The sequence below is a fragment of the Athene noctua genome, chromosome 2 (assembly GCF_965140245.1).
Source record: "Athene noctua chromosome 2, bAthNoc1.hap1.1, whole genome shotgun sequence".
NCBI lineage: Eukaryota > Metazoa > Chordata > Aves > Strigiformes > Strigidae > Athene > Athene noctua.
Window position 1 is genome coordinate 42,016,132 of NC_134038.1, and position 288,358 is coordinate 42,304,489.

The 288,358-nt window shown below is 39.8% G+C and overlaps 1 protein-coding gene across 2 annotated transcripts; it reads right to left on the bottom strand.

The window, feature by feature from the left end:
* Positions 1-59,969: 59,969 nt before the first annotated feature.
* On the bottom strand, positions 59,970-174,612 carry FAM110B (family with sequence similarity 110 member B). 2 transcript variants are annotated; one of them, XM_074898932.1, is made up of 4 exons: positions 174,508-174,612; positions 143,704-143,834; positions 76,901-76,967; positions 59,970-62,867 (listed from the first exon to the last, which is right to left on the bottom strand). In XM_074898932.1, the coding sequence occupies exon 4, from the start codon at positions 62,563-62,565 to the stop codon at positions 61,453-61,455; it is 1,113 nt and encodes a 370-aa protein (XP_074755033.1). In that variant the 5' UTR covers positions 62,566-62,867; positions 76,901-76,967; positions 143,704-143,834; positions 174,508-174,612; the 3' UTR covers positions 59,970-61,452. The 2 variants fall into 2 exon arrangements, with proteins under 2 accessions (XP_074755033.1, XP_074755034.1); XM_074898933.1 differs by lacking the exons at positions 143,704-143,834; positions 174,508-174,612 and adding an exon at positions 120,745-120,878.
* Positions 174,613-288,358: the final 113,746 nt, after the last annotated feature.

Here is a 288,358-nt window from a genome sequence, read left to right on the forward strand (position 1 = left end):
TGCCTGGGAACACTCCTCCGTGTTGTTTCACTTACTAGAAGAGAGGTCTGTGTATGAGTTTATTTTTTATGACCTATATGTTTTTAAGAGAGGCTGGGGTTACATACAACATCTACAGTGAAATTTGGAACTGCTTTTTCATTCCTGGGTGACTATTTAAATGGTTTACTACTGTCTCTGATGCCTAGCTCTTAGGCTAAAGTTTTCTGGAAGTACAAACAGATGTAGTGGCTTTTGTTAGCAAAGAAACTATCACATCTTACTAATGCAATGCAGTTTTTGAAAGGACGTTTATAGAACTTCTTGTTAGATGGATGAACATACATACTGGGATAACTTTTTTCCTAACAAAGCTAGCCCATGGAGCAGTTCCGGTGACTGTGTTTATTTTTCCACACTGTGTTGGCTTCCATTGCTTATAAAAGAGCTTGGATGAAGATCTGCTTTAGAAAAGAAGAAAGATTAAGTGATACCCACCACCTTATCTTATGGTAGAATTTGATAGAAAAGATCATTTGTTCATTTGAATTCAAATAAGCAGAACCATGTAGCTAGAGGAACTGTATCATTCACCATTCTGAATAGCTACCACTTCTACTAGACAAGGTTTATAACTGCAGTAATCAAAAGCTCAAATCACATTAGGTGATCATCCCTTTCAAAAACTTTGTCTGGGCAGTTTGTTTTGAAATCACACCAATAGGGATGAGTTCAGATAGGTCCAAATGCTCGAAGTCCAACATACACAGCCAGGTTCCAGTCTGGTAACCAATAATCACCTTAGAATGGTGCACACATGTACCCTGCCCATTTTACTCTGAGATCAGACAAATGAGTGGTTCACAAACCCCTGAGGCCTGTGGCAGACTTCTAAAATGTGTGGCATGCAAGCACTATAAGGAGAGAAAGTCTTCTATTAGATGCCTTAAATTCATCAACTGACTGCTAGTTGAAAAAACTCTGAACTAGCATTTTTGAGCAGTAAGTGGGACCTCCTTGTTCCCTCCATGTTTCCTTCCCTCCCACGGGTCCAGCAAGAGGTAACTATTGCAGTAGTAGAGTTCTTGACAGACATACGTGTAGGTATGTGTAATACAATGATAGCTTCGCCCATAGAGAGTTAACAGGCAAGGTCCAGACGTTTAAGTAGAATAAGTCTCATTGGTAAATTGTGAGCTTTTATCTAATTGTGGGCAGGATTGACACCAAAGTTAGGAAAAAGGCATGATTTCAGTGATCTCACTGTGGCTGCACAGAATGTAATGACAAAACCAATTTAGACCACGAAAGTTAAGGGTTTTTATTGACTAGATAGATCATGTTGTACTGTTCCCATGTGGTCCTATAAGCACACCACCAGCCAGCTAACCTGGCTAGCAGCAAGTGTAACTCAGACGGGATTTAATGAGATGTATTTAAAGTACATTCACAACCAGGTTCAAGACACAGGGTTTTTTGTTTTCCCCAGGCTTCTGACAAAGCCTGTGACCAGCTGTGAAAGTTAATTGTATGTTATGTTGTAACTGGCTGAGGCTGGCAGAGAACCTTTAGCCTATGGTATATTTTTGTTCCTTGGCAGCAACACAGAAGGAGGGAACGTTGAATTTCATTTCCCCCTGGTTTGAAATATCACTAGTATGGCAATGTGTTGGGACATGTTTTTATGTTGCAGTGAGTTGCAGATGTGCTCTTCAACATTTTGTCTTTTGGCTTCCATAAAGCGGAATACAGGTTCTCGAGGATTCATTTTCATACACGTTTAGCCCAGGTAAATCCTGCAATAGTGCTTACCTAGTTTGCCACTGCTGTAAACATGGAAGAAAATTTTTAATATCCTTTTATATGCTTCAGAAGGGCTTGTTTTTCTCATCGAAGACATCACTTGCCTTTTATTCTGCTTTAGTGATTTCACTTTTAATTCCAGGTAATTTGCCTTTGCACATCCCATAAACCTTTTATTAATACCACTGTGATACTCATCTACTCCAATTCAGTGACTGGTAGTATTTGCATTCTTAACCATCATATTTGGGTTTTATTGGCTGAGCTATTTGAAATCATAGTGGATGTTTTGAGTGGTCTGCTCCAACAGCAATTATTACAATAAAATTATTTATTACAATCAGATGATTTAGAGTCTCCTTCTCTCTGGCCTTGTGTGCAGTCCCCGCTGCAGCTTCCTGGAGGCTTCTCAATTACATCAAAACCAGAAGAGCACTTAACTTTTTTTCATGGAGTTTATATTAAGAATGTGCTTAGGCATTTCTTATCTCATGGTAGGTTACGGGTCTTTTTCTTCATTCCCACAAGCCTATAGATTGGCACATCTTACTAGAATGGGCGGGAATGAATGGACCAGGTGGAATGGGCACATTGCAGGTATTAGTTTCCTTGTGTTTCAGAGGCATCTGTTTTTTCTTTCGTCACACTGACATTTTATTATCAAACATGAGAAAGACATGATCTTCTTTTCCTGCTTCCTAACAACCCTAATAGATCAAATGTTCATGAATGCAAGTTAAATGTTAACAAAATAGTAATTACAATAGCATGATATGAAAGTTGCAAGCTAATTGAATTGAATGCCCTTAAGTGAAGAATTTTAAGATATTTCACTGCAAGGGTATCCATTTTTAATCGATTTTAACCTGCCCTGTATAGATTAGTAAAGTATCAGCTGAGGGGCTTTATAAATAGTGTGCTCAAAATGATCAAAGACAGAATAAAATCAGCCCCCCCAAAACACAGTCACCTGATTTAACTCTTATAAAATACCAACAGGCTTTTTGATTGCGTTTTGAACCTAAGCTGTATAGTTATCAGTTTGACCTAAAGTGAATCCTGTTAGACTGGCTTGCAGTTTGTTTGTCTGACTTTGGCTCTCTCTTTCTACTTGGCCTCTGCAAACCTATTTAAGCATCTCTCTCATGCAGCTGGGCTAAGTTGCTCTGGGCAGCGTTGGAGCTGAGCTCAGGGGTTCCATGCAGAGAATGTTACTCTTTGGTCTAATTTGGTTTCCAAAACATCATTTAATTAAGCTGGTGCAGCTTCAGGAATGAAAAAAAAAAAAAAAAAAGGTGGCTGGGAGCAGCAGGAGCTCTGCCTGAAGGTGACAGAAGATTATAGGGTGTGAGGACTTCAGGTCAAATTGACCTCTTCAGCATGGAAATGCATGCCTTGGGCTGGGAGCACCAGCATTGTGGGCACCTTGGTGGTCCAAGTCTTGCAGGTAGCTCTACACAAATGCCAGGTATAAACCCTCTGGGGTCCAGTCAGTAGCCAGTGGATGGTGTCTTTTGGGGATTTCGGAGGAAATGTGGGGGTACAGGAAGTAAGGGCAACAAAGCTGAGGGAGAAAGGCTGTGGGGCTCACAGGAGCTATGTTTTCAGCATACAAGCACAGAACTGCTGGATGGAAACTATCTGTTCACATGCAGGCATAGAGCAGAGGTTTGCACACCAGCACCAGTGGGGATCTTTACAGGTGCACTTACAGTTGTGTCTTTGGTGGGACAAATCTAAAGCTCCTCAAGCACAGCCTGCATTTGAGCAGCTAAGTACTCAAACCTGCCGGACCGGCTGGAAATCCTTCTTGCACACTCTGACATCTCCTAAGAGTGCCTACAGCCTTTCAGCAGGTGGCACTGGCACTGCATCTGTCCCAGACTGAGGTACTCCCTAGAAGTATGGATACCTCTTGCCATGAGAGCTGCTTGTTAAGAGAATGGTCTGCTGCTGATAAGGGATGCTCTGTGGCTGCCGGTCCCTAGATTGGGAAAGTAATTCATCTTCAGCCACAGATGAGGTTAATAAAAATCAGGACCTCTAAGGGTGATAAATTACTCATTAAAAAGTTGCACTGATAGTCTGGTCCTAATAAACTTTAGCAATTCTCATCCATGATGCTGCTACTTTCCTATAGGATGTTGATAAAATGATAACATTGTTCCTGGGGAAATTATCCTCTCACAGTAAATCAAATGTAACACTTCATCATGGATACCTTTTAGTGTTTTCATATGAGAAATATTATTGGATTGTGTATTTCCTGTGGCTGATTTCACTTTTGACTACTGACAGGCCGTCATTCTTCTCTGAGCACCTCCTCAGATACATCCTGAGTTGTATGCTACTTAAGATATTTCCTCTTTGATTTTTTTTCCCTGTGATAAAGATTTGCAGTTGATAATTTCCCAGATTCCCTTCTTCTTTGTGCCTGAGTCTTCTTGTCCATCAGCTCCTGCTGTCGCTTCCTGGTAATGACTGGTTCAGCACATGTTTTGCCTCCTTCACACCTGCTCTGTGAAAGCGCAAATCCTTTAGCATCTCTGAAGATAGATTCAAATGGTCATTATCTCCACTGGATAGGGATCAAGCACTCTACAGAGCTGCCTATCCTTGATGTCCACCTGGACGCTTTGACCGATATAGGACATACTCAAATTCTCATAGATAAAGCGAGCTTTTGCAAAATCACATCTTTACTGGCTGTGGACATAACTTCAATTTGGGTTTAACTTGCACATCTGATTGCCTTAGCTTCTTAGTTATAAAATGGAAATCCAACACTTATCAGGTTGGTTGGGGTAAATTTGTTTAAAAATGTGAGCTGGCATAAAATGTTAAGCAATTTATATGGTCATGGAGAATTTAATCTCTAAGGTAACGTTAGAAACAACTCTGAGCTCAGTGAAAAACTGAAAATAAAAAAGCATATTGGGAGTTTCTGCTGCTTAAAGCCTATGAAATATATGAGTAAGCACCATCAAGAAATTACGGAATTGTTGTTTAATATAATAGCACTTTGACTATAGTTACCACCCATAGGATAAACTACAAAGTCGTGTTAAAAATTGTATCTTAAAGGAGAAAAAAAAAATCCAGCTCATTTCCTAATGAGGTCTTCCAAACAGAACCCTACCTAACCTTTATTAAGTAGGTACCTAACCTACAAAAAGTATTTCTATATTCAGTGCCCACAATACTGTATAAATATTACATATACTGAAATTATACAGTATGTGCCATAGAAAGATACATTTCCTTCTATATATTTCCTATTACGAGATCTTTCCACAGAATTTTAAGTTCCAGAATGAAAAGTCAAATAATATAAAATAAATGTTCTTAAATATTCCAAAAGATATAACTCTCCAAATAATACTCCAAAAGATGTAACTCTTGAGTTACAGCTTCAGAATGTGTTTCTTATAAATTCCATAAATTGAATGATTTTTTTTTTTAGTGCTCTGGTTCCTGTATTAAATGAGGGAAGAAGAGGAGTCACCATAACAACTGTTCTACCACCAAGAAAAGCAGCATTTTCTTAAAGCGATACATCTATCAGACATGATAAATATATATTGGGGGTTTACTGTCAAAGATTGACAGCAATTACATCAGTGTTGCCACAATAAAAGTAAATGAAGAAGCAGGCCAAAATCATATGTCCCAGCAACCCCATGGCCACAGTTCTTCCTTCTTTTTATTTTCCTCACCTTATGTGCACTTAACCAGGTGTATTCAGCAATATTTCTACCATAGCACTGCATAGTTCTAATGTTTCTATTTTTTATTAGTGCAACACCAACAAAAAATATTACATGGCCTTGACAAAACTTAGCAGAGAGCAAGAACAGTTTCTTTTGCTTTAGATAGACCCGGATTTCTTGGGCTATTTGGCTACGTGGAACAACTGTCCTACTGACCCAGACATTTTAGGCAGGTGAGTAGTGTTAGAGGATGTCAAGGTCTGGAGTTAATATTTAATATCACTACTGAGCTTGCTGTGTTAAGGTCTACACCGACACCTCATTATCAACACCAGTTCCTTCTTCCCATCATAAGGAAAACAACATTTGTTATAAATAAGAAAGCAATCATATCACAGTTGGAGTATTCCCTAGTTTATTCCTATGTTTAAGTGTAGCTGGATAGAATAATTACAACACAGCAGTGTTGGTAAACAAAACTGATTTACATATAATATCTCACTCCATACATCCAGAGAGCTGTCTTAATCCCTTGTGGCATTTTCAGTCACAAGATTATGCATGTAATAACAATAGACCTTTTTATCCCTCAAGTCTTCCATTTAGCCTCCCGAGGCAGATAATATCTCGTAGCTTGTCGGCGTGACAAGGAAAATGCTCTAATCAAACACTCCTGTGGGCCATTATAGCACATAATAACAGGGGCTTTTGATGGCTTTATCAGACGTGCATCAGAAGGTTCCCTTTCAAAAGAGGAACAAATTATTTTGGTTTAATGCAAAGCTTTGGGATATACATATGTTAAGAAGGCTAGAAACCAGGAAGCAAAATGGAGGGACAAAACTATTATGTCTCCAGTGACACTTAATAATGTGCTTTATAATATATACTGTTTAAATTGAAATACTCTCATCATGGATTACCAGGGTTTTCAGTTTGATTTCCAGGGCCTGAGCTGAGAGCTGGTAGTGTACAAACATCTGCAAATTGTATTATATCCCTTAAAGTTTAAAAGCTGCCCAGAGCTGCACCACTTCAGGTGGTGATCTTGTCAGTACTTGCAAGAAAAAAACAAAGACCGGGTGGAGGAAGCCAGTGTGCCAGCTCCCTCCAAGGAAAGCCTGAGAGACCACACAGAGCAGTGTGAGCTGCTTTCCAGCCATCTTGCAGAACAAATAGCTGTGTAGGGTCTTAGATTGTCCAGCTGAACTGTCTCTAGCTGGAGACGTGGTCTGGTGAGTTCTGATGGCCACTGAAAATCTGACACAGACTTGAGTGTGTGCAAACATACGCTCATCATTCACATGTTTACATTTTTACATGTTATAATTTTGCTTACAGATGAAAGAAACAGGAGGCCGAGTATGCTGTGCATGCCACAGTTATGTGGAAGAGCACAAATAATTTTGCAAAGCAGTGAAATTATGTCAGGTTGAAGCATGAGCTAATGAAGACTGGGCTATTAATCCTTTGGAAGAACCTGTCCTTATTATTGTAAAGGATTTCGTAAAATGTGGGTATCTTTTCAGTCTCTCTACTGCTTCTCAGATAGCTTCTCTATATTTTCCTATACAAGGCCACAGTGCAATAGTTCTTTAATCCTCTGCTATAATATATTTTAGGAAGATCAATACACTCTTGTTTTTTTAGTACCTCTTTGATTTCTCACAGAGTGGTTGAGGATGGATGGGACCTCTGGAGACTGTCTAGTCCAAACCATTTACTCAAAGCACAACCAGCTAGAGCAAGTGCCCAAGGTGGTGTTGAGTTGGAATTTGGATATTTCCAAGGGTGGAATACTTCACAGCCTCTCCCTGGAAGAGGTTGGCTATATACATGCAATTCATTATGGCTTGTCTTCCTGCACAGAAGAGTAGTTTTCCTATGTGTAAGACTCTCAAGTGCTGTTTGTGGTGGGTATTTTTAAATCCTCACATAAAAATACTACAGGCAACCATTATTTCCAGTTCAACAGTACATGGTTAGTTTATGAAGAATTGGAGACAAACACTTGCCAGAGACTGGGTAGTAGTGTTCTCCCTGCAGCCCAGACCACTAGAAAATTTGCTAGCCAAATTCCCAGAGCACAACCACTAAGCAAGCATGTCTGTGAAGAAGCTGACGAGCGATACTGAGAAATTCTAGCATGTGTTACAATATCTTATACTGGCCTGAGAGTTCAGCTTCACAATATGTCACAGGAGACCAGGTTGAGGCTGCAGAAGGGGTGCACCTGCCTTGAAATCTTACAGGCAAGGTGCAAATGGTACTTCATTTATATGTTGCAAGCTTGACATGCAGATGGTTTTAATAAATCCCTTATAGGCAGCATGGATAACTTTTATGAAATTCATTTAATGGAAGTTCTCATAAATAATTTCCACACATTATACAGTATCTACACATACTCTGTGCCATCTGAGCAGATATCAAAATTCTGGGATTGAGCCAACCAGCTGGTGCAGCTGTGGAGGCGATGACAAGGTTAGTGTCGCCAGCCACTACATTTAGTTAGCACTCCCAGAAGGTGGATTAATTCACAATTAGGCAACCATCTTTTAGTAATTTTCTTACCTTTTCCTCTGAGCTGAGGTGCAACCATGATAACCCAGGAAAGAAGAATGATGGCTTCAACAACTACAAATGCAATCTTGAACAGCTTAATTAAATAGGGAAGGTGTTATTCATTCCAGTCACATGAGGCAATATTCACTCTGTAATGAAAACAGTAATAATAAGCCATTGTCTTCAGTAGAACAAACTAGTCAAGAAAATACTCTCTCTACATCACGTTTTGACACTTTTGGAAACGTAAATTGGTTATGATTAACTCTAGAAGCATTGCCTTGTCTTTTGGAAAACAGATGAGTGGATTTAGGAATTCATCCAGCAGAAAGGCAGCCAAGGGCTTTGCTGCTGCCAACAAATACTACAAAAGTTCCTCTGCATGGCTCTTACACTTGACCTCAACTCCAACCTGCAATGATGTCTCGTGCTTCCTCTCCCTCTCTGTTCTTTTTTTCTTTTCTTGCCAGATACTCTCTAGGTTTGATAGAATTTGTTTGCTTGTTTCTGAAATATTAATGAGCATTGTCCAGGGATGACATTAGGACCATCAGACTGATTTTGGTTGTGGTGCGAAGCAGAGATGTGTCTTCCAGTGCAGCAGACAGGAGTGAGCTTGCAGAGGCAGACTATGGCAAGACCTGCACTCTGCATTGCCTCAGACTGCAGCTCAGTGCTGTGGTCAGGATAGAACACACTAGCAGGGACTCCTGAAACCAAACAGTGCCTCAAAGAATCCAAAAGCACAGGCAACTGACTAACTAGCTTTTTATTTCATATTTTTTATGAATAAGTGTGAGTGGCTAATAATACAACTGAACCAGAGAAACACAACACTCTGACTTCTTTAATCATGATTCTGGCAGAACATGGAGAAAAAAAACCTCAGTTTGGCTCACTGCCACATATTTCTCTCTTAAAATAAAGCAGCATTTCTAAATCCTACCAGCTTTGAGCACACCTAGTGCTGCTTTGTAAGGATCCTTGCTGCAAGAAGACAGCATCTTCAACACTTGTTGCTTAGGTCTTTTGCCACCCATGATACCCACATTTTTCCTGTTCCTTTATTTACCACTTGCACACCTAAATAAACTTCAACTTGTTTTTGTTCCCTTCCCGTGAATTCTTCTCATATAAAATATAAACTCCAAAGCCTAGTGTTTCCTATCCTACATACTACACGAGTAATGCAAGTTAGTCACATTCACCTCTGATAATGTCACCTTTGCTATGGGAATAAAAGCTCCAAAGATTCAGCATTGTTACTCTGTCATTTTTTTTTTCCCCCAACTGTGATTGCACTGCTTCAGTTCTGTCAATAAAATTTTCTTCTTGAAGGTAGTGCCTTTGATACACAATCTTATTTTTTTATGGCAACTTGCGATTCATCATCTTTCTACTCATGCCAACATGGTCTCCAGGACATATTCACTACAAGTTCTAACATCTTCCCAAGATGGGGGCTATTTTTAAAATCACAAAATAATTCTTTTAAAAATGGCTCTGATGTAAAAAAACCCTAAATAGACTTGATGGAGGTGAACTTGTGTTAGGCTGAAAAGGAAAACGATATTAGCAGTGTTTGCTTTTGCAGATTTTGTCAGCATTCATGTTTCCCAGGGAAACGCTACTGGTTTAAGTGCAGGAATTCATAATTTTCTGAAATCTCTGTGATAAATATGACAACTGACGCTTAAGGAATATCTATTGCCCAACCCAAAGGAGCTATTTTTGTCCTGAAATAGACCATGCAGCCAGTAAAGCTTTATGGCTTCTAATCATGAATTTATTTTTCACCTTGTCCTTGAGGGACAACAAATATAGCCTTATTACCAAGAGGAGCAGCCTTTCCTTGGTGTGACAGATAAAGAATTTAATCATTTGCCTTGAGGCTTTGTCGAACATTCCTTATTGCTCTGTTGACAATGAAATGCCAAAAGGTCCTCAGAGCACTAATTTTATTTGTTAGGATTGGTAAGAAATGACAACTGAAATAGCTAGTTTTTAAACTTAAACATCAACCTAAGAAAATAAATTACCCTTATATCACTGGGAGAGAAACTATTTCCCAAAAACCTGCATGTCAACGCAGGTGAGAAGGGGGACAGATCTGAAGACAAGAGGGCTCACTGGCTTTCCTATAGAAAAGGTCCCATTCAGGTATTTTTACCCCACAACTTGCTCACTATAGAGAAATACTCTCCTCGAAGCTGAAACAGGTACCTAGCTCCTGTCATTGGTGCTTCCTGCACAGCAGCATGTATGCTACATACACAGGAACTACTGTCTGTCAGACTGGATCTTGCCTCAGGTCTGTCTCCCAGTCTTTGCTACCCATTATTCACCCCACTTGTACTCTGCTTCATCAATAAGCAGAGATAAAAAAGTTTGTAAACCACTCCTGGATTAATGACATATAAGTGATGTGTTTTGGTTCACGGGACATGTGTGTGAACTGCCCCGCTGACTTGCTGAGATTTGCACTGAATCAGTGGTAGCTTCCCAGACCCCATGGCCAAGCATGCTCCTCCCAGTCTTTTTCTCCTTCCCTTCTCCTCCTCCGGTGCTTGAAGGTAAGGTGGAGTTTGCCAGCTTCTTGTGTGTTTGAATGGTTTACACCTGTGTGTTTCCAACTTTTGCAAAAAGCAACTGAAGTTCACAAATCTGTGAATGTTCGGTCTGAGTTTTTTGTTAGAAAGAACTGTTTCCCATGGCTCTTTCTCAGGTTATTTGGGATGAAAGACTTTATTTGTGCTTCAAAAGGCACAAAGTTACTCCTTTGGGAGCACTGCTATCTGAGATAGTCTCAAAAGAGAACAACAGATCCTATTCAAGCAGACTCTGGGCTCAGGTTCAGACACAAACCAAGCTTTAGACCAAACCAGAGCGCTGAGTCGGAACATAGCCAGGTTCAGGAAAAAAAATTGGCTACAAATCTAGACCTGGGCATCATAGCTTAGAGCTTGTTTGAACACATGCTTCAGTCCTTACGATTTGTTGCATTCTGAGCAAGCAGGATACAGGCAAGCGTCTGAAGGCTGCTGCTGAGCGCACTGGGTCATGTGCTGGCAGAGGGACGGTGGCAGCAGTAGATGCTGCCACCTACCTAGAGCCCTTTGTGCACAGGGCTCTGTTAATTAACACATGTACAAATACAAGGATACTGCTTTTGGATCAAGAAGCCCTTGAGCCAGAGACTGCTGGAGACAATGCTGAGGAGTGCAGCAGGAGGTCTTGCTGCCTTCACCTTGTTCCTGTACCCTCTCACTCCAGCTGCTACTGGTCAGTTCTGGAAAGCAAACAGTGGACCAGGTGAAGCTTTTGACTCCCTTGGTCAAACTTTAAGTGCTCAAATGCAAAGACATCATTAAATGTATAAATGCTCTGCAAAAAAGCATCACTGGTATAATGAAGGAGGTATAACAAGGCCAAATGGACAGGCTTTGCAATAATCTTTTGCACTGCTTCTGTGGGGATTTGGGGGATCCTGACACTCAAAAGTTGTCTCTCTGCCAGCCCTTCTTGGTGGCCTCCTTCCCATGAGAAGGGAGAGTGAGTTGCACTCTGGTTGTCCATAACTGTACCAGGGCCTGGTGGGAGCCCTGGCCAACCTGTATAAATCAGAAAAGGCTTGGCAGGCTCAGCTTGGTACTGGCTCCTGCCCTCAGAATGATCTCATGGTGAGAGCTGAGGAATACTGCTCCCAAAAAATATGAGATGCATTTTCACACAATCCGATTTTCCCAAGGAACTACAAGCACAATCTACTGGCAGGGTGAATTATTGCTGTAAGAGGGCTTGTGCAGGTGGACAAACACTTCTGTCATTTAAAGTGCACTTGAAATGCTGCAAAAGACAGGAATTGCTCTTTCTTTTTCATTTTAGAAGGACAAGATACTATTTAATAGCTGGTAGGTCTTGGAACAGCAAACTGGATGATATATTCTTTACCACCTCATTTCAGCCCCTTTGCAAGGCAAGAGAGAGCTCTTCTGTTGTCTGGGTGACTCCCCCACCCATACCCCAGTGCTACATATGCCATAAACAAAAGAAGATCTTGACCTACAAGAGTCACCAAAATCATAGATGTGACAGCTGTGTTCATCCAGTCATTTGTAAGTAACCTCTTAAGGCAGAAAGATGTTTTACAGAAAAAACAGGCTCAACAGTCATTACGTGGCCGCTATCTGCACCGTAACTGTGATATAAACTATAAGCCAAATGCTGAACATTGCTATTTTCCGAAACAATTAAAACCTCCCATTATTTTTATAATATGCACTTAGAGATTAAGGTAAATTTCTGCATAGTGACAGAGATCTTTATTTCCAGTGGAGTTGGAAATGGAAAAGGAAAAAGCAGGTTAGCAGTCTTGAAGTTATCCTCTTTGTTTTTCCTACTTTGTCAGTTTGATCCAAATCAATGTTAGTTTTTCTGCTAATTTCAGTGAGACTGTGTCAGGTGCTCGATGACAACATCAGTATCTTTTAGCTAAGATAGTACCCATTCATACCTGGTGGAAGTTTATAACCAAGGTGGAAGCCTTAGTGTTAACCTCAACATCCAGATCTAATCTGTTAAACAGTGATAGTGATGCCTCCTTACAAATGTAGTTTTAGATCTCCAGGTGAATAGGGTTACGAAAGAGGATGGTGTCACACAGTCACTGTACTAATTAGTACATACTCATGGCTATCACTACCATTATGTGGCAGTCCAGGGAACTACCTCCGGGAATGAAGAATGAGACATCTCTTATAGCACAGCAAAACTAAAAAACAGAGTTCCAGAAGAGTCATCCCTAGCAAACCCTTTTCTGAGATTACAGCTGAAATAACAGCAACAATTGGTAAACAGGCATTAATCAAAGCCAGCAGATTTCTCTTAGTGAGAGTAATTAGCTACTCTGCCAGCTTCCAGTCTGCTCTGGAGTGGTGATTGGCTGGTAGAAAATTTTCATGGCAGACATGTGAATGTACACACCCGTACACAGATCCTGACCAGATTATAAATTAGCTTCGCCATGGAATCTTCAATGCATAAAGGCTGCTTTTAGAAAGAGAAGTGCTCTGTACAAAGCCACTTAGTGTGATGTCTTAGTTCTGTGAATGGCAATAGGACATTTTCCATTTATTTTTTTGAAGATAGGATTTTACCTTCAGTTTTACTCACATGTATTCTCTCTCCACAAGCCTAATCTTCAGGGGCTTTTGAGCATCTGTCAGATTCAGGTGGCAGAAGGAGATAGGCGGTATTTTTTGTGCAAAGAACGTATTTTTAATGGATTCTGTAAAAACTTGGATTAACCTGACAACAGATACACTTGGGTATCCACAGCTGAAACAAGGGCTAGCTCCAGTTTTCATGTCTGTCTGCAGCCCATCCATAATGTTGGGGAAAATTTACACAATTGCACTTCCTCCATACATGAAGTTACTCATAGATGCCTTTACTGGACTAATGCCTCAGTTTACTCCATCCTAAAGCATAGTCCTATGCCAAACCGCAACAGCAGAATCCATTTGATGCAGAGGATTGGCAGCCTGGGACAAAATAGCTATAGAAGAATAAAAAGGAAGGGAAAAGAGAATAAAAATACAAATATTTACCTTCTGAGGGGCACATTCACAGAAGACTAATACTTCTCAAAAGCAGGTAGTAATTCTGAGTGCCCAGTTTAAGGTTGATGAAAGAGATCAGATATCCAGAGGTCCAACACTGAGCACTGTCAGACTCCTCGGGAATTCTGTAGTTGGGATCTGAAAAGGGAGGAATTCAAAATCGCTAGTCACCCAACAGAAATGTTGGCCGATATTAATGAATTTGGTCTCATTCCTAATTTTCAAATCTCCAGCTCGCTTTATTTGTAAAACTGTTCAATTTCAGTTCAAGTGTTCCTGTCCTGATTTCTTGATCTCCTGCTCTTTTGGCTTCTTTCATTAAAGGAAAAGATAGATAAAAAGGAAAGATAAGGGAGCTCATTTTGCATGCAAGAAAATACAGGCTATTGACAGTGTCTTCACTGACTTTAACAGGCTGGAGCGATGGGCTGAGGCCAACTGGAGGAGTTTCAATAAGGCCAAATTCCGGGGGCTGCACTTGGGCCACAACAACCCCCAGCAGCGCTACAGGCTTGGGGAGGAGTGGCTGGAGAGCTGCCAGTCAGAGAGGAAACCTGGGGGTGTTGATTGACAACCGGCTGAACAGGAGCCAGCAGTGTGCCCAGGTGGCCAAGAAGGCCAATGGCATCCTGGCTTGTGTCAGCAATAGCGTGGCCAGCAGGGACAGGGAAGGGATCTTACCCCTGTACTCGGCACTGGTGAGGCCGCCCCTCAATTCCTGTGTTCAGTTTTGGGCCCCTCACTACAAAAAGGACATTGAATGACTCGAGCGTGTCCAGAGAAGGGCAACGGAGCTGGTGCAGGGTCTGGAGCACAGGTCGTACAGGAGCGGCTGAGGGAACTGGGGGTGTTTAGTCTGGAGAAGAGGAGGCTGAGGGGAGACCTCATCGCCCTCTACAGCTCCCTGAAAGGAGGGTGCAGAGAGGTGGGGATGAGTCTCTTTAACCAAGTAACAAGAGATACAACAAGAGTTAACAGCCTCATGTTGCACCAGGGAAGGTTTAGAATTGATATGAGGAAGTATTTATTTACAAAATGGGTTGTTGGGCATTGGAATGGGCTGCCCAGGGAGGTGGTGGAGTCCCCATCCCTGAATGTGTTTAAGAGTCGGGTCAACATAGCTCTGAGGGATATGGTGTAGTTGAGAATGGTCAGTGTGAGGTTAAGGGTTAGACTAGATGATCTTCAAGGTCTTTTCCAACCTTGATGATTCTGTGATTCTGTGACTTCTGCATGTTTCTGTCTTCCTTTTGCTATTTCTATTGTTTAAGTGCTGATGTGAGCAACCCATGTAGCTGGAAGATGAAATGCCTAAAATGCAATCCCATATCTAAGGATCATGTAGAACACGCAGATGTCACATATGAAGGTATAGATGTATCTCCTATTGTAGAGCGCCAGTAACGCGCAATGTGCTATTCTCCAGCTGTGCTTCTGATGTATCAAAGAGTTTACAATTAAATTACTCAAATCCAAGGCCATACAGGTCTACCTTTCTTGTAGTCAGCAATTTATATGTACATGAATCAGACAGTAGAGCTAAAGTTGAAGGTCTGAGTCTTGCAAAACAACGCTATTCAAGCACATTAAATCTTGGCAAGGCTGAAGCCTGACTGGAAAACCCAATGGATAATGGAGTCCATGCTAACTAGTAATTTCTGCTGGAAGGATTTGCAACTCATCAAAGTACAGGAAATCATCTGTGTTATTGTTTTATGCAAACTATTTTGTGTGTCATCTTTCAGTTGACTAGAGGAAGAGTCAAGTTAAGCGCCAATTTCATTAGATTCTTTCACTTTTTAGTTTACCTTAAGGGTATATATAATTTGTATTTTTTATTTACAATGGGAAATAAGACAATAAAACAACCTTTAGCCACTTCCTTGTGAAAAGCAAATATTATGTATCAAGCCTTGCCTTCTTCAATATTTGTAAAGCTTGGTAAGGTAAGGATTCATCTGTATGTGCCAAACACTGCAGATACAATAAACTGTGCTTTTTCTGAAATAACATGTATATATCCTATGAAAGCATGAACAGAAGAGAAGCTTTCTGGGGTACATCAGAATCACTAGGAGGACCAATTGCTCCAGAATTTGAGGCAAATATCTGTGGCACGATGTTGTGCTGTGAGAGATGCCCAGTCTGGCCCTGCATGAGCCTGTTGCACCAGTCATGCCTAGCTGTGTCAAAGGGCATTGTACCAAAGGTAAAGAAGCAGTATCATTTTCTGCTGAGTTCATCTGACTATTCTGCTTCTCCAAGTTGAACTTAACAGGATGTTTGCTCATTTTAGGACTCTCTCTGGCTTCTTGAGTATCATTCACTTTATGTGTAGTAGAACAACTTAAGCAGAGGAATGGTGAGTGTGTTGCTTTTTCTCTATCTGATCTTTCCTACAGCATCAACACTGGGACACTTACCGGGAACTGGTCAATGTGTGCATGAACTGTCTCAGCCCAGGAATAACCTCAAGGTCTGGTTTCCTACTTCCATTAGCCATTAGCTAAAAGTACAATTTGCTGTTACTCTCTCATCTGACATATTCGCAAAAGAGTGACTTTGTTTGACACAGAACAACTGTAAGTGCCACATTTGTAGATGGGGGCAATTTCAGATGTGCGGTTTAGTATTATTGAGGTAACACTCATTTGGAGAGTCAATATCTTTTGTTAAATCAGCTGGTGGAGTTGGAAAAAAAACCTACTGTAGCTGAAAATAAAAAAGCTAGAAGCCTTTCTGCTCATCTTAGACTGGATTTGTGTTACTCTGGGACTCCAGCTGCCAAATAGTCTGTATGCTAACTGTAGGGTTTGGGTTTCTTTCTGGCTGCATAAGATAAGAGCTTAACTTGTTTGTGCATAAACTTGTCCACATGGAACATACGATCTTAAAATAAGAGAGAAAAAATCATGGGAACATGGATACACTATCCTTTAAATTTCTCATGCAAAACCAAATAACACTTTATTTTATATTACTTTATTAGGAAGAAATAAAGGACAGCTAAAACTCTAGGGCTTTACTGCTAGAGATAACACTGCTGATAACAAGACACATCTGCTGATGATGCCACTTTGAGTGCTCCCTCCTTTCACCTCTTTCTCCCTTCCACAGTCCCATATTGGCATCTGTAATTAGCTGTGGCCTTCAGCAATAACAACTGTCTCCCAAGCCTACCTTCTTCCCAGGACTTTCAGTAGCAGTATCTATTTAAGAGCCTCAGATCGACTTCTGAAGAAAATTTGTCCTGTCCATATAACAATTGACAGATAATTACTAGGCACAGAAAAGGGAAGAGAGAGATCAGAGAAAATTAAAAGGCAAATACTTAACAATGAAAGAGTAGTCTGGGTCCAGCATATCCATGAGAAGGGCTGGGAGCCCAGAAAGAGGTTGTTAGGCCAATGATATCCACATAGCACTGACACACTTCCCATCCAATGAGCCACAGCCTGTGTTTAATACCTCATCTATCATTGTGCAAGATGTGCTGTTAATTTCCAAGGAGTGAGTAATAAGAACAACTCCTACATGTGCACACACCCCCACACAGGCACACTGGAAAGGCAGGAGTGTCTTTTGCCCATAACTACCCTGGAGGTGCTTCTTTTTAAAGAACCACACTGTGGGACATGTGGCAGTCCTAACTGTTGCTGCTCATGCCCAGTGGCTTTATAGGGTACAGCTCTTAAACACTACAGCTCATGGCCACATACAGGTCTGTTATTAATCCATAAAGAGAAAATGAAAAGAAGTGATAAAGCACAAAAAGCAACCTAAGTGCATACATGGAGCTATGGGCTCTTGCTGCGCTAGGATACCTCCATGCAAATCCTGCCTGGCCCAACCTTTGGGAAGACTGACCAAAGCTGAGGGATCTACTCTGCTTCCACAAATCATCCCCTGAGAAATGTGTGGGGAAGGATCTTTGGCAGTGAGCACTTTACCAGTAGGAGTTACTGCTTGTGCCTGAAGCTGATACCCAGCTGCCAACGTGTCTGGCATGTCTCACCTGGGGATGGGAGGCAACACAGCAGGGCAGGGGCAAAGGGAGGCAGAGCCACTCTGGGAACCTCTCAGCCTTTGGCAGAGCCAACTATCATAGCTTGCTGGGATATGGGATATCTGTGGCATCAGGGGTCCTTCCCACCCAGCAGGGAAGCTAAACTCACCTGTCTTTGAGAGGGCACCAGTCTTCAGAGCTGCCAGAATTAAAAATGTGTGGGATTTAGTGCAATAAGTTTGGCTGCTGCCAAGAACAAATGGGAAAAATCACACAAACCTGTGGTATTCAATGATGGACAGTCCTTATATTCCCATTTTAACTGGACAATGGTCCCTTGGGAATTGTGGCAGATATAGGCAGAGGCCTCAGTAGGCGCACTGGGCTCTGTTACAGCAGCAGATGACTGCAAACGCAATCAGAAACATGCTCTGCTCCACTTGTGCAGCAAAATCAGTAAGGTTGGGATGTAATCCTAAAACTGACTTCACTGTTTGGATCCATCATCCCTAAATCAGAGCCATGCAAAGGAAAGTGATGACAGTTACAGAAAGTAGGACCATATTTCCTTTGAGGACTCACTCCTTCCCCTATGAGATATGTCAGTTCAGTGTTACTATTAAGTCCTGTGGCTGGTACATGTCAAAATGTTAGTGCTCACTGTTATCATCTTTGTATTTCTCAGCAGAAGGCTGCTTATAGAAGTGACAGTGATTCCAACTTCTTTTATGCCAGACAAACTTTGCTGTCTTACTAGAGAGGTTTGAATTTTTCAATCTGAAAAAAAAAAAAAAAATAAAGGAGATTGTGTATTAGAAGGGCATTAGCAGAGCTTTCCCACTCAAGACTGACAGAAAAGCCCTGAAAATACAAAGGACAACACAAGGCAAACATCTGTTCAAATAACAGGAGTTAGAGAGCTGCCTTTTGTTGCACTGAAGTAATATTCCACCTATAAAAATTAACCACTGTGTTTCTCCCCACACTTTATACCCTATTCAGTTCTCCTTAGAATTATGTTTACTGGAAAGTTTTGCTTGTGTCATTTCTTTTCATAGCAAGCTAATTTGTGGCTCCATGTAGCTTAATCACATTTTCTTCAGCATTCTATTGACAATACTAGCCTGGGACAAATAAAAAGCCATCATTCAAAGGAATAACATACCTTCTTAACACAAGCTGACATAGGAAAGCAGGCTAGGGCTCAGACAATCCCAAACCTGCTCCATTAAGAGATGACATTTTTAACAATAGATCTGTCGGACCCCACTGGAAATAATGGGCCCTCATCATGGCGGGAATTAGCGCGCGCGACAGGTGATTATGTTCTGGAAATGTTCCAGTGCCAGCTGTGTTGCTGCATGTTATTTGTAACCTCTGTAATTGCAGCTTTTCAAAACCATTTTTATTTGGAAAGCCAGTATAGAAGGACAAAAAAACCCTACCACCATTTGTTCAGGGAAGAAAAAAATCAGCATATCAAAGCCTGAACAGTAGTGCCCTGTTTTCTGAATTGCTGGCTTAGACTCCCTTATTCTAGCAAAACCCCAAACCCTAATGTAATCATTGTTACATGTTTCCCCCTTTCCTCATAGTCCAGTTACAGTTCCTGCCTACAAATTAATGGACCAACAAGCATCTGCTCAATGCCTGCGAAGGCAATTCCTTCTGAAATATCAAAACGTTTGAAAAGCTGAGTCTGTTCACAAGGGTCACTTGAGCAGTAAGTAGGCAGTCTTCTGTGTGTCTAGGGGCTGAATCAAGCAACAGATGGAGAAACGAGCCATCTAGAGTTGTTCCCAAATGAGCTTCATGTGTATTTTCAATTGCCCATGCTTTTATATACGCTGGCACCATCAGGATCTGCCTAGAATGAGCCTGAGTAACTGCATGAGCCCCCTACCACCAGCTCTTGTTCTTGCTGCTCCTCTGGTTAGGTCACTACTTTTGTCACACCTAGTCACCATTTCATCAAGACCACCCATGGAGAGAGGACATTAATTTCATTTGCTCTGTACAGAGCAGAGCAAACTTTTTCTTGTTACACAAATAGCAATTCTTTCACACTCTTCATCTTACTTGCCTTGGCACGTTAGGAAAATTCTAGTCCTTGAATCTCTTTCCTTAGATCACATTTGAATATAGATTTAGAAATTGGTGGGAGAGGGATACTCTGCCCCCCAAAATTACAAAAATTGCCTGCCCATTATGCAAGTGATGAATTACTAAGGCAGTAATGTGGGTAGTTATATTCCTGGTGGAATAGATAATCTAGGCGTGAATCAGCTTTTCTCCATTGCTGTATATTCAGAGCAAGTACTTTTATATCTGACATCCATGATTTCTGAAACCACCAGAGGGGAAAAAAGTATATAAAAAGAAGTCACATGAGAAAGGAAGGAAGTTTTAAGAGCTTTCCTAGGATTTTTAGTTGCCAGGGTAACCATTTTACTTGGTAATCAATATGTTTGGCATGTTTCTATTGCTTTGTGACTACTCCCACAGACAACATTGAAAGGTGTTTGGGGAAAACACTGGAAGTGAAGAAAACTACAAACTTTGAAAAACCTGCTTCAAATATGAGAAAAGGAAATAACTTATCCCCCAAATAGTCTAAGGCTGTATCAGATTTTCTTGAGAAGTAATAGAGTAATTTTCTTTAATAGGTTTGTAGGATTTGAGAAGATCCTTCGGAGTATAGAGTTTCATTACAATGCTTGCAAAGCTGAACAAAAACTACAATTTAGTTCCTTCTCACGTTAAATGTATTGCATTGTGCCAATTATTTTGTAGCAATAAATGAAGCACTACCTTTAAGTGAGTAACTCATAAGCTTAAAAAAACACATAGCAAGCCCACCACCAAGCTACTTCAGCAAAATATCTGCGCAATGTTACCTATTTAAATTTATTTTTAATAAGATTGTAAATATTAAACGCTGATCCAATGTACGTTACTAGGAAATTTAGGAATATTCCTACATAATAGTCATGTAGTGTTTTCTATCCAAGCCTTCTGGAGTGTTCTTGTAAATACAAGTAGAGTGTTCTTATTCTAAAGGCAGACATTCACTGGCAAAAAGCAGTAAAACTATTTCCTGAAAGCTTTTCATAGCAAAGCAGGACATGACTTGTTGCTATGATTATGACTGATTCCTTTGTAGACACTTCCATTTTTCATATGTCTGCAGTTACATGGAGCAGAGGCTTATGACCCAATCCCTCTTACTCATCTCCTTCCCTGTTTCTTTTCTTTCTTAGGCTGCTGCATCACGAGGACCACATCAGACGTCTGTGATGAAGTTGACCTAGGTTAAAGAGGTTGCATGACCTGAAGTCTTGAGTTTCAGAAGGAAAACAGCAAGAAAGCTTTAATACGCTTGTCATTTTTAAAAGCCTCGTCCTACCCCCGCATTCTGAACAGCTCTTATACCCATGAGACATCAAAATGTTAGAACTATTTATTCAGTTCAGCCTATTTTTTCCTGCAGCCTTTTTCAAACAGAGAATCTTCAAAAAGTTCACAGCTCAAGATAAAATTAGAAACTGCTTTAAAGAACTTGCTGCAGAGATGGCGAGATTGCAAGAGAGAAGACATAAGGAGATATGTCAGAACAGAAAAGGAAGAAGTTTTTATTAAAATGAACGTCTGTACAGATGGGCATTTCCCATAACTACAAGACAAAAAGAAAGGGGGAAAAATGCAAAAATGTTAATAAATGGAGTGGGCTATTAATTTTATCCGATGGTATTTACTTAGTTCATAAGGCATCCTTCCGTTTGTTTCTGGATGGTATCGTGCAGATTTTGTGGTCTCTGGAGATACCACATGTGAAAATTTCTCTTTGCAAACAGTTCTTACTGAACCAATTCAGATTTTCTTTGTCTGAAAAAATAATCAGTGGCCTTGATGGTGAACTTAGTGCTCCTGGAAGGTGACAGAGGCCTCTGTCATTGATCGTGCCCCTGGTAATTGGTGTTGTGGTAAAGGCTGTTCCCCTCCTGGGAAGTGCTGCAAAGTGACTCTGAGATACCGTCATCAGGTGTTTGCTTCATCTGTGTCACTTGTCTTCCTGCATCTTACATTAGCTATAAGTAATAACTACTATTGTTCTTGTTTTCTGTTATAATTAATGAATCCTTTTGTCACCATACCAGTTGGACCAAGAGCTCAGGTACCATTGCCCGAGGAAAAATAAGCCTGTAGAGCACAAAGCTGTCATGCCAGTATCTGTTGTTTCTGATAAAGAAAAGCGAAATGTTATGTTTGCAAACCAAACTGTAAAGGCTTCCCATCTCTGCTCAGGAAAAAGGACAGACAGCACGTTCATTGTGAAACCACAGGTGATGGTTTCAGTCAGCTCCCTCCAGGCAGGTCCACACTGCAGCTCCTGGAGCTGCCCTGCAACCAGTGTGCCTCCAGCTATGTGAAGAGATGGGTAATGGTGGGGCTTTTACACAGCCTACTGCAAAATAACCCATTCAGGACTGCACTGAGACATTTGGCAATTCATCTGTGCTGAACCCTTGGCTGTGACAGCCAGGGCATCAGTAGTGCAGAGCTAGTTTCCAAGATGGGTTGGATACATTCATGGTGTTTACAGACGCCAGCAGTGTTAGCCTTCAAGCCTTTACCAAGGTATTACTTTTTTGTTCCTTAGACTTGCAACTCTTAATGACATAAAATTTTTGACAAGCTCATCTTGCATAAAGAAAATAAGGCAAACCCACTTTCTGGTCCTCATACTTTCAAACACAAAAAAAACCCCATCCCTATCCCCCATAATAATTTTTTTCAACCGCATGATGAAACTCCTGATGTGGAAGCCCAATCTCACATTTTTTATTTCTTGCAGTTGACAACGCTGTGTTAAAGTCTGTTCTACCAGCAGGAAGGTGCCATCAAGTCGGTGGTACCAATTATTTGAAGTCTAACCCCTCTTGGGCAATCTTATAGGGAGGAAAGAAATGTGGACAGGATGTCTTTCCCTCAGAGACCCTCCTGATGTCTAGTTTCCCTGCTGCACCACATGCTTGTCTATATACATATTAATTATTTAAAAATACGTATTAAACTAGAGTTAGGGTTGAGAAAATATACCAGCATGTTAAGGTAATAAAACCTTACGGGAATATTGTAATTATCCCATAAAGAAACGTGACAATCCCAGTGACTTGAGATGAAGCATAAAAGAAATGAAATTAGGTTAGAGATAGGGAAAATGTCTCCATATAACCTTTACGAGGCTCTCTAGTGAGATCTTGAGAATTAAAAAAAAAGAAAAAAAAATCAGTTTAAACTAAAATATCTTCTTCATAAGCAAGCAATCATTGCTTTATGTTCCTGTGTTATTGAAGTACATATACCTAAACCAGACTAGCCGGCAGTAGGCTAAACTTGATTAGTATTGCTGATTGCAAAAGCTGGGTCATCTCTGTCTTGGATTACAGAGCTCTTCAGAGCCAGGATGCCCCACACTGGAAGCACCAGTGAAGACATGAACATGGCTTTTGCTTGGCTGAAGCTTTTCCAGACTTGTTGAGAGTGTGCTCTGCTCACTCTCTTCTCTTAGAAGGAATTTCATTGTTCACACTTGACAGCATTCTGTTGTCTGCAGATGTTTCTTAATTGGTTTCAGTTCCAACAACACCCATATGAGACCTACAAAAAGAAAAATAAAATGAAATTTGATTAAATGTTATGAAAAAAAGCTAAGCATGAAATGGAAAGAATTCATGAGTAAAGCAAAGGAAAAATAAGTTGCAGTGGGATATAAGATGGCTAGATTATTATGGTTTACCTTCATTTCCACATTGCACTTAAATTTAGCAGTATTGTGATATGCTGACTGTACAGCCGAGATAATAACAATATCAAACTCAATCAGACTTCACGGATTCCAACCTTTCCAAAGGCAGCTTGCAACTGTGAGATGATCTAGTTATCCATGCAACTGCAAAGCAACCTAGATATATGCAAGAGTGCATAAATGTCACCAAACACCTGTAGTGATTGTCATTAAGTTGGAATTACAGGCTGGGTGGGATGCTAGCATCATGCAGGAGAACCATATGCAGGAAAATGAAAGGAGGCAACTAAATCAAAATAACTTTATTCTGTGTGTGTGTTTATGCACACATACGTGTGTGCCTGAAGTAATAAACTGCGAGTTTGTCTAGAGGAGGAGGAACGGGCTGATGCCACCCTGGTTTTGACATTATGCTCAGGTACAGGGTAGCTATTGACCTAGGTTTAGCTAAGCTCAGAAATCAGCCCAGTTGTAGCCACAGTTCAGTATCCTAATCAATGTGTTAATCCCCATCTTGTGTATTGATTGCCAACAGTTCTCACTACTGTTTTTTCTTGTTTATATTCACCCTTTATTATTCCATGTTGCATTACTCTCATTTATTAACAATGTCAAGATTAGTGACTTAACAAGACAAGCACTAACACTTCTGTGACCACTCTCTGGCAGTGCTGTTCCTCTGGCTCTGCCCCATTGTCACGTGCATGTGGGCTGGGGTATAATTTTATTCATTCTTTTATTACTTCTGTTCTCAGAATTAGGCATCCAGTGGACTCCCTGGTTTATGTGATATATTATACTACATATATAGTTCTTTATTATATTATACCATATGATCTAGTGCCTTGCAGCAGAAGGGGACTCATCTTGGTTACCCATCCTATACAGAGTTTCTGTGTTGATTTAACTTCCTAGATCAACTGAAATGTGGCAAAGTGGTGATGGGTTTTGCTTGTGTGTTCACCATTTAATGCTGTAGGTATTTTGCTATGACATGAGTCTGGGCTGCTGCACTTGAGGCAGGCAGAGCCTTGCCAGGGAGGGGAGAAGGAAGGCAGCAGGAGAGGATGTTAGTGCAGCCCGAGCTTGGCTGCTCAGGGACAGATGCTGCAGCAGGGACCCTGCCATGGCATTGGGGCTGGAGGCTCCTGAGCGGGGCAGGGAGGGCAGAGATGCAGCCAGACCTCAAAGGTGGTGAAAGAAAGAGGTTGTCCCAGGGAGAAACACTGTGTAAAGTTTCTTGTAATTAGGAAGCCACAGTTCCTGGCCTGCAAGCAAGACTGAAGGAAAGGACCTACCCTGAAGAACAGGGAACTGGGGATGTGGGGAGGAAAAGATTTGTTTACAAGACTTTATAGTTTAATCTGTTTCAGATGCAGATGATTTGGGCTTACTTGGCTGCAACAGACTTTAGCTTGTCTTCTAGTGAAACAGCTGCAGAGACTGAAAGTTTTCATGTGCTCAGCAGAAGGAAAAGGTATAAGCAGATCTACCTCAAAGCTCTGCCTCACATTGGGTTGTGTCACATTAGTTTGAGTAGAAGTCCTTTTTCCCCTTTTCATATCTAATTCAAAGCTCCTCTTTTATGCTCTGCTTGAACAAAGCAGATGAAATCCAGCCAGGCTTTCAGCACAAAAGGGGACCACCGCTCCAGAAACCAACATCAGTCCTGGTACTGTTTTTCTCCTTTCTTGGTGGCTGTGCCTGCATCTAAGTACTTAAATCACCCTCAGCTCCCTGCTGAGGACCCTCAAATAGAGAGAAAGTCACTGCAAGAAATCAGTCTCCCTTTGGTTACCTTATTTATTCTGATGTAGACACAGATGAGAATTCTCTACATATCCAGACTTTCTAGTGCAATTAAGTGCTATATAGTCCTAGGGACGTCATCCATGCAGTTTACTTCAGTCTTGGTCCAAGCTATTCATGATCAGTAAGCTTTGTTTTCCTTAGCCCAGGGGTAGCTGCTAGCTCATACGCTACAGCTAACTGCTGATTTTTTCTTCTTTCTCATCACATCAGAGCTCTGAACTTGTTTCTTTTCTATAACTCATATAGTTTAAATTTTTCTTTCTGAGATCATCTTCAGCCTGGTGAGCAAAATCCATAGTGATACCTCATGATTTTCAGTCACAAGTGCTAGTACTATAGATGCAGTCTGTTTTCTTGGACATTTTAATAATCATAATCTGTGGTAGTAGCTACATTTTTTTATAGTACATCACCCACCTTCTCGTTACATGTAAATGTCAGTACTGCTTCAGGAATTCGTCTGTCATCTTCTTCCTTGATTTGATTTTTTGATCCATCTAAGCCTAGTCCAGACTGTCTCTGCTTACAGCCATTGCTTTTTGTCAGCTATGGGCTGGTCCTCAGAGCTCTGATGAAAGCTACATTTTAGGTCATGACTGTTCTTTGTATGCCTTCAAACGTGAGTTTATTAGAGCCATCAATCAAAATATATGGTAAATAAAAAGTATGACTCTCCCTGGTGCTAGATATAGTATTATTGTTTGCCACCATCTACTCTGCCCCTTAGCGAGTTCCATGTACCTTTTAATCTCTGTCCTGCAAGCTTCATTCTGTTCAGGTGGTATGTCACATCGATGTGCTAATGAGCTTGCAGCTCAAACAATGCCACATATGTTGCTAATATAAATGCTGAGCACATGAGTTTGCATGCAAAGTATGTTTTGAAAAATAGGCTGATTATTGTGAAGAGGATCAGGAACGTGCAGATGGCAACTCTGTCCCTGTCCTGCTCTCAGCGAGGTGACCCCTGCTCTGTTGTGCCATGAGACACCATTATTCTGGTTAACAATGCTGTTGCAGCCAAAGTCCTTTCATGCATATGTAGCATCAGAGATTTTTTTCCTCTGAGTGTATCGATATCCCTGGCTCCTTTATTTCAGAGGTCACTGTGGCTCAGATAACAGGATTTTTATTTACAGAATATAAATAAAATTTGGCAAATGCTTACGCAGCATTATAATCTCTTGGGTTTAATATATTTTCTGTGTGTTGTTTCAGAGATTGCCAAGATATTGGGCTTGGTATGAGGCTCCTGAATGTTCAGAGGACACAGCACACTTGAGATCACAAAGACTTTTCTCATTAATGCCACTATGCATTTGCAAGACATGCCAGTGTATAATTCCTTCTCCAGCATAACTGAAAAGCAGAAGGATTTGGAGCATCTAATCAAATTCTCTTGTAAGAAATGTGGGATTTTTTTGATTTACCAACTTTCCATCTCATTCTTCTGCAGCTATTATACCTGCAGCACCCTTGCACGCTACCCTCCTGCCAGAGGTGGGTTATATCACTGAAGTACAAACTCTCTTTCAGCTCTTCTGACTTAAGTATTGTGGCTACTTATCATCAGTCCCATGTTTCTTTTTCTCAAGCTTTTATATTATTTAATCTCACATTCCAGTTTTTCTACATAATTCTCACCTCTCCTGTCTGTGAGGATGCTAAGTCTACTTTCTCTCACTTGCTACATATCATCTTGCTTGAGACAGTATCTCAACTTCCTCTGCCAAAATCCATTTTTCTTCTCATCTTGACAAATTTACACGCTCAGGCTGTGAACCCCCATTTTTTCAAAGTCCAGTAGCTCCAGTCAGAGCTGGAAATGAGAGAGGTGCATGTCCAATCAATAGTAGGATTCAGAGAAATACCTCTGTTGTACTTGAGCTTCCCAGAGATCCCCTGCCCTCCTCCTGCCTTTTGGTATCATCTTCTCACCTTGTAAAATTTGTTATTCATGCCCTTTAGCCCCCTGCATTATAACTATTTCCTCTCCTTCTGTCTTCAGCACAAACAGAAAATCTTCTAAACTTTCTTCACCATCTAGTACATGAGCGCCTGTCCCCATATATTCCCATTGCATATTCCCATTTCAAAGACTGGGCTAGATCTGGCTCTAACTTGGGAGAGGTTTTGACACTAGCACAGCTTCACCTGTCATGTGGAGTGGGGCAGATGCTGCTCAAGGGGGCGTTAATACTTCATACCACTAGTGAACCTGTGGTGGTGAAGACCCATCTCTCTGCTCATACACATGCCAGATACACCTTTCTCTACACTGCCTATGCTTGTGAGCACAGGGAAAGAACCAGGAAAGCGTGTCCAATTTAGTTTAAATTTTGTGCATATTCCCTATAATAATGAGATTGCAGGTACAGGCATTCTAACCATTATGTTATACGAAAATTATATTTTCATATTTTCCCAGAAGACACATCATTCAGATTCCATCTCTTTTTTTCCCCTGGAAAGGTCTGGAGGAGAATAATTTTTATAATCTACTTTCAATTACTACAATTGCACAACCATAAAAACCCCACTAAGATAAAAAAACTCTGGAAACTATTATAGAGCCTCAGAAATGAACTCTTAAATTGCTGTGTTACATTCATTACCTAGCTCAGTAGGCTCTCAATGGTTTATTATCATTTTAAACTCAATAAAGAGTGCATCCCTCAAAGGGCAGAAAAATCTTCATACCATTATTTTGTTGTTTATCAAGTTAATATAAAATCATTTCATAATGAATACACTTTCAGTTTTCAGAATTTTTCTATTTTTAAAGCAGTCTTCTGGGAAAATAAATGATGGTGAAACTGAAAATCTTTATGCTTTGACAGTTTAGTTTCATACTATTACTGTTTGGTTGTTTTCTTCCTGGTGAGATACTGACCTATAGAAAGACTGCAGTCATAAGCACATTTAATTTAGGTGTTCCTATCAGCATTCCTGTATAGCCTGGTTTTAAGTGATTATTGGTTTACTGGATATTTTATTCACTAAAAAAACAGTATAAATTGTCCCTCCACAATTAAATCTTTTTATTTTAGTAGAATATTTCATTAGATCTGAAATTAAAGTTTATTTCACTGAGGAATAAAGAGCAAGCTCATTTTGGTTTTATTTAAATTGATTTTTCCCAGCCCAAGCTCAGTTCAGTTCTGTACCAGTGAATCAATCCTTTACAGTTTTACTTACAAGTGATACTCCAGTACTGTTAGAGAAAACTTGTGAAGGCGCAGTGGCAGCACTCTCGTGTCAATAGTACTGATACTGTTCAGGGACCCTAATGTACACAGTACATTTTAATGTATTTGGCACATATATAAAATATACATCTATAAAATACATATATATATATATATAAAATACCAAACAAAATACAAATACTAAAACATGTCAGTGATTATCCCACTCATTAGAGTACAGAACAGTTTAGAGTCTGGTAATTGCACAGCAAAATTTCCTAGTAACTTTCTGAATCAAGTTAATTTGATACTGAGATCACTGTTTTATGAGAAGTAGTATTCTGTGGAAAATGGATTGGTCTGGTTGCCAGTGGAGGCACACATGCATAGGTGGGGAGGTTTCACATTTTGGGCGGGTTCAGCAGAGGAGCCCTGGACTGACTGTACAAATGAAGCCATCTTCTCTTCTACTGATAGGACCTCCAGCTTTCCACCAGGACTCACTCTGACTTGAGAGGAAGGGCATGACTGAGAACCTTTCCACCAAAAGAACAGGTTCACTGTAGAAAAAAAAATCAGTGGTATTCTATGCATACATATTCAAAAATGTATGGGTTGATAGCTAAAAATCTCCTTTGAAAAAGAACTAACAAGGACAAAGGTTCTCTGCTTTTGTCCACAACCAGTGCTGTGAGAACGGCAATCCCTCTCTTCAGGGAAATGTCCACTGTTCAGTCAGAAGCTTTTAATCCTTAGACATTCATCATGGTGCAAATGACTGTAGTCTGGTCTTTGCTAGGAAAGTTAGTGAAAACCATCATCCCAAAGCCCAAGATGTTCTGCAAGCCTGTGTGCTTACGTGTATGTGATTTTCTGGACACCTACATGATGCTGGCAGTATGGAGGTAGGGATGAATGAGTTCACCAAAGCCTTGCTGCCACATGTAGGATTACTGATGAGGACAGAATTAGCACCTGCAAAATAATCATGGTCATTTCACTGCTACCCTGTGCTGTGTGCTGTGTTTTATCCACTTGGGGTATCTCTTAAGTCTGCAGCCAGTCTTGGTTCTGTATGTCAAGAGTGACTGCCAATGTGTGTCTAGAGCCTCACTGCAGCCTTGTGGTGCTGATGTAATAGTAGCAAATGGCACTGAGCCTCTAAGAGGCGTATGCTATGCATTTGGAGGTATACAGTACAGAGGCTCAGAGGGTGCAGAACCTTCCTGGACATGGTTCTCCAAAGGCAAATGCACAATAATAGAGAAGAAACTTTGTTCAGTCAACCAGCACAAATGTGGATTGGCAAAAACTCACAGCACTTGCTACCTGTGAGTAGCTTTGAAAGCATACAGTACCATGAGAAGTCTTGCTTATATATTGAGAGGTTTGCCATTTAAGAAAAAAAAAAAAAAACCAAACCAAAACCAAAAACCAAAACAACAAACTTCTGTTGTACTAGAAGTTTGCTTTTCTTTTCTGTAAAAAGGGAGATTGAGAGTATGTAAGGTGGAGGGGAAGAAGTTGAGAGTGCTTTTAAAGCAAAAATGAAGAAATAGCTAGGAAAATTGCAGTGAAGAATAAGAGCTGCACTCTTCCCTCTGCAGGATAGAAGAGTATAAGGAGAAAATATACAGTGAAGGATGATTACTCCAAAACAGCTGACTTTGTAAAGAATAGTTAAGCACTCACTATCCTATCATGCTGATGCTCTGAGAACATCTTCCATTACAATTTCATATTTAACATATTTAATGATAGAGGAACCTCACCTTGCTGTCTTTTTATCCCCAGGTAAGATAAATCACTGGGCTAATATTATATCCCAGAATCCTCATTTGGCCCAGGAAGAGGGCACTAAAGCATCATCTTGAATCATAGCTTTATTGAGCCAAGCAGTTTTCCCCACAGTTTCCTGTAGGGCAAAGAGGAAGGGTTCAGCAGGTTGGTCTGGCTACCTGTGAGCCTCACCAGGCTGGGTTCTCCTGGTGTGGACTCTAAAGCTGCTATGAAAAACAGCTTAGCACACAGAAATTGGATGAAGTGCATCCTATGATGGGTTGTCATCCTATGGCAAACATTAGCCTCATGGGAGTTTCTTAGCTGGGCCTCGCAGCAAGCTGTGCACACCCTGACAGTGCTGCTGGAGGTAAGACACCAACCCCATGCAGCAAGGAGTCAAGGAGCAGGAGCAGTGAAATCCCCCCACCTTGTGCCAGGAAGCGGATGCCTTAGTTGTGGGAAGCAAGTTTAAAATCTTAAAAAGGGTTTCCCGCTTCAGAAAGAATTTCAGATACTGGGCCTTGAAACTGGAGGTGACATGCTTGGTGTTCCCCTCAGGCTAGGGGCATACTGGAGGTGAAAAGCAGGAGATATTCTTGGGTGCACCTGCGTTTCCTACATGAGGAGGGGTTTTATTTGTTTCTTTGTAGAGAAAGGACTTAAACGGAAGAGAATGTGATGAGTAACTGTAGGTATGTTTTGGTTTTATGTGTTTGCCATGTTAGCTGCACCAAAGCAAAATGATAAATTAATCTTTTCCTTAAAGGAAGATTTATTTATAATGTGGGATGACTGCACTCTTGCCTTACTGCATGGGTATTGGTCTTACCCCAGCTCTTTGACTTCTCCTTGTAATGCAATTATCAGAGAGGAAATAAAGTTACCAGTGATGGGTAGCAAGGAAAGCGATTCAGATTTAGATACCTGAGGAGTTTGGGGGATGTTTCTGCTTTACTCTACCCCCTTTTATTCCACCATGCTATTCTTTACTGTTTACAGCTTCATTCTCAACAGCTGAGAAGTGTTATATTTTGCAGAACACAGATTCAATATCACCAAATAGTGGAGAAGCTGAATGGTTTTAGGATGTCTACATGTCATATAAGGCAAACACTATTGCTTTCTTTCAAACCCAAAATGTCAAATGCAAAAGGTCAGCCCAATCCTAGCAAAACCAATATTATTGTGGCCTGCATATGCATATAGAATGCACTGCATATATTCCTCAGATATTAGCAGCTAAACTGTGAAGTGAAAAGTGAAGAAAGAGTAAGCAGTGGCCCCTGGGTTGCCATGATACCATTCTAGTGACCTTTTGGACAGATACTCGATGTTTCAGCTCACCCTGGGGACAGTTATAACTGGCTACACTTCTTTAGACTGGGTGTATCTAGTTTTCCTGCACAGGTGCAATTTCTTTCTTCAATGCTAAAAGTGTTCAAGGGGGAGGTCACGACTGCTGCTGCAGCAATCATAGACTTCAAAATGTCAGAGAGCTCAAATGCCCTGTGGAATGCAATCAAGTTTCCACAGACCAGGTGCATAACTGAATAAAGAAGATATTGTAATAATTAGTAGAATCTTGTGATTATAATCACAAGATGCTACCAGATAAGAGATGAGCATGTTCTGGAATGTGATGTCGAGCAAAGAGCATCTGCTTACTGGTCGTGGGAAGTCTTATACTCCTGGATGGAGCCTCTTCCTGTTCACAGATTAAAGTTAAAAGAGAGGAGGGAAAAAGTGAGATGAGTGGGTGCTTTGATGCAAGATGGAAAAGACAGGAACTGTATATAGAAAGAGAGATTTGGCCATTTTCATATAAATTTGCCTTTGGAAGGAAGAGGTGTATAGCGGATGGCTGGTGTTATGCTTTAATATATTTACTCTGGTGTAAAGTTCAGTGGGTTTTCCAAATGTTAGAGCTGGTAAGACAACAATTCACTATGATATGCAAAGAGTTTTTCAGGATTGCCAAAGGAGGAGCAGCATGGCTGGCCAATATTTACAGGGAGGATTCTTAGAAGAGACTTGTAGAATGGAGAATGCATGCAAATGTGTACACGTACATGTGTGTGTGTAAGAAGACTGGGGCAAGTGGTTATCCCCAGTCTTGACTCCAGCCACTGGCAATGCCACAGGCTGAGAGGTGTCTCTCCACAGATGGTGAGAGTACCATGGTCTCCTCTACTCGCATGGGATTTGACACCTTGTTATCCCCTGCATAGAGGATGATGGAATCACAATCTCGCCGGAATATCAGGCTTTACAGGGTGACTTGCAAGGGGAGAGGGCAATCAGCTACCCTGTAGTACTCCTGCCTGCAGACTGCTAAGCGTTACAGTTTTAAGAAGAGCTCCTCTTTTACCTCTGTTCAGGATCTGTGTATTTATGCAGGCTGTGTGTTCAGAATCAAGATGCAATACAGAGTGCAATAAACAGTTTTCCAAGGTTCAGTGATAATGCTGAAAGCTGATCTTTTCCCCCTCTGATGGTATCACCATTTCTACTTCCTTCCTATATTTCTTCACCCATCATTTTCACTCATCATGGAGGTTGCACCTTGGTGCATCTGGAAAATTAAAGGCTTTTCTCAAGCATTAATGAGGTGAGCTGCTTTTCCCACTATGAACACTTGGTGCGTTTCTCTATAAGAACCTTGAACAGCTTCAGCACTTTTACTAAGCTGCACAGTGTTATTGATTTCTGCATCTTCTGCTGTGAGGGGTTTGTGGTAGAAAGCCGTGACTCAGCTGGTGTGCTCAGTGGAGGTGTTTTACATGCTCAGACTGTGCTGCTGTTGCTCCTGAGTGGTTAAAAAAAATCAAAGGCAAGCTTTTAAATTTGTTTGAAGTGCAGGCAGCAGCAAGGTTTTTGGACAACTTTGCAGAGATTATTGCAAATATGCCTAATGGCAGGCCTGATTCTGAGGAATAACCCTATCTGCTTCTGCAGCAAGAAAAGGGGAGACAGAGATTAGGGCTCCAACTTCCTTCTTGGTCAGTACAGCGGAGGTAAGAACAATCCCACCCTGTAAGCAGGGGCATTTGGGAGGGGAGATGCCTGGAAATGTTGGCCCATCTGCTGAAACAGTGCAACAAATAGAGAGGCAGGCTTGTACTGGTGAACTCGGTTCTCTGCCTGAGTCTCGTTACTGCCTGCCTGGCTATGACAGTGATTTACTGAGGCTCAGCACCATTCTTAATGCCATCCCACAGGAAACCTGCAGATGTGAAATGCTTGCCATCACAAGCCAGAATAAAGCTCAGATATCTCTGAAGTTCTCATAGAAATGAAATTCAGTAAGTGTGCAACCTGAGATAGGGGAGGGAAAAAATATGGCTGTCCTGGGAGGAGAGGTTGGGGTTGTTTATCCTTTTCTGAAAGATAAATAAGCTGTTCCTGCCTGTGATCGTGCTTATCTGTAGAGCAGGACTCTTAGAAGCTTTCAGACCACCACAGATTCATAGAAGTGTAGGTCAGAAGGCACCATTTGGAGGTCTCTATTTCAACCTCCTGCTCAAAGCATGTTTATCAACACTGCATGAAGTTATTCATGGCTTTTTCCAATATTTTTAAATATTGAAAACCTCCAAGGATGAAGATTCTACAATCTTGTGGATAACATGCTTTGGTGCTTGCACTATCACCCCAGTAAAGACATCTTTTCTAACGTCTGTCCTGAACCTCCCAAGCCAGAGTTTGTGGCCATTGCCACTTGTCATATGGTCTGCCACTACCAAGCATTTGACTCTATCATCTTTGCAACTGTCTTCTGGGTAGCTGTAGGCTGCTATTACATTCCACCTAGCCTCCTCTTCATTCCACTAAACAAGCCCAACCTTTCCTTAAAAACCGCACCCTCCAGGTCTCTGACTCTCCTGATTACCTTCCACTGGATTGCCTCCAGTTTCTCCATGAACAAACAACTTGGAAAACCTGAGAGACCCACCAGTGGAACATGACCAGAACTTCTTCTGAACTTCTGTGGATATGGAGCTGAAACACTCAGGGTGCTCAGGCTGGTTACCACAGCACTAGGAGACTGAGCCATGAGACCACAGCTTTCCTCTCCAAATGTCTATCTGAGTTTCAGGAGTCTGTAGTAGGCAGCCAAATGCACCAAGAGGCACTTAGGCAGTTGCACATAAGGAGACAACCTGAGTGCATTGAAACAGAACTATTTTTTTTCACCAAGATTTTATGTTTTGACACCTTGATGTTCTTCTAACCCAGTAAAACTTCTGAAATCATACGGGTTACTTCAGGGGAAGGATGCTGGCTGGAGAAAGGACTACTTTTGAAGCGCTTAACCCATGCGTGCACTCTGAATTGCTCAATAGCACTGCCTTGCAAAGCAGAAATAGGAAAAAAAAACAGAGAACAGACTGACCTGAATTCAAAAAGCCTGACAACAAGCCCAGTTGTTGAAAGACTGCAACACAGAAAACTCACAGTGGGATCTCTGAAGCAAGGAGACCTAGGTTCTTGGGAAAGGAGCATGGACATACTGACTTATTGTCTGCAACAATCTCTTGGGTACTGCTAGGTCCATTATATGTTGGTGAGATGTCAAACTGCCAAATGTATGAGAAACATTTTCAGTTGTATTTAAGAGTTTTGTAATGGCAAGAAAACTCTCTCACCCTTCTGAGTCCTAAGAGAGCTGCTGTGGGGAAACAGCAGAGCTGCTCTCTTTCTGTACTCTCCCCAGATTTATGCATTCAATGACCTTGGCAGAGGTACAGAAGAAACCCTTTACCATAGCAATGGATTGTTTTTAATTTCTTTAAAGATTAGGCACAAACATACTTTCTCTCATCAGATACACAGATTTTGGAATTTCACTTTTTTCCTTCCTCTTCAATAAAAGGATTTTCAACTGTAGAGAAAAACCACATACTCCAGCTGTTTGCTTTCTGCTGCCCTCCTACAGCATCCCAAGATAGTAGATAAAAAGCTGCTGGTTTGAATCCTCTTTTCTGAGTCCAGTATTCAAATTGCAATTGAAGTTACTATCTACATTGGCAATTTTAGTGCTTTGGTGATTGAAACCAATTGTTCTTAGCTAGACATGCAAAGACGCAGTATGTTTTCCTTCATCTGAGAATATGCAGGGATGGTATTGAAACGCAGATGATGGAAATTTGGAAGATTCCCAACTTAAACAGAAGATTTGTTGTGCTGGATCAAACAGGTTTGTTATCCCACCCCTCTGCCCTCCAGTCAGGACTGCTGCATTTGGTCATGACTGTGATTCATGTCTGAGGGAAATGACAAAACGTACCCATAACTGATGTTCCATGCCAACAGTGCAATACTGTAGGTGGAGAGAAGGCGATTTCCTTCTGACCTTGGAAAAGAACAGCTTAAGCAATGAAGTTGCCATTATGCAGGCCAACAGATGCTGTAGTTGATTTTAAAAATCCATCCATTCTTATGGAAAAGAGAAGATAATAGTGCATATGAAAGCTATAATGTCAAGAAACATCAAGCAACACTATTATTGATAATCAGATTTATTTTTTTTTTAATGAAATATCTGGATATTTACATCTTGTAGAAGCTTGTGTTATAAGATGTAGATCTTTTTCAAGGTTGCTTGACCATCATTCTAGCCCAAACCTCCACACATTTCTGACTAGAATTATTCCTTCTTGCTGGAAAGGTGCCTGTGAGATGTACCCTTGTGAACATAATGAGAATCATCTCTGGGTACGAGTCCTTTCTCTAGTAATGTCCACCCTGGAGTTACTCTAAAAATCCTTGCAGGATTAGCTTGCAGTTATCCAGAAAGAGAGAGAACTGCACACATTTTCAAAGGAACAGTCATGTAGCTTGCTCTTATCATGATATTAATGAAAGCAAGCAGATTACAAAACCTCACACAGTCTATCATGGTGAATGGCCATATAAATTTATTCTACAGAACTCTGTTCATTCAATTCCTTAGCCCCACCACTTTTCTTTTTAGTCAAGCATTACAGTTACAATGTTAGTGATGGAAATACCTGATTAAGCCTTTAGATTAGAAAGTAGCTGGCTTTGCCAAGTTGTTTGATCTGTATTTATTGCCCTAAACCCAACTTAATTCCTTTTAGATAATCCTGAAAGTATCATTACTGCAATGTATCACATGAGCAAATTCATCAGTTGTAAAAAAAAAATATTGACTTATCCATTTTAGTAACATCAGTTTTTACTCCTCACCTGCATGCATGTCTTCTTATAGACAGTGTCATCAGCAGCCACTCTAAGGTTTGTCCACAGAAACACAACTGATGCCAAATATTTGCCTACTTCCCAAAGATTTCCTTATTTACGTTTTTTTAAAACAGTGTCAATGTGATTTTTCATTAGCCCCTCCTGAAGGGCTAATCAGCACAATTTACCTGTGCACACATCACACTGAGGGACTTAGCAGTAGATTATTGACATAAAAGAGGTACCAGAGCTGCCATTACAACAACACATATTTACAGGGAAGATGTGGTATAATACACAAACAAATCAAAGCTTTTTGAATTATTGTATAGCTCTTCTGGCTCATTTGCTCACTGCTCTTCCTTGCAAGTGGCATAGCAACATGAAGGCAGAATGAAAGCAGCCATATTTCCCGTACAGAGAAACACTGATGATCTCCAGCTGTTCAGTGGTGCAGTAGTTCACGTGAGTGTAGCCTACTGGTTTTGTTCCGGGTCTGGTGCCTTGGCTATTGCCACGTGTAAGAGAAGGAAGACAGGTTGTGGTGCCAGCAGCTTCCCCACCAGCCTGTCCCTGGATGGGCTTCTGGGAATTCACACACAGCACCATGCCAGCTGAGCTGGCTGGGGTCCAGTTATGGTTGCTCCTTTCCCTTTCTTCATGTCTGGCATCTTCTCACAAGAGTTTCTGGCAGGCAAAGAACACCGAGGGTCAAAATTCATCACAGAGATGGTTTGCAGATAACTGCCTGGTAATCTGCATCTTCCCATGCAACCCTAATGCTGACAAGAAACACAAGTGTTTGAGGCAGACCTGGCTTTAGCCATTCTCCCTCTTTTGTGTCTGGTATTGCATTTTCTTTCCTAAAATGCTGTCCCCACTCCCACGTGGTGGGGAGAGAGCCATATCATTTAGTGCCATGCAAAGGTGTGGGCAGAGGCAGCACAGGCTGGGAAGAGACATCCTTGCTCGTCTGGGCATGCCTCTCCCTGAGGCTGTCAGCAGAGCAGAGAGCTGTGGGCAATGGGTCTTGAAGCTGTCTACAGAAAGAGAGAAGACTGTCAATTATAAAGATTGCTAGCCTTAATGAGAGGAGTGGGACTTTCGGCTTCCACCGACTTTCCCTGGGAAAACAGTTCACAGACACTTGTGTATTTATTGTTTCCACTCTTGACTGGGCCATAAAATAGAATAAATACCAGATAGACAGACAGATAAAGAAACAGGTAGATATTCTGTCTGGCAGGCTTTCACTTTACAAGCCATATATTGGGCTAAGGCAGACACTATTAAATTTCGACTCAAAATTCAATTGTAGCCCTATGATAAGAATCGACCTTTTAAAGTCTTGTCTTTTGCAGAAGCATTTTTTCCTGAGGAAACGTATTCTGTAATGCCTTTAAGCCATCCAGAGGCAGACAGCGAGAAAGCAAGGAGAAGGCTTTCCTCCTGAGCTGACTGAAAGCTCTTCTTAAACCTTGCTGTGTGAGACCTGTTCTTCTGAGTTTACAGACACACCACAGTCCGCCTCAGTTTAAAATCCCAACATGTCTACCCAACGAAAATCTCTTAGATATTATATAGTTATGGATGGGACTCTGCTAAATCTTCTAAGCACTGATGCAGTTCCATCATTCTCTGAACACCTCAGCAAATTAATACTACCCTACCCTCCTACAAGTGAAACATGGTTCTCCCCATTTCAGAGGTAAAGTACAGACAATAAATGGCTTTACATGCGTAAAATAATGTCTGTCACACACCTAGGCTTTGAACCCAAAATAGTGGTGCACCAGATGGCCCTCTCCCTGGGCCAACACACTGGCTGAGCGAAAGAGCACCCAAGAGACGCATCCTGCACCCACCTCTCGGCACTGTGCCATTAAGTACAGTACCTCAGCAAGGGCTGCTCACAGGGATGGCAAGGATTGCTGCAAGTGAAAATAATCCTATCCTGGGGCTCAGAACAACCAAAGTAATACCTATTATTTGCTACACTAGAGTTTTTTAAGAGTAAAGGACCCAGAGGCCAAACCCATTAAAAACTTGGGAAAAGGACAACAAATGAAGACCAGCAAAGCACCATTTACATTCAGTACTAAATATCATCAAGGGGCCTGAAATGCTGGGGTTTCAACCCCAAGCCCCAAATTAAGGTTGACATATGGGTGATTCCCACAGCCCTTCACAAAGGGGGGGGTGAGTTTACCTTTAGGCTTTCCCCCAGGGTGGTGCTGGCCTTGCAGACAGAGCCATTGGGTAAATGAGCCCCAGGTGTCTGCATTAAGTGAGCAAAGGTCAGGTGTCCCACTTAGGGGTAAAAGCCGGGACCCCTTGCAGGCAGGGGCAGTGTCTGTCTGTGAGGTGGATGCACTGTGCAGAGTTCCCTGTTGGGGAAGGGCCTCCTGCCTCCCTGGGACTGGGCTCCAGTCAGGTCTGGCTTTTGTAAATGTGGGCTGTGTAGAGATTCAGTATGTGGCTTCCTTGGTCTTATGTGTTTGGTTTGTTGACTTGGTTGTCTCCCATCCCTTCTATGGGAAATTGCATTTCACTATTTATTCCACCCATTGTTGGTTGTGGGGTGTTGTTGTTGGGGTCAGTGGGATTGATGTTGGTTATGTATAATCTGACTGACTTGTTTGTACCCCCAGTGCTCACCCATGTACTGACCCTTTTGTATCAAATACAATTTGGTTATTGATTTATCTTTATGCTGGATGTGTCCTTTATGCTAGGCCTGATAATTGGCAAAATGAGGTCTTATTCTTGGGACTTATACCTGCTGAAGAAACTTTGCAGATCTTGCTCCTCCCTTCCCTTAGAAGAAGCACAATTTAAAAACATAACTGAGAGATTAAAAAGACCTCACCTTGCACTTTTTCATATGTCTGTGTTAGGTGCTAACTTAAGCTTTCTCTTAACAAGTAATCTGTTTTCTCCAGCTGATCAGAGGCTTTCTGTGAGCACACTTGACTAGCAGAGCAATGCTATTTCTTAAGAACTGAAACTTTTCATAGCAGGGTGTTGAGTTCTGTGCAAAGTCTTTCAAGCAGGTTCACAGCTCTGCCACACTTCTGGCCTCATTTTACAGCAGTACAGCAGGTTTGGTACCTGTGCTCAAGGCTGACCTCTCCAGGTTTAAGATGGAACCCTTGCTGGTTTCAGCTGGTGTTGATGAGGAGGTCCATAGAAACTTGGGTATTTTATGTGTGGGAATAAGGCACTATCTTCTGTGTCTGTCTTTCTCAAATAACCTTTTGGGAAAGAAGCCCTCATCTGCCCTGAGCTGATGTTGCTCTGTTTCAGCTGGTGCATTGTGTGAGGTGCAGTGACCTGAATGTGCTTAATTCCTGGGGTCAGCCAGAAGGTTTTCTGTGTGTTTCCTCTAGCTAATTTCCTTCTCAAGACAGTTTAGGAATTTAGTTAGGGACAGATTAGGTGTGAGAAGTGGGTAAGGGAATTGGAAGAGGACAGAGATGCACTGGCATTGCCTTGTGACAGAGCTCGGCAGGGGGAGCAAGGCAGAGCACTACAGTCTCTCAGCCCACCTTCTACCCTACTGTCTTCTTGGAGGTCAGAAAGCTTCTGCAGGAGAAAGAAATGAAAATATTTAGCAATTTTGCTTCAGTCAGATGTATTTTCTTTCTCTCACTCTCTTTTCTTAATGGAATCTGTTGCCTAAACATTTCTGTGCTTTTGTCTCCAGTTCTATTCTGCTCTTACATTAAGACAGCAATTTTGCTCAAGAGATTTATAGCGATGGAAAACAGAAGACAAAAGTCTCATTGATGATTTCAGACAACAAAAGAAAAACTGAACAAGAGGGTAATTAAAGTAAAATCTTGAAAGCTCTTCATTCTACAAGGTTAAAAAAGTGTCTCTAAACCCCAGTTTAATTTTTCTTGTCATGTTGACTATCCAGCTCCAATGAATAGACAAAATGTTCTAGTGTATCTCCCTTTGTGTACATATTTTTAATTCATTTTCCTGTGCTTACATTACAAAAGGTTGAGAAGCTGGAAGTGGTTTTGTGCACAAAGGAAGGGTATTTGCTCTGCAGTCTGCCTATTAGCTTTTAAACCTGTTCAAAATAATGAATTACGAACTATTGTAATTAAATATAAAACATTAATTAACTGAGTATTATTAACAAATCAAACCAAGAACAGTTTGTAAAGTTTATATTTCCTTTTACAGAAATTTCTCTGCATATGTGAAAAGTCTTCTAATCCTTAAAGTCTCCATGACAATCACAAAAGGCATTTTTCAGTTTCAAATGTGAGAATTGCATTCCTTTATGAAATGTAATGTTATATTATTTTGAAGTGTAGAATTATTGTATGAAGAAACGATGCAAGAATTAACAGTAAAAAATGTATTTCTCTCATTGCAGATACTTTTGTACACACCTGTTGCAGCAGAAAGATGCATATGAGCAGTATCATTGAATTACTGGAATACACAGAATATACATCACTTGATAATCTGTGTCTGAAAAGCCACAACAGAGACTATCATCTTGACCACTCTGGCACTAAGAAGATTCTTACAGCAAAATTTCCAGCCAGGAAGTAGTTGAATTTATTAAATGTTGCTCAGATTTTACATGGCACTTTGAAGGGCAGTTGATAAAAATTAGTTTGGGGCAGAAGGTGCTCATCTCTGTGAGACCTTAATGAACCTAAAGTCGTCTTCAGTTTGGAGAAGCGCAACATTGCCCAGGATAGTTATAGTAGCAGGTGATTACCGAGGCTAAACCACATCTTTGGGTGTATGCTGTTGTGCACTGCCTGTTCCTTTCTTTACTATCCCCCTGTGGCTCAGCACCTGCTCACTATAATGTGTCACTGAGCTACAGGATGTGCCTGCCAGGATCCAGCACCCAAGGGTACAAACCCAGGTACAATTGCTCTTTCCTCTTGCACTCACACTAAAGGCAGCCAATTTCCCAGTGCCCCAAAGCAAATACAATAATCCCTTAAAACTCAGTAACTGCTGTGCTTTTGAAAGGAAAAATCTGTGAAGAAGTGTTTTCTTCTAGGCTCCGAGGGGAGAGAGAATGAGCAATGGGTCCTCTGTACAATGAGGATTTGCCTTGCAGCAGCATCCAAATGCCAGTACTTCACCAGCAATGCAAATATTTTCTGCATCCCGTGTCAAGCCAGATATTAATTGTTAAAGTAGATATTTGTATTGGGGCACATGAGAGCACACCCTGCAAAAGTATGTAGACACCATAGCCTCCACCTTGCTCAGAGAGCAGCATCAGCAGTATTCCACTAAGCTGTGTGCACAATTATGTAATTTACTCACTCCTAAGAAGGGTTTTTACAGGCTTTCCTCCCTACGTTAGTGCTAACTCTGTGACGTGAGTCAGGAATGAAGCTGAAGCTCAGCAATCCCTTTAGCTCATTGCCTCCCAACTTCCCAAGACCCACTGTCGGTAAAAGATAGACAGGTTCAGGTTAATGTCTTCAGCTCCCTCTCCTCTTAAGTGGAAGAGAGTGTTTGCATGGGTTTTGCATATCTATCCTTAACCAAACCCCAGTGTTCAACCTGGTTAATCCTCATAACTTCTCTGTGCCTACATAATCCAAACAGCCATCTTTCACAATATTTTACTCTCCTCTTTTCTGTTTGCATAACCACTGTGAAGCTTGCAGGCTGCATCTAGTTCCCTCAGGGAGGTGGCAAAATCACAGCACATCAGGCTCTTTGCTCTATAATTTCCCAAAGATCAAAGTTTAGTTATCATTAGAATGTAAATGTCACAATATTATGAAACTGGTACATCAGGACAGAACATATCTTCCTCTCTGAAAGTGTTTCTATGTGATGTGACATTTTGGTAACATTTGAGGGAAAGATTTTTTTTCTCATTAATGATCTTTCTCAGCTTTTTTGGTCAGTAGAAGTATGCTGCTCCCACCTGCTGAAATAACTTTAAAATGAAGTATTTCACAAAGTCTTTTTCTTTTTCAGACTGGGTCTAACATCCACCTTGTTATTTTATTTAATCTGTTTCTCAAGGCAAGGAAAAAAGGGGTTGAGTTCATGAATATTAAGAAATCATGGCTCCTAATTGATTTGTAAACATTCTCAAATTACCAATATACCACAGTAATAGTTGGTTGCTGGAGTGTATGGGAGCAGGGGATCCCCTTGAGAAAAACAAGATAAAATCCAGTAAAGTCATTCCTTTGAACAATAAAATGACATATCTTAAACTTGTCCCCATGAATCTATTACAACTACGGAAATGATAGTCCATGAAGTATCTCAGCTCGTCCAAGGACAGAAACACCTGGTGACCTTGGATCAGTACGACTTCTTGGGCTTTGCTTCTGAACTCAGCCCTAGATTGCATCAGAAGTCACTGTTTTTCAAAGCTCCTCTCTAGGTGAATTACATCCTGTATGCCATACATTGATACAAAATGTAATGTCAGAGAAGAGCATCTTGCAATCTGAACATCAAGCAAATTTTACCAAAGTTAAAATCCCCAGCAAGCTTTCTCAATATCAGGATTTTTCTCATTTTTTCAAGCCCATCAGGGCAACATAGTTTGCTGAGATGTTTCAAGAGACAACTGAAGACAGTTTTCACTAATTTAAGTACCAGGCTGGTATAGTGGGAATTCTGTTCCAGAAATGTCCAGAGCAGAAATGGAAATGTTTCAGAGTGGTCTTCATTAGCCTGCTTCCCTTGTATTGGTATATTCAAACCCTCTGCTAACCAAAATCCTGTTTGAAGCACAGAGTGAGGCATCTGTGTGAACATCAATTGTCTTTGTTCAAGAGATGGGAGGTGAGAGAACCCCCAAATCTTCAAGTTTATTCTCTATTTGAAAGAAAAGGAAGAATATTGCTTTTGTGAGATGCTTGAATCCTGCCTTGCATAGACCACCTCCAGTGTGAGATGTAGCACGTTATCAGCTCATGTTTATCTGTTTCTTCTACGATAAGTCAATTAAACTAATAGGACTGACGTTTCCAAAGACATATTACATAAACCACTGACCGTAGGAACCATGTAGTGATTATATCAGGTAATGCTGGTACACTGGACTGTTACTTAAGCCCAGCAGACTGGAAACATTCATTCCCACAGCACCCCAGTTTAATAAATGACTAATGGAGCTAGTCATTTCGACCTGAGGTAAGCATTTATTCAGGGCCCCAGTGAGGTTGGGCAGCCAGTGCTGGGCAGAGGTTGAGCTGCAGACTGGTGTCCCACCTGACAGCCACTTCATGGTGTCACCGGTGAGCCTCCAAAGCGTAGCTAGCTACCTCTCATTTAGCATGGCCTTTGTGTGTCCAGAGAGAGTCAGGAGCAGCTCCCACTGCTTCCTAGGATCCCCAGACAGACATGACTCTGTGATCTTTTAAAAGGTATAGATAGATGTTTAAGTGTGCATGTGTAGTAGTGGCAATTATACTTAAGCAGAGCACCTTAGCCCAAGAGGACTGTAAAGGAACATGCTAATACCTATGAATTTAAGTATTTTCAAGCTATAAATGATCCCTTGAATCAAGTGATGCTCTTTACTATTGGCCAGTAAAAAGGTGACATACTAAGCATTCATCTTATGACAACTGGAAACAATAGGAAAAAAATGCAAGTAAAAAGTCCCCACATCAGTAAGATTCACTAAAATGTTGCACACTCACAAATACCTCTCTTCCAGGGAAGCAGGATCATGCTTTGGATTGGAAACTATTCCAAAAACATTTGAAATTAATTAATATTGATTGTTTTAAGCTAGTGCACTTTTCCAGGCATAATAAATATGAAGGCAAAGATGGAGAAGGTCAGTGCAGAAAAATAACCTTAGGTGGCAGGAGTTTCTGGCTGACAGTCTTTTTCCATAAGCATTAAAGAACACATGTATTTTAAATTATACATTTTTGAAAATCAAAATTCGCAAGACTCCTGAATCTTGGCCTGGAGGTTTCAGTGGTGATATCCCTACATGGTCCTGATTCAGGTCAAAACTCCTGAGAGCAACAGCATTTTTCTTAACATTACCACTTAGAGACTCTTGCAATAGTCTGTAGCTGTGAAAACAGAGCATCTGGAAGCTGATAAAAATGAACAGAGGATGAGGTGCTTATGCATCATCCACTTCATACATAGTGTCTGGAACTGCATGCATAGTAATCAGAGCATTTCTATAGATATGTTAGTCTGGACATATAGGAGAGATGAGGTTTGTAGAGATCGGTAATAACTTTTCCTCGATCAGCCCCGACATTTTAGCATTTTGTCAGACATCATGAGAGGAATTTTCTCCAGTTATACCACCTGATCTAGAACCTACATGCTTGGGAGAAGGTAAATAATGTAAAAATAATGTAATAATAACCTTATAAAATAACATAAGAAATGTTTTCCTTTCACCTCTGTTGACTCTATTACTCTCAAAACACATTTTCTAGACATGCATGAAGATGTGAGTGTGGCCCACTCACACAGAGTAGACAGAGTCCACTGGGCAGAATTTAAGGGTATTTGAGAGGGAGAACCTAGGGCAGGGACACAAGTTACACAGCCTGGTATAAAAATTAACAAGATTAGCAACAAATGCGCTGGCTGTAAGATCACTGAAAACTTAAAATGGACAGAGAAATCCCAGCTCCGCTGAAAATAACTACACTGAGTTCAGAAGGACCAATACGTTCCTTGGGATGAGTAGGAGGCACCTCACTGAACTCAGGCTCATCAAACTGTGTTTGAAAGACCCTGAGTTACATTATATTTACTGCCACTTAGAAACAGGTACCATATTGCTCTATAGTGCAAGCTCCCCATAGCAAGTGCAACAGAGTGTGAATCAGAGGGTCACTGAGGTAAATTTCAAGGCACTGTATGTTGGTAAATTCTACCCTGTTTTAATACCAAGATCTTTAATTGGAGTGTTAATGGCCATTAAAGAGAAATTTATTACAGAGCGGTGCTTGTAAGAAAGAAAACAAGTATAGATTATATTTTTTTTGCACATTTTGGCTTGGACATCTTAAGGAATACTTGCAATCTTAACTAGCTAAGGGGTTTTTTTTGTTGTTGTTCATTATAGTGCAGCCAGAATTATACCCTGTAACAACTCTGATAAGACTTGGAAAGGAAACAAAGGTTCAAATGCAGTTTTAACTTGCCTTGTTTTGTTTTTTTTTAATTTATTTTAAATAATTTTTTAGATTCTGCTCACGTTTCTGGGTTTTTTTTTTCCTATGTAGATAAACACCATCAACTTACACCATCATATCATTGTTACTATGCAGCAGGTAATTTAAGCAAAGTCTGGTTTTCAGCCTCTGTTATTAAAAAACTAATTCTGTTTTAATATGACTAAATTGGTATGGAAAGGTAGGAATATCGTTTGTTATTGTGATGCTGTAATACATTATATATGGAAAAGCTAAGTGATAAAGAGCTTAATTAACTGTGATTTATATTGATCTGTGTGATCATAAAATCACCAGAGTTTGGAACAACATAATTTGTTTTTAATAAGTGTTGCCTGAAAGACTAGTAATTACAGTCATAAACCAATTTCTGAATTAAAGCACAGTAAATTTAAAAACAAAAACAGTCACAAGATATTTCATTAGAAATCCTGCTAAGTCAAAACAAAGGTTAATTTATGTTTATACAACAATGAAACTGCAGTAGCACCTGTGACGGTGAATTTTCAAGTCTTTTCTCAATCTAAACTTACATTCTTGAGGTTTCCAGAAACATTTATGTTTTGGCTTAACAGTTGTAAGCACGGTCTCAAAGCTGTCTTGTTGATCTAAAAGTGGACAATGTTAATATTATTTCTGTGCTGTGAGGGGTGAGAAATCCTGAGCAGACCCAGAATTTGGTAGGTTGTGGTGAGTCCACAGTTGAAGAACCCTGGAGAACAAGTTTATGAGTTAACAGAGCAAGAGTTGACAGTTGTTGACTGATATGAGTTAGACAGGTAAGAAGCAAAAAAGGTTATTTTACTCTTTCAAGTCAAATAAATTTCAGCAGGAAAAATCTGACATACAGAGGTCAGACTGTCCAAGAGGAGACCCACAGTAACTGGACACTTGTACACATATAACACTAGATTTTGTCCCCCTTATGCTGAAAATAACCTTTTTTTCCCTTAACATATTTCTAGGAAACCCTGGAGAAAGTTAAAAATGGGATGGTAAAAAGATAGTGAAAACACAACTGTGTTAACATTTCCACTATGACAACACTTTGTGATGCACTAGAGAGGGCCTAACCTCTCCTAAAAGCTTGTGCTCCAGGCACTGTGACATTAGGGCTCCATTTCTGAGGGAAGTGAAGAGGGAGCTCTAAGGAGAAAATAACTATTCAGCTTGGTGAGTGGAGACTGTTGAACACCCTAGCTTTAAGTGATCTCTGAAGACAACGTTAGGGGTTACAGATGCAACAGTTGCCACAAATGTACTACTAGGATCCTCCACAAAATTTTGAAAAAGACAAACTTGTAACAGGTTATTAGTAATAGATCATGAATCGCAAGAATGGCATTTGTTCAAGAACTTTGAAGGACTGTTTGGGTTTTTTAAAAGATAAAAGAATTAACAAAACCTGAATATGGAGCAAAATGATTTTGGTTTCTCCAGATTAAGCAAAGATCCTGTTGAACGCTGCATACTCTAACACAGCAAGGTATGTGGGCAGAACGATGTCTGGTCAGGTTAACTGTCAACTAATCCAAGGCCATGCATATTTGAGGGAGGCCTTGAGTAACATGCAGTTGGGTACTAAGTGAAGTGTAAATATTCAGGAAGAAGTGGTTCCTACTAAGGAGTATTCAATGGAAACATGTGCTCGATGCACAGCCTTGGATAAAGCAAAGAGAAGTTTTGGCTGGGCTTGAACACTGTCTCTTGGCTAGAGGTGACCCAGCCTAGCTGGGTCATCATTGCCTTCCAACCCTGTTCTGTCACCACGATCTGGGTTAGCCTTAACACTCCGAACAATGTGTTGCTGTTTTTCTGTTGTTTTGTGGGTTGTTGATTTTTTAACGTGGAACACTGTGACTGAAGTGGGTTAGGGAGAGATGGCATGTGGTGGTGTGCTGACAGATTTGGTGACACTCTGCCTTGAGAATGGCAGGATGGGGCAAAAAGCTGTGATAAGGCTACCAGGGGCAATTTGCTTCAGACATGTCCTGTAAAGCTCAGCCATTGCTCCATGTGCAAAGACTGCACAAAAACAAGAAAATATCATTAGCGCTATATCAGTGGCACACACGTAGATAACGAACCTTCTCATTTTGCCTATGCTAGTCAGTTCTGTTAGGACTCCCTCGAGGAGGTAGGATAAAAACCTGTTCATCTGAGGGGTGTTTGGTTTGCCTAAGAAAAAGTTAAGAGCAGATACAATCACGGTCTCTGCACCTACACAGTGAACAAAACTGTGGTAGTAGGCTCTTCAGCCTAGCAAACAAATGGACAACAGTACCTCAGGGCTGCTGTTTGAAGCTGGACAAATTCAGACTGGAAAGGAGATTACAATTTATCTGAGCAGGGGGTTATTAACCACTGAAATGATTTAGTAAATGCTGTTGTGAGTACTCCATCACTGCCTTTGTTCAAATCAAAATAGGATTTCTCAACTGAAATACAGTCTGTAATTCGAAGGGGAATTAATTCATGCCTGGTTATAATTGATGTTATGGAGAAAGACAGACAAAACAATTACAGTGATCTCATCTGGCCTAAAAATCGATGAGTCTATTTCAAAGGGAAAAAAAAAAAAAGCCCAATATAACAAAACTCACTCAGGGGGAATTAATTTCTGGAGATTGCGTTTCACAATGGCATATCACTTTCCACTAACGCAAATTTGCACCTAGGGTGATAGTGTCGCATTTTTCAAAAACACTGTTTAAGGAGGCAAACTACTCTTTAAAGGAAGTACTTGTAATTCTTGGGTGAAATCAGAGCCTTGGTGTCGGAAATGACAAGAGTTTTGCTTCTACAGGGGGTCAGAACTTTATCTGCTTTTTCCTCCTTTCACAGCCATAAGCATGTCTCATTCTGCAGGATTTTACAGAAGGATACAGAGGATTTTCTGCTCTACAAGTTGTGGTATTTCTTTTGGAAATGAAAATAACCTGGCACATACTGGCTGAGTGGTTGGCTTTGATCTGATGATTTCTCAAAGTCAGGGATTAGATGAACAGGGAATTGTCACTGATATTTTTCAGCTACAGAGGGTTGCAGTTACATCAGTGTGGCATCCTCAGCAATAATGCTTTGGTGGTTTTTACAGCCTATCACTGAGGACTCAAAATCAAAGTGAAAATGCAGAGTGCATTCAAAAAAATCTCTGCTACCAGCACAGAAAATTAACTATTGATGGAAAGGAATATGATGAGCTTTTAACACAATGAAAGAAAATAGATTAAATGAAAGAGAACAATGGAAAAGGTTTCCAAAGCAAAGGAAAGACAACAATCCTCTTTACAGCAAAGTTATACTATGTTTACTGTGCAGAAATGGTGAGAATGTTGGGAACTCAGCAACACAAAGCTTGCTGCATTTTGGTACACTGATACGCTATCTCAGTGCACATACTGAATTGTCAAAGACATTTTACTCTGCATCCAAGTGTCCCAAAGAATCCTGTTCCAATCCTGAGCAGGGCTGACTGCCAAGCTGAAATGCAGCATTTTGGTGCTCATGTTCACGTTTCAAGGTGGCACGTTGTTTGAGAAGACAGTCAATCCAATCCCACCCTTCAGCGGCTGCCAGCATGCAGTGAGCTGGTCTACAATCCAAAACCTAATCTGCAAAAAGAAAAATCAGTAGCCTCCCTTTATTTAGAGTTTTCCGTGGTTTACAGGTGATAAATGTCTACATATTTTACATTGTGTAGTATAAGCATGGACCCATTTTTTGCAGTGTGAATACTCCTGGAGAGTCAAAGAAAAGAAGAGGGCAAACACAGTTACTTTTCCTAATTGTTTTCCAGAGTCTCTTCTCCTACTTTTTACTACAGAGAACACATCTCTAAGTTTTGCAGAAGTTTCTTGGAAAGAACTGAAAAGAGAAGGGGTTGTTACTGCTGTAAGTGCCTGCTTGAGCTTAGAGATTAGCCTGAAACAACAGCTGGCAGCTGTGCCAGTAAAAGCAACCCTATCTCAGGAAAGACTCCTCTCCAAAAAAAGATTGAGATCTCAAAATTCAGTTTCTAAATAATTTTGAAAGCTCCTATGAAGTAGAAAATACGAGCATCTTTGGTGCTGAGGAGCAGGGCCTCAGAGCACAGCATTTTCCACTGAGGCAGCCCAGCAATGGGACACGCTGATTTTGAAGACCACGAATTGTTCAGGTTCCAAAGATCCACCCATTTTAGGCACAAGCCACTTCCTTCATGGCAGATGTGAACTGGTACATCAGGGACTACCAGCTGCTTCACTGTTCATCACCAACTGTGATATCATATTGTGATCATAGAATGGGTTGGGGTGGAAGAGATCTTAAAGATCATCTAGTTCCAACCCCCCTGCATAAGCAGGGACACAAACACCTTCATTCTTTGCAAAGCGTATGCTCTTACAGGTGACATAAGCAATTTGTTGTGGTGCAAGGGTTGCCAAAACAGAGTGAAACACATATTCCTAAAGATGACAGGACAACCACACACTGTGGCACCAGGAGAGACAAGCATGCAATGGCTGTAGTTGCGTATGTTTTCTGAAGGAGAATTGTCTTTGGGAAGCAGGGCAAAGAGAACTTGGTAAAGCAGCAGCCTTCTTAAAGCAGCAACTTGGATAAAAGCCCTATTTATTTTAAAGATGGAGCTAACTCTTCTTGTGAGAAGCAGCCTCTGAGTGGTGGGCTGGGAGAGTAAAGGGGTGGGCTGCAGGCAGCAGCAGGGCCCTTCTCCCCTGGGTTCCTTAGAAACCACAAATCCCTAGAAGCAGATATTTACTGCTCTTTCATGACTCACTTGTCAGTCAAATTCTTTGCTAGAAATAATGCAGAAGTATTTCAACCAAATTATTTGATTTGGGGTTCCTCTAAGTTGAAGATTACTTTTTTATTTCCCCTGTTCCACAGAAAATTTTCTCAATGTCAGCTCTATTATGCACTTTTGAAAATAAACAGGGCTTAAAATGAGTTATTTCTTATGGGAAACTAGTCTGTTGGGAACACATTACACATTCCATTTACTAATCAGAATCTTCTGATAATTTTTACTGTGCATTGTAAATGCAGGCAGTCTGTGTTACATCTGCAGTGCTCAGATAGACTGAAACTGCTCCAAACTGCTTCTCAAAAATGTATTTCTAAAATTTTTCATACATTTACTGTTCCTTCATCCTGGTCACTAATGCATATGTATTCAATAGACTATCAATAGTTTAGTAGAGTTACATGTACCACAGTGTTAACAAATAACAGTCTTTCAAAGTACATAGAAGCTGTTGCCTAAAGAAAGAAATGCTTCAACCTAAGAAAACTCAAAGACTGAAAATATCAAGGAAGAAAGATAATTGGCCTCAGTTTACAGTAAAAAAAGCAACAAGAAAGGTAATATTTTGGCGATATTCTTCATGAAACAGTTTCATATGGCTGGTCATAAATAAAGTGGAGACCCAGGCTGTTATCAGAAAAATTTGAAGGATTAGTCAAACTGGCAAACATCTGCAGCTCTGATTTCTGGTTTCACCACTCAGCATCGGAATGATGAGGTCCAGAAGAAAGAATTCTTGGCTCCTGAGTAGCTGACATGAAATCACGGGTCTGCGAAAGAAACAGCAGCCATGAAGCATGGGGGAAATACAGAGGTGAGAATCACTGCTCTGCAGCAGTGTACCTTCCTGAAGTGGGAAGGGACATGTGAGGATACGGCTCAGCCAAGGAGCTCCTGAATGTGCCATTTCCCCCCACACCTACTAAATAGCTGTAGAAATGCTTCTTATTTGCAGCAGCAAAAATGTTTGAGGTGCCATGTAGGCCAGGACTGAAAAAAGTGGCAATTTGTTTTCAGCAGAAGCTCTGAGGGAGCCTGGAATTAGCATTTTGTTCAAAGAAGACAGTAATTCCATTCTAAAACACTTAAAAGGATGCAGCTCCTTCCTCTGCTATTGCACAGTGCTTCTCCCAAAGGGGGTGATTTCTGAAGGGAACTGACTGAGGATAATTTCCTGTACTCCTGGACCTTTCGTATCGCTCTCATCTCTGCTGAGAGTACAAAGACCTCCAGTATTCTTATCTTGGCATTCCCCACTTAGAGGAATGAGAGAAGCATTACAAATGAGTCTATAAGGACGTATCATGAGAGTGGCAATAAAAACTAAAAAGGCAGCACTGGGGGCCATGGCCAGTCAGATCTTTTGAGAGCACTGAGTGGTGAAACTGTTCCACATGCCTGATCTGAAAAGCTTGTTCACTTAAAACACAGTGATAAGCTCTGCTCCTGCAGACTGTTCCTGAGAAAGACCTCATGGTTGGACTGTCATAGCTAATGTTATTTTCAGATCACATTTCTGCTCCCCTTTCTGTTCTCCTGCAGCCCATGTGCTAAAGCAGCAGTCTCTCCCCTTGCTGTCCTCCCGCACCAGCCAGGTCATGAACAGGATATACTAACATCAAGGTGGTTCTAAAATTCATGCTCTCTCTCCTGCTTCCTCGTTTAATGGTTTTAAAACCAGCAAGTCTATCACTTATTTTTGGAGGCTAACAACTTACTTGTAGTTGTTGAGAGAGACACACATGCAATAGTCAGCATCAGTCACGAAAAGCTTCTGTATGCTTTGTTTTCAATCAGTGTTTTTCTGAAGAGGTTCACCTTCTTCATAACCCAGTGTGAGAGACTTGTCCGCTCCAATTGGGGATTTGCAAATCTGAGTCACTTGTCCCCCTCGTCCGAGCGGGACGTGACACCCAGCTAACAAACCTGTATTATTATCTACATGACTTGCTAGCATCTTGCATAGTGAAAAAAAGTGCTGGGTGTCAATAGCTGTCAGGTATTCATATTGAACTACTTCTCTAACTTGGCATTATAAAACTAAAACAAGTCACCACCAAACACATTAAGCCAATGGATTAGATTTAATGTGTATTAATATGAGGCTATAAATGATTCTTAAAAATGCTGAATTAAAAATATAATTGCCTAAGCCTGGCTGGTGGCATGCTTTGCAGAGTTAATCCCTCCTTCCAGTGCACGCAGCCTTCTCCATGCCTGGCATGTTGTGTTGTATCCCAGAATGGGCTGATGCAGCTGCAGGACTTTTTTGCTCCTTAAGTCATACAGGCTCTCTCCTTCAGTCAGCCAGTCAGACCACTGACTTTTACCCAGTATCTACTGAATCCAAGTGTTGTGCCATGATTTCAATTATGTAAAATGCGTTTTTTTATTCAGCAAAACACATGGTCAGGAAATCCCCTTCCATTCACTTTTGAGACATTCCACAATTTCATGGCATTATACATATGTTGACTCAGCAGCCCCCTGAAAACCCAGCGCACCCCTGAGCATCAGCTCTGTGCAGTACTTGTGTGGGAATGAGCCCATTAGAAAAATCTCTAATTCCATATCACAGCTGCCTTTGGGTATTAAACCATACACATCCCCGAGCCTCGACAGTGCAGGAGCGTCCTGCCTGTGGTGGGGATTTGCCAGAACAGGGCCCTGAAGTGCTCCCCTTGCTCCTTCTTCTGTTACAGAGCTGAAAGTAGGACAATCACAGAAGGAGTGCACACCTCCAAGGAGGAGGGTCTGCCCTGAACATTTCAGAAGTGCTCTCTTGAATAAATAACCTCCCACAAAGATTTTTGATATCACAGCTGACTACTTTACAGTTTATTACTTAAAGGTGGTTTGGGGTTGGGTAAATTTGCTTTAAAATATCATCAGTCATACATTGCTCCTAAAACACCTCACTGGTGTTTAGAGATGAGAAAAAGGGACGCCCCTGAGTCTTGAAATGAATATTCATCATGGCTCATTAGTTCCCAAGTTTTCCATAAACTGGTCATTGGCAGTTCAGTAAAAATTCAGGTGTGTAAAAATTACAGCACATGCTACCCACGTATAAAGAGACATACCCTCTGCTGGGCAGGTAGGTCCTGACCTTCTCCTTATACCATTTCTAGTATTCTGTGCTTCACCAAACCTCTTCTTTGCCTCAGCTCACAGATCTACATCCTGTAGAATAAATATTTTTCATTAAGCGAGTTTAGTGCAGATCATTATACAATTCTTCTGGGGGTAAACACAGCAAAAGTAATTGAAAAATCAGTGATAGTCTAGGTGCAACACATGCAGCTGCATGTGTGGGCAGCATCTTCTAGGAGACTGTCTGGCAGCCCAGATGGTCCTCATCAAGGGTCTGAACGGTGCTACTGCAGAGGCATATAGTACAGGGACAAATTTATTGGTCCAGTGAGCAGAAGGAGCTGCAGATGGGAAATTTCAGCATATCTAGCTAGACCCAGGGTGGTTTCTCCTTTTCATGCCAAAGGATGAGATGGTGACCTTGCAGCTGGTTCCTTGTGTTTAGATCAGGGCCATGCCCTCTGGCAGCCATATCAGCTAGGTCTCAAGGGTCTAAAACTACCTCTTTGGGTGACTAATTTTACCAGACAGCATTTTTGTAAGATCTGCGCACTTCTAAATATGTCAGGCTACCATGCAGGCTACATCTGAAAGCCAGGAAGATAAATAAGGTCAGAGAAAATCTTTGCTTTTTATTCTCTGTACCAAGCCAGGCTGATGGCCCAGGCAAGTACCACAACAAACAGCAGGTGCTCCAGCCATGTTCCTGTGGTTGTGTCCGAAAGCAAGAAGGGATCTCTGCACACCTGGGAGAGGTTTCTTTCCTCCCAGGGCTCCCATGAGGGATTTCCCCCTTGTGCTGCTTGGGAAGACAGAAGAATAGGTGAGGAAGCAGTAGAAAACTAATGCACGAGATTTAAAATATAGAAAAAAACCACCCCCAAATAGGGCAAAATACTAAGCTTTGACAGTGGGTGAAATCTTGCCCACCCCACTAAAAATCAGTGGTGAAATTCCCATTGACTTCAATGGGAACAGAATTCGGGTATCCATTTTTTCATGGTCTTCCCAGATGAAGCACCCAGACATGTTTTAGTTTCCTCATGCCACTGTGCGGAAAATCTGTATGGTTTTATTAGTTTCTTTGGCTTCGTCTCACTGGATGGCATTTGGAGGAAAAAAAATCCTAACCCTGCGATTTCATTAAGAAACAATAGCCCAAAAAAATAATTTTACAATATGACTTCTTGCCTGCTCTCTACCTCCTGAATTCAATACTGGAGTGTATACTGATACAAAGCTCCTATTTTCACTCAGTCTGTAGGAGAGGGTTTGAAAAGCCTCATTGGTTGAACATGCTAGAAACAAAACCATAGGAAATAGAAAGCATTATGGCAGCTCTTTGTTCCGTCCTTCAACACAAAAGAAAATTCAGCAGATGGAAGTCAAACCCATAAGCTCACAGAAAGCGTTTTCAGATGTGATGAGTTAGTTTTGTGCCAGATATGTGTAAACTGATATGCAAAACATGGATAAAGAAAATCAAGCCTTTGCCAAAACCTAATACTATAATTTTAATGCAGTCAGAGACATTAACTGAACCTGTGCTTCCCAGCCTTATTTGCAGGCCAACATCAATATATAAGACCATGTTAATTTTCTCTTGCCCCCCACAATCTATTTAAAATAAAGAACAAAATCACCATCCTCCAAAACTTCAGTAAAATAAAGTTCACGTTCAGCTAAGTACTTTTTATCCTACTACTTAAGCCACTCCAAATCACTGTCAGTACATTTCTAAATGCTCTGTGCTGAGAGTAGCAAAGCTGTTACAGTTCAGAATGGCAAGACTGACTTCATAAAAGGTTTATATACTTGAAAAGCAGGTCATTTATTAAAAGATCTTTTAAAAGCTTCATTTCTTAAAAAGCAAAACCATCTACCCACCTCCACATCCTGTCTGAAACCATTTGCATACACAGCTGTTCTCCAAATTTCAACCCTGTTCTTTTTTTTTCCCTTATTTTTTTAAGATACGAATAGCAGGTATTTACTGAAACAGTAGCATGCTTCACCAAGCGCTTTCTGCTTCCATACACTGATTTATCATGTCTCATAGATGAGCACACAGATACCCTTTTCCCATACGCAGGTTAGGGTGTTGGACCCTCGGCCTCAGGGCAGCATGAGACAGCAGCCTGGGGATTTTAGCTTCCAAACTAGCTCTTTTACCACAGCTGGAAGTTTCCTGCAATAGCCAGGTGAGGACAGACTTTGCCTCTCCTGGATCTTCCACTGTCTTCTTGTTTTACGATAGTCTTTTTAGGCAGCGTTCTTTGGCTGGCTGCCTGGGAGCTGAGCACTGCCTGCAAGTGGTGACCACTCAGTGCAAGCAGTCTGGGTGTCAGAGGTGTAAGACAAACAAGTAGCAGAAGGCATAACAATAACTATTGCTTGGACAGTATCATTCTTTTCACTGGAAACTGTACCACCTTTGCACACCACAGTCCTCAAGACAGCATTTTATCTGGAGCCAAAGTAGCAGCAAGAGTATGCATTGAGCAAGATATAGCAAAGAAAGAAACACAGGCAATTTTGGACCACGAGGCTGGTATTTCAAGATATTTTTGGCATCCTGTTCTTCATGAGTGTTTTCAATTACTACTTGTTCCTGAAGAACCACCTCTTGCTGTTTCACTTTGCCTGCATATAGCATGGCACACCAGAATTAAGAAGAAATCCATTGAATAGACTGCTATTTGTTCAGGACATGGAAGCTCAACTGCAGCCACAGGGTTACTCTCTTGGAAACAGTCTGCCATTAATAGGGGGTTGTAAAAGACAGGACAAGTTGTGGGAAAGTTGCTTTGGGATTCAGGGGTATTAAAATAACTAAGGCATGAGGCTGCTTAAGAAAGGAGGCTAAGCGGGGAGAATATGACAATCTTGGTCATACATTTCAGAAAAGAGAAGAAAAAGCCAGACAAGACAAGGAAGGAACACGCAGAAAGGAAGAATAGAAGCTCAGAAAAGGCAAGACACCAAGAATGCTGAGAAGACTTGCAGTGCCAAAAGCAGGAAACAATAATAGCATAGATACTAGCACTCTCTTAGTCTTGTCATAAGACCATCATGAAAGTGACTTTAAATTTAGCAGAATGACATTTAAGAGACTACAGTTTTTGTTATATAAATGATTATTTTTCATGAAAACTTAAAAAAAAAGTCACCATTTATTATTACCGAGTTTTGATGGGCAGCCACAACCAAATTCTTCAGTGATCAAATATAAAGTATCTTTAACAGCTGTTCATACCTACCAGGGCAAGAAAGATAGTGTGGTGTAGGTGTTTCTAGATTGCACTGCACCCCAAATGGACAACAACTGAACATTTTTGCAGCAATGTATTACCTGCAACAAACACTATGACACAAGTACTGAGCACCACTTGGGCTTCCAGGGGAAAAAAAAAAAAAAAAGAGACATTTATGGGTTAATACCTCTGACTGAAAATTGCTTATTTAGAGGTTTACTGAACAGATACCATCATGAGGAGATAAAAGTCCTTACACTGAACAGACAATTTTAATGGCCTTTCCCATTAAGCTATGGGCGATATATTTCAAAGGGCAGATTATTGGAGTCTTTCTGCTGACAGCAAGGAATGTCAGATGAATTCAGAGTATCAGCGAACATCTAAGCCTTGGTAACAAGGATTTTAATATAGAGTTATATTACAATTCAAGACAAAACACCTTGACCAATTTATTCTCTTGTACAGCACAAAGGGACATTACACTGTATCTGCATTTATATTCATTGCCAAAACAGGCAATGGACCCTTACTGTTCATGGGAACAAAGCTCCAGATGCTCTTATATTCTAAGCCTAGTGTGTTCGGCTACTGGTGTGGCACCATTAATCACATAAAACATGAGTTTTATAGCCTTGGAAAACTGGCACCTCCAAGATTTATTGGTTTAACTAGTCTGCCTAATAAAAAATTTCTTATGAACAAGTGAGCTCTGAATATAACATACTAAACATTATCATCCTGTAATCGATAGGTATCGGTAAGACTGTTTTTAAGGTTTAGCTCCTTTCCTGTTCCCCCGCAGACTGAAATTATTCAGCTCTGTACTGCAGAGCTCCATTAAGCACTTTGTTTTTCATTGAATGACTGGAATCAAATGTGTATGGCCTCCATGGATGGATAAACTGCCGTAAAAAGAGATAAGTCAGCAATACTGATTGGCTCTGTTGTCTGAGCGTGTCTTCTGATTTTTGAGTTTCTGCCAAAAGCATCATCATTCTGTGTTTACCCTTCAAAAGCCCTCGGTCACTCAGATGGTGCATATGCTCACATCACAGCGCTCTCCCTTGCAGAAACAGTATTCATAAAGAAGAAAATTTCGGAACTTGTAGTTGTTGAATGTAAATTTGTGGCACAAATCCTACATCACTTATCTTTCACAACATTGTTACTAGATAATATGAAGTAATTAAAAGACTAGTATAACTTTGCTGCCCCTTTCTTTTACTCAGAGAAACGGTTTATCTGTGCAAAGCTGTACATAGCTTTCAAAGTGTACTTTGCCACACCATTTTCCTCGTCCTTTCCTTCCCTGGCAAGTTAAAATAACAGAACCACCATAAACCTCTGTGGTGGTTTCTTTTGTGTGTGTGTGAGTGTGAATTCATACCAACTACTGAAAACATACTGTGTTTTCCTTCACTTCTGGGGCCAGGACTGTCAACGCTGGGCTCAGTACCGGCTTTTACAGGATGCCACAGACTTACGTCTCCTTCCAGAGCTGCAACAGGAGCTGTTGTTTAACCGTGGACACTTGCTGTGTGCTTTGCACCTGAGTAAAATGCCTGCTGGAGGCAGCAAGAACACAATCAGAACAGGTCCCTGATGAGGCATTTGAGTTGGTTACAGCTCTGCAAAATCAATATTCTGCACTCAGGAATCTCCTAAGGCAGAGACAAACAACAGACCCTCTTGACACGATGGGATTACCTGTCTGCAAAGGCAAAATGGTTATTACCCATTTGAAAACAAAATGACATCAGACACCAATGATTTGGGTTTTATGCAAGTATACCAGTAATAGCAAGACTACAAATAAACCCTATCTGCATAAATTGTAATTAAGTGACAAATGAAGGCAATTGTTACCTGCTTGTTCAAAGTCTTGTGAACATTTCGCAATCTTCTGATTTCTGTTACTGCAGCCTCACCAGAGCTGCAAGTTCAGCTGATTGTAAAGTTCTGGGTCGTGTAAAGTCTCATTCATATGTATATTGTAAGAAGCAGGGATATCAGAGTCAGAGCCTGTGCTGTGTCAAAGGTGCTGCTTAAGATCTCAGGTGAGGAAATGCTCTTTTACAGACAGCTCACAAGCCTAAACCCCCTATGGCATTAAAAGGAAATTAATTCAATTTTTCAAGAGCTTCCTAACAAACCCTGGGAAACAAGTTCCGAATACTAGTATACGCTCTAATCCATTTGCTAGTTATAAAGGCTTCTTTATTACTGTTTTTGGCTGACAACAGTTGAGATAGCATGTTTATCATCATTCTTAAAACACTTGAGAGAGAACAATGTGCGTGCATTTTTATTTCAGTTTTAACTTCTTTATTTCATTGCTGTACAGCTGCATTACACTTGGCTTTAATCCCTTAAGCATTGTTTTCCTTGGCAAAATAGTCACTGAACTGAGTAGAACTTACTATTGGAAAAATATGCTTGAAAAACCAGTGTGGAGTCAATGCCAACTGAAACCCACGGAGCTTAAAATGTCACAAATGTGACCATAGCTGAAATATATAGCTTTTTTTTTTTTGACTGAACTAGGAATGTTGCAAGTCTTAGGTTGTGACACCAACTGTAAAAACCATAGAGTAGCCTCCTGAAACTGAACGTGTGCTTTTTCCCCCCCATGAACAATCATTTGGAAAACAGTTATGTAAAACCTGATGTAGGATAATTCCACAGGCAACAAATGACTGCGTGGCTCCGCTTCCATCTTGCCTGTATTAACTGTGGCTATCAGTAAGAAGTTGGGCTACAGCCTTCTTAGAGAAAAGATAGAACCCGACTTTGTAAAACATCTTTAATATTCAAATATATAAATAAGCACTACTGAAGAATAATTCAGAAGACTGAGGTGATTCATTATGAACAGATGCTATAAATGGGAACAGTAACATTGCTAGGTAAGGAAAAAAGCAAGCTATTTTAGGAGTCTTGAAAATCTCTTCTAGTTCTTCAGACAGATCATGCTGCTATAGTTACTTTATAAAAAATTATATTCTGAAAAGCACTTTAGTAAAAGAAACCTTTTACTGGAACTATTATTTAACCAAGACCTTCTACAGCACTAAAACACACTGCAATTGAATTCCTGATATAGTTTTAAGAATGGGAGGGGTAAAAAAAGAACAAAAAACCTACCATACCTGCACCAGGAGCTATTTATTAGCATAACACTCTTCCTTTTAAAGATTTCGTAACAACTGAAGTATATACAAAGTCTTACAGCATTTACACAATAAAAAAGTTTCCTATTAGCTGATGAAGTATAAGGTAGTGCTGCAATTTACTTCAAAGCATGTATACAATAATAATAATGAAGCAGACCACTGTACTTTCAACTTCTCTGCTACCACGCCACCACTGTCAGTTGAAGTGACAGTTAATTAAACCACTGGGAAGACACAGATTGTCAAAAGATTTGTAACAGGTTGACCTGCAGCACTAACCATCATAAGGAGGATAAAAAAAAAAAAGCAAAAAAAAAGCTACATAACTGTCATGTTTCTACACTTTCCTAGAGCTGTAACAAACTTTCACAGCCTTAGATATAACATATGCAAGACAACATAATCACAATTTTTCAGATATAGTTCAGCTACTGAGTGTATTTACTTCTGAATAGGAGGCATTATATTGATATGGCTGTGTGTTTCCATTTTTGTCCGTTAACTGTTCAAATAGGTCTACAAAAACTAAAAAGACAGCATGGAGTTTGTAGTCATGATGTGTTTGACTAATAAAGGCATTCAATATCAGCTATAGGATATAATAATTCCTGTCAAAAGTTTAAGACCAGGAGTCTTTGAGTAAAAAACAAACCCATAAAATCCCGCACCTACGCCATTTTCATCTGTTGACTCCAACCTTTTTTAAGCTTTTTCCAACAGGGATAATACAAAATCATTAAAATGCTTACACCAACCCAAATGCAAGCCTCATTTAGTTTATGAGAGGTCAAGCAGATTCACTAACTACTTCTGCTGTAAAACTGAGGGAGCTTACCTAGAAAAAAGAAACCTTTACCGAACAGTCCCTTACTAAATAAAGGTAGGGATATATAGTTTAACAATGATACAGAATTTAAGAACGTAGTATTCTTTGCCATTTAGAAACAGTTTTACACGTGCCAATAATGCACTTTCTACAGGAGATAAGGCTGCTTTGCCTATCGTCATATGCCTAAACCTCTTATTTTGGCCAATTTTGCTTTTCTTCCCCCCAAAGGGATTCTGTCTCAACTCTGAAACTAGTAACGTCAGTTGACAATATTTGTATTAAGACAAAAAGTGACATATATAAAATCCACAAGGAACCACATAAATAACAAAGAAGTCATATAACCTTTCCATGTAAACACTTTGATTATACTGAAGCCCTAATCAGATTCTCGTCTTAAACTTTTGGCAGATAATGTGTATGCTCAGCCAGGCTTTGTAGTTATTGTTCAAGTGGAAGCCAGGTCAGCTCACATGTTGACAGGCATGCAACTTGGAAACATTGCACAACAAGCAACACAAAGAGATTTGAGAAGTGTACAAGACTTCAAGTAGACTTCACAACCCTTCACAACTGAATATTCACAGACAAAGATACAGTCCTTGCTTTTTCTACAGTGGATTTTTCTCTCACACATGGGACACTTTCTGTGACTCTCTAGCTTGCTTGATGCTATATAACCACTTGATGATTCTGGCATTCCTTTCAATGGCAGAAATGCCATATGGCACACGGTCATTGGCACTGTCATCATTTCTAAGGTCACTGTTGCTGTCCTGAGACTGTTCACAGTCTGAGCTAATCATGCTTGCACTGCGAAAGTTGAGGGATATAATATCAGAGTTAGCCCTTGCAAAGTTTTCCATCCCAAGGTTTTCAAGCTCTTCAGGATCCAGTCCGCAGTAGTTAAAGAATCGTTCAACATCTGCATCGACACGAAAGTATCTGTCGCTTAAGTCTGATTTTGATCGCTGTAGGGAGGGTCTTCTACTAACTCCGCATCCAGACTCGACTGCCTCAATCTCTGGGGATTTCAGGGTGGTGATGGCAGCAATTTTGGGCTTTGGAGGCAGAGGTGGGGCAGAACTACTGCAGGGTATTGCTTTTAAGGGCTTTGCACTATTTACTTTCCTAATGTCTGAGGAGCTGTGAGAGACGTGCAAAAAAGTCTCTGCCGACTGATCTAGGAGCCTTCTGCTGACATTGGAGCTGCTCTCCTGTGGGCTGCTACGGCCCTGTGTGGGGTAAACCTTCAAAGATTCAGCAAATGAGTGTCGGTTCAGCTCTGTTGAATCGGCTCTGTGGGGTGGCCAGTTTCGGGGACCATGCTTGTGCCCTGAACCCGAGCTGGAGCCTTCAGAGCTGTTGATGATGTTCTTCAAAATCTCGAGTTTCAGATTTTCTCTCTGAACGCCGCTCTCAGTCTTCGCGTTGTTGCTGAAGACTTTCAAGGTGGGGCTCCCCAGCGCTCTCTTGGCTGCAGGACAGACTGGCGGCTTCGCCAGCACCGCCGGCTTCACAGGCTCCTGCTTGGCATTGATGACCTCCTGGCTCTTGACGTATTTTGCCTTGTCGGCTTCTAGCCTCTCCACCGCACTCAGTCTTTTTGGATTAGGCTCCGCCTGCCTGCGAAAATAGTCAGGTCCTTTGTTCAGGATGCGGAGAGGAACGGCGGACGTGAAAGTCACGGCAGGGCTGACCGGCTTCACCATGCTACCTGTCGGTAGTGTTTCTGTAGGCATGTTTGGTGGTCTTTCCCCCGCAGCCGTTTTGGATTCTTCTCTGGGTTCTCCTAAATGCACGGTGCTGAAACATGTACATTAAGCACAATGAATAGCCGATGAATCCCGGGATCTGAGCGTTAGCAGCAGTGCCTCATCTCACAGCTCATTAAATAACACTGCGTTTCTCTTTTAAAGGCAGCCTTTGTAGGGCAAGGCCACCCGACACAAGTCCGTATTAGTCTGCTCCGCTGACTCCTTTCTTCTTGCTGAAAGATGCAGGAGTCTCGTCGTTCCCTTTGTGCTCCGCTACCAGCAGCGATCTGAAACGCAGAATAACCAACCACACGTTAGCGAGAGCGCCTGACATCAGAGCGATAGCAACAGCCGCCTCCCAGCCCTCCTCTCCCACCGCCGGACGGGATGCAGCCGCCACTGCCAGCAGTGCAGGGGAGGCGGCGCTCGGGGCACACGTGCCCCCTCTCGCTCTGCACCCCTGTTCCTCTTACACGAAATGTGTTGCTTATTGCTTACAGTCCAAGCTTGAATTTAATTAAATTACACTGGAAAATAAAATAATTAAAAAAATTAAATCCCGCTACGATACAGCCATACATTTCTTTCTGGAGGGAGAAAGAGAAACAATATGTGTCAGTTCAGAGATTTAGACCCACCTGTCTCCTGAAGATCAGTGAAAGAGCACTTTCAAACTAATAACTTTGGCTTTGATTAGTTGATGTGTGTATATATTTTATCTGTAAACCCCAAACTTTTTTCTCCTTATAGGCAACATACTCTGTAATCTAAGAAATTAAGTGTATTTTCCTTTTAAAATAAATGTTCCAGAATGTCTAAAAAGCAGAGAGCAAACAGAGACATGTAGCATTTTAAGTGCAATGCACACCTTTCATTGTTAATCTAATGTAAAAACAACAATTAAAAAGTAGGAGATCTTGCTAAAGCCACCGATTCCAGTTCAAAGTCTGTTTGAACATTAGTCCCCAAAGCACCGGTACTCCAGCAATAAAATAAGGCTTTCCAAGTTCTCGTGATCACCTTACAGACTTAACAGAACAACAGAAAAAGGCTTTGTTTTTTTGATGAAAGAATTTATGAACACACAAAAAGATTCTGACTAGGTTTGAAAGGAAAGAACTTGTCTTCATGTTTAGATATAATCATTCAAGTTTTCTACCAAGCACTAAGTGCAAATGAAGTTTACTTTCATCTAAATTATTTTAAGATGCTGTCACTTAGGACTGTCACAACAGTCTAAAATCCAATACCATAGATGATGTTACAAGTGTTGTAACAATTTTACTACATGAAGCACTGAAGGGCACTTATCACGGAATCTACTTTTCAAACAGTGATTTCGCTAATGGGTCTCATTTGTTTTATTACTGCCCCGTTAATCTATGCTGCCCTTTTTAATATCCCGTTTCTGTTATCACTGTGTTCTTCAGAGAGAAAGAAAAACAGCTGCTACTTCTTTACTCATCCCAAGGAGCACAGAGCAGCATCCTTCCCAGGGATGGCTTCTGTGTGTATTGCCATCCTGTGTGTGCTCATCCATCTACCCAACTTATTAATATAGGGTGTGCCATCAGTAGATTGTTTAGACCAAAAAAACCCACAGAAAATATGAATTCCAGCTAAAGATACAACCTCAAGTACTGATTCCCAGAAATACATTATGTATACATTGAATATTCTCTCTCAATCATGCAAGGTCAAAGCAGGCAAATAAAATATATAAATGCTATAATGAGATTATAGGAAAAAGCTGAGCTTTCTCCTGAAGGCTCACTGTCACAAGCATTCTTCAAATACAAACTAACATATTTAGGTGGGTGATAAACCAGACACGCTTTCAGTGCAATTGAAAGGGTAGTGAAATGTTAATTAAGCTCCCCTTTCAATGTTGTTTTATAAATCCTAGTGCTAACTCCTCAGCAGTTTGACTTCCTGAATTTTAACTAAGTCTTTCTGAAAGAGAAAAAGCTTGCTTTCCTCTTTTGAATCAACATATTTATTGGGACTATTTTGAAATTAAGTATCAAATTCCCAGATGTGCTGAAGGCAATTCCAACACGCATCTGCACATACACATTTCTCTTCCATACACACAAATCATATCTTTCCATGTCACTAGCTCAGATCTTGATGGCTAAGCGCTTGTAAAAATACCCCATTGGTGTGTATATTTGATACCTGTGTGCAGAAATCAAATCTGTGTGAGAACAGGGGTCTTATTAGGAGGAAGAAAAACCCCCAAACAACCAAACCCCCCGTTCTCTGTACTAAACACTTGTGCCCAACTGAGTTAATACCATGTGAATAAGCGAGACCAGAACCCTGCAATTCTACCTCGGCCATTGTCATTAAAGGTCAGCATGGTCCTGTCCCAGAGGACGGCTGCCAGCTCCATTCTCCTACTGGCAACTGGCTCCACACACCACTACAAATTGGAGCTGTGGGGACTCGAGGCTGTTTCTGGAAGTTTTATGGAAGCACTTAACTTCCTCACTTGGGACAACCCTGGTCAATGCTAGCAGGCATTGCTTAGGAGGCTAAACACCCATTTTGGCTTCAATGCTACACTTACAAGGAAAAAAAGAAGAAAAAAAACATCCCACTAAACATGCATGTTCATCCGAGAGAACAAGAGTGCTTGTTTGCAAGCACGTATGGGGCCAAATGCCCTGAAGTCAATGGAAATACGCTGTGATTGGCAATGAGCTTTACACAAATCTAGAAAGAAAACCAAAGACCCAGTGAGGAAACAGGGCAGAAATGTCCACCTGAGCCAGCACAGGGAGCTGAGAGAGTAATGACCAGCTGGATTATGTGGCCAGACATGAAGAACTTGTACCTGTGGGGCTGCTGGCATAAATTAAGGTACATGCAGCTAAGAAAAAGGATCAACTATATTTTTGTGTGTTGTTTAAATTGCTCCATTTCACTGAGGTGCTACATTTAAGTATCATGGAAAGTTTATTCAGTACTCTTATCTCAGAGAGCTAAACATGATTAACCAGATACTGTCAGAAAGGAAAGTAGGATGAAAGAGAGGTGGATGAATATAAAGTGCTAATGGAACAACTTCTCCTGCCTGTGCTGGTGATGGCTGCAGCCTAATTCTGCTGCTAGCTGGGAGAGTGAGAGCCATTCCTACCAGCCTCTCTGCTGTCCGCAGGCACCTGAAACACAGCAGCAACACTAAAGAGCCTTACTACTTATTAATTTCATCAGTAATGAAAAAGACTGAGCAACCGCAGTACAGTGTAGTTTCAGGCAGACAAAATTGTGCCACTTAGTTTCCAGTTGTGAAAATCATCACTGCAGCAACAGGAGTACAGAAAGGGCTTTCTTCTGGTTTAAACTCCAAAGAAACTCAGTGCTTAGGCATATGAATTTCCTGCTGCGTACAGCTCTGGTACCAGTTTTGCACTGCAGAAATTCAAAGGTGAATAGGTTTTCTTCACCCACTCCCAAGAAATGTGTGAAATATATTTAGGGAGCCAAGAAACATTCCTTTTACTCTGCTGACATCCAAGTGTCTACTCTGTAGGTTTAATTCTTCTGTGGACTGAATTGTGTGTTTCAGATTTGCATTTTTGCTCTTCCTTATAACAACTGCTAATATTTAAGAGATTATTTAAAAGAAAAACAAAGGTAAAAAAATTATGCTTGCATTCAAACATAGTTCATTTTAATACTATGTATACATCAGTAAAACCTTTCTTCAAGTTTTTACTAAGTGTGCTCCTGTAACGCTCAGCAACTGTTGCAGACCTGCTGAGTAGAATACAAAACCTACAAAGGGGCAGAGAGGGTTTGTTTTTTAAAAGCTGTATTTTCAGCCAAACACTTCGATTCAGGATTCCTTTGTGACAGAGGTGGAGATCCAAAGCACTTATGCATTCTAGGCCATGTGCTCTAATCACTCTTAGGTCTGTAATATGTTTGTCAAATTTTCACATTTAAATAACAGACACACTATCTGCATGATTTAGGGGAACACAATACTGCCTAGAGCAGCAATAGCTATACAACTAACATTAACTACAAATAAATCCTCTATGAAATATTCCTTCTTTGATTTAAAGCCAAGACAGTAGGAGGCAATAAATTAAGCAGAAACTTTGGAATTACAGTTCCATATATTCTAAATATGTGTTTTCTTGAAATTTAAAAGAAATTTATGAACTGGCCCCATTCTGGCAAGTATTTATTTCTAGCATTATTATTAATACAGTGTTATTGTAGTTTATTTTTTTCTCTCCTACCTAAAGTTGCATTCTAAACACTGACAATGATGCTAACTGAGAGCAAACAACATGATTTTCTCCCTAGTTCTGTGTTGCCCTGTAGCTCCTACACATTGGCCAAGTTTCAGCCAGCTTTTGCCTAAAAGTATCCACAGCACAATGTATTTTAACATCAGTATCAAAGTTGCAACAAAGCTGCAAAAAACAACAGTGAAAACATGGCCCAAATAAAATTAATGGAATTTCTGCTCTTGACTTTGGTGAGGATACCGCTTCACCTGACAAAGCTACAGTGAAGCTCATGCTCTTAATTCATCCCTCTGGGACAGTGGATGAAGCAATTGTACTGGAGGTAGGAGGAAGCACAGTGGATAAATATAACGAAGGCTGACAGCTTTTACTCTGCTTTCCTTGATATTTAAAGGCCTGTGTCAATTTTATTTTCCAGATGATAAAATATAACTACTACTACCACCTCAAGATGCACCATAAACATCCCATAAATTCCAACATAAGTAATCAACAAATGATCTCAATAGGACTCAAAATGATCACAAAACAAAATCTGCATGGGAACACAGGACACAGAGGGAAAATGTCAGGCTCTGCTAATGACTAGGTGCACCTTAGAGCTGCAGGTCCCATTACAAAGATGCTGTTTTGTCCCTGCAAATGAGGGCTTCACTGAGTATGACTTGCTACACGTCAATACAATAAGTTATACCATTGTGTACGTCTAAAACTGATACAAGTTCTTCTGTGAATAACTGTCATTATAAAACTCATATATTTACATTATTTATTTGAAAAATACAGGCTAAACCTAAATAGACTAGACTTAAATTGACCTAAGATAACGCACATCCGGAACAGCAGCACTATTTCGTTTTTTGAAACCAATTTTAGATAAATATGTGTATGGGTATAGACTTGGTTTCACATAATATTAACTGTCAAGATAAAGCATGAGGAGATGAAATAATCTTTCAGATCTACCATGACTCAAAATACTAATGAAAGTGCTGATTTTCAACTCTGCTCCCTGCCAAGACGTGAAACTCTGAACAGTAAGTAAAGAGCAGTATCTGTTCAAGTAGATGTTTAAGCCTTCAAAAGGTCATAAAAAATGTGAACTACAGCGACCTAAAACCAAGAGAAGTAGAACGTAGACACGGAAAAGCTCTACCAAGTGGAAAGGTAATGATTTTGGCAAAGGCAGCCATTTTTCACTGCTGATGTATTACTTTCAACCGAAAAACCCAAACTACAATTTGCAGTAGCTTCATAATAATTTGCACAGATGAACATACAATGGGTTGATATATTTATGATAATTCTGATTTGCTCTTACATCACACTCAGACTTGTAAGATAAAACTCTCCATAAACAAAACACTGCCAGCACTTAGCCCTCTTTCTATTTTACTGTGCAGTTAAAATGATGAGGTTTAAAGCAAGTTGCTGCCATAACCAGAAATGCTAACACTGTTACAGGGAAATAGTTTCTGGAAAATCCATGGACGTACAAATGCCTGGAGAGCAGGAAAGCAACTTAGCAGCTACACTTACATACTGCCCCTGTAATGTATGTTTAGCACTCAGTGGGAGCTGGATAGAGATGCCTCTTTGAAAGAAAAATCTTCAGAAAGTATTTTGCTTCTTTTCAATTCTGGAATCCAGCACTGTTAAATTTCCTACCCGGAACAACAATCCACTCTTAGTGATACTTGCTTCTGGGTGAATACTGCCCTATAGATGGCTCCCACACATGAAAACTGATTTCTTTCAAAAGGCACCGATGCCTGCACAAATGCACAAGAAAGCTCAGAAATTAAATTTCCCTTTCTTCCAACTAGATAGTAAAACAACCCCAAGTTGTCTTATTATTTAGAGCAATGTCACATGCTGTGTTTGTAAAACATGTAATGGAAATCAATTCTGTTGTCTTTGGACCCCTGTGCTGCTTACACCATACTGCACTCTTTGGAATAATTTTAGCCTCTCATTTAAACAAAAAAAATTAAATCAGGAAAGGGCTTTAAAAAGTATAATAAGGAATGTAATTGTAAAACTGTAGCTCCAGCTTTATGGGGAGACTTCTATTTCAACGTGCATTTTATGAGAACGATTCTCTTTCATTCACTTTGCAAAGCTTTAGAAACACCTTTACTGCTCACATTCATCAGCTAGAGTCAACAGTCCCAAGTCCAAACCACTTTTATCTTTTTAATTCTATATCTCTCCATAACCATCACATTTAAATTTATAGCATCATCCCTACAACAAGATCACAATTCCCAATTTATCCAGTGGTCTCCTGGGCCTACACAATTTCCCCAGGTTCCTCTCTGCACTTCTAGAAATGAACACAACCCATTCTTCAATACAGGATACTTGGTCATGGTGCTTCATCACATTTCAGAGGTTCATCAGACCCTGAGACAGGTCCCTGCTTCACCGGGTCCCAGCTGTTTGGTCCCTCTTCTCTGGGAAAAGGAGAATTATTATTTCTCTGCTCATTCATCACCACTTCTTCAAAATGTTTCTCCATTGCACCATTCTACTTTTGCAAGATGCAGTAACTGGTTGAAGAAGCAGGGCTATCTGGACTATCCTTTTCCTTTCTTTTTCTCTTCTGACAGGAAAAGCTAGCACCTCATCTCCTTGCTCCTGGCAGCTGACCTGCACACCACACTTGGATTCAGCATCCTGGAAAACCACTTTTTTCCCCACTGGTAACATTTTCCACATGTAAAAAAAAAAACACAAAAAAACAAACCAAAAACTGGGGGATCATCGCTGTGCTCTGGGAGAAAACTGAATGAGGCTAAACAAAACTGCTTTAATTATGAAGCGCAGCAAAAATGCTTTAAATGGAACACTTCATTTTAGCTACCCAAATCTTTGTGGTAATATGTTCAGTAGAAATCATACGTATTAGCGAAAAAGGAAATAAAAATCTTCTATCTGCAAAATGCAGAAATACACCCGCAAAGCACCCTCCTTCTAGTACTGCCACACAGATAGGCTGCCTCACTAGCAGGATTTGCAGACTCCATACATCAGTCACCCCTGTGGCCCCCGGCCACACAGCAGAGTTTGATCCTCTGCCCTGCAGAGAACAACAGAAGCACAAGCGTAATCAGTAATTAGGCAGCTGGGAAACAGCTCAGTAACTTCTGCTGCAGCATTCCTCACCAAAAAAATTATCATTATTAACTCAGCTACAGAACATACATTCTGATAGCAGTATTTTCAAAATGCCAATTCTGGGCCATTTGACACACCGAGATAAACTAAATGTAGTCCTAAATCCCTTAAATGTTTGAAAACTTGTATGAACGTGAAAGTATTCTACTGTAGCATACTTGTCATCACCAGTGCAACTATGGGATATGACTTGGTCTTAACTTAAACTATGAAGCGAACACTAAAACATAAGTCATCTTGGCTTAGAAGAGCTTCTCTTGCATGTAAACTTGAAATACTAAGAAATCAATCCAGATTTAAATTGCTAAAGTGCAAAGTATAGGTTTTCAAAATGAAAGTTTATATTAAATGTGCAGTGTGTCTACCAACACGGTCCCTCAAAGTCTTGAGGACCCGTGACTGGGTGACTTCAGTAGGTTCACCTCCTTCACAGCTAGTGCAGCAAGGCAACAGATTCCCTTTGAGATTTGGCACCTTGCTTCATGCAAAGCTATAAAAGCAACTTCAAGCTGTGCACTCAAAACTAATGAAAACTGAAAATGCACACACATAAAATGTCCGATTCTGTATGGAAACAGTCTCTGTGTTCACCATGTAAGTGACATGAGTGTTCATAAAATCTTGGGTAACTGTATCTCACCTTGAAGCACATGTTCCTCTGCCAATACTTTTTTGCCTAAATTAATAAATTGAGAATCACTTCTGAGCTCCTTCTGCCTGGGTACATCACTCCAGCTATGTCCTGAACACTAAATCAAACCAGGTCAAAACCTGGACACCTTCCCCATTTTCCATATTTGACTTCCATGGAAAGGAACTGTGAGAAATCTGGAAGGAACATGAGCATGTAAGACAGGAGGGATGTTCAGAAGAGGCCCATGAGCATGCCCTGCACACCCTTGTCACCCAGCACAGGTGCAGCCCTGCTGTTTCTACTAACAGGCTCACACAGAACTAAGTCTGATGGCTAATTCCTAAGCTGTAGAGGAACCAGGGATTTCCTTGCCCATCTTACTGATTCACACCACCTTATCCAGGAGGTACCTGCTGGCCCTAAAAATGAAGCCAGGGATGATGAGAATAATGAAGAAAACACATTTTCCTCTGCTTGACTTGGAGTACAGACTGGAAGCAGCCCTCTGTGGCAGATGTTCTAAGTACTAGGCTATACTGTATGTAGAGACAGATCCCTCTCCTGCACTGCATTTCAAAGATTTCCGCTTCTAAAAAAAAAAAAAGTATTTGTAAGCTTTCTTTAAATTAAGGAAAGAGCAAGAAAGCTCACATAAGGTACTTGGTGAGGAAACTGGGTTACTAACCCAGCTCCAGTGCAATTAACTAATTTCTAGGAATTAGTACATTTCAACTGAAATAGGAAGACCCACTCAATATTCTGCAAACTGAGTTCTTCCTCAGGAGGTGGAAAACTCACTTCAGTTCAGGGACTGGGGATTTGATCCTGACTCCCATTTCTTAGACGAGTGTAGCAATCTCTGATCTCATGGACATAAACGGATACCTGCTGCTACTGCCGGCTCGTTTTTGTGGGAAAGGAAAAAAATTTACCAGACTGTCATAAGAAGCCAAAAGCCCTGAAATCTCAAGTTGCCAAGTTTAGACTCTTATTTATTGAGAAAAGTCTTCTAAAACTGTTTACAATGAGAAATATGTTAAAGGAACACAGTGTAACAGCTATAAACAACAACTAGAAATAAAAATAAACCCACAAAAACAGCTGCAGTTAGATATTCCCTTTCAGTTACTAACCCTGCAAAACTCCAGAAATATTCAAATACATGAAGACCCAAAGTAAACAAATATAGCCCAGAGAAACCCAACAATTTCTGCTGTGAAAAAACAGAAACCATAAAGAGCTAATAAAAATGAAAAAAATATATCATGCTTAAATTTTCCATTCCTTTATTCAGAGATTTAATTAGCAAGAGAACCTTTTCTAAATACTTAAGTCACATAGATGATATATATTTTAGTCTTTTCTCCCTTATTTTAACAGCTTACTCTTATCTTGTTATATGGAAAATTCTTTTTAATAAACTACACACGAACATAATAATTTCCTCTTTAGAAATAAGTATAAAAATATAGCCAGTGAATGTCTTTTATTGATATTAAGAACCTACGAGACCACCTTTAATAGGCAGTATATTAGGCACAATTTAAAACTGGGTATGCTAAAACCAGTACCAACAGAAAAATTATAATGTTCAGTCAGTGAAGTACAATAGAGTGGCCTAATTCTGACAACTGAAGACTTTGAGCCACTCTTCTGATCAGCTGTGAGGTCTTGTTTGTCAAAACTCTTTGTATTAAAGAGCCTTTTCCGTAACATGAAATATTACTGCCATAAGAACAGCATGGCTATTTAAAAACAATTTCTATACCATATTGCCCTGAGTTAACCTTTTCTAAGCATTGAAACTTTACATACACAAAACATTGCTGATTTATTTTTTCTTAAATAAACACCCTATAAAAGTTTTGACTATGTAAAAACAAATCAGGTCTTTTAAAAATAATAAATAAAAGAAAAAAAAAATATACAAACCTCACATGATTTACAGCAGTGTTCCAGGGCACTGCAGCCTCCAGAGCAACTACATGAATTATATCTTTCATTTTTGACTGGTACTGCTATGTTTTTCTCTAGATAAGAGGATGTTTTCCCATACCACAGGGTAGTTCTTTCCCCTTTTCTCCAGCCTCAGGTCTAAAAATACATGGTGTTAGAAGTCAAGAAAGAAAATGAAAGGAGTTCATAACACCATGTCTTGAAAACATGTCTGCATATTTAAGACTTCCTCAAGCAGATGGTTAAAAATACTGATCTTGGCACTGGAATGCAGTGCAATTTAGGTCTTCCATGTTATTATAATGTTGCAATCAATGATATAGCTGTATAACCCAACACAAGTGCCACACTGCATGTGCATGGCATGATTACACATTTGTGTGTGTAACCCTTAGACTACCAGATGTATTTACTAGAGTTGCTGAGGTGTTAGCTGTTAGAATACACTGAGTATATTTTTTTTTCTTAATTTCTGTATTGGAAATACGTGCTCAGAGAGTTCACATGTTAAAACTACAGATATTCACAAACTGTTCGCAATCTATTTAACTGAAGATGAATATCCAGTTAGCTCTTGTTAACGGGCATACAAACTTTTGTTTAGTATCCAAGTTTGATGCTCAAAGTTGTTTCCATATTACTGATATTTAATGTAATGACTTTTCACTAAAACAATGTTATTAGAAAGCTGCTTTTAAAAAGTCAGACTGTCCAGACTCTTGTGCACTGAATGGTTTTTGCCTGTCTGAGGGCCCTGATGAAGTTATGATGATGATGGAAATTCTTCCTGGCCACAACTTTTAAGAAACCATAAAAAACCTCACCATACAAAAACTGTATCAAGTGACAGCCAGTGCATTTAATCGAGTGGAGAGGGAGGCAGAGCAGGGAGGGTTGAGGCATCCAAGCTCAAAAAAAAAAAAATCAACCCAAACCTGGAATTGGGAGTGTGGGAACATACACAAGAAGAGCGAGAAATGGCAAGACACAGAGAGGTAGAGAAGTGCAATTACCAGGAAAAGAGCAGAGGAAAATGTGTTGAGAATAGAGAAGGGGGCACCAAACAGTGGGTTGGGAAGCAGAAATAGATTGCAAGGACACAGAGGGATTAGAGGAAAAAGGAAGAGACACTTCAAGTGCTCTTCATCACCTCCCTTGCAGCTTCTACATCCCACAGAGGGAACAGAGCCAGCATAAGGGTGGAGAAAGGCATCACCCAGTGAAGGTCCTTCTGAAGCAAAGCTCGCTCCAACCCAGGCCACTTTTGGGTTGCAGGCAAGAGATGTGTCCTCCCCCTTCTCCTGCAGCTATCCACTGAGCCTAGCAGGCTGGCGGTGGAGGAGCTGGCACCAGGGTGGCTGGCATGAGGAGATAACAGAAGGATACTAGCCTTGGAACTCTGCACATTTTTAAGACGAAAACAAACAGTAGAGGAAATCCAGTCAACCAGAAACACCAGCCAGTCAATCAAACAAGTGTTAAGGTTTGCTGTAGAGTCCTCACTAAATCCAGTTCTTCCTTTTGGCATTGCTTCTGCTCCCTTTCATGTGCTGTTTGCATGCCAAGACACACAATAGGCTTGTCCCCAGCAAGTCCCGAACTAGGGATGCTCTCGACCTTGTCCTCATAAATGCCATAGATTATTGCTTAAATTATTTCCCTAGTCCTATTCCCCCTTATAGTATCAAATCACCTCACTATTACTATGTATCTGCTCTCCTCTCAGTTCTGTGATATACAGCCACATGATAGGTCCCCCTCTCCTGTAAAGAAAATAAAATCTCCAAACAGGGAACTAAATACAGGAGAGAGTATGATTGCCCAAAGTAACAAATAAAATTTCTTCCAAACCCAGAAATTGGATAAAGGTGTCCCAAGCTTGTAGCTATAGCTTTAGCCCAGGAAATTGTTGCTCCTTTTCCTGGTTTTTGCTTGGATACAGTTGATTTTTCTCCTTAGTAGGTAGAACAGCACTGTGTTTTGGATTTGGAATGAGATTTCGCCTGAGAAGAATGTTGATAATACATTGATGTTTTCAGTTGTTGCTAAGAGATCAAGGACTTCCCAACTTCCCACGTCCTGCCAATTCATAGGTGTCCATGAAGCTGGGAGGGGGCACAGCCAGAGCACTGGACCCAAGTTAACCAATGAAATATTCCATAGCATGTAATGTCATGCTCAGTATATAACGGAGAGGTGCCCAGGAAGTAGGGGGTTCTCTCTCGCTTCCAGGATTGCCATTGTGGGATCTTGGTATCTCAGGATCACTAGCCAGGAATGGGCTTGGGTATCAGTTGGCGAGTGGTGAGCAATCACATTGTGCATTACCCGTTTGCACTTTATATTATTGCTACTGGTTTTATTACAGTTAAACTGTTTTTATCTCAACCTATGAGTCTCCCTTTATCCCTCAATTTTTCCCCATCCCCTGAGCAGGGGGTGGATGAGCAAGTGACTGCACGGTGTTTGGCTGCCAGACATGTTTAAACCATGACACTTCTTCAGAGATTAGTATCAGCAAGCTTTTTCAGTAGATGAATCTAGAGAAATTGAACTTGAACATCACAGGGCCAAGCTGCCTAAGCCAGCCAAATAACAGGATGCAGCAACCAAGGTGTCAAGCCTCAAGTGAGGACACATGGTGTCCATTTTTTCCATCTACCCATGCCTGCTGAGTAAAGGTAACCTCTCCTGTCCAGCTGCCCTGTCAGCACACCATCCTCATCACCGCTGGGGAACCAGCCCCCTCCAGTGAAGATGTCCCTCATTCACTAGCACCAGCTCATCACTGATCTGGACTGGTTTCAAGACATCATCTAAAAGCTAATAACAAGGGAGGGCTGGCTGTGTCACTGCAGCCAGAACCAAATGCTGCTTTCATCATAAATCACAGATCTAATCTTTTCCATTTGCAAAACGAGCAATATATCTCCAACAAAACTACAGACCTCCTGGAGCATATTTATGAACACCAAACATTGAACCCCTTTTTCTAAACCAGCAGAAATAAATCCCATATAACATGACATCACGAAGGTAAAAATATGAAATGTGACTGTAGAATTAGTGTAGGTTAACTTGTGACCACAAAACCTAACAGATCACTTCCAAGGCTTTGAATGTTTCTGGTATTGGTCCTTGGCACACTTAAGACAGTTTTGCTGCCTTTAATTTCATACTACAACATATCTGGATTTTCAAGTTCCCCATTTCCTCAGCTGACAGAAATGGCTTCTGAAGATGATTTCTACATTCTAAGAACAGTTCTTTACCCTTAAATTAGCCATGCATATTCTCAGACAACATTTTTGCCTTGAAATAAAACAGCAGCGATGATTGTTAATTTAAGACCCCACACAATGCAAATTTATGTTCTGGAGCCAAATACAGTGATTGGAAACAGATGAATGTGAAACACCTTCTACTGAGTGGACTTAAAAACTAAATATTAGTGAAGTGTATTGATGATTTGATACGTGACACATCAGACATTGATTACTGATTTTTTCTTTGCTACGTGAAATACCAGAAGCGCTCTACCAGTCTTTCAAGAACTGTACACTCATTAGTACGAAGTGCCACATGCACAGCTCCTGTACCCTCCTGCCCTCTTGAGTTTCATCTGGTTTCCTTGTACTCACCGAGGATGAAACTATTCGATATGTGACATTCTTTTTGTTATTACTGACACTGGATTTCCCCCTTTTGTTTGGGAGCTTTAACAACAAATAAAAGATTTTAAACTTTAATGCTCATCTCCTGATCAGATCTTGAAATCAGGCTCATAGTGTTGTAGATGGACTCAAAGATGTTTAAGCTTTCTTCTGTCTTTGAGCACATTAGTAATAACCAGATAAATAACAGAAAGCTCTGGAGGACTAAGGCTAGAAGGGCTTGCTTGCACTGAAGGTCTCTGTGATAAAAAGCTAATACAATCTACTGAATGGAAAGACTATAACCCAAATTGGGAACAGAGGATGGGAAATAAGCCTGGAACTACTGGGCTATTTCCAAAAAGGATTCTGCCACGTTGACATATACATTGCTTGTGTGACTGAGGCCAGAAAAAGCAAGCCTCAGTCTTTCTTAAACAGTACTGAAGTATATATTTGCAACTAACAAACCTGCTAACCCAATCGATTAGTAAAGGTTAAGGAAGAGGATTCATTACCAGAACATACCTCCCAGGAGAGCAAAAGAGGACATGTCAAAGTCCTTCCAGAACTGCACTCCTTTTATCAATCCCTGGGAAAAAAACGTACATTTTAATTCATAAAGGTACCTGTAAAAGCGCAATGCCAAACTCTTCTCCACGCTCTGAATGGGAGAATGTAATACTCCAGGAAATTCTGAAAAAAAAGAGGAAAACAAAGTGTGAAAAAAGACAGTAAAAAACCCCAATAGAGCAATAATAAGGCAGGCGTGTACACACCAGTACTGCTGTGATGTTGGAGGTTGTGGAAACTGTTTGCCAAGGCTGGTCCATACCACGAGAAGGGAGGGAAAGAAGTGCAAGGTAACCACAAGAGTAACTGGGACTATTTCACATGGAAGACGAGAGAAGTGATGAAATCAACATGGCTGTGCACTGGAAAAGCTACAAGCTGTGTAGTAATAACAACTAATTAAAAAGTCATTTGGGAAGCCTCAGAACACAAGCTGACATATGCCGCGGTATCCAAGGTGTGAGACAAGATGTAGCCATGCTGTGGATCAATGTATAAATGCAAGTGCCCAAATTTCAAAATGAAATTTTTAATTCACTGACGAAGGACAACACAAAATTCTGCCTTTAAAATCCTTTGTTGTAGACAAACCATCCCTTTTGTTTTGGTCTTGTCTATTCCCAGATGAGGAGAGAAAATGCTGTTAAAAACCAAACAGACACACACTATTTCCATGACACAGCTTTAGCAGGGAGTAGAATCAGTGTCAGCTATTTTGCAAGTAACTGAGGAAAAATATCAACATATAAATGTTAGTGTTACTTCAGGGCAGCTGCTGCTTGATTTTGTCATGAAAATATGGAATCTACAGTGATTATCTTCTTTTAAGTGACCTCCCATATTCAGAGTTAAGGTCAAAGAGCAAAACGTTTGTGTGCCTAAAGCGCACCCCCTCACTTCCCTGCTGGGAACTAGAGAGCACTGACAGGATTATTTTCCAAACTAACAACCACCATGACAAAAAACTACTACTAAATTTTTATACATCTATTAGGAATTACTTATTCACTTTTCAACACCTATAGGAAGTGATTATTAATGGAAGACCTATAATGTTCAACTGATGGCACAATATTTCTAAAAAAGTATGAATTTTGCCCTTTTTTTTATTAGCCTCTTTCTCTTTTCTAAAGCACTTACTTTTGACAACACTTTTTTAAACTATGGGAGTAGCGCATTTACAAAACACTACTCCTGTCTAGCCAGTCGATAGATCTTTCATTTCATATGCATTCATATACATTCTCCTTTTTCTCTCCAAAATTATTAGGTACTTTTTAGGGATTTAAACCAGTTAAACTCATGCAGAAAAAAAATCCAAACCTTAGTACTTTGTGTACCTGCTAAAAAATATTTGTAAATATCTTCAGAATACAACAGGCTGATAGAAAAGCACATATTTGAAAATTTTGAGATTTTATTCCTCTAATTAAGTATTCATAAGCACAATAGTTTAGGGAAAAATAAACCAGTGTATTCAATTGGGAGGAAGACAGCTCTGCTGCACGATGCAGTTTTCCTCCGCACATTTTTATGTGCAGGAGGGCACTGATGCAGTAAGAGAAGAAGCAGTTTTCCTAACCCTGATATAAGGCTGGTAACACCCAGCTGAAGGACAGAAATGCCAAGCTGAGGAAGATTCTCGAGCACAATGTTTTTTTGAGAGCTCTAAACCAGACACCGTGTAAGGACACACACCAAAAAGTTTCCTTCTTCCCATATCAACATGCATGCACTTTTTTTTATTGATACAAATATATAGACATAAACACTCACATATATATGGTTTACTCCAATATTAGTAATTCAAAGGGACCTTAAGACTATTCATGAGGTAGTAGCTATACACAAAAACAAAGCTCTTCAAAATTTTGGCAAGACTAGAAAAGTATCTATCATTCCTTCAAAATATATAACGCTTATTTTACATTGCTATTTCAAACAGCAACAGGGATCAACACATTTATGATGTGACTGTCAGTGTGAACTATATAGTGGAATATGTTCTTGCTTAGTAAATAGCAGTGTATACTATTTAAAAAATGTATAGCCTATTGCATCTTCTAAGTGCTAGAAAGAGGTCATAGGAATAAAAAGTGCAAGTATTAATACTAGAGTAGCTCTTGTACAGTGATTTGCCATAATCCTCTAGTTCCACTATAAACGTACTGCTCCAGATTTCAAGGGTTTCTTGAAAGGGTATGCATTAACCTGTGAAGTCACTGGGAAAGGACATACCACACAGGCTTCACTGAGCTTGGATCTGGACTCAAGACAGCAATGACCAAGAAAGATACACAAACAAAATCCAAACGGATTAATGTTCTGTGGAGCTTTTAAGCACATGACTGCTTTTAATGTTCATGCTATGGAACAAAACAACAATGATCCCATCTGCAAAAGGAGTGTGCAGTGACAAAACTGTTAATGGATAAGGCTGATAGAGTAATATGGAGTCAGACCAAGTACTATCTAAGTTCTTCAACATGATAGCACAATATTCTCCAGCCTACACATCTCAAAACATAGTTGGAACCAACCATGAAGCACCACTGTGGACAATCATCTGTGAGGGCTTGGGTGCCTCCATTGGAAGGAGAGCAAATCCTCAGGCAGGCAACACTGGGTTATGTAGGTGCAGGATGAACAGCCCAAGGCAGAACCATGCATTAACTGCAGTGTTTTAAATGGATAAACTGTTCTGGTAACAGATCTCCACTAACATTTTATCAGTCCAACACAGTGCCCTTCAATGACACAGTTCAGACAAATGTTTTCATCAACACAACCCCCCACACAACACAGTTGAGAGGGGCCATGTACACTACAGTAAATATTTTTAAACATGAACACGTAACTGCAAGAAAAAGTAGAGAAAATGCAGAATATGGCATAAATTTCAGTAGAAAACATAAGCAAGGACTTATCAGGACAGCTAAAGGCACCAAATCTTCCTTTCCCAATTAATGATACTGTTTTAGTATAAGAAATGTCATACGAATATTTCTCAAATTCTAATTACTCACACAGGTTCTAAGGTGTTTAGAAAACCTCATCCTTTTTGCATGCACCATGTCAGACTCCTGCCACAAACATTTTGTTCCCCCACCCATCTATTTGTATGGCTCAACCCCAATTCAGAGCAACCCAGCAAGGCCACCAACCAAGTAATATACGCTCGTCTTCTCCACGGAGTAGAATGGAGACGATAAAGAAACAGGCTCTGCTTGTCCCATGCCTTCTGGGGAATTTGTAGTACAATACATAGCCAGCCTTGGCTTGGAAGAGCCCATCTAATTGTGACTAAACCACTCGCAAATTCCTGGCCTCCAAGAAGGCAACAGAACTTATGGCTGACAACAAATATAGTTGATTCTTTGGTGCTTTTTAATTCTCTCTTGGATTTCTTCCCAGATCTGGAGGTCCAGGATTTCATTTCTCTTGCAGATGTACGATTCAGATGAAAATACAGCTAGGCATGTTGCCATACAGTTTTACATTGGACGCGCAGTAGAGTCTGAAAATGCTTGTTAGCATGTACAACTATTATGAGCTCACTGCTTCTTTCTGGTGATGCACAGACCTGCTTCCTGGAGGCAGGGTACAACGAGGCACCCCCACCAGCATGGCTGCCACCACAGCATGCACTGCCAGCTATGCACAGCTACCACTCCACTTACTTCTCATTGGCACTCTGTTAGATTCCGCCTCCCCCTTTAATTAACTTACAAGGCCATGCTAGCAGATTCATATCACCTGGAAATACTGGTCTCCACAATACTTTCTTTTAGGAACACTAAGTAGTCCTACAGTACTTCTCTTAAAAAACAATGATAGATATGCTGATATAGTGCCAAAGACATGGTAGCTGAGATTGGTGCAAAGAACTGATCGGTTACTGGCTCTTACTAAACAGTAAGACAGTGTGTGGGATGTACTTGAACTCTGGCATCAATGTGAATCCTTAAAACAACTGTCCTTATCTTTCCAATTTTTTTTGAAAAAAGAAAAAAATTTTGAAGAGAGAAAAAAGGAAGAGCAATAAAAAAGAAAAAATACTTTAAAACATCTCAGATTAAAACAGCACAAGGAAAGCTGATGTCAAACTTCTTAAAAATCACAAAAATCCATGAAACGGAGCCAGGTACGCAAGACAGTTTATCTCCTGAGCTTCATCTGGAAGATTTAATGTCCTTTGTAAGAGCAAAAGATGCCTAACACCTAGACAGAAAGCACCCAAACCAAGATAAGAAACTGGACTGGAGTCAGACTGTAAAAAAAATATGCATTTCTTCAATATTTTTCAAATCAACCAATTATATGGGTGTGAACTACCACATTGTGCTCAGAACAGACGTTTCTCCATAAAATCTCAGAGCCTCATTCAAGTTTCTCTCCAAAAAATCCTCTGAAATGCCTAGAAATAACCACTCCACAATGGCCAGGCAGCTGGCATACTGCAATTGTTCATTATCCTAATTTCAACAGTCTTTCTCATCTGCTGGTGAAATCAAGGTCAAGTGAAAAACATTAACAACCACTATAAGATCTGGGGATCTCAAAATTAATTTTGTAGGTAAATAAATTCTAAATATTTCTACCCTTTTCAGATAATTTTTTATTATTATTTGGCAAAGTGATATGCAAACTGTTCAGAGGGAGTGATGGTCATTTTCAAGACTGACCGACTTGAGGGAATTGTGGCAGGTGCACCCGCCCAAGGAGAGCAGAGCTTCTTGGCTGCTGCAGTGCAGCAGCTCGGGGCTGCCTTTGCTCTCAGGGCCTCGCGGTAGTCGGGGCCTTTGGCCAGTGGGAGCTGCTATTGACTCCAGGTCAGATTGGGGCTGGGGATAAATGGAGTCCCCTGGGGAGCCATTGGGAGCTCGTCCCCTGGAGCAGCAGCTGCAGTGAGGACTCTCCCCTTGGGTCGGGACGCTGCCCTGAGCAGGTCCCCGAGGTTGATCCTCACTTGTCAGGTAAGCGATAAAGCGTTTGGGGTTGCCGTTAAACCCCAGGGAGTGGTGCTTTGTTCTGCATTTTGGGTTGCTGTTAAACCCTCTAGAGTTCTTAGTTATGCGTTCTGGGTTGCCATTAAACCCTAGAAAGCTATTCTGTTCTCCTCTCACAGACATTAGAACCTGTAATTTACAGAAAACTAGTTAACTGTGTTAATTTTTTTTTTTTTTTTGGTGATTGGTTGTGTATTTGAGAGCATCCATAACAGAAACCCACACCCAGGCTGGCAGCAGGACTGAAGCTCTCCTTCCATCTGTAGTACCAGGACATTCTAATAACAAGCCATGCTTAGAAGACATTAAATAACATGTATCTTTTTAATGGGGTTGAGACTTTTGGGACTAAGACTTATTGAAATGCAAAAGTAACATATGAAAACAAAGATTCCCTTCTCTTTCTGGCTAGCATCCCTACTTCTTTCTGTGGATCAGCCTTATCTCTAAAGGTACTTGATCCTTCTGAGGTCATGTACACTTCCAATCAGCGGGGCTAGAAAACTCCACTTTGTCCCATCAGTGATCCTTGTGGTGCTTCTGAGTTCAACATCCTTACAATAAAAAGCACTATGCTACAAGAAAAAATACTGTGGGACCTAGACCACTGAGTATTGTGGCTAATACTGCATATTCAAAATTTCATAGTCTCAAAGGAAGGAATCACCAACGTGTCTGCCACACAAGCAAGATCCCAGTGAGGATTTTAAAAGGGAGAAGGAGACCAGCCTAACATCTGGACTTCTTGAGATATATCAGAAGAATGAAGGAGACATCTGGCCCTAGATACTACCAGCAGAGGGACATATTTCATAATGAATTCTCAAAGTCATTGTCAAGGACATACTTCTTCAGCATCTCTTAACTGAAGAGTTTGGCAAGTCCCCTGCCTGGGGTAAGCACACAGGCACCATGGTGAGGATTCACAGAACGTACCCAATTCTTCCCATTTTTACTTGCTGGAAACCAGAGAGTTTGCTTCCTGAGCCAGAACCTGGCTTTTCCTTAGATATCCACAATCTGAGAATTGACAAAGCTTGTTTCAGTTGAGGCTTAGAGACCTGAATCTCAATGAAGAATAATTAAAACAAAGACTGTTTCCCCTTGCTCAGAGAAACTGAAATGAAAGAAAAATGGAACAAAATTATTATAAAACAAGTTTAAAGTAGGCAACATTATGCCAACTAAAAGTATCTTGCACTCTGCCCTCCTTATGAAAAGCTAAAATATTTATCCTTACTTATACTTTCCATAGCTGTTCTGCTTTTTGCCTTCATCCAGGTTCAGTGAAGTCTTAACCCTGAGTATTAAAACCATAGAAATCCCACAACAGGAAAAGTGAAAACCACACAGGCAACTTTATTTGAACTATCTAGATGACAGCAAATCTTTATCAAGATACCACACACTAACACGTGCAGACACAGAGAGGAATGCTGCATGCCCAAGCCCCAAGCTGGCCAACCTGTAAACAAATAGAGAGGGAGCTCAAAGCCACAGCCAGTGTTTCACTGAGGAGCACACAGTGTATGCAATACAGCAGGTGGTTGGAAAGCGCTTGCACAAATTGCACGACATAACAGCTTACTTTCAACATGTTTCCCATGACTGAAAACAAAAGATGGAAATTGTGTTAAACACCTCCCAACCATCTTTCTTTGTAAAAATATTCATCCCACTGTTTTTTTGAGAAAAAAATTACCATAATAGGGGGAAACAAACAAACAAAAAAACCTTACACCAAAAAAACCCACGAGACAGTTCCAGAACCACAAAAGCTAAATGGAGATTTTGAAGAGAATGAAATTCAAGTCATTGCTGACCTTTGCCTGCATGAATCATGGGGAACCTTTGCTGGCTTTAGTATTGCCAGCAAAAGGTGACTTAAAAGGTTTGATGATTTATGTGAAATACTCACATGTGGATGTGCCACCTTATCTCACTCAAAAAGTGTACTTGGCGTTTTCCACAATGGAATCCTCCATTTCTCTACTTGCATAGCTGTGTTGTTCGGGTTTAAAGAAAAAGAGTCTCACAATAATTATGATTAACAAAAGACTGCAGGTAGCCTCTCATTCTGAGAGTTAAAGTTGAACAGATGTTTCAGCACATTTAATTGTATGCAGTTTTGACTAATCTACCACAAAAGAAAACCAATTTTTGAAATGAATAACTGTAGTTGGAGCAGTGTGATTGGAGCACATCTGAAGCATATTACCTTTCCCAACAATTACCGTATATGATATAGATATAAAAACATTTTTATAAACCAATACATTTTTGCATAGTTTTTACAAAAAGATGAATTCAGGTACTGAAAAAGTTAGGTCTGTATTCTTCATGGAAATTGTTAATGAAGCCTAAATTTGGAGACTTTGTGCATACTTTCAAGAGGTACTTAGCACCCTCAAGTCAAACTGTAATCATGAAGAATTTGCTTGGTGTCTCTGAAGACCAAATGTAGCAATTCAAACTGGAATGTACAAAGTTAAAGGCTACCTTTTGAAAAATTAGACCTCATGCACCTTTGCTACATGAAGAAGACATCATGCAAGCTGTAAGGAATACAGTCCATTCCTCCTAATACTCCTGGCCCATCACCCTTGGCAGTAGATCATACACATCTGTTACTAACACCTCTTGGTGAAGAGGAGGAGATGAAAATAGGACTCGGCTACATATGTGCTTCTAGAACCAAAAGGGGATTCTTGCTTCCTCTCTAAAAAAAAACAAACCACCAAACCCTTTGATTTTTTTATGCAGTTACCTAATTAAATTTCACTGTGCATATTAAGCTTTCTGATGTCTAGCTGTTTTACATGCAGTTCAAAATCAGAGGAGCCCATACCCATAAATGCCCCTTTCATTAAAAGAAACCAAACCAAAAATTCAGACAAGGTTTGTTGTGTGTGAAGATATCTCTTGCTCTACTTTAGTTATTTCCTCAGTTCAACCAAGGAAAACAGATCAAGAATGTAACTCCTAACTAGGTCACAAACTCTACCTTTTCTAATATTTTATTCCTACACCTTGTAAAGGGATACACATAATGTCAAGTTCCAAAAGAAGCATCATGCTACGACCAACAGCTCTTCAAGAACAGATCAATACTGTGTTGGTATTTATTTTATGGAAGAAGAAACAGATCCAGTTTCTTCAGTCAGTAAGAAACAACAACAAAAATTCAAGTTGTCAATTTCTTGACACACTATGTTTTAAACTATAATCAATAGTTTCTTGATGAGTGTCTGGATTATTCCAGGGGAATTCTCAAAAATACCTGTAAAAAGAAAACATATTGTCCAAAGCCTAAATTAGCAACATAGAATTCATACATACCGTTGAAAACATTTAATGGTCAGCACATCAAAAAAAAGTTGAAACCTAGTGTTTCATATCACATGCTCTGAAAACCATAATGCTTCTAGAATATATACACAGAATAACTGTGTGTCAATTTTCAGCTGGGAGATAATGACTATCTTGAAAAATTACATGAGAATTCATTAGGAACAATCAGCTCCTTAACCTGGCTGTTTACAATATGCCTGATCCTGTTTCTTAGGATCTTTATAAACTAAGCCCTTCTTTCAGGTCAGTACTTGTAACATGTGATTCACTAAGATTCAGAAATTCTATCTTGAAATTTTATTTTTTTCTTCCCTGGCTAGAAAATGTTGGATATCTACACCACAATCAGCACTGCTGAGAAAGAGAAGGGCCAGAAGGGCCTTGCAGAGGTTAAAAGCAGACTGGGCACTGAGCCAGTCTCCAACTGTGCTTTGCCCTGCTAAACTGTGTTTGGATTTGCTGTGAGAGTATACAGGATCTGTATAAAGGCTCTTGAAATATCAGGGGTAACCTAATCTAAAACAAAACAAAAAAAATGGAAGCAGCAGAAGACACTGTTTAAGCACCATTTTTCTACTTTAGTCACTAACAGAATACAATTTACACCTGGATCCTGGGTCTGGAATAGCATCCACCTTTTTGGGTTGAATGTTTGCATCTGACTGAAGAATATCTAACTTTGTATTTCACAACATGTTTTACGTTCTTCAGGAAAAAAGGTCAGGACCAAGACTTGCTGGATGAGGACAGTTTTAAGAATGGACACCATCAAAGAAATAAACACCTGAGCTAAAAAGTAACAATTGTTTTTTTCTTTTTTATTGCAGTATATAGAACTTGGCCACATCATAGTGTATGCAAATTGAAAATATTACTTTTTTAGAGATGTTACACACAAAGATGGGAGAAAGTGAGAGTTTGAGACCAGCTGAGATGAAAAAGAGAACCAGTCTCTGGAATACATCTAGGATGCAGCACAGAAAAAACAAAGAGCTCTCCCATAGACCCACTGCTGCAGCCATGCTAACTGCCTTGGTGTAAGACCCATGTTGACCCACCAGGGCAAGCTGGGAGGCTGAAGCACAAGGCATAGGAGGAGAGGCTGGGAGCACTGCATTTGTTCAGCTCTGAAAAAAGAGGAACACGGGGGGAACTTACTCACTGCCTGCAACAAACTCTCCTCAAAGGTGCACAGAGAGGGAGGGGAGCCATCACCCAGAGCTGCAACATGGGAAATTGCAGCTCTATACTAGTAAAAATGTCTTTTTATTGTGAGGGAGCTCAAACACTGGAACAGGAGCCCAGAGGGTCTGTGGGACTTCCATCCTTGGAGATGGAGGTCACAATTGTCCTGCACATGGCCCTGAGCAACTTGATCCAATGGGATCTGATTTGGGCAGCAGAACAGTCCAGGTGACCTTCGGAGGCCCCCTCCAACCTACACCATTCTCCGATCTCATCTTGCTACCTCTGTTTCAGTGGTACCAAAAATTGGCATCTCTTTACCTCAATCCATCCTCAACAGCAAGTGATGCAGACATGAGAAAGACAGTAATAAGTATTATAATGTACATGTTAAAATTCATCACTATAGAAATCAATTTCTTCCTATCACTCCTGTTTTCCATTCTTGAAAGACTGAGGTATTTGCTTCTCCATATGCACTGGACATCTCCTCTGCTCTTCTGCTTTTTAATCTCTCGGTGATTTAGCTGTCAACAGCACACAAAACAGGATGACTTGAGGAAATCAAGAAAACATGAGTAGGCAGAACAAGGACTACCTAGAAAAAAAAAATCCATGATCTCTGCTTTTAAGCAGGAGGCACCTGTAACATTCAGCAACTTAACAAGCAGTGCTGTGCAGGACTTCTTTGTGTAGAGCATTTAGGACTCAGTTCAGGAAGGAGCTAAGAAGGACAAGAAGCTGCTGATGCCAGTGTTTAACTTGTCAGTGGAAGCTAAACAGGGGGCTGATGGGCTGTACCATTCTGAGCAAGCCTGGCTGGCATGCTGTAATACTGAATATGCTGCAGGAGCCCCAGATGTACTGTACAGGTGATACGCAGGGACACACAGGATATACTGGGACAGAACAAAGTGGCAGGTATAATAAACACAGGTATTTAGAAACTATCTAGTCAAAGATGATTTTCTGATGCCACAAAACACGCATGAGGCAGAGAAATCAGAGAGGGTCCCACACAAAGTTCTGTGATACATATCACACTGACTGAATCAACCCATTTGATAACAATGAAGTGATCTGCTCCTTGCAGCTCATGGAAGATCATGTTTAGGCAGAACTGTGCAATGATTTTGTCAAAAGAAAATAGAAGATATGCCAAAAAAAAAAAAAAAAATCTTGATTTAAGCTAACTGGCTCTTTCCAGTGTTTCTGCCCACAGTACAGACAGGATCATACAAATATTTCTAGTGATACAACTCTGAGGCAGTATTCCTAGCAGACATTGAGCATCAGAAATCACCAAACTACTTTCTTCTGTTTAGTGGAAATAGCATTATTAGAAACTGACAGAGAACAAACAAACTAAAGCAACTCAGCAAACCCACACAGAAACTGGCTAATTAAATAAACTCCCATTTTTCACAGCAAGGATGCTTGGAATCTCAAAATTTTAAAACATGCAACTCCCTTCCCCCATGTCATTTTCCTGAAATCAGCTCTTTTTCTTCAGTATCCCAATTAAACGCAAACTGCATTTTAAAAACATCCATCTTCGAGATGAGCACAACTTAATAATGAAGCTACTGAAATCAAAGCACAATCCTCTGGTACTTTGTCACATGGCTCCTGGGAAACACTGCTGGGAGAAGGGAGTCATTAAAGAAGCAAGCCCTGCTCAGTGGCTGCACATCTTAAAGATGTTCAGTGCAAGATCTCAGGGTCTGGATTCATGGCTATCTTATCTCCTAATTACTAACACATACGAAGCGAACTTTGCAATGGTGATATCAATGTACTCACCAATGAACCTCCAAATGGCTTTATGTTGTAGATATTGCCCACACTGTACATAAGCTGTAGTACTACAAATGCTTTAAGGTTGATGAGGTTTCCAACCAGTGTCTATGCACTGCCAACAATCTCTCCTTCAGTTCATTTTCTCATCATGTTGTCTATGCTGTCATTATACAATATGATTATTACAACAGTATATACCAGAAACACATCGAAAAGGAGTACTTATGAGGGTGGAACTGTTTTACTTTTAATATTTCCTGTGAAAAAAATAAATGTATATGGTTCCTACCACTGCACCTTTGTTTTCAGGTTCCAAGCGTTATTACTAACTCTTGATAAGGAAGTTATGTTTACACAATAAGAGGTGATGCTAAAAATGTAATATGTATATGTAATGTTTATTTCATACTGACAACCTATTTGCATTTATAATCTACATTTACAAAGACAACACAACTGCCCTCCACTAGTCACCATAGCCACATTACTTTCATCCTACAATCCCTCCACCAAAGCTCATGGTAAAGAAAAGCAAAACTGATGTAAAATGCTTCACTTCTGAATCACTCTTTTATAAGTTACAGAAATGCTACAGCATCCACAATGTATTAACAGCAAAGCACTCAACCCGTACTGAGTTGTCCTTCAGCCAGCTGCATACCTGGTGGGGCCAAGCACCAGGGCAGCAATAGGTGAGGGGCAGCCAGCAGCAGTGCGTGCCCTCCCAGCCATTTCGGCTGCCCAGGATGCTGGTGGACGTCTCACCTGTTAGACGAAAGCAGCTTAGGGTAGGATCACCTGGGAAGGGGCTATGTTACAGGGGCTCTCAGCACAGCCGAACGCTCGAGTGTTCGCTTTGCAAAGGCGCTTGCCACTGTGACAAACCCCAGCGCAGCTCCCGGAAAGCGGGAGTGGAGAGAGGCAGGGCAACCCAGCCCAGCTGAAACGGAGGGCACTGCTTGCTCTGCAGGTCAGCTCCTGTTCCGCTGTCTGACAATGGCAAATCTCTTAGTCACTTCACAGTTCTGGGAACAGAATATTGTCTTGTGAAATTACAATGCCATTTTAATGCTACCATTATTAGCATTGTCTTCAGACAATAAAATGTTCTGTCGCAGTCACTGTGGGATGACAGCAGTGAATACACACTGAGTCACCCCACATTAATTTAAATAGCACAACTGTGTGAACACATGTTCTTTAGTTAAATCCACGCACACAATCAAAAGTAAAAATAAGCAGATCTCCAAGGAAGAACTCACTTTCTACACAATGCAAGAACAACCCTTGTTGCTATGCTTCTACAACCTCAACAAACATGTGGCAAAGGGCTTTGTAAAACTACTCCTATTTTCTGATCTGGTAGTAGACAAGTACACAAAGTCATCCCCAAGGGGTTATGTCATTAACGTGTATGTGCCTAAACTTGGCTTTATTTAGCGACCTCTCACAACACAAGTGGAGGCAGTTCTCACAAGCAGGCACTCAGCATCACAATGTTGACACAGGGAAGTTTTGGGCTCCCCTCCTCCCCCTTCAAATCCAGAGAGCACTTCTTGGGAAGAAAAATCCCTCAGATGTTTTCTTACTGTATGTAATAGCATACCCCCCCAGTTGTGTTCAATCCCATTCAGAGTAGGGGATATCCAGAAGATTTCAAGTTGGAGCACGGGGAGGGTCTACTGCCCAAACACTCACTCTTATCACAGGACTTGCTGTGCTGCCAATTCACCACGCACTGCTGATACCAGTGCACATTAAAGCAAGCAAACAACTGCTCTGTGTTCAAACTTGGCCCTGTTTCTGCCCCTTAACTGCCACTAGGAATAGAAACTGCATAAAGTACAGCTTCTGTACTTTGAAATGCAACTACAGAATGCACATTAAAATTAGCATGCTTTTTTTTTTTTGTATTATACCTGTGAAACCATCCTCCACAGTCATCTTCATACCAGAGCTGCAAACTACCTGAAGGCACATTATTTTACACGTCCTAAAACAAAACCTTCTACATCTAATGCTTCTAACATGCAACCAGATATACCCCCCATCAGATATCATCATTGTGAAAGGATTTTGCTGTCATGCGTTCTCCCAATATTGAGCACTTGAACAACTGTCCTGTCTGAGAGAGCATGACTTCAGTACAACATGGATTCAAAGCATGTAAATTGAGGACAATAGAGCATTTATACCACCAAACTTAAGATACCTTATTTCCCTTCCTCTAGGAGGACCCCTGGTGTGCCCAACTGGAGCTCTTGTCTTTGCCTTACTTTTTGGAGGAACTTGTATTTCTCTCTAGTAATTCCTCATGGACAAGAGCTAGGCAAACATGTCCCTGGCTTCCTGGGGGCTTTAAGTTCAATTTAAACAAATGAGTAAACAATACAGCATGCAGAAGTGTTCAAGTGTTGATCTGGCTATAGTAAAAATAATACTGTGGGAAAAGAGGCTTTTTATTAGAAGATATCTGAAGGGGACTAAGTTTCACAGGCAAATCCCTCTTTCCCTTGAAACAAGTCCTAATGGGAAAAAAAAAAAAAGCCATTTACTTGCTCAACTGAAGCAAGCTGTGGACCATAGCTGCTTAAATATCCAGAATGTAGGCAATACCTAAAAACCTGAAAAAATACCTTTACCCCATATTTGAATCTTTACACGTTTCTGCAATTGCCTACACAGAACAGTATTAGATGAACAACCAGTGCATCTTAAACCATGTTTAAGGTCACATGTGAGCTGGACAGGAAGAGTTGGCAGTTGGCCACCTTGCCTGGAACCCAGGTGACAGGACATGTTATCCTTAGGAGTTGCCTTTATCCTACACTAATTTCCCCTTCTCCTCCTGGCAGGTCTCTCGTGCACCTGCGCAACACAAGCCTGGTTATCTCTGTGTGCCCAAAAAAGCACAGCATAGTGCACAGCGTCCCTCTCCACCACTGAGTTACAAACTCTAACCAACAGTGACTGCTGAGGCTCCCTTGGGTCTGCACAGTGTGGTTTATGTGGTGAGCAGATACAACAACTTCCCCAATTCTCTCTTCTTTGCCCAACAGCAGCCAAATGCCATGCAATGCCCCATGCATGGAATCGGCCAGGATCAGCAATGTCAGAGATGCTCAGGAAACCATGACCTGGTAAAGGAGGATAACATGCTACTGTCACCAACCCCCAACCCTCGGGAAGCTTATTATACCTCACACTAAGGAAACTAATGTGACTTCAAGCCCAAAGGAATAGGGGAAGGAGTATGGTGGAGAGAAATTTGTAGGTCTTTGCTTCAGAGTCCCTCCCGCCCTCATATTTATTGCCCTTTAACCTTATTTCCTTCCTCCAGAGGAGGCCATGGAAAGCCCTGCTAGCTAGCAGGTCACGGGTGGGCTGGCTGTCACCCTTGCACATGGCATCCCCACTCTTTTCAGATTAGACAACTGAGCCAGAAACAACTACTCTAGTGGTGAACATAACTAGCGTAAATTACAAAGGGAAGCAGCATGGGGATTGAGTGTAATTTTAATACAGTATTCCTGAGCCAAACTTTTAACTGGTCTCACATCACCACTACAAAATGAAGGGAACAAAGTTTCCAAGAAGATTGTTACAGCAGCCCTGCACAGCCTTGCACTGAGATCACTTAAACAGCAAAGCACAGCACACTGTCTAATGGCTAATTTGTCATATTACTCACTGCTGCTTACATGGAAACAAGACCCGTATTTTTAATCACACTTCCTAACTGTTCACATTTTCATTTTATGTTGCCAAGCAGGTGAATCCTTCAAACAATACTATGCAAAAAATGTGAAACCTCAAAATTTCAAGTCAGACCATTTCTTCTCCTGCTTAACCCCAGACTTTTCAAACAAGGAGAGACAATGCAGTGCAGAAGGGCAGAAAAGCTAACTTTCTGAGACTTCAGGTTATTCTTTGTAGCTTATGGGCAGGCTTGTGCTCTAACCACATGAAAACCCATCTGAACCCACGTTTCATGCTAAATATTTATGCCTTTTTCTCCAATGCCAAAAGCTTATGTTGATACATCTGCACAGTGAAGTTTAAGTATTTCAGACTTGTCTCTTTTTTTTCTTCCCCCCTCCTCCTGCAGACATGAAGGTAAGCTTTAAGATTTATTCCAAAATTCAAGAACAACGAAACTTTGGTGAAAAAAAAAAATCTAAGATGACAAAATGCCCTGAGCATTAAACTTTATTAAAGCCACCAATTTTTTATTTCATGCATTCAGTCCTAGAGTGATTTTTAGTATCCTACAGAACATTAAAGCCTTGTAAAGTCAGATTTAGAACAGAACTTTAAACAGCCCCATCTACAGCCTATGAAGTGCTGTTATAATACAAACTTTAAAAGTATCAAACTTCAATAATTTATGAAGCTCAGCACTTCTCTCTTCTAGCTGTAATCTTATATGGAAAGCAGTCGCTAGAAAAACCACCTGCCCTCGTGCTGTAAAAATTTTATTATTTTATTTATCTTACAGCTGTTATGGCATTAAAAGTGACAAACCATGCACTAAATCACTGATTTTGTGAACTTTATTAAAAATTTTGAATATCATGATGAGTAATGGATTGAAGTATGTGGATAAAAACAAAAGGGAAAAAAACAAAACTTGAATGAGTAGGTACATCAAAAAAACAGGTTTGTAAGTTTCTGTATGGCACACAAAAGAAAAAAAATCTGTCAAAATAATGAATTTGGGCAATAATTATATTAAGCTTAAAATGAACAACTGTGGGTTTTTTATTCCTTCTTCATAGTTTCTTTTCGATTTCGGTATTTGCTACAGGACGTCAAAATATATATAGTATTCAGGTTTTTAGGCATGATCTTTGGGTAAATCTGTTCATTTTCTTCCCTGTAGATCAAAATAAAATTTAACAAGTGTGAATTTATACCTATTTTCCACAGTCCACAAAGGTGAACAAGTACTGGTATTTCTTAAGAAATTCATGTTAGTAAATGTACAAGACCTAAATGCATATGTGCATTTCTCTAAGTATGTAGAAGCACAATAACTTGGGGGAAAAAAACCCTACAAAACCAATATGTGCTACATTTTCACAGTGAAGCACCAAATTAATAAAAATTTCTGTGGAAGTTTGCGATATCTTGCTAATCCTTATAAAACAGTTTTGTGGGTTTTTTCCCTACTTGGATTCATTTATCTTCTTTCATTCATCTTCAGTAGTTATAGTAGAAAATCAGTAACTGAAATGCCAAATGTTGCCATTAATTTCAGTATTGCATGAGAAAACTTAAAACTTCAAAAGAGGTCTACAGAAATAAACTTTCTTTTTACATTACATACATATCTATCTATTTGTATGTGTGTTTATAGAATTTATTTATATATTTTACCCTGAACTCCAGAAAAAACACTGCTTTCCTCCCCAGCATACTTTCCAATCCCTGCAAAGGAGGATGAAGATCCTAAGTAGAATGTCACTGTTTATAATACAAAATCTTTTATAAAGAATAAATAGAATTTACCTCATGGCAGGGGGAGATAAGAGTAAGTGACTGATGTCAGAAACACTGCCAGAGATAGAAAACAAACCCATTCATTAAAGAAGTTATTTAGTTCCTACATTAAGATACCAAAGAATAAAAATAATAGACGATTACCATCTGCACAGATCACTAGGATCTGGAGAGAGCAGGACAAAACACTTCTAGACCAACTAAAACTATAGCATATCAAATCTAGCCATCAAATTTTATGAGATTTTTCAATTCTTCATCTGTGATGCAAATCACATCTCCTTTACCCTCAAAACCCTTTTCTGGATCAGCTCCAGGAGAAGGCAGAAGCACCGATGAGCTAAAACAAGTAACCCAACTTATTCAACGCACTGCAAGACTGGATGCATACGGAAATGAAATTTCATATAGCCAAGCAGATAGACTAGATATGTCAGTAAGTTTTTGCCATCTGATACAAAAATAGATGTCAGCAAAATCCAGTATAAATTCTTGCAAGCCCCTGCAGGAATGCTGCTGTTTTCCTCTGGACTGTTCAACCGGCACAACCACCCAGAAACTTCTCATAATCAAGGAAAAGAAGGGGAGGGGGAAAACCCACCCCAAACACTCACTTCCCTTGTGTTCAAAATCCCTACCAAAACAATCAAACCAATTTTTCTGATTGGTTACACGGACCTTGCAAAAAACATTCCTGGGTAATCACCACTGACCCAGGGTTTGTCCCTCTTCCAAGAGGAACCACAGTACCTGGCTTTCCTGGGAGTCAGGAAAGAAGAAGTCAGGAGCATTTTGTGGCCTCGAAGTAAACCAGAATACCTGCTTTTAACAGCAAAAGCAAAACAAGGCGTGCTTCTACAAGCTGCATCATACTTTTCCTCAGGAAAACATCCCTGACTTTTTCTGTTCTGTATTTTTTTGTAAGCAGGCATCACGATCAGCATGTGTGGGGGCTGTTGCCAAGTGCTCCTAAAACTCGCACTCCTACACCTCAGACGTGTGTGCCCATGCTCATGCACACATAAAAGACAGCGGCAAATTCTGTCAGCCATGACCTGAAGGAAGCACTGAGGACAGAAAGCCACCCGCTGAATCAGTTTATGCAGACTGCAAAGATATTCTTCAGCATCAGTGTGGGCAACAGCAAAACACACAATAAAAAAGCTTTTTCAATAAAAAAAAAAAGTTTTGCCTTCAAGGCAGCTTTTGGTTTCTCCTCCCACCCAAAAAAGCTAACGTGTTGCTTTTGTAACCTATTATAATTGTCCATATACATAAATACAGCAGTTTCATGCCTGTTCTAGAAAATTAACAAAATGAACTGCCAAAACACACCCCAGTACGTGACCAAAATGAAAGCTCTTGTGCTTCAGTCAAGGTTCTCAAGTGCAACATCTCTTTTTCTGCATTTCTTTCTCTATCTCCATTTTGTCCCTGATTTCGAAACTGCAAATTTTAGTAGATTAAACTTGCAGAGATCTTGCTCCTCAGTTAAAAGCACTTCTTGGTCTGCAGCTACAGTGGACAGGCTGTAGCCCAAGGATGCTGGATCTGCCACAGAGGATGAAGCATTTCAAATTTAGGTCACCCATGCCACTGTGATCCCAGAGAACAGCAACGGTGTGTTTTTTCCACACTTAGCTGTTTTCCTGCTGACCTGCGTCTTGAATGAGATGACAGTCTCAACGCAATTTAAAGAACAAAGTCATCACAGGAGATATTTAATGCTAAATATGGTAGGAAAGAGCCAAAGTGATTGGAATGAAGAATTAACTTTCCCAGAGTTTGCTGCTAGAGGCCGAAAGTGCAAGCATTAAAACTACATGGACGTGCATCCTTTGGCCGTGTTCACTGCCTGCAAGACTGGGACACAAAGTGGGGACTAATGGCAGGCAGAAATTGTCACCACGTGAGGAAAAGCAGAGCTGAGCCAGCAACACACACTGTAAATCATCTCTGCTGGAGGCTGCTCGCTGCCATGCCAGCACCTCAGCTCAGCACTGACAAATGCTAGGGGGGGAGCCAGCGCTGAGGCCGGACCTCACTAATGATAAATATGGCACTTTGAGGCTGTCAAACCAGCAGCCTACCCACCTTTCTGCAAATGAGCCAACCCAGCCATATTCAAGAGAGTAAAACTTGTTAAAGAAGTAACTGCTTGCCGCAGGAAGATGTGAAATGTAGCCATGTCCCATGCTAGCAGAAGGTGAAAGGGGGAAAGTTCCGACTCTCTTTCCTTGGGGTTCTGCTATCCCCAGAGGGCTGGAGCAGGAGCTCCCCAGCACCCAGCCTCTCGGGGTGGCTGCAGCTGTCCCAGAGCAATCCAGCAGGGCAAGTTCCAATGGCTCTGCATCAGCACCTACTCAAACTACTTTCTAGTTGTTAGATTCAACACTTGTTTTGGGGTTTTTTTCTCCTGTAATTCTTAAAGTAAAAAAATTAGGATTATACACTTAACGCAACAAGCAACTAGCATGTTTTTACAGAAGAATGGTTCCTACATGACTGTGGTGTTCAACTACACATGAATCCAGAGGGAAAAAGCTTAATGCGAAGTATTTTAGCTCACCCCATAATTCTTATCCGACTCATTCAAAGCTGTGTTGCAACCCCATGGACAGCCCCAAGCACAAACACCATGGGCAACCTGAGGGAAAATGACTTGCTAGGATTTTTGCCCACTGGCTATAGGCTTAACCAAGATTAACAGAGGGATCACTAGAAAAGCTACACCTACTCAGTATTCAAGAACTAAAGCAGCCAAGCTTGTCATCAGGCTCTGCAAATGATTCACAAAGGAGAAAACCAATTTGAATGGGTCATAGTATGAGAAGAAATTTTGTTTTAAAGAATTTTCAATAAATCCACAGATTAGTAGATGTTTTACTCAGAGGATGAGCAGAAGTAGTATGGCCAGCAGGACTAAGGAAGTGATCATCACCCAGTACTCAGCACTGGTGAGGCCACACCTTGAACACTGTGTTCAGTTTTGGGCCCCTCCACTACAAGACAGACACTAAGGTGTCAGAGCATGTCCAAAGAAGAGCAACAAAGCTGGTGAAGGGTCTAGAGAATAAAGACTTATGAGGAGTCACTGAATGAACTATGGTTGTTTAGCCTAGAGAAAAGGAGGCTCACAGGGGAGACCTTATTGCTCTCTACAACTACCTGAATGGAGGTTGTAGCAAGGTGGGTGTTGGTCTCTTTTCTCAAGTAACAAGCAATAGGACAAGAGTAAATGGCCTCAAGTTGTGCCGGGGGAGGTTTAGGTTGGATATTAGAAAATTTCTTCATTGAAAGGGTCTTCAAGCACTGGAACAGACTGCCCAGGGAACTGGTGGTGTCACCATCCCTGGAAGTATTTAAAAGACATGTAAACATAGTGCTTTAGGGACATGGTTTAGTGGTGGACTTGGCAGTGTCAGGTTAACAGTTGGACTCAATCATCTTAAAGGTCTTTTCCAGCCTAAACGATTCTATGATTTTTGATTTTAGAAAAGGAGTGAGGAGATGTATCATAAGAGATCCAACTTGGGGGGAAAAGAACACTTCACGTAAATGGATAGGTTATGTGAAAGAGCTGAGAATAAAATTATACATGGAAGAGAACCCAGCATCATCTCTTAATCATGACAACAGAAACCAGATCCATCATAATAAGTCGAATTCATACTGTCTGGTTTAGTTAATACGTTTTTAGAGAAACAGCAAAGCTCATTCATGGAATACATTTTTTTTCCTCTGATGAGAGATTTGCAGGAGAATCAGAAAGACAGGAAATCTTATTAGAACTTTCACACATATAAAAGGCTAATAAGCAATTAGGAGTTACAGACATTAGGAAAAAGAGCTGATACCTCTTCCAGTCCATTACCCTGTCAACTGAAGATTACTCTCTACCATCTTTTAGCTAATGGCTTGTTAAATCTAGTACTAGAGACACAAGTGCTTGAGCCTTTTTCCAGTTTCTATAGCAGACCATTCCCTGGGTTTATGCATCTACAAAACAAGCATTAAAGAAATTCTTTATATTTTTCTCTGTTAATCCCTGTTTCTTGCTACATCACCTATGCTGAACATTTCTTTTGTACTTCTTTTGTATTTTGCCTTCCAATTTTCCTTCTTGCATTTGGGCTCTTTCCCAAAATCCTTCAAGTACCATTGATCACACAAAGGCAACACAGAGCTTGGTTGCAGTGGCAACCAACATCAATAGGGATCCTCCACCTACTTCAGTGTGGACAGGATCACACCTTCAGAGGTGCTACCCTCCCCTGCAATATGCTCAGCTGGGCATCTTCATACAATCGATACCTGTAAGGCTTCCTCCCATCATATTTTATACCCTTGCTAGTATTATTCCCAAGTTTTTTATGGTATTACCCTTTCTGAAGTCTCTCCATAGCATGCATTAGTTTTATTTGGGATTAACTTTTGTAAAGTTAATTACAGTTTTGCATTTTTGTTTAATGTTCCTGACCTCTTTAGATTCTTTTGAACTTTAAATATTTGTCCAGACTTGTATTTTCAGCTCTTCCTAATTTGAATGTAGTTCATACAGCATCTGAAACCCCTTCATATCATGTTTAATTTAGAAAGGACAAAACTAAAGTCTTTTGGAGAGACAAAGCAGGACAAAGGTTTTGAAGAAAGATGCAACAATTAAATCCTATTTTATCACACTATTCATCACAATATTTTTGCTGAAGCAATTTTGACTTAAAGTCCTAAAATACTGACAGAAATTAAATATAACTTATATTGAAGAAAACCCCAACAACCCAGAATTAAACTTATATAAGTTTAGACTGACTTCATTAATAAAGCAATGGGAAGCAGCAAGGTGAGGAGAAAACATCAGTAACAGACCCATGGATCAGAGCTTGTACTGCTGTGTTGCAGAAAAATAAACACTTCAAAGATGCCAACCTACTGGAAATACTAAACAGTACTGCTTTAAAAGTAAGTAGTAGTAGAAGAAAATCGTTATTTATGGAGTTACAGTTAGATTATCTTTAGCACCTGAGCAAGCTGGGTTTTTATTTGCTAGTCTAAGAGCAACAGTGCCTCTGCATGCAATATGCAGGAACCTGGGGAAGAAAAAAAAAAAAAACAATTTGCACTGAAGACTTGAATTTGGAAATAAAAGATGTTTTCCTGTAATTTTTCTGCAGTAGACAATGATACAAGACAAAGGTGATGCAGGCACCATATGGTAAGTTAATTCCAGTCGTGAAAACAGCTCTGTTCTCCGTCTATTCCTTCGCCAGACTGCGAGAAAACATGCAGCTTCTGTCACTGACACCAACGGCAAAACCAAGCCTCATCAGGCATGGAAAATATCAATGCATAGGTAAATAAAACCTTGGGACACCGGGAACAAAAATTGTGAATGAGCAGCCCTTCAAGCTGTCTCTTTCCTGACAAGGAACATTGCTGGGTGAATAAAGTAACTTATTAGGTGTCCCGGGAAGCTAGGATAAACCAGACACCAATATACCCTGAAGTGAGGAAGATACATGCTTGCTGCCTTTGCAGAAAAACATACAAGAAAAACATTATCCAAATAACATGCTTGAAAAAGGAACCTGGGTTTTTCTGTAAATCCAACCAGTCTGCACTATACTAGTTCGTAAAACCAAACCTTAAGTGACAAACAGGGCACTGGCACAGGGCCTGTGAGTAAGAGCAGTCCACCTCTGTGGGAAGGGACAGCCCCAACACCCCGGTGGTGATGCACCCGAATCTTCCTTACAGGTGATGGGGTGTGGAGAGGACAGGGCCAAGTTACTGGCCCACAAAGAGCCCATGTCAGGAAGCTGTGAGCGGGCATTTGAATTGGGGTGTGGAAAGAAACAAACCAGCATCTGCTTTCACATTCTGCACTGCATCATGGAAGTGGATGGTTGCTTCTGTTGGGAGGCAGACCTTGGCTTTGTCTTTATACATTTGTCTCCTCAACCGACGAGCAGGCAAATACTACACTTAAAGGGAAAAAAAAAAAAAAACAAACAACAAAAAAACCCCCCACAAAACACAAAAACAAAAGAAAAAAGATGGACACCCCTCCTCTGCCCCCAAATCTTCTGAAAACAATTAGAGCTCCTAGAATTCTCCCAGTGCTATGTGAAGCTTGGAAAACCTTGGGATACTGGTCTTCTAGCAAATACAGATGAGAAAAGTCTCTCAGATATCAAAAAAATACATTTAGTAGCAAAGGGAGGTGGAGCTGCAGAAACTAAACTGGGTGCTCAGGAAGTTCTTCACGTAAAGTTCTTCAACTAAATCACTGTTGTCAGAATACATTTTAGGTGAGTAAATCCAGACAGACTTACAATTTTTTTTATCTCTAGATAATTACCAAATGCCATTACTGCTGTTACTGAGTTATAAGGACCAAAGCATGTGGGAATACAAAATTGGTTTTGATAGGTAATGTAATTCAAACTCTAAATACTTACTTCATTTTGCAGGGGGAAGGGAGCAGTGGGCAGCTGAAACACAGCCGGTACAGCTCAGAAGCACGTGTTGCCATGTGCTCCCCCACACTGTGGCGTCCAGCTGGGATGGCACACTGCAGGGCAAGGGGAAGCACAGCCAAGCTGGAAAACACCACAGCTGTGGATCCAGGGGCTGAGACTCGCTCTTGCCATTGAGAACAGAAACTCAGCCAAATGTGGTTGTGTTTCACCCATACTGTTCCTGTCCCCTGCCTTCCCACTGTAAAGGGAGATGAGGCTGGGCTCCTACCTGCTCCGTCCCCACCCTCACCAGTGCTCCCCTCTCTACCACCTCCAGCACCTAAGTGCCCCTGAAAGGGGCCCATGGGTGGACACCCCAACCTCACCATGAGATTAGCCTAGAGCCCATCCCAGTCTGAGACCAGCTTCCTTAGATACTGTTCCAGCACTGATCCATTACCTCTCTGACCCAAAACGAGTCCATTTTGGCCCAGCAGCACATCATATGACGCTCTAGATCAAGCAGCAGGTCAGGGTGAAGCTGCTGAAAAAAGAGGCACAGTGAAAAGCACTGCGGGCACCCTCTGTACTTGAATAGTCCAGCAGGAACATGGCTTTGCCTGCCTCTTACGTGACAGCAAGACCTTTCTCTCTCCTCCAAAACATCCCTTCGGCTACACTGGCGCAACTGCTTGCAGGAGTGTAGCAAAATCAGGATAGAGAATTGATTCAGGACAGAAGTAATGTCCTCCCCCCAAAAAGAAGGGAGGCAGGGAGGACAAGGAAGAGAAGCACCATTTATAGCCTGACTCAATTCTGGGTGCATTTAATTGTGAGAAACATGGATGCTTTCCTGCAGGTTTGTTCAGTTTTCCTTTAAAAATCCTAATGTTAACTATTTTATTTAATGCAGGTATCTGCATCCAACGTGCCCTGCTCACAGTACTGGCTACTCCTTATAAATTCATACCTGCACAGAGTTAACAGTTATGAGAAAGCTTGAAATCTTGGCACGAACGCAGCATTGCATTGTTTTGTTTTGGATTTGTTTGTTTGTTTTTTCCCCTCTTGACCTGCATAGGAGAACTGTACACTGGCACACTCAGTGCATGTTCACATGAGAAGATACAGCAACCTTCAGACATTGGTTGCAGTTGTTATGCTTCAGAGTTAACACTCTCCACAACTGGTATGGTAGGTGAAACATCTCTGAGCTCTGGTGGTACAGAAACACATGAAGATAAGATTGTTTCAGCGGCATTCTGTTCACACATTTAACAGTAATCCTCATGTCCAGAAGAGCTAGAAATGCCTTTTTTTCTTTTTTCTTTTTTTTTAAATTTTATTTTTCCTTTTTTAATAAAAGCTCAGAATCTAGAACAGCCTAGATTTTTGCCAAGCTGGTGGTGTGATCTAATCCTAGCTGTTGATTCCTAGATCTGTCAGTTCAATACCACTCAAAAAATAGGATTAAAACCTACCTCTGCCCCCACGCCCGTCCAAAGGACTTAAGAATTTATCATGAAACAAGAAGTATACCAAGTCACTAGAAAGCAGATTTTGTTAAATATATTTCTTCAAAGGAAGGTTACTGTCCAGTCAGCTCTGTTTTAACTTGATATTCCAATCTTCTTGCCATTTATTTTCTAGCAAAAGTCTTCTTTAGTTAGACTGCAGAATCAATCCAACTGAGATCTAATAAATACTGCATATTTCCCATGCTAAGATTGGCTTTGCTTAACATAACTGATTTAGGTAAAGAAGTGACAAGTCCAGTTGTGCACACAGATTTGGATATGCAACAAAACAGCACGTGGTATTTCTTACTGTGCGTGAAGAAACCTTGCCATAAATCCCCCGTGATGAGATCTAGTGAAAAGGCCATAACTTACCAGCACCCCAGGCATGCAGATGCCTTGCTAATCCTGCAAAGCCACAGTTCTTGCCAACCTCAGCAAGAAATAAGGACTCACAGCAGCCTTAGAACATGTTACGAGAACAGGTTCAAGAAGTTCAGTCTACAAATTACTCCACCGTACAGGAAATTACCCATGACAGGGAGTATAACAGGTTATTTTGTTTGGTTTTTTACAGGATTTTTTTACAATAAGATGGAAATGATAGATGTAGTAAGAAACCGTGACGCTGACACATCTCATGGAAACAAGCATTTGTATTCCCAGTGAATACTTCATCCTCCCTACTGCTGGCAATTTTAAATTTTTTTGTTTGTTAACTGAGAATAAGTATAATACTATTTACATAGCATTTCAACAGGGCATTTGAATAACTAGCTTGTTGGGGTTTTTTTTTCAAATATGCAGAAAAAAATGGTAGTAACTCCCCAAAAGAAGGGCAGCTGATATAAATCAAAACCATTGGAAAAAATCCACGCTCACACACTGGTAAGATGATGCCAAATCTGTTAATAACCAACACTCAGAGTGTGATATACAGTCCACATATTGGGAGCCAGAAGCATGAACCCCTAAATAACAGCTCCTGTAGATGGGGGGCTAAACAGTTGCACCTACCATGGCTTTCACAGTGGGACCCCAAAGGTCCAATTCCAAAAAAAGAAAGAAAGTTAGTAAGAAAACCAGTGCAATCATTAAGATAAATTAATATTAATTTGTTTCTGGTCACAGATCTTTTTTATAATATAAACAATGTGGATCCTAGTAGAAATTGGGGGCAAAAAGTCCACATGTATCTACAGGGCTTATCCTGAACTTTTAGGAGTTACTCTGACAATAAGTCCTTTCATGTTTTGGTATACTAGTGCAATGTTAGTGTTCTCAAAACTAGCCTGAAGGGTTTCTAAATTAGTAAGCCAATGTTACCATGGTAACATAATGTGCTACCAAAATGGACCACTTTTTAGACATGGACTACAATCAAGTTAGTGACCAAGCAAGTTAAGAAATTCTTGCTTTTTTGGTTTTGGGTGTTTGGGTTTTTGTTGGGGTTTTTTGTTTGTGTTTGTTTTTTCTAACTATTCTTACACTTTTAAAAAATTAATTTTAAGGTACACACAGAATTTGGTTTGTTTATCATGCAGGAATAGATCCTGTGTAAGCAGAAAAAGAATCACCACCAGCACCAACAAAAAAGCAATTCTCAGGACTTGCTAAGGGTCTCTGTAGTTTCAGTTTCCAGGCATACAAAGTTTTAACACCCCATCTCTGGTTTTACTTTTGCAGACTACTCACGAGCAGAAGACACTCTATCCTTGTCACAATACTATTTAAAACACAGTAACACCTCAGTCTCAGAGCATCTTACACACCAGGATCCTGCCCACCATGCTGTCTCAGATACTCTGGGGCACATTAAATGGCACTAGATGCCCTAAAAGTCAACCTGCCATCCTTGATCAGACAATCCTCAAACTGAGAACATTCAAATTAAAAACATTCTCATATAAAGTTCAATGTTCAAAAGATATCAGCTTCATGGTCATCGCACCCACACAGACCACAGTATCTGTCCTACATTCACATAAATTTGATTTAAAAAAATTAGTTTCTTTATATCTAAAAAAAAAAAAATTCTCACCCTGAGAATAAATGCTCTCAGTAGAGCCAAGCCTCAACAACCAGCCACAGCATGCAACATTTCATAGAGCCCTATCCATCCCAGCAAGTTTTCACACAATGTCCTTTAGTCAAACGGCATCAAGCATTTGAATCAAAAGTATTCGAATCAAGAAATCTTGAAGACTTGTATTAGTATGTTTTCTATTAAAAGATAGCATCTCATTGTATACAAATATTTCTTTGTCGTAAGTCTGTTGTAACAACCTCTTTGGGGCATTCCTGTGGTCTTACCATTCATAAAAATAGTTGGAAAAATACTGAGATTATATGAACTTTTTCTGACTCTTGCTGTGTTGAAATAAAAAAGTAATTGGTTTATGGTTGTGTCAATAAGAGCTAGATGAATTGGTTTATATCGCTTGCCAATAGAACTAATGTTCTAAGTTGATTGCTGAGTTCAATGATTTGTGAAATTAGAGAATTTTTTATTATGAAAATCAATACGAATTTTTACTCACTTTTATTAGTGGAAGAATATGTCAAATACTCAACTTCTTTACTTTCGACCTGGATGACTAGTTTTTGTTCTTTTAGATGATGCTATCATTTATAGTTGAGAGGTAATGTCAAAGCATTTTTGATTAATTTACTGAAACAACTGGCTATAATTTATATTCCTTTCAGAAAGCTGGAGAGAAAGGAGGAAACAGTATCCAAAGACACTATGCAAATCCTTCCAAAAAGACTTATACAAGCACAGGATTGCTCCTTGCCTTCCTCTGCCACAAAAAGCAGCAGTAAGTGATCAGGAACCTGGCATCCTTCTCCTCCTCTACCCTCAGCTTTCCAAAAATCACATCCAAAAGACGTATGGGAGAAGCTGTTCTCCTGTTCAAAGGGACTTCCACCTGGGAAAATACATCAGTCAAAATATTTTTTATATATATGTGTGTGTGTATAGTGGCATATATATGTACACACACACTCACTCTCTACGTATGGCACTACAGTAGAATTCATGATCTCCAATGTGGATGCACTTATTTAGGTATGAATGACTTTCTGATGTATAGGTAGAGTTTTGGGGAAAAGTACATGATAACCTTTTAAAAAAAACATATGCATGAATGGGACAAAGTGAAATTACACATAAAGCTCAAATCTAGCATTGCCCGTCTTCAGCTTGCTTGACTTCCTAACTTTAAATGGCTGGTTTAGCATAGTTTGCAATACACTGCAATGATTTCTGTGTGGCTTTCTCTCCTGCTGACTACTCTTTCTAGGATATAAAAAAAAGGTGGCTCAGGGATTTTTCACATACAGCACTGAACATGTACCTGAGCAAAAAGAAGTTAAAAATCCCACAAACATATCTGTTCATTTAAAAAGCAAAAGCCCTGTATCTGTGAGTGCTCCAAATGTCCCATAAAACTAAGTTCAAAGGCATTAGCAAATGTACATTCCCCTATAATATTAAAAAAGATGCAGTGTGAAAAATCCTTTAGAATAACCTTCTCCAAATCATTCTTTTCCATTTACATGAGAAAAGAAATACCAGATCTTTTTACATAAATTGTCACAAAAATCATGACCTGGGATACTTCTTACTAAACTTTGAGTGTCTCACAACCTGGTCTACTTCTGGCTGTTTTAAAGGACAGATCTTTACTTTAGGATTATTCCATTTATATCATTAGGTAAAATAATTCCCCCACACTCCAAAAGTCCTAACAGCTGGATCTTAATTGGAAAGAAAAACTGCTATGAACAACAATCAACAGTTGTTACTGCAAACTAGTGGCTCAGGATCCCAAGCAGTTCCCTTTCTGCCAAACAATACAGGAGTTGTAATTGTAAAACCACGTGCTTGAAAATAAATTGAACACCAAAACTAAATTACTACTGAGGATATCGTATTTTAATGATTAAAATGCATGAAGCACTAGCAAAATTCAAGTTCCACCAAACTGAACATAATCCTTACATGTAAGTCATAATTTATAGGAAAAAATAATTTGAAATACCAACTGTAAAATTTATAACTTAATAGCTGGCATGGCAGCCACTAAAATAGTTCACACATCTGTCTGTTTTTATACTATATAAACTGCTGGAGTGGTGCAAAAATTAAAGTTATATTCATTGATGCCGACACTGAGAGCATACCCGTCCTCTGAGGGTGAGGGGCACGGGCGGGTCAATGGCAGCAGAGCTCTCATTCTACATCCCTTTGCTGCACATCTGACTGCCTGACTTAAAATACCAAAGTTTTACTGGAGAATTTCACTCCTTGTCATAGGAACGTTTAAAATACAGCATCTTCTCTTGTCAAGGATATTATTTATGGACATGAAAAAATGAAATTGCTGTGACAGTGTAAAAGAGTTACAAATTTGCAAGGGGAGCGCAATGCAAGTCCAGGCGCTTCTCCATCACCTTGGCAGTAACATGTGGAAGGACAGTGGCTCTGGGCAGCCACTCCATCACGCTACCCCACCAGGCTCCTCGCTCCCCTTCGCCTCTCCCTGCTGCAAGGACAGTCACAGAGTAAGGAAGAAAAATACCATTTTTCAAGTGTTTTGCAGTTGCTTAGCAACTGCTACAAAAACCCAAGAGATTTCAGTCAATGAACTGGCACATATACCTCTGAATATGTTGACAGTGACAGAAGGAGCACCACCACGCTGTTAGACATCTCAGCCCCAGGATGCCCCCAGCTCCAACACCAGCATGTCTCTCCTCACCTTTCAAACCTGCTTCCAGCCTCTGCTTACTCATCCACCCCAAAACTCCCAGAACCATAGAGAGCCATAGCAAAGCGCCTGTGCACTGGTAATGAGATTATTTTTAATTGTGAAGAGGCTGGCTATATCCTTTTCTCAGTTACCACACACCTACAAACCATGACTACTTTAAAAAGCAATCAAGACTGAAAAGTTATCCCTTAAATAGCTCTCCTGTGGTAGAGACTGGGTTTCTTCCCAAGCCATGCAGTGTGTAGCAGTGACCACTGTCAGCAATTCCCATGACTCTTACCAGATTCAGTGGGAAGCAATGGCCAAATTGCAGAAACTTTCTGGCCTCCATGATCACACACCATCATCACGTCTGGTGTTTTCAGATTTTCAAACCTGATATATATGTGTATGCACAGATTTTGATGGGAATGAAGATTTTTCCACCACTCTTCAGTAAACTCCCACTAGGTTCATATAATTGATATCAACTTGAAGAGACAATATAAGTAAGCTATGCTTGAAAAAAGAAAAAAAACACAAAAACTTTTCTGTTTTACAGATGCTTGACTTACAGAACAGTACATATAAAGGGGAAAAAATCCTCATCACACTGCAGTGCAACAAGTTTTAAGTTATCAGTATGGAATATTATGCTAAGGAAAAGTAAAAACTTACAATGGAAATTAAACTGTTTCTAACCACTGCAGCAGTTTGGTTCAGTGTTTTGCCAATTATTAGGCCTAGCATAAAGGACACAGCCAGCATAAAGATGAACCAATAACCAAATTGTATTTGATACAAAAGGGTCAGTACATGGGTGAGCACTGGGGGTACAAACAAGTCAGTCAGATTATACATAATCAACATCAATACCACTGACCCCAACAACACCACCACACAACCAACAACGGGTGGAATAAATGGTGAAATGCAGTTTCCCATAGAAGGGATGGGAGACAACCTAGTCAACAAACCAAACACATAAGACCAAGGAAGCCACATACTGAATCTCTACACAGCCCACATTTACAAGAGCCAGACCTGACTGGAGCCCAGTCCCAGGGAGGCAGGAGGCCCTTCCCCAACAGGGAACTCTGCACAGTGCATCCACCTCACAGACAGACACTGCCCCTGCCTGCAAGGGGTCCCAGCTTTTACCCCTAAGTGGGACACCTGACCTTTGCTCACTTAATGCAGACACCTGGGGCTCATTTACCCAATGGCTCTGTCTGCAAGGCCAGCACCACCCTGGAGGGAAGCCTAAAGGTAAACTCACCCCCCCTTTGTGAAGGGCTGTGGGAATCACCCATATGTCAACCTTGATTTGGGGCTTGGGGTTGAAACCCCAGCTTTTCATTCAGAAACAGTTTTCTGAGGGCCTCAACATGGCCAAGAAACTGCAGACACATCTGAGCCATCTACCCCATCCCTTCCACAGCCAGCAGAGAATGACCACCTCCACCACCCAAGCCGGTGGGAGAAGCTGTACCCATGCCCACCAGTTTCTCTCCACCAATGGCAAAAGGCACTGGGGCAATGGGATTGGCTTAGTCCAGCCAAGGGGAGCCCACCCTGGGCGTGAGCTGCCCCAGCATGAGGGGCTGCAGGGGCAGTTAAGGGACCCCTGCCCATCCCAGCTTCTCACCTGGACTGACACCGCAGTGAAGGGAAACAGAGCTGGGAATCTGGTTTTGTGCTTTTTCCACAAACCTTAACAGTACTCCTGAACTTCTTTTGTGTGTTACCTTTACAATAAAGTAACTTTTTAAAAAATGCTGCTCCCACTGTAAGCCCAGAAGAAATATGACACCATATTTCTAAGAAACAGAAATGCTCAGTCGCATTTGAATTTCAAGGTGCACCTCGTTTCCTGTGCTTAGTTCAATCCTTAAAACATGAAATTCCTTAATTATAGTCTTTCCCTCCTTTAAAGTAGTACCCAGTACTTTTTCAAAACTTATCTGCTCTAAGTTATCACCAGTGAGTTTTATTTATGGCAGTGCTGTGGTACCCAGTAGACCTCTGTGATGGTGTTTCACAAACATCTCAGCACCTCCAAGGGATGCATTACATTCTTTATCCTAATAATTCTTAATATACTGAAAAGAAATAATACAAATTCTTAAAAGAGCTACTGTTTACTAGTAGCAGTTAATGTCCAGAAGTTTTCTGATTTCTTTTAACACTGTCCTAGTGATTTTAATAGCCATGCACTCTCAAGTGTTTTTATGTGAACACTGGAAATATAGGTAAAGGCCTCAATAGACAGACTTGGTGTTTTTTGTGGTTTTTAATGAAGTGACCACACAGTAGCATTGTCAATGCTACTTCACTTGGACCTAGCAAATGAGGAACAGTTTTGAATAATCTGGCAAACAAAACCAGACTTAAGACTTTGAGGCATCTGTTAAAAAAGAGCCAAAACAAAACCATACCACCAAACCTGAAAGGACAACAAAATCTCCTTGGCTTCCCATAATGGTATTAAACAGAATTACTTACTTAATGTTTGGAACCACAATGTGGGTTAGACTTCTGTCACTCCGGTTTCATACATGAAGAAAAGCACTTGGTCAGAGGAAGAGAAGTACAATAATTATTGCAGTTCCTGGTTCCTGAAGGAAGGCTGCTTCTCCTCTGCAAGGCCACAAGGAAATACTTCAAGACTTCCAAAATTACACTGCTACCTTTGCTCTAACAGCCACCATACCTGCAAAAATTATTTTGTGAAGCTCCAGAAAATACATACCGAGTTTGTTTAGGACCTTCAATACTAAATAGCTCCATAACAAGTTGTACTTCATTTCACTATTCTTCAAGCTGTCCTTTACCTTGTATTAATGTTAGTCTATCTTCCTTCTCAAGACACTTTACTTTTCTAATTGATTTCTCAATGCATACAAATCCACTCATCCAGAAATGTCACTGGACTAGTCCTGTTCTCTGTAATCAGTGAAGACCCTTCAGCAAGTTTCTGTTACAAGCTTTTGCCTACTACCTGCACAGATAAGTCTTCCCAGCAAATATGATTCTCCAGATGCACTGTTACAAGTACAAATGCAGGTGCTTCTGAGAAGACCTTTTTCTAGGTCTTAACTGAAAAGTTACCGATACTCATTTTGCAAGATCTCCTGGTGATACAATGTAAATTAAAAGACCATAACACAGTGGAGCACACTGAATTGATTTAACAGCATTAGCTCTTCCCAGGTGGAAAGGATGTAAAACAAAGCAAAAAGATAACTGTTCGAAAGTATAATGACAAGGTGACTTAGGATGGCATTATGGAGACAGGAAACCAACATTTTGATAATGAGAGATGTTAGATAATGCTAGGATATCTAGCGTTAGTTTCAGTGTTTCAATACTGGCTACAACAGAGAAGGAAGCAACAAAAAAATACAAAGAGGGATGATATGATCAAAGCCACAGGCCTGGGAAATGCTCTTTCAAGCAATATTCAGAAATGATGTAAGTGGGACAAGGCTGCTTTCATCCAGGCTACAAAAGCAACAGTGCAGTACTTCAGTAGTAGGATAAGACACACGGATGGAAGATTTCACAGCATTGGCAGATAGGGAAGGTTGCATCTTAGACATGCTCCACTAGAAAAATCTTCAAGATAAGGGCTTCCCCTGCTTGTGAGCCCTTGGGAGAAATAAAGCAAGAGTGGGAAGGGCTGGTCAGTTTTTATTCTATTGATACTGTATTTGATAACTGCTTTTTTAATGCGTCCATTTTTCATTATTATTTTAACAGATTAACAGGTTTAAGACAGGAAGACAAAGGTATTTTCTGATTCAAGTGGATTGTGGAAGTTTTACCTTAGGGAGAAATTATGAAACAGGTGTAAGTGCTACTTTGTCTGGAAAGATCATCATAAAGGCTCCTTAAGCACAAGGATCTCAGTAGGCTAACAATAGCAATTGCACTAGCTACATAATAAAGCGACCTTTATTGATAAGAAATATTGGGATACAGAAGGGGTTTAAAAGACCCTGAAACAAATTCAAGATTTCAGCTGAGCAGAGGACAACTTAGAAGAGAGGCTAATGTTAACCCTGGTTTCACGTAGTTAAAAATTATACAGGGAAAAAAAAAAAAAAAAAAAAAAAAATCACATCTATACAGAAATAAGGTTGTAATCTAACCGTATCAGAGGCAACAAGTATTCAAAACTTATGCAGACTATTTAAGCACTTAGTTTCAAGGGAGAGTACATTTAAAGAAGTACAAATAACCTCAGGTGACAGCTCATGTGAAATAGGGATGTTAAGGAAATCCCCCTGGACTCAAAAACTATGCTACATACAATGGGGACTGAAACAGAATGATACCTAGTATGGTTTTGCTCTTTGAGAAGGAAAAATGCAATTATTTTTTCGAAGCTATATCAGTTCTGCATTCGTAACTGGGCCATCTGACTTCTCCCACAAGTGCAAAAAACTGAAATGAAACAGTAGTAAAAATTAACCTCATCAGCCTGTTTCTCAGTATTAGCAACTTATTTTCTAAATGCAAAAAACAACTCTATTTTGAAGACAAAGTGCAAATGAAGTCATCATAAGCATAACTGTAGCTGGGTTTCTGTCCTCTTTATAAAAATGCATGGCTCTTCTAAATTTTTCCACAGCAGAGCAAAAGCACTGGTACAGTGGCACAAGGTACAGGGTCGTGCTTTGGTTGGTACTTCTGTCTGGAAGAAACCAAACTTTGTAATGATCTCAAACTATTGTAATGATCTGAAGAAGTCACACCTCTGTCCCAGTGTCCCGCACAAAAGCACCTGGTGCGGATCTGTCTTTGTGCAACTCACAGTTGTTGTTCCACCACCACTGGGCTTGGTGTTATGGAATCCTCCAACTGGCAGGTTTCAGGAACTAAACATCCTACAAAAGGAGAACATCCAACACCTTCATGCTTAATGAAAACTCCTTTCCAGCTGTGAGGAAAAACAGGAAATATGCACCCCAGTACACGTTGCTTCCAGAAGCTGCACATTGCTGAAGTAATTTTGAAGATCTGACATCAAGCATCAAGTCCCTAAAACTAGTAAACTCTTCCTTGAGGAACACCATGTAAATACCCCAAGTAGCTGAACAGGAATGCTTCCTGCCAATTCCATTACCTCTTCCCTGTGGAGTTTGGAAGGGCAGGACCAGGCAAGAAAGCGATGGTCACACCAGCGGCAGCCTACCGCTGGCTCCCTGCTGTCAGCACCAAGCCTGTCTCTGACTTGCAGGACAGTTTGATTCACAGGCAGGTCTCAATTTTATTGAAGAATTTTACATCAAACGTTTGTAATATTTCCAGATATATCATGAAAAGGAAATGAAAAGAAAGTTCTACACTTTAAAACACGGCACAGGAATTCCTCTTCTTGCTTCAGATGACCAAGCAGCCCTTGAAATTGAAGTTCACAGCACATGTGAGCATAATAGACTTAGGAAGAAAAGGGCCTGGAGGACAGAAAGGAGGGACACTTTAAAGACACATACACAGGAAGGGACAGAATTGCAGGAAAGAGAGACTCAAGTTGTCAACATGAACCCGTTCCTTCTTCATGCATGTTTGTGATACCCAAGAAGGCAACTTCTCCACTACTACAGGTTACCTCTAAAGGATTTTCAAAAGACAACTGCATGGACCAAATAAAGTAAGCTATTCAAAAGTAAAAGGCCTAAATGCTAAAATAAAATAAAACAAACAGGGGGAAAAGTTCATGAGGATTAAAGGATTCATCTGATTACTTTTTGAAAATTCAACAACAAAAGTCCAGGAATTCCTAGTGGCTGTGATTAAAACTAATGTATTAAGCATGGAACTAGGCAACATCTCAGATATAGGTTTCTTTTCAAAACCAACATTGGTTTCTTTTCTCCTCAAAACAGATAATATTATTATTATTATTTATTATTTTTACAAGTGTTTCACTGTCTTAGAAATGTCTAAGTAACATTTCTAAGATGATATATCAAGACCTGTGAACAAGCTGGAAAAAGTAAATCACACACCATATTTGAACACAGAGCATCAGAAGAGAAAACATGGTACTGCCATGTATTTCAACAGTAAAAATACAAATGTTTATGGGAACAAAGGTAATGGTTTCTGCAACTTCAAATATAAAACCTCAGGTCTGCATGCTCTGTCACTTACCTTAGCAAAAATGTAAACAAAGCCAATCTCTTCAACCCCAAACAACAGAATACTAATGCTGGTGATCATTTAAACAAGAGGAAAATTGACTTTAATGGGGGCTGACAAGAAGAAACAAACCGTGTTAATGCTATAAGGCAAGATTCATGGCTTTGAAGGGACGTGATGAAGAGCTGTGCAAGTGTCCCTTTCTTCCCACAGCACTATCCAATTCATGCTACAAAGGATGCTCAGAGAGCTTTGTCCAGCACTGCCCCCGAGGGTCACCTGGTACTTCATTTGTATAAACCAAGAGAATACATGTAATTTTAGTAGTCAGCCTTGTCCAGCTTCCTAGTTTTCAGCAACACTGTCAGACCTACACAACTACCACGGGCTGCAGAAACAGGACTGAATACCAGCAGAGTAGTAATTATGAGTATGTAGGACTCAAAAAAATATTTTCATAAATACAAAGTGCCTGTAGAGAGTTCTCAACTCAGGCCTATTTTTCCCTTATTTACTACTTAATTTGGAACTATGTTTTTGAGAAAGGGCAGTCTAGGTTACAGTGCACCTCCCTCTTCTGACTCAGAGCCTTTTGGTCTCCTCTTTCTCTCATGCATATCTCTTTTCTGGGCAATGTGCACCCACTTAAACGTAATGTGGACTGCAACAAAGGTGTAATAGTGCCCAACAGAAATGATCTAAGAAAAATAAAGCTTTATTTATAGCAATTTTATCTAGCATTCTTTACTATACAGATGTAGCATATTATTGTGGAAGGAAAAATATCTCAATGGCTGCATAAAGAATAGAAAACCAGTGTGGCCTGTATGAAATGGCATTTGTATATTTAAGAAAAATATAAAAACATCCTTCTCCCCTTTCCATCTCTGATATTCTCCAGTTTGTCCTAGGCTCCAGGTATGTTTACACAGCAGCCAGAGATAGGCAGATGTATACATATCTATATATGTGCACATTCACACCTAAGGATAGGTATAAAATGTGAAGTAATTTTGGACAGCAGAACCAATACAGAAATAATAACTTGCCTAGAGTTGCAAGGCCTGCTTTGTCAGCTGTTTGGAGACTTCTAGTTAGAGAATCACAGAATAGCTGAGGCTGGAAAGTGCTTCTGATTGTTTCGTCCAGCCTCTTGGTTAAAGCAGGGCCACAGAGAGCAGGTTGGCCAGGACCATGTCCCAGTTAGGTTTTGAATATCTCCAAGGATGAAAACTCCACAACCTCTATGGGCAACCTGTGCTAATGTTCAGCCAACATAAGAAAAAGTGGTTTCTTATGTTTAAATTGAATTTTCTGTATTTCAATTAGTGCTTTTTGCCTCTTCTCCTGTCATGGGATACCACAAGAGAAGAGCCTGGCTCCATCTTCTTTACTCCTCCCCATCAGGTATTCATATACACTGATAATTCCATACTTGATTTTAGTCAGAAGCATAAAAAGCAGCTCTTTGTAGGATCCTAATGCTTCCAGTACTATGTTCCACTAAAGCCAGAAGAGTTGTTATAAATAGCAGATCTACATATTTCTTGGAGATGAGGGAAGCATCAATCCAGTTTCAGCAAGCTTGCAAAAAAAAAAAAAAAAAAAAAAAAAAAAAATCAATGGTAATTCAGCACCAGATTGATTTAGTATTTGTAGTTGTCTTCTAAGAATGGATGTGTTTTAAGAGTTAGTTGCAGACATGCTTTTGATGCAAATTTAGGCTTCAGAGTCATGCTAAAGTAAAATAAGAAAGTATAAGTTGCTTTGTAGCATATGGAATGAGAAAATACTTGCAAAAATTCCGGCTTTTTAGAGAGCTAAAAATCAGTCGATAGTAAAGAAGCATCCCAGATTTTCTACACAGGAAAAACTCCTCAAGCCATTCTACAGATGAAGAACCTGAATCCTCTATACTTTAGCATGGGATGGGGGTACAACTTGCTTTGCTGTTGCTCTTGTGAGGATTTAATGAAGGCACTCTGCAAAACCTCCTCCCAGCAGAGAGCCTCTAGGAAGATCCTTTAGGCACCCAGTGCAGAGAATGTGCCAAGTAGCCAGCAAAAAAGAGCAAAATAAATGTGGCTTTAAGGCAGTAAATACCCACATAACTCAGAGCCCTGAAGGCAGCAGTGAAGCTGTCAGGATTCAGGTCAGTAATGTGCCACCACTGCCTGAGACACCTATGAAGAGGAGGAGCAGAAGCAGTTCCTCTGGTTAAGTCTTACAGAAAATGGCTAGCATGGGGTACCTACATGGAGGCATGACAGAAAGGAGCCCTCTTTGCAGAAAGGGGTCAGCAAAGCTCATTAATCACTTCAGAAAGACCTGACATAGAGATGACAGGAAGATGAACAGAGATGCTTGCTTTCATTAAAGAGGTAACAGGCCGAGAGAAAAAAAAGCAGCTATGTCAGACTTGGAAAGGTCAAGGGTAAGATTTGCATTTGTCAGAATGAGCTTTCCAAGCAGGAGCCAAGGACATCTTCCTCCAACAAACAAATAATAACAAAAGAAATATTAAGCATCTTTGGTAAGGGAACTTAAATTCCTTCACCTGTGTGCCATCCCTGAGCACCTCCTCCTACAAAGTATTTTTGGATGTCCACTCCCCCAAAAGAGAGTGGTGGTTGCAAAGATGTCAAAGAGCACATGGCTAAATGGCAGATAGATAATGAAGGGCAGAGACACACAGATTGGAGAAAGTGGGGGGGGGGAAGGAGATTTGAATGGGAAAATGGGGCAGACAAATTTAGAAAGGAGGTGGCAGCAAGGCAAGAAGGGAACTGTGTTGATGAGGCACCAAAACACTGAAGGACAATGACACCATCTATTTTGAGGTCCTGTTCTGTTGCATCCACCATGCTATATGCCTTCCACACAAAGCTATCAGCAACTGTACTGCCTCTGCTAGGCATCACCAAGGCCCTGGGGAGGGGGGGCCAAAACAGCAATCTCTGCACTCCACAATATGCTAAAGGAAAATGGGGGGAATGGACAGGACAGGACCATGGATTGCAGTCGGGCTGATGTAACAGTAATGGAAGGGATGTATTTTATCAAGTCCCTCATACATCTTCTGAGTAGACTGCTGTTGTAGTATCGCAGTAGAAAGACAAAGTTGCACACTCATTTCCAGATGACTGCAATGCCCAAAATACCCAGTGTCAATTATGACACTGAGACAGAAGGAAATCATCCTTCTCCTGGGAAGTTTGTACTGTAAGTGCTTATACTGACAGGAATAGTTATACTGACCTTATATTTTTCACTCTTTTTAAAGACAATTGCAGTAATGGTTTATGATCCTAAAGCATGAACTGCTCAGCCTTCCTTGCAAGCCCACAGTCTGTGGTCACATCAAAGATACTTCATCTTTGTCTCTGTTTCTCCCTTCATTTCTTGCCTTTTTCTGCCTAGATTATATAGGCAGGAAACTCTCTGGAACAGGGGCTGTATGATACTATGCATTTGCATTACAAGCCAACATGTCTTATCAAACTAACATCTCTCCTTCAGTATCATTACCTACAAAACCAGTACCAGTACCCAGATCTTAAAAGAACCAATTACAACCACGGACACTAAACAGATGCAAGATCCAAATATTCCCAAACTCGTGAAAACATGCATATCACTGCAAACCTGGATATTCACATTTCTCTCCAAACGGACTAATAATCCATACAAATTGTAATACGCACTGCATAACTTTGCTACAGAATGTGTTTCTACAGTCTTCCTAATCGGGGAGCAGAACAGCCTAATCTTTGGGCTAGTCTACCACCTTCCAAAATGCTAAATTCCCTTAAGAGAGGCAAGAATTTAATATCCTTCCTTTGACATTAATTGGGATTTTGTAGTACGCACTCATATTAGGAAGATATGAATGGATGCTGTAAAATCATTCTACAAGACCCAACAGATATGCAGCCAAAAAAACCCCAGATGGCTATATAATCATCAGCAGTATAAATAATATACTATTTCAATTAATAAACCAATATAACACTGAAGCATGAGACAACTGTATGACAGGGCATAAAACCAAATAGTGTCCGTTATAGAATGGAAAGGACAATTCATGTTTGAAAACACCATATTTACAAAGTGAGGATCTGCGTTGGAAGCTTCAGGTGCTTCACAGAAAGGCTGTAGCAAGTAGTTGTGCCCACAGGTTGCTGAAGCACATCCATGAAAGACAACATGAAATTGAGACAAGAATCATTACCAGGATTACACAGGCAATAGCAACCAGGATTGCTCGTTGTATTCTACATTAAATCTACCAAGCCATACTTAATACTGCAGGTAATAAATTTAAGAACAATTAAAGTTAATCATAACAGGAGATTAAATGTAAAAAAAAAAAAATCTTTTTTTCAATTCACCATTCCACTGCAGCTGTAAGAACTGCAAGGAAAAGACACTGCTGCTTCCATTCCCTGCTTTATAAAACATGACCTTCCTCTAAACATTGCAAATGTTTGACACGCAGATGCCTAGAGCTAGGCATATTTCATCTGCTGTTTAAATTTCCAACTCCACATAGTTAGTCCCCAGAATACTTGTGCTGCCTGGGTGAGACCCCTGCGGGAGAGGAGGGGGAGAGCAGAACAGGGCAGACCTTCCCCACCAAGGGCCCTTGCCTGCACCCAGGTCCTGGGCACGGATGGGAGCACCCATGACCACAAATTGGGGCAGCAGCTGTCTGCACATAGAGAATGTGGTCATGTTTCTGATCCTGTTCATTAGTGCTGCTGCATCAGTGTGAGAAGTGTCACAACAGTAAGGCCGTCCCAACTTAATGTACAGCTTGCCAAGCCTGCAATCTCTGCTGAGAGAGCTCATCCTGTGCCTCCCCACCACCCCAAAAGTTTTCAGATTTGAAGAATAAAGAGACCTTCACTCAACAAAATACAAAAAACAGGCTATTGATTTCCCATAAACTCTCAAAGTGTTAAAATAAGCATTTATAGTTGTGTTATTGAATGTCTCAACCATTTAAACAGACAGACATTTCATCAGCAAAACAGTAATTGGAGTTGGTTCCAAAAACAGAGGAAAAAGGAGCTTTAGGGCACAAAGTCACTTTTCTCATTCTAATGTAAACCTTTACACATATATCATTTACCACTACTCGACTTAAAAACTGTAAGGCATACAAGTACAAATCCTGCAAAATAAACACTGCGGTAATACTTTAAATCCCTATGTCTTGTTTTTCAGGACTATCTCTTTCATTGCTAAATGACTACAAAAAAAAAAAAAAGTATTAACCTTAAGTATCATCTTTCCCCTCCAGACTTGGTATGGTTTTAAGTAATGTAAAACTCACACACATAGCAGTAAATAGACATAATATCTTAATAAACCAGAGCTAGTGTAGCACTGTTTATTACAGGCACTCAGTTTACTGCATATATCCGTCTCCAGCTAGCAGCCAAAGCTCGTGTTTCTGAAAACATTACTCTTCAAGGAGTATTTATATTTCTATTGGATTATAATGAGTGTACTGGTATGACACTGAAAGTGTTAACAACATATTAATTTCTAAACATATATTAGTGTTAGACTGTATAAGTGATTCTTCCCCAGATACATATAGATATGCATATATATATGAAACACTTGAAGCCTTGATTTTTTTTAACATACTTTTGTGCCTTTACTGTATATACACAGACACACTCCATTCCTGGTTGGAAAGAAAAGTTTTCCTTTTGCTTAAATTACTTGGGAGATTTATCTACAGGGCAACGTATCAGAAATAAAAACAGTTCACACAGGGGCACAGCAAACATGCTATGAATGCATCTCCTAACAAAAAGTAACTAAAAACTTTTACATTAAGAAACTCACTGGCAAAACTTGAATCTAAAAATCTCATTGACAATAATCTAGGGTGCTGCATTTCCTGTAGCAATACTGTTTACAGTTAAAATATGTGTATAGCAAAAAAGATGACTTTTTTTTCAGAGAGTAATCCACACAAACTGTTGCTTCAATTTGATTTCTTTCTTCACCCAGAAGAAAAATGAGGTTGTTAATGCCTCGCAAGTTTAAATTACAATGTCACCAGTTCTAGTTTCACAACTGTCATTTTTGCTGGTGCTGCTTGCATAGATCACCACAGCTTTTTTTGGAGGTAGAGATGTCCGCACCTAAATAGCTGCTGGTGCAGCATTTCAGTTCCAGTGGGTGGTGGCATTACCTCTATCCATTACAAAAAAAAATGCTAACTTTTACAGCATTTTTCCAGTTGTGGTTTATGTTACTTACAAATAATGATAGCTCAATACATGAAACAGAAAATATCAGCCTCTTGAAAATAAGCTGCCTAGATATAGTAAATATATAGTTCAGATGGCAATATTACTATTTACGTTTCTTTATTACTAACATCGCCTTTATTTACTCCTTCATGGGATGCTGTTGCAGATGTCAAAGATGTAGGCTCACTTTGGGTAAGCCCCTATCAAAAAAGGCAAAAAAAAAAAAGATGACCTTAAAACCTCTGTAAGACACTTTTGGTTGGTGATTTGGAGCATCGAAGGAATATGAAACAGCCCAAGAACAACATGCCTTCACATCCTGAACCCTCCCTGTCCAGGTTTTAACTGTTACTATGCAAAAAATGCCATTTTCCAAGTCTGTACTGAAGAAAACAGCTTTGGAAAAAACCTCAGGTGAATGTAGACACCAAGGTAACTATTTTAATTAACACAAAAAAAAATTTAAAACCTGGTGCGAGCTTTGATTAAACCTCCCAAATACTTTTCCTTTTGAATACACTATCACAAATAATAAAGCTTGCGTATCTGTTGCATCACAGCCACATAAAGTTAGCAGTTGAATAAATGCCCACTTTTTAAGGTTATCTACTCCACAGGTAACACAGTTTCATATCACACAGTTTAAGAGTGAACAACTTAAATTTTCCTTTGGTTTCTATAGTAGGAAAAACATCTTCATGGATAGGTGTGGAGGGAAGAGTGAAGGCTAATACCAAAACAGCTCTTGTTCCTAACACCTTTCTGATCCTGGCTGAGACAATCTACTCGTACCTCAGACGCATGGTGGCAATCAGCCAGCCAGATGACTGGTGACTTAATATACAAGTTCATGTGGGCTCTGGAGTCTGACACAGACAAGGGCATTAACTTTGAAGTCTCAACAGTCAGCCTCAATATTCAGAAGTCATAAAATGAGGCATGACTACATTGAAAGACTTTTTTTTTTTATACTTCATGTTTGCTTCCTTCTGTCTGAACAGCTTTCACTGTTAAATGTGCTCATAAAATATGCATGATTTTATAGGAAAAGTTGTGATCAATTGATGCATAGGTCAAGAATGAAAAGAACTGAGTATGACGCTATGATAAATACTATAATAGTCTCAGATTAAAAGATTGGCATGTATATCTTGTTTCATTCTACTGCTGAAGGCAGTTCTGACAATAAACGAGGCTTTGGGCCAAAATTCAGCCTTTGAGAACAATACAGATATGTAGGAATATATATATAATACATGTATGTGCAAGCAAAGGATATACTGCAATCTACTAGGCAGGGTGGCTTTAGTTTCATTTTGAAAGCCACTTAAAATAAAACCCAGTGGATGAAACAAAGAATCCACCCAAACATGAAGGCTCCAGCATCTTTGTTGAAAGAACAATAGCATATTACTCTTCGACCCTCTATCTTGTTGCAAGAGAACCATCAAGACAGTTATTGCCATGATCTAATTAAAGAACACTTCACATAATTATTCTTTAAACTAATCACTATTTATGGAGATTTATCTTCATATGCCAGTAGTTGCAAATGCTCTAATTCAATTGCTCTGCAGAAAACATCCCAATAAAAGAAATATTTCCATTAGCATAACAAAAGGCAACCAGTAAAATCACTTATATGCACAGGCTCAAAATTTCAAATGAAAGCAACATTCCTATATAAATACACCGTATTTTTGAACAAAATCCACTCTAATAATATGTTTTGTAATCTGATGACTCTCCCACCAGAGTACAGAAAATATTAATGAAAGCAATATCGAATTAAACAGATGACATGATTAACAGTATCCATTTCATGCATGACAGTTTTACTGGAGAGATAAAGACCTGAAAGTAATTACCACCACGTAAAACTCCTTCACTGACCTCTCCGTTTCCAGCTAGCCGTCCTTAAGTACTGTTGTTTTGCAACAAAGGCCAGTGCCTTTCATCTGTGGGTTTTCTTTTACGCTACAAGCTGAGCACCTCTCCCGTTGCATGCACACAGTACCTCTGTATCTATGTCTGTAATGCAGCATAAAGATTACTGGGGAAGCCTATCAAACCGGCAGGCAGCAACCTCGCCTGCCAATAAGCGCGAGGCACATGCAGAATCCAGCACATGCTCGCTGAGGCTCGCGGACTGTCACCGCTGCTTAGCAGGCTGGTAATCTAATTATAACCGTTTGCCATAGCACAGGGCTGCTGAGGCACCGCACGCAAGAAATGAGAGCCGAGCAGATTACACCTTTTAGCCAAAAGCATCAACATTTGGGACTGTTATTTGTCTGGGTGCATAAAGATAAAATTCCTCTTTGTGGGTTTTGTGTGTGTGTGTATGTGTGTGTGTGTGTGCACGCACTTGGTTTTCGCCTATGAGAGGCTTTGTCTCCAGCTCTGGAAAAAAAAAAAAAAAAAAGGATCTATTTAGGAGCGCTCTTTCAGAAGCTGACCGCTTGCAGTTTGCTATGTCTATTAGGAGACAATAAAATGCCACAGTTTATTCTGCCAGCAGGAATTCTTGTTTCAAATGTACACATTACCAGTGTCATATACACAGTAGATCTCAGATCAGTTTATGTACAGTACTTCACAATATACAGTGTAGACCTCAGATCAGCGAGGCAGCACACAGTAGCCCTACAGAAGTCAACAGGACTCGCTCTGTCCTTTACGTTTACATGTGGGCAGATACTCAGATGACCTGAGGGCTTCTGTGTGCACTGGCACATAATGTCCTAAATTTTCATAATGCTATGGTGGAAATGCCAAGGAAATTTTTGCCACTATGCAAAACGACTGAATTCATTTGGAAAGTACTTACTGTGACCAAATACTCCTTAGAAGTATGGGGAACTAACTCAAGTAAGCCTTACACGCATCTTATAAATATGCAAGTCCCCAAACTAATGAAAGTTACGATCTAAGAGAACACTGTGTATTTGAAAGAGCTTGTACAATACTAGGTAAGTAATCATGACAAAAGACATGTAGTTTAGTCTTCCTTGATGTTACCTTTCAATTAATCTTCGCTCTGATTAGCACAAATTTGAAAACAATCTTCTGAAGTTCCCTGTTCCTACATGGTTCATATAAGCACTTAAGCTTTACACTGACCAAAGGTTTTCAAATGTCAGTGGCAAGTGGGAAGTACACAGCCTGTTTCTCAGAAGCATGCCAGATGCATCTCATGAGATACAGTACTTTTTTCATGATTGATATTGCCAAACTATCATAATGCTACAGCATTACGTACATACAAACTTTACAACGCATTTTTAAGATGTTCCACTAAGTTACACATAAAACATATCCATAAATATTACACTTACAAGATTCTGAACACTACTGCAATAATGAGTTCCTATGTGCCCACACCAGCAGCTTTTCTAATTCTTTACAGCACCATACAGTATCAGGCACAGCCCAAGTGCATGATATTAAAGGTCGTTTAGAAACATTTTTATCTATCATACTTACTTTAGTACAAAATTTATATTTGCTACTACATAAAATGTTCCTAATGGAACAAGACTTCCATGTGGTAACAGCATAAGACCATATTTTTTGACAATATGTAAATAGCTGTGTCACAGCTTTCTTAATCTGCCACTGAAAATTGCTCATAAAGAGTTGCTCTGCACTAGAAGTGGACTTCATCTCTGTAAGAAAAATATTCTTAAAGCTATGTACGGCTAGAAATAAAAATGAAATGCAGGAAGACTGACATTTGGCTCCTTGATTCAACATTCAGTCAACATTAAGTTTTGTGTTGCAATAAATGAAGGAGGCTGTTTTATTAAGTCTTCCTTTTCAGATTACATCATTTAAGTAGCTCATCAATTTTCATAAACTGTGCTTCTTTAAAATACTGTAGAATATTCCAAGTTTCTCAGCAGTACTGCTTGAAGACAGAAAACTATGTATTGAACGAATAAAGGAGTTACAGTTACAGAACCATTAAAAACTTATTTTAAAAAGAGTTCAAGAGACATGCAAAGAAGGGCATAATTCAGATGACCAGCTCTGCAATGATTTTGCTAACGACATTTTGCCAAAGGTAGCAACAGGGGAACAAGGCCAATAGTCTTGATCCTTGTCCTCTGATCCAGCTATTGGGAATGATAAGCAAAGGAAAAAACACACATGAACAAAATACAGAAAATCAAAGAGACTTAAATCATTCTTTTAATCTAATCCACATTCACAGACCACTAAGGCACCTATGACAGGTGACAAAATGACCAAGAATCCTTAAATAGGTATTAGACAGGCTTCAGCTGCCACGGAAGTCTTTGTTTTGGCTCCCTCCCATACAATCTGCTAAGCCTACACATAGCCATCTCTGCCCAGCAGCTCCCCAAACCCTTGCTGCTCCCTCCTGTGGGGGTCCAGCATCGCTACACAGCAGCCAGCCTCCTGCTTCCTCCCCACACAGCTGCTGGCTCCGAGGGCAAATACAGCCCATATCCCCAGCAAGGCTGCCCTGGCAGCGTGCTCTCAACATAGCATTGCAGCAGGGTGTTTATTCTAGGAGTTGCTTTCTTTTTTAAAGCATCATGGTAGCAGCTGTAGTTGGGTGACCCATCAACAGCTGCAAATTTGAATTTCAAGAGACACCCACTTGTGTCTGCAACACAATCAACATTTACTTAACCTCTTTCAAGAAACACCTACTTGTCTCTGCAAGACAACTAACATTCACTAAACCTCTGTGCTTAGCTTAACAGACCAGCCAGAAGAGTCCCAAAGTCTGTCTCAATTTTAACAGTCACATCTAACCATTGTGATGATGCACTGGACACGAAGGCAGGTGGAACAGCACTGCAGGTCTGACACTTGGAAAGGTGATTCGTAACGGTCCATGTTTGTAAAAGGCAAGTGGATAAAACTCCAGCTAAGAACAATGAGGAGCTCCACTATCCTGCCCCACCTCCCATGGTGATCACACACAAGCACCTGAACCATGCACCAGATCTGTGACAGGATACAGCCTCGTACAGGCGTGGCAGCAAGAGAGGCCAAGAGAGGTTTCACGAGGACACAGTCATAAGATACTCCTCAGCTCTGGCAAGTCTCTGTTGGAAGTGAACAAATTGTGAAAGGTGAGTTGGCCAATATTCGGCAGACTTTCAAAGAAAGCAAAAGCCTGTCCTTGGCACAAGTTATATGCCTGTGCTAAGCTTCAAGTTCCTGCTCCTCGGCATGGAAGCAGAAGATCTCTGCAATATTTTTAGAAATTCAAAGAAAGTTAGGTTCTCTCTAGGCCTGTTCTTTGACAGAGCAGTTTTGAAAAAAATTTCCAAAACCATATGGTCTGAGGCAGATGTCCATCACAGAGGGGAGGAGAGAGGAAAACCTATGGGGGAACAATGAATTCATCATATGACACTGAAACAGTGAAAACTGCCTAGCTAGCACATTAATGAATTTTACACTTCATTTAGGCTTATCTAAATGAATTAACAGACAGATTACTTTTTTAGGAACAAATAGCTTTTTACTATGTTATGATCACTTGTATAAGTACTGATATATCCAGTTATTTCAATACAAAAGTATTGAAAATAAAAATTTCCTGATGTGTCTTGCAACTAACAGGTTTCACTCTGGATGCCACTTATCCTTTGACTTAAAAATATATCAAATATTCCTTGGAAACCACTACCTCATTTAATTAGATTTTGCAAAGTATAGTAAACATATGGAATGAAAATGAGTTGAGCAAAAAGGCTGGTGAATCAATGCTGCATTTCTAAAGGCAACAGTGCATGTATTTCCAAGCTGTAGCATTGAGAGCTTGAACAGAACCAATTACTCTAATGAATATTTTACTTGGCTTGATGCATTCATTAGACTTTTAGAAGTAAGCTAAACCATACCATGGTTATGTATACATAACAACAAAATCCTAATATTTTTGTATGGTACTTTTTACATTTACACAGATTAAAAGATGACAGGACAATTTTCTCTTTCACAATTTTTTCTACATTTCAATTTTCCTTCCCAAAGAAAGTTATCTAGTGTTATTTTGTCTTTTGAAAACTACCTTTTCATTTCGTAAGTTATTTGTTGGGCTTTTTCCTCTCCTAGCAAGTACTTGGTGGAGACTGGAAAGTCTGTAAACTGGTGGCAAACTTACCACATGACCCACCATCATTTGTGAAGGAAAATAAAAACACAAGCCTGGTGTCTACCATTATAAATTTTTCTCAGGAAGTCACAAATGACAGGCTTCAAGGTTGGCACTCAGCATGGAAAAACAGGTTTATTTTATGGAGCACAGGGACATTTCTTGGATTGATCCCGATTTCAGTTGGCAAGACAGCAGTTACCTGTACATGTGTATATATGACAATGCTATCTATCATGTTTTGAAGTTAGCTAACCTGCAACTTCAGGGCTTTCTTTTAAAATATGCTAATTAACATCACTAAATGTTCCAGACAGCACTCCTCTGGATGCTTTACAACAGACAAGAGATGTCTCAATATTAAAACTGGAGAATCTCTGCAAGACAGCACTAAGATTGATTCCTACTTTTTATAGCATTCATATTCATTGTTTTCTCAGAACCATAAAAACCAAAAAAGATCATACACACCCACATTCCAAAAGACATTACTATCCCTTGTCTCCACAGATCTACCTGTTGGCAGTATCTTCACTGAAGACCTAACGGACTGAAATGAAGACACCAGTCCATCACTGCCACCTTGGAGAACCAGGAGAGGAGTAGTTAAGCTGTCAGTGAGGTGTGTTTCATGCTACCATTGTCAGATGCAATAAAGAAGGCTCTGAAGTGAAGCCTGCAGCAGGTTTATTGTGCTGAGCACTTCGACTTTGGCAATACAACCAGATATGGAAGAACACAGTATTATTCTGTTGGTATCCTCAAGAACACAGAAATGCCAAATTCCAATGATTCATCATTTTCAAGACTTCACATCACCTTGAAATATACTTCCCATCACATACCACTCCAACACATCTCCACCACAATATTGTCCTTCCATTTCTCAAGTTCTTTCCATTTTCCCTTCAGTGCAGTGTTTTCTTGCACCTCTATACCATACTTCAGCAATCACCTCAAACTATACAAATATCCTTCATGCCCTCTTGTCTTTCCACCATACATATTTTTGCCTCCACTACCTTTCTTCATAACTAGCAGCACAGATGCAGTATGAACTGCACATTTCAGAAGGCAACACACCTGTCAGCATAACTGAGATCTTAGCAAGACCAAAACACGTGTGCCTCCTAGCCACCACTTCATGATCTCTGGCTGACCAGCTAGATGGCCACATCACCAACTTGGTGAACCAAGGGACCACACTGCTTATCAGTAACACAGTAAGCATAAGAAATATTAAAGGACACCCAGACCATAGACACCATATAGTGCATGCCTGACTCACATAAAACTAATGATCATGACCCTAGTGAGCTAAAGAATGTAAAATATGTTGTAGAAAAAGCAGCCTCTGCCTCTGCTTCCCAACAGCCAAGTAAGAAAGACACATTAGTAGACTGTAACAAACAGATTTAAAAAGAGAGAGCAGTAAAAAGATGAAATATGACTGATGTAAGATGTGAAGTCCTAACACAAGATATAATGCAAAAATTCAATAGCTCACAAGGACATGGGAGGTTAAAACTACATTGGAACAAGCCACAAAAGGACTGCATAAGTGGAAATACGTTTTTAGTACTTGCTGTGGTAGAAAATAGGGAACTTGAGAGCATCACTTAAGCCAGAAAGCTGACAGACAGGTACAGATTTTGCACAGTGGAAAAGGAGAAAAAAAGAGCTTGCAATATAGTCTTCCAGTACTTCCACATAATTAATGTTCATCACCACTGCTGGCACTTTCTTCTCCATTTAGTATCATTTTCACTATGATTACCTTACTGCAATGGGTGACACAATATGACGCTGGGTATATCTGAGATATCTAGATATTGGCCTGGAAAAACTTTAAATGCAAATCTTCCATTAGAGGACAGGTGTAATTTTTCAAAAATGTTATGCTGCAAAGAGCAAAAAAAGCTGAAGGATGAAGTGTAACATTCCTCACTTTGAAGGAAAAACTCCATCAGACTTCCTCACTTCTATAATTAAGAATACTATTTCCAATTCTGAGTAGAAAGCACAGCTCAGAGGCTCTTTGATCTTGTGTGATGACAATGAAAACCCATCAAGCTATCTAAAGCCCATTGGTATTTTTATTCTTCAAAGACTGTTTTTCACTCTCTTACATCTATGAGAGAAGGTATTTATGTTGAGCTGCAAGATGCAACTGGAAAGCAAGTCAAGGTGCGACTGCTGGAAAATGAAGTGGTTCCTTGCAGATGCTAATGCATACAGGCACTCCCTCAAAACCTGCCCCACTGCCAGCCAGTTTGCTGAGAGCTCAGAGACTACAAACCTTCGAGACTTCAAGTCTCCAGTCCACACCCATAATTCAGAGTTTCAGAGCAACTCTCAGATCTTATTACTTTACACAAGAGTTGAAGATATTCAGCACAATTAATCCAAGAAGAAAACTAGCTTTGAATGCAATGGTTTTGGTTATCATTTCAAGGCTAACAAGTTTCAAGACAGCCTACTAAACTTCAAGCCTTTTTAGCCAAATATAAAATAAATTTAGATTTTAATCTTAGAAAGATTGTTAATTTAATGACTAGAAATTGGGTCCATATAAAACCAGCAACTGTGACTCGCCATACCTGAACCCAGTCTCATGGTCTTCTTACAAGAAACCAGAAGCATTTTGCTGGCACAGGCGAAAAACCTCTCCAGGAAGAAAGGCTTAATTATTTAATAGCACAAGCCAAAAGCCCTTTTATCAGAGTCTTCAGGACTCTCATTCCATATAATGCTCCTGAAGAGCACAACTTATATATCAAGCAGCTTGTAGACCTAGCAGTTAAAGTTTGCGGGGTGACAAGATCCCAAACCCTTCTTCCAGAACTGCTTGTAGCTTTTATCCAATCCTCTAATGCAACATGAGCACGCAAGTCACATAATTAGGGGTATGAAAAATCAGTATAAGTGGGGACAGATGAGTGTCTACCCCTCAAGCCTAGCCTCCCACTCCTTTTCTGACCATTTGAGCAAATACTCCCCTCCCTGCATATTGCTCCAACTAAGGTGAGGGGGAGAGTGTTGATCCTACCAAAACCAGCATGGGAGCTAGGGAGTGCTCTGAAGAAGATAGGCAACATGCACCAGGGGAACTCTCACATCCTGGGGACAAATTACTTACTGGTCTGCCTTCTCAAACCTTTCCCGGGCAAAACAGCAGGCATTTTCTTCACCTTCCATTCCCAGGTCTGGGGACAAAAAATGTTGCCCAGTTTCTCAACAGCACATATCTGCATGGCATAGTAGCCTCACACAAGTCACTGTTTATAATACTACTGCTGTCAATAACCAGAATTTCTTCAGGTGGTCATTCTCATGAAGTGCTGACTGCTCAAGAGGATCAATCCCAAATCAGATGGAGCCTTTTATGCTTTTGTCCCAGCTACAAATTCCCCAGAGCTTAAAGAACAGCACAAGCATCAGGGTCTTCAGTTTTACACTAAACAAAATGCAAGTACTTAACAACCTTTGTCCCTGTAACGTAACACTACTGACATACATGTCATTTTAGTGGGCATTTATTATTTTGGCAAGAATTTGCATCAACATAAGATTAGGAATAAAGCAGGCTAATGGTTATAGGTCTGAACCTAGTCTTCACTGTGAATTCAAATACATTTTGTGAGCACAAATATGCAGCAAGTATGCCTCATCTTTTCTAATACAATACCCTGTGAAGGACAGCACATTTTTGAGATCATTGGTTTTCCACTACATCAAGCAGGCGATGTCTCAGTGGTGAGTCTTAAAGTCTAAACATGTCAGAGGTGGAAAGAGAAAAATCAGTAATACCATAACAACATAACCTTAAGAGCATAACAATAATCCTTTTTTGTCCCCATAGAAATTAGTTACAAACATGGGACAATAAGGTCAAAAGGCGAGCACTCAACATTAAGTGGTCAGAACCTGAGCTTTCAGTCTGTCTCAAACACCTATCTCCTGCACATTCTACAAAAATGTAGTCTTTAGTGATCTGAACAAGAAATTCTCTCCTTGCTCCCCAAATTTCTGTCTTAATCAGGATCTAAAGAAAAAGCTTCTCCAAAGCTAACTGGTAAATAAAACAGACACTGATGTTTTCAAAGCAAATTCCAGCAGTCTGTAGTCAAAACATAGGCAGCATAACCACAGTAAAAGGGCTGCGAGAGAAGGGAAACATGAGCAAGTTTCAAAGTTGCATAACTGTTTAACACTGATTTCACTGTATGTATTATTCGTATTTTATAACAGAAGCCACATAACTATGAAAAACACTGTGTAACTTTAAAACCATCATAATTTCTATGCTCAGACTGCCACATGCAATCCCACCATATCCCATCCACTATAATAAATACTCATATTCGAAGGGCCGAGGAGTAGCAATGGAAATACCTCTGTACAGAGTACTGTTTTCACATTGTGAAGTTCAGCACAAACTACACTGTGTACATGGCTAACTTGCAAAATCTAATAATTTATCCCACTTAAAGTATTCAAGCTATCCTTAGTACTGACAACTACCTCATTTATATAATTCCATTTCCGTTTCATTAAAAACAAATCAAAACAGCTTTGAAATATTGACATTGTGAAGAATTTAGAAGGTTTGTTTTCTCTTTCGGTACTTGGAATATAATAATCTCTTGTGGTAAACTAGTATACTACATCAGGAAACAGTTGCTTCTATTATTATTATTTTTCATCTCGTCAATAAAATGAGACCAAAACCTAACCAAATTAGATCTACGATTTCTTTTTTTAAATTCTACTTTATAAGTTAGGATAAAGAATTAACTATGTTCAGAAGTCCGTAGTCATTAAGAATTTGGGATTTAAATTGACTTTTACAGATCTGAGAGTGCATAAAGGAAAAGCCTGAAAATTATCTTTGACAATTTGCAGTAGTCATAAAATATTTTTAGGTCTCTGTATACATATTTTTCAACTCACAAAAACTAGTGAAAGAAAGGATTTGGAGTAAAACCAGACTCCTTAAAGTCTTCTCAATTATATCATATATTAGAATATCTCATGTCTCCCAAGCCATGACAACCCTCTAGCTTTCTTGCAGCTGAAGTCTTAGTTAATGTTTGGCAGAACTTACAGGTAACTTCCTCAAATAAATAAAAATACAAGAGGAAAAAGTACCAAACCAAACTAACTGGGGATATGTGAGATATCTGGAGATAAGAAATAAAGCCTAAAATTCGTAGAAGCTGCTGGTGACGAAAGAGATGCATGCCTGTACTTGAGAAGTTCACTATGTCAAAACAAAACAAAACAAAAAAAAAACCCAACCAAAACAAAACACAAAAGAACAAAACCAAAAGGAAATTTAAAAAGTGTGTCCAAAAGAAAGGGGCATCAAAATGTACACCTAGCAGGTATTAATAGGCAGAGAACTCCAGAAGACAAAGGATGCATTACAGGTGGCAATACATCTTCGCTTACCTCATGAACTTTCAAAGCCTGCCAGAGGCAGATCTACAAACTTGTGATGAAAAAAGTAAAATTGTCATTGTTGTATACACTATTTGCATCTCTCTACTACAAATCTCAGGGGGACTTACCTGTAACTACTTTAAAAACAAAATTATCCAGGCAAGATCCTTCCCAGCAGCAACACAAGCAGCAGCTCATACCTGACAACTGTATTTCTTGCAGTGCAGACATAACTTTTTCTCAGATAGATTATATTTACATAGTTTTCAAGGTAGTCAGATGGAAAAACAGTATTGACTTCTTGTCTGACCCCCTGCAATTCAACATTTTGATCTAGTCAGCTAAAAATAGCAGACACCCCAACCCATTGTTAAATACTGCAGTCTGTTGGATGCAGCATTTCCTCAGTGGAAGAGAAAAGCAGTCAAGGCCAGGGTCATACCTTGGCAAAGACCACCCACCAAAACGAAGGCACCACTGGAGACTGTTGCTATCAGCAATGTCCCTACCAGGGCAGACCCCACAGCAAGTAGCAGAGAGAAGACAGCTTTTCTTAAAAATGGTATCACCTCCAACCGAAAAGTGTAGCCTGTTGACAAGTGTGGTTAAGCTTTTTGTGTTTGAAGGTACTGTGAAAGAAGATAGAGGACTTATTCTCCACATGCCCTGACCATCAGAAGAAAGAGCCTGTAAAGAGTCTTGCAAAGGCTGTACTGGTGAGAACACTTCCCACGCTGTTTTGGGTTTTTGTTTTTCTAAACATTAATGAAACTCACTGTAGCTTACAACTGAGAAAATTAAGATAGAAACAACGATAAGAAGCTAGAACAAAGCTAAATATAGGTATAGTTACCTGATGCTTTAGATAACTGGTGAGTCATTTGAGTACTTGCACCAGAATTAAAGCATTTGAAAATTAAAGGCTGCTGGCACATAATCTATAAAAGAATGGAAGACTACTCTATGTGCATATCCAGGCTACATCTCACAGGTCCTTTTTTCTCCCCTCCTCCCAAAGATTACCTGTATTTTATGTTACAAGATGAATCCATTTTGTTCTTTATACAAAGTTCTTTAACACAAGGAGTACCACTAATTTGAAAAGCTGAAAGTATTAAGCTAACAAGATATGAAGCTATCATCATTCAGGACTCTGCTTGCCTTGACACTGAAATTTAGAACATTGACTGAGACTAAAATAGGTGAGTGCATCAGCTTGGCATAATCATAAGCAATAGTTCAAGAAAATGTGATCTAATACTTGTAATTTAAAATTATCTTGCAATCTGACTTACAAAAAAACCCCAGGTATCATTCAGGTGAGTCAACATTTTTATTACAGGCTGCCTATCACAGTGAAAACTCAAGTGAATGAGCATTGCAAAAGAACATGTTCTTGTAGAAATCAGTTATCAAGATATAACTCAAAACAGCCACAAAGTAAGTGTGGTGTATTCATTTAGGTTTATTCATTTCTTCAAACCTGTTCTTATTAGTAGAACACAGAAAGAGAAGACAGATGACAAATAGAAATCTCTACAAAAGACAAAACCCTACTGGAAAAATCCACAGGTAACAGAAAACTTCATTTAGAATTGATGCAAGTGTATCAAGCTTGGATGCTGGAATGATTACATTTTAATGCCAAGCAATTCTGGACGTAGATAACTTAAATCACACTGAAATAACTGACTAATTTCTGGCTGAGGCCATGTATCTTAGTCTTGCTTTACTTAAGCAGTCAACCACTGAGAGCTTCTGGATCAAATACTGCTTATACGACACATGAGAAAATACTTCATTCCCCCGAAGTTTACAGCCATTAACCCAATACAAGTTACAAATTGTGACTGCAACAGGCAGCAGCAATAATAGACAAACTGATTTTTTTTTTTTAACAGTATTAAACACATCTGTGCATGAATATGTCTCTTTCATACCTTATAAACCAGAAAACTATTTTAAAGGTGTTGGCAGGTACGAATCAAGGAAGGCTGACCTAGGTTTCACACTGTGCATTTACCTAGCATAAGTATTTATACTTAATAATAGGGTTCTTATATTGACTTAATAAGAAGCTTCTTAATTGTTGAGGGTAGCAAGCTCTTCTCATGCCATGGTGTCACAGGAGGACTCAGGGACAATGGTGAAAAAAACAGTATCAGCTACAAATGAATCCACTGAAAAATTATTTGTTATTCCTTGTACTTTTCAGACTTCAGCAAATCATAGAGCCTTGTATTAGTTCCTTGGGAAAAAAATAAATAGGAATTCTTTTCATTCAACACATACTATGAGAAACCTTAAGAAACAGACCTGAGTGGAAACATTTAATGTTACTGCATAACAGGTAATTCTGGATCATCTACCGCGATAACCACCACGACATTAGCTACCCTTATGGAAGGATAAGGGCTATCTTGAAAAGCTACATTTGGTGCAATGATGCAACTTCTGGTGAACTGGGAGACAGCCCCAGAACTAGAAACCAGAGTGGTAAACTTTCAGGAGGACTTAAGTCCTCCACTGGAAGTCCACTTAAGGTTCACCACGTTGCATGTAAAGAGAGCTGCTTCCCTCCATGAAGAACTCTTTTCAGTGCAGAAAACATACAGCCTCTGCATTCTAAATAGCTCAATCCCTCATGATGCTACCGCTCAGCACTAACCAGGGTTAAGTGAAAAATCCACAGCAGGCATTTAATGCTCAAGATTAGCAATCAATTGATTAATGTGACGTACTGACCCCATTTCATACTTCAAGTCCCTTATGCAATCATATCTGGTAGATTCAACAAGAGGGTTATTCCACCTAATGCTTTAATTCTGTAAACTTTCCCACTCAGGGTCCTAAAAACCTTTGTGTTAAACAAAAATTAGATTCACCACAGGAGTTAAATTATTTTAGAATAGAGAGAAGATACAATGTGAACAGAAGAAAGAAAACAATCTCTGTCCTATATTGCATGTTTTTAGAATATTCTTCTTCATAAACTTGTCTCTCAAAAATTTTACAAAGTCCAGAATTTGTTTGTTGTTGGGTTTTATGGCTCTTTCAGGGAAGTTATAAAATCACATACCTAGTATTTTGAAAGGGTACTTTTTGCAATTACTGTAGCTGAAAATTTCATCGTCTCTGAAAACGGATCTACTAAAGAAACAGCAGGAGCACCTAGTTTGTTTAGCTATTAAGGGGTAGGGGTAGAAGATCTGTGCATCATCTAGGAGAGTAAACTTTACATTTGTCTCAGCTGAAAGAAAAGCTTCTAAAAGAACAAAGCTTGCAACTCAACCTGCATCATTTCTACGTATCAATGTTGACTAGCAGCTGGGAGCTTACCAAACTGTTAGTTGTTGTTCTATTTGTTTGGATTTTTTTAGGAGTTTAACTATAAAAAGCAATCAGGAGAAAAAGTAGAGAAAATCCACATACCGCTGCCCCTCAAGTCATCTCCTCCAGAGAAACTGTAGAAATTCAGGTTGACATGAGACAATGTAAAAGCCACAAAACTCCTTTACATAATCACATGGCTTCCAGCAGTGAGTGTGCAGAGCCTCCTGGGAGACAAGGGACAGCACCAGGCAGGGACCACAAGGGTCACAACAATGAGTACTTCACTGAACACTGTACTCCAGTGTGAATGCAGCTCTCTTCTCCAGCTGGCAGCCATACAAAACATTGACTCTGATCCCAGGACACTCACCTACGTGCTCAAAGATCTTCCTTCCCTTCCCCATTTTCTTCACCACCTTGGTTTGGAAAGGACTATTGACATGTGGGACCTGACTGCTTTTTTATCTTAATGAATGCTCATCTCCTTCCTTTTACTAGGTCAGAACTTCAACATTACATGATGGCAAAGGCTAAGACCACAAGGTGACCCTTAGTAGAGTGGGACACCTTAAGGTTTGAAGGTCACAATACAATGCAGGCAAACTGTGCTGGAAAAGACAACTTCTTTTTCTGCAGCTGATGACCTTCACATGACTACCTCTCTCAGAAAACATGAAGCACTGAATACAGGAACTACAGCAAGGACCTAACTAAAGCCTAGAAACATCTGGAGAAGCAGTAACAAATGGTGAATCGATGTTTACAAAAGTTTGTGTAAACTGATCTCGTGGTTTGAGCTCAGAAGGCAACTAAGCACCATGCAGCCACTCACTACCCCCCCACCCCCACCCCCCCTTCCTCCTCCAGCACTAGGAAGGAAAAAATACAGAGAAAGGGTCAGGAACTGAGATAAGGACAGAGAGGGATGACTCACTCAGAGTCACATAGACAAAAGACAGACTTATTAGGGGACAAAAAAACCCCCACACAAATTTAATTCAGACACTAAGAACAACAACACTTAACAGACAAAGTAGGACAGTGAGAAATACAATTGCATCTTAACAATACACACACACCCCCCACCGCCTTCTCAGGCTCAGCTTTGCTTCCAGTTTCTCTACCTCCTCCCCATCAGTGGTGCAGGGAATGGAGAGGTGCGGTCAGTCCTGGCATTTCTTTCTCCTCAAGGGGGGAAACTCCTCGCGTTCTTTCCTTGCTCCAGCATAGCTCCCCTTTCATAGGAGACAGTCCTCCACAAACTTTTTTCCAATGTGAGTGCCTCCCACAGGCCATAGCACTTCCTTAGCTGCTCTGGTGTGGGTCACTCCCACATGTTGCAGTCCTCCCAGCACCGATCAATGACAGCAAGGGCTGCTTCTTCCCACAGAGTCCTAATCTTCAGGTGCAGCCACCAGCTCCAGTGGGGGTCCTCCATGGGCTGCAGGTTGGCATCTGCTCCACTATGGGTGGCAGGGGGAGGGCAGTCCTGCCTTCTCACCACAGGCTGCAGGGGGCTGTGCACCAGCATACCTCCCCCTCTTCCTCGTCCTTTCTTCCACCGACCTTGATGTTCACATAGGTGTCCTCCTTGCAACTCAACCTCACACTCTAACTCCTCCTCCCAGATTCCCCTTCTTACATATGTTATCACAGAGGCCCAGCCACCATCACTTATTGGCTCGGCCTTGGTGCAGAAGCGGGTCTGACCTGGAGCTGGGGAAGCTTTGAGAAGCTTCGCACAGTGGGCTGCTGCTGTAGCCCCCTCCCCTGCTACCAAAAAACCCTCCACAGACATAAACCCAGCACAGCTGAATAGAAGGCTGAGACTTAAGATGGGCAGTATGGACATCCTGGTGTATGACTGCATGGCAAAGAGACTTGTAGTTTTAGGAGTGCAATTGTATATAGCTATACACAGAGATATGATTGTCTTCATACTATTCATTGACCTCTCTCAGTATCACAGCAAGCTTTGCAGTCCTCTTTTTCCCCATCATCAACTTCAGATACAGTTCACCAATACCACAATAATATGGCTGGGTCCGAAATCCTGACAAGTGCAAAATAAGGAGAGACCAAAAAAAAAAAATGGAAGGAAATTACTCTAGCAGTGAAAGAATCATCTTATAAGATCTCATCCCTTCTCCTCTCTGCTTCTTGCAACTTTCCATTTTCTAGATAATGGCAATGTGTATATTTAATCTCTAGACTCCAAGACTCCTTCTAGAAATGGAAGGAATAGTAGCAGCATGAAGTGCAGGTTCAACAATTAAAAACTCTGCTAATAATGGCGATCATCAGCTGGAAACAAGACAAGAATAAAGTCCACATGCATGTCAGTCAACTATGAGCTGCTGTTATGAAGTCATCTGTTATGGGGGTCCTGGGCAAAGGCTATACAAGGAAGAAAAACCCATGAACTTTAACTACCTTTTCCTCTGAGAAACAGAGGTAAAAAGAACAACGGGACATTTAAACCAGTTGAAGAAAGAAAACCACCAAAAATTAAGCCACATTTTCAACTACTCCAGTAACTTCAGCAGAGATACTTCAGCAGACAATCATGATGTGACCTTGCACCTTTCCGAGATGCACACTCAGTGAAACCCATACTGTCAAGAGAATGTACTTTATTTACCAACATATCTCCTTTGCCATCAGCAGGGACACAACTGTTCAAACATGGATTGGACGAAACAACTGTTCATTTTGATGAACAAGGTTTCTACAGCTCACAGAAAACAGACATCAAGCCTATCACATGTAATATGTAATGTGCCATGTGTTACCTGCGGCATAATGTGAAATGTGTATACACCAATGAATTCATGCATCAGTATTCATTTGCACAGGGCTGCAGTCATATTTTTATATCACATAGCAGAGCTGTAGCACAGTGTAAGAAAAGTTGATGCCAGCAGAGGGAGGCAGTTGCTCTCCAGGACATGCATCTTCACATTCCCTGATGCACAGTAGGAAGCCAACGAGTTTGTTTTTGTGGAAGTGAACTCACCCCTCAGCCATTGTGTAAATGTGGCTTTAAATCAAGCTGTAATTAGATTTTGCTGTATTTAACAAAACCCCTCTTGTTGCTCCTCTTTTCCAGCTCTAGACAGGAAATAAATGTATTCGTGAAAGAAAAAAAGAAAAAAGTTTATGCCTCTTCCCGGAGCATGTTCTGGCACGCATGCAAAAGCGAGTACAAAACACAAAACAATAAGCTTACAGGACACTCAATCTTCACATTACATAGGAACACAAAGATCTCTCAGCTGGTCCACTGTTAAATGACACCTTGCTTTTATCAATATTCTGCTTTACCACATTAACCTCGTTAAAAGATACTAACAGTCCAACACTTGGAATCCAGCTTTTCTTCATAAATTTAAATTACTTGGCAGAAAACACAAGTGGAAATCTTCTGCTAAAGACTCAGGCAAACTAAGACTGCCACGTATTCATTTTAGGACAGATCTTTTCTTTCCCTCTTATTTTAAATACTATGGTCATCGCATTCCTGTTTTTAACCAAATAGCTTTATCCCTCCTCACACTTTTTGTACAGACAGGCACCCCTAAAATAAAACTGCGTGTTCAAATCCATTTTACCGGAATACATGTTGCACAGGGTGATTTTATTTTGCGTAAGCTCCTTATGGACTACACCTCATATTCCCACTACACTTTACATTGCCATATGAGGAACTGCATAGAAAATGAAATTGAGTCCACTCAGAATAATAAACAGTTTCAATTGTCTTTTGACTCCAAATCTTACAAAGAACTTTATGGTGGTGGTGACAACAGTGGATACTGGTGCAAGGAAGTCAAGAGGACATGCTCAAGGCCAGACAGCAAGTTAGCTGCTGCTAAGAACAAAAAGTTTCTGCTCTTAATCTAGACCCTCTTCCCAGTGAGTCAAAACCTACTGATAACTATCTGGTCTTATAAAAGTTTCAGATTCTTTAGAACAAAGGAAGAGAGACCAACCACTAATAACTTACATACATGAAATGCTTAAGCCATTTACAGAAGTTACTACCTTTTTAGGACAGTCTGAAAAGTATGCCTTTTCAAAACAAACTTATTTCAGAACATATGCTCTAATACCTTAATTCCTTACAAATCTTCCATTATGCTGCAAATTTTAAGAAACCTAAGGCTGGTTTAAATGACTCAAAAGATAACCTTGTTCCGAAGTCTGTATGCAGTTTAATCTCTAAATGGAAAAAAAGATCAAGGTAAAAACAAATATTGGGAGTAGATTATCTTCCTAGACCTGTAGGAGAATTCTTACATTTGTTTTTCTGAAACAGCCAATACTAGCTCTTCCTGAAGGCAGGATAATGAAGTTTGGCTCAGTACCAATGCAAAATGACAACTCAAAAAGTCTTACTATGTGCACAGAGGTTCTGCTTCTGAAATTAAATCACCTAAGAAAAAACTCACAAGTATTCAGCATCATAATTGTTACTGTACTGATCTACTGATATAAAAAATTAAAATTAAACATCCTGCATAAAAGAAACCTAACCTTGCCATAATTGGAGAGACTATATGTACATTTATTTTCACTCATCTGTTTTTTTTTGTGAAAGTCTAGAAATCGGCACAGTATAGTGCCATGATCCACAACTGTGTGAAACATTTTTAATACTGTCTAACCAAGACAACAGTTCAGAAAAAAACTGGGGGAGAAATCCCATAAAGCATGTCACCAATATTATGGTGCCATAACTAGGAAAGGGAAGTTTCTACACTAACTCCTAAATCAGAAGCATACAATAGGATTAACCTTATCTTATTTAAGTTTCTTAACAGCAAGACTGCATCCTCCTAACAGTGTTCTGTTTCCAGCAGGACTCAAACACTAAGTAAGAGTCATTCTTAAAGTAGCAATAGCTATGTTTGGCAGAGTGGAAACCATGAAGACAACACAAACAGCCAAAACAGTTTATTCAGGTTTGACTCAAAAGGAAAAACTAAATTTCAGACTAGACAAAAATAAGACACAACATATTTAAAGAAGCTTCCAGACTACTATTTTTAGGTCATGCTCTGTACTTTTGTTCTGCTTTTCAATTCATACATAGGAAGGTCAGATCATAAAGTGGTTTACACAGTGACATTTCAATTTAGATTATTCTCTTCATGATAATTAGCACCTTTCTTCTCATTGCTTACATACTGTTTTGCTAGTCTGAAAATGTTATTTGTATTTATTTATGAGAAGCTTTTTTTAATCCCTTCAAAGTACCAACATCCTCAGTGTAGCTATCTCATGCTCCATGAACTTTAGTGCAAATGCTATGAGTGTTTCTTTCCTTCTTAACAACGTCATTACAGTGTTTACATGGGAATACAGTACCAGTACTGTAACCATGCAAAGCAAATATGCTGTAATAAATGTAAGCTTTATTCAAAGTGTAGCTTTAAAAGTCTTTATGACACACTCCAGCCTGGACTGCCAGCGCTAGTGTAGGGAAAAAGGCAAAAGGAAAACTAAATGACAGACCTTTCACACTAACCAGAATATTGGAACAGTCAAACTGAAAACCTATGGGCTAAACATATTGCCAAAATGGGTCAACTTTTTTGTTGAAGTAAACTGCATTTCAGTTCCACACAGATAGTCTTGAGTAGAAATGGCTGAATACTGGAAAAACCTTACACAAAAAAATAAGGGGGGGGGAGAATTTGCCTCTTCCTTTTTACATGTTCTCCCTTATAATACCCTTCCTTTGGAAGGGTATTGGGGGCAGTACCTCCAGTAATTTGATATTCTGCAACACAAGACAACACTTGCAAAATACCAACCAGGGAGAAATGTATGACTGTACAAATACTAAAGATCCAGATTTTTCACTGTGATTAAGTGATGCTAAGGCTGAGGCATTTTGTCCATCTTCAGGAATCGCTTCAAAAAATGAATTTCTGTTCAAAATTTCTTGGCAATACCTAATATCTGAAATCTCTATTACCTTTAAGTTAGCAGCTACTGGATATAAAATGTTTATAGGAAACATAATAATCACGCTGTCACTGTATGTTCTCCCACACTACGATTATATCAAAAAGATTTTGTAACAGAATATAGATTCAATACATCTTGAAAATTCAGTAATTATGAGTAAAACTACGCAAAATTGTTTTAAAGAATGTTTGAAACTGTACTTAAATCCAGGCCTGTAACTCTGATGTTTTCACTGTTTTCCTCCAGAGAAGCAGAATCATTAGTATCTGTAATGTAGATTCACGTACTTCTCTACAAAGTCTTACATGGTAACCTTTTCAAAGAAAATAATGCAGCCACCAGCAACACTGCTCTCTATCTTAACTGTATTCATTAACATTCTCCATCCTCTCAAGAGACAAAAAAAGAGACCAAAAACCCTCCAACCCCAGACTCCCATACAACTCCAATCCCCATCTTCCTCTTTACTCACCCACCGCATTCCGGACCCCCCCTGCAAAAAGGGCCTCAAGTCTTCTATATCATCTTCTCAAGCTATTTATTGACCATGAGATTTTTAAGTATACGGGAGAGAAAAATGGTTAGAGAATAAAGAAACCTGGATCAAAGTTACCTGAGAAATGGAAGTAGACTTTTTTTTTTTTTTTAAAAAAAAAAGATGAAATGTACTTCTGTCAAGCTAGCAGGCAAGTATTAAATCGCCATTTTCCTTCTGGTAGAAGTTAGCACAATCAGCCCACAGACGTCCAGTGAGGGACTTCCCAAGGAAATATAGCACTTAGGGAGAAATGTAGCGGCAGGGACCCCATCCTAAGGGTGTTTTAGAAAAGAAATTCTGCCAGAAGCAAAGTGCTTAGCAAGACTAAAATCCTATTATGGAAAAAAATAAGAAAGAGAGAAACACCAACAGCCTCTCGTAGTAGAGAGTTTAAATAAAGTCAAAGCTATTAGTGGGGGCAAAGGGGAACAGGAAAGGAAACAAAGCCATAGAAGTTGGTGTATTATGAAAATCTGCATTGTTGGTTTTACTTCTAAAAAAAAAAATAACAAAAAACAACAAACAAAAAGCCCCCCAGAACAGTTCTATTTTAAGAACTTTCTTGGACTGAGCCAAAAAAACCCACTATTGCATTTTACCTTCTCTAGCAGGAGAAAAACTGAAGAGCAGTTAACATTCTGAGCATCTTCTGTCCGAAGTGGAGAATTATTATGCTAACCCTTAACATTCCCATTGAACAAAGGCCTGTATTTTGGTTTCACCCTTTTCTGGTTTTTTTGAGGGGGAAAAAAAAAAAAAAAGACAGACTCCACTGATATGGAGACATGGCATGTACATAGAGATGCTTTTGCTGATATCACTACCACAAAGCTAAGTACTTTAATTCAGGAAATGTAGAAAATAACTGAATGATTTGAAAGAAAAAAAAAAATCATAAGCAGACTGAACGTGCTATTTTGAAATTCCAATCTAGTACTAATGGCAATAAAGAGAAAAACCATGAATAAAATCCAATACCACAATATCTGAGATACACCGATGTCTGAATAAATCAAAATCATCAGTTTTAGTTTGCAGTACGGAAGTTTACATTTGAACACAGCTGGATCACAGTCAACTAGACAGCTCCCCATAGCAGCACCTTCAAGCTGTATTGATTTCTATGGAAGAAAAGGCACTGTAAATCTACTTGAGCAGCATTACATCATTCGTTTGGTTGACTTGAAAAAGTAAATTAAATGTTTTCCATTAGTATGGTAAAGAACCTATACAATTTTGTTTTTATTTCGAATACAATCTCAAGTTACGGAACACTTTAGCTAACTCTGAGGCAAAGGCTACATGTTTCATGTTTGTAAAACCAGCAATTCATGCTTATGTGAAACCAGATGTGTACACTGCCCAGTTCCCAGGGCTGGGGAGGGTTTTTTTAAATGTGTTGCTGTCGATTATAAAAGACCCTGGTTTTCAGTTAAATCATGAAATACACTGAAACAGAAACAACACGCTCTTGTGGGAAAGGGGGAAGAAAGAGGGGGAGAGTAAAAGGGGTGGGAACAGAAAACTTTAAGGGAATAAAATACACACAGAGCAGCATATGAGCAATGCTGTAGCACAACAAAGAGCAGCACACTTCTGAAGCAATAAGCATAACATTACTTGAGGTAACAAGAACTCCTTGATCAATTATTCATATAATTTACGTCAACAGTACAGCTGCATCAGTGAAAAAAAAGAATCTAGGGCAAATATAAAATCTTCACAGCTATGAAGTGCCCTTGATTTTCACCAGAACATTTGGCTGTCTCGCATCATGTGTTTCTGGTTAGCAATACACCCCTCCAGGAAAGGGAAAGAGACAGAAAGGCACAGAACACACTGCCTTGCTGGAAGTAGTGACAGCATTCAAGGCTGCATTTCAATCCAGGACACTGTGCATCACCAAAACTGACAGTAGCCTACACTGTTGTACATGAATCCTAACCACCACCACCTCACTTACATACATCCATGCACGCCATGGGATTATGCAATATCTTCCATGAAGTCTTTACTCTCTCAACATGTAAAACTGCATTTTTAAAATAACATTCAGAAGAAATGATCTATTGTTTTAGTGCATGGTTATCTCAACTTGTATTGTTTCATGTACTCCTAAGGCAAATGCAACAAAGGGAAACATTAAGGACAGAAATATTTCTGGATTTTTTTTTTTCTCCAGTTTGAAATTTCTGTATAATCATCATCATTAGTTTTCCTGATCTGCCAAGGTTTCAATAAAGTATCCTCCACTGTTCAAGATGATCTTGCTAGGAGACTACAGAAACACAGTTTAAAGTGAATTCAAAGAAGAGAGAAGAAGAGAGAAAGGGAATGGCATAAGAAAGGGACAAGCCTCTCCTTGCTTGGTGGTCTTACTCTCAGGTGTGTATAGCAGACCATGGAGGGAGGTTATGGGGTGAAACACTGACTGTGCTAATGGGAAAACTCATGTTGATTTTGATTTTACTCTATGGATGGTAGGACAATGAACTTTGGTCTAGTTCGGAGCTCTAATTCCAGTCTAAATTGGAAAGTTCAATAAAGGATTAACAAGAAAAATCTGCAATTCTTTTTGGATGAATCAAGGAATATTTAAGGAACCTTCCAACAATGAAGTTAACACCTTACAACAGCTATTTTTAAAAAATGCAGAAGTTGGCAGACCCTTAAAAAGGCTTACATTTAATCTTGAAGAAATATGTAGAAAACATTTCCACCACTACTCACTTTTTTCAGCCAACTCTCTATACAAAGTTCAATTAATCTTGTCAGTATGAAGGAAAGATTCTGCATATATCATCACTACATTCAAAATCGTGGCTATCTAACAAAACCATAGTACAGTTAAATCTCCCAAAGTGCCTGAGTCTGTAGCACTGATAGGTTCAACAAAGTTCTTGGGGTCGCATTTTTTTTTCATCCATCAGCATTTGTCCTTTACAAGCAAGAATGAGTTCTGGATAACCATGCTAAGAGATAATTATAGTGCTGGTAAACAGAAATTCATCATATGCAAACCTCATTCTCCTCCCGTTGCTGCAGACATCCAAGAGCGTTTCCATATTTTTGTGGCCACTCAAAGCGAGCTCTGAATGCGGCAATTAAAGTGGGATACGTTTCTAAAAACAGAGCATGCTGTAGAGCTCTGAAACAGCCTGTTCCCTTGTCAAAGCAATGCAGATATATCCTTCTACTAATATTATAAGGAGTTACTTTTGGCTCTAACCTGCAATGCACTATATTTCTGCCACCAACATTCGCTATGATAACATATGCACCAGGTAGCAACCAGCAATACACACAAAAGGAGAGAGCTCAGAGATGCATTTGTGTATTTAATTTAATAAGAAGAGAAATCTTTATTTTGGAAATTGTATTATCTACTTCAATTGGCTTGAAAAATGAATCTCTTTACCTTGATGTAAGATTTCTGAGTTCCTGCTAAGGCTGCCTGGTCTGTTAGGTGGTCTTCACCTTTAGTAGAGGTCTCCAGACAGAGGCAGGTCTCTTCACCCTGGAACTCCCAGAGACTCCTTATAGCGGTGCCTGGAGACACAGCAACAAGGAAGACATTTAACTTCATCATCACGCATCAAAGCCACAGTTTTAGGATGGGCAACAAGCATCCTTTTGGTCTGAATCTTTTGGCTTAAACAACATCAATTTCAGAAATCAGAAATGCAGCCTTTCAGTCTCCAAAAGAAGACATACAAAGAGGTGGTTAATGATACCTAACAAGCGCTCAGTCAGCTGTAGATGTTCTCTAGCATTTATATTGCTAGTCCTAAACAGCATAATCTCCAAACTGAAATTTACCAGGCAACCTACAGGTATCGATTCTGAGTTTCTCTCATGTCGTTATATTCCTCATACTGAAACAGCTCAGAAACATGCTCTGGGAATGCTTCAGAGCAAAGAGCACACATGGTGAGACACCATCTTCTTAGGGGAGCCACATAGTGCGGTGCTACTGCAGGAAAGAAATCCAGCCTCAAACCACCTTTCTTCCCTGCACATGACTTCCACTCAGCTGACAAAGCAGTCCTGGTTAAATATGCACTCCAGAACACTGTCTTTTGCTCAAAAAAATTCAAAATAAAAAAACTTAAACTACACCATCAGAAGGGAAGGATAACAAGACTGCCTTCCCAAAATGAATGCAATTTTCATGTAAGAAGCAGTGGTGAAACAGCCATACAGAATTTAGTAGGCTACAAGATCTGACCTAAATTCCTGTTTAGGTTTATGTTCTTTTTTTCAACGTGACACCCAAGGTATGATCAGCTCTAATCATAATATTCTTTTTTAAAAAAAAGTACTCGGATACCTGGGATTTCTGGGGTTTGGTTTTATCTGACATTATGTGCTCAAGCACCCTTACTGGCACAAGCAGATGGCACAGCAGCTTCTTTTAAGCAAACATTTCTGAGCAGTATCAAATTATTTTAATTTTCTAATCAGTTATTCACTCTAGAAACAGGACTGCAATCAGGTTACAGGCCACACGATGAAACACGGAGTTCCTCTAACAAAAACCTAAAAAATATTTACAGAAATTCAAGAAAATAGTCATCTCATTCAGTTAACACACCAAACTGGCAGCAATATTTGTCAGATATCAATTACTTCAGGTATCCCCACTTCCAACCTTTGGGGAATCTGCCTGTGTTTGGGTCTTGACATCAGTACACCTAAGATGAGGGTTCATTTGTGTTGGGTGGGTGGATGGAACTTTGTCTTGGAGACTGACTGCCTCTGAAACAGCAGTACAATAGAAACAATGGAGGGATTTCAGAGACAGATGGGCACCTTCATGTCAACACTTAGAAAGACTAACAAGAGGAAGATGAAGGCATAAGCATCTTCAGAATGATGCAGCATTACAGCTACTCAGTTATTATGGGACTGCTGTAGTATTGTTATTCTGGCATTTGGTAAACAAAAGAAAAAAGTAAACACCACTTTAAAAACACGGGAGGAAAAAAAGATATTTTCAAACCTTGCCTTCTTTAGTACAACAATGCCCAACAACAGATTACCACCAAAACCACACTTTTTTATTATTACAAATTATTCTGATATTCCAAATTGTTGTATTTTAAGCAGTAATTCTAAATTGACACTCATCTCAGTCTCAAAACTAAGGCAACTTTGCAACCAAAAGGATGACAGCAACTCATAGTTCAAGATCCCTGTGAATTCATATTTGACAAAACAGAGGGAAAAGAGGGAACATGGCCATTAATTGCAGCTAGTAAATCTATTCCAGCCATGTTTCTTGGCCAACACCTCGAGCAAGTTCAAGTACAAAGACTTTTATCTCCGAGTGACAATTTTTACAGCTGTCAACTGGTCAGGACAGAAGACACCCCCAAAATCCCCAGAACTCTGCTAGATGTACTGCTTAAAAAGGAAAAACTTGTGACAAAATACTGTGAGGAAAGAAAGTTTCTGCCTTTTTATGAAGGAAAATACTCAGCTTCATGAATTCCTCCCCTTCTGCCTGGTGATATTGGAGTCCCTTGCTTTCTGCTTCTCCACTAAGCTGCTAGTTTACAGTCTGCAAAAAATACAGGTTGTAGCTCCCAAATTTACATCTGCTGCTGGTAATGTTACCAGTCTCCTATGGGAAATACATGTCATGGAGTTGAATATATTCATTTTTAAAGAAGAAAGTATGGTATGAGTGTGTGTATGCATGTGCATAAATATATATATATATTGAAGTAGCTGCACAGTTATCAGTCAGCTTCTCTAAGGCACTCAGAACTGCACTTTAAAAATATTTTTATGAAATTGTTTTTTATTTATATACTACATCCTGAGTTTTAGCCTTTATCCAACAAAGCTAGAGCTTTTTATGAGACACGTCGTTTCCTGCTTCGCTGTCCAGTATCAACAAGTCTTTGGGCTTTCTTTCTAAAGAGAGTTTTCATCCTCACTTACTGCATTCTTCTTCTCTTTCATTCTCTTGCTAAGTATGAAATCAAAGTTTTAGTACTTACAAAAATACACATCTCTAGGAAGAGAAGCCAAATCTAATTCAGAAGGATCTGTGAATGAATGAATGGGCCTCTTATTCTAACAATCCCAAAGGCACCAGTCTAAACCTTCAAACCTCACTCAAGTCTACCCTGAGGTTTTCATAATCCAAATTGAAGTCTTTTAAAATGTAGGATGTCTTGACAAAGAAATAAACTGATAATGGAAACTCAACAGTGGACAATTAAGCATTTGATAACTTGATGCTTTGATAAGGCATTACCTTAATCACTGTCACTGGGGAGAAACTGAAGTCAGAAAACTGAAACTAGGCAGCTGGGAGAATCTAGCTACTCTAAGTAAGATAACACTTTTTTGTGCCAGAAGAGATGTGATTACTTTCTGCAGCCAAAGAGCATAGATCTTGAAAGAGGATAAAGTTATTTTAAAAAGCAGAAGAGGTATAAGAGATCTCAGACATATACATAACTAGAAACAAGGAAATATTTACCAATTAATATTGTGCCAAAAAAAGTTGTGTTTAATGCAGACCCTAACTTTTCACAGGCAGGAGATGCTGACTCACTATTGTCATATCTCTATAGCTTTCAGGTAAAAAGCTCACATCAAACATAAATTAGAAGGTGTAATCAATTTAGAGAACATAATTTTCAGAAACATTAATTAGTGGAGCTTTGATAGGAAGGGACCATATCCGCTAGCTCCGTCAAGTTTCTACTCCTGTAGACAGACCTATTTTCATTAAAAGCAACAATAAAACTAAGCTGTAATTTGCTCACTTATCCATATTAAAGCACTGAAAAGATGGAGGAATCAAATTAAAGAAATCCAGAAAAATAAGAAGTCAGGTTTCCCACAATGAATGTTAACATGTTCGAACTTCACACAGTGTTACGGTAAGTATTACTCTGTATTACCTTTGCTGGCAAATAAATGCATAAGTATCTTTAATATTGGAGGGTTTACTTCTGAGCTGGAATTGTTGACTTTCACATTTTCTGACTTTATACACAGCTGTTAAAAAATTCACTCCAACTTACACCAAACAATAAATTTCATCGCAAAGTAAGACACCTATAAGAAACTACAAAGAGCCTTACTCACCACAAAATCTGATGAAAATACTAATTTTCCCAAGCAAGAGTTACATCAATTAGCCAACTGGAAGGTAGCAACATCTTTAAAAGTCTCACAGTTTCACTACCACTATTCTTGCAGCTGTGAGCATCTTAGTAGAAGACCCTGGATCAGCACAGCTATCCAGCCACCATATACTGTCATGGAAAGTTACAGTACATCTACAGAAGCAGAAGGTACAGTAATCTCCTAAATGTTAATTATACTGACAGAAAGCTTCAATTAGAAGCAGATTACCAAATCCAGCACACTAATTTTTTTGTTTGCTGGTGTCTATGTATACATGTTTGAAACACATACCTAAGAGAAGAGACAAAAAGGAGAGTTTCATTTTACCCTCATTAGTTTTCTGCCCACGTTCTCCGATACTCTCTTTTCTAGTCTCCAAGACTGAGGGTTTAATTTAAGGTTTGTATCAGTTATGGATTAAGCACTCTGTGTCCATGGAAATACACACATCCAGTACAGACAAGTTGTCATTTTATGATCCACATGCGCTGCTGCACCATTTATCAAGAAAACAGAACAGAGTCTTTAATACAAACACATGATTACTTAATAAAAATCAGAACTTCCAACCTTTCTCACTGGACTTCTTGTAAGTTTATAAACATAAATGGTAAAATATACATCTATTCTAGAAGCTTTTTAATGGGAGTCTAGCACCTTCCTGGAATGAATCAGTCCTGAAAGTAAAATAGAAAAAAAAAAAAAGGAAGACAGAAAAACAAGTTTTCTGGCCAGCATGCTACCTGGTTCTGCAGGATGGGTTTTCTTTATTCTAGAGTTAAAAAATGAATGGAAATAATTATGATGGAAATAATTAGGATTCTTAAGCATCAATGGGCATCCCAGTAAAACAGGACTCCAAAGATGAGTAAGAAGAGATGGCGTGTCTCTTGAGGAAGAAATTGTCTTGGAGGGCAATGGAAGTCAGGGAAATTACAGTACTTGAACAAAGCAGCAGGATGGATTGACCTGATGGGTTTCCATCCTGCCACTTCCTTTGCACACCTGAGGAACAAGTCAGATGTCAAGCAAATTAATGACAACAAAAAAAGCAGTCAGATTTAGTAGGTCTGCTAAGACAAACAGCTAAGATAAATAGCCATCGAAGAAGATAGGCACAACTGTCATGGGGAACCACTCCTTCAGGGAACTCCACTGACAAGCAGCAGATGACTGAAAGTACTCCCCAGCTGAAACCACAAATACAATTCAAGAGGTACTGACTAAAAACTACAACTGGGAATTTATGATATGCTAATGTACGATCTCATCCCATCTTCAGTCTCTGAATATACACCTCTTGCCAAGGAACTTGAAAGAAGAAAGCCTGTATACCTGTAAACATTTCTGGGTTTGGTGATGATGGCTAAGAGTTGAAAGAGAGGCTGTAAAACAGTAAGGAAAACAAGGTATATGGCAAAAAACAAGTATAACAATTCAAGTGGCAAGAGAAGATAGGCTTAAGAAGGGGCCTGGTACCATGATTTATTTTAAGTAAATATGACTAGGAAATTCAATCAGAACAATCAAGTTTCTTAAAATTTCACTGTGAAAGGGAATAGAAAAATACCACTCTGCCTTATTACAATAAACATTAAAAGAACGATAAAATAGGGAATGGAAGTTGAAATCTAGGCAAAAGAAGAGACCCTTTATAAGTTTCTGGTGACTTCTCTAGCAGTTGAAAAGAAGTTAACCAAGGTCCTAAAAAGAGTATAATTAAAGTAACTAAGAATCACTCATTCCGGGATACCAGTATACATATGCCAATGAGATTCATGACTTTAAGGTCTTGAAAATGGTTTACAACTTGGACACAGCTCTTGAGATTGACATTTTTAAAAAGCAGTGTACTCTGAGTCTTTACCAATGATCCAGGGAACATGTCAGCATACACTATCTTAAAAAGTTATATCCAAAATGTAAAGCTTTCTGAATGACGGCCTGGGTGTAACACCAGAGGTAAACCAAATTCTGAACTGTCTTTTCTTTGAGTCTGCAATTTAGCTTTATTTATTTTTCACAGTCTCCATGAACTACAATGTTTTCATGAGATGCAAGCTAAGTAATTGGTTTGACTTTAGGACAGACATTAGAAGAAACCATAAGCTATCACAATCTTTGCCTGCTATTTGGGAAAAATCTTAAGACATTAATGAAAATATACATGAGAGTAATTATATGCAGCTGAAGACTGAATCACATAAGATACACTACTCTGTCTGTATTCTCAAAACAAACTTTCCAAAAATTAGCAGCACTTAGTGGGTAGAGCTGGAACTCCACTAAGCATAAGAAAAGCACGGAACTAAAAGCATGAACTATGCATGAGAGCAATTTTAGACCCACCAAGGGTGACACCTCTCTCTGGCTTTTAATAGTGACACCATTATCATCTTAAGAAAGATACTCTGGAACACATACACACTTTCAGAAGTCTTTGCAAGATCAAAGTTATACAAATGTTGCTTAATGCCTTCAACAGATTTGGACTTGTGATTGTTTTTGTTGCAAATCCAGCCAGAGTTGGAGAAGTAGGATTTTTATGCAAATTACAAAACAGATTTACTGTAACCTCTAATATGCCCCTCATCTTGCCGTATCCATGTAAGACAAGCTGTGCAAGAGACATGGGACTCTTAAGCCTTCTATCCTGGTACTGAATCACCACATGAGATGTGTTAGTTCTCCCTGGGGTATGACCAAGGGACAGTGACGCACATTCAAAACAATAAAAGTGACACCCAACCCCATTAAATGATCAGATCAAGTCAGCTCACAGGTTTTCAGGACACAGTTAGATGCCAAGGTAAAACTTGCCCAGACAATATTGCCAGGGAACAATGCCAGGGAACTGCAAGAGTGGTTCTCCAAAGTACATGAATGATTAGAGGCAGTACAGTACTTTCATCGGATCTATGGGAAGACCAGGATGTAGGAAAGTGCCAGATGGTTACTGAATACTTTGGAGGAATACTGCATATTTTGGAGGAGTTTCAGGTCACCTTCATTTGCTCACCGGCCAGCACAACAAGAACTGAATTTACAATGTAAGCTTTAGAATAAGTACAAACTATTAATGAGACATTTGCAAACACAAAGGGAAAAAAAAAAAAACAAAACCCAAAAAACAACCAAACCCAAAACAAACCAGTTATGCACTTCAGAAGAAAGAAGAAAACAACTGGCTGGAGGAACCAGCCAAGGGAAACAGTCATTGATTTACCGTTTCATTAGGCACGATTGAAATACATTACAGCCTGTGAAGGCAAATTCTCCTCTGGCGTGAAAGATGCTCCAGCCCACACTTCTACATGCAAGTTTCCAGGTAAAGAATTTTCATCAGCAAGTTATTAAAACACCAAAGTAGCAAGAATTTAATTTAACCTATATTCACTTGAGGACAGGCACTTGCTTACCCTGCATCACACCCAAACTGCCAATTCTCTCTTCACAATTCAGTATATGTCCAGGAAGACTAACTTGGTTCCTGGTTATTCAACTGTAATTGTTTTTCCTCAGATGTTTTACAGCTGTAGGAAAAAAGGATACAGACAGGTAAACTCAGTTTTAGACTTTAAATCAGTCAACAGATGAAATGTTAGTAATAAGAGACACAAAACAGATACATTGCCTATGATAGGAAATCCTAATTCTACAGCTGGGCTTCAAAAACACCCTACAGTCCCCTTTGCTGGAGTTAGGCAAAGCTTTGACTTGGAGTCAGGCCACAGGGTCAAACATACAAAGAGGACATAAATCAGAGATTCTTTCTAAAAAATACTTTCCAAAGCACGAGAGAATGAACACCAAAGTATTTCTAAAACATACCAACACTGAAAAAAAGCCCGGTACAAGGGCAATATATAGTAGTGTACAGACCTCAGCCAGGCAGAGACATGCTGTCTGCTACAGAGGTCAGTCCTACTCCCTGTGACCAGCCAAGCCTGGGTATCTGGCTTGACTCTTCTTGCTCTCACACACAGGTTTCATTCTCATCAGGCCTAAGGCAGGGGAGTTCCCTGGGACAGTATGTAACTGGAGAGTATCCAAGGATCCTGCACTACTGACCAAGCTGAGGACTCAGAAAGGCTCAGGTCAACACACCTCAGAGTACATACACTATACAAACTTTTCCTAGAAGCTACATTATGACTGTTGTTTATTAAGTATACCTAATACTGGACTACAAAAAACTACAAGCAGTTTAATGCCTTCCTTTGTGACCTGCTTCAATACTTACTATTGACAGGAACAGTAAAATGGTATCACTTGAAGGAAAGAAGAGTTCTGGGTATAGGGTATCAACGATCAAACTTTAACGAGGCTGCGGAAGGAGTCCTTGCATCACGTCTAGTGATGCACGGAGACAGGACATCTTCCCATAAGCCTTCCTACCTGGACCACAAGAAGTGGAGTCCACCTTCAGGCCACGGGTTCAGTGCTTAGGATGACCCATTAGATGTTTACAAAAAGCAGGAATTAAGCACAACATGCCATCTCTGCAAAGTCGACCTTCATCAGAGGCATTTAATAATAATGTTCTTGTGCTGCATACAATTTTGAGAAGCAGAGAAGGAAACAGCTTCATATACTGATGCAACTCTAGCTTAGAAATGGGCCATTTGAGAGAATTCTGTGCAGAACTAAAAAAATATGTAAGATCCCATGATGGTTTACTTTGTTAGTTATCAAAATCTGGTTATTAGTTTAAAGATTTTAATGAAAATACAAATTATTACTACCCAGAATTTCTGTGCAGTGCTGCAGCACCTCCATACCCCAGAGAACGCGAATCCAGGCAACTGCTCCGCTCCAAGTAGCGGGAAGCTGGCAAACACAGGCAAGGGGCAAGCAGCCCAACCAACTAATAATACTAAGAGCAGTATAAATCAGTAGTTTGAATCAGAAGGTTTTACACTTCCTTTCTGAGGACTGAGCCATTACTGCATCTTTTATAAACATTTATCAACCTTGTATCAGGTCGCTATGGTAAGGCATGAAAGTGGCAACAATTGCAGAATACTTCCATTAGTCTGACCTTGATTTGGGCCACTTTTTTGTCAAATGTTAAACCAGGAGCGAAGCTTAAAGAGACTATATTCTCACAGTGTTCTGACAACTCATAAACACAAACTTTTGACACTTATAACTAAAAACATCAAGCAGGACATCAAGCAATCACATCGTATCACTAGATGCAGGACGAAAATCCAGACAGCTGATAGGGTTTTTCCATGAGTTGCCACATGCATAGTATTGCTTTGATAACTCTTATCTTCATTTAACAGCACTGAGGTCAGGGAAGAAAGACTTACAATATTTTAGAAAGAGATTTCAAAATGGAAGCAGAATTCATAAAGCACAGTTCTTTCACAACAGCAGTCAGAAAGGAAGAGAAAGGACACATGGGGGGGTTGCAACTTGCCAGTTGCATGTCATCAGTCCATAAAGCAAAGTATCTCTTCTACCCTAAAGCTAAAGGGCAATTGAGAGATCATCCTATCCTGTCACTCATTCTGACATTACCTAGCAATTCTTTTTTAAGTAATAGAGATGGACCACTAACACTTGCACTGATTAATTTTTGGAATTTCAAATCATCCCTCAGCTGAGAAAATAATGCTGGTCATTTGGGCTACAAAAAGATCTCCAAAAATACATGCAACTTCTTTGTATATCAAAACACATATTTTTCACTGGACACACTCACATGTTCCTAATGATGTGCATTTTGATGATTCCACCAGACTAATAAAATGTCAATATACCATTCTCCTTTGAAAAAGTTGGTAACATTTGCAATATCAGATATGCCAAAGTTCTGCAGTAAATTCTGTGAGAGTTATCTACAAAGATAGGCACCCAAACAAGTATTAAACCCTAAGCACTGAATTTGAACATTCTGAATTGTAAGCTCAAATATGAGGCATCTAAGAAGGTGTTTGTGCAACATATAAAATTGTTATCAAAAGCACCGAAGACAGAAGGAACAAACTTTAAAATTAAGTCCAACATCTGAGGAGATTTCTACCTTAATCTTTATTGCAGTGCTATCCTTTTCATACTGTAATAACAATGCATTTAAGTTTCCAGTTATTATGTTTGTGTGTTAATAAAAAAGGGGGTAAATTTTCAGAAGCATGCCTCCTCAGACCCTGCTGAAGAGTTTCATGTGATGCAATTCAAGAAGAATATGTTTCAATTTACTCACCAAAAAATAGGCAATGATTATTTTATTATACTTTAAAGAAAAAGTACCATTCCAAAAGTCACCATTTGGTCACTAACTATAAAATTTACTATAAAGTAAATATGAACAAAGTTTGATAGGTATACCTAAAATACATTTGACATTTTTCTCTCACATTTTATGTTTTTGATGATCTTGATTATTTTTGCTCATTTTACATGCAAATAACCTAACTACTCAAGTTAACTTTTTAATCCAGCAAATTTCAAGCAATTTTCAACTTACAAAGAATTGTTGGGAACAAACTTTCTTTGTATTGACAATACTTTAGCACTAACACTGCATAGCAATTTATTCGGGATGTTACAATTTAGTCCTGTGTGGGTGTCAACTGACTTGCTTCAAAGTCTACTTCATATCTACAGTAGTTATTCAAGAAGAGGATGCAATTATGTTAGTCACACGGGCTGACTATGTCTCAGGCTTCTGCACATCTCATTTTCGGGAGTTAGGACCTGCAACTCAACACACTGCAAGACTTCCCCTGAAAGCGATAAACATAAATTTTTCTTGTCTTTTGTCAGCACAAAACCAAGATTTGTGGGGCAGATAGGTAACACTGGCAGTTCCTATAGCAGCAGATGGAAAGGCTTTCCGACCACTTCCACATTCACAAGATCTTGGGCAGGAACAGAAGAAAAGGAAAATGTCAATACAGGAGTCCTGAACATAAACTCTTTAACTTAAAATTATGTTTTCTCCCTCAAGTTTGCACTCCTCTATACAGTGTTAGGCATGGAAATACAGACTAATTTCCTAAACCTTCACGTTTGAAGGAACTACTCCAGAAACAACTTCCAAGATGCCAACACAGATGGCATGTAACTTACTTAACCTAGTAATTTTTTTTGTCAAGTACAGCTGCCATAGCTTACAAAAGCATATTTTAGAGAAGCCTCTTATCTTGATTTACAGAACTTCTAAACTGATGGAAAATTCATTACATCCCCTGTGTAAGTTGTTCCATGATTAATTATCCTAATTTAACTACCTTTGCTTTTGGTTGTAAGGTGACACAGAAGCTTAGAGGAAAATTAAAGGCTTCATAACAACTGTTTTCCCCAAGTTTGTTTAAACTTCTAATACAGTAGATTACTATAGCTGAAAGAGCCAAGAATTTCTCTATTCTTCCAGTTTACATATTTAACAGCATTTCCCTCAATTTTTCCAGTTTACATATTTAATGCCGGGCTGAGGTGCTTGTGCTGCAGAGCTGAACACACAGGGCAGTGGCTGCTTAGGAAGAGGAGCAGGAAAACTAGACAAGGCCAAGGGAGAGATTTCATGTTTTAGTATGTCCCAGTCAATTAAAACAAGAATTGTTAAGCTTTTGTATTTATTTATTTATTTTGCTGACAGGGATGTTTTCACAAAAAGAAAATTCAGTCCTGCAGCCAGAGTTTGATATAGCAACACCATGAGACCTGTTTTGGGTGGAACACGACCACCCGTGGTCAGGAGGCCGAGGCAGCACTGGAAGGCTGGGGCCATGGCACAGGGCCTAGGCTGGACAGCAGGGACACAACGGGTAGGAAATGCCAAGGGTGCCCGGCCCCAAGCATGGCCCCACACTGAGAAACTCCTTAAGAGCACACCCCTGTGAGCTTTCAATGGTGGTGATCAAAACCACATGGGAGAAAGTGAACATTTAGTGCCCTGATGGAAAAGCAAATGCTCCCATCAATGTGTGAGGGAAGCAGGTTCCCTCCCACCAGCGCTTCCCTTGTCAGGAAGCTTTCAGCCATGAAGGATAATTTTTTGTTGAATAAAGCCTTAAGTTATTAATAAGAATGAAATCTCTTGACCTAGATTTTCTCCAGCTTAAAAAAAAAAAATCCATATACATACAAACACAGCCTTCCTCCACAAACACCAACATATTATACTCCTCGTACACCCAAGCACTTAAAAACAGGTATTTCACAACAAAAACAAAAAAAGGCTTTTCATGCCCCTCCCTTACCCAGCTTTGTGTAAAAGCATGAATACAGATGATGTTTGATTAAAACAGAAACCTGAACCCCAGGTTGAATGTATTTACTTTTCAAAAGCATTTTACAATTTGATTTTCTTCTTGCCTGCTGTGATAATTGATGAAAACTACACAGGGATTAAAATGAGCACAGGTGCGTGTCTACATAGTTCAAAGAGATTTGATCCCAAATGAAAATAATAAAAACAACAAAAAAGCTTGAGTATTTTTAGGAATGGATTTAACACAGCCTAACCAAATAAGCCTAGATTAAAAGTAGGATTTTACAGTCCAGACTTCACGTTACTGAAATTTAAAACTCGTATTTCATAATGCATCAGGAACTTTTGTGAGCAATACCCAATTTAAGCTGGTATTAACAGCCCTCCATATCATACATGTCAAGAGTGGATCAGAGAAAAAAATAAAGGCACTAAAAGCAGTAAAGAACACTAAAATACAAACAGGCATCTGTAACAACAAACATTTGGCATAAAAAAAAAAAATCAACATTATTTTTAAACTTGTGAGAGGTAAAAGGAAAGCCCATGAGCTGAGAATATTTTACTGCCAATATACAAATCTGCACAAAAAACGTGCTTATTTTCTTTGCCAGATTTATACTGCTACAGCTGGATCACAACTTCCATGCACCCGTGAGGTCAGGAACCATTTGAAAAGAAATGCATGATACAGCTAATCTTTGTGCCAGTTAATCAAACCTAATGCAAAAAAACATGTATTTCCTCATTTTTCTATCCCAGCCTCCTTCAGGAAAGCTAACTAGCATGTCACTAATCCCACATTTGTTGCACTACTTTGTTAAACAGATTTAAAAGACAAATACACACAAATCACACAGGATAAAGAATTTGTTCTGTGCTCAAGGCTTATTGCTGAGCTTCTATCAGAATCAAAAAACCACAACGCTCCACTCTATAAAAAACAAATTAATGTGTCTCAAAGGCATGCCCACAAAAGTCTCTACACTTACGTAGGCATTTTTATACAACAGCTATTTTCTTGCCTAAACTACCTAAAACACTGTTCCTACAGTAACATATATTCAATCTTTTTCTTGAAACAGAATTCAGTATATTTTTAGGCCTCTGAACAATAACAGTAGGAGATTACAAATATATGGATGAGAGATGGAAGAATACCCTTCCCTCTGTTCCCATGCAGGTGGACAGCTCACAGCTCCCTCAATGTGGGACACGAAAGATAATTAGCAGTACCCCCAAACAGGCTTAATTTTCACTTAAGCATCCCGGCAACCATTTTGCATAAACACATCAGTGAAACTGTCAACATACAAAATTTTCACAGCCCTCCTGTAACTACGTTTACCTGCATATAGTTTCCTGTGTGTCTTACCACAGATTTTTATTTTTGTATCGTCCACTACAGTGGGTGCTATTACAAATCTAAATTAACTCCATCTCCATGTGAAAAATCTTACTGTCCTAGAGGTTTTGACTTCAGATTTTCTAGATTTTCACACCAACCCTCAACGGGTCTCACCAGGGCACCAAGCCCAGTCAATAAACTGGTAAAGAAATTGAAATCAAGATATGAAAACCTGGCAAAAAATTAACACACCACAAATATATGCTTCTAGTACTTTTTTCTTTAAGGAAAAAGTTATCATTTACCATTACTACACAATTCAAAAACATTTCCCTTAATTTTCTTAGAACACTAAGAAAGTAATTTTCCTCTTGCTTAAACCAGCTTGTATGCTAGATATTGTTTTAATTAATAACAAGATGACTTAAATAGCTCCCTAAATACACAAAATTTTGAGAATAAGCAAAAGGAACTGTGTAAGAAGAAGATAGGCTTTTACCAACCTCTTGATCAATTAAACATATTGGTAAACAAATTTAGTTGCATCTAAAATTTAATACTGGCCAAGACGAAAACCTGCAGTTCAATTTCTGTAAACCACATTTAAAAGTGCAAGGATCATAAAGTACATAGAGTCAGACCACTAAAAAAAGCGGTCAAATTATTTTTCACATTTCACAAAATTCTGAAGGTCAGCTCAAGCCCTGAGGAAGACAAAACCTGTGGGCTTTTTATTACAGGATATCATTCTGCACCTAATAAACCATATGTATTTACTGTAAAGTTTAAAAGTAACAATAAGTAGACTAAGGCATCCATTGAAAAAATTAAGACTTCAGATCCTAAACAATTCAGACACTTTGAAATAACCTAAGCCTAAAATTGCTGTCATCTGTTTTAATTAACAGATAAGCAATTCTTTTTACTGTGAGAATTTGCATAGCACATGGCTAATTACTACCCTGTGAAGAGTCTGGAGGAAAAAAAAAAGGCCTAAGTCTTTAACAGTTCATCAGTACAATAAAAATCAAGATACCACTGTTAGTGCCTTTTTTTTGAGAGAGAGCGCAAGTATAAATAAAAACGTGCTGTTTAGCACACAGGCAACTAAACAGGAATAAGACTGTAAAGTGAATCTGCACAGGAAACACAGGATTAGGGCTGAAACTCTATTCTAATCCTTCTGTCCACAGAAGTAGCCGTCACCAGGCAGCATGTGGTCTGGGCATGCACCTGCAATACACAGGCAGGATTTAAAATACTTACAAAAAGATCAAGCTTTGTCTGAGAAAAGTTTATTTTTGGCTTCAGAAGCAGAGTATCTGCCTTCCTTAAAAACAAACAATAATCATACACATCAGCTTGTCAGTAATTTTGCCAGAATGATAGCTAGATATGACACATGTACACTCAACCCATCATTCTTTGGAATGGACTTGACATTGAGGAAAAAAAGCTCAAGAAAACAGAAGAAAACCTTGTTGCGAACATACTAAACGATTCAAGTTGACAGAGTCATACCACACCACTACTCTGAACTTTTAATTACCTTTCTGTAAATTCTTGGATTAACTGATGAAGTCTAAGCACTTGGTAAAGTCTTCACAACTGAGGAGGGGAGGAGGAATCCTTCAAAGACAGTGGAATTCCCCTAACAATGAAATAATCTTAAAAGAGAGTATGATTTATCTGGTGCTCCACAATGACTAACAAAAGAGCAAGGTTTATCCTTAAACACCATCTCCTTTTGCCTCACACAATGTTTTCTGATACTTTTATACTACAACACGACGCAGAGTCGCATTAGATGCTACAGCAGGAAACTTCCAGCTAGGCTCTGGACCTCAGGAATTCCCACTGTCTCTAACTGGGACCTTTTCCAGTGCACCTGGGAGCTAAATGAACATCAGAAGCCCACAGACCCATTTTGTTTCATGGAAAGATTAGGCCACTATTAAAAAGTGCATGGAGAGAGGTTTCTAAATCCTGTGATCATAGGTTTGGCATAGAGTGCAATAAAAAAAAGAAGAACCACAGAGAATGATATCCTTTCCAGTGCAGCAGCTTTGAGAAGTCTCCATTTTTCCACTGAGACTGAAATTACTGCTTTCTGTTCTAAGCCATTTTATCATAAAAGTTTAAATACTAAAGCAGCAAGAGACATTTTGCTTACATTTGGTGCTGCTTCTCTTAAAATGGAATAGAATTTAATGTTTGCAGGCTATTTTCTGACCTTTCCATCTCAAGCACACACGACAAGCTGACTGGCATCAGGCCTGGTTTAATACCACTTCGTATTTACTACTAGGTACTTTTCTTTCCTGAAGAGTCTGCAGCAGTCCACCAAAAGATATCACAGAGCAAGGGAGAACTTACTCATTTCCATACACCATGGGCATGCTTCTTCGTTTGAAATGAAGCTACAGGATCACATTTTTGAGTATATGAAGAGTTTTATGCTCTATGCAAGTTAACAAGCTTCTAAAAACTGTCACTCACTGAGCTGATACTAAAAGATGCTTGTAGAAATAAAATTGCAATTCAGCTTCCAAACTGAAGACTTTTACATAATTAAGATATGTAAATAGGTATAAACAAAGAAAAGCAAACAATGCCTTTAAAAGATCTGACTATATTTGCAACCATTTTCCTACTTATGAAGCAAAATTTTCAGTTTAGTAAAAGGAAAGGCTCAGATAGTTATTTGGTATCTGCTAATTTCTGAATATTATTAGTGTGCTGTTATTGACAATCAAGTACTAATACTAATGGTTATTTAAAAGTTCACGGTAATTATATAACTTATCCTTTTAAACAGTTTACTGTATTAAATGCTAAACAGCTTTATGCTGCATAAAATTGAGCCAAAAATGCAACAGAGCATCTTCACTGCAATTCTCAGTTTTTCCTTTGAGAAGCAAACTCATTACATTCTATAAAGAGAATAAAATCTCTAAAAGACTAAATTCTTTCTCTCTCAAAGGCATGTTCTGAAGAGATTCCAAAAAAAAAAAAAAAAAAAAAAAAAAAAAAAAAGAGATTTTATTCCTGGCTCAAATATGAACATTTGGGAATCACTACTTTTGAGCAAGGACTCACCCACTTAAAGGCTGAAGAATTTATTTTGAAAAGCGGTGTGAAATTTCAGGGGAAAAAAAAAAACCACACATGTATTTTGCACTTCCCAGCTTTTGGTAGTTTTCCAGATAAGACAAAAATCTCAAAATAACCTCTTTCCCATATAACCATTCTCACATAGATGTTGCCAAGTTATCTTATACCACCAGCAAGAACTTCTACAAGAAGTAACTACTTTCAGACAAAGCAACTCAGGACAAACATTAGGTGAAAAGCAAAAGCACCTGAGCTATTTTAAGAGAGATACCCAAGAGAGACCCGGGAAATACATTTCACCTCATGCTGCCTTGTCATTGGTCTGTTCAGTGCCCTTCAGAAGATATGGGGAAGCAACATCGTAGCTCAGGACTCATGGACAACCTCTCCAAAGCCCAGGGCAGTACATGAGTTTGAGCCCAGTCCCACCACTAAGGACTACACTTATACTACAGCTAGTGGTCCTCAGAGGAGCAACGCTTCTCCTTTGGATTGTGGATCATGTACTGTAACTGTTTCTCCAGATTCAGTCCAAACCAGCTGCAGAAAGAGAAAGCTCATCTAGAAGACTAGACTGGGTCCCTACAGAAACATTTAGGACTTTTAAACAAAGAATATTATTTCTGTGTGTACATATGTGGACACCATCACATTATGGCAAAAATACCAAGGAATGGGTGCGCGGATTCAGTCTTTTGCCTCTAAGATGACTCAAGATTACATGCAGACATCCTAATGTTTCTTGAATGCCAAGGAATGCTGCAGGTTCTACTGTCAGTGATGCAAATCAAAAAACCAGAGATCTTCTGACAACTTCTTCCCCCTCTCTCATGCATGTGCGCTTTCCTAGGAAGATCATTTTGTATATTCCTGTGGTGTTTTATCTAAAGGGATTGCTACTTTCTATCTATAATGCAAAACCTTAACTATGACCTGCAAGTGCTCTGCATGGTCGGGCTCCTGGCACACCAGCCCTCAAAGTCAGCTGTGACTCTCCTGTTGAGCATCTCTCACAGAATCAGAGGTAGGAGACACCAAAGGATCCAGGAAGGGTGGCTAGGTAGACTCTATGGTCCAACCCAGTGGCCAGTCATGCCCTGATCCCAGGGAGAGAGGCAGGCCAGGCCACATACCATGGGCTACCACAGGAAGCTCGGACCTGGGGCACAGCAAGGAGCTGCAGCACTTTCCAGCGGCTGCCTCTTCTCAAGAGCATTGGGGAGCACAGCCGCAAGGTGCTCCCCACTTCAAGGACAAGCTCAACACAAGCATCCTGTCATCAAGACTGAATGGAGGACTGCAGAAAGACTCTGCCTGGTGTGAGCACTTGGTCTCTGCTGAGCTGCAGATGTGTCTCCATGAGCTGTCTTTACAGCAGGGACAGGAAAAAATGGCATCATATGGTGGCTATTTTGACAACTTCACTCCTTTTACAAGTGTCAGTCTCCAGCTACACTTACTGCACCAGGCACTAGTTCATCTCCTCCCCCCCTTCCTTTCTATTTAAACACCCACACCATGGAATGTACATAGGAGTAAATTAAGGAACTTTATTATATAGGTCAAGTCCTGACCTGTTCATCTACATACATTAGCATAAAGGTAAAAGTATTACAGACATCAAAAATTAAGCATTAATGGTTAGTTTAAATACATGTCCTAGAATTTTTTTTCTTCTAACAATCTCTAACTGAAAAAAAACATTAAAACAGAAAAGTAACAACAGAGACAGTAAGGAAGTACTTAATTTCAATCTTTTCCCCAAGAAGGTTTTCCCTTGTGACTAGTTAGTTGTATTTTATGAGCAGACAACATAATAAACCAGACATCTTCATTTTACGTCACTTTACATTTCATACGTATTGAGGCTGAAGACCAACTACACAATTCAAAGTATTTCAGATTGGTTTTGAAATGTGCTTTTAAGTCATATGAAAAAGCTCTACACAGGTTTTTCCATGTGGAAAATATCCCTCTTCATGAAGAGGGCATCCCTTTTCTTCCCAAGTCAGAAAAGAATTGGTTAAAACAAAAACCATCATGTAATTGAGAACTATTAAGTAGGTATGTTCTGCAATTTCTCAGCAGGGAAGACATTCTCCTGCACTTTAAGCTGCCAAAGGCTGTGAAGCTGTGATCAAAGACATGGTAATATTAAGAAAAAAGGGACACTGGACAGCAATCCAATGGCACACTCCTTTCCAAGGAGCCTTCAGAGGTACAAAGCACAGCAGCCAGAATTAACCCAGCCATACTCTAGCACTGTAATTCCCTCCTTCATATCCTTGCCAACCTCTGCCTTATCCTTGCAGAACACTCGGTAGAGGTGCCAGTGAAGTCTGTAGGGCGGCAACCACAGAGTTTCTTACATTCTCATTTATACTTTTATTAATTGTCATGACAATGAGCTAGTTGATCATGGATAATAATTGTAAGAGCTGTTTGACTTGATGAACAAGATAAACAGAACTAAAGTGAGGTATATCTCATTGTCAGAGACCACAATCTGCAAGTATGAAAAAGTGAGTTCTGACATTGACTTAGAAAAATCCCAGTCTAAGAAGATATGTGCAGCTCTGTGCAACTCTGCAAAACAGCTTCAAATAAAGACAAAAAAAGCTGTATCCCCATGACTGTTCTACAGAAGAACAAGAGGATATTTTCTCCACTCCAACATATCAGTTAAAGCAGATTTTAAAAGTCCAGTGTTCTATATATTGCCTACTAAGAAGAAAACAGTATTAGGGAAACAATGGTAAATCCACTGCTGCAACTCCAGAATTGTAATGTAAAAAAGACTAAGTGTAGAACTACTTTATTGCTTCTTTCAGCTCAGTATATTATGGTACCAAATTACACTTCATTGAAGGAGGATTTCACAGAGATTGCTAGTTTCAGTCTGGTTCAACATCAAGAACAGCTGACTTCATTTTCAAATATTAGACAGCTTCCACAATTTGCACTAAGTTGAATGAAGTAGTCCATGAAAGCAAATCACACTGATTAAGGAACAGGTTTTGGTTCTCATTAGAAAATCAACTTTAAATTAGTGGAAGTTCTAGGCATGGGAAAGACATAGCAGAAAGACTGGAACCTCACAGCAGCCAACTTTGCATTAGACAGTATCTGTATCAAACTACCATAATACAAACTGCCTTGTTGCCTCCTGGTCCAACTCACATTGCAATTCTTTCAGACTTAAACCACAGTAATGGGTGACACGACACTGACCTGCAGCACTGCAATACTAATCATGTCCACTCCAAAGCCACAACACAATTATCAGTTGCAAATACTGCTAGGGCTTTTCTGATACCAGTCTTCGTCCCCCCAGTCTCCACCTTGGCACACCTTCAGCTGTAACACCTACAGGAAACAGTTTTCGGGAAAATGTTTTGGCCCCACAGCAAATCAGGAATGAAGGGCACTGGGAGAGCGAGCGTGGGTCTATAGTGTGGGCAGCTCTTTCACTCTACAGCTCCATCAATCCCCTCTGACCAAAATATATAATATCATCCTGCTATTTGGCAGTAAAGCAAGCCTACTGTCATTAGTAGTATTTGATTAGTATTGACTGTAATGATAGCACAGGAGGCAAATATCCCTCCCTACTCTGTGGCTGAGCAGTACAGCCCACACGATGCAGTAAAATGTACGTGGGAGATAGAGTGTGGGGATCCGATTTCATATTGAGGCAGGGCACCTCAGAAAAAGTCTTTTCAGTAACAGTCACCCAGAAGTAATACGGAAATCAAATTAGTTGATTACAACAATCGAAACAGCATCATTTGATACCTTCACAGCAGTTCATGGATAATGAGATTTTAGAAGGAGAAATCCTATCTTTTATTAAACCCAGCACAGCTGTGGGACAGGACCTCTCCCTGCAGCTTTTACCTACTCCATTTTAGGCCAAGTAATGAAAACATTAATGCTGCTTAGCCAGCAAAGCATGAGTTAATTCAGCTATCTCTCCAAAGCCTGTAATTCTCTGGTCTAGTCTTCATGAAGAACACTTTAAAACATTTCAAATATAAGGTGAACATCCATACAATGACCTCCGCACATGCCTCTCTCTGAGTGGTAAGGATGGTACTCTGGAAGGCACCACAGAGTGCACAGTTCCCCTCCTGGGCAGCAGCAGGACAAGCACATGTACCTGTGAGGTTAGGGTATCAAAGCCAATACAGGAAACAACATGCAGGTTCACCCTCACGCTATGGACAAGTCAGTCATGTGCACGCAGCTGTTTCATGGCTGCACAGTATCAAAGTTACAGCCATTACCACAGGTTACAGACACACTGAAGCCCAGCACATGCTGTAAATGTTCATGCAGCCCAGCCTCTGGGGACAGAAAGGGGACAGCAGCAATGCAAGGCACGAACAGAGGAAACATCAGGCAGAGTCCAACATCTGCTTGAGATGAGAGGAGATGCTATATGAGGCGCCACTGGATCTCAGGGAGGACACCATACACCAAATTCTCTGTATAATGCTAAAAATGGTGTCCTCTAGGACAGTCCTATACCACTGTTTTAGTCCAGTGTCTGATTTCCTACTCTACAGAAAATAAGCCCTTCCTCTTGGCATTGAGTGGCCTCTTATTTTTTGATTCACATTCAGCATTTACAAGTTTTCCTTCATCCTTGATCCTTCCAGTTCACATATTAATACAGGTGATTGAGAATAGTAGGCCACTGACTAGATTTTGCATTTTTATTACATTTGGGAGAAAGTCTGCTACAGTAATCTCATTCTATCCCATCAGCACTCCGTACCTCAGTATATTTTCCAGATAAAGCCCATGCAGACAAATTAGCAGGGTGGTATTTCACCTAGTTCTTGGTCTTTATAGCTCATTCTCTCACTTAACTCACATTTGCTGTCAGTTGCCACGTTCCTAGATCACAAAAGGCTAATTCACACATCTGCCTAGTGCACTAGAATGGATGGCTTCAGAACTGGAGCCACAGCATCAGAACAGCCCAAAGATGTAGAGCCAAGGTTTATAAATAAACAAATAAATCAATCAATCAGAAAGGCCAGAGAGCATTTGTTCTTCCCATTTCTCAGAGTTTTGAAATATTCCATTTAAAGTTCCACTCCTGACAATGACAGTCCAAAGAAGCTTCAAGAAAGGTAGGCAGCAACTTTTTGCTCTGAATGCTACCAATTTTACATTTGCTAAGTGAAAACCATATGTCTATTTGTGTGCATTTCTGCAATTGCACTTTTCATTCATTAAGATGAGAAATTGCTTCTTTTATGCAATCTGCTACTATTCAGATAGCAAAACACTGTGATGTCTGGTAGCAGGCTTGCTGGTTTTGGCTTTAGGAGGTTTGGGTTTTTTTTCCCCCCTTCTTCCTGTGAGAGGAAAGCTTTTCCCAAAGGATTTAAGCAATTTCATAAAACAAATGTAAAAACAAAGACACTTTTGTTTAAGGACTGAAGGTTTTGTTTTGTTTTAAGGGGGATGGAGAGGGAAGGAAGACAGAAATTACACTGATCATCTTTCAATTAAACAGGAAAAAAAAAAAGAAGATATCTCATTCCTAAAATAGAAACTCTGTGATAGCACAAACTTCCTTTAATAAATGGGCCATCAGGAAAAAAAAAAAAAACAAAAACAAACAACAAGTTAAGATTTTTTCCTAAATAAACAAATTTGTTTATTACAATCACAAGCGAACACCTCAAACCCTTATAGCAAAGATCAGAGGAAAACAACATTTTCTCTCCAAATTCAAGAACTTACACTGGGCATTCCCATATGCTGTGCTTCATTAGAGTCAGTTTCTCCTTTTTCTCACAGTCTATCAAACAGGAAGAAAGAGGAAAAAAAAAAAAAAAAAGACCTGAAGTGTGGGGCTTTAAATACTGAAAAATTTGAGAGATTCACTTCTGGTAGAACTTCTGAAGCTCCACCTAACATGCATTATTTCATTTACTGAAACAGAACCCAATACTACAATAGCAGTAAGTCCCCAAACTTGCACAGCAAATGCTGCGAGATGGGGACAACAGAGTAACAATACATAAAGGAAAAAAAAATAATTAAAACATCCAAAATCCTTCAGCAAATCATGTCTGGAAGTCTTGAAGGAAATCTGAGTGAGCTGACCTTTACATCTGCAAATGTTCCCTAAGCATTTATACAAATGCACAGCAGGAGTTTTATGTGTTCCAGAACTGGGATTCTAGTTTTTGATTATCAGATATTAATCAGTGGAATTAACTGATTTATCGGCAAGTCCCTATATATTGCATGAAGTTTTATTATGTAGAAAGAAGTCTGACAGCCACAAGCGATCTTCAGTGAGAAAATAACACCTATCCAAACAGGAAAAGCAATCCATGAAGTCCTCATTCACACTGCCTACCATTTAAATTCATTCAGGATTGTCAGCCACTACAATTATCATTCAACATCCAAAACTAACACACTGGGAGAACTCAACAGTAATACCACAGCTCAGAAAGGTGAAACAACACAGATAATAACAATCTTGTAATTAAATACAACATGGAAGTGAAATCTATCACATTTTAACTACTTGTACTTACATGACTAATTTACAAAACTAAATTTGAATTTTTCTAAATGTAGTCTTGAAGTACGTGCATGCACGGAAAGCAGCAAGATGTTCTTAAGATATTAAAAAGCTGGTCTAAAACCATTGAAGGTGGACAAGAAGAGAAATAACAGTCTGTCAAATAGATCACAGCAACATTACTTTTTATACATATGCACACAAGAAAGTACAAATAAAATGTCTATTATCATCACCATCTCAAAAGTGCTCTACCCAACCATTACTTAAATGATTCTCCTTCATTCTAGTTTAAGCTGCCTATATATGTGCACACATACACAGGAGAAACAGTTTTGTTTCTAGTGGCCCCCTGACCTTCCAAATGGTAACATGCACAGATTAACTTGTCAAATAGAGAAAGACAACATACAAAGGTCATTACAAATCCAAAGGTCTGGGTCCACTCATGAATTCAGGTAGTTATTTAAAACAGACTTGTCTAATACTGTGGAGAGGTACTGGACAGAGAAAGACTCTGTTACGAATGGTCCTTTCACAGCAGAAAGACGCTCCTTTAGCTCCTATTTGCACAAAAAGCCACCATGAGGAAATCTGAGAGTTAAACCACTGGAAGGATGTAGAACCACATTTCTTTCCCTGTTCTTCTCTCTACAATTCTTCTTTTCCTTTGCTTTGTTTCGGAACTATGCAAGACGCTGTGTAATTTACAGATACTCACATCTAAAATGCAGTTTACCTCTAAGGTTCTGCTTTGTTCCTTCCCTGCTGTAACCTCTATTCACTCAAAACATGCTTTTTTAAACAGTGCAACCCCAAGCAACTAATAGCTATCCCACAGTTACATCACAGCAATGAATAAAACATGAGCTTTCCCATTTAATTTGGACACAAGTTAATGTGCATACTGAGTTCATGTGTAATATATAAGCATTTTTCCTTCATTTACCTGTTCACCAGTTTGTTCATTCACAGTCTTTCCATAATTCTCATTTTCTCAATCCCATTTTCTCTCTTGTATTCTTTCTCGTGTGCATGTTACAGGTTTTACTTCTATCGCTTACACCACTTACTCCTTGCTCCAATCCATTTCTCTGCTTCCCAGTCTGACCGTGCTCACCACAAGCACACAGTTCATTGACCTATTAACAAGAAGGAGGATATTCCTTTCCACTTGCTTAACCTGTAGACAATACTGGATGCTGCTGTTATCTTCCCTGTCCAATGAAGTCTTAAAACATTTCCGCCCATTTCTTAATGCAGACTTTTCCAAGACTTCAAATTGTAACAGGAAATTATTTGAGTGATTTTGTTTTTAAAGAACACAGCAAAGCATCAGGAGACAAGGGCTCTGTTCTCTCATTTGCTAGAGACTGTTTGAATTTAGGTTGAATCTCTCCTTTGTAAATCTGAAATAACTGTTCCACCTCATCCATTAATATTTGGAACTTGAAAGCTGTCAAGTGAAAGATTCTATACAAATGCAAAGTATGGTCCTAGTCTCATCTTTTTTAATGATACACCCAACACTCATAAAAGAGAAATAGGAGCAAATGAAAGATCACAATAAGTGAATAGCCTAATAATACATGCTAAAAGCTACCAGGACAATAAAATCAATTTTCCCTGGGATTGTTAAATTATTCTTTTGATGGCTCAACACAATCTCTTCACGTTTATTTCCTATGGGAGATGCTGACACATTGAGCTTATTACACAGCTCCTCTTTAAAGAAAGAACACACATGCATTTAAAACAAAACACGTAAAATTTAATAGTTCAGATTTTTAATATACTATGCCGGAAAGGAGTTTGCAACAGAATTACTTCTAAGGAAGTAAGACACCTGCCTTATAAATTCAAAACAAATAGACATAAAACAGTATCAAGACACCAGTCATGCTGTGATGTACAAACACATTCAAAACACCTTATTTTTTCAATGATTCTTCTCAAGATATATCCACACAGATGATATACACTCTTCTTCCTTTTTGAAGAGTTATGTCAAAACTTCCAGAGGTTTGAGTGGGCGTACAAAGTCCAGCTACAGGAGAGCTTTTTTTTTAAATGGACAGACCCTGATGCTACAGCAAAGGTCAAATTAAGTCAACATGGTGTAACCTTCAAACTGCACACCATCATTACACTTTCTATGAGGCACATGCCTCTTCAGTGTGTACCAGAGAAGTCTTCAACAGTGTTACTACAGAAAGTGTCTGAACTGGCTATCTCATACCTCAATTTGTCCCTGGCAGTAAGGTTGTGCTGGCCTCTCCACAGCTCAGCACCAGTGCCTAGGTCAGGTACTACACCTGCAAAATGAAGCCATAGACAATCACACATCCTCCTGGCTTGGAGTCCCGACACCAGGTCTTCAGCAGTCCTGCCCTTCACCTACTGCAGAAGGCTCTGAGGCCCTCCCCAGGCAACGCCTCCCTACGTCTGTTCCCTGGAGCACAGTCCTCAAACGAAAGGATGCAGACACTGTCACAGAGCACTAAGACCTGAGAGCATGAAGTCAGGCAGAGGAGAGATATGGGCACACACTCAACAGGAGAGCATAATCCTTTTATTCATTTATGGGTTCAAGTCAGCCATCCTGACCTCTAGCCTGCACATCCATTTATGCATTTTTCTGTCCCACGCATATTAATTTGTGGTTATCTTTAATATTTTATGAGTTATACTTGTTTCCACTCCATTATACACTAAAAAGAGAAGAAAAAGCAGCAGCTACTAATGCCATAGATGGCAATTTTTCCTTGTTATAAATTCTGCTCACCATTAAGTGATGAGACAACAAATATGCCCCAAAAATAAGTATCTCTGCTCATCACACCTCCTTCACTTAAGTGTATTCTATTTCTGTTGATTAGTAGTAAAGACCAAAGCATGAAATTTAAGGTACCTTGAATTACCTGAACTGCCCATTTCCTTAACAGTCACATGCAAACTTAATCACAAACTGGGACTTAAGAGATGTACAGCTGTGAGGGCATCCAAAATCTGACAGTTAGGAAACTCATTTTGAATTCCCCATGTACAACAGTGTTAACATCCATTCAACATGCCATGAAATCATCCTCTTGTATGTCAAGTTTTTAATCCAAAATTGCAGGTGAGCCTTCAGTTTCTGACCCGTCCTCTTCTCCAAGAATTTGCCCCCAGGAATTTATAAGCAGCTTGTTGTCTCTCCTTTTTGCCATAACTAAGCTACAAAAGCCAGTGTAGCTTAAGCTTCAGTCTCTCATCTAACTCCAGACTGTTCACACCCCATCATCTTTGTAGCCTGGATGTCCCTGTATATGTTCCACTAGAATTTAGTATTTTCCGTACATAAGTGACCAGAACCATGTACGGTATTTGACATTAAGTCTCCCTAATGCCTTGCATAATAACTTGCCTATCTCCACCGAAGAGCTCTTGCTGCGGATCACATTTGCTTTCATTTCATGCTCACCATTGAACAGTCATCCCTGTCTGACAATGGCATTCAGGCCTTTTCCTCCAGGCCTGTTTTAAGGGATGACCTGCCAACTGATAGCAGATGTGTTGTTAATAATCACTCAGTAGATAACTTCGTTTTTAAAGCTATTTAACTTCCTCTCATTCCTATTGCTTCAGTCATCACAGACATTCAGTTCTTCCTGTGCAATAATCCAACCCTGCTCAGTGCTGACTATGTGTCCTAACTTTGCCTCATCAGCAGCCATCCTTTGCGCAGAATTATCTCAGCCAGTACAGTGAAGGAAAAAGACCAGCCTCCCACTAATACCAATCAAGAGCAATGATTCCTTTATTCATGCAGGCAAAGTAACAATTTATCCTTCAGGCTGCTCTCCCAAGCTACCTCACCATTCTTTAGCCAAGCCTCATTCTTTCATTTTAGTCATTTGCAGTGTCGTGCCATGGTGTACAGTGTCCAACTAAAGCCTTCTGCTCTTTTTGTCTAGGACACTCAGCATTTAACCAATAATAATATGACTTTAGTCTTCCACGACCTAGTTGTGGCAGATCCATGATACATTTTATCCTGTTTTCCACTTACCTTTCTTTGTGTACTTACTTACCCATTCCCCATTTGTTCTAAATCATTGAATACTATTAAGACCAGAGTAAAATGTGTGAACAGATTCCATTCTCCTCTTCTTTTAAAATAAATACAAGTATACCTCTTTTGCCATATAGCTCTCACAGCTGCTACACCCAACTTGACAGACAACAACTGATTTTTTTTTTTTTTTAACCTGGCTCCAGTGTTCTGTGCCAACTCTTTGAGACCCCTAAAGCAGAGACCCTTTGCTTCCTTAGTTTGACTAAATTAAATCTAGAAACAGGCATAAAATGTTTATTCTGGTTCATTTCTGTTCGGCACTCTATCTTTCTCCCATGTTCAAATCCTCATTCCTATCTAAAACTGGTTACAACTGCTCATTTTGGAGCCATTAGACATATTTTTCAGCTATTGCCTGGTCCTCACAACATCATAGCCAAGTTCTCTTCTTTTTATTTTTTTCCTCTTCTTAAATTTCTTCATGATCTAGCTTTTGGCAATTCATGTGCTATCCCTGCAGTTTCTGCTCTCCAATGATCAATCCCCTCCTTTGCTTCATTCCTTACAGGTTTTCCGGTAATTTGCAGTATCTTATTCTCACAGCAAGGTCTGCAGCCCCACTTGGCAAGCTTTTCCTCCAGCTTAAAATGAAGTTTTCAAGCAGTTGTTGTACCTTCCATTTAAGAAAGTCCAAGCCTTTTTTTAAAAAAAAAAACAAAAAAACAACAAACTCTGACTCCTACAGATCTTCAGTCATGCGGACTTCACAAACTAGTTACTCTAACTTCTCAGAACTTGCCCTACTAAAATAAAAGTTCCTTGAAATAAAAAGTTTGTAGCTGACATATTTATCCTTAAGTTTAATTTAAAATTATTAACTTGTGGCTAATCAACACATGTGTTTAAGCCCTTGTGGAAGAGAGCCGTAATCTAGCAGTGGAAAGCAAGACCCGGTGTCAGCCACGAAGAGACCAGAGACATTCCTTACCCAGAGTTCAAAGATATGCCTTCTAGTTCTGGGCAGGCTGTAAACATGAGCCTTCATTTACTCTGCATTCCACTACAATTAATGACCAAAATCTACCCTATGATATTTCAGCGTACCAATTTCCAATCTAACTATGTCACCACTGGGAAGCATACTCACAAAATCACATTTGAGAAACATCTTCCTTTTATACATTAGCACGGCATCTCAATCATGCTCTGTAGGTCTGAGCAACCAGAACACATTTGTGAGGCTCTGTTCTATGATTTGACTCTCTTTTGCCTCACTACTAAATCAACATTAGCCCTCCAGATTTTGGAGCATAACATTGCCTGTCCAATAGAAGACTGCACCCATACAAAGCGCCTCCAGCAACAATTTGAGATCTGCTATCTCCAGTGTGTGCACCACAATTGTGCCCAGGAGGAGCAGGGAAGGAGGGCGCTGATGGTCAGGTGCTACAGCAGGACACATAAGGAACCACTCCGGCAAAGTGACAGCAAATGATCTCCATATGAATCTGGAAAACACCGTTTCCCACTTAACTTTAGCTTATGACAGTTTTCTTAATAAGCATACACTGGCATGAGAGCAGTCTAGGCTTTCTGTACAACAGAATGAACTTTCTGGCACAGGCTATCAGTTCCATCGAGGCAGTAAATCACACTAACCACCACATTCCTGGTATACCTGCACCTACACTGCAGCACACAGGCACCTTGCCTGCCCAAAGAGCCTGAACCCGCAGAGGGGAAAGTCAGTACCACAGCATGAAATATCAACTGACACCGTAAGTTACTAACCCACATAAAATGGGGGCCCTGGCAGGGTGTACAGCTCCATCAACTCCAACAGCCCCACATCATGACAAGGGCTGCCCACCACCTCTGAAGGACTGCTGTAGGTCTCCCACCTCCCCCAGCCACCGTCACCAAAAGTACATCTCCCCAGGGAGCACATTCACGCTGCTGGTGCCTCCTGCTCTCACTAGCTCAAGCCCAGCCTCTGCACAAGTGGGGTGTTCAGCCTCTAAACTGAGGAGTGTGGCACTGGACACTTTGAAAAAACAATTAATTCTTAGTCACACACGAGGAAATAACACACCACCTTTTATTCCAGAAGTGCTTAAAACTGTTTTATCTTGTTAATTCTAGGTCAGTTGAGCGCACGTGTAGTATGGATTACATTGACCCTTTTAGAGCTCTCCACATTTTTAAGTAAGTAGGGCACTTAACATTATACACAAGACAAGCTGTGCACCCCCCGTACACCACACCCCAAGATCAACCAGCAGGCTTTACAGGCAGAACCAAGGTTAAATTGCTTTATAAAGCATGGCTCTTAAGGCACATAGCTATGAATATGAAATAAATTATAAATGCCAAATCTGACCCAGTATCATATTAAATCGATACAAGCATTTTACAAAAAAGGAAGTTGAACTGAAGTGATCTTTGCAAAGTCACCCAAGAGATGAGTAGCAGGTTTACAAAGAGAGCAAGTACTTATAGCTAAGTGATATAAAGGTCTACATGAAAGACGAAAGTTGTCTACAAAACACAATAGCATTATCATTTTAAGCACAAAGATGTTTCATCCTTAAGTATCTGAACACAGTAACTGCAGATTTTAAATACAAGCAAGGATCAACATTCAAACGACTGTAAAATTCAAGTTTTAAAAAGTTAATTCTACGTTTCACTGGAGATGTTAATTTGCCAGTGCCAGGCCTTGGAAAGTTTTAACCTTCTTCTCTCCGCTATGAGCTGCCATATATATTGGACCCTAGGACACGAATAATTATATTGCTTTTCCTTCTTTTCAAAGATACCTTGTCTGAGTAAGGGAAGAAGGGGGGAAAAAACCCCATATTAAATAAATTACCTTTCGGATAAACCTTCTCCCAGCTAAAGTTTGCTTAGGTCAGAGTAGCACTTTGAAAGGAAAGCAGGCGCCGGCAGGCCCAGCTCCAGGCGGGGTTGTGACAGACGCGGGGCAGACCCCGAGCAGGACAGCGCCCACCCCGGGGAGGCGGCCATGTGCTCACCCGCATCCCCACGGCCGGGCACACACACCCCCGACAGCACACATTCCCCCCACCCCCGAGGGGGCACACCCAACACCCCCCGAGAGGGCACACGCACACACACACACCCCCGCCAAGGCATCCCGGGGAGGAAGTTCAGACTTCGCGCTGACCCGGGGAGTTCAACACCGATGGCTTCCAGCGGCTCTCTCGCGGGCCATATGTTCTCCCCTGACATTACCGAGGGATTTCAGAGGAGCCGAACCGCTCCGCCCGCCCCGCCGCAGACCCGCTCGCAGGCTGCGGGGGCCGGAACGGCCGCCCCCAGAGGCGGGAGACAGAGCCGGCTCGGCCCCTCTCCCGCGCGGGGCGCCCACCCGCGACACCTACCCCACGGGGGCTGCTCTCTTGTCACCGGAGGGCGCCGCCCGCCCCGCCGACCCCCGGCGGCAGAGCAGAGCAGAGCAGGGCAGGGTTGGGCAGGGCAGGGCAGGGCGGCTCCTCCCGCAGCGCCCGGCGGGGGCGAGCCCCCCGCCCGTCCCCGGGGCAGCACGGCGCCGCCGCCAGCCCCGCACCCCCGCCAGACGCTGCCGGGGCTAGGCGTGGGGGGGGTCCCGCCTGCCGCCGCTGCAGCCGCTCGCCGGGGCCGCCCCCAGCAAGCCGGGGAACCGCTGCGGGACGGCGCCGCGTTCAGCCCCAGGCTCCGCCGCGCCCGTAGCAGCGGCCCGGCCCAGCGCCTCGCCGACGCCCTTACCGTCCTCGCCAGCGCGGCGCGGGAGCCTCCCGGAGAGGAGCGAGGCGAAGCCGCGGAGAAAAGCCGCGAGCCGGGGCCGAGCGAGCCGCCGCCGCGGGGAGGAGGAGCAGGAGGAGGAGGAGGAGGAGGCAGGGGGGCGGAGCGGAGGATCGGCGGCGGAGGGGAGGAGACGGGGAGGGCGGGGGAGCCGAGCGGTGGCGGCCGCCCGCCCGCCGCGCAGCCGGCGCTTCCTCCACACACGCCGCCGAGCCGGCCCGGCCCGGGCACAGGGGCCAGAGCCGGAGCGCGGGGCCCGCCCAGCGCTGCCGGGCCCGGCTGGCGGGGCGGGAAGCCCCGGGAGCCCCCGATCGCGCCTTCCCCTGACCGCGCTGCACAAAGGGGACCCGCCGCTGCCGCCTTTGTTCGGCCGAGCGGCGCCCGGGAGGGGAGGGGAGGGGAGGGCAGGGCAGGGCGGCAAGCTGGGCGCTTCTCTCACTAGAAGATTGTTCCTCGGGCCCTGGCAGGCACAGGGTAACTTCACTGAAGTTAATTTGGGTCTGTGATGAAAACCCCCTTCACCTCTGCCAAATGCTGCTCGGCATCCAGCGTTGGAGTCAGCCTACACGCAGTGCTTCGGCTGCCTGTTTATGCCTCAGGAGCTGACTGGTGACTCCTGTTCAATTGAGGGTGGTTTTTGTTTTGTCTTTTTTTTTTTATTGCAGAAGGTGGATGGGATCACAAAGCCTGGTTTCTTAGCTTTCTGCACTTGGCAGCCTCTAAGAACTAATAAAAAATGAATTTCAGATACATATTTATCCCATTGTCTGTGGTAGTTCACAGATTTTCTTTCAAACGATGCCACTCATTTGCCTGTTGTTCTACAAACCCAGTTGTTCACTGATCATTGAGGTACCTTTTGAAAGCACATTTTTTGCCACTATTGCATCTTACAAACCTCTAGCCCTTCTGATTACAGTCCTTCTGTTCAGATACTTGAGTCAATGCATGCAGTCTTGTCACACCAGTTAAAATAGTAGAAAAGGGAGAATTTCTATTCACATCTTACTTAGAAGAGACTGACAGACTTAAAAATGCTTTTGTATGAGTCTTTCTCTGAAGGGTAGTCAGACTTCAGTCACTTGCATAAAAGTGTAATGAGCAAAATAACCTTACAGGACAATTTCTCTACAAGTCATCCTTTAAGAAGCCAGTAACAAAACTGGACTATCCTGAGGTTGTTAAGACCAGGCATAAAGCAAGAAACTCTCAGACTAAGCATCCTCCCTTATAAACTCTTTCCTCCTTAAGTTCATTAAGCCCCAGCAATTAAAAGATCCCACCTGGGAGTCTTCCCTGTTTGCTCTGCTTCCCAGGTTGCAAGGGGCAGGGTAGAACAAGGATTTTGGTGCTCTGCCCACTCCTTGAGTTTAGTACTAGAGCACGTTGGTTTGCTGTTAAGAAACAGGCACTTTATCAGTTCCTCTAGTTATTGCCCAGAAATTATCTGTGAGGCCCATGAGGTGCCTGTTGTAAGGTATAGGTGTTGTGAGGAAGAAGGGAAAGTTGCAGTGCTTGGGCTTTTTCACATTAATAAGGACTTTCTGCTTCCTGCATGTTAGCATGGCCACATTAGAAAATGGGAAAGAAAAGTATGTGACTTGAACCTCAACTCCTGCAGCTGTGTTTTGGGGGAAATAATTTTTTTGGTTTTATTTTAAAATTAACAGAGGAAGTGGAATTGATACCCTCCTGAGTGTTGGGGGGAAAAAAAGTCTGAAAATATAAAACAATGTAATACATGTGGAGAAGCCTGCCTAAGCCATCAGGCAGCCTTAAGTAAAGCCAATGTGCTAGAGGCATAAACTACCTCATATATCCTAAGTACTGCCAAGACCTGCTTGCTGCATTATTCACTGGGGACAGAAACCAACCATCAGCCCCGTAGCCTGTGCTGAAGGGAGCCCCTGCCACCCTACAGGGTGCTCGTTTGTCACGTGTTCGATACACAGGCACCCCACCTCGTGTGACCTCTTTTTACAAGAGGAGCATTTTGCCCTTCGTTCTTTAGGCTGGATGTCTATAGCAGCGGAGGAGTAGGCAAGTACAGCCCATGTCTTTTTATGTGAAAAATTGGATGACCTGTTCTGGGTAGAAGATTTCCTCATTCCTGGTCAAAACAGAGGCTTACGAGTATTTTAATTCCAGATCAATATACAAACATTTGTTAAAGCCTATTCATGTGTATGGCACTTCTCTTTTGCCCTTACTGATGAAACAAGAGTTATAGAGTTGTTTCTGACACTACTAACTGGTAAGTTTTTCAGAGCCAGGTGTCACATGATGGATAGCTTTATTAAATTATGCCACACTGTGCAGCTGCTGCCTCCGGGAAGAAGTATGGAACAATACAATTAATGTCTCACCTTTTAATTTTAATATAGCTACTAAAATATGGTCTTTCTTCTCACCATCAAGACCAGTGACAGGCTAGCCTCTGCTTCAAACAGATGACCAACCTGTTAAAGCAGGTACTAAACATCTGCCAGCTGCAAGGCAAGCTGCAGACCTGAGCTGATCGTGAACACCCGTGGACTTCATCATGTTCCAAACTGCTTTAAGGAAAACAGTACCCTGGGCCCAGGATGACATTTAAGGGTACACAGATCTTTGCATTTTGAGAGACCATAACCCCTGATTTATAAATAATATTTAAGACAAGAAACTAATTCTATAAACATGCATATACCTGATTAAACTCAGCTAACTCAATAAGACTACTCAATAGGAGTAAAATAAACACGCATAAGAAATTGTGTTGTCTGGAGCTAAGCTAAGGACCTCTGGAAATGAACATAAACTTACCCCATTCCAGACTTATTTCTTCTTTGCACTTTCCTAAGAGCAGATTATTATAAAATGCATTGATCTTGTCAGTCCATTAAAATATTTCACAACTTTCAAAAGGTTTTGAGATTTAAAAACACAACTATTGATCATAACTGTCTTCCTAAATCCATATTCTTACAAGACCAAGAATAAAGTGTTTGTGGCTCTAATCAGTAGGTTTACTCAGAAACAGCTGACACTACTTAAAATTGTTTTAATTAACACAAGTTATCAAGGTCCCAGTCTAATGTAGCACAACACAACGGGAAAGACAAGCGCTGCATACCTTAAACAGCATATCATTATTGTTCAGGCTACTTGAATCTGCCACTAACATTAAGTCTCTATCTCACAGCTGTTTCTAAACCTAAAGCCTGCTTGCATTCATAGAGAATTTCAGCTGTATTTTGGCACTGCCTATACTATTCACAAAGTCACCTTTGTGAATCGTGTAACTATTTAGTTACACAGAAGTGTAACTGTGGACTGAGAACGAAACAGCTCATCTCCCTGTTTAGAGGCCTGACTGTGGAATGTTTGGGTTTTGGATCTGTCCTGCTTGTGTAAATTTATGTGTAATGATCAAAATACATTTCAAAATGCAGGCTGCTGCTGCCTGAATTACCATGGTGCTTGAGCTGGATTAGCCACAGCAACTCAAGTACTGAACAGTATAGCTTTTCTCCCTGACCCTGCATTTGTAAGATGCATTTACTCTTGAGTCCCTCCAGTCTACTGACCAGGAGGTGTGAACTGAGGTCAGCAACAGCCTGCGTTAATGGACCGAGCTGTAACCTGCAGCAGCTACACCACCACCCCTAAGTATTTTAGTGTACTCGTCCTTGGTTAAATCCACGAGTGAAGCATGTGCGTGATTTCTGATGGTCAGCACGATCTGCCTGCTCAGACCATCCAGCCATTGTCTCAGCTACACCTGCTGAGGTGTGAGTGAGATGGCCGGAGAAAAGTACCACTTTAGCCATCACAGCTGGATCAGCCCATGCCCTCACATCATGGAGTTGTGTGTATGCATTCAACAAAGCTCAATAGCAGTATTTCACAAAAAAAGGATGAGTTCTGCATTCGCACCTCATGCCCATCCAGCTGCTCACACAAACAAGGTAGTGCAGGACACTCTAGCCCTGTATTTGTGCACTGGGCAGTATTTTTATTTATTTATTTATTTTAATAATAAGCTCTTTAAAAAACATGTGAGCAACATGTTAGTGGGAGCTGTAAATAGTGCAGGTATTTAGGAGTGCTGGGAAAAGTGTTTTCTCAGTATTGTTTGAAGCTGGGGACTGATGACAAAGGAGAGGTATGAGAGTCATGCTGTCCCATACTTGTGGTGCTCAAATGCCATGAGAAACAAGCCAGAAACCTCCTTCCTTCTCAGCTCACCGAAGGTCTCAGCGCTACATAGGAGGACTATTCCCTCAGACCCTGCATCCTCCCTGTCAACTTGAGTTTGGCTGTATTTAGGACCCAGCACAAGGCATTAGTTTTGTTCCTTTTTTTTCTCTACTATCACCCTGGACTTTACTTACAAGGTTGTTACAGTTGTGTTTACTTTCCAGTTTCAGAAGGTGTGGGGAGGTAACCTCAGCCAAAACAGAGGAACTGAAAGGTATGAGGGCACAACTATGTCATTTGACATCCTGCCTCAATCCATGCAAGCAGAGAAATAAAGATGTGTCTGCTCCTTTTCCCTACATACACCTACTTGGAGAACATAGACCTATTAAAGATGAGCCAGACAGGTATCAGTTTTTTAATTAGTCTTGTCCTTTTAAGTGCCCCAGGAAAATTATTATAAGAAATACCATACGATTGCCCAAGAACAAACGAGATATGCTTTTAAACACCCTTTATTACTAACATTGCATAAGCATTCCGACAATCAAATCTAACAGTTTGTTATCATACTTGCAATCCCTTTGGCTTAGTAGCAGCAAGATGAATAGCATGTCATATCTGTTCTCAGCAAATAGCTGCCTGCCTTTGTAAACAAAACTGTCAAGACCGATTCTCCATACACATTTGCAAATTATATGCATTGGTTATGTGTCTTGCGGCACATTTAGCGTGCTGCCAAGGGAATGTTACCCTCACATCACTTTTATATGTTACCAGCATCATAATATTGTCAAGGAACGGGTACCTTGGGAATTATGGCTTGAATTCACTCATGTCTCCTACAGACCCCTGATGAAAAATATGCTTGTTGTCTAGTTTACAAACATTCAAACCTAGCATATAAATGCACTCCAAGAGTGATTGCTTGATTACTCCAATCAACAAGAATCACACAACCTTATAGTAAGTGATTATACACTTATTTTAGTCCTAAACCTGCTATAGGTACTAAGAATCTTCTAGTCATCTCTGAACATCCTATTTGCTTTCTATGTGTGTACCTGTCATTGCAAAAACACCTTTTCCACTAACAACAGTAGTTTACTGTCCTTGTCCTCAGTTAAATCCATGAGTGAGAAGTGTATGTGTTATTCTGATATTCAGCCTGCTGCAAAGGGCACTGTGTCCTCGTCCCAGCACCAGCATTTTACTTACTGGCTGGCCAGGAGGAATTCACTTCAATTCGTTCTCTCAGCTTAACTGTATATAATGTGATCATAATATTACTTCCTTCACAGGGAAGGAGACTAAATTAGTTAATGTGTGTCCTGTGCTCTAACAATATATAGAGAAATATGAGCTTAATACTATAACTTCAGCCCTCCCCCCCTTTGGCATTTAATTTTTTTAAAAATTTTATTTAAACTACATAATACATGCAGAGGACAAAATTGCTAATCACTGGCATTTTTTAAAGGGAAAATTCCCTTTTTATGATTTTTATATGGCAAAACCTGTGACCATACCTCTTTAACAATATAAATTTTTAAATAATATAAAATACATTAAAATACTGATATTTAAAATTCTTCAATTTTGTTGATTTCACTTACAAAAGTAGTTCAATTTTTCATATAAAAACATCTATCATCATGCTAATTTTGACATTTTATGTTAATGATATGTAATAAAGTAATGTCATTTCAACAGAGAGTTCTAATTAGTTGCCAGTAACACAATATAGTCTTGTATAATTACAAATTCTGTGTGTGAGGAGAACTGCCTTGTTCTCATTACAGGGACTAAAACCACAGAGCATCACATTTCTCAATGTTGTACCAGAAGAATGTAGGAATGCACTCATGACCACAATAGGGAATGGTACGTTATAGCAGAATCAGTAACAGATAGAAAATGCGATGACACTAATCTACATATCAAAATTTATCCATGGAAAAAGCCACCTCCCTACTTATGTGTTCACATCACCCTGCAGCTCTCTGGCTGTTACACAGCTCTTGAACACCAGGGCAGGCATTTCTTTTCTTCAGCTAATCAAGCCAGGATGGGAGTGATGCTGTCTGGGAACACAGGATCAGAAAGGGAGACAGATCTAGCAGTTCCTATAATACATAGTAAACATTAGGGGAGAGTCACCACGGGAGTAATTAATTGCCTTTTTGCATGGCTTTCGCCTTTAATTACCAGTAGCTAGAAAACTCAAGATCAAGAGAGATGAGTCAATATTGCCAAGCGTGACTGAGTACCATTCAAGCCAGCTGAGTTGTGGTGTGGATGTCAGAGTGTGAATAAAAACAGAAGCTGTGAGTTCTGATTTCAGGGTCTCACTGTTATTAAAGTGGATCTATTTTTACTTCAGGTGTCATGTGAGGTGAAGAACTAGCTCAGAAATGTATGGGGAAAAGGACAGAACAACACACATAGTTCTCGAGAACTAAAAATGGTTTAGATTGGTAAAGCATTAATCCAGACAGCGGTGTTTGTTTTTCTGAAAGAAAGCTTGCTATAGCCCTTTCTAAAGATGTAATTATATTTTTCTCAGAAAAGAGGGTCAGCTTTACAAGGATCTTGGGAATGGTTAAGTAAAAGGAAGGAATATTGAAAGGTGAGCATGAAGTGAGTTATATGTAGAAATGAATAATCTGTTATTTAAACAACTATGATATATAAAAAAAAATCATAATGTTTATTTGTATATTATATATCTATTGTATGTCTATACCATATATCGATATCTATTGGATTTGTACAATTTTCTGAGGACAGGCCAGTTATACTAGAAGTATTTTGCATCAAAGTAACATACTAATGTGACAAGCAAAAATCTTAATGAAAGGCTGAGGTATCAGGTCAACACATGAAAACTTGTATTGCCTTTATAGTTATGTGCATTTCCCCTCCCCCCCCCCCCCTTTCATTAAAGCACTCAGCTAGAAAGAACAGATGCCACTTTCTCAAAGACTTCATCTGTGGGAACTGCTGCCCTCATCCAGCTCTTTCCCATTTTGTTTTTTTTCAGTCTATAGGAAGAGGGGTCCAGAAGGCTGGTGATTTTAAGTAACGTGAGAGGCTTCACTTCCCCCTTTTGCTTGGAGCTGGCAGCAAAACTCACACCCTCTCCGCACCCTGGCTGGCTCAGGGTCCTACCACGATGCAGGGTAAGTTGCATTAATGTCCCTCTATGGTGAGGCTTTCAGAGAGAGGTTATTTAAAGCAGTTCTGCAGAATATGAAACTACCCCACCTTCCAAAGTTTGCTTTTTCTTTCTTACGGCTTCTCCACTGGGAATAGCTCAGCAGGCAGCACAACTGGCAGCACAATGTGGCCTTATTCATTGTCCAACACTCAATGTGCAATGCCACCCTGGTACTCACCCGCCGCATTCCTCCACCAGAGCTCCAGCTGCATTCCAGGCACTGCTTTCCCCCAAGTCCTGCTTTCAAGAGTGCACCAAATACCCTGGCAAGGGTAGATTAAAAAAATATATAATATCAACCCATATTACTTCATTGTTTCTGCTTAGAAGGGCCTCACCACCCACCAGAGTTATCAGCTCTTGCTGCTAGTACTTACATGGTTCATACTTATATAGTGCATGTGGGTAGTGACTGTGTCCCTTTCTCTGCTAGCTAATCCGAGAGCTTCTTTTGACAGATCATACATGAAAAGATTTGTTATTTTTTGAAATGTAGTGGTAGAGGTTTTATACTTTGGGCCAGAGTGTCAGTGGAGGCTCTTTGGGGACGCATGCATTGGAAGTGACAAGTAGTGAATAACTGACATCAGGCATAAGTAATATTTGTAGTCTGACTTCAGTATGTTATTCTTAAAAAAAATCCAGTCTGTAAATACAGTCTACATTTGTTAGCTTGAAAGGAAGGAAAGGGGATGAGGGCAAATACAGAAGAGAGAAATGAATTACCAAAAAGTTAAAAAAACATTAAGTAAGCTAATAAAAAGAAAAGGCAGTGGGAGTATTAAAAGAGAGAATATAGACAGACAAATGGATCAAAAGTAATACAAAATTGCAAAAAAGCAGGAGAAAAAATGAAAATTAAAGGAATCACAATGTAACAGATCAGGAAAAACACTTCTGAAGAAGGTGTTTGTAAACTTAGTCTGAATTCCTGTATACAGTCAATAATGACTCCAGCACCCTATGAAATAAGGGTGCTTTTGTAAAGCAAATATGTGTTGAAGTGCCATTGCTTGTGAGACACTCTAGTTTGCAAGTTAAAAAGAATTCTGTGAAGTTACTTAAAATGTACAGCAGAAGTGGGTGGGGCTGTGGGTATGTGTAGTGTAGAAGCAATTCAGATGGTGATGAAGTCCCGTGTAAAACAAATATTATGATTAACCCCCATAGGAACAATGCAGTTATTTCAGCAAGAGATGAGTTATGCAAGGGAAGACATTTGAATGAACATGTGGGGCTCTTTCAGTGACTCCAGTGAAGCTGATGACTGTCTTTTCATTCAGACTTTTTGTTTTCCTTTGTTAATTATCTGTAGACTAGAAATGGTGATGAGAGAAATAAGCTATAAGGTGGTATGTACTTTTGCTGTATTCCTTATTTACAAACTACCCATTATTTTCTTTGAAAGCAGGAGCGGGTATAATGTAGCAGTGAACAAATCTTTATAAAGTCGTTGAACTATTTTCCTGAAGGAAATATTTTGCATCAGAAAACCAAAAGAAAGAGAGATGGGGGACTTCCAGGATAGGTCAGTGGCTGAAGCAGAGTATCATCTCCCACGTGGTGGTCACATTATTACCCTCAAACAACACTTTTACATACTTTTACATATAAGAGTTGTCAGATAGACCTTCACATCAGTCAGCATACTTTTTCAACATATTGAACACAATAACAGGAAAAGTGTGCAAGTCAGCATGTTTAAATATCATAAATCATGGAAAAAACCAGATTATCCTCGAGAAAAAAACACAGGGTTTTAATATTGTATTACAGAAGTGGAACATCAACTGTCTTCTTTCTGTACTTGGCTGTTCATATGACTTACAGCAGAAAATCCATTAAGTTTTTAGGAAGGGATGGAGCCAAAGCTGGGTACAGCAGGGTAGGGACCACACTCAGCTCCACTTCCAGAGCAGCCTCAGGTGCTAAACAATATCCAAATTCTCCCATTTCCACAGCTGTGGATGGAGACTCTACCTTTGAAAACATGCTTTCCGTGCTTCTGCTCCTGGAATAGAATAAATATTTCTTACTTCTTCATTTCACAGGTCCTCTGCAAAATGATGTAGTAAGGTGTGTATATATCATGGAGATCTTGGCTAGAAGGCACTACACATAGCATGAAGTACCTTTATTTCATAATAGATTAACTAAAGGAGTAATACATTGCTTAGTTGATTGCTATGTGAAGCAATGCAAGTATTTATTATACACCAAAAAAATTTATTGTATGTATTTTGTGGAAATGGCAATGTCTTATAGAATTATCTTCAAAAAGGTGTGCAAAATAAGTATAAAAGATTTTTGTGAGGAAAAAAATGCTCTGCAAAGGTATGGTATAGCATTGTAGTAACATCACAGAAACTGAAAGTATAAATTACAACAAAGACTTGGACATAAAAATGTATTTATTCTTTAAATAAATTTATTACATTTTTAATTTGTATTTATTCTTTCTTTTCCAGAATTTCTGTAATTAATCCTAAAGTAATTCCTGGCTGTTCAAGTGAGAGATTTTTTATTAAAGTTACCATATACCGGGATATATCCTACTTTACTCATCAACCATTTTTCACTAGCAACAAGGAGATTTTATGTGAATGAAATGACAGGAACTGTTGGTGCATTTGAAGAAATGTTGGGTTCTTGCATTTTACACCCCATTAAAAGACCCCTACGCAATTCACAGCTACAGCAATACCGATGTACAATATTTAATGGCATAATGGCACAAACCGTATATGGAACTTTACTTACAATCATAATTCCTAATTCTACAGTGTTTATTACAGATACAAAGCACATCCCTTTTGAGGGATGCCTCGAACTTAATTTATGTTTAGTTCATGCTTCCAGTGATAGACTTCAACTACCACCCAAGCATTTATCTGAATTTTGACCAGGTATATGTAATATTTATAATCTGTTAAAAATATAGACAGAACACTGTTAGCCTTTTGGGAATTATTTGCTTGTTGTTAATGCTGCAGATTTAAATTTAAGCATATATTGAAGAGGTACATTCAACTTTAAATAGGTTCAGTGCTACACTAAGGAAAATTTCTTCAGAGATATGTAAAATAGTAAAGAAGGCTGCATACAGAACAGAGATAAACAAATATTCTTGCCTATTAAAGTTTCTGACTTTTATTTATTATCTGCCTTAGTATATTATGCCTCACCTTACTTAGTTTTACAAAGCTGTTATTAATATGTTTTATTCATAAAAGAAAGTGACAAAACTATGTTGCTAATCCTCCTGACTCCAGAATAAATCATTACTTGTTTGCTATACTATAATACGCATTTTCAATAATGCAGAAGCAAACTTGGGTCCTTAGGTAATAAAAGTCTCCATGTAAACCAGCTGTTCTTTGGCAAAAAGGGACAAATCTTTCTAAAATCCCTAGCACTTTGAAAACTTTTGGGGATTTCACATGTGAGTTTTGCAGGTGCGAAACTTTTCGCATAGCACTGTGTGCATTGCTGTGTAGGGTCATCATACCAGCAAAGGATAGCTTGGGTTTGTACCCACAAAATGAAGGGTGTAGGGAAAGAACATGTTCTGTCCTTTGCCTTTTCATTAAATTTGAGGTTGATTTGTGGCAACATCTACTTTGTTTTGCTGAAAGGAATTTAAATGTACCAGGCAGGAAACCTTGGTACAACTGTTAAGTGTATTGCATTCAGTCCCCAGTGGAGTTTTGAGAAGCATGCAGCATCTAATATTAGACTGGATAGTAAGCAGGCCCCAAATATTTGTTGGTGTTTTAATAGTTCCCTTTTCTGAGCAAAAAGTAACTAACGTTCCAGAATTACAGTGTTTTGTGCCTTCATGTGGCTGCCTTGACACCCTATTAAAACAAAACCCAAAACTGTTCTGTCAAGATAAGGGGCTGAGTTACAAAGTGCAGGTACACACCTCATTGTGAACCCAATGCAGCTCTCAGTTTTAATCACTGGTCTCTTGCCAGTCAGAAAAGAGAGAAGAAGCTAGAAGTCATAAATATTTTTGAAAAAAATAGTACTGTCACAAAACTTTTTGTTTCTGTCACATTACTATAAGGCTAAATAGATTTTTTTTAAAGAAAGGACAAAGATCCCCTTTTCTGATAATTTATACTGTCAACATATTTTTCAATTTGCATGAATTTATATCTTGTAAGTAACAGCAGCCATATATTTCCAGTGTTTCACTGTGCTCGGGCAGCCCAGAGCGATGTGCTAGATGCAGAACTGCATCTCCCAGCCAGCCAGATAGCTGCCCAGAGGGGAACCTGCACAAATGTTAAAGAATCAGAGAGCTCATACAGTATGTACCCTTTCTTCTGGAGACATTAGATTTTAGTTGCTTTGGTCAAACCAGAGGCAGACACCCCAAGAATGAAAGGATTTACAAGTGTCAAACATGTTGCTGCTTTGGTGCTACAGGGAAGCCCGGTCCTCAAAGGGATTTCTTGCCTTCCCGCCATGACTCTGCCACGGGTGCCATATGCAGGGAGCCTGCTTGGCAGGGACAGGGTGTAACTGGTCCTGTAGCTGTGGCACCGGTTAAAAAGAATAAGAATACTGAAATCGGCCATTGACTTCAGCACTGTAGCTAACACCTTTTCTTCTGTGTTTTAAAAAAAAAATCTAAGACTTTTTAATTATTATTTTATTCTTCCTTTTTCTTGGTATTGTATTTTAAATATGAAATATGTTAAACCTGAAGTATGCTTTTGCTAATGATACCGAATGTTCAAATCACAGTCTGAAGTTAGAACTACTCTTCTCTGAATCACTGTCCTACATTATGCTACGAATTTCTACTGTTCATAAGAAATCTTGCATTATAAACCACTATCCTCCTAGGCCTCAGGTGACTTTAAATGAAAGTATCTATTCCCTCTGCGTATTCTCTCAACTTTCTTGCCAGATGGTAATCTTGGCATTTTGAATGGTTTCTTCTTTAAAACTTCAAAGTATATTGCACCACTGGCTGTATAAGAAAGTTTGCTGACTTTAAATAATCTGTATTTGTAATATTAAGTATTTGTCATTACACGTACCATTAGTAGGAAGAGTGATGGAAACTGTCTCCACCTGAATTAAGTTCAACCATAAAAAGGTGATAAATACAAAACACAGTGTTTTCAATAAAAAGGAAATCCCATTTAATTTTACACAAGTTAGTACCATTTTTGTGTTACTTTTTCTTTTTTTTTTGGTCTCGCTTGACCAAAATGGGCTGCAGACTACATTTTACTGCACAATGAATCCAGGGCTACTTTGACGTGTTACCTGAGTTTTTCTTGAAGGAAGGAATGGAACAACAATCTCCAGGAACACAGTTAATCAGATATAAATTGACTCTGCCTTCAAGGGAGTCACATTCTGTAATTACCAGCAAGATTTCTAATGCTAAAAAGACTTTGCAGACCAAACTGTTGGCATTCTGCGTTTTACCCAAAGCAGAATGTGGATGTTGCATTATGGATATAATAGTTCCTACCTCTGTAGTCCTGTTCTCTAGAAACACTGTAGATAAATACTTTGATTTCCTCTTCTTTGTTTCCTCTCTCTTAAGAGAGTCAGTCCCCTGTTAAAAAAACCTGTAAGGAGCTTACTGCATTTCGCCAGCAGCTGGGCACATCCATGCTGGCAAACTTGTGTCCTCCAGCATCAGCTTGCACCAGTCCTTTGCAATTCATGGTGTGATCGAACAAAGCGACACCAGAAAGCTGGCCGCTGGCCCTGCCAGAGTCCTTATCACTATGGCAGCCCACAACAAAGGAAAATAATGAAAGAGAAAAAAAAAAAAAAAAAGAATTTCAGCCTCCATTCCTATGGAGAGCAATTGGGAAGGTTATACCTATAGTTAAGGCATGAGCCAACACCGAAACAACTCCCTCTCCTCCTGAAAAATCACACTTGTATCATGTCAGGGAAACCAGGGAATCAGAAAAGTTGTCCTTTCTGTATCTTTTCTTCATGAAATTGTAAGTAATGATATGTAGCAGTAAATATACTAAACTTTTATTGTCTTTCAAAGCTTGAAGAAATGTTTTTTCAGGAACTGCCAGGTGATCCCAAGTCTCACTTAACTTGTTGGTGCTTCAGCTACTTTGGAAATGGCACTGTGTAATAGATTTCTACTTGGGAATTTAAAAAATGGTTATTAGGAGGTATGAGTATAAGTAGCATGACAACTTCTGAAAATTTTACCATGAAACAAAAAATGAATATTTATGAGATTAATTCACTTCTTATAACACACCATAATTCTCCTGGGAAATTATAAGAAATCTGGATTCCATAATCTTGTAAACAACAGAAACTCCAATTATTGCAGAGCTAAATAAATCCTTCATATAGATGTTTACTTCCAACATAATATGCAGTGTAGCTCGTTTGTAAGTAAACAGAAGTGATGCATGTATGTATGATGATTCATATCTACAGCTAGATTAAAAGATAATAAATGAAATATGCTACTAATACAGAAAAATATTTGGTAACAGGAATTATTGTTTCTCATTTTTAGAGTGAGTGTATTGTATATTGATCATCATTAACCACTCACTGTTAAATAATGTAAAAAACCAAGAAAAATCAGCATATCAAAACAAAACCATACTTGCATGTTTCATCAGAAGTTCCTGTTTCAATAGATCAGCTCTGGGAGTTAATGAATATACTTTATTCCTATCTGAACCATTAATCTGATACTTGTTTTAGAAGTATTTTGGGGGAAATAACTCCATAATAATAAAGCTGTTGCTAGGAGGCCTGGAGAAACCTAAACCAATTTGGCTTGGAGAAAGAGATAATCAGTATCTTAACGCTTTCTTTCTAATGTGCCCCTCATGCTTTTCCCCGAGAGCAGGAAATCAGTGAATGGAGAATAAATCTCCATTCTGATTGTTTACACAGCATAATGAGGGCCTCAAGCAAAGAAATGCATAATTTGCTTTATACCTGAGGCTGAACTGCAACGCATCCCATTACATACCTGCCGAATACCATTCGAGATGTGTAACAAAAAGCTGTCATTTTAGATGAACACACCCTTATCCTGCAGAGGGTATAATACTTTGGATGAAAGTTTAAAACAGTCCATCCTGGAGAGTGTTTCTGGTCGTTTCCGATTTTATAGCAGTGGCCTGACATTTCACTTCTCATTTTCTTCCTCATTCTTCTGTGTTACTCATTCTGAGTAACATCTGATCCAGATGTAATTTTCTGCCTTTATTTCTCTTGGCTTCTCCTTTTCCCAAATCCTGTTTCTTCTCTGCCTTTTTCTCCACTCCTGGCCTCATTCTGGAGAGGAAGAACTGAGATTTTGACAGCATCCCTCCCTCCCTCCCTCCCCACTGCATCAAAGGTGCTTCCTTTACATTCATCTGTGATCACTCAATAACTAAAGTTTCCAAGAAGAAGCCTCTCTGGGCACTTCAGCAGTTCCCTGGGCATCTCTGAATTCCCACCCTGCATTCTCACCACTCCTTGGCTATGGCCTGGCTTGTTCTTACTCTCTTTCTCACTTCAGTGCTTCTGACCCTCAAATCCAAAATCTCGTTTTTCCCTCTGAGCATGTTGTCTCTACATCTGTTTCTCCACTCCTTTCTGTTGGATCTCCTGTTGCTTCTCAAAATCAAGCAGCTCTAAAACAGAGCTTCTCTTACTCCTTCCTAAAATACCCCCCACCCCACCCCCCCATTGCTCTATCACCAGTTTTCTCTGTAATGTTGAAGCCTAGTATTAGCTTTGATCTTTTCCACTTTATTCTCCTCCTCACATTGAGACTTTCACTAAACCTTTTTGCTTATTCTGGAACATTCAAAAGAACAACTCTTTGTGGTGGGTATGTGATAAAAAATATCCGACAGTGATTTTCTCGTAACTGTCATTAACTCTTTAACTGGCCTTTCTTTATCCTAATGCAATGTACGCCATTTCAAATAAATGTCACCCAAGACTCAGGTTTGCTTGCCAGAGTCTCCATGTATCTTCCTTATAAAATTCAGTTTTTCTTATTCTCATTTTTAAGAATCTCTGCAGCTTTTATCTGAAAACATCTCATCTGTAGTTTCTCTCTACTCCCCTCATCTCTCTCTAGATATTGCTAAGATTTCCCTTCATCCCTCTTTTTGCCAGTAATCTTCTTCCCTCCCCAAGCAAGTTTATTTTTCTTTCTTTTTTTGTTGGTTTTCATTTTCCACCTTGATCCCCTAAAAATATAAAAAAATGCTTTATGTTGGACTCAACTATTAAGAACAAGAACAAAACATAAAACCAGTCAGATGTAAGCCTTTGGCTTGTGTCTGATATTTACAGTGCAAAGGAAGGAGAAGAAAGTTATTCATTAAATATCAAAAGAAGAAGAAAATACATTGCTATTTTTCTGTTGTTGTACGAGATACCACAAAGGATTTCCGTAAGTGGTATTACCTACGCTAAATTCACTACACTAGAGCTCTATCAGTGAGACTTTAATTTCTCTGTTGCAACAATAATTTTCCTAAAGTCTTGATCCAGCAAAGCACTTAAACACATGTTTTTGCTCAGACTTGTAAGTGACCTCACTGTAGATACCGGAATTGCACACCTCATATACTTGCAATTAGGCACACAAATAACTACTGAATTTGTGCTTTAAGCTAGCTTAGTGGTTTATTACATTCATTTTACATTCAAGGAAAAAGATAAATCATTGAAAGAAACAAATTTTGCAAGATGCTGAATTTAATCAGATTTTTCAGTTTTTAAAATATTTTTAGCTGAGACATTAACTTTCTTTTCCAGACTGAGACATTAGTCTGCTGACTTTTATGGAAGCTCTCAGATAAAATAAAGAGTATGTTAAAAAATGCTTAGCAGTTATATTTCCTTATACTAACACCTGAGGATGAAAATTATTGCAATTTCTTCTCTACCTCACATCAAGACTGCTTTACCATAATGACATGTTTTAAAATGTATTTCTGGTAATGAATACTGACTTCCTCGGAAATAAAGATATGGAAAAATGGATATGGAAATGTAAAAACATATGCCATAAAGTATTTATTGTTAAAAAAAAAGGCTTGGTGTCCTGTCTCAGGTACCACTCCAGGTTATTATAGCATTAGTAATGGTGGAAATACTGCAGTCTAATTGCTTTGTGTCTGGAACCAAACCAAAAAGGCCAAATGCATATAGAAAAGCAGAGAAAAAAGGCATAATATTTATCCGGTACTAAAAAATGGATATACCCTTAAAGTAACAGGTCAGCATAGAAGGAGTATTTGGAATATTGAATAGAATTTATATACACATAATAAATTTATGCTTACAAAGGAGAGAAACTTTTCTTTATAGATAAAAGTAACTCTTTTTCACTCTTTTAAACATTTGTAAGTCAGGATTTCCGATATTAATGAATAAAGCTTCACAATTTGGCTGTGATGAGAAATACTTACCACTTCCTCAGGGGAGGGAAGTTTGATGACTTGATCATACAGTAACTGCTCAACAAACTCACAGAGGAGCCGTGAATGCAGCTTAAACAGCTTGACTCAGAGTCTTGGATTTTAACCAGTTTTTTCCTCGCAGAAACTTCCCCTTTTTGGATATCTGCTTCTAACAGATGCCACCTTTACATACCTTCACTATTCCTTCTAGATACCCTTTTCCAGAAACTACTGCATTAAAACCTCAGAAGCTCCCACTGTTTCAAAATATGTACAACACAGAGACAATAGCTCTCAAGGTCACTTCCCAGAATATTTTCTATTGATCAGCATTAAGAACAGGTTCCCATAAGATGTCTGGCTGGGTGAATGCCTGTTAGACTATTGGTAGCAGCTCCTGAGGGTTTAATCTGCTTTATGGAACAGCACATGTATAAATGTAGATCTTTTTCCTCCAGGTATCCCATCACCATATTTAAATATTACATAATATAGGGGCTGGGAGCAAACCAGGGGATTTTCTCACGCAGTGCACTATCAAAGAGGAGCACAAAAAGCTGAGCTCTGCAGCGCCTTGAGCGTGCTGGCTGGGAGTCAGAATAGCTCTATGCAGCCGAGACAGTCCCTTTGATCTGCAGGATCAGAGGTTCAGCCTCTTCACAGGTCAGACCTCTGTTAGGCTTCTAGCAGGGAACTTTGGATTTAGGTTCTCATTTTTAAACATCCGGATCTGTGCTTGCTGCCAGGTCAGGAGTAGCTTGGGGCAATGGTGGGTTCTAGTGTTAGGGAAGGGTGTGTGGGGAGAGGTGCTGGTGTGTGTCTTCTGCCCCGAGCAGGGGGAGGTGTTGCGGGATGGTGCTGTGAGATCAGCCTCCTGCAAGTGAGCTCCATGGCCAAATCCCATCTGCCTAGAGATGCTTTTCTCCCAAACTAGTTATGAAACAATTTTCCATCTTGCTGTGGTGATGGATAACATGTTGCTTGGAATTTCTCCGTTTTAGTTGTGAGCAGACACAACTAAACTAAAAGACACAACTAAATTACCTGTGGTGCCACAGTATTCAGGCTCTGGGAAGGCTGATACTTCTGAAGAGGAGCCATGTAAGATTCCAAAGATCATCTCTGTTCCTACCACACAGGGAAAAAATGATGTGCAGTTCTCTTTCCATTGCAAGGGTTAAAAGCTGCCGACTCCATTTTCTGAGCTGGGGCCCCAGTTCCATCCTCTACGCATGCAAGTAACACTCATGCCTTCACATCTCACTTAATTGAGGACTGAGTCATTCCCTCCTACATTCAAACCCATGTTCATAACAGCTGCTACACAGTGTCTTCTGTAGCTTTTTGGGTCTTTGCAGAAATGTTCTAGCATATACTATGGATTTCTTCTTAAATCATGGTCACGACCCTCAAAAATCCTGACATTCCCAGTTTGTACTGTCAGGACATCGATAGCTGTTCTTCCTGTTGTCTGTTCTGCTGCTGTTGCTCTTATAAAGATGTTTCTGGGAGTTTTGAGAGGTGTGATTCCTTTAGAAAAAGACACAAGCATCAGCCTTGTTCCCATGGCTACCAACTCCTCAATCTCTCCTCAATACAGAGCATTCAGATGCTCTTATTTGAAGAAAAAAAAATAAAAAAAAAAAATAAAAAAATCCTTCCCTTATCTTTGGACACTGCAAGTTGAATTTCAACTTCCTCCTGTTATTCACCCTGGCAGCGAGAAACCCTAAAGAGAACCCTTAAAGAAACATGGGAGTGTGAAGACCCACATTGGCCGTTCCATGCAAGGCTACTGCTGTCACAAGTGCATCATACAATCCCATGTGTAAATCTGCCAAGCTCCGTCATAAAATAACTCTCAGGGTTTTTTCTTTCATTTTTTCCAGTTAGAGGATTGAGTGGATGATTCATTTTTCTGGTTTCCTTGACTAAGTTTGGTTAATTTTTTGGCACTCTCAAATCAAATAAGTAAAAAGAATATTTTGAACCAAAATGAGCACATTTTGTTCCCTGTTTTTGCAATGAAGAACAAGGCATGACAGAATTATAACATTTCATTTTCAATCAGTGCAATTTTAACAAAAGCAAGTAAGAGAAAATACAGAGGCAGCTCTGAGAACCATTCACAAAATAAAGTGAGAAATTTAATTTCTGCTCCCTCTTAAGCCAAAACTCACTTCCCTGTCTGAACAAGAGTTTTTTGCCTTATTTCAATAATTCTTGAAGAACTTTGCAAAAAACCTAACTCAGCTTTAAGAGTTTTCTTCCCACACCATATTGTATTCTCTAGTGGGGTAGGTAGAGCAGTCTTCTGAAGTGCTCTCATACCAGGAGAAAACATTGAATTCAGGCTTTTTGGGTCCAGAAAGAGTGCCCCAAACCATTAGCTGGTCAGTGAGGACTCCTTTACCTCTCATTTCTGAATCTAGTCATACACATGGGTAAAATTCACTTAAGTGTATGACTGGCTTTAGTATGAACAAGCTTGCAGTGCTTTAATTTGATAAACCAGTTTTAAAGCTCTAGTCCTCTGACAGTTAACCAAAACAGCATGTAGAATTTCAGAGGAGATCCAGATAATATCTTCAATCATACATTAGCATGTTTCACAACACCTGATGGACCAAAATACCTGATTTGTCTGTAATTTAAACTGGAAGAAGTCTAGAGTCTCTGGGAGTCTTATGCTGATTTACCCCTATATACAACCCAAACTGCACAAAACTGTAGAAAACAGAAAATCTGGTGACATATCATCTGTGGCATAATATAAGTGGCAGCCAGTCAAAAGATGATGAGAAACTGTCATTCTGAAAAAAAAAAAAAAAAAAAAAAGTCTTTCTTTTGAACTATGAAGTAAAAATAGTAGCACCTTCTATAAAATACAATGCCTTGATTTTTTTCTCAGAACTGGTACAAAATATTAGCTGAACTGAGGAAAAGCAGCCAGATTTAGACACTAAAAATTTATTAGCTAACAGAAAAGATATTTAAATTCATTGATATCAGCAGATCTATCTAAAGCCATGATTCTTTTGGGACAGATATGAGGTGAAATTTCAGTCTTGTATAGGATTCCTATACGACTTTTCCAGCTTGCTCTTTGTTAGGAGACTGGATTAAATCAACCCTCAAAGTATTTTTCCTGTACTGACACAGCCGTCCACAGCTCTGCTACACCAAGTGTCTGCCGTCATGGTAGTTTAGCTCACTGATCCCTTTGAGGAATTGCTCTCCTACTGACAGTAATGGTAGGGCTATCTATTATCTGGATTTCCCCACATATGTCCTGTTGGCTCCCTGGAAGAGCTGCGTGGTGGCATGTGAGGAATGTGTACATTTGCCTGGGATTTACAGATAACAAAGAACCAAGCTGGAATAGTTTCTTCATCACAGGTTTCCTGCTATGTGAGGATCAACTTTTCACCATGTGTGCGATGAGGCTGATGTTTCTGGGAGGCTTCAAATGTCCTGCATATGTGTGGTACAAGTGGCCTCTCTGCGCACAGTAGATACACAATCGGGGTTACTGTGGACCATCTGTGCAGCACACATGGGGAATCTGACACTTTCTGTCATCATTAAACATAATATTCGTGCGCTACTCTGCACAGGCTTAAATAATGGTCAGAGCAACTAAAACAAATATAATCAAGACAGAGCCATCCACACTCCTTCCACGCTGGGCTCCTCTACAGACATCTCTTCCTCCCAGAGCTCAGAGTAAACATGAGTTTCATCTGACCATTTGACAAATTAATCTGACCAGAATTAGCCACTTTTGGGCAATTCACCACCTCCTCAGCAATACGTTAAAACAGGTCAGATGAACTGCCGCCTAAGACGCTTGTTTCTCTGTCTTTTTGACAGAGATCCTAAAATGAAAAACTCAGCAGTGAACACCTACCTGACAAAAGCCGTTATAGCTGGTTGAGAAGCATCATACTAAGTGTCTTTCAAAAAGCTTTTAGCTAAATCTAGGTCCTTCTAAAATGCTTTGTGACTTCGCAGGGCTGCCTGCTACCGTATCCGTCCCATCTTCGATCTGCCTGTCACTTGCAGGAAGGCCTTCAGGAGAGCCAGGGGCCAACAGCAGGAGCCAACTCCACTTTCACAGCTTTCCTATGCATTGACCATCTGTCTCTTGGACGTCTGTGGATATACACCCAGACCTTGTATACCTCCTCAAGGTCTCCTCAACAGGTCTTTGCTCCCCAGACCTAATTGTTTAATCAACAGTTCCCTTCCAACCCCTGCTACCAGCATTGTGAAATGACTGACTGGGCACTTGCGTTCCTGGGCAGACATGAAGGAGAACAAACGTGTTAAGAAGCTCAAGGACATAATGAAGCTGGTTTATGCTCCTGAAACAGAGAAACTTAAGATTGTACCTTCTAATGATCAAATACATCCTACATCAAGCTTTAAACTTACAGGTGGAGCCTAGCTGTTGATGACGCTACTATGTTCCCCCAAATTAAAATGAATTTATCTTGGGGGTGCTCTTTTGACCTACTGCTAAACCCATGGATCTGGACCTTGATTTGAATGTGAATAGTCTGCCAGGGGCTTTGACATCAGCATTTAAACTGAGTGAACTGGAAGTAAAATTTGTCATGCATTAATATTCAACTGAAAACTTAATTGCTCTCTCCAAATGAACATTTACACTTTTCAGATCATTAACATTCCCTTGGATACCAGTTGCAGTAAACATTTAAAATACGAGTTTTTGTCAGAATTTTCATTGCTATAAGATGTGACTCAAAGTGAACCTGTGTATAATTTCAGACAGATTCATGAATTCATTCTGATCTATTCAAGAAGGTACTCAGTGACTACACTTGGAAAAAAAAAATCTTTAATTCTCCAGGATTAGGCTTCTCAAAGTCTTCTGGGTTCTGCAAGTTAAATTTTGCTACTGCTGAAGAACAGACCTGCTGCCTGCTATCTATATTTGTGAAACTGCCATAGCCTTTCATGTTGCAAGTGTGTAACTGAAGTTTCAGTTAGGACTATTATGTACAGTCTAATCTCTGCACAACACAACAGGAAATTTTCAATCATGTCCATGACAGAAGAAGTACTAAGAAATCAGCAGAACTACTCACTACAGTTTTCATATATGTTTTGCTATCAAAGGTATGCTAAACATAGTCTATTAAATCTGATAACAATTTACCTCCAGTTTAATTGTCCCCTCAAGAACCATTGGTCTTTCATATGGTCTCTTAATAAAAATAATATCTAAATAAAGTAATTAATATGTATAATATAATGTTTATTTATAAGATGTTCTCTCTTCAGTAAACCATTCTGGCATAATCCTCTTTCTGAAGATCTCATGAATTACTAATTAATGAGGCCTTATTTTTAGAATACTTTCTGCACTGATAATTTCTACACATCTCATGAACTTAACTGTGATGAAACTGTGCCTTATACTTAAACAGGCAGGGGAAACTAAACCCAAGAAGCTGTCAACTCCAAGGGGAAAAAATCTCTCAATACTTCTGGGATCACTTACAAATGGATTGCAAGGCTGTTCCCCACCATGTCCAGCAAAGAGCACAGTCCAAGAGGAGTGGTAGCTCTCCATGCTCTTCAGTAGGTCTGGATGCTCTAGGAGGCAATTCGTGTCTTCCAGCAGCTCATCTCTTCCCTGGGGACGAGCAGTCCTTGACCATTCATGAAATCCTCTTCAGGATCAATTTGTGTCAATTTGGCTGGGGTGGGCACTTTCCTTCTGTGAAGGCCTTGGGTAGAAATGGCATGGCTCATAAAGGCTTGGTTGGTACACCAGTACTTTCCTAGTCCTGATCTATTCCTCTGTACAACATCAAGATAATAATAAATCATAATCATAAATATTCAGAAACCATTTATCTGTCCCAAATTTTGTCTTCTGCAACCAGCTGAGCTATATGATTGAGTTTAATATGCTAACTTCAGGGAACCCACTTTTTTCCCCAAACTTTTTCTTTATAAAGCTGGCATATATCAGACTGATCTATATTACCCTACAGCTCCATGGTATTTTGTACATTTACTGTATCTTTCGTTAATTCAAGCACAACATCCTACGTTGGTATTTTGCCTTAGAACAGGGCTGACATAGAAGCACTGAGCCTCCCCAATATCTGTGTTGCATATACCAGAATTTTGGGGTGAATAATATAGTGGCCTCCTCTCTCTTTCTCCATGGATGATATGTACACATTTATGCTTTGACTAACCTCTTAATCCTGGTGTGAGGTTGAAAAAAAATGGGATAGTTCAAGAGATTTATAAATGACATGTGACACTTTCAGAATTATGTGTACACTGCTCACCACTACCACCATACAACCATACATTGCTCTACAGGCATTCACACTTATTTTTACCTTTTCTCTGTCCACCATGCCTCCATCCTGGCCTATTGGCTTATTTATCCCATGAAAAACATGATACATTTCAAAACTGAAAACTTATGTGCTAACAACTCTTGTTTTGATCAAACTTTTCCTGACTCCAGAAATACAAGAGATGAACTTGCTTAAGGTGGTGGTGGGAAAGGATTTTGCATCTCTCATATTTTGAATATTTGGATGACTGTTACTTTTCATTAGAGTGCATTATAATAATGTTAGTTGAAGAAGCTCTTTTGGCTTCTACCTTATTGCTCTGATGGTGCCTTCCACTATATAAAGTTTTATTATATCCACTGAAAGACAAAAATGAAGCTAAACTAATATATATGACTAAACAGCCAGGTTGTGGTTGCCTGAGAGATCCCATCACATATGCCCTTCTTGATTCACTGACATGGTTACAGGCAGGCAAGATGCTGATATTTGACTTCCATTTCATAAGACAGTCTGAACTGCTGACAGATGTTGACCTTACAGGCTTGCAAGTCTGCAGTGCTTCCCTATCCTTTGCTCAGAATAACTTTGATTAGCTCATTTTCTGATTGTGCTTCAGTGCCTATTTGTTTTGCCTGGTTCTTAACAAAACACGGTACAATCAATCTGGCAAAAACCCCACCCTATATTCCATTTTCTATTAAGTAATTGGCAAGCAATTGGGTTTTACACACTTTTTATGTAGTGTATCAGAATAAGAAAAACAAGCACATGACTTCTTATCAAGATATGTTTCTCATATTAAACAATGTTACTTTGTATATATTCTGCATTTTTAATAATCTTGGAAACAGAGGCTTCCTATCTTATTCTATGATTGCAATAATCTGGATTTATTTTGTGCCTAGTAATGAATGAAAATGGTGTGTAACTTCTATTCCCAGACCATCCAGATTAACAACTGTAAAACCCTTCAGCCCTCTAGTTGGCAAATGATTTATTGACATGACATTCAAATGTGTTTTGCTAAAGCATTAATGACAGGAGTTCCAGAACTTCTGTCACAGAGGTGATAAATGGATCCTTATACATACAGCCTTGAAAAACTGGGAACAATGCCATTTTCCTCTTCACTTTGTTGAAAATCACATCTCTTTACATTTACAAGAAGTAGCAGCTTCTTTTTCTTTCTGTGGTTATAATACATCACCATTTTGCCTGTGAATGGTTAATCACTTTCTCTGACCTAGTGTTATTGGGAGGATATAGGTTAGTACACAGGAAAAGTACACTGAAAACAGCTATTGCAGGACTGATTTTTTTGACCTTGAGGAAGATAACTGGAATGAGTAAAGCATCTAATCAAATGCATAGTAAAACTGCTATGGTCATGAAATGCATTGGTGGCACATTTCCTACTGTGTCTAGTTTAAGCATATCTATACAAGCTCATAAAAATGAGGAAAAGAGATTCCCAAGGATGTGTTTTTCCTATACGAAGATAAAAACATTGACACTGAAGTCTAGAGCAGTTGCTAAAATATTTATGCAAATAAAAAATAACATATTTAATCATGTTGTAAAAGTTGGAGCGCTCTGATATTTGCAAAAGAGAGATGTGAGAAACAGTGCATTTCAGTCTTACTCAAAGAGCAAAGAGAAATTGGATTTATTTTTTATCAAAAGATTTTACTCTGAAGACTCAAGTGTATTTGTGTAAAAGGAGTGATTTTAATGAATTTCTTATTTGGGATTTGGTTTTGTAAAATCATCCTGAATTAATAAAAATGAATTCTATTTTCAAACCAAAATATTCAGACTGTTCATGCTGTGATGGCTGTTATTTAGGGAAATTGATTTGATTTGTAGGAAATGAGAAAGATTTATACAATGTTTCAACAAAAATGAAACATTTTTGTGCTGAAACCGTTCAATAGCTTCCATTCTTTCTTATTAATAATAGTGGCCAAATTGAGGAAATTTCCCATATTGACTGTCTGACCTGGTTTGGGAGCGAAAATAAATTTTTAAAAACTCCACAGTTTCCCAGAACAGGAAGACCACTCTCATTCTTTTGTTTTAATAAAATACCATAATAAATTCAATCTGTTAGCATGGGTCATTTGGTATTTTGAAAAGATTTGTGTTTGGATGTCCCCAGTAGGTTCATACCCTTTGCTAGCATTGCCAGACAGTATTACACCAATTAAGTATTTCACAGCTCAGCCACTGCATAGCTATCCATGCAGGCTGAAAGGACCCAGGTGTTGGACTGCAAAGGCAGAAGACAGGAGTGAGAATCAGTGTTGTGTGCCCCACGTTCACTCCTTACAGCAGGGGCCATGCCAGACTTCTCAACTCACTATTTTAAGGTCCCTAAACTGAACTGTTGTCATTCAGATGAAAATTAAGGCTGCTCTGCCAAAGAAAGCAGGTGTAAACTCGGTGTGAGTCAATCACTCGCTCTGATCCAAAGCTCTGTACAAAACACTACCCAGACTAGCAGCGCCTTCTGCATCTCCAGCACAGACCTTCCGTTACAAACCCAAACAGTCCAGCCTTTGAAGCTGATACAGTCCCAATATTTTTAAAATGCTTCTGGAGTTTATCACAACTCTAGTGTGAAAAATTAGACCAAAACTCCTGGGAGAACCAACTTTCCTTCCTCCAGTGAATCTGCAGCTCTTGTGCGTAGCAATTCTCTGATATTCATGCATCTGGAAAAATGATAGGATCAAAGCAAAACGTGCCCTTGTATGTAAAAAGCTTAAAACTAACAGGTAGTTAACTGAACTTTAATGTACCCTGAAAATGTTTAATGAGTGTTTGTTTCTTGAGTGAAATCTATCAGAGCATTTTTTTGCTAATTATTTTTCCCCATCCTTCATAACAGTAGCACAGCAATAACTTTCTTAGTGAATTTTCTATAAAGATATCTCTTTACCTTGGACAAACTTGATCACATTCAGAGCTGGTGTATTTCTGAATGCCTGCCTGTTCTGGAAAATGAGGGCTGTTCCTCAGGCAATTAGATTTCCATGTAAAACTATGCTATGATTCCCAGGAGCTTTATTCCATGTGAAAGATTAAAGGTAGAATTAACAAGTTCATGTATGTTTCCCAAGTCTTATAGGAAACACTCCTACTGTTCAATAGTGCAGGATGCAGTTTAAGGTCAGCATTAGGTAAGAGGGGAAATAGGAGCTGTTTTATACTGGAACAGAAACCACAGGCCTTACAAAATACCGGTAAAGTTTCAGTGCTGTGAGAAAAATTATGATGCATTTTTTGTTGTTATGAGATGCCTGATAAAGACTAAAATAGAGCCATGGCAGAGATTTAAATAAAGTTTCTATTACACTGCTTCCTGGATTTTATCAAATCATACAGATGTGGACAACATATAATATTATCAACCTCAATCTCACACTCAAACCCTCCAAAGCATCTGAAGGGATCAGTAGGAGTGCATGGTTTGTTTTGCTAATTTGTCAATACCTATGGCGTAAACTGAAGACATAATGATGCTGTGAAGTAATGCATTTTGATAATAGGTAGCACCTTACCTTGCTTGCAGCCTGTGTTGCTCATCATTGACTCCCTTCAGGCTGCCTTACTTTGAGGTTGCTGTGAAGCACTGGTGACTCAGCGTGGTCCCCAGTAAAGCTGGATGTAGTCTTCTGTAGCCTCCTGTGACCTGTTTTCGAGAAGAAGAGCAGATGGAGAAGCTGTGATAAAGAGAGTGATTAAGATTAGGATATGATACATCAGCTTGTCTAGGTACATAGTGTTTATTTTATATATATATATATATATATATATATATATATATATGACTTGGAAGGAGGAGTGATCGCTGGGGAAAAGATGAGTCAAGGTGACTTAGAAGAGCCAGAAAGCTGAGGAGGAATTCAGACCTCAGTTATCCAGATGAATGATGGCAAGTGAGTATCAGTGTTAAGCAATGTAAAATCATGCCTGTTGAAGAGAAAAGTATGAACTACCCAGACATTAGAGAATTCTCAATTAACCTTATCAGCCCAGCAAAGAGGCCAGGTTCTCACCATAGCGCCATGAGGGCTCTGCTGAGTGCAGTCAATGAAAGACAGGATATGCTACAGAGATAAGAATGGGGTGATAAACCCTGCAGAATTTATAGTGCTGTAGCCAAGTGTGCAGTCCTGTCTAAAATACAATGAACAGTACTAGGGAGAAGAAAAGAGCAAGTTCAGAAAAGAGTGGTGAAACAACCAACCTGCAAAGTGAAACTCACTACACAGAAAGACAATGAAACCAGGAATTTAAGAAAGATTTTAAAGTGATTATAGAGAATGATAACAGTTTTGTGAAATAGCTAGAAAATTTCATGCACACGCTGATCTTTTTTGGATTAGGAAACATAATGATGAGGGACAACTACCCTGCCTGCACTTGCTGAGAAGTTCTTAAATCTTACATTGAAACATCTGCTGGATAGTAGGTCAGAGTACTGGATCACATTCCGAGTATAACAATTGCTACACCCCTATATTCGCTGAAACTTAAAGAGGAAAGAATGGGACAAAGTCATTAATATAATTGCCCATAACTTTACCCCCTAAAACTCCTAAAAATTATTTGTCAGAGCTCCCTTGAATTTCTACAGAAAGTTACTGTGCACATGCTTTCTTTGGACTTGTTCAGCCATAAATCAAAAAAGAATCTTTTCGTCCAAAGATCAGCATGAGACCAACCTCTGAACACTAACTTCAGAAAAGTAGTCTTGTGCTGCTATGGAATTAGACACTTCAGTGTCTCTGTTCTAAATAAGTTGTTAACCCTCACCCTTTTCCCAGCACTAGCAGAAATAATTATTGCTATTTACCATTGTTACTCAGTCTTTTCAAAACACATGGTTAGTCAGTATCCTGCCTTGAGAAGAGTTTGCAAAAATTGCATATAAACAATTAAAGCTAAAGAGATACAAATACATTGTAGTTAATAAGCCACAAAGATCCATCTGAAAGAGGACTTCTGAAATGTGATTTAAACACAGTGTTAAAGAGCGCCTGGTATGTGAAAAGTCCTAGATTCAAGAAAAAAACCAATAAAAATAATGATAGCCCATTAGGAAGGGAAGTGGTGATGTATTTGTTCTATACATGTACTTTAAAAGCTAAATTAACTATCTAATTCTACTCCCACTGTAATCAAAAGCCAAACTTTATCTATTTCCAATTAATTTTCATTTTCATACTCCAATAAGACTCATATATTCAGTGCAAGGTTTGGAAAGTGCTCACATTCACAGTGTTAGGTATTCTCTAAACCAGGCTGGGTTTGAATCCACGTTCCAGGGCCTGAAGAAGACCTGTGTTTGGCCAAGTGCCCTCTGATGGGTAATTGCTGATGATGAGCAGAACTGTGAAGTTCCTTCATTTTAAAAGGCCAGGGCAAGCCTAACTCAGTTTTGAAAGCAATACCTTGCTGTCTAATTTAAGAGCAGGTTTTGATCTGTGAGTCCAGAGGTATCACTGGTTACTCCCTTGCATCTTAGAATTAGGCCAAAAAGAAGGAGAAATAAACATCTGTTTCTCAGCATTTTCTGTGAGCTAGTTTAGGTATCTCCTCACTTGGTGCTGCCTGTCCTGAATCCTACCCGAGGCAGCCATCACTTCTCGTGCACTTGCAGGACGAGCTGCGATGTCCAACACAGGGCAGCAGATTCCCCCTGGGGAGGGAGAGGACACTGGGCATTTGCAAGATACCCTCAGAGGCACAACTGCATTTCATCCTCTAACTCAGCTGGGGAGAACCCGAGGGGAGCCTAACACTTAGTAGGGCTCTTGAGAACCCTCTTAATAAGTTACAACAAAAGTAGAACAAAAGGTCAACATAACATTGCTTGATTTTTTACCAACCTGGTATATGAAGTTGGATATATAGTTGGATAGACCAGAAGGAAATACAAAAGTCATGTGGTTCAGTGTTCAGGACAATGCATGTCAGAAAAAAACCTCAGTGATTTCTGCATAAAGGTTAAATCTTCTGTTTGGATAGAGGAGAACAGATCCAACCTTGATGTGAGGACTTAAGGTCTTCACCACATACAGTGGCAAACTGTTCTAGTGGCTAATTACCTACCCTTGCTGCTAGGAATGTGTTACTTCTGGTTTGATTTTGTTTAGCTTCTGCTCTTATTTCATCTGCTTTTCTTCTTTTTTCTTTCCCCCCCCCCCCCCCCCCTTTATTCTGTTTTCCTCTCTTTGCAAAATTAAAGAGCAGTCCACAGTCTGTAATCTTTTTCCTCATGTTCACACCATTATTAGGCTGTGACACTGAATTATTGTTTGGCCAAACTAAAGCTACTATTGCCTAGCCAAATTAAGGCTGAGCACCTCAGATTTCAGTATCTAAGTCAGACTTTCCAGAGCACAGATTACTTTTGTTGCTCTTTCTGACCCCCCTTTTATTTGTCATTTTCTTTGTGGCACCAGGATCAGACTGTTTCAATGGTGATCTTTATTGTCTTGTACAGAGAGGTAATACCTCCCTCTCTGCTGTTAGCGGTCTATTAACCCAAAGATCACACTTGGCAGGATGAATAGCTTCTCTATCCTGTGCTGAGTTTGGTGGAGCGGTACCACCTCTGAAAGGGAGGGTAGCAATGGAAGTTTGCTCAGGCCGGTACAGGGAAAAGATCTGCTGCTCCTGGAAGAGGGCTGGGAGGAGTATCCTATATGCACAGGGCAAGGCAATTTCTTGCCAGTGGGATCTGGGCACTATTACTGTGCCGTGGGATCTGCTGCCTGTGAAAGCCTGGGGAAGGAGACCTGGACAACATGGCGGGTTTGGGCTGAGCAAGCTGTGAGGACATGTCGCATGTGGTGCGGAGCTTTCAGTGTGTCTCTGGCTGGCCCGGGCTGCCAGCATCTGCTCAGGGATCAGAGTGCATTCAGAGTGCAAAGGGAGCATACTCCTCAGGAACACTTCATAGTAGTGATCCTATGTCACCTCCCACTTGCTTACACCTTTTCTCCATCTCTTATTTCCCTAGTTCCTTCCTGGCTAGATCCATCCGTGCGACACACAGTTCTCATCCTTCTGACCACTGCAGATATCCATCCTCTCTTTAGACATGCAAGCTGTACTGACTGTGCAGCTGCAGGAGACAGCCGGCTTTTCACTGGATGAATGTGAACTTTGATAACTATTGAATTGTGAATGTCGGTGTGAATTGTAAATGCAAAATTTCTGTCTGATGTGCAGTGACAAGGTATCTGAGCCCCTCATGATATTTAAGAAAAAAAGGAAAATGTGACGTTGTAACTAAGTGCTATCAGTAACTACCTAAAGCTGCTCTCTATCAGAATGGGAGATCCTTTATGATGATAGTCCTTTCCCTTTCTGCACATTACCTCAGCTTTTTTTAAGCAAGATTATTCAAAACTGTTCAACAGATGTTTTCTTCTCATATATTTCAACCTACTGCTTATCTAAAAGAGAATTAAAGAAATGAGACGTGTGCTGTCACTTATCCTCAGGTGTGAGGGTAGTGGGTTACTTAAGTTAGCTGCTATTATTTCTATTTCAGGGTTGGTTGAATCACATTTTTATAAACAGAGGAAAATATATCTAGAGAGATTTCCAGATAGCCTCTGAGGTCATTAGAACTAAGTATCTGGTCTCATTAGTGATTTCACTGTGTGTTATCTGCAACTTTCGGCTTTGAATCACCTCTCAGTTTGGTTGTGTGTGCCTAAGCCAATTTTGAAAAAGGAAATTAGGCTCCTAATTTTTAAAGCTGAATGACATCAGAGTGAATTAGCCTTTAAAATCTGGCTTGATTCTGTTCACTATCTGTGCCATGACTGCAAGGCAGCATAAGGCAGCCATGCCTCTGCAAGAATTTGTTGCTTCTTATTTCACACTGAAAAAGTTCTCCTAAATATGCAATATATTCAGCCATGAAATTTACTAATGTGTTTATATGCTGTTATGACTAACATAGGCATTCTTAATTAATAAGTCACAATTTCCTATTAGGTCCCTACTCACTACATGGCATACAACTCAGTTAAAAGGAAATCATCAGGCAAAGCTCTAGTGAGTGCTTTAGAAATACTGTAATGGCTGCATTGCAATTAATGAAGTGTTAGAGATAATCCATTGCCATCTGTCTTTATTTTGCTAAGCCACTCAAGTAGAGACCATATTTGAGGGGAGAAAAGAAAATCCAGAGCTAGAAGAATACTGCAAATGGGTATTCGCCAACATTTGTTCCAGTTCTGAGCAGCTGTTCAGTGTGATCATGTTCATACCTCCTTTTATTTGCTATTCATGATCATTCTCACAAACGAGGTTATTCTTCATGCAAATACCTAATTGAGAATGAGCATGTTCTTATTCTTCTATTCACAGTGCTGTTGCCTCCCAGCCAGGGATACAGATCAGACTGACTCCACTGGTTGACAGCCTGCTGCTAACAGCAACCTGTGAGCAGGTCTGAGGTGAGACTTGCACAAAGAGCTTTGGTGCACGAGTGCCCAGGACTCCCTGTGTCTGAGCCGCGAGTGAAAGAGAGAATAAAGACAGAAATGACTGAGACCAGCAGGCACACGGCTCACTCAGCCTTTTGTCCAGCTGTAGGCTTTCCTAAACTCTAAGCTGGGCTGCAGCCCAGGGGCTTGTAAAGGCTGAAGGTAGGAAGCTCTTTGTCTTTTTTTTTTTTTTTTTTTTTTAACCAGTGAAATGCAATGAGAGCAATGATCTTTACAAATAACCATACACATATACATATATTTATCTGTACATATATGGTGGCAGTGCTGCATGGGGATACGGATGTGGAGTTCCCTTCTATCTCCACATCTCAGGAGTCTTAAAATGGTTTTGTTTTCTGGTTTTGCCTCCTCCCCTTAATTGAGGAGAATCACCTCTCTGCCCTACTTACCCACCTTGTGTTCGTCAAATACAGATACAATTCGACTATTAGTTGCACCACTCCGAAGCAACCTGAGTCTTTTTATAAAAAAAGATTTATTCATCTTTGTTTGGGACACTGACTTACCAGTCAGTCCTATTAATCCAAACAGAAAATACATGTTAATATTTACAAGTCTGCAATTCTCTCAAGGCAATGTTTTTTATGACAATGAAGCCAAAAACTGTGGTAAAACCAGAAAATGGTCAGTGAGCATCTAAAAAACAGTGTGAAAAACACTGACCTTTATGAGTATTTATTCCACTCAGTAAAATTGTCCAAATGTAACACTGACAGTTTTATTACCTGGTGGATTGTAATAAACCAAAATTCAATATTTGTGTTTCACTACAACTATTATTTTGGAGCATCCTGAAAGATGATTTTCTTCGTGTCCAGAAACATAAAATGCAGTAATTCAGGATACACCATACAGTTTACCAAATAGATTTTGACAAAGGTCCTTCATCAATATTTTACTGAGAATGAAAAATGAACGTCTCCATTTTATTTATTCTCTTAGGATCCTAGCAACCTCTTGCTATGCTCCAAGGGAAAACTCATTGCTTCTGAAATGATAAAGTCTTTCATGCAACCTTTTAAGAAGGCTTCAGCGCCACATGTCCATTATTTTTCATTTATTGTTTTAAACAGAGTTTTTCCATGACCTTATATCTGACATTTTTGAGTAGTAACCATAGCAAAGCATCATGTTGGCTGCATTGGTATTTATTCCTGCAGAGATCTGCATTTTTATTTTACCTGTGTGTGTAATGAATTCTGACAGCTCAGCCTGTCAGTAAAAATGAAGACTGCTTTTAAAGAATCGGTCTGCTTGTGTACTCCCCAGTTAAATATGCTACAAAAGTCAAACAGTTTCACTGGAGAGAGGAAGCCTTTGAATCCGTTTGTTTCTTAACTTTGCTTTATCATAACGTTTTGTAGGGTGAAGTAGTTCAAAGTGCTGAACAAGGAATGAAGTCCTCTCTTTACTTGATAGCCAAATGTTCTCACCTTTACCATTCATGTTCCTCCACGGTTAGTTCCTTTAGGGGAAATATGTGTACGTGGAAGAGAGACAGACATTGCCTATTACAGGCTATTGCAGAATTGCAACCCAAGTGCTCTGAATGGCTCCCTGGAGGTTCCTGTCTCTTTCACTGACAAGCTGGGGAAGAGGGCACATCTCAGTTTTCTTGAAATTGCAGGTGCCTAAAACAGATGGGGTGGAAACTGTCCTTGGCATCATGAAATTGGTTGTTCTTTGAAAACCACATGCCTGCCTATGGAGGCAATGCCAGGGCAGTGAAGTCTTCCCTTCCTCGTCTGCATGGGTCCCTTGGAGAAGGTACCAATGGGGACGCTCTTTCTCAACAGTCACTCAGCCCTTGGCTGTCAAGTGATCCATGTCATTGCCATGGGTGCCAGCTAGCCCTGCTTACGCTATCTGGGGCTCTGTGATGGCAGAAAGTAGGACTGATTCCATTCCTTCCTTTCTGAGGACCAGAAAAAATCCTTTGACTGGCTTCAGTCACATTTCTGTGAGTGATGTACTTTTTAATGATACCTCTGTTATTTTGCATAGAAAAAGATGCAGTACACCATAAACCTCTGGAAAGAGTGAACAAACCATCATGCAATACTGGTCAAACTTAGGTTTTGGTCCATCGTTCTGGAATGAAGCTCTGCCTGCATCCTTTTTTCCTGTAGTATTTCTCTTGAAATATTTTCTCACTGTCAGCATGTTGGTCATTCCAGCACAGAAAAGAATCCTCATTTGTAACGTGATATAAAAGCTGCAAGCACACATAAACTATCTTAGATCATAGAGATTTTCTCAGAAGTGACTGATAATCAGGGAGATGAACTGACCAGGAGATAGTTGATGTGGAAGTAAGGCCATGACATAAATCTTTCAGAGGAAAGGGAATAGCTGTTTACCCAAAATGAAAGAGAATGCCAGATATTCGGCAAGTTGGATAAAAGTCTTGTTTACAGTGCACTTGCACATCCAGAATATCTACTCTTAGAGGACAGTGCAAGTAAATCAGAGCATCTATCCCAGCATTCATGTTTCAGTGTTGTCTCAGTGTATGTTCCTGGTTTGACGAGGTCAGCAGTTCATTGCATATGAATGCGTGTTTGTCTCCTTAAATGATCTTTTGGATTGTGTTTACTTGTTTACTTCAGTACTCAGATGTGGATGCATCTCTGTGTACCCAGTGAAAACTGGCTGCTGTGCATTTTGATGTTACAAGATGCAAAGCACTGCACATCCCTGTATCTGAGGGCACAGCTAAGCTCTCAAAACAGCTGAATTGTGTCTTTGTGCAACAGGGGATTTGATAATTGGGCAGATGAAGCATGAAGGAATGAAGCTAGAGAGCTGGTGGCACAAATTCCAGTCTGAATCCAACAAATCACATTGTAAGAATGATTTTTTTTTTTCTTTAGAACATCCTTACAGCAGGGATGTAATGGAGATAAAGCAAATGTTATTCACTGCTGTAGTATCATTCAAGTGTCATTCTTTTAGCAGCATGCTATACTGCTTGTAAGCAGGAACAGGGCAGCAGCCGAAGGAGTCTTTGTGCTGTCTGCATTTATAATTGTTCCTGCTGAGCAAAAACCTAAGGCCATTCAGTGTCTGTATGACATGTAGCAGGGATATGTCAAAAACACATCCTGTTATGTTTGGGGTGCAGTTAGAGATAATAATTGGTTGGTTTATAGTTTTAATCAGTAATGATTAAATGCGTCTTTGCCAGATATGTAGAAAAAAACATGTCAGTGTTGCATCCAGATTCCTTAGTCAGTCATACATGGGAAAAGACTAGGGAAGTATTTTGAAACAGTGCCAGCACACAGATATTAGGTTATTACTTTAATTGACTACATCAGCAAATGCACAGAAGTATCACTTACCAGACAAGTTTCTCTTGGTTAGTCTCTGATAGTGGATTTCAGTTCACATAAATAGAGTTTCTAGAGCTTCCTAAGGAAAGAAATATGAGGAACAGACATCCCATTTATCATCCTTAGGCCAGTGGGGACATTGAATATTTTAACTAAGTTTTGACAAATTGTGTGCAAGCCAGTGATCTAGGAATGAAGTTCTGGAAACCATTGGCTATACATTTATAAAAACAAGTAGGAAATTTAATATGTTAGAAGCCAGATGGAAGGAGTATGCCAGCGTCATGCAGATGGAAACTTACACTAGAGATGGGGAATAAACTGTAGTTATAATTACAGAAAAAATTCTGGCTGCACTGAAGGATGTTTTCCCATTGATTTCAGAGAGAATAGAATTTAAACCAGAGTATGTAGGGGTGAACAGTATTTGTTAGGATCATATCTCTCAGACAGATGCAGGTATAAACTAAAGGACAGATGCTCCAGAGTGAGCTGTAACAGGAATAGTAAGTTTCCCTGAACAGTGAACTTTTTGTATGCTTTTGTAAAGGCATTCTTATGCTCTGCAGTGCAATTTGTGAAAATATGTTTTCAAGAAGTGCTTTGTTTCTTCTTTTTCTTTAAATTTGATGTTTTCAAGCTGGTTTACACAAAAGAAAGGAAGAATCCAGTACTTAGGTAAGCACTTGCTGTAGGAGAAAAGATTTTTGCATTTGCCTTATACATGAAGGTAGTGGCACCGAGTGCTTAGAAAAGAAGTTTCACATCAGCACAAAAATTGACAGTACTGTGTATGTCAGTGCTAACTTTGTGCAGAGCTGTGATATATCACTGACTGCAGAAGAAGAGTCACACTGCCCCTTCTTTCCAGACATGTCAGCAGGTCCTGAGGACACGCTTCTGTTAGCTGAGGATTCCCATGGCACACCACTAAAAAAAGCCATTACTAGCTCCTGGCCCGAGATCTCAGTACAATACAAAATGCTTTTTCACAATACCTGTTTTAAAACCTGTAGGAAGCATTTTCATTTTACTTGTTGTGAAGAGCTATTTTGCAGAAAGCAAGGCTGCGAGAGGAACTATGTGGACATAGAACATATTCTGCCAGTGGCAAAACTGATATTATGAACTTCACTGGCATATAAATCTAAGTTTGTTTTTAACAGTTTGGAAAGTACTGAGGGTACATTCTGCTCCTTCTGGATTGACCTGGAGTCCCTGAGCTTCACAGAGGTGAAACGACAACAGTTCTGTGATGCCAATGCTTGAGGGACTGTCTTTGCCCAGGGTGGCACCTCATGAAGAGAATGTTAACAGGACAACATCAGCTCCTGTGTAAATTCAAGACTTGAAAACTTCCCTCTTCGAAGGGCATCATTAGAAATGGAGGAAATCTGGCATCTTCTGAGACACTTTTTTCTAGTTTGCAAAGTTTTTGATTTTCCTGCTTCCATTTCCATCCCGGAAAACAAAAAGAGTGGGGAAAAAAAGGTGTCTTTTACTTGATATTATGGTGGTTTGAATCCAGAAATTCAAGGAACATGGAAAAGAAATGTACAATGAAAGAACTAATCTCACTCTGCCAGAACCTCAGCCAAGGTTCAGTGCAGCTGTGGCTCAGCAAGGCGAGAAGGGTCAGGAAGTCTCTGTATCATCCATACTGGTCTGACTGTACAGAATTTCAGTTCTACTCATTGCTGGTGGATTATACACCAAGGAAAAGAGAAAAATCAATGTGCTTTCTGGAATGCAAAAAGAGAATTAGTTTTGTTGCCCAGCCTCACATTTTTGAACCATGATTTTGCTGGGATCAGCAGTAGCCTGCTGAATAATCTTTCTCTTTTGCTGTTGCCTTGGTCCTCTTAAAGGAAAACAAAACCCACAGTAAAACAAGATGAAGTAAAATACAGCTGAACTTTAAAGGGATTACCATTTTTTTCACCAGTGACTGAAGTTCCACTAAAAGACACAGTAAAGTAGCACAATAATGTAATGTTCATTTTACAGGGAACGGTGATAATTTTAACCATGGATTAGGAGAAGTATGGTCCCATACACTGGCGTGAGATTTATTCATATGGGAAAGCCCAGAAAGGTGGATTTTTGTAGGTTTTGGCTTCCACCCAAATTTTCAGGTGGTATGTGGCTCTATTAAAATCAGCAGCAGCATTACCACTGAGCATAGTGGAGTCACAGGTCGAGTCTGAATATAGACAGGCCACACTCCAGTCTTCAGAGGTGTCCTCTATATGCAATGAACAGAAACAGATTCTGCTGCTCTGAAATGTGAGTTTACACACACACACACACACACACACACACATATCAGTATCAGGAGACTGTTAGGTCTCACTTTTTGGTCTAATTTTATCTCTTTTCTAATAAAATAATTCTACTGACTTCAAGAGATATGGTACTCACTTATCCATGGAGGATACCACATTTAGACCTGAAAAGTCCACATAACTTAAAAAGGCAAATTAATTTCCAGATGCTTTTCAGCCTTCAATGAAAATTAGGGTTTTAGTCTCACCTGTCTAAACATAACAGTAAAGATTTGCTTGCCTTCACAAATGAATAATATTCCAGGTTATTATCTGTGAGTTTCAGTTGCTGTTTCTGCACATATACATATTTTTTATTTTGTCTTTAATTTTCTATTTCTTTCAATAAATAGCAGCATACAGGCAATATTATGGACACTGTTTATTAAAGTTTACAGATGGGTTTAATCCATATCATAGTTTTAAGGCAGATTTTCCATTTACCATTAGTGAAGTAGGCCTGAAAATTGATAACAAAGTATAATCTCTAGAGCTGCTATTTATTTATCACAACTGAAAAAATGGACTTTCATATTATCACTTCAGTGAAGATGCATTTTCTCTTGGGGCATTATTTTTCTTTTTTGTAAGCTATTTTAGATAAAATATCTATACTTCAGTATTTTGGGGCTAATCATCTTCCCCCAGGCTTTGTTTATATCACTGGGGTGGCAGGACGAGTGCTCGTAACTAGCCTTCCTTTAGTGCTGCCAGGGGGTGTTTAGCCTAGTACTCTCTGTGACTCCCTGGGCTGTATGTTTCTCCAAAAGCTGGTTGAGCAAGGTGAAGTTGGATTTCTGCTTTGAATCTCTCTCCCAAAACCCCATTCTTGTCTGTTGATACCAAGGTAAATTCAGCTGCACTTCCCATGGGAAGGTCACCAAATGGAGCAGCTGATTAATCGTCACATGTTTTATGGTGGAGTCCACAGACCTTGGTCAGCTTCTGGCATGTAATAAGGTGGTGCACAAAAGCTGTAGAAGGCCCTGGCCCATGAGCTCATAATTGAGAGGAGCAAGTCTAGCTGGATGGCCCCAGTGCAGCTCAATAAGCCAGCAAAACTCTACTCTGTCTTTTTTCCTTAGTTTTCTTCTGATTTAGTGAGTTGAATCAGCAACCTGGGAGGTCAGAGCAAGGTGAGAATGGAGAGGAGAAGGATGAGGAGGAAGAAGGATGAGGCCTGTCCACTTCAGCAACACCAGTCTCTCCAGCTGGGCACAGCCCAGCTCAGCTACTCACTTTTTGACTTAATTCACATGAAATATTGAGATAAATTTGAGAAAAACTGACATAAAAGACCTACTTATTCACCACCTTCATATGTCAGTGAAGATCAGTTTATGCATGCACAATTTCCAGTCACTTCATATGTATTTCAATACCAACATTTACATGTCTGCATCTTGGTTTTAGTACTGCTCAACAAGAAACAGATTCTCAGTCCCTGTTATGTATGTAATTTTTCTGGGTGGATGCCCTATTCAGTGTGGTACGTTCAGCAGGAACAAGTTAATTTACTTGGGAGTTAATCTGGAAAACCTCTGTGGCAGCCTGAAACAAAGAAGGATTGATCAAAAACCAGACACAGCAGTCATTTATTTGGTGATGTGGTCTGAATAAGAGACGAACAGTAATGAGTTATTTAAACAAGCCTGTTTTATTGTCTTTGTGCTAACAAGATTCTGTGACATTACAGAAGGAGATCATCAAAAGGTCCAGTAAAGTTCCCTGCCCTTTAGTGTAAGATTTCACCAATTTCCTCCAGGCAAAAACAATCTGCTGACTAGTGGCATCTGTCCTGTACTGTGCAGACTCTTCTACTGTGAATGAGATTGCGCTTCCTTCCACATTTAACAAAGGGAAGTGAAGGAAGAATTGCTTGCTGGGTATATGTGTGTGTGCTTATGTAAAACACCATGTATACATGCACATACATATACTGGGATGTGTATATGTGTGTGTGATCATATATATAATATATATACATCCTTATAAGTTCATATATACATAAAAATGACTATAAATGCTAAACTAGACATACAAAATTATGACTTAGTTGACCAAAACTGTAAGGCAGTAAGTAAGCTTGTAACTTCTGCTACTGTAATCTCTCTGTAGGTCAACTATTCTGGCAGTAGGAAAAACATTGCCTTGTCAGCCTGTGTCTGCAATGAGAAAATACATTCAGCTCGATGACATCTGCCCTATTACCGTGATTTAGGGTAACTCCAGGATGTTTTAGCAGGACTGTCCTATCCAAGGCAGGTGAAGATGTTCCCTATTTGATATGTGGAACAGTTGGAGAAAGGCCAGAGAAGACCAACAGAGAGAGATTTAGAACACATGACATAAGAGCAAAGATTAAAAGACTTGGGCTTGTTTAACCTAGAAAATAAATGATTAAGGAGAAGACAAAATAATAACCTTCAAGTAAAGATGAAGAGAGACAAGGAATAAATTGTCTCTATAACCACAGTGAATCAGATAAGAGGGAATAAAAGAAAATTGTATCAAGGAAGATTTAGGTGAGACTATGAAAAGTTTCTGCTGTGAGCAAGTACCTATGTTCTGACATATGCAGGGAAGAAATGCATTTGCCAGCACTGAGGTCTTCAAGAATAAAGCAGAAGACAAACTATCAGGAGGGGCCTGGATTGTGTCCTTTTGTGCAGAACGCTGGAACTCTTAAGGCTCCTGCCAGGCTCATTTTCTGACTTAATGGTAATTTTCAAGGTATTTTATCTGGTCCAATGCTTCCTGACTAGAAAACTGAATCAGCGTGTATCAGGAACTCTTAGCATACACTAGGGAAAGACTAAGACATCTGAAGCTCATGCATCTGCTACACAAGTCTGATGTGTCCAGACAAGAACACAGTTCAGGAGGAAATCTTTTCAGTGTATTATATGTGATGGTTGGAGACACTGAAGGTGGTTTTGTGTGCAAATGCAATGGAGACAAAACACAGAGAAGTGCATTAAAACAAATGTTCTGGGTTAGGATTAAGCTTGTCAAATCCAGGAAACTGAGAGTTAAACTTCTCACTCTTTCCCACAACTGAAATCTGTTGTGCTTGGTCCTTGATGCATAGCTTGAATTTTTGCATACTTTAGGTAATTTAGAGGATTTAGGAAGGCTTGCTATAAATATTACATAACAGTAACTTTCTGTAGTATTAAGAATGAATACCAGGGACTTTATCAGTGACAGGAGGTGAAGTTTGAATCATGGCTTTGAATTATGGCAAGGGGGCATGTAGAAAAGGATGTTTAAATGGATGTAGAATCAGTTCAAGCATACTAAAATATGCTAATTTTTTATCTCTAACTCAGCCTGCTCTCTGCTGACCCCCATTTTCAAAAGACTAAACTATGTTGCAAAACCAGAAAACCAAGTACTGCAGAATACTTCTTGGACCTTCTTGGATGTGCTAACTCAAAGACTGCTGATGACTTCAGTGGATTTGAATCTTATGAATGCCTGATTGCAGTGCGTGGTGATAATGTAACCAACAACATGATTTATGTTCATACTTTTGGAGCAGGGGGAGGAATCATAGGGTAGAATATGCTTCTTTGAATAGCAGTGCATTATCATAGCATTTTGCCCTTTCAACATCACTGTCTATCATGTTTTGAACAACCCAGATAATGCTGAGTAGAGGAGGGGACTTAAACACACAAGTGAAAAGTCCCATCAACTGTTTTCCCCCAGCATGCCCACAGATTTCTCACAGAGTTGGCCTGCTACCCCTGGAGACTTCCAGTCACAGATTTTTCAGAAAAAAACAATCATCAGAAATAAAATCAAGTAAGGAGGAATGTGAACACCTTAGGCAGAAAGGGAACAAGAGAGGAAATGAGTCTTCAAGGGCAAGACTGCTAGCAACAGGATAGGTGGAAGCCAGTGAGCATCAGATGTGCTTTCCACAGGTACAGCAGTATATGCAGATTATCACCTACACTGGTTGTGTGACCAAAATCCTAGATGCTATGGGTGTTAGACAGGTATAGGGTGTGGTTATCCATCATCAGGGGGATGAGCCAGGAGCTGAGGGTGGCCCCAGTATGAACAGTGCCCTCACTGACCAGGGCACTGTCCCCCAGCAGGCAGAGCTGGGTGCTGGTAGCAGGCTCTCCCCACAAAACAAGTGAAAATCCACATCCAGGATCCATCCAGGGAGGCCAGCTGGGAGCAGCAGAAGGGACCAAAGACAGGACTGGAAACAAGTCTACAACACAAATCCAAGGTCTATCCAGGAAATGGGGCCAGAAGCAAGACGAAATCTGAGCTGAAATGGGGCTCCTGAACTCTTGGACGGAAGTGGGGATGTAGGTCTCTGGTGAGACCATTAAGGCCTGTGGGTGCACACACAGTCCTGGCAGACATATAAATACCATTAAGGACATATGCTTGTGGTCATTACATGGTACTGCGAGATGGTTACCAAAATTTGGAGAGTTTTTTACAACACTCTTCTGCATAGCTAGGGGGATTTATAGCCCAATCTTGAGGAGGCTTAACAAAATGAAGATTGATCTGTTGGGGATAATATGATTTGCAGGTGGACTTTATTAGTTTTTTGATTAGCTATCCTTTCAAAACATTCCCTTTGCTGAGGAGGAGCCTTTCAACAGTCCTGTTAGATGATGTAACTTATTAAATGCTCACTCTTTTTCTAGAACCCAAATCTTTCCCAATTACCAAAACAGACAGTTTGTATCAGCGAAAGCCCATTACTGTGCAATGTGATAAGGGTGGACATGGGATGTTGGAAAGGGTAATATGTAAGTAAGAAGTAGTCCCTGCTGCTTCTAATTGTATGCCCCAATTCTGACCTGAAGGAATGGCAGAGAAAGGAAAACATCATTAAAATACTACAGATGGTGAATTTTGAGTTGCCGCTGGACTAAACATATTCAGTGTTTTCTTAGGTTTCTCCATTTGTTTGAACCAAGCTGTGCTCCTGTGAACATTTTTGAACACCAAATGTCAAGCCAAAGCCAAGGTTATTAATTGATATGCATGTCCCTTAACCTGACAGAGCAAAATTAGGTTTGGATTGGCTGCTTAGCACTGTGGATCAAGCTGAAACAATCATTGCTTTGTTTCCTAATCACACAAGTCAAAAGGCAGAACATGCGATTGCTCAGAAAGTCAGGATGCACCAGTCTTGTCTTTAGGTATATGGTGCCAGCTGATGCCATGTAAACAACAGTATTTACTCTTGCAAAATTCAGAGATCAGTGAAAAGCCACAAAACAGTTCAAGAACCATCCTTCTGTGGTTGTAAGAATCACAAAAGTTCCCCAAACAATGGATAAGTTGGTAGAAAAACAGTGACCTGGATTGTGAGAAAACAGAAACTGGGCTAGGTTTGTGGCAAATCCTATACAATAAATATTTACCTAGTTAATTCTTTTTTCCTCCAGGAAGTTGAATGTTGTGGCCCAAGTTGTGGATTTTTTACAGTGGCAAAACACCAGCAGAATGAGTAGTTAGATTACAACTATGGCCACTGCCGAGACTCCAGCATTCTGATGAGGTTGTCACTGGAGCTGCGGATTCAGAAGCTGGACACTTTAAAGACTTCTATATATTATAGCACCGACTGGTTTAAATCTTTCAGGTGAAATGTATCTAACAGTAAAAAATTAGATGGGAAACCTTGTGCTGTCTGCATCCCACAGAAAAGGCTTATCAGGGCTGTAGCTTGTGGCTCTGTAATCTCCTCATGTCTCTGGTACTGTAGCAAAAACCTTCTCCTGCCACATCACACAGTCTAACTTTGGTCATCACAGCCCTGTGTACGACTGAAGAGACATGTCGGGGGAGTTTTAGAGGAGCTAACACCCTCAGAGATTCCCTTCTGGAATTCTCTGAAGGGCCAAATAGAAGCAGCATCTCACCTGTTCTTTCTCCCTCCAGGTTCATGGTTTCCTCTACACTAGTCAGGAGCAGAATGCCAGAGTCCAGCTGTAGCACAGAAACAATACTGCAGGAATAGCAGAGCTCTTTTTATTCAAAAGGAAGATCTGTAGGGATGAAAGTTTCTTTTGACACACAGGATGGGTTGTTGCATATCTGCCATTCTCTGTATGGACATGTATTTCTGATTCAGCTAAAAGTGTCTGGTACATATTTCATTGGAACAGTATCTTAAATAAATCACAAGAAAAAAAACTGAAGAACAAGCATAAACTGTCAACAGCTATTTTCTCTGACAGTGAGACACTACTATGTGTCCCACACTTTCCTGTCCATAGTAGACTATGAATGTATAAGGAGAAAGCATTTGGAGTGGGTTCAGAAGGATACGTTACAAAAAACGGTGCCTGTGAGATCACAGGGGCTTTAGTTTGTTTATGCTGAAGGAAATGGAAGCAACACTTCTATCTAAGGAGGCAAGAAATTTGTTTCACATCAGTGGCAAAATCTGTCACCTCCCCACATAGCTAAGAACACCTAGAGATGTTGCAGGACAACAGACTGTTCACACCTCTTGGGCTGGAGCTCTGTGTTGGTGGCATAGTGCTCACTGGAAAATTCAGCTGCTCCCACAGTCTGTTTTCATGCTGGTTTTCCTCACCGCTTATTCCTTGACTTTTCACCAGGCTCCGTGGGCATCAAAGCATCTGCTTGCCTGGTGCTCACCAATGGTGAGAGTAAACAGGGCTGCAAACTTACAGTGAAGTTATGTGGTTGCAGATTGGCTCCTGGACTCTGTAGCCAACTACTTTGGGCTCCAGGCTTCCTATCTCCTTGATCCTCCTCACCTAGGTAGGATTATTCACAGTGTTTACAATACATTTCATATTGCCCTCTGTGGGTTGCTCTAGCTCTTTAGAGTCTCTAGCTCTTCTGATAGCATCCGAGGAAGCTACTGACACCAGGAAACCACCAGTGTGGGCTGGTGGAAGGGACAGAGAGAAGTGATGGTGATTTCCAGTGTCCCAGGCCATTCTCCTCTTCCTTCCCTAACCTCATGCTCAGCACATATCTTGTGGCCAAGGGTTACAGTTTCGTATTATCCTTTTTATTATTTCAGGTTGTGCTGGGGTTGAGGACACCTTCTCCCCAGACATTTCCTACTCCTGCCTTTCTGCAATCGCTCTGATTACAGCACCTATTGCTGTTAGTACTGTCAGATATCCTGGAGTAGACTTTCAAGTCCTGAGGCAAAGATGATTATTTTATAATAAAAGAGTAAGTGGTGCAACTCAGAGATTAGACATATTGACAGAGACTGCGACTCAAGGTTTAAATTTGAAGCTCACTTCGATGACCTGGAGCAAGTCTCTGGCTTCATTTTTTCACCCTTTGTGATGAGACTGTAAACTTAATAGACTCTTACAGTGTGTTTGCTCAGACAGACTCTCCCAGTGGATATTTTTTTTCTCTTTGGGAAGACATCTAAGTATCATTGTAATGCAAAACCAAATAATTGTATAAAGACAGGAAAGACCACAGCAATCAACAGGTTTGGGTTCTTGCCATACACAGTAATAAAGAATACAACAAATATTTGAAGAAGGAGAAAAAAAGTTGTTTAATTGGCCCCTATTTGTACTTTTCCCTTTGAACTATGTGACATGAGAGTCTTTTTCCTCATATACAACAGTAGAATATTTTAGGGAGTTTGAATGTAAAAAGATGACTTACTGGTACCACACTTCAAACTCCACCTCAGAATTTGACCCCAGGCAGCCACTAGTAGTTACAGCTGGAATATTTCACAGCACAGCTGTCATAAAGTTATTCCTTAATATTTGAAAGTTGGATGAATGAAAACATTTGAAAATATGAATGTGCCCACTTATTGTGAATACCTCTTATGGCTGAAGGCAAGATAAGAACAAAGAAGAAGATATTTTGATATTTCTTTGAATTTAATTTTACCAATGTCCATTAAAAAGGCTGGTCATTTTCATGAAGGCCTTAAATGAAACAGAAAGGTCGAAATCGAAATGACTGACATTTTAGAAAAAACTTTAAGTATCAATTTTTACCATGTTTTTATTGCTGTTTTCACAGTCTCTTATAAGTCTTATGATCCCTTGCTGACCTCTCCATCCATGGGTAATTAGAAGGCCATCAAGTTTTCAGTGTCAATGACTGTCAGACGTCCTTTTAAACACATTGTTGCTGGGTAACAAGACCTCGCACTGCATTCCTTCCCTGAAATATTTGTCCTATTTTTTATATATTCCTGCCAGTAAGTATGTCAGCATTCAGCCAATGTGCTGGAGGGCGAAATACTAGCTGGAGGTTTTTTGTTATCATGTGGTACTTCCCAAAAGGAAGAATAATCAGAACAATCAAAGAGCTCACATGCATTGTGCTGCAAAGGGCTGCATCAACTTGACTTCCACTTTCATACTAGATTTCCCTGGCTGAATTGGTCTTTGAATGGAAATGCATAAGGACTTTTACCCCCATTTAGTGGATCTTACTCTTGAAAAGCCACTGAAATCTAAAGCACAACTCGGTATACAAGAATGTGGCCTGACATGTTTGAATGACCTTTTGGATCATAATAAAGGATTTTTAATAGTTCCAGTTCCTTATGATGGTGACCAATGCATTTTGAAAAAAAAAAAAAAAAAAGTGTAGTCAAATGACAAACATGTGGATTTTAGAAAGGATTCTGCAAGGCTCTGTTTAAAGCTTCTTGGGTGTACTCCAAAAGCCCTTGAAACACACAATCCCTCCCCTCCTCCATCCTAACAGCCTGCTGTAGTCCTTTTTGTGTGCATATCTTATGATAGTCTCTATTTGGCTGACTTTTAAGGAAACTTTGTTCCATTTACTTACATAAAAAAGATAAAGCACAACAAACAAGCACAGAGAATACTGAGAAAGACCAGAGAGTGAAAGGCATTTGGGGACAGATTCCGACTTGTTAAAATAATTGAGAATTAAAAAAAAAAAAAAAAAGCTGTAAAGCTTTGTCATGAGATGCTGTGCTTACAAGAATTAAGTAGATGACTGTACATCTGCCTAACAGTAAAGAAAAGAGAGAAATACAGTATCTGTTCCAGTAATTCCCCCCGGACTTTGTCTTTTCAAAGATGTTTTCCTCTCAATGATTATTTTTCTACTTTTTGCTCTACTCCTTCCTCAGCCACTAAGTGAACTAGTGAGAACAAAATAAACAATGCATAAAGGCTGAATACTGAATCTGCTTAAGTATCCAGCAGATAACTGGATGGGATGGGGTTTCTGTACCAACTGCCTCATCATGGAAAGCATAAAGAAGTAAATTAAAGTGGTAGTTTATTTCTGGCACATTCTGTTGTAGGGGACCTCAGCTTTGTTACTTTAATATTAACAGTCTATTTGATTTAAATAATAATATGTAAATAAACAAGCATCATATGAGAGGGAGAATGGATAAGAGAGCAAATGCATTTTCATACAAAGCATGTAAAATATACCTATCATCATTTAATAAGCACTATGAGCTAAATTCTTCTCTCAGATACAGTGGTACAAATCCAGATCAATATTATTGGCTTTGAAAGATCTGGATTCACCATAAGGAATGAGGGAGGGACAATTTTTCTATGAAACAGCTTCTTATGAAAATTGCCTTTAAGTTTGTGATGTTTGATTAAGATCTTATGTGAATGTATAAATTCTGAGCCATTTCTACCAAAAGCCTTTAAAAGTCATGTTTGTCACATTTGCTTGTAATCCAACAATTCAGAAGGAAGCCAGCAAACAATGAGAAAACCTACTGCAGGAGAAAAAGAATAGCTTTGGGTGATATATCTTATTGATGTATTGCCATATCCCTCAGGAGCAGCTGCTCTAGACCTGGGTATAGTGCAGCATTCCGAAGAACATGTTCTTCCTCCATATCTAAAGTATTTTTATGCTCTCCCTCCCCATGAAACTGTTCTCAGATACCATTTGAGATGCTTCAAGTGCTGCAAACACAGCTCAGGCCTTTCTCTGGCCTTCCAGGGAGGGCTCCTCCAGCATATGGCAATAATTGAGTTCTCCAGATGTTAGCAGGTCCAGAGGAACCTGTGGGCAGCTCTCACCTGGTACTGGCTGATAGCTGTTGCTGGGGAAGCAGCTGCCTGGAGTACAGCTAGCAGATAATAGCCCCAACAGCTGCTCTGCAGATCCAGGACAAGGAAAGTGAAGTATGAACGAAGCAGATGAGATGAGAGGGGAGCTGAATACAACCTCTCTGCTCTGATCTTAATGGTGATATATAGCAATCTGAATCCAAATGCTGACTATTTATTGGCGTGTCTGTATTTCTTAGTCACTAGAGGAAAATTTGCACAGTTTATGCCTGAAAATGCAAAGTTTACCAGAATTTACAAAGGACATGAGATTGCTAAATGAACTCTGGATGTGATTATTTAATTAATCTCATGAACATGAACTGAAAGATGATGTTTAGAAAACAGCAATTAGGAAGAGGGTTCTGAGTGTGTGGGTAAATGATGTAATTAATTCCAGATTAAGTTTTCCCAGTGAAAACTTAGTCTTTGTGAATTCACCCTCTGTTTCCCTATGTAGCTTTAGCTAGGAAAAAAATGGGTGAGGGAGAAACTAACTTTATAGCCATTAAATTTGTGCTGATTTTACCATCTGCTGACCCAGGGTGCACAAGACTCAATTCAAATCCTTTCTCAGCTTTAAGGGAAGTGAGCTTGTATCTGTTATAAAAGTAATCTAATCCCACCATTATTGGCATTTTTCTGAGCAGTTCCTTGGACTGTCACCCTTTCTGTTCCTTGGGCTGCTCAACAAGCCTGAGAATTGTCCTACTGATGTAACCTGAAGCAGAACAAGAGGTAAGGTTGTGGCATAGAATTAGATGATGGCCTGTTACTGGGACAGTGGGGGTTTTTGACAGATCTTTTCCAAGAAGAAGTAGCAGTCTTCAGTAAACTAGAGAATTTCTTCAGACAGAAAAAAGCCAACCTTTAATTTCTTACTATAAGAAACCAAGATGAAGGCTGTAATGTTCCCTGTTTATATATTCAAGTTTTGGTAAGAGTTAAAGACTGGCTGTTTTAAACTGAAGAAATGCTGATTGTTTTACAAGTTTTGGCTCCAAAATTTGTTTTTTTCACTATGAGAAATGTCCCTTCTAAGAAAAATAATTTCAATCCTGTTGTGCCTGTATTTACTTTTGCCAAATAACTGAACAAAAAGTTCTAAAATCACCAGGATACATAGCCAAAATCTCCTCTCTAGTAACTCTGTATGTCCCTTCTGCTGGCAATGGAGACCCTTTTTCTCAATCTTGGCCTTACTTGCCCTTTTTTCCACTGACGTTTAGTTCTGGTTCCTCAGTTCAGCTCTGTTATTTGAGGGTCATTCACACCCTATTTCCCCTCCTCAGTAGGAGTCTTCATGCTTCTTGGGCTGCCAACAGCAAAGAGGTTGTAGCAACTCATCAGAGCCTCAGGAGAGCAGAACAAAGATGTTAGGACTGCAAGGCTGCTGCATGCAACTATCTTTGGCCAGCTTCAGTGTGTCAAGCATGGGAGCAGGAATGAAAAGAAGGCCAGCTGTATCCCAGGGACCACCCAGGGCTGAGCATGCACCTGAGTAAGTACACAATTATTCTAATAAGTTTTGAATTTACACTATTTCCATCTTTTTGTTTTCTTTTTGGTTCATCCTCTTGTAGATTCTTTCCAAACTACTGCTTTAGAAGCTTTTCTTGTGTTCTACTTCTACAGTCAGTGGAAAACACGATAATAAACACATCTGTTGGTTTTACTTCATTGTGTTTACTTAAATGATGTGACTCCAAATGATCCAGTCCTATGGGGTGGGCTTTAATGGGTACATGTCTCTGCAGAAAAATTACTGATTTCATTTTCTGTCCTTCCTGTGGAAAAGCAGCGACTACTTCCATAAGAAATGAAGTATGAACTATGACCCAAATTATAGAGTGTAACAGAAGAATGTCTTGAGGACAATGCTTTCTACTGTGCAACAGGCTTAATGAGACCCTTTTCTGGATTGGTCTTTAAGTTTTTCCATCAAGATTACGGAGGATCTGCAGAAATACAGGCCCATCCATATGAGAAGCTTCAGTAGGAGAGAGCAGGGACTCCACAACTCTCTGTGTCTCTCTTTTCCCATGTTGCAGTAACTGTGGGTGGTCTGTGGGGGGAAAGAAAGCTGGAACTGCATCATGTCTTGCATAGGCATAATGTCAAAAGGCCCACAAGAGCCAAAAGGAGTTCCTATTTTCTCCCCAGCCCCTCTAGTTGGCTCACCAGGTTCCAGTTCTCCTAGGTGTATCACTGGATGTGTGCCAAGACCTCAATGGGAGCAGGTGCCATGTCCCACCTTCTCCTTATTAGGGGCCAGAGGAAGGATTTGTGCATAGAAGGTCTCTCCAAGAGAGGGAATGGAATGTAGGACCACAGTCAACAAAACCAAAGGAGAGCTGTGTTTTAAACAAGTTCTTATTTGACCATCTTCAATCATGAAGCTTGGATATAACCTGGATTATACCGCACCTAGAATAAACAACATTGGAAATTATTGTTTCTGAAAATGAGATCAAATATTTCTTCTTTTTAAAATGAAAAGAAAAGAAAAAGCTTTCAAAGATATAGTGAACTCTACAAAACTAAGGAACCTTTATGCAATTACAGTATTCCTTCAGTGTATGCTGTTCTTTTGCAACTTCCTTGCTCCTTTTTGACCCAGAAAGCCTAAGAGATACATAATTCAGTGGGTGTTCCCTGTGGTGTTCTAGATGCAAACGCAATGAAGAACTGTGACAATGAAAGAGGCTGTAGGCTTTAAGAGAAGTTAAGAAATTCATATAAGTTGACAGGGATACAAGTAACCCAGATTTGATCTGGCCTGCATACAAATTCAGCCTCTCAGAAGATAAGGTATCTACATTTGTTCAGATAATAATCACTGAATAACAGTTAATGTCTGTACTCCTAACTCTTCCTTGAGAAAATGTCATGAAGTCTGATAATAGATCGGAGACTATAAAACATGAAGTATGTACAGAAATCATGATGAAACAGCAAGGAAAACATGAAAAATTCAAATTTCTAATTATTTGGTATTAACATTTTATCAGGTGTACAGGTAGAAGTGTGTCCGGTTCTGGGTACCACACAGGACAAGAGAGATAGAGAACTACTGGAGAGAGTCCATCAAAGGGCCACAAAGATGATGAAGGGACTGGAGCATGTCTCCTGTGAGGAAAGGCTGAGGGAGCTGGGACTGTTCAGCATGGAGAAGACTCAAGGGGGATCTTATCAATGTATATAAATACCTGAAGGGGGGATGAAAAGATGTCAGAGACAGGCTCTTTTCAGTGGTGCCCAGTGACAGGACCAGAGCCAATGGGCACAAACAGAAACACAGGAGGTTCCCTCTGAACATCAGAAAATGTTTTTTCACTGTGAGGGTGACTGAGCACTGGCACAGGTTTCCCAAGGTGGTTTTGGAGTCTCCATCCTTGGAGATATTCAAAAGCCAACTGGGTCTAGGTGGCCCTGCTTGATCAGGGAGATTGGGCCAGATGACCTCCAGAGGTCCCATCCAACCTCAATCATTCTGTGATTCTGTGAATTATAGCCCTGTATCTCATTGGAGCTGAACTGTAGATGATGTGGTGGTTCAGTGAATGAGTGGAATGCTATGAAAAAATATAAGGCTTATTTTCCAGCGAAATCAGCCACAACTTTTACACCCTCTTCTTCAGAGGAACTAGCATTATTTAGTAAAGGAGACTGAGCTGTAAAGCATTTTTTTTTCCAAAAGCTAGAGAGTAATGCGGCAGGTGAGGATGGCATTACTTGTAGGAAGATAGTACTTCATATTAGGTAGACAATTTTTCACCCTGGAACATCAGATTTTATCTTGTTAGTAACTTCTAATATCATTGCTTTCATAGTGAAAGATTTGTAACGGAAATGCTGAAGCTGGACACTTAACATTTTGCAATGTATCCTGAAAATAGAGTCCCAGCTGTTAGGCAACACCTCTAGCTCTGCCTTCCACACATCATGCCACACCACAGCTCTTCCACCACTCTTCCCGCTCTCAAAGGTGTTATTTGCATAGGCATTGGTTTCACTGCACTAACTTAGTATTGCAATCTACAGATGATAAAAGTCTGTAAGGAGAAATGGAAACTGCAGAGATAAGCAAAAAAGGTAGGATTTTGTTTACAAGCATTGATGCATTCACAGGAGACAGGCTGTAAAAGAGACAAAGAGGCCATATGCTCTGTAAGCTGCCTGAGGGAAGTCATGGTCCAGTCTTTTCTGCACCTCCCCTGCGAAAGAACCATCCAAACAATCCATAGCCAGTCCTGAGTTTTCCTTCTCTTATTTTTTGAGACTTGCTTTATGGTGCGGAAAAGCACTTCAAAGGTTTCCTTAATCTCCATGTGCTGTATTCTTGCAGAAGTAATAAGTATTCCAAACCCGAGATGGGGCAGGGGCCTGGATAAAGGGGCCTGAATGAAGGTTGGAGGTGCACACTTTACAGGAAAGGGAAGGATTCAAATTTCTGCTAACTGTGATACTCTAACCACACTATGTGGGTGCCAGGATCTCTGTGTTTGCCAGGACCTGCATCATGGATTTCACAAGGCAAGTAAGAACATTTGGGAAAATTTCATTTGTGTAATCGTAGAAAGAAGGAAGAGTGAGCAAAGATTTTAAACAGAGATTTTCAAGTTCTTTAAAAGTCAGATTTCTCTTTTAATCCAGCTGTCTGCTGGATTTTGTCTTTATTTGATTTGGAAGCAACAGAAGTGTGATTCCCTACACTGTGGGGCTGCAGTTGCAGGAAACCCTATGGCCAAGAACAGACTGTGCTGTGTGAAGGACTGACGATGTTGGTGGTTCTTACAAATGAAAAAATTGTGATTGAGTTCCAATCAGGTGGTGCATGGCTTAGGTGAGATTTTCAAAGTATGCTTTGAACAGAAACCTACAGGTTTTCAGCTGGAGTGAACTGAAGATTTATGCAGTGAAAAACAAGTCATTAGTCTTGTACCAAGATAAATGGCAGTAAGGAACAATGTCAAAATATTAATATTTTGGGCAATACTTTGCCCTTAAGTTGCAGTCCAGGGTGTTCCTCCTGCATCTCCTAGATGTGCACATTAAAAAGTGCACATTATGGACTTTTATTTCACATAAGTCTCTTTTTCACTTGATCACAAAAAGAGGTTTAAGAACTATAATGCCACACAAGAGAAAAGGGCATCCTGTGATCAGCACCTGGAAGCTGAATGTAGGCAAAGGAGAGTATGCACACAAGGACATTGAGAGGAATACATAATACCTGGTGGTATACAGCCTAAAGGTTCAATTTATCTCCTTAGGTTTTGAGCAGCAGCTGTTTTGAAATACATGAATTAAAATGACATAAATAATCCAAAACAGATGTTTAAAAAAACTAACACCCCCCCTGATTTAATAATGGACAGATAACAGATTGTATAGTCAATTCGATTAAATAAAATGTTGCTTGCTTGCATTTTCTCTGTCTGGTTTCCACCCAAACTACCACTATATTTGTCACAAAAGCACTGATAGATTGGTCTTGTTTGACGTATTGGCTTGGAATACAGGAGACTTCGAATCAGTTCCTGGCTCTGTCCTAGATTTCCATAGTCAGTGCATACCTGAGTTCTCCAAAGGGTACATAGATGTGATAGTAGCAATAACATTGCCTTTGCCTGACCTGCCTTTACAGCACAATATTTGACACTGTGCAGTGTCTAACACACTCCAGTTGTGCTAATAAAAATGACAACAATTTTATCATGCCCCTAATGTTAATGAGGAAAATTTCTAAGGTGCCACTGTAACTGAAGACAAATTACAATCATTATAAAAAAGTGCAGCACAATTTACACCCCAAATTGCATCTTTGATTCACCAAAGCTATTTTTCAGTGGATCACAATATAGGGTCCATTCAGTCTGGAATGAGTGTTTGCTGTAAATCCTCTAAACCTCCTCTAAACCTCCAGAGTGACATTAGCCCTGCAGGCATAGACTATGGACATCAGAGACAGTGCAGGCCCTGTAATGGCATTTGTAAGAATAATAGGCTATCCATCAGACAGTAATTTTCCTCACTCCAGGGTCCAAAGCTGAGAAAAGGTTAGTGCTAGAGCCTAAGGGAAGCTGCACAGCACAATAGAGTTCATATTGACACATGATTGTTGTAATTCCTTGAGTTGATAATCACTACTATTGTTGATAACCATCTCAATTTCTGAGGAAATATTATAAAGTGAGCTCAAGGCTTGGCACTGAAGAAGTTATTTATTTTTGCAGAGATACTGTGTAGCTTTATCTGTTTTTCTGTTACAAGTGCTAAATTAAACATGATAAAGGCAGAATTCTGAACCCTTAGGCTTCTATGCCAAAATGCAAATTTCCTGCTGCTTAGCTACAGCACCACAAAACTCTTTGTTGGGAGCTCTTCACTCTGTAGAGAATACAGAATATTTGATCATCTTTCCATTGATATCAATAGGCCTTTAACTTCATAGACGGCAGAGACAGGCCCATAATAACCTTATTTGAACACGTTTTCCTACCAAATTTTAGCACAGTGTGATGGGATTTCTCTGACCCTGGAACAACCCTAGACAATCAGGGGTGCACTAAGGAGCCCTCCCCAAGCCCAAGGGAGTTGTGACTGGCAGAACTGAAAGGCTGGTCAATAAAATGCGTGATAAACAGCTTTAACTGCTGGAGTAGCACACTAAATTGCTCTTACTCCCCAAGTGCCTCGCAATCACTGCTACTTGCCACTGCTCCATCTAGCTGTTTTTTCCATATCTTTGGAGACAACAAAGAGTAAAAAGAATGAGTTTGGCAGTGAAGTCACAGCTATTAGATACCAAATGAGCAGGGCAATTTCCTTCTTTCCTATCAAATCTGGATCTACATGTTTAGGTCATGTCTCTCATTGTGGTCAAGCTGCACTACAGGATCTGGAGCATGTGGGTTTTGTTTTTTCCAAAGACTATTCAAAATCTCTAAATATGTTTAAATCATTCACTTTGCTTATGAATCCTGGGAATTTTTTTTGATTACTCATGTACTGAAATGTCTGGAATTGAAGCATTTTTTTTCACTTTGATTTTAAAAATTATGTTTGGACAATATTCCAAGCAAAGCCTTCAGAAATAAAAACATAATGTTTTGAGTTTGAAAACAAGTTAGCTATGGTGCTAAGTTGACAGCAACTCACAAAAACTTTAGCTCCAGTAAGACAGGCTCTTTGTTTGTTTGGAATTACTGTGGTTTGTATATTAGTTCTGGGCATCTCTACTTCCTGAAGGTCTTGATGTGGTAGATTTAAATTAATCTATTTAGTAGAGCTGGTGAAATTAAAAATATGTAATTTTTTTTTTTCTGCAGTTTCTTGCTTGTTTCATAGCACTATTGTTATGTTATTTTAAAGCTCATCAGTATCATACAGCAATAAATGTCTTCAGCAAATCCATATCTTCTGTTTTTCACGGTTGCTGAGCTGTGGCAGATGTTTATGCAAAGCAAATACTGAGAACATAAAGAAGACATATTACAAACAAGAAGTTACTTGTGCTGCAGAATGTGTCATTTTTATTTTACTCTAGCACACTAGAGGTGATACAGACACACTAAACCAGAATGTACTTTGTCTGCAAAGCTGATCAAAACTTCTGTTGTCCATTCTTGTTTTGCTTCAATGGTTTACACTGTGCTAAGTGCATTAAAGAACATTTCTTTTTTCAGTGTATGCTGGATATTCATGATCCTGTAGGCTTTCCAATAATAACATAGACTAAAGTGTCTTTTTATTGATTAATACTTTGATGAAAACACATTTTGGATGAACATTTATTTGGATTAGTCTTGTTGCAGAAAGCAACAAAACATTTATCTGCTTTTGACTTCACCTTTGCAAATCTCTGCTTGAAAATATACACAAATGTTCTTGACAAATATGGTTGGAAAGAGCTATTGAGAATTTATTCTCCAAATTTAACAGTTACTTTTCAGGTGTGCACATCCAGGATAAGTACTATTTCTATATCACAAGAAACAGCACAAAATACAAACACCATGAAAAGCAAGAATCTTTACATAAACTTTATGTATGAGCATTTACCATATATGCTGTTACAGCAGGGGCTGTGTCTTCAGAGCTGTCTGGGTGGGAGCAAACACAGCGAGAGTTCAATTTGATTGTAAGTACTGCTGTAACATTTGTACAAAGTATTGATGAAAAGAAAGGTGTCGCTTTCTTTAACTTTTGACAGCTCTGGCAGAGTAGATTTGAGAAATGCAATTTTGTCCTTCTGGTTTCTGACAACAGGATGGATAATCCCAATAAAATGTAGTTCCGTGACTATTAAAAGCAGTAAGATTTCACAGGTATAACAGATAAAATCAGTGCCTGAATTATTCAGTATTTGTGATGGTATTATTCTTTCTCCCTGATGCTTTTGCAGTTTTGAGAGAACTCATTTCTATAAAGATGTCTGTTTTGCCATGAAGGACTGGATTCTTGTTTCCTTCCCCATGAAGAACTCCCATAAATTCATCATTGACACCCATGCAAAGTAAGAGCAAATATGGAACAGAGGTTCAAGCCCTTCCTGACACTGGAAGGGACCTGCAGCCCTCCCAGTCCTTGGAAACTCAGATTCAGCACTTCTGCAGATTATTTTGCAGATCTCGTCCCCAGAACATTGCTGTAGGAAACGTTCAGCGCCATTGAGGCTGCTCTGGCACATGATGAGCAGCCTCCTACGATAATCACTCTGTGCCTGGTCTTCTTCAGGATCTCCACTGAGCCTACCAATAAGACTGACAGTGCTTTTTATTATGTAGACCATCTGCCCCCTGAAGCTTTGATTGCCATGACCTAACCCATGTTGAGTGGGCTGCAAAGCCAACATGCACTGCAAGAAGCCCACCAAGAGCCACAGCCATGAGCCAGAGGCAGAGCAGACAATGTGTTCATGGAGCAGATTTGGGAAATTCAAATTATGCCTCCCCACAGACACTCACACCCCAAGTGACAGTCAGCAAGGCAAGCAGTCCACCCCTGGCTGCCTTTTGTTTGCTGCAATCCCAGCAAATCGTCTCTGCAGATGTTCAGATCGAGTGTTGGAATGATGATTTCAGCCATTCAGAGCAGCAGGCTTTACACCTCCTTTTGCAATAGCCTTGTCAGAAAACTTTGTCCTCAGAAATTTCACTTTGGGAAAGATGGTACACTGCCTTTTTAAATTTTAGCCCTTGTTAATGATAGTCCCTTTTGGTGGAAGGGAAAGGGGAGCAAGACTTACATAGCTGAGCCGGCCTCTTCTTCCTCTGACCTCCAGTGGCCAGCCACCACAGGTTCACAGCAAGGCTTTCCACAGTGAGTCCTGACAATCAAATTCCAGTTTATTCAGTCATAGATTCAAGAGGCCCTCAACTTTCTTTAAAAACTGAATGTGTCTAGTCTGCCTTTCTGAAAAGAAATTAAAAGTTCCTTGAATCATTGAAGTTATAAAACTGAAAACCAAGTAAAAAAGACAAGTAAAGCATTTGCCTCTTGGTTATAGATGTTTGGAGCTGGCAATATTTGCAGCTTTTTACTGCACTTTTGAGAATAACAGAGTCTAAAGAAATAACTGAACACCTGAAGACCTGAAACTAGAACGATTTTCAAGACTGTGTGTGGTGGTTAGGCCTCCCTGGGTCCCTTAGGTTGTGTTGATTTCAGTGCCTTTAGCTTTAGTCTGAAGCTTTATTTACACTAATTGCTCCTGGTCCTCCTGCCACAGTTCCCCTCACCCCACCAGTCTTTAACGCAGTCATGAGGGCTCACAAAAACGCCACTGATCTCCCATTAGTAAGGGTATGAAGAAGGTGGTATGGAAACATAGGAAGAGCTCCAAAAAATCAGTAGGGCTTTTTTTTGCTTTCCTATCAGTACCTAAAAACTCTTGGCTAGGCATATATTGAAGAGCGTTAGTAGTGTGGCTATTGGATCATAAAATCTGCTTTCTGGCCTATTCCTCCTATACCACCAGCCCCAGAAGACTTTAAGCTATTCTTGCCTTTCTTCTTCATGCTTTAAAGAGACATTCAGTGGCATCTTTCTTAAAAGGACCAGAAGGATGAGGAGGGGGCTGCAAGTGATGCCAGGAGAGGAGCCAGCAATAATCAGGGGAAATGATCTTGCAAAGACATTCTCGCCTGTCCGTTACCACTAGCTGTGAGGAAGAAAGCAGCCCTAGCAGGAAACGACCTGCTAGATTGTTTCTGCTTCTCAATCCATAAATAAAGGCTCTGAAGTTTCCCTGGAAGGTATTCTGCTGTCATTGCAGACTGACTCTAACATGTTCAAGTCAAAGTGAGATTACTTTCTAACAGTAGCTACTTAATCATGAGCAACAAAACCAGAGTCGTCCTGGCTACTTTTGGATCAGATTTTTAAATCAGAGCAGATCGAGCTGCTGAACAATTCACCCAGAATTCAAATGTAAAGTAATTTATTAACATGGAGTCAGATCTAGAAAACAAAGAGCTATCTGAAATTTTTCCCTTGTAAAGTAGATTTCTGCTTTACAACCAGTTCTTCATTGTCCAAGGTAGAGAAAGGCTCTTGTATAATGCCCTGAAGACAGAATTAAATACTGTAAAATATGAAATGAATAGAAGCCCCTGGTGTCCTGAGTTTCAGCTTAAAACTTCACGCAGCTGGTGATTTCTATTGACATTCGTTGCTTATTGCCTCCAAGAACATCCTCTGCAGCAAAAGTCCAGGAAAAAAAAATAATGAAAGAAACAAACAAACCCCACCCCCCCCACCCCCCCCACCCCCCCCCCCAAAAAAAAAAAAAAGAGAGAGAAAGAAGAAACAAACATTTAATCATTCAAATCTGCAGGTTATCAGGATTTGCTGTGGTTGCATATGTGGCAACAACAAAAGTTTGAGAATCTCCTGACCATTTAGATTTGTTTCTTTGTTTAAGGTTTGAATAAATAACTCCTCATATAAGTTTTCTTTGGTATCTCAACTCTTGTTAATTCAAAACTACTCTGACAGTTCTGTAGGATTATTTAAATAAAAAAGCTCAGAAGTTGTCTTTCTAAGATTGTGAAAAGATTTATATCTTTCACTGGTGAAGTTACTCAATGCCAAAAGAACACAGTCTAGGCTCCACAAGCAGAATTCAAATCTCTCTGGGGAGTAGGAATATTTGGCACCTAATCTGGTCAAGATATCTATTTCTGGTTCCTCCTAAGGGACATCTAGAGCTGCAAAGTCATGACTCTACTCTGACTCACTCTATGAACCCCCTCTCTTTCCACGACACTGGAAGGTCATCAGTAAGGAATAGCCTCCTAGCTTTTGTATTCGAGTCATGTGCCCAACCTGATGGCACTCTGATGATGCCCTCCTTCTTCTCTTACTCAATTTCCGTTAATTCTTTTTTTAATCCTGTGTAATGGCTGGGTAATTTTATAGTCACTTTTTCAATCAGACAATGGGTGGCCTATTCAAATTCATTCTGTTGCCCAGAGATCTACCTTTAATTTCAGTAGAAAAATGGCAATTTACACACACTGAAGGATCTGGGCCATCACTGCATCAAGTAGAGACATCTGTGGAAGGCTGTAGAATAATTTACCCAAAAAGTTATAAGGATATTGTCTTTTATTTAAGTAATGTAAAAGAACAAAAACTGATCCAGAAGTTTTTTTTACTCTTAACTTAGCTCTTAAGAGGTAGTTGTTCTGGTATACTTACATGGCAATGATCTTTTTAGTATATTCTTTCACATCTTATTCTGTTTTTAAGGTTCTTTAGAGAGTGATTAAGCCCTTTTTTACATGCAAAGAAAGCTTCGGTTGCCACCTACCACCTACTATCAGAGGTTGGGTTTATGGAAAAAGAAGGCTGGAGAATTTGGTAGAATACTCCTAGACTGTAGAAAGTAGTACAACAACCTGGAAGTTAAGCACTAAATTAAGGAATGAGAGATGCTTCCACAGACTGAAGAGAATTAAAAACCAAAGAGAAGAAGTAGCCGGAGAGCAAACTGCAGTCAGAATGTTCTAAGACTTGTGGAAAATATAGGCATGATTCGTGTCAAAATAGAATATGGTGTGATAAGTGTAATTGTTCTACCCTGTGTGGATCCGAGGTGAGTTGTGATCACTATGACATGTATAGTAATTGTAGGGAATGTTGGAATCAAATTGAGAATGTGTAAAGAATAAAAAGCATACCTTTACCTGAAAACACTGTAAACACCGCCTTTTAGAAACACTCCTTAAACCCCTTAAACACCCCCCGCCCCCCCTTAAAGCTGATGCAAGAGCTGTTTAGAGAAAGCCCACTGAAAGATAAGAGTCTGAGACTTTTAAAGGACCCAATAAGAGGAAAGTGTGCCGAGAGATGGAAACTGCCAGATTTTCAAGGGATCCAACGGGAGGAGGACGTGACTCCAACGATTTAAATAACCCAATAGAAGAGGAGCAGGACAACTATCTGGTGGGAAAGGATTGGTTGAGACGCTTGTAAGAGTATAAAAGACGCTGTTTTTAGAACTCGCGTGTGCGTGTGGCAGAGTTACGGCTCCCTGCGCACCCAGCGCTGCTTTGCCTATTGCTTCCCACCCTAAATCGATTGAACCCTAACAAAATTATATGTTTTTATAAAAATGGTCTTTGTTTGATTATAATAGACTTATGTCAGCATTAAAATTCACTATGGGGTGGACTCAAATTTAAAATTTATCCCAGGCAGGGTAAGATGCTTCGTAACTGTCTTGTAAGATGGAGTGCTCTCTAAATTTGGACAGATTCCATACATTGTTGTAGCCCCAGAAATACGAGTAATAAAAGATGCACAATATTTAATTGCAGCTGGCAGTTAAACAAAACAGTGCAATGCTGTCATATTTAAATTGATGTCATTTTAAATGATTACATAGCAAAAGATTTCCTGCTGTTTATCTGCAGATATTCTGCAAAAATAAAGAAAAATAACGGGTCCCATGACCATGAGGCATAGATTGCTATTTTTTCCTTCTATTCACAACACAGACCATAGGAGGGAAATTATGCAAGGAAAGCAGCTCATCAGTTTTCAAACCAGGGGTTTCAATCACAAATGCAGCGTGACAGCAGACATTTTCCTCTGTCGAAAAGTAACGAAGTAACTCAAAAGAAAATGGGGCCTGCAAACACATTGGTAATTCAGGAAAAAAAGACTGGAGCAGGAGTCAGTACTGGGGAAGCTTGAGATGTTGCTGTATGTGATGCATGCATACAAAATAGGAGTGTCTGGTCACTCCCATGGTTTTGGTTTTGATTTGTTGACGTTCAGTGAATGCAACTGCACTCACCTCTAATGGTCTGCATCAATCCAGTTCCTGTCCCTTTTGAAGGGCTAGGGTATAGATGTGCCTGCCTTTATTGTTATTAAAGATGATACAGTCTTTTACAGACACAAGAGCTTCAAACTGTCAGGGTGCCAGAAGAGCATGGCACCTTCTGATCTATACTGCCGTGCTGGGATTGAGTGTATAGCACTTGCCAGGCAGCAGGACTGTCTGGGAATAAAACTCTGGAATTCAGTCTCCTATCTCAAACTACTCCTCAAGGGCTTCTTCAAATACTTTCATGAAGTTCTACTATCTCCTCAGTAATGTCTGTGATCTCTTCAGTTACTTTCTTATATTTGAACAGTACATGTCTCACCATGGGTATAAGTATTCACCTGGGAGTCTGAAATATCTGTTGCTGTTCAGAAGACCTGTTGATTTTGTAATTTCTTTCTGTAAGCATCTTTTATACATCTGAAGTGGTTATACACAGGCAGAAAAGACTTACTCTTGAGCCAGTTACGATGCATTTTTCGCCAGGTCAAGCAAACTCATGCTCCAGAACAGCCACAGAAAAAACCTGGGAAATCTCTTCCCTATTATTCGTTCATTTTTAGAAAATGATAGCATTATAATACCTCTTGCAAAGATAATTAATTTTCTAAGATCTCGTCCCTCAATGTACAGCCAAAATGTCTCCACTGAAATGTAATTCTCATAAAGAAGGACAGAAAGGTTGAACTCATCTTTGTCAGAGAATAACTAAATTTCTGCCCAGATAAACACTAGCACTTCTAGAATGTGATACCTACTGCCTGATTGAGTTATACTTCAAAGTATTTGTACAGTGCTGTACCACACTGGGAAACCCAAACATCTGATCAGCCTCATGGTTTCTTTTAATAAAAAAATTTTAAAAAGGCATATCAAAGACGTTCTTCTCCTTGCCAATGGACAAAATAGTTACAAAATTTGTTGAAATATCTCGTTATTCTCAGAGCTCTGAGGGTAAAGAAACCACCTGCTCCCTCCTGGACCCAATATAATGGCTACTCATGCTCTAGTGCAAAGCCAAGTCTGCTTTTTGCTTTTCTCCATTCAGAGAGAAAATACAGCTTCCTCTCCATTTCTCCATTATTCTTTGCTCATGGACATTAGCTGCGGGGCCTTATCGGTCAACAGCAAAGCATATTGTATGATTCAAAAGGATGCTTGTTTCCCTGTGGGAGAATACAGGCCGTAACTGCAATGTTTGGCTCAGTTTTCAATCTGCAGCAAAAGACAGTTAATAAGTTTTTTAAATGTTTGGCATTTCGTGAGTGTTCCATGGCTAGAGAAGAAAGTAATCAAGAAAGAGGTCACAGATTTCTCCTTATCTATTGAAGCTGGGGTGTGGCTGGGCAAGTAAGCACACTGCCTTACTCTGTTGCCTTGCCTACCTGGTACAGGACTACATTCAAAAGGCTTATTTTGTACTGTTGCAGTCTAATATTCCAGCTGGACTTTTAACAAGTTACAGAGTAAGAAGGTAAACATCAAGCCTTTCCTCTGTCTGTGACAAAATTAGAAGCTGTCTGTAACAGTTTACAAAGATTGTGTGCTGACCTACTTCTCACCATGCTCTCTGTACCACTGTATTGGCTTAGTTTACCTGGAAATGTGAAGAGAGAAAAAAACCAAGCAGAAATGGAAGAATGGACTGAGATAAGCCACCTCTCAGCAAACACTTAAGAGTTGTTAAAAGACAATGCTAGGACAGGAAAATGCCTGGGGATTCAAAGATCAAAAAAAACCCAACACCCCCCCTTCCCCCCCAAAAAAAAACCCCAAACAAAAAACCCACACAACCCTGGCAGACTTCAAAAGAAAGACTTTCTCAAAATAAATATTGTTTTTTAATAAATCTTTTTAGTTATTGAATACCCCTTGCCTCTGACTTCCAAAAGAAGAACTGCCAGGGCAAACATGCTCCAATGTGCTGTGTAAACACAACTGATAAACAGGACGCTGAAGCAGGAGGAACAGAGGAACTGCAGAATTTTATCTTGGCTTCAAATATAAGTGCCAGGTCAGAGACAGTCTAATAACAAATCAGAGAAGTTACAACTGAACAAAAATATCCTGTAAAAAAACGTGGATTTGTTGGTAAACCAGTTACTCACTGCTTCTCAAATGAAGTCAATAGTGTGAAATGGGATGATCTTTTACTTCATGATTTACAGCTTGAAAGACTAATAAACATATTCTAGCGTCATAAAAAAGACATCTATTTTCTATTTAGCTTCTGTATTATTGTGCTATGATAAATTTTTGCACTTAATTTTCTTCTAGTACACCGTAACACAAGAGTACATAGCTCTTTCAACAAATTGAAAACACCACCCAACTAAGACACAAATAATAACAAGCTAGTTGCCTTTCTTTCACAAGAGGAGCCACTCCACAAGGAACAATCATCACAAACTTCATCTCCCATCTGAACAACCCTAAGGACGACTCAGTATAGTTCAACCCTCTCCCTCCTCCCCATTGTCTGTCCAGACAGGTGAGATTTACAGTGGGAAGTCTTAAGAGCCTGAAATAACCTGAGATCACTCCTTTGCTGCCCATCTTCCTGTACTATGAAGTCATAGCACTACTTTTGTGATATCCCATTCATTTCCATGGAAAGAGATTGCCAGTTCACAGGCATAGGTTTATGGCTTCACTGCTACATAAAGAGAAGGAACTGATCTCTAGGAACAAAACCTCACTGGAAACAGCAGCAATATATGTGGCTCCTTACAGAAATAGACATATTATCACTGTTCTTATAGTATGAGAATTTCCCTTTAAATTACAATTGACATGCCTGAGATGAGATGCATAGTTGCACTCGTGTCTTTGTAATTAATGATGCAATATTCATAGTGATCCGTACCTGCTCAAGCCTCCATTCCTCCTTACTTCCTCTAACTTCTTACTTTTCAGTTTTTCCTTTTGACTTTCACAAGAGATTCAAGTCACAAAGCAAGCATTCTTCACTGCCTTCCATCTTAATTTATCCCCCATCATCCATCCTAGTTTGCAGAATCCTCTCCAGCATTATTCATCCCTCATCTCTTTCAAGGACCGTTTACAGGTGTCTGTTTTAATCTTGCATCTTATCTCTTTTATCCTAGTTTACCAAAGAGCACTAAGCTATGCAGAATGAGGTAGAGGCCTGTCATACCAACCAAAATGAATTAGATTCTGTCCAGTTTGGCAGTTTGGAGTTTGACCCAAATCTTTCAGTCCCAGGGACCAGCACTTTCCTTGGATTTCTCTTTCCATTGTTTGGCTGGATTGCTGTCAATTAGGGCTGCCTTCAGGCTGTTCTGATTTACAGTCGAGCTGCCACTAGCTCATGGAGCTATTTGGAAATGTTGAAACTGGCTGCAGCATAGGCTGACTCCAACTGGTCATCCACATCTTTTCATCTAGAAGCCACAGGACACTGAATGGAGAACAAATGTGAGGTCATTTGTTCTCATACTTGCTCACAAATGACCTACTGCCTTGGTGGTCCTGTGCAAATGTCTCAAAAATATCTCCTCTTCCAGAACGACTGTGAACCAAACTGCCTGGTGTGAGCTACACCTGTGCTCTCCCCGTGTGCTCCTTGGCTATAAGAATTTCTTCTGATTTCCTTGCTGCAGCTGTCCTATCTCTGCTGATGAGAGCAGAAGTTCAACAGGGCAGGACCTGCTGTTCTTTAAAAATGAGGCCCTAAGTGACCTACCCTCACCATCAGGCTGTAGACAGGACAAACACTTTCTCTGAGATCTGACAGAGTGTGCAGAAGCAAGGAACAAGAATACTGAATTAATGAGGCTTTGAACTGAGGAAAGCTACCCAGTGGGGGGAGATGGTGTGGGACAACACAGAATCAAGCAAACTTCTATACTCCAGTCGAAGGCAAGAGGAAGGGGATGTTTATAAACCAGGAGCAGCTGCATATGACTTGCTGTGTCCAGGAGCCCAATACACCTGCCCTTGAGTTATTCACCAGGATATAAAGACAGGGTGATATTCTGCGACACTAAGTTCAAGACAGGACTGAGGTCTGGCTGTTGTGCTACCTGCCCTCCAGATGACAACCTGAAAATAGTTCACTGCCAAATTAGGTAGACTCAGGGGGACAGGGGTTAAGAGCAGAAAAGGTGAAAAAGCAAAGAAAGTCACAAGTTGTGAAAGATCCACATTTCTCCTTTTGTTTCTCCTGGTGGTATGTATTTTAATACACTCAGTACCAAAAAGATTAAGATCTGTGGGAAGGTAGGACACATTAAAATATCACCATCCATAATTTTTGGAAAACAACCTTAAACAGAGGATGAAATCGATACCAAAGGTAATCAATACATGCACAGAAAATACGATAGTCAAAGTAGACAAAGGGACCATTCTGATGGTTTATCAGTACACTGTTGAGTTGTCTTCTATGTAAAAAAGGTAGACTATGATCATATAAATCAGTCTCAGAGAAGGTAGTTGGACTACTTGTCTGTGTGAGGATTGCAGGTTTGCGCTGTACTTCTGTGGCTGACTGTTTTATCAACTCACTAATTCATGTATGTAGCATGATAGGCTCACTGTCATTTTTCTGGACACTGTGAGATGTTCTCATGACACCTTTTTACCTTATTTGTTTTTGTTAAAAGTTTCCATCTGGTGGTTTCACAAACAGCTTAAATAGTATGTCTCTGGCCTTGGATCATCATACAGCCCTGGTGTGAGGCTGCATGTCCATGCCGTGTCCTAAATAGCTACACTTTCCCTTCCTGAATCCTGCTGCTCATCTGGCAATGTGGTGGCATGCAGGATGGCTCCCCTTGGTGCACAACCATTTTCATGAGGGAGCTGTGAGCAGACAGCTGTCCTTTACGCAGACTCAGGACTCAGCCAGGTTGTACTTCAGTGTACCACAGCATGGCCCTTCCCCGAAAGCTTCTCACGCTTCAAGCATGCTCAAAGTTTTGCATTAAATGGACCCATTGTTTCCACATTACGCTGTGCTGCTCTGTGTGGACATACTGGCCTGGATGGGCTTTGTGTTTTCTACAGCAACAACAGCACAATCTGAGGGGTTAGATGAATGTGATAGAGCTCACACTGCACCTGACAGTACATAGCATTCAAGTTATACCACTGTTCAGACCGCCAGTGAAAGTAGCCTGAAACAAACGACTATCTTCATTATGTAATTTCTGAGAAAAAATCCAGAGTTGTTGATGTTGTTAAGCAATCACTATTACTTTACTGAATTTGCCTGGAGCAAGCATTAGCAGCAACACTGCATTATGCATTGACAGAGATACAAAGACATAAATTTCAAAATAAATAACTGTCTAGACTAATTCCTCCTCTTAACAGCAATCTACAGTAATGTCAGAAAGAAGTACAGACCTGAGAGTGAATTAGCACTTGACTGACCTGCACAAAGGAATTGGGTACTGTTACGCTCCTTTCAAAGCCAGAAATAAAGCAAAGAGATCAAGACCAATGTTCTCAGTCTATGTTAACTTGCATCAGGTACTTGCATTAGAAAGGATTTAACTCTTATATTCTCCAGACCTTCACTACAAAACTTGCAATACTTTTCCAGAAACATGTTCTTGAGAACTTTGTGCTACTCAAAACACCTTGGCTGTTCATCATTAAGTACGGAGGCTATCTGCTGTCACCTAAAGCACCCTGTAAATACACTGCTATAAGTAGGAGGGGCTGATTTGCTCTCTTGTCTGTATCACTCATCTAAGTGATCTTCCATGACACTCTTAAACAGATTTTCTGTTTGGGTCCCTACAGTTAACTCTCTTGAATAAAAGTATCCAGATAAATGACCTGCTTCAGGAAAGTGTTGAATGTCTGTGGCACTGAGTTCACCCCGGGACTGCCTGAACAATTACTTCATGGTTTTTTTGTCATTTATGCATTATTTGAGGAACATGAGGTGTAAAGGGACATATGATAATGGTGGCTGAAATTACACAAAAAAGTAGAAGGGCCATGTGACCAGAGACAGCAGTGGATCCCTGGTAGATGGAAGCCCTGGTGAAACAGACATCTCTAGATAAAGAGCAAAGTCTGTTTCCTGCAACCTACAGCAGTTTTATTCTCTAAATCACATTGTCAGTTCAAACTGTGGGAAATAAATGTAACTGGCAAAATTTGGAGCCATGACTTCTCCCTCTATGGGAAGCATTACATTTAATAGAGTATTTTTTTATCCACATAAACACCTAGTGTACCAGTAACAAAGACCCTTATGTGGTAGGAATTAAGCAGTTCTAGCTCCAATCTCTGCCACCCTGTTGCTGTGGAGCTAATCCCAGCACAGGAGAAAAGATCCTGCCTTTTTGCTTTGTCCCCTGGACAACCATCCTATATAAACAAACTGCTACCTCGTTCCCATTGATGGAAAGTGGCCCTTACCAGTGGTGCCAGAAGGGCTCAATTCAGCCCATGACAAAAGAACAAACGGTGAAGCACATTTCTTAAGAATCTGGATGACAACATCACAACAACACATTAGCCTTGATATGGAAACACAAAAACTTCATTATAATTGTCTGACAGAAATGTGCACAGAGGCAGCTTTGGTTTCTGGGTCATGATGGGCACAATACAATATGTTCATAGCACAGACTGTGTTTTTTCCCTTCTTGTCCACTGTCAATGTCTTTCATTCCCTTTGACTTAAGTATCTGTATTCCTCCTTTTTCATTCTTCCCCTCTGAGCTCTTCTGTGCAGTTACCTTCAGCTTCACTAGCTCTTCAGTTCTTTCCATCCTCATCTCCCTTTCCTTCCATTTGGATAAATCTATTTGTCAGACCAACACCTTCTTCCTCCTTTCTGTCATATTTAGAGTGACACTTATCTTAGTCTCCCTCCTTTTTTGCCATCTTTGATTTGTTTCTCAAAACTGCTGTTCTTCTTTCCATGAAGAATCCCAACACCTTCAACAGAAAAAGTAATAATACAACATGATCTTCTTCATCCTACTTCCATTCCTTCTCACAACTCTTTCCTCTCTCCCGTCCCAAGTTTCTATCCTGCTCTTTTCCCTCATACCTGCACTGCAATAGGAGCTCTGTTTCATGCCATGTCTCAGTCTCCCAACTGTTTTCTTTCTTTTTTGTCATGGTATTTTCACTTTCCTGTTGCTTTTTCACCTCTTACTGCAAGGTTTATTGTCTTTCCTGTATTAAAAGCACTCTTGACTTCCCCTTGCTCCTCCAGCTACTTTTGTGTCTTCTTTCTTCCTTTCATCTCTAAACTCACTGAATAATCTCAGGTCACACATTTCAGTTCCAATCTTGATTCTTCAAGCTGGCTTCTTTTCCTTGCATTTATCCGCAGCCACACTGAACGAGGTCTTTAACAATGTGTTCTAATCAAAACTTTAGAGAAAAATACTCCATTCTTAGATATGCCAGTGTTGTGGTTTAACCCCAGCCAGCAACTAAGCAACATGCAGCCACTTGTTCACTCCTCTCCCCATCCCTAGTGGGATGGGGAGGAGAACCAAGAACAAGTAAAATTTGTGGGTTAAGAACAGTTTAATAATTGAAATAAAAATTAAAATATTATAACAATAACAAAATAATATTAATAATAAAATAAAAAGGAAGGTAACAAAAAGAGAGTGAAATAAAACCTAAAAAGGAAAAGTGCAATTGCTTACCACCCATGGGCTGATGCTCAGTAAGTCTCAGAGCAGTGATCCACCCCTCCTGACCAAATTCCCCCAGTTTATATACTAGGCATGATGTCATATGGTATGGAATACTCTTTTGGCCAGCTTGGGTCAGCTGTCCGGACTGTGTCCCCTCCTAAGTTCTTCTGCCCCTCCAGCCTTCTTGCTGTCAGGGCATAAGAAGCTGAAAAACCCTTGGCTTTGTATAAACACTACTTAACAACAATGTCAGTGTGTTATCAGCATTAATCTCATGCTAAATCCAAAACACAACACTTTACCAGGAAGAAATGTAACTCTATCCTGGCCAAAACCAAGACAGCCAGTCATTTTTGTCAGAGGCATCTCTAGTCTTTTTCTTGTAATTGCTCTTCCTCTCACCGCCTGGGACTCTGGTGTCCCCTGATCTTCTTACTCTCTTCAGTTTATCCGTCAGAAGCATGTCCTTGTCTTCACTTAGCTCTCAGTGGGGACCCCAGGTGTGTCTGTCTTTGCTTCCATTCTCACTTAACTTTGTACCTTTGGTTAATCTCATCAGCAGAGCACAAATTCAATTATCCTCACCCTATAGGTGACCTACAAATCTCCCTGCCCAAGACCTCTCCTTTAAAATCTTAGCTGAATATTATCATAGCACTAAATTTTTATTAGCTGCCATTCTGTTAACCCAGTTTGTGAGTTCTGCTCTGCATCAAACATTAACACTGTCTGTCCCCTGAAGGCTCTTCATAGGGTATATCTTCACCATTTTTCTCTCAGTCAGTGTAATGGCTGTTAGTTCGCACTTCCAGCTGGTTCCTGGTATCGCTTTGCAGAATTCATTTATTATTGGTTACACATATTACAATTTAATTTTGCTGGGAGTTAAAAATCTAAATATTTTCAGAACTATATTTAAACTTGCACATACTTGTAAGTTTTCTTCCCAGCTGAGCTGCAAGCTCTCTTGTATTTCGGAATAAATATGATCTATTTATTAATATATTAAAAATGTGTATCCTCTATCATTTGAGATACTGTTTCTTATCCAACTATCCAGTATAAATACTTATCATCGTATCTCAGCCAGTTCAATCTATCATCATCCAGCTGGAGCAGATGACCATTGTCCTGGTGCAGAGCAAAGCCAGCCCTTACCTTGCTGCCATCTCTGCCTCCCTCTTCTTTAGATGTCTTAAGAATTATCACAGCCTACTGTCATCCTACCTGTTTGTTTCTGCTTCTGATTAGCTCTGAGCACTAGCCCTTTCGTCATCCGTTTGTTCAATTTTGAAACAAACATTTCTATGCATTCTGCTAGGCAACCCCTTACACTCAACAGAGGCAATCTATAAGTGCTCAAAGGAAATTAATTTTCCTCTAAAAGCCACCTTAAAACATTCCTTTGCCAGGTAGTCTTGGGAAAAAAAAAAAAAAAAAAAAGTAAAGTAAAACAGTGCTTCTGGTATGGTATTGTTTCCCAATCTATTCATTGTGGTATGACCCATACTTGACTGAAAGATTTTTGGGTCAGGGATCATCTGTTCTGTCCTGATATGGTGACTAATAGGTGTTAGAAAACGGCACAGACAGCTAGCACTCATTATGTGCAGGAAGAGTAATTTTAACATTTTTCCTGAAATGAACTGTCAACTTCTGTTAATATTGTTTTCCTTATGTGGGGAAAGAGAAGACCAGGTTTTATAGCAAATTTATTTGCAATTTTTGGTAAAGGAAAAAATCCTTTGGTAAAGGAAAATTGTTCTCAGCAGGTTCCCCAAGGCAGCAATCCTTGATGTGCAAACACTGTTGATTAGAGACTGAGGGTATATTTCCAGCCTCTGCCTCATGATTTTCTCAGAGGTGAGGAAGACAGGACTCTGCTTATTTATGGTGCAAGCAGAGGTGATAATTTAATCTCCAAATCCAGTGACTTTCACTTGTAAAATAATAAATAGATATTTAGAGAGAGAAATGTTGTTTATAGAAATGAAATAGCTGGATATTAGCAACAATGTGGGTGTTTTTCCACAAGGGCAGCCAAATGTAACAGAGTCACCCAAAAATCTTTAGCCTCAGTGCTTTTCGTCATACTCAGTTGGTGGTCTCTTGACATTAATCTATTGGGCTCTGTTCCAATAACTGGGATGACAGATGTCATGTTTTCAAGTGTGTGTACTGCCATGATCATGCATCATGCACAGCAGATTCCACCAAGTATAAGCTGCAGAACAGGAAAAATGGATCTGTGTTACTTTTTCAGATAAAAAGAGCCATGATTTCTGTGATTCATTTCAAAGCATATAAAAAGGTTTTTTTCATTTAAACTAATTGAAAAGAAAGTAGGCTATTCACTTGAGTTCCGAACATATTTTTCCACAGGATAGAAGTTTGAAGTAATAAATAAACTTCCTCCCTCTCTTGTATAAACCCCCAAACTAGTACCAGTTAAGTACTAGTACCAAATACATACTATGTCAAGCAAACAGCCACACCACATATTTCTCTGAATAGTTGATGATTCAACACCAGTCAAAAAGAGGGCAGAGCTGTGATGCCACCTCTGACACACTCTGTTGAGCTTCTCTTCTGCTGGCAAGAAACGTTTGTATTTCTCAAATTTTAAAAAAAAAAAAGAAAAAAAAGAAAGAAAAGTGAGGGAAAGGCTCTACATGTACCCATAGATGAGACTAGATCTATAGGTTGAGACTACTTTAGTCGTTTCAGATTCAGGCCAAGTGTCGTCAGCTCTAGTGGAGTGGAGTTCCAGCTCAGTGCACACACACACACTCAGATACTTGGTCTACAGAGAGAAGGACTGTAACGATAACTTGATATTTCATCATCTTTATTATTCAAATCATGCTTCTTAGTCCATCTTTTACATTACTTTCCATCATACCATATTTATAAATAATCCTGGTTTGTAAAATACATTTGATAGCAACTGGGATGCTTTTTAATTGGGTTAAAGAACTAGCACTCATTTTGGTGTTTCTCTGTGACAATTTCAGTATTAAATACTTCTAGCTTGGGATATCATTAATTTGAGTTCATGCTAAGAAAGACAATAAAGTTAAGTAGCAGCTGGTCATTAGAAGCTTATATATTTCGCATTCAGTACACACGTGCCTCTTAATCCTAAATAAATTATATTAATCACAATTTAATTAGGTGGCTGCCCTATTAAATTAGAATTAGGGGCTAGAGTCGACAATGGAGCTAGTCTGAGTTTCACCATCTGCAGATCAGGTTTTGTATGTCCTACTGGATATTTTTACGATATTGAAATTTTAGAAGTAATAATCACCTATGGATATTAAAACACCTCTGACAGCTGGCACTCATCCGCTATTAATGGCTAACCAGGGGTCCCTTTCACTTGTGTGTGTAATTTAGTCATCATTTAGTGATTAATTATGGAAAAAAATATTTTCTTATTAGATTAAAAATGAATGGAGTTAGTTTCTGACATGGAAAGGTGCTGAATGCTCACATATTCCATTAGAAGCCTGGGATTTGCAAACATGCAGCAGTTCATAAAAGCCATCTCTAAACAACAAATAAATGCTGAAGGTTGAAGTGACAGAAGTGGGTGCACGTTGTCCATACACTGAAGGTCTGACCCTGACAACAAACAAAATTCCCATTCATTTAACTGGAATTTTCTTCAAGTGAAATCTGAAGGCCTAGATCATCCCTCTGTGTGCACATAACCACATGAACCATTGGCTGTGGGGCATTTTTTTGTGGAAAGAATGGTTTTATTACTCTCTGGAGACAGCCAGATAAATATATCCATGCAGGAGAGGCAGATATTACTCAGGACCTCTGAAAAACCTGTGTCTTTCTTGGAGTGGCAAATAGGGGTGAGACTGCACACCTTGGAGCATATCAGCCAGCAGTAAACATCACTTGATAACTGAATCCCATCCACGTTTTCCACCTTGTATTCAAACATTCATTTTGGATGTGTAAAAACATATAAAATAGGTAGACCTTAGCCATCGTCCTTGGAAACTGTACCTTGAAAACCTGAGAAAATGTTCTGCACAACTTTACGTGCTCAGCTCTTCATTTTGTGCAGTCTTGCACAACATTGCCTAGAATTTATTTCAACTTCAGTATGGAACTGGAGTTGAAGCTCCAAAAAACTAAGCTATGTGTGAAATATTTTGCTGAATTTCAGTAATTCCTGGTAGGAAATGAACCTTGCAGGTCAAGAACAGAGTTCTTTCTCCCTTCACTGTACATCATTATTTCTATTAGCACTCCCTGCTGAGCTATAAGTTTCCTTCTGAAGGGTTAACTGAACCTTGCACTGACTTTAAATCATCTGCATCTGTAATGACAGGATACTGTTACATTTTGGTATGGAGGGGAATATTCTAATTTCTCGCAGACTGTTCTTATCATGAAGGGAGAAACCAAACATAAATAGGAAGGGAAGTGTCATTACTCCAGCTCTCTTTTTCCACAAATTACCCTCAGGATCTCTCTGAGGCCAGGCACAGCAACTTTAAGATTGCCTAGTGACTGGGATAGGGAGGAAGAATATTAGTCTAAAGCAGATGAAATCCTGGAAACAAGGTACTTGGGAGAATCTTAAAATCAAATAAAATTGCGTGGGCACAAAGCATTAAATTGTATGGCTGGGGATCTATAAACCTGCAGCCTTAGGAACACAAAATAAATGGAAGCTGTAAGCAAGGCTACAGCATCATTCAGCAAACACTTGGAAGCCATTTCCATAGGAGAGCCAGGATGCAATACTTGGGGAGGGCTCCAGCTGCACATGACTGCTTTTATTTGTATGTCTTTAGCAGTATAGCTTTAACAGCCTGCCTCCCTCATTCCTGTTTGGTTGCTACTGCTCTGGTGGGTTTGTAAGAAATCTTGTTTACTGCTTCCAAGCACCAGATGATCTGCCTTCAGTGAATGTCAAATCTTTCTTACTGTCACTTCAGGATTTGTCCCTCATATATGTGACCATATAATTGCATGTGGCTGCTCATACTTTTCAGTGCTGCTATGTTTTGAACCAAGGGAATACATTGGAGCACATTTAACTTGCGATACTGTTTTAAGCTGCTTACAGGAAATTGATTTTAGGTGGTCAGGTCATCCTCTAGCAAAATTTCCCTAGTATTGGCTACCTGGTAAATTTACTTGTTCGTTTGCATCTAGTCAATGGGCAGATCAAAAGGAAAAATGCAACCACATAAATTTATAGACTAATGAGAGATTTAGGATAAAAATATATCAAGGAAGTATATGATTTACAAGAAGAATATGACACTGCTACTCAGAAATGGCATGAGTTGCAGAACACATGATTATGAAACTAGGATACTAATTAATATCTCCTTTGTGTGTGATATGGGGTACATTCATGACTTTCCACCTCTCGCTCCAGGCTGATGGACGGTCTTGGGAGCACAGGAAATATAGGAGAGGATATGTGATATGTGTGGAAAAGGATCCTTCTGGGTTAAATGGCTATTACAAGGTTTCCAAGGTTGAAGATCTCAGTTCTTTTCAGTTTTGTGTTGTTAAGTTCTTTTGTTGAGTTTGGTGGGCATTGATTGAAACAAGACTAGTTTGCAATAGATGTAGAGAAAAATTATTTCACTGCAAGGAGAAACCTGCGTTGGAACAGGTTCCCATCAAGGTTGTGCTATCCCCATCACTGGAGACCCAGCTGAACAAAGCCCTGAGATCCCTGGCCTGCCCTTACACAAGACCCTGCATGGAACAGGAGGATGGACTAGAGAGTCTCCGAGTCCCTCCCAACCTGAATTATCATGTGATTCTTTGAGTCTATGAATTGCTTCTTTGAGGTAACATTTTGGAAGCAAGTCCTTTAGAAGGTTTTATATAAGGCACCCAAGGACTTGGAAGAAAAGCACAGACAAAAAGTTATTAGCTACTCCTTAGAACCAAGGAGTAGTTACAGGTGAGAAAATTCTGTGTGAGGCAGGCATCTCTCTCCCTTGCCATGGTTACTCTTGCTTACCATTCAAATTACAAAGGGCATTTCCCTGTAGACCAGTAATTTAAAGATGCTGTTCAAGAAAAGTTGCTTTCTCTTCATATGAGTGTTCAAACACAGCAAAAAGCATTTGAGAAAGGAAGAAAACTATGAAGAGAACATCTTTCTTTTAGTGGTATTTTTAAAGAGTGTCATATTAATGATTTACAACAGCTATAATCCATGTAAGGAAGGTGAACACAATGTAAAGTATGGTACAAAATTTTATTCTTACATGCAAAAGGACATCCATGAATCTTGGCTCCAGCTTCAGTCATCTAATGGGGTAGAAACTCTTACTTGTCTTTTCAATCGGTTTGTCCAGGGCCCAGATCCATCCTGCAGCTAAGACCCATCCCCAGCCAGGACACTGATTCAAGGAGCTGCTATTATTTTATATGCTTGGTTTATAATATTTATTTAATTCCCTCTGTCAATCACCTTTGAATTTTTATTAAAATTTTTATTATTGTTATTACTTTTTTCACCATCATGCTTGACTTAGTTTGAAAAGACACTGTGCTATAGCCTATATAACTGGTATCCACTGAAAGTAGGGGGAATTAGCTCAAATCATAGAGAACTCACTTAGTGTGTGAGACATAGCAGGATCAGTGCCTACCTCCTCCATTTTGGACCACTTGGTGAATAAAGATGGTAGCTGGATGGTCACATTCAAAGAGTTGTGGTCAGCAGCTCAAGGACTGGGTGGAAGTCAGTGACAAGTGGTGTCCTTCAGTGATCTGTACTGGGACCAGTATTCTTTAACGTCTTTGTTGGGGACATGGACAGTGGGATTGAGTGCACGCTCAGCAAATGTTCAGATGACGCCAAGCTGAGTAACATGGTTGATTACTAGAGGGAAGGGATGTCATCCAGAGGACCTTGGCAAGCTAGAGATGTGGGCCCATGCAAACTTCATGGAATTCAACAAAGCCAAGTACAAGGTCCTGCACGTGGGTCAGGGCAATCCCATGCACAAATACAGGATGGATGATGAATACATTGAGAGCAGCCTTGCAGAGAAGGACTGGGAGTAGTAGTGGATGGAAAACTGACTATGAGTAAGCAATGTGCACTGGCAGTCCAGAAAGCCAGCGACATCCTGGGCTGCAATCAAAAGAGTGGCCAGCAGGTCAAGGGAGGTGATTCTCCCCCTCTGCTCAGCAATCATGAGACCCCACCTGGAGTGCTGTGTTCAGCAATGGAGCCTCCAGTGCAAGAAGGACATGGACCTGCTCAAGCAGGCCCATAGGAGGGCCACAAAGATCATCAGGGACCTGGAGCATCTCCCCTGTGAAGACAGGCTGAGAGAGTTGGGGTTGTTCAGCCTGGAGAAGAGAAGGCTCTGGGGAGACCTTACAGCAGCCTCCCAGTACTTACAGGGGGCCCACAGGAAGGATGAGGAGGGACATTTTATCAGGGAGTGCAGTGATAGGACAAGGGGTAAGCTTTAAACTGAAAGAGGGTAGGTTTGGATTAGCTATAAAGAAGAAATTATTTACTACAACAGTGGTGAGACAGACATTGGAACAGGTTGCCCACAGAGGTTGTGGATGCCCACTCCGTGAAAGTGTTCAAGGCCATGTTGGATGAAGCTTCAAGCAACTGGATCTAGTGGAAAGTGTCCCTGCCCATGGCAGGGGGGTTGGAACTAGATGATCTTTAAAGTCCCTTCCAACTCAAACCATGCTATGATTATATGATTATATGGAAGTGCATGCTCCACGAAGAAAAGGATGTTTATATTCTTTATGAAAATATGGAGATGTGTGATAGAGTCTATTTAAAAAGGCATCTATAATGCACCCATCAACACAGTTTGAATATCCAGTAACGCATACCATTAAGAGTTGGCTTCCTCAGTGTGATAACCCTACAGGATAAACCATTTTGGACTGCAGTGGGTACTACCTCTTGTGCAACTCGATCATCTTCTTTCCCTCTGATCCTGTGAACTGCAAACATATTTTACATGAGTGCTTTAGGTTACTTCCTCTTGTGGAAGATTTTCCACATGTCTCAATATTGAGGTTTATTGCTTTCCTGATCCTCTAGTGTAAATCCATCATTATCTGAAGTGTAAATTATATGTACCATATTCTGTAGTCACAGAGAAAAGAGAATTTAATTTCCCTAGACCAGATTTTTAGATGGTGCCTCAGGGACAGCACTGCTGAGTGGTGCCAAATGTATTCTGTGTCCAATACCTAAAGTGGAGATTTCCAGTCCATAGGCTGTGAGCACACAGAGACTGTCAGTAGGAAAAAGAAAGGCTTTCTCTGTGTTCCTCCTGATTCCAAACTATTGAACCCTTAATTCTGCAAGCAAATAAAGATGGGAGTTGCATATAGCAGGACTACTTATAGATCTAGAGTTCAATATCTAATACACATTAGAAAGAATGGGCACATACAAAGAAATTAGTATCTACAGAAAGAAATCTGTAAATACACAAATATTTTGAAGTCTCTGAACTTATATGTGCAGTGCCCTTCTTTCCACTAATTGAAATGGAAACCTGAAAAGTGCTAGCCGTTAGAATTTAATTCTGAGAATCCAGGAATTCCTAATTGCAAAATAGTTTTTCTACTTTAAGGTTAAATATATTCACATCACTAACTAAGATTCTTTGTTCTGCTTCCAGAGATATATCGGTAATCAGCTTATTAGTGAAGTTGGTTATGCAAAAGATGCACTTCCCTGAGATGGCTGCACAGTAACCTCACATAATGTAGTTGAAGAAGTTGCCATATGGCGAGAAATCATCGGAAACCTGGATTTGGGTGTGAAGTTCTGATGTGATATAACTGAGATGAATTACTTTTGGGAGAGAGAGTCTTGCAAATAAAGGGTCAGAATTAATGATGCAAATAATGAAATGCCTGGCATTTGTTTAGTTCCTATTTAGAGAATCTGTTTTACTAAACCAGGGTTAAGCTGGTACAAAATCTTTACATAGTAGTTGAATTTTAATTAATTAAGGCATAGATTTATGTGGGTATTGATAAAGCCATGTATATATATGCTCCATCTGTACTTAATATTAAAATTGTTTTAAAGTGATAGGGTTGTGACTAAATAGTACACTGTTCTAAAATTATGTTTCAAACTAAAACTGAAATAAAATACTTTAGTATTTGTTGTACTTAAGTTACAATAAATATATAGAAAAATGTAAATGCTAAACAATGCTGTTGATTTAGGCTTGATGATGTTCTCAGTCCTTGCATCATTTTCATAGCTTTTTGTAACAGGAACAGTTCATTACAATTGGGCAAGTGCTGAGGTTTGGGGTGCTTTTTTTTCCCCCAAGTAGAATTCTCTGGAAAAATAGAATTTAATTACTTCAAATTGCTGTCTAATTTTAACTCTGGTCTCTACATTTCTGAAACTACATATTCATATGTGGGAGTTTAGGATGTGATATCTTTGAAATGTCTGGACCTTTCATGTGGCCTTCCTCAGTGCTAAGCATTTACCAGCATAGGACTTCCCAGCAAAGTCCAGGAACAGTAGTTAGATTAAAATCTGTTGTGGAAATCATCTGATAATTAACATCCCCTACATTAAGATCTATGATGAAACCCTTCTTCCAGTGGAGCATGTGTACAATATATAGATAAACTAAACTTCCAGAGATCCCATTGAGGTCAGGGTTTCACTCTAGAATGATCTTTCATCAAAGCAACACATTTTCCAATAGCATTTTCAGCCACAGAAATTTATTCATGATTTTCAAACAAAAGACACTCCAGAGGCCTAACAGATTTTTTTTTTTTCCTGTTACTCCATCTCTCTGTCCTTCTGCCTAATTTTCTCCTTGTTTCTTTTTGAATGGCTCCAAGCACACAAAAATTAACATTTCCTACTAATACCATGGAAGTATGCTTTGGATAGCAAATCAGAGAAGAGAAATAACTATATCTACTTTAAACTAAAGAACATGCAGTGCTTGTAATACCATCCCCACCCCACACCCGGAAAAAACACCCCCCAAACTTTTGATTTTCTAATTGGTAAAGTCAGCAAGTTGAATTAAAAAAGTATTTTCTAAATAGAAATTCTTTAGAGAGAGGGTATTTTAGCATACTGGTTGTAAATCTGGAGCCCTGGATAACAGTGAACACTTAAAGGATTTCTATAGTTCAGAAGTTAAATTCATCTCTATTAACATCTACCCTCTGGAATAAAGTAATCAGATTACAGCTACAGTCATCTAAAACTTTTTCAGCAAAACCTAGAATCAGACCAAACTCAAATATCAGCTCATGTTTTCATACTTACCCAATACTTCAACCAGGTTCCCCACAGTTTACAAAATTTTTAGTTAACTTGGACAAAGTTTTGAGCAAACCTGGGGTTAATTATGACTTCATGTAGAAACCATGATAAACACTGTGGTTTTGTAGAATTTTGATTCAAAACTAGGCAAGACTTGTGGGTTTTGGCTGAGCATCACTGAGTTTCAGTTGTGTGTTAACCCAAAACTGAAAACAAAAATTGCCTCCAGTAATATTAAAAAAAATACAAGGCATTGAAACTCCACACAACTGAGTTTAATACACTTCTATTTGCAGCTTGGCAAGCTGTATCATGACTTTCTACGAACACCTGGTGACAACACGTCATGCCAACAACATGAACTGCTGCAATATTACAGGGGTTCTTTTCTCTTGTGTCTTGAATACTACAAGGGATCACATCACATTTTGGATTTGTCCTGTTAATATCTGGGCTTGTGACACACCAGTATGACACATGTTGCTCTCTCTATTCTTGATGTACATACCTTTAGAAAAGAATATTAGGTCCCTCAAGTTTCAGAGACAAAACTTCTTTTCTTTCTCTATGACAGCTGTTAATACTGTGTCAAGAGGAGAGGAGAGGAGAGGAGAGGAGAGGAGAGGAGAGGAGAGGAGAGGAGAGGAGAGGAGAGGAGAGGAGAGGAGAGGAGAGGAGAGGAGAGGAGAGGAGAGGAGAGGAGAGGAGAGGAGAGGAGAGGAGAGGAGAGGAGAGGAGAGGAGAGGAGAGGAGAGGAGAGGAGAGGAGGGGAGGGGAGGGGAGGGGAGGGGAGGGGAGGGGAGGGGAGGGGAGGGGAGAGGAGAGGAGGGGAGAGGAGAGGAGGGGAGGGGAGGGGAGGGGAGGGGAGGGGAGGGGAGGGGAGGGGAGGGGAAGGGAAGGGAAGGGAAGGGAAGGGAAGGGAAGGGAAGGGAAGGGAAGGGAAGGGAAGGGAAGGGAAGGGAAGGGAAGGGAAGGGAAGGGAAGGGAAAAATCTCAGCATTCACAGAGCAGTTCTTAATATCTTGTTTCACCACAACTGTCTCTGGAAGAATTTGCTTCAATAAAGCTCCCAGCTGGAGCTGTAATCAAGTCCATCTTTCAGAAACAGAGTGACTTACTAACAAATAGCAAATGTTGGTGTCAGTGAGATTGGTGATAGCCAAAGGAATTATCCTGTGCAAATGGAAAATCGAGACATTACTTGTGCATAGCAATTGTCTAAGGGGATTTAGAAATACAGCAGTCACACAGAAACTGTCTCTTGAGCATAGATTCAACTAGAAAAAAATACCATTTGCGATAATATGCTTGAGTTACATCAAGTATGTATCTCTGTATCTATTTAGTACCTCAAGGCTCATTTGACAGTCATTCTCATTCTTATGAAAAGGTTGAGTCATGCTTGTCTTGCTTAAGAGCCGTCATAATGTTAGAATTTATTGAAATTTTACTTAGTGGTTTCATATCTACAGTAGCAACATCTGCTGATTTTTTTTTTTTTTTAAATGCAATGTTACTGCTGATGTGTTGTCATATTGTTCTTGCATAATGTTAAGAGTCAAATGGTTTTCCTTTTCTCTTTTCATATATTTAAAAAGCATCAGTAAAGTTTACTAGCAGCAAAACATAACTGACAGACTTTTGGGAGGTATTGTTCTCATCTCTGTGGCTATGACTCCACAGCACATTTTCACCTGGGACAGCTATGACGCATCTTTTATGTTCAAATAACTCAATATAATGCCAGACTAGATCTTAAAATACTTGTGCTTACATTAGTGTAGTGCTCTGATAGGGTTAGCACACCCTGGACTTCCTACAGAATTTATTCTTCAAGGGCATCCCATGCTCTCAGTCTGTCTTCAGTCCAACTGGGTATCCCTGCACAGCTTTACATGGCACTACAATCACTTTCCAAGAGGGTTACAATGTTAATTACCTCTTGTTGTAACTGATTTCACATCATTGGCATTACTGTAACTCAGTATATTCTAAAGATTGTGATAGAAAGTGAGACCTGTTAATTGCATCAGTATTTTTATAAATTTAAGAAGTGCATTTGTCAATACTGGCTTTGGCTAGTACCAAAATGAACCATTGAGGGACTAATAATTGTAGGAATATACATATGGATATAAGTTTGACAAAGGTAATTAGTGGATGACTTTTTTCTCTGCTGGGGTGCCTTAATATTGAATTAGAAAAATAAATACATAATATTGGCAAAATGCGAGTCAACGTATAAAAAGAAGGAGATGTGTTTAAGAAGGTTTCCAAGGATGTTTATTCCAGGAAGTGCTAGTGTAATCATCTTCCACCATTTGCTCTTATTGCAAAGACCCTTTCTGTTCCCCTTACAACTTCACACAAAATCATGCATCACAACATAATTTCAATATATTAGAAAAGCACTTCTGGCTGCCTGGATATCCCCTCCTTGACACTCACATTTGAACACTGACTGGTATCAGTAGTTTGGCTGTGATTGCACATTGCTGGGTGGGTGTTTAAGAAAAGTGGCAAAGAAGAGAAGATAAACAAAGGGACGAGAAAATATACAAACTGGCAAAAGCAATAGCAAAGACTTCATCCAGCTGAATAAGAGGCAAAGGGTGTAGATATCTGAGTGGAGGACTCTGCAAGGGCTTCTGTCTGTAGGAGGAGGAAACACATATTTACAAAAACACGTGTATAATATAAGGAACTGGAATCCTAAGATTTTTTTTTTTCCAATTGAAAGCGTACTAACATGTTAGTTGCCAACTCTTATTTGTATGTGGACCTTAACCTTGTCGCTTTGCCATGTGTAACAGTTTGATGAGGATTTTCATAAATAACAAAAATTAGGGAAAAAAAACCCCAAAACAACCAAATGAAAATGTTCTGTACCTTTTATTTTCACTAGAGAAACAGGCTTGCCTCAATTTAAAACATTCTGTAAGACTACCTGATAATATTTATGAGATTCAGATAGTTTTACTCTCAAGGAAGGAGTGTTATCAAAGGAGAAAAACAAAAATCAAAGGCATATTGACCACCCACAACTCCAGGTTCTCATTCCAGAGACACCGCTCTCCTCCCTAAATAACAAGAAGGGGAGGCAAGGGGACAAAAGAGGAGACATGGTAGCTTGGTTCTAGTTAACTCATAGAGGTGGATGGACAACTCATTTGTGCACCCTCAGCCTTCAGCCTCAGCTTTGCACTGACCAAAGTCTTCAGGAGTAATCAATGCTCTTCAGTTTTCAAGTCTTTGACTCAGTAGTTTAACAGTTTAATCTATGTAAGTTTATCCCAGAAACACCCTATAGGTTCAGCCCAGGTTTTCTATAGCCAGTCCCTGCTATCAGGACTGGAAGGGAAATTAAGGGAGGGCGCCAATCCTGGCTGCTTTCAGTGACACTTTCCTCTTGTACTCACTCAGCACTCACAGTCATGGCATTATGGATGTTAGAGGAGGCACCTTTGTCTAGTTCCTCACTAGCTATGTTACCTCATCCCTTGTTGAACCTGCTAAAGATTGTGTCTCTGTCACAGGAATGAGAAAATTAGGTTCTATTTCAGAGTGATGTTCCTCTCTTCTGAGAAAAACAAACACAAGACCCATCTAAAAATTGTCAAGCAGACATCCAAAAATAAAGGGCCCCAAATTGTTTCTACTCACTTAACAGTGAAAGAAACAGAGTGAAATATGCCCTGGAAATAAAGGGTCCCAAGGCTGGGGTGAGTCCTTTTTAATGCATTTGTGTACTGCTCAGCACAATACTCGGCCACACAAATCTCAGTCTCTTCTCCCTCCAGTATAAACACCAAGGCAGCTTTCTGGGCCCATATCTCAAACTTGTCAAATAAATTCTCCTGAGGACTGAAGGACCAACAAAAGCCATCTTGCCTTTCCATCTGTTTTTTCTTCATTTTGCCTTTTAACATACATACAGCAGTAATGTATCATTTGTATTTGCACATTAATCCAAAAGGTACAATAAAATGTAAGAATTCACTGCACACCCTACTCCCTTTTGGGAGAGTATAAGCAGGCAAAACACACTTAATGCAACAATTCTCAACACTTTGTCCTCTGAGCCTCTTCTTTCTGAATAATTTGATTTATTTGAGTGTTCTCTTCTCATCAAATACACATATGTCCATTGCCCTGATCTGCTCCAGACCATGCCTACAATGACAGTTCCAGTCCCCTTACAGAAAACCTTTGCAACTCAAGCTCTGACAAAACCAACTTTGAGTCCATCCAGCCTAACTGCCAATTCCTACATCTCAGTTTAGCCTCTCATTGGCTGTTACACCAGCCCTGAACTCCCTCTGCAACACTACCATGTCAGCCTTCAGCAGAATATTCAAGAGAAAATTCTCTTCTTCATCCCACCCCAGCTCATCATAGCTCGGTTCCTGACTTGCTTTGGCTCCCTCTGGAAGGAAAATGCAGTAATATTTTTCTCCTCCCCAATCTTGATGTGGCTTACCATTTTACTGGGAGTGAAAAAGATTTGAGCTTGCAGGCAGCCAGCCACTGTCTCTCACACCCATTATGGTCCAGTCCAAGGCACAGCCTTCAATCCTCCTCAATTTCCACCACCATTGTACTTGCTATAATTGTCCCCTATAAGGCTCTCAGATAAGATGGAACTGCTGCATGGGAGGAAAGAAGAAAAGGTGAGAAGACAGAATAGGGAGGAGAAAAACCAAAGACAGATGGACTTTTCTTGGGATGTCTTGTCCCTCAGCTGAGGATACAGTTTGGGCTCCCCCAAGGGGTTTGATTCACCAGTCAGAAAACAACTGGTTTCAAATACGCCTAGAAGGTAATTATCAACCAAAATGATGGTACAATAAAGAAGAACAAATCTCTGAGGAATAAATACAACCAAAAATGTTGAGAATCCTTAAAAAGAAATACTTAAAAGGCTGCCCACGTTAGATTTAAATTTTAAAAAGACAGGAATCACTCTGTGGCTTAGGAATGAATGGGGGATATATACAGTTTTGATGGGAGATTTTTCATATGTTCTATTATGAGCAATTGATATTTCATTTGATACATGAATGAAATGTCTTATTTTATCATAATAACAACCTTGATTGAATGCAGTGATCCTCAAAAGCTTACAGAGTGAAAGACAAGAGGATGATTGCTACCCTGCAGCTGAGAGTCTCCTGCCATGATGGCTTGTGCCCCTTAATGGTTGACAAAGCAAAAGGCAAGGAGGATTGGCATGAACTCTGAAGTGTTTCATGCCCAGAAGAAAGAGAGCACAATGGGTTGAAGTCCAGCTGCCGTTTCATATGTCCTATGACATCAGGTGTAATACTCATCCTTTCATTGAAACTGCCATGCTTTCAGAAGTAATTTCCCCCATGCCAGCACTGCTGGGACAAGGCAGAAGTCTGCCAGAGCTAGCTGATCAGCCTCAGCAGCATCTGGGAGTAGATTATGAGAGAAAGGGGATTGAAAGAGGAGAAGCACATGTGATAGCAGTTCCAGGATCATCTCACATCTGCTGACATGCTCTGCTTTGGAGACTCTTAAGCTGCAGGATGCAGCTGAACCTCAGTCTGCAAATAGCCCTTATATGTGCAAGGATAATAGTGAACAAATGTTCTTTTGTGGGTTTATCAAACATCACGGACACTCTTCTGTGATGAAAGAGAGTTTTCCTCATCCATAGCCTGAGGAAGTTCATCACAGCATTTTTTATCTTCTGCTGCAGCTTTGAGATTTAGCTGCTGTTGAAACACCAGTGGCAGGGATTGGGCCATTTGGCTTTCTGTAACAAACCTGATACGCTTTTCAGGGGAATTTTCCACAAATAAAAATGGTTGTTCTGGGTGACACCAAAGCAGGCACACAGGAAGCTGTGTGAGTGCAAAGAGCTCGTGTAGTGCTATGTGCTCAGAAAACTCCCTCAGCATTTGGTGATAAATACTTCAGGCACTTCTGGAGATGAGGGTCTTTGTATTTAATAATATTCAGAGGGCTTTTCTTACATTAATTTGCCTAATCACTTTTTGAACTCATGCAAACTTTTAGAGTCTACATCACACTAAGGAATTTCATAGTTTACCTACTCATTGCATGAAAAATATTCATCTTGACTGTTTTGAGCTTGGCTCCTTCCAGGTTTGTAAGATGACCACTGGTCCTAACACAGAAAGAGACTGCAAGCCATTATCCTTGGCTTTTTCAGCAGTTTTCATAGGTTTTGATCATCTTTTCCCCAGGTTGAAGAGAGACATCACACCATATCCAGAAACTCTTGAATATCCTTCCCCACCTCTATGCCTCTTCTCTAATCCTGTTATTTTCTTTCTTGAAATAAGCCGTGAGTGAAGGGAACCACACAATGTTCAAAACATGAGTGCTCCATGGAGTTATATAGTAACATAGTGATGTTTTCTAGCTATGCCCTATTCCTCCCATTCCCACCATTCTCTTTGGTTTGATGTACTTTCAGTTACTTGGGTCTTTAACAGAATTAACTATTTGTAACCCAGAATCTTGTTTATGCATAAAACCAGTCAGGTCAGAACCTATTGCTGGATAGTTGGTGATGGGATTCTTCCTTCTCCATGTGTACCACTTCAGTGTTTGTTTATAAGGACAGCAGAGACCTCCATTTCTCAGATGAGCTAGTAATTTGTTTCTTAGGCAAGTTTTTACAAAGGAAATTATCTGGATTAAAATGAAGCACACGCAGTATTGTATAGATGAGTGCAAAAGGGAGCATTTAGCACTGCACTTATTCACTTCTTTTTTTGTGCCTTTCTAGGAAAATTAGCCTTCAGGATCAAATTCTGATGTGTACCACCTATAAAATTGTAGCCCCAGCCATCAGATGCCTTCCACCCAGCCCCCCCAAAGGGCATTGCCTATACTTAGGCAATAAAACAGAACAAAATAAGGTGAGATGTTATTCTGTTCACTAAAGTCAATGTAAATATAAGACGAGTTTTTTAAGATACCATCAGAAATCTCTCTGAAGTTCCTCCTATGGCCAAGAATGTTATCAGTAGTCCAGCACAGCAGATCCTAATTTTGCAGGAAACCCTAAAACAAGGGTTGAAGGTAATTTATCAATATTACAGCACAATTACCTTCTTGGTTGAAGGTAATTTATCAATATTACAGCACTATGTATAAGTGTGAAAGTTGGAGTATCTGTTAAAAAGGAGTACAAATGGAAGAGGCATTCAGATGACTTTCAGTTATTTAGCAAATTCCTGTGCTGCATCCATATTATTTTTAACAGCAATCGATAGATTTATCTTCCAGTACTTTTCTATCCTATGTGGTAACAAAGTTTCCCATTAGTTAAATTTTATGACACAGTGCCTCTCTTTATTTCAACTCAAAGTTAATCATGTCATGGAGTGCCCTGTAATTTTTTTTACTAAGCCATTATGCTCTCAACTATCTGTGCCACCTAAGAAAAAGTGATCAGAGACAGAAAACATAATCAAGATGTGGTTGTATCAGGGGTGATATTCTGTGATTGCAGGACTGGAAGCTGAGATAAAATGAGTCTCATCCACAAAAGCACAAAATACACCAGTGAATGATCAAATAAAAGAAAAAGAAAACAATATAGTATATTTAGATGTTAACAGAAGTTGATCAAAAGCTCGTTATTTTAAGAGGAATATTTCAAAATACAACTTTAAAAATATACCCAGGGACAGCAAGAAAAAAAAAAGTGTTTTGCATATTATTAAAATAGACTGACTAGTTTAATAGCAGTTTTCCTCTTTTTTTTTTTTTTTTTTTTTTTTGTGTCTAACAGGTTCTCTTGACTGAGCTAAAATATGAACCGAACTGAATATAGCAATCAACAAAACCATCAAGTGAGAGCCATGATAACTTCTATCCAAAGACTTCTTTTTCAATTTCCCACCATTTAAAGAGCATAAGGAACACCTGAAAGATGGTCTGATCTTTATACAAAAAAGGTCTCAGATAAATTATGGAGAACAGAGAAAGGGGCCAAATGAAAACCTGTGCATCTGCCATCCATCACAAACACATGTGTTCCAGGTGGCTTTAATATATGGTTATGCATACATCTAGAGAAATAATCTCGCCTCATAAACCCCTAAACTGAAAAACTGCCTAAGATATAGAATAATTTGATACTGGTATATTCATTTTTTACTGTCCAGAACTCATTGTAAATCATCTTGCAGTGTGCACTGAGAAATGAATGGTGCTCAAGGTGAGAACTAGGAGACACTAATTTGATACCGTATCTAAAATATTGCACCCTCATTGCCATTAAGTGATCTATAACGGATTGAATAATTCAGCCAAATAACCTTGGTTAACTATCACAAATTATGGTTCATTCTCTCATTTTAGGGCTGAAGAGTAAAGCTGAATATCTTGCTAAAGATCTCTAAGTTGCAGGAACTGTGCAGATCCTGTGCAAAAGGCCATTCAGTGGAATTCAGCAAACAACTTCTATGCTTATGAAAAAGCCACAAGATAGTTCATAGCAATGTGTGGAAGGACTTTTTTTTGGTCTAAACTGAAAGATGGTGGGAAGACACGGAGACAGATAGCCACCAGCACCTCACTCTACACAAAAGGAAGTTTACCGTCTGTTTTTCCATTACCAGCCATAAAAACCACCAGCTTGGCTGGATGTGTGCTCTTGTTGGGAGGAGACACATTGCTGCTGACTCTCCATTTCAGCCCCTTTCATCACTCACATTCTTCTCAGTTAGCGAACAAAATGGACACCCTATCCCTAGGCTGTCAATCCCCAAACCTAGGAAGCTCTGGGGTAGGGAACACTCCACCTCCACTCCTTTCATTTCCATGGGTAAGTAATTCTTGGTGAGCATCAAGAATTTAAAGTGCCAAGGTATAAGGCTTGTCCATTAAGTTGGCAAATATTTGGTGAAAAGAAAAAAAAAGGAAATGGTGGAGAACAAATAACAAAAGTCATGACAGGAGGTGGAGAAGAAGGGGAAAAAGAGGAAGGAAGGAAGGAAGGAAGGAAGGAAGGAAGGAAGGAAGGAAGGAAGGAAGGAAGGAAGGAAGGAAGGAAGGAAGGAAGGAAGGAAGGAAGGAAGGAAGGAAGGAAGGAAGGAAGGAAGGAAGGAAGGAAGGAAGGAAGGAAGGAAAGGAGGGAGACACCGAGGGAAGGAGGGAAGGAGGGAGGGAGGGATGGAGGGAGGGACAGAGGGACAGACAGAGGGAGAGGAAAGGAAGGAATTTTTTGATCTGTTGTCTGAACAAGTGGGGAAAAATAAACAGCAAATTGACACTGTGTTAGTGCTGCAAGGGAACAGGAGTGGTAAGCAGCTGCTAACAGCTGAGGCCATTGTTGCATAGCTACCACTGTAGATCATACCACCTTCTGAAGAATTCCATTTCCTTATCTCAGGAGGAAATGCATACAAACCTCTGGAACATAACTTCTTTTTTATTTATGAATGCTGAGCTGAAGATATTAGAAGAACAGTAATGTCTCTGAGATCTAGATCAGGATCTGTAGGAATAGGAAATGAAATGTTTAAAAGGACTTTTACAATTGCATCATAAGGTAGATTGAGCAGAAGCAGTTAAAGCTAGCAAAAGACAATATGATTTATATCCTGTAGTTCAAGAGGAGGCAGTGAAACTAATGGCAAATTTTTTGAAAATGGTTTTGATATTCAGCAAGGAGAGTGGTGTTAGAGGACAAATAGCTCATGTTGCTGTGGCAAATAACCACTGGACTGTGAGCCCCACTCACTGTGGTAAGTAGTGATAAGGAATGTGTTAAAGGCCTTATACAGAATATCTAATGTTAGTGAGCAATATCTGACATGGCCTCAAGGAAGGACATCCATTTCAGAAAAAAGTGACCAGCTGCCTTAACAAAAAATGCCTAACCATCACTTAAGCAGGCGGTGCAACATATAGTTCAAGTTCAAACTGAGGCACAGAAAAATGAACTCTTTTGCAGATGCTGAACTGAGGATGGCAGGGTCCTCTGGTGGTCATCCCACCCCTCGTCAAGCAGAACCAACTTTGAAGATAGAAAAGGTTCCTTAGGGTTATATCCAGTCAAGTTTTGTATATTTCCACGGACTGAGATGTCACATCCTCTATGTGCACCTGTCCTAGTGTTTGACCTCCTTCTTTGTGAAATGCCAGTAATCAGGACAAAAGGCAATCTGTGGAGGCTGGTTTCAAAGCCATTTGACTGGGAAGAAATTGAGATCTTAGTTCTGAAGGATACTGGCAAAAGGGATTGCCCAGTATAAAGGCATAATCTTTTGTTGTTTGCCAGTTTTCTGCCATTTCATAGGAGACATGCAATCTTTTAGAAATTATTTTGGGTATGGATTAAAAGGGTGTCTTTCTCTGGAGCTGCCTGAAGTAACTTGCTTCAACCCATTACATTTACCTCTTGGTCCTATCCTCCCAGTAGAAAAGCATAACCCCACACAAAGTGAGATGTTTTCTTACTGTCTTCCAACACTGGCACACCTGAAAAACGGATTGCCACACAAGCAAAAAATATAATTAAAAGACAGGGCCAGATTCAGCAAGAGATTCCATGGGAAACAGAACTATGTGAAAACACTTGCTTGGCTCCATTTTACAATTGACATAAAGTTGTCCATTTTGGCGTAACTGAACTCATGAGAAAGCCAGAGCTTGCATGGGAAAGAACATTTCATGGTAATAAAAAAGAGACCTCCCTGGTCAGAAAGCAATTTTGGACTGGGGTCTGGTTGATTCAAAACTGCAAACCTGAGCAAATCTGGTAGAATATATTTTTAATTTGTATAAAGGGGAAAGCAGAAAGGAAATACACTAAAACCTGCTGCATCCTAGGTCAGTAATTCTTGTGAGCTAGGATGTTGCTAACTGCATGGCCTGCATGCCTCCATGATACTTGATCCCCATAGGGAGCAAACATGCTGCATCACTGACTGAAGCTGCTCAATGCTTCTGCAGAGGCAAAAGCTGCCCAAACTGCCAGCCGTGTTGCTGCATACTTCCACTCCCAGGGACTCACAAAAATGGCAAAAAATATCAAAATAGCATACACTAGACCGTTTTGGGAAGAAGACACTGCTTATGGTACAGGGTGCAGGACAACAGAGCATAGGACCTAGGTTTTACTGCATGTCGAGTCACACAGCTGATCCTGACACAACTGGCAATAAATTTACATTTGTCTTTCCTTGGTATCACACAGCTCTTCTGTTTCTCTAGTGTTAAGCGAAACAAGACCCCCAGATCATATTAGGCACTCAGTTCTTACTGTAATAGGAATGATAATATCCTGGGTATAAAATCTGCCAAATGAACAAAGGACAAAGCAGATGCTTTTGTTTCAGTGAAAAATACAAATTATTCTTGTGTTTCTTAACCACACATTTATCTCCCTCCTTCTTCTTTTTTTTTTAAAAAAGTGAACTGCCATGTTAGTGGTTATTGCTTTGCCAATAATGTCTGGTTCTGCTTGATAACATCAAGCTATGTAAAACAATGTAGTATTGTCTATAGTCCCTGCTATTATAGTAAGTTAACAGTTACTGTAAACAAAAGAGCTCTTAGTAAAGAAGATGAACTAAAGATATATTTTGAATTAAGCACAAGGCAAACACTTAACATACGAGAATAAATCTTCTCCAGCTGGCAAACATTGCAGGAATAGTTCATTCTTTCAAATAGATTGCGCTGGGAGTGCACTGCCAATAGTATACACAGAGTCATTGTTTCAGTCTCAGCAAGAGAGTTATTTATACACTTTGAATGAGTACTGCTTTCTCTACAGCTTCTCTTAAACTTCACAAAAAAATCACCCATCAACAATCATACCAAAAATATGAGGTTTTATCCAAATGTTTGAGATTAATTTTCTCTGGTGGGGGACACTAAAGCTTATTTTTAATAGATCTTAAGGACAGAAGGGGAATATTAGGTCACACAGTCAAATCTCTTGCATATCATAGGCCATAAAATTTCTTCCAGCTACTTCTGTGTGGAGTCCAATGGCTGCCATTTGGCTAAAGTGTGTGCCTGGAAGGTTTATACTCTTGAATCTACCACTTTTCTCTGTAGCTGGTTCCAGCAGAAATCAACCTCACTATTAAACATTTGTGTTGTACTTCTATTTGATTTTCTTTGGCTTTGATTTCCATGCTTGCGTTCCCATTGTACTTTCCTCTGATCCCTTAAAAAGCCCTTTAATAACTGTTATTTCTTTACCATCCAAGAACCCTGAACCATCTGAATACTGTGTGGTTTTGGTTCATTGGTAGTTCTGAATAAAGGAAGGACAAGGAAAGCAGAAAGGGAGTTTTGTCTGTAATCCAACTAAATTTTATTTGCATTGTTTTTTACAAAAAAAAAAAAAAAAAAAGTTGTTTCAGCTTACATGGGAACCTTTTGCTGTTCAGTTGTGTTGTTTCAATTTGAAACAACTTTCAACTTCTGCAAAATGTGTTCATACAAAAAAATCACCCCCAAAACCCAGAAGAAATTTCTAGGAAATTCATGTTGCTATTTTGCATTATCCAGTCAACATTTTTCACTTGAAAGTTTCCAGATTAAATAAATTTATTTTAATCAGCACTTACATATGATAAGCACTTTGATTTTTAGTATTACGGTAATTTCCCCAAAGTGTATCTGCTACAAAGCCTCTGCCATTATTCTTAACCAAATATATTTGCTGTGAAACATCAAATGCTCATTACTAAGAGAAACATTAGCTGTCCTTACTGTTTCACCAGAACTAGACATCTTTTCAGTGGACCAGGAAGGATTTAATGAGGATGTTATCGTGTATTTCTTGAATGAGGATTTTTAGAAGTTAGCTAACATGTCTTCAATCCAAAAAAATTGATTGGAGAAGTAGATCTTACAAGTAAAAAATACATGTGCATTTTAATGTGTAAGAGTGTCTTGTCTTCCCTGTATAGTCCTTTCTCACTGGATAGTATCTATATAACAATAAACAGGCAGAAAATGATAAGATGAAATTTGTCAATTATTTAACTCTAAAAAATTATAGCTCTCTGTGATTTGCAGACCGGAAGATCATTAAGAAAATGTTTACGTTCCATAAGATCTCAATTTCCCGTGCTTCTGATATGATTTTCACACATGTTGCACAAATCACTACGCATGCTCATCTTAGGCTTCCCATTCTAGCTTTCATTTAGGAGGATAAATCTAACTTGCATCACGGCAGTATTAAAGGTCAAAATAGCCACTAAAATGCTATCAGTGACATCTATGTCATTTTAATAGGAATATAAAGAGCAATTCACATCTTTTCTGCAGTCATTATGCAAATTATGATATTGTCAGCTCCATTGATCTGCTTGTATGCCTTGATATTAGCATTACATCAAGCATTAACACCTCTTTATTTATGAGGGTGATGGTGATATACCCTTAGTGAAGCTTTTATTTTAGCCAGCATCAGCACATTGCAATAAATATGGTCTTATTCTTTCTGCAAACCAAATAATTTTACTACTGAACTTAATTGGCAATGAACAAAAGTATCATAATAGTTATTCAGTAGGGATCCTCTTACACTCTACAAGTATTTGCTTTAGGATCAGTGAAAAAGTAGGAAAGCTGCCAAGAGTTTTCTGGCTGGCAAGTATTTGAGGGCTTATGAAACTTCCCAGACTTCTCATTTTTCAAGAAAAAGAGTAGTTTTGAAAAGTTTAAAGGGACCTACAGGCTTTATGGAACTTTCTGATATCTTTTAGATGGAGCATTTTCCTACTGGGGAAAGGAAAGTTACACAAATAACTTTCCTAGTTCCTTTCCTAGGCCAGGTAAAACCCTTCACTGTACTGACCTCAGTTTTGTCATCTTCTGACATACAAGTGGCCGAGTTCTTGTGCGCTTCATTAGAGATAGACCCACCAGACTTACCTGCCTGCATTTCTCAGGGAAGACAGGCTTCCCCATCTGATGGTGGCATTAAGCAAGCCTAATGTTTCGCCAGATCTGAGAATATTTTCAATGGTGAAGAAAAAGCTTATTAATGATGCTACACTGCATTCCTTAATGATGGTGTTTTGTATATCATCTGGTTTCTGTATGGAAAAAAAATTGCTGACCAACAGAAAATACTGCAGCAAGGGTAGAATAGGTATGTCCATGAAAACAAACAGATGAATGTAGAAAGTAAGAAAAGGATTATTGCAAGCCTCTTGCTAATGCTGTGTGATACTTGTACACAGTTTATGAGCTTAATCTGTTCAATAATACAAAAGGATACCAGTGAAACAGAATTCCCCAAACTCAGATATACATTTTGGCTTGGTTTTGTGTGTTATGTGTAACATCAGCTGTTGCTTTTTTCAACAGGATGAAGCACCTGAATACACGCTAACTTCTACCAGCCCTTGAATTATTAAATGTTTTTCTTATAGTCTCATGAACTGGATGCAGGAAGCTCCAAACCTTCAAAATCCCAAGACCTCACAGCTGCGAAGGAGAGCTTGAAAAGATTAAACAGCTGAATGAAAAGATTTCAACAACAGGAAGAGAAATAAGAACAAATTTACTTCCCTCCCACCCCAAATAATCTTGCTGAGAGAGCTGTAGTAATTTGTTTGGCTTTTCTGAATTCTGGATGGCAGCAATACAAACAGCATTAGGAAATGCCTCCCTGTGTAAGGTTAGCAGGTGAGTAAGTCAGCTAACATTTCTTCCATCTCTCACTTTTTCTGAAACAGGAATCTGGCGTGGCAAACTAAAGTTCAATTGAAACAGAGCCATTATGAAAAAATAGAGGAAATCCAGTCTCAGACTAGTTCTGTCACTGCAAAACTTTCACTTTTTATATGAGATTTTGTATTAAATATTTTACCTTATAAATAGACAGGAAGACACACAAGGGAGACACAAGAACAGCTTAGTTATTCCTGAATAGTTTCTCTTCCTCTTCTTTGTTTTCCTGATCTGCTCCCCCAACACTAACCAGGTTGTCACTAACACTCAAGCTTTGCTCTGCCTTCAGATACGCTGTGCAGCACCGTAATGCATGAAGGCTTTTGAATTAGTGTCTGACTCGGGAGGTGACTCAAGAGTAAGTCATTCAAGTCTAATCTCCCCTCCTTGCAAGGTTCTAGTCCTTCTGGACAAATTGTTTTCATAGTCCAAAAGTAATTTCTCCAATTAAGAGCTAATTTTCTCTCTACTATGCCTATTTTAGACTATCACACATGGTCCATTATGGCTTGCTAAGTATGACGGCAAAACAGAGTCATTATCTACACAGTGGTGGAAGCAGAGTGGTAGGGCATTGCACACAAGTCTCGTGACCGTGCCACTCTAGTTCCAGTGGGACAGGGGCAATTTCTTCAGGAACAGGTCTGTGTACCTTTCAGATCTGATAAAATACAAATGTTTTGGTTTTTGTTGGGTTTTTTTTTCCCTTTGTTAACCAGGAAGATATTGTTTTATTGCAGATAAATGCATCCAGTGAAACTATTTAGGTAGCGGCAGTTGATAATTTGCTAGAACAGATTCTTTGAAAAAGACAGAAAAAATCGATAAGAATATCTCCAGTGTATTGATTACCAAATGAGTATTCATATCACTAGAGATACAAAGTAATTTAAACAAAGGAGTGAGAACTGAAATGGATTGATATCATTAGTTAAGCTGGATAGCATGTTGCAAGAAACAAAACTAATTTTGAACTCTTTAAAGGAAGTAGCTATGAATGTTCTGGTTCCAAAGTAGCAATAAATGGGCATTTAAAAAAAAAAAAAAAAAAAAAAAAAAGAGTTTAAGTAAGTCTGTTTAAAACTGCTTCAGGTTCTTGACACTGAATCACCAATGGCAAGAGGACACTGGGTAGTGGCCTGGGGGCAAAATTGTCTTATACTGACAGCAACCAGTACCAGAGGGCCCCGAATATGCTGTGGCCATCTACTCTGAAGAGCACGTAGCCCCAGCTGGGAGCCTCTGGGCAGATGATGGGCTGACAAGCCAGTGGAGACAAAGCTGAGAAGTGCAAACACCTGGTAGCTGGCCCCGACCTGAGTGGGGTCCATGTGGCAGATGCTGGGTGCTGCGTTCCTGCTGTGGGAAACTTCACTTCCCCTGGTGAAGGAATCCACAAACCTCCATTTCAAAAGGGAAAAACTCTGAAACCCTCTATCTGGGGATTTCCCTGTAGAAATATGACAACCTAATAAACAGAGCTCTGATGAAATATGGTCCACATCTGTAGTCATTTTATAGCTGACCAAATGTGCAGCCTGGAGTTTGTATTTGCTAGAGCTAAGATAATAACAGGCCTGAGAACTCCCAGCAGTTGTTTGCTTTGATTTGCAGAATGTTTGTTACGCCACATTATAATCAAAAATTCGGTATATCCACTGGCAAAAATCTCATGAGTTACAAAACCAACACTTCTGCCAATGTTGCTTTATATTAAAGAAAAGGAAAAATTAACATTTTTTTAACGAGGTAGGGAGGGGTATTTTTTGGCTGAAAAACCCTACGGCCTGTGCTAGGACTAAGTAAAAAAAATATTTTTAAAGCCATAAACTACAATATGTTTATCACCTTGTTATCTATGATTCATATCATCAGGACTCTAGGATTTTAGACAGGTATTTTGTAATAGGGTAAATGCTTTTGACTGAACATGTTCCATGTTTCCCACCCAAATGTGATTGAAACTCATCACAAAGAATGCTTCTTTCTGAAATGATATTTTGAGGACAACATCTTACATCTGCAGAGCTTTTACTATGGCATACAACTATGATCTGCTCACAGATGAATCATCTAATTTAGATGTGGCTACATACCACTAACAAGAAGCAATATTGATAATTCTAATGTAATGGATATGATTGCAAATGTGTTTGTGCACATTATCCTCTAGCAGTTAAATAATTTAATGCCAGGTTAAAAGGAACTAGGGACAGAAGCTTACAGGTGATGGCAGAAAATGGAAGAGAATCAAATGAAAGAAATTGGGTGGTAAATTGAAAAACAAAACAAAACAAAACATAATTAAGCGATATCTGAGTATCTGAGAAGTTTGTATGCAGGGACATGGATCGCAAACAGGAGAGCATAAATTAGAGTTAAGCCTAAGTATAAACTGGCACCTGAAATTTGGGGAGACAAGTGACAGAAAAAGAGACATCAGCTTCTTTTTCAGAATAGGCACAGGACATCTTAAACAACTTGCCAATAACATATATGCTTCTACCAGAAATTAGATAAAAGTGGTAGATTGTTGAATGAGGTAAAGAGGAGAAGAGAGTAATTTCCACTGTGTAGGCTGATCAGAGGATGCAGGTAGGAGCACCAGGAGATCGCAGCAACTGGGAGAGGCAGTACCACAGAGCTGGCCAATGGGAGATTTAATTGCCTGGTTATCCATCTGTCCAAAAAGCAATACTGACCCTTCTGGCAATGTATTCACCCCAGTTAGTTTTAGAGAGGGTTTGGAAGTTGCTAACAGTACAGGCAAATTTTAAATTTTATCCTGACAAGTAAAGGAAGAGCTGGCTGGAAATCTGATGGTGACATGTAGGTAGAAGTGGTCACAATAGGAGTTAATTAGTATGAGAAAGAAAGGCAAGAAAAGAGCAGAATAAGGATCTGGGAATCCAACAAAGTGGTCACAGCATCTGAAATACCACTGGTTGGCCATTCTTGTTCTATGTGATTAAAAGAAACAAAACAAACAATAAATAAAAAGAAATATGGATAAACTGCTACACGAAATTATGAGGATGGTTCTTCCCCAGAGGGGGGAAGAAAAAAAAAAAAGAACGGTAAATGTCAAAAGCAGGGCAAAAAGAAAAGTATACAATAAAAGATGACTGTAAAAGAAAATAGAAAAACAAATCCCAAACAAACAGAAATGCTCAATGTTGGTGTTTTGTTTTGTTGTTGTTTTGGTTTTTTGTTTGTTTGTTTGTTTGTTTTTTCCAAATGCATTCCACTAGAAGCAACAAGACAGTAAGAAAGGGTTCAGGAACGGCAGCAAGTAGGAGAGGAAGACAGAAAAAGACCTCAAAGAAAACTTACTTAACGAAAAAGCACAGAAGTCAGGTGATACAGTAAAAGCTGAAGTATTGGGTGCCTGCTTTCTTTCAGGCTGCAGGAAGGGGATTAGTCTTCACCAGACACTGAAACAAAGTAAATATGGAAACGGAGTAACACAGACCAGAGCAGGGTAAAGAGTAAATTAAAGAATATTTAGACCGTACAACTGTATTTGAGTCAGCAGTGCCTGACAAAATGCATGCCAGGGTACTTAAGGAACAAAGCAGCTGGCAGTGATCTGAGATCTCACACAGGGAAAGTGGGGAGGTATTGGAGGATATAGTCTTAAAGAGAGGACAGGAATTACAGGACAGTCAGCCTAATTTTGATACCCAAGAGAAATGTTACCAAAAAACAATGCCTTTATAGACACCTATAGTGTAACTGGGCACAAACCTCAAGATAAAGTTATCAACAGTTCACTTCAAACTGAAGGGGATCTCACACTGAGAGCTGCAGGAGGTCTCTGCTGCTAGCACTTACTTTCCATTTTCTTTTTAAGAACTTGCTGTTCCAACAGATAATATGTATCTGAACTTCCTGAGCAAAAGAAAGCTCAGGAGCACTGCCAGGATCTGAATTCAGCTCATTCTTGATGAATCCCAGGAGGGGTGGTCTGGAATCTTTCAGATTAAATTGGATGAAGATAGATGCACCATGCTATGCTTCTTGAGAAGAAATCAAAAGGACAAATACAAAATGGGGAATAATGGGCTGGGAACAACCTAGCAGAAAAGAAAAAAATATATATCTGTGGGTCCTACAGGATCTCAGACTATATCCCAGAATGGAGAAGAATTCCTGCCAACCCAAGATCTCACTACGCCTTGTTAATATTTTATATCATCTAGCATACATGTGAGAAGGAGGTTGAAAGTGTGAGTCAAGACAGTAGTAGAGTGAAAAAATAGAAGTCTCCATACCACATGAACATGGAGAAATGGTGCAGAGCTTTACTGAAGAGATCTCACAAGGATCTATAGAAGCACATCTCAGCTGGGTGTAGCAGCTTCTTCAACCACTATTCAGTCAACTCAGTAAGAGCAGGTAGTCTCTTCCATGACAGATCAAGAAGATGAATTTTAGCCATTGCATTGGAAATATTTTCCACATTGGAAACATTTTCCAAAAGTGTTAAAGAGCCTAAACCATTGGTTTCAGGTAATAAGTAGGTTAGATCCTGCAGCATGAGTACTGTCTCACAGTCTGGAGTGACACTATACTATATATCCACATAGACAGGCTTGGTGTGCAATAAGACGTCTGAATAGGAGATGCTGGAAAAGTGTTATGTTAATATCCAGGATGAAGCTTGCTATAGGACGATGAGCTCAGGCACCTAACTGAGTACACATTCCCCAAGATTCAATATAAGGGCATGTCAGGAGAAGAAAAACCTAAAAACCTTAGGGTGAGAGGTATTAGCATCATTGTCATTTGCAGGATCCCGGGAGCAACTGCTTTGCCTTGCTTCCTGCCTTGAAAATCTGAGATGATCTGTAGGGTCTTCTCCAGGTTTATACACCACCTCTCAGGAAGGACATAATGAATCAGAGAATAAAGTGGAGATGAATAAGAATGAAAAGAAGACCAGAGGGATGAAGTTTTGAGGAAGAGAGAGCATATGATAGGGGTGTTTGGGAAAGCAGTTACACAATTTTCTTTCTGTGTGTAAAATGCTTTAAAAAAACCAATGGAGATCAGTTCCTCTGGAGGTAGGCAATAAAGGATAGGACATAATTTTGCAGCAAAGTTGACTGAAGATTATATTAGAGTAAGGTCAGCAAAGCAGTAGGACAACATGTCAGGACAGCTATCTGAAGAGCAAATGATACAGAGGACCTTGCCCTTGTTAACAAGCTTTCTTCTCCCACCCCTGAAAGCCCTTGCTGTGGCTCAGATCAATGCCAACGTACAACATTGACTGAAGGGCTCCAAATATTTGTCTGTCTACTCAGCCTGTGTGTCAGTTGGGCTAGAGTGCAGAAAGGGAAGAAGAAGGCTGCAGCATACAGAGCTTTCGGATTGACTGAGGGGGAGGGAAAGAAAGTTTGGTGGGAAGGCAGTCATCAATGACACAGATGATTTATTTGACTCTTTCTCAGGCCGTCACGGAATCTCCATCCTTTAGACTGGCCCCTTCACTCCATATTTTCTTAATTCACGTGTCTACCTCCTTCACCTTTTTCCTCTCTGCCTCTGTTTCCCATTCCCTTTTCTCTCTTCCTTCACCACTTTTTCCATTTCTTTTGGCTTCCCTGACAGAGATCTTATGGTGCCAAGTCTTATTTTGATTGTCTAGTTGTGGTGGGTTTCTCTTCTGTGGCTCTGCTTTACACCTGGGCTCTGTGCACATTTTCACTGCAGAGCTCTCCTGCCAAGAAAAACATGGACTTCTCTGAACTGTTCAGCGCTAGGGAAGACCAGACTAAGTCAAGGAGAAGCATGATGGGGACAGGGAAAACCAGGGGAAAGTGTTCCTTTAACATGGAATATGCCTGATTTAAGGAGGAAACTTGGCAGACCTGACCAAGAAAAACAGGATAAGACTGCCCAACATCTGCTCAAAATTACCTAAGGGCCAACAGTCAAGAGGTGCTAACATCCAGCACACACCCTTTATTGCTTTTCAGCAAGAAGTCAGTCCAAACCCTCTGAAGAGCGCACCCTCGCTGCCATGTCTTCCCACCAAGGCAAGCAACAAGTCACTAATTGGATCACCCGCGTGGAAGTCTGATGAATGCATTGATGTGACTATTTTAGGAACTTCAGCCTGAAGGAGGGAATTCAAAGAAAGAAAAAATCATTTGGAGAATGGTGTGGTAGCCAGCGGGTCTCAGGAAGAAAGGTAAATGAAGAATAGGTACTACTAACAATGAAAGAAATCAGATATGCTATTACAGAACAGTTCAAACGGTCAGATAAAAAGGCTGATTATGTGATCTCTTAGAATGAGCCACCATGTAGTTTTGATCATTGCCAACCACTTTCTGTCACAGCAGATAATTTCTACTTCTGACACATGATTAGAATACTTTGAGACAAACTTATCTGCAATCCAGGCTTCAATTTCAATCTTAAAGAGCTCTGTTTTCAAAAATAGCATGTCACTTCAGAAAGTGCTTAGACACAAGCAAGTCAGCTGGTTAGATGGCTACAGTGTGAAACTGCTGCCTGCAACTAACTCAAATACTTTATATAGCCAGATAGAGAAAGCCTCACAAGGAACCACGGGTCATTTTACTAGTGAATGGCTATCCTGCATAAGATAACAAGGCAGGCCATGCTTCTTCTGCAGATGCAGAAGTGATGACCCAAAGGAGAGGTAGAGAATAGTTTCACCATTATGCCTTAAAATGCATAGTCAGAGGTGATCTCTGCATGATGACCATGAGTGGTTTCTTTGTTGTCCCACATTTACAGGTGCTTCAGTTTTCTGATACTTGTTTATGCAAGGCACAGCAACTAAGAAAATCCCTTGGATTTAGGATTGAAAGAATGCGTAATGAAAATATTGCAGGCATTTGTCATTAGATCAATATTTCTACTGAAGGAAAGAAAAAAGGTACAAGGAAAAAGTAAAATGCTCTCTGAGAGCATCTTGCACTCAGTGCTGATGGAGAAAGGAGCAACAATCCCTCCTAAAAGCAGTCTCCTAGTCTATTTTCCATAAAGCTTCTGGGTAACTTGAATCAATAGGGTCTTCTGGAACACCTGAGCATTATTAGACCCTTTTCCATCATATACTTCTTTATACTGGCTCAGTTTATTTAGTCTGAGTGTGTCAGTTTGCATATCTATCCTTAGAACTAATCTGAAATAATGATGCAATAATGGTTTTAAGGATAGGCCTTTTTTGCCACATAAATCTTTTAGGTTTTAAATTATACAGTGGCCTAGTGGCCCTTTAGAGCTCTTGCACTCCCTGACTGATAAGATTTAAGTCCCTGAGGTCCAGAATGAACCGTGCTGTAGCATGCATTATGGCTATATCACAGAGCAATTTTATCGGGAGCAGGAGACACAGCAGAATTACACAAGTCTGTAGTGCTATCAATAGGAAGTGATGACTCACCCAGCTAGTGCTTTCAAAGTGGCAATATCCTACATAGTGAAAGCATGTTTTGAGGGTGATAAGTGACCCCATTGTCAGGAATAGATGAAGGAGTGTTAGTGGCAAGAAGAAAAAACTAAGTCTTTACACACAGCACCCAGTACTTCTGATACCTGTGGAAAAATCTCATTTGTGTTGTGAGATTGACCATTAAATTGTGCAGAGATTTGCAAGCATTGCTGAAATGATTTTTGAAGTGAGATGTCATCCTTACAAAACAAGTTCATGTCGTTCTTCACAGAGTTCACTGAAAATAGCCTGATCATTTAAACACAGGCTGATACAAGACCTGGGATATGTTCAGAGAGTGTTGTGATAAAAGAACAACCTGACTCAAATGAATGGCGGATAATATTTAGAACAATAGGTGAAAAGTGCTCGTGGAAGTTAAAAGAGAGAGTTCTCAGTACTCAAAATGAATCCTAAAGAGGAGTGACACGATTTGGTTGGGTGTAAGCCATTCAAAGGTTTTGGAGACTATTTATATGGAGCTCCAGAGACAGCGTTTGATAAGCTTAACAATCCATATGGCACCCCGCCAAAGCTGCGTGAGACAACGGAAATTCAAGTTGCTCTCAGCTTTCTAGAGAATAGATTGGATGTTAAGTAGAGCAAAGCAAAGTAGATTTCTGCTGTATGTTTAGACTTGGATGGTAAATGCCTTTTTTGAAGGTGCATTGATTAGAAAAATGACTGCTTGCCTTGAGTCACTGCCAACCTCAGACTGGCTCTGTATCGTTGATGAATACTGATGCACGAGGAATGAATAAACTTCTGTGATAACATTAGGTCTACACTGTCACTGGGAACTTTTTGAAAGGAAGAAGAACACACATGTGGATAATCTACTTATCTAAATAAAAGGCAAGAAATAAAAATGCGGTTTAAGATATCTTGATATATAATAAATAGTTCAGTGGGCTCTAGAGGTAATGGTTTCTGATTTTCAATATAGCTTTGCTAGCAGACTGATGGTGATTTCTAAAAGAACAAGGATTCTGATCAAAGATTTTCAGTGTTTTGTGCAGTTTACTAAGGTTTTGTCCTCTAAAGTTTCTCTGGTGTTTAGCAGCATGTGTGCTTCATAAGAGAAAACCTTCCCCTAACCAGCACTCACTTTTCTTCATTACAGAGTCATTCTTCTCCTTCTATGAATCACACAGGGATTTTGATCCTCTGAGAATTTCAGACCTTTCCAAAGTTGGCTGCTGTGGACAATGGATTCAAATGTCATCAAGTCCCTGGAAGGCTGAGCACATACACACAGACCAAGAGCAAGTACATTTTGTCTGTGTGAGAAGCCAGAAACGAATGGACTCCTTGCAGTGCTGGTTTTGCCTCTAGCCTTTGCTGAAACTGTTCCTCAGCCTCTGGCTTTCTCCCTAGTGAAACAGCAAAATGATTCAAGAGAAGTCTAATTCCTAAACTGCAAATGTCAAGAGAGATATATGTACAGGCTTTATGTTAGGTACCAATAAAGGTAACAGACTTTTCTTTGGACTAGAGTTTTTACTACCTTGCTTGTAATCCATTAAGTGAAAAGGTCAGTAAAAAGCTGCAGTGCTCACACCAGACCCACAACTCAGATCTGCCTTCTTGGACTCTTCATGAAGAACAATAAAAGAATAAGAGCTGAAGTAGTGGGAACCCAGGGAAATGGCAAATACATTTAAGAAAAATGGTCAGAGAGTGCAAGCAAGATAAGAGCAATGCACCAAATAGAGATGAGGCAGATACTAGGTCCCAGCTCCTACTGAAGCCACCTAAAATGCAAGTCTGGCACTGTCAGAGAGACTCATGTCTCTTGATTATCTCCAGCTATGTGTCCACATTACAAGTCCTGTGCCAATGCCTGTATGACATGAATGAATCAGCAAACTAGTCCTTTTCTTAATTTTTGGCTGGTTTTCAGTCAGATCAGTTTACTAAACCAGTTCTTTGAGCATCAGGATGAATAGTAGAGGTGGCAAAAGGGAGAATTGGAAATGCATGGGCAAGGTTAGGTGAGACAGGCTCCACTTCAGTTGACTTAGGGCCATCATAAAATCACAGCCTAAGCTGTAAATACTTGAAAAGTTGGAAGATGTTTCTTTCAGAAAGCAACTATGCAAGACAAAGCAATGCAGGAAGTAACATATGGACACCTGGGTCATAAATGTTTCTGTGGACTGGTCAGATAAAACCCTTAATATAAATAAATTATCTTTGATATTAATATAAATAAATTAAAGCATCAGATGTCATTAACAAAAAAGTCACTTAAATAATTAGCAGCTGACTTCAGTTGTACCAAGGGGAAAAAAATCCATATTGACTGTATTCCCACACTTTGGCAAAACAGGTCTAGATTCTCAACTCATTAAGTGAAAGACAATAGCCTCCAAAACCAGAAAATTTTCTGGAGGTCAGTACTGAAGAATTCAGAGCAGGTTTTGTCTGCAGCTTTGGAAAACACTAAACACTGTTTTCTGGGAATTCCAGCTAGTGGGACAGCAAATTCCCAAATCCCAGGATTTTCTGTGGAAATGGCTGTATGTGTACAAGTATTAATATGGTGAAATTAAGTATTTCTCTTCAGATTTTCAAAACAAAACATTAAAGCAAAAAAAGGTGCAGGGCACAGTAAGTTTCCAAGCCATTGGCCATCTCCTAAATAAGTGAGAAAAAGCTGCAGATGATGATGATGAATGATTGTACAGCAGAGACTATTTCTTTTTCTTTCTTTTAAAATAACCCAACATATGTACGTATTTGATAAATTATATTTTCTGTTTAAGAGTACCATGAACTTCTGAAATCAGGAAAGAAAACATGCCTGTTGTGGTACCTCTCTAAAGATTGTTCTTCAGTGACATAGCTAAACTAATGGGTCAATTTACCTGCCTATTATGCAACTACCTTTTTTCTTTGACAGACAAGCTAACATCCTTGACAAGGCAGTTTCATCCAACTTGCTGTTTCTGAAGAGTGCATTTTTTGATCTTACGCAGGGTCAAATTTGACCTGAATTTTAGCTGAAAACAGGTGCCCTGAATGAAGAATTATACACTGCCACTGTTCTTACCCAACTATGTTAGCTCTGCACTGTAATAGCCATGCAGTACAAGAGAAACATTGGTCCATACTAGGAATACATTATATTAATACATGTAATACATATATAAATACATTAACAAGATAATTTGTAGAGTAAAAAGATAAAAATGAGGAATGTGTTACATACTGTTCACTACAGAATTCTCTATCCAGAGGAACTCGTAATTGAGGGTATTTGTTGTAAGAGACTTAACTGAGACATTAATCACTGATACTAAGAAGTTTAACCAGTCATCTTAAGACTGCCATCTGCATGAGGTGCTGGACCAGAAGAGTTCATATAGCATCAAACAAGAGTATTGCCTCTTCATTTAGTAAGATGAAAAAACTAATGAAAACTGGCTGGGGACGTGTACACACATGAGAGGTAAGTATTGAAAAACTGGAGACTGTTTGAAGAAGACTCCCTAAAAAAATGACTGAAGGATTGGATAGAATAACCAACAGCAAAAGTTTTGAGGGGTGCAAAGCTTAACAAAGAGAGGATGAAAGTCTGTGATTAGTCACACCACCACACTTACACAGGACAGAAATTTTCCAGTAAAGGGGTGTCACAGAAAAAGAGAAAGCATGACACAATTTTATTTTCTTTCCAAAAAATGGGAATGGGATTAACCAGTAGACAAGTCACTAAGAGTTAAGACAAAGCTGGTTTATTAGATGCACATGAAAAGTGCATTCTTCTGACCAAACATTTGGGCCTAGATTCAATGACAGAACTTGGGGCTTTGAAAATGTGATATATCTGATACATATTAAGTATATACATGCGGGAGAGATAGATAGTGCCTTACCAGTGCCTATTTTTCCACATCAACTACCAAAACAGGTCCAAATGACCACCTGGGAAACTAACAGCTACCGCAGCAGAAGTCATTCTATAGTTATGCTTCACTTCAGAAAAAAGATACCAGGATATAAAGTCATATTTGCAAATTCTGACCTTACGTCCTGTGAACACTAAGAACTCAAGACAGTTGTCCCAAAGAGTAGTAGCAGCAATTTCATATCACCCATTTATTTCCTGCATATGTGTTTTCCCAGACATAGAAACAATTATCAAAGCAGACTTAAGAATATTCTAAATTCAAACAGGATGAAAAACAGTATAAAACAAGCACCTTTCTGCTTCAGGGGAAATATGGATTAGGTGGCTCGATTTTTTTTTTTTTTTTTTCTATTCTGCTGTCTTAACTGGAGTGATTCCTAATCAATGAACTATTTTGAGTTGGTGTTTTTGGTTTTAGTTCATTGACTTGGGTTTTGCTTTTTTCTTCTTCCTAAATACTGTGCAATGTGAGCCTTAAAACAAATGTTCTTCTACTCAGGAAAGAACATCCTCAGAGACACAAACTCCTTATTTAAAACCCATTACATTTTGATGGCTGATCTGCCTGGTTGATCATGGAGCTGAAATACTACTTTGTGAACAAACTTTGGATCTAGATATCATTGTTTATTGCTACTTTTTTCCTTTGGGGAGGAGAAATAGAAAAACCTTACAAAATTCTTCAACTCTGTTTGAGTGGTGGTATGTTTTGTTTTGGGCTTTTTAAAACCCGTTGTATGACATGGAAATTATTGTAGATTTTGTAGAAGGGTTTGTTTTGTTTTGTTTTGCTTTGTTTGTCTGTCTGCTTTCCCCATTTCTGTCGTCTCCCACCTTTCACCTGCATGAACACTTTTTTCTTCTTGATAATCACACTCCCATTTAACTGCTAGCCTTGTCACCTCTACAGTTAAGTGAAATATGTGTAACAGTGCCTTGAAAATAATGCATCTTTTTGCATGGAGTAATTCACAAATGAGCTACCTCTGCAAAAGTAAGTAAAGACATAAATAATAGTAGGATGATCTGGTCTATGTGCACAGGAATGGATTCATTCCAGCTTATTACATATTTGTGTAACCTCATTGATTGCTTTCAGTGTCTGAAAAGGTGTGAGAATCCAACTGAAGTTTCTCCATATTTGAATATTGATTAAAGCTTTCTCTTAGCTGGATTCTCAGGTGTCAAAAAAAGCTCCTTTTACAGCCTTTCTTTACAAGATAACTCTTGGGCAATTCCCAGTTTTGGATTTACAGTTAGAAATTGAAGAGTTCTCTTTTTTCCTCTGCGCTGCTTTTTTTTTTTTTTTTTTTTTTTTTTTTTCCACAAATTGCAAGTGAAGGAATCTATCTTAAGCAGATATCTCTTGGGTCCTGGTCCCCAGTCATGCAAACCGGGATCTGATCACAATTTCCTATGTCTCCCTTCTGCCCTTTTTCCTGGTTTTCCTTCCACAGGATACTGGGCTGCAGAAGAATATGATGTGCTCAGTTCTGAGCAGGGAATTCAGATGCATGCTTTGAGATCTAAACACAAATGTTAGCAGTTGAGTGACAAAGGAGAGGAAGGTGCACAGAGAGAAAAGCACATACAACTATAGTGTCCACGCTGGACACCCTCGCTTTCACAGGAAATAAAAAAGATGGGAAAAAATATACAGTCAATCTGGAATCAAGTGAAAAATTGTCTTGAACTAATCTGGGCAAGAGTGAAGCTGGTCAAACAGGTAAATGTAAGAATAAGGAGACTGATTGTTTTCTTTAATTATAAAAATGCCTGCTACCTGTGCTTTAGGGAGAAGAGAACAAAGTCATAGCCTGGTTATGGTTTCTGTCTAAATCTGTATCACCAGAAAATGACAGAGATGGAGAACACAGCCTTCTTCCATTTCCCCAGAGAAGATCTGACCAGTCATCAGCATATTTATCACTTCCAGATGAGGGAAAGGCAGGTTTTTGTATCCAGACTTACATCTGTCATCTGAACAAGACAGTCCTCATTCTCAGTGGAACACTACATTCCCATGCAGGCAGCAGATGAAGCTATGTGCTCTGACCTAGCTCTGAATGGATAGTATTGCACTGTAAAACCACATTAACGTTGCTTATTGTCTTGAGTGCAGTACAAATCTACTGCTTTCAGTTGCAGAGACAGCTCAGGAGTAGGCTAATGTCTTTGTTATATATACTTAGGGCTGTTTCCTGAACATTTCAGGATCTTGGTCATAAAAGACCTTGTAGTCAAAATCTAGCTTTCTTTAACAAGAATTTAATAATTCTATCAAGAGACAACAAGATAACTCCAGTTCTCTGAGGTAACACATATGATGAAGTGACAAGATAAAAATCTCAACAGACTTGGGGTATGGTAGGCTGTGAGTAGTTCAGAGGCTACTCACAATTAGAACATGGGCCTCACTCTTTTGCTATCAAAATAATGTGCTTTTTAATTTTAAAAATCTTTGAAATCCATCTATCAATCTATCTGTGTATTTTCCTACCTACTTACCAACCAGCCTGCCTATCAGTCAAACACATTATATTGCAGAGGCTTTATTTATTAAGAAAGGGAAAAATGGGCACTCTATGATGTTCTGAATCTCTTGGTTCACAGAGGTCTAATCGGAGATAGATTCAGAACTGAATAGCAAAAAATGAGCCAGTGAAATCAGAATGGCTTTGGTTGAATAACAGGATGAGGACTCAGCAAAGATGGCTATGCATCTAAAATGTGCATCAGCTTGTAATACTTGATCTTTCTCAACAGGAAGAATTCTGCTACAATTATGGATAGAGCTATATTTGTAAGGCTTGAATTTCTACAGACTCTGAATACATCAATCACATTGCACAATTTACAGAAAAGACAAGCCTGAATATTGTGTTTCATGAGGGCGAGACAGCTTTGGTAAGTATCACAACGCTCACTGCATGATTGCTAGAACAACAGTACTTGAGGCAAATGCAACTGAAGGAGTCTATAAGCTCTAGACAGCTTTTGATATATTGCTGCCCATCAGCGTACAAAATTGCAGGAATGACCTGTTCCTTACTAAGAGCAAGGACTGACAGAGGCAAGAAAGGCACAGGTGGACTTCAGCGAAGAGTACTTCTATTCAGAGTTCTTCCAGAGTGATGGTAGTACACGTTAAGAGATGAGACACTAGGAAGTGCAGCAGGAATTACAATGACACTGAGTAAAGTAACAAAGAAAAGGAGCAGCAGCGACAGAAAACCAACTCTGGCATGTGTATTTTATATATGTGAGTAGGAGTGTTTCTCCCACCACACTGGTGTGAAAGCAAGAAGAGCGTCTCATGCCAGGGGAGTAGCAGATGGAGCAACTGTATTTCATATGAGGACTTGTGCTTTGGGACTGAAGCTGCTGTAGGATCTGTTAAAAATTTGTGTGTCAACATCACTGCTGCAGTCCGTGACTTATAACCTGTGGACAAAAAAAGCATTTTGGGTTACATTATCTACAAAAACACAAGTTGCCCTTGTGTTGCCCTGTATAAGTTGTTTTACTGCCTTCTTTACCCTGTGTTCAAATACTTTCTAGAAGCATTTTAAGTAATCTCTGACGTGTGAATCGTTTTCCTTTCCACTCTCCAGAATAAATTATGCATGCAAAACAGAAATTAGTTTCCTGTTAGATATAAAAACGTTGTGTTAAGGAAAAGTTCCGTTTACATGATAAAAAGGATGTAGGATGTTCTGCAGAAATCCATGTGAGCTGGTGAATTTTGGGGATGTCCAACAGAGTTACACCACAACACTGTAGTCTGACAGGGAAGTATGTACGATGCCCATGATGGGACAGCTTTTGGGACAACCAAAATTGTCAGGCACTTTTTCACAGGTGCACCTTCAATGTTGCAAATTAGGGTCTGTGAAAACTCCTGAACATTTATGCTGAGTCGATTGATGTAGGGATTTGTATTTGCACACAGAGACCATGCTATGGCCACAACCTCTCCAGAACACTTCCAGCATAAGCTTTAGCTTCTTTTTAAATACTTGGTTTCTTTTCATCCACAGACTGACCTTATCCAAGCAATGGGTCACACTGGCAGTAGTGGTAGCCCATATGTGATGGGATGGCAAACCACTAATTTTGGTTAAGAGCTGAATCCACATCATCTTACAGGATCTCCTAACAGCTGCTCATAAATTCTATACAATTCAGGCTGGAAGCACAGATTCCATTTGTGCGCAATGCAGAATTGCAACTTTTTTTAGAATTTAGACATCCATCTTATTTCTGCTTTGGTTTTCACATTTCCAGTGTTTGAAATATCCAGGGAAAGGAAAATAGAATAAACTCCTTTTCAAGTAGGCAAGAATGTAAACAAAAAGCTTTAAACCAAAAAATGTTTTCTAAAATACCATCTGACTTTTGAACCCAAAGATCTTACGGACAATTAGCAGCTTCATTAAGAAAATACAGGACTACCTACAACACAGGTCAATTAGCAGCTTCAACCTATCTGTCATCTTGCTGAAGAGCAATTTTCACATCCAGTTCTTTGATAGATTATCAAATTATTTTTTCAAAGGAGGACTTTATGTACAATGATAATGACTAGTCAAATGACTTGAGCACAATTTATCAATTTCTTTTTTTTTTTTTTTTTTTTTTTTACAAGGCACCCTGAAAAACCTACACAACTTCTGCAACATCTTCAGGGCACCTTGAATATCCCACCATCATCTTTCTGTATTTCAATCCAGCAGGAAGAAAGGAAAGATGAAGTCACTAAGAAGGTTAAAATATTCTGGAGATCAGGAAGCAATTCTGTTTATTTAGCTCATTTTTACTATAAATATTTAGAAGAGAAATGTGGAGAGAACAGGATGAGATAAAATTCCCCATCCAGCTTAAAAAAAAATCAAGTGCAAATAGTCAATGACAAGATAGCAGAGCAATGACTGAAAAAACTTTTACAAAAGCATACAAAAAGCCTTGGCTCAATGTAATAATATTTTAGTCTTGGACACATGCTGTATTCTTATGGTACAGGAAGATCCTCATCATGCCTGCCTTCACACAAAGGCAGTGAAAAGAGAAACATTGCTTTTAAAAGCTAAAACCCATTGTATTTATTAATATAAAACACCTGAAGAAGAAAAGACAGAAGTATCTCAAGCTCAGATATGACTATGATTCTTTTTCAGCAAAAAACTCAATTTCAAACAGTTCAAGACATTTAAAGAAAAGAACTGATCTGGAGAGTGGTTTTGTATTACATTCATTCTATTGTTCTATTCTATGAAAAATAATTGTGCTTCATGACCCACTAGTTCTAATAATGTAATTCAGTTCAGAAATTATATATTAATATGAGAAAAATGAGGTAATACAACTAATTATGAAAGCTGCAGATTTTTATCAGTGTTGACAAACCATATAAAAACAATGCCATTTATATATATATATTTTCAGATAACACAAGTATTTAATGAACATAGTCTTAAGAAGACACTGTTTATACATGAACTCATTTGATAACTGAGTTATATGGCTGTCGTGCAGTAAGGTCCATTTTATTTTTTCCAGGCACTGACAGGGTTTGAAAATCTTCCTTGTTTTACTCTTAAGAATAATTCTATTTATTAAACTAATGGCAATGTATATAATAAGGATGAATTTACCTCCAACATAGTAATTTAAGAAATTATCTTAAATTGATCCACTTTTCACTCTGTGAACATTGGATTAAGGTTTGCAAGATCGTCTATAAAGTTTTTAAACAAAAGTCAGAAAAGGGGATTTTTTTTTTTTTAATCAGACCTACAATAAAATTAGGGATATTTTCGTCCTACTGGTCTTGTTGGACACTACTTTTTAGCATAACTTTAAGACTAAGACCAGCACTTGTGAGCATCTTTCAAGTCTTTTGTCATCTGAGATGTGCACAACAATCTGGGAGGGCAGTTCTTCCATATGAAAAGATTCTTAGCTGCTTGACATTTTAATGAAAGTTAAAGGGGAAAAAGTCTGCCTAACATACTGAGTTTGGTTTTGTACCTTTGGCAACTGTGCCTTTAGGATGGGGCATAAAGCCATAGATGGCCAAGCCCTGATGACAGCATAAAATAGCTCTTGCTTCAGACCACCGTGTCTAATGTCTGAAACTCCTTTCAAGACAGAGCAAGGGGGCAGGCTCTGGACAAAAGGTTGCTTCAGATCCAAACTGCTGCACCTGCATGCACAGCCTTTTCTGCTTGTTTTCCCTGGAGCCCATTTATCAAGAGCTTAAGCATCCTTTTATCTCCTATATGTATTTGTTTACACATACATTCTGGATTCTACATACACTGTCTTTGAAAACCCTCTACCGTGTTTGGAAAGTGAAATTATTGTATTAAGGTTGATTCTAATTAATATCATACTGCTTCAAACTTACCCAAAGCTTAATGACAATGAGAAAAATGTATGGAAACCAGGATGGCTGGGTTGCATGATTATCTTCCTTGTATGATACAATATTTTGCATCCTGTTTGCACTATTTTCAGACATTATGTTATTTATTTTATTTGAAACGCTGTATGTTGGTCCTCAACTTTTGCATATTCCTCTCTCAAGGAAAGACCTTGACAGGTCCATTTTGAGTTTGCTTGGTTTAGTGTCAGATGGTCTGAGTAGTTTTTGAAGCTTTGTTCTGAAACTATCCAGGAAAAAAATATTCAACATCCCTTGGAAATTAACACTGTTGACAGGACAGTATTTCAGGGTCAGAATTGAATTAAAATTCAGAGATTCAATTTATATGAGTTAGCTGTTTTGTTGCTGAGCTTTAGTTGCAGATGCATTTGTGAGGTAAAGTTAAACTACATTTCCATTTATGCCTTTCAGAATTGATCTGGAACAGCCACTCCTTTTTCACCCCTAATCTTCTCTTTGTTTTTATAAGATACAGCTCTGTTAGAGAACATTAATGTAATTTATTCATGTGTAGCATAATATTTAAAAGAAATTACTGCTTGGCATGGAGGAAATAGATGGGTTCCTGGCAATTCTGTTGAACTGGCTCATCTGAGAGGTTACATAATTGATATTTGCTATTATTGTCTTCACTTTCTTGATTTTTTCATATGAAATTTAATCACCAAACCAATAAATAAAATTACATTAAAGCAAACTAAAATATAAATAGATTCACCACCTGGCAGGTCATGTCAAAAGGTAATAATAAAGGATGTTTTCAGTTTAAATATTTATACAAGGAGTTTTTCTGAGACAGCAAGTGCTTTTAATAAAGGTCAATTTACAGAACATTTTTTCTAAACATAACGAGGTTCCTAAAGCTTAAATAATTTCATGAATTACATTTATTTTGACATCTCAGGAAAGTAGCTTATAATGCCCAAACAAATCCACCTACAATGAACCAAAGAATGTATCAGCCTGGCTTTGATTGAAGACACAGGAAAATCTTTTACAATGTAAAGAGAGGCCTATTCACTAGTCATTTTGTTTTCATAAATATTCCCTGTTTGCCTTTACAAGTGCAACCACTTGGTTGAAGACCAGCATATGTTGTAGCCCCGTTGAAATGAATCGCAAAATTTCTTCTGATTTCAGTAAGAAAGAACTTATTTCAAGGCCTTCCAGTGATTTAAGCTGGCTGAAATGATTTAGACAATTAACAAAAAGGTAGAATTTCCATATTTTGTCTCAGCAAGGCATGATACATTAATTTCTATGAAAACTTTTTAAATCCAAGAAGTACCTAAATAAGAGCATATGTTCTTGTATATTCTATAAACACTGAACAACATGAAAATGATAATATTATATTAACATTTCAGAACTTACTCCCCTGCAGAAAAATGGAAGCAGAAGCTGTGTTCCTTTAAAAAAAATCTTCCTCTTATTTACAAGAATAAAATGTAGACACCTGACCCTTAAAGACGACTCACAATGCTTTAGTACTCCTCTTCCTTAAATGTCATCTATGCCAAATATTAAACAAGAATTATTTGGGATACATTCTGCCTTTGGAAACTTAAAAACAGTTAGCACTCAGGTTTTTCCATCTTGTTTTAGGCATCAATGATTTCAAGATTCTTCAAAACTTTGTATTAGGAAGAAGAAATAAATTGTTTGGAAAAAGGCTGTGCATGATAAATAAATGTAGATTTAATAACATCATACTCGGTCACAGTTTATAGAGTATATATATTATGTGGGGTTGACAGCACCAACTAGACACAGCTGTCTTGCACTTCCCTGCTATGACTAGTTTCAATTATACACAGGTCTCTCTATGTCACAGTTTGTGCTATGCTTTGTGTTGATCTTCTTTTTTTATTTAAAAAAAAAAAAAAAAAAAAAAAGGAAGCTTTCAGTATACAACAAGCCACACTAATAATCCTTCCAGACATTGTGAGACAATAAAAAATCATCAGCATCAACTTGTGAACACAATGCAGGCAAGGGATGTCATCACAGCATGGTTGACTCTCTGGCACAAAAATGTGAAGTGTGACTTCAAGACTGCATGGGAAACTAAAGTTGGATAACAAACTTCCACATGTTGTTGAACTGAACCAAGACAGGGTGTCATGAGGGACTTTGTGGGGTATAATAGGCTTTGGGTGTGAGCTTTGGAAGAAAGGCCAGATGGCTGCCTCTCTGCTCATTCTCAGCTCATGGGCAAGGAAAGATAAACAACAAGTTGTTACTAGCATAGATGTGACTTATCTTGTTAGAACAAGGGACCATTTTACTCAGGAGAGCAGCCTCTTAGCCAGGTAAGCGATGGAAGGATGTGGCTACTAATGATAAACTGAGAAAAAACCCACTCATCTGATCGAGTGTACAACGACTTGAAGAGATATGAACAGATGAAATGTATATGATTAACAGAAAATTTACCTTCTCAGGAAGAAAAAACATATTACTAAGCCAAAGTACTAAAAGCT

Bases quoted from the DNA above. Each gene is read 5' to 3' on its own strand.
- FAM110B (XM_074898932.1), bottom strand. From the start codon at position 62,565: ATGCCTACAGAAACACTACCGACAGGTAGCATGGTGAAGCCGGTCAGC.